This window comes from Oncorhynchus mykiss, chromosome 12 (genome assembly GCF_013265735.2).
Source record: "Oncorhynchus mykiss isolate Arlee chromosome 12, USDA_OmykA_1.1, whole genome shotgun sequence".
Taxonomy (NCBI): domain Eukaryota; kingdom Metazoa; phylum Chordata; class Actinopteri; order Salmoniformes; family Salmonidae; genus Oncorhynchus; species Oncorhynchus mykiss.
Genome location: NC_048576.1, coordinates 80,509,301 through 80,726,617, shown reverse-complemented (window position 1 = coordinate 80,726,617; position 217,317 = coordinate 80,509,301). Strand labels below are relative to the sequence as shown.

At 41.6% G+C, this 217,317-nt stretch overlaps 9 protein-coding genes, 1 long non-coding RNA gene and 3 pseudogenes across 22 annotated transcripts; 7 read left to right on the top strand and 6 right to left on the bottom strand.

The window, feature by feature from the left end:
- Positions 1-2,023: 2,023 nt before the first annotated feature.
- LOC110538581 (dehydrogenase/reductase SDR family member 7C-B-like) lies at positions 2,024-5,752 on the top strand. 5 transcript variants are annotated; one of them, XM_036939675.1, is made up of 6 exons: positions 2,025-3,997; positions 4,320-4,476; positions 4,596-4,708; positions 4,905-5,005; positions 5,170-5,317; positions 5,421-5,752. In XM_036939675.1, exons 1-6 carry the CDS (start codon positions 3,977-3,979, stop codon positions 5,556-5,558), a joined length of 678 nt encoding a protein of 225 aa, XP_036795570.1. In that variant the 5' UTR covers positions 2,025-3,976; the 3' UTR covers positions 5,559-5,752. The 5 variants fall into 5 exon arrangements, with proteins under 5 accessions (XP_036795569.1, XP_036795570.1, XP_036795572.1 ...); XM_036939677.1 differs by having other exon boundaries at positions 2,027-2,651; XM_036939676.1 differs by having other exon boundaries at positions 2,028-2,693.
- Positions 5,753-6,214: 462 nt separating this feature from the next.
- On the top strand, positions 6,215-8,599 carry LOC118937898. The gene is made up of 3 exons (XR_005035307.1): positions 6,215-6,424; positions 6,593-7,190; positions 8,376-8,599. It is a non-coding gene; the product is annotated as an uncharacterized LOC118937898 (long non-coding RNA).
- Positions 8,600-15,682: 7,083 nt separating this feature from the next.
- Positions 15,683-21,454, top strand: LOC110539177 (heparan sulfate glucosamine 3-O-sulfotransferase 3B1-like). Its single transcript, XM_021626137.2, has 2 exons — positions 15,683-16,374; positions 20,446-21,454. Exons 1-2 carry the CDS (start codon positions 15,926-15,928, stop codon positions 21,065-21,067), a joined length of 1,071 nt encoding a protein of 356 aa, XP_021481812.2. The 5' UTR covers positions 15,683-15,925; the 3' UTR covers positions 21,068-21,454.
- A 486-nt stretch (positions 21,455-21,940) lies between these two features.
- LOC110539176 (germ cell-specific gene 1-like protein) lies at positions 21,941-28,205 on the bottom strand. Its single transcript, XM_021626135.2, has 5 exons — positions 27,905-28,205; positions 25,608-25,655; positions 24,755-24,907; positions 23,003-23,114; positions 21,941-22,788 (listed from the first exon to the last, which is right to left on the bottom strand). Exons 1-5 carry the CDS (start codon positions 28,203-28,205, stop codon positions 22,476-22,478), a joined length of 927 nt encoding a protein of 308 aa, XP_021481810.1. The 3' UTR covers positions 21,941-22,475.
- Positions 28,206-33,740: 5,535 nt separating this feature from the next.
- On the top strand, positions 33,741-35,853 carry LOC110538579 (recoverin-like). The gene is made up of 3 exons (XM_021625476.2): positions 33,741-34,394; positions 34,753-34,864; positions 35,017-35,853. The coding sequence occupies exons 1-3, from the start codon at positions 34,014-34,016 to the stop codon at positions 35,133-35,135; spliced, it is 612 nt and encodes a 203-aa protein (XP_021481151.1). The 5' UTR covers positions 33,741-34,013; the 3' UTR covers positions 35,136-35,853.
- Positions 35,854-36,490: 637 nt separating this feature from the next.
- On the bottom strand, positions 36,491-68,763 carry LOC110538578 (growth arrest-specific protein 7). Of its 5 annotated transcripts, none has more exons than XM_036938651.1 (15): positions 68,684-68,763; positions 61,805-61,925; positions 60,007-60,084; positions 56,826-56,914; positions 54,418-54,480; positions 48,812-48,910; positions 48,055-48,170; positions 46,813-46,887; positions 46,606-46,684; positions 45,726-45,854; positions 45,045-45,168; positions 42,967-43,046; positions 42,736-42,834; positions 41,884-41,943; positions 36,491-38,659 (listed from the first exon to the last, which is right to left on the bottom strand). In XM_036938651.1, the coding sequence occupies exons 1-15, from the start codon at positions 68,684-68,686 to the stop codon at positions 38,546-38,548; spliced, it is 1,329 nt and encodes a 442-aa protein (XP_036794546.1). In that variant the 5' UTR covers positions 68,687-68,763; the 3' UTR covers positions 36,491-38,545. The 5 variants fall into 5 exon arrangements, with proteins under 5 accessions (XP_036794546.1, XP_036794547.1, XP_036794548.1 ...); XM_036938652.1 differs by having other exon boundaries at positions 61,805-61,922; positions 68,684-68,735; XM_036938653.1 differs by lacking the exon at positions 41,884-41,943 and having other exon boundaries at positions 68,684-68,759.
- Positions 68,764-73,647: 4,884 nt separating this feature from the next.
- On the top strand, positions 73,648-83,431 carry LOC110538988 (annotated as a pseudogene).
- A 52-nt stretch (positions 83,432-83,483) lies between these two features.
- On the bottom strand, positions 83,484-91,717 carry LOC110538987 (annotated as a pseudogene).
- A 2,095-nt stretch (positions 91,718-93,812) lies between these two features.
- On the bottom strand, positions 93,813-102,239 carry LOC110538576 (annotated as a pseudogene).
- A 3,480-nt stretch (positions 102,240-105,719) lies between these two features.
- LOC110538575 (protein SCO1 homolog, mitochondrial) lies at positions 105,720-108,548 on the bottom strand. The gene is made up of 7 exons (XM_021625472.2): positions 108,164-108,548; positions 107,909-108,019; positions 107,654-107,744; positions 107,275-107,472; positions 106,990-107,082; positions 106,765-106,880; positions 105,720-106,641 (listed from the first exon to the last, which is right to left on the bottom strand). The coding sequence occupies exons 1-7, from the start codon at positions 108,323-108,325 to the stop codon at positions 106,507-106,509; spliced, it is 906 nt and encodes a 301-aa protein (XP_021481147.2). The 5' UTR covers positions 108,326-108,548; the 3' UTR covers positions 105,720-106,506.
- A 296-nt stretch (positions 108,549-108,844) lies between these two features.
- On the bottom strand, positions 108,845-110,785 carry LOC110538574 (transmembrane protein 220-like). The gene is made up of 6 exons (XM_021625471.2): positions 110,320-110,785; positions 110,072-110,101; positions 109,896-109,956; positions 109,566-109,689; positions 109,415-109,474; positions 108,845-109,299 (listed from the first exon to the last, which is right to left on the bottom strand). The coding sequence occupies exons 1-6, from the start codon at positions 110,353-110,355 to the stop codon at positions 109,170-109,172; spliced, it is 441 nt and encodes a 146-aa protein (XP_021481146.1). The 5' UTR covers positions 110,356-110,785; the 3' UTR covers positions 108,845-109,169.
- Positions 110,786-110,982: 197 nt separating this feature from the next.
- LOC110538572 (dual specificity mitogen-activated protein kinase kinase 4) lies at positions 110,983-130,240 on the top strand. Of its 5 annotated transcripts, XM_021625467.2 has the most exons (13): positions 111,049-111,402; positions 112,350-112,385; positions 113,896-113,928; positions 115,817-115,919; positions 118,558-118,729; positions 119,099-119,218; positions 119,375-119,494; positions 119,602-119,653; positions 119,826-119,953; positions 128,052-128,129; positions 128,273-128,421; positions 128,740-128,785; positions 128,962-130,240. In XM_021625467.2, exons 1-13 carry the CDS (start codon positions 111,258-111,260, stop codon positions 129,073-129,075), a joined length of 1,296 nt encoding a protein of 431 aa, XP_021481142.1. In that variant the 5' UTR covers positions 111,049-111,257; the 3' UTR covers positions 129,076-130,240. The 5 variants fall into 5 exon arrangements, with proteins under 5 accessions (XP_021481143.1, XP_021481142.1, XP_021481144.1 ...); XM_021625468.2 differs by lacking the exon at positions 113,896-113,928 and having other exon boundaries at positions 110,983-111,402; XM_021625469.2 differs by lacking the exon at positions 113,896-113,928 and having other exon boundaries at positions 115,829-115,919.
- Positions 130,241-132,514: 2,274 nt separating this feature from the next.
- LOC110538571 (zinc phosphodiesterase ELAC protein 2) lies at positions 132,515-141,309 on the top strand. Its single transcript, XM_021625466.2, has 23 exons — positions 132,515-133,050; positions 133,169-133,219; positions 133,305-133,375; positions 134,401-134,465; positions 134,565-134,691; positions 134,862-135,008; positions 135,579-135,634; positions 135,723-135,781; positions 135,868-135,940; positions 136,056-136,168; positions 136,291-136,389; positions 136,522-136,660; positions 136,823-136,908; positions 137,128-137,249; positions 137,509-137,605; positions 137,728-137,866; positions 137,974-138,012; positions 138,120-138,229; positions 138,335-138,434; positions 138,561-138,681; positions 139,334-139,412; positions 140,023-140,167; positions 140,503-141,309. The coding sequence occupies exons 1-23, from the start codon at positions 132,707-132,709 to the stop codon at positions 140,746-140,748; spliced, it is 2,628 nt and encodes an 875-aa protein (XP_021481141.2). The 5' UTR covers positions 132,515-132,706; the 3' UTR covers positions 140,749-141,309.
- The last annotated feature ends 76,008 nt before the right edge of the window (positions 141,310-217,317 follow it).

The following is a 217,317-nucleotide window of genomic DNA, read 5'->3' as shown; positions in this document are numbered from 1 at the left end:
TCTTTTGGAGAGATTGGAAACCCAAATTGGTCTACACGGACAAGTTCTGGCCTGGTTTAGATCTTATATGTCGGAAAGATATCAGTTTGTCTCTGTGAATGGTTTGTGACAAATCAACTGTACATTTCGGTGATCCTCAAGGTTCCGTTTTAGGACCTATATTTTACCTTTTGGGGATGTCTTTCGAAAACATCATGTTAACTTTCACTGCTATGCGGATGACACACAGCTGTACATTTCAATGAAACAGGGTGAAGCCCCAAAATTGCCCTCGCTAGAAGCATATGTTTCAGACATAAGGAAGTGGATGGCTGCAAACGTTCTACTTTTAAACTCGGACAAAACAGAGATGCTTGTTCTAGGTCCCAAGAAACAAAGAGATCTTCTGTTGAATCTGACAATTAATCTTAATGGTTGTACAGTCGTCTCAAATAAAACTGTGAAAGGACCTCGCCGTTACTCTGGACCCTGATCTCTCTTTTGAAGAACATATCAAGACCATTTCAAGGACAGCTTTTTTCCATCTACGTAACATTGCAAAAATCAGAAACTTTCTGTCCAAAAATGATGCAGAAAAATTAATCCATGCCTTTGTCACTTCTAGGTTAGACTACTGCAATGCTCTACTTTCCGGCTACCCGATAAAGCACTAAATAAACTTCAGTTAGTGCTAAATACGGCTGCTAGAATCCTGACTAGAACCAAAAAATGTGATCATATTACTCCAGTGCTAGCCTCCCTACACTGGCTTCCTGTCAAAGCAAGGGCTGATTTCAAGGTTTTACTGCTAACCTACAAAGCATTACATGGGCTTGCTCCTACCTATCTCTCTGATTTGGTCCTGCCGTACACACCTACACATACGCTACGGTCACAAGACGCAGGCCTCCTAATTGTCCCTAGAAATTCTAAGCAAACAGCTGGAGGCAGGGCTTTCTCCTATAGAGCTCCATTTTTATGGAATGGTCTGCCTACCCATGTAAGAGACGCAAACTCGGTCTCAACCTTTAAGTCTTTACTGAAGACTCATCTCTTCAGTGGGTCATATGATTGAGTGTAGTCTGGCCCAGGAGTGGGAAGGTGAACGGAAAGGCTCTGGAGCAACATACCGCCCTTGCTGTCTCTGTCTGGCCGGTTCCCCTCTTTCCACTGGGATTCTTTGCCTCTAACCCTATTACAGGGGCTGAGTCACTGGCTTACTGGGGCTCTTTCATACCGTCCCTAGGAGGGGTGCGTCACTTGAGTGGGTTGAGTCACTGATGTGATCTTCCTGTCTGGGTTGGCGCCCCCCCTTGGGTTGTGCCGTGGCGGAGATCTTTGTGGGCCAAACTCAGCCTTGTCTCAGGATGGTAAGTTGGTGGTTGAAGATATCCCTCTAGTGGTGTGGGGGCTGTGCTTTGGCAAAGTGGGTGTCCTCGGATGGGGCCACAGTGTCTCCTGACCCCTCCTGTCTCAGCCTCCAGTATTTATGCTGCAGTAGTTTATGTGTCGGGGGGCTAGGGTCAGTTTGTTATATCTGGAGTACTTCTCCTGTCCTATTCGGTGTCCTGTGTGAATTTAAGTGTGCTCTCTCTAATTCTCTCTTTCTCTCTTTCTTTCTTTCTCTCGGAGGACCTGTGCCCTAGGACCATGCCTCAGGACTACCTGACATGATGACTCCTTGCTGTCCCCAGTCCACCTGGCCGTGCTGCTGCTTCAGTTTCAACTGTTCTGCCTTATTATTATTTGACCATGCTGGTCATTTATGAACATTTGAACATCTTGGCCATGTTCTGTTATAATCTTCACCCGGCACAGCCAGAAGAGGACTGGCCAGCCCACATAGCCTGGTTCCTCTCTAGGTTTCTTCCCAGGTTTTGGCCTTTCTAGGGAGTTTTTCCTAGCCACCATGCTTCTACACCTGCATTGCTTGCTGTTTGGGGTTTTAGGCTGGGTTTCTGTACAGCACTTTGAGATATCAGCTGATGTACGAAGGGCTATATAAATACATTTGATTTGATTTGATGTGATGTTAATTTGCTATCTGGGGGGCCCTCAACCGATGTGTTCATAATATGCTATCTGGGGGGCCTGACCTCCAGTCTGCTCTCAACGCCCCCAAATAAAATAATAATATGAACTTTTATTTTGGGGGGAGGGGAGGGTTGGAGTCCCCTGGAGGTCGGGTTCCCATGGCACATGCCCTGCGTACCCATTCGGTAAGCCGGCCCTTTGTGTGTATGTGTCTGTCTTTCTGTCTGTGTGTGTGTGTAGGCTATGCATGCTCACTGGTACGTCTGTGTGAGTGTGTGTGATTCAGTTTATTTTCTATGCCATATCCTTGCTTTGTGGTGCACTAAATAAAAACAGAGCTAAATAGAGTAAGGCCTTACCAATGGGACACCATCTCCCCCATGACCTCTGCCTCCTGGAGGTGTGAGCTGCCTTGCCATGCTAAACATAACATGTATACAACATGCATGGAAAATGACTGACTCAGCTGTGCACTATTAAAAGAGCTCAAATCCCAAAGTATTGCTGGGGGGACGGGGACTGCTGGTCAGAGCTACAATCTGTGTGGGCTGGGGCTGGGAACATTGCCCCAAATGAGAAGACCTAACCAGGAATACTAGCAGACATTTTTCCACAAGATGGTCTAGCCACCTCAAACCGTTAAGTGGCAGCTGTGGGAATGATATCAAACCATACTATAGGTGTGAAATGGAGACAGTCAGCCAATGACACACGGCCAGGACAGTATTTGCACGTTTTGTGTTATGACACAGGGAAACTTGTTACTGTAACTAACGTATGTTCTGATTTCATTGTAGTTTGTGTAGGGATGGCAGGATAACATCTATGATTACGGTCCTTCGTTTTTTTTCACAATGTGTCTTTATTGCATTTGTTTCATTCATGTTATTCTTGGAACTATTACATTTATCGTGGAGTTGTGCTGATGTTACCGTACAGCTTTTGAAAATAACGTTGCTATAGTATTTTTAGGTCAGGGTATATTTGGAGCCTCCCTTTGGACAGACACACACTGTATAGTACATGGTAAACTGTGGCTTAAGTGCTATTACAACACTCAGTAGAACAAATACTGTGGACAAATCACACTTAAACTGTAATGGGACAAACTGGGATTGTCGTAGGTGGTTATTGCAAAGATATATTAATCTTAGGAGAGAAAGTTACTGTAAAGTGACTGTATCTTATACTGTATGAATGAGCTATGAAATGTTGAGTCACCTTGACTGTCTGACATATTCGGTATGCTTCACATTGACACTGTCCTAACTGAAGATGGGTTTCACTTTGCCCTTTATGATAATTTGAGGTCATGTATCAAGGAGTATGTCTAGCTCCTTCTGATGAAACAACCAGACAGCATTTATTAGAGTGATCATACGCGCTATCTTTTAACTTGCTCTGTCACTACAGTACATGGTCAAAATCTGTCTCTTCAGTTTCCATTTCAGAGTTATAAGAGTAACTAAAGGCTTAAAGGCCCAGTGCATTCAAAAAATGTGATTTTTCTGTGTTTTATATATATTTCCACACTATGAGGTTTGAATAATACTGTGAAATTGGGAACATGATGATAACGCCCTTTAAGTGTAAGAGCTGTTTGAAAAGACCACCTGAAATCCGCCTGTTTTGATGGGATGGAGTTGTGGCCTGCCTGGTGACATCACCAGTTGGTAAATTAGTTAATAGACCAATAAGAAAGAGAGCTCCAACACTCTCAGCCAATAACAGCTAGTTTTCTCCTCCAAATCTGATCACTCCCAGACAGTCCTAGCTAAATTCTTATTTGATAAATTGCCTTTTTCTAAAAGCATTTTTTTCTTATTATTTTTGCCCATTTTAATTTAAAATAATCACCGTAAGGTACTAATTGTTGCCCGGAAATGATTTGATATTGAGATCAAAACATCTGCATTGGACCTTTAACGGTTGTCTTTAACAGGGTCTTTTGGATACCAAAATCATGGACCTGGAATGTCTGTTGGTATGAAATACATTTTGAGAATGTTCAATATTCTCACTTTGATTATACAATCACCCATAGAATTTGAATTGAATTCTTATTCTATGTATCACTTCTCATCCATTTGTCAATCCATTGATTATTGATTCATCTTGACATGCTTTCATCATATCATATAATGGACTGTAGACCGACGTGTATTTCTATAAGAATGCCCTGCATACTTCTGAACAATATATTTACTGCCTGTATTTTTAATTCAAAACTATTACGTTTTCTCACTAAACACTAAAACATGGCACTATATGCTACTGAAAATGATATTCCCATTGGTCTTTTCCAGAGTATGGACCCAGCTGCAATTATGCTGGTGCCTGTTGTGGTGGTGGTAACAGCAGTGGTTATTTTCCTGCACAGTCTGGTGCTCAAATTCTTGTCCACAGCAATGGTACGCAACAAGGTGGTCGTGATAACAGATGCCTTAACAGGACTGGGAAAGGGTAAATCCTTTGTTTTGATTTTGAAAACAAAGCTCAGATATGAAGTGCACATAGACAACTGTTACATTGTTACTAAAACAGTATTCTGTCTGTAAATGTATTAATGCAAACCTTTGCAGAATGTGCAAAGTTGTTTCACGAGGGAGGAGCTAGAGTCATCCTTTGTGGAAAAACTTTGGAAAAACTTGAAGGTTTTGCTGATAACCTGACTAGCGCTACAGACCCTAAACTAGTAAGTATGTTATAACTCTTAAACCCAACAGAGCAATTATATGGTCTTTATATGCTTGATATAAAGTTAAGTTTTATTAGCATTTATATGAATATGCATAAATTGTAAAGTGATCATGAATATCCTAAAGATTAATAACCATATATTACAATAATTTGGTCCTGCATCATTGTGAAATCTTCTTTCCCTTTCCTAGACCTTCCCTCCTAAACTTGTGCTGGTGGATTTCGGTGATATGAACAACATGCCAGATGTGATCGGAGAGACGCTGGAGTGTTATGCCTTTCCGTGCCACTTGTGAGTTCAGTCATTTTCATACTGACAGCAGGCCTACTTCTGAATGTAGTTTGATGAAGTTTGAATTAACAGGTATTCAGATGTACAGTATGAGTTCCCTCAATAATGAAACAATTGTATGAGCGGGAGATCAGGGTCTGAATTTGGCTTTTGCTGGGTTTCAGATGCTGCCTCTTAAGCATGCGGTCCAAGCCTTCTTTGACTGTCTGCGGGCTGAGGTCCAGGAGTATGGCATCTCTGTCAGCACTGTCAACCACACCTTCATCATCTCCCCTCCATCTGGGGAAAAGACCAAGAAGTCCATCTGGTCAAGTAACCTGCTGTCTCAGTTGATGATCTTAAAACTGTGTGTTGTGTTGGTCTGACTACTCTAACCAACCTTATCCCCCCCCCCCCCCCCCTTTTCTCCGAAAAGAAGGTTATGGGCATCACACCAGCAGAGGCTGCCAATGAGATCCTGAAGATTCTGAACAGCAAGAAGAGAGAGGTGGTCATGGCTCACTCCCTCCCCAAGATGGCCATCTATGCCAGATCCCTAATGTTGCAGGAGTGAATAATGCTGCAGGAATGAATAATGCTGCAGGAGTGAATACTATTGCAGCTTTAGCAGACTCAGAGGAGCTGTATTCAACATAGAATTGGATTGGCACTGGATTCTGGATACACACCACATAGAACTGGGAATAAGATGATGTGTTGGGCCAGCACTTATGACTGTCAAATATGGAGGACCAGCTGAGACCGGAATGAAAAGAGAAGAAGACAAAATGATTATTGAAATGTTGGAATGTTTTCAATGCTGAATGGACACAGGTGACTGAAAAATATGTTGGAAAAATGTTTACTTGTAAAGTAAAATAACTTGGGTATTTCATAAGGTACACAACTTGCTTCAGCAGAACTGTCATATAGCAGAAATGAGGGAAACTGTTGTTTGTGTTATTGGGAACTGTATATTAGGCCTACAGAACCTAGAAATAAACCTTGTTTTGAGCTCTGTCTCCTTGTCTTTACCTTTCATAATATATGTAACATTGGTAAAGAGACCACTTTGTAATCTACAGATGGAATTGAAGACTCATATTTGTATTTTGTGACAGAGGTGGATGGTAATTTAATTACAATCTCAACTCATTAAAGTCATGAAGTAACTATTTTACGCTGGCTAGTGGACATCAATGGAATTGCATTGGGAAAGACTGCGCACAGCCATGAGCGAGAACTGACTCTTGAACAAGACAATCGATATGGCTGTACGAAAATAGATTTTCCGCGTCTATGCATTGAACAGCACACCTCATTCTGTAAAGGGTTTGAATACTCATATGTCTGCCTTTAGTGTATTGAGTCCTAACGCCGACTTGAGAGTAAAACATGACCGATACAACCTCTGCTTTTCTATCAACCTGGACGGCGAAGGTGAGCGTGAAACAGAGCAGGGATTGCCATTTACAACCAGGGGGTTATAGTAACTTGAGGCCGGTGTTCATGCATGGCCCACTTGGGAACGTTCCTAGTTAGGAACGCATGACTGTGGGGAATATAATATGTTACACGTATAAATAACATTTTACTCTCTTGGCACAGGACATCAGGATAGCGCGGTGCTGCGCTACAAATTTACGAGCAAGAAGGAGGTAGATCTACTGTCAACTTATGTACCCGAGTCTTTCAGGGGCAAAGGTGTTGCAGCTCTTCTGTCAAAGGAAAACTCTCATGACTTTGGAATCCCATGAAGTCAAAAACGTGTTTTACTGTGTTTTATATATATTTACACACAGGTTTGAATAATACTGTGAAATTGTGAAAATAATGTCCTTTTAGTGTAAGAACAGTTTGAAATGTCATTCTGTTTTGGTGGAATGGAGTTTTGGCCTGCCTGGTGACATCAACAGGCGGTAAATTAGTTAATGGTCCAATTACATATTGTTCCAAACTACTCTGCCAATAACAACTAGTTTTCAGTTTTTCCCTCCCTACTCAGACCACTCCCAGACAGTCCAAGCAAAATTATTGCTTGAGAAATTGCTCTTTGCTAATTGAAAACAATTTTGAAAACAATCACTGTAAGGTACTTAATTGTTACCCAGCAATTATTTGATATTGAGAATTTAAAAAATTTGACCTTAGTATAATAATTTTCTGTCTAAACATTTCTAGGTAGTATCTACACATTTTGAGATACGTAAGTCAACATTTTGAGATACTTTTTTCTAACCTTAATTTGACTATTCAAGTCAATTAATAACAAAATATTATTTACAATAACGGCCTACCAAGAGGCAAAAGGCCTCCTGTGGGGATGGGGCCCAACTTGTTAAATGTAGGACAAAACACACATCACAAAAAAAGAGACACCACAACACTGCATAAAGAGAGACATAAGACAACAACATAAAATGGCAGGAACATGACAATACATGGTAGCAGCACAACATGACAACAACACAACATGGCGGTAGCAGCACAAACATGGTACAAACATTGTTAGGCACAGACAACAGCACGAAGGGCAAAAAGGTAGAGACAACAATACATCACGGGAAGTGTCAGTAAGTGTCCATGATTGATTGAGTCTTTGAATGTAGAGATGGAGATAAAACTGTCCAGTTTGAGTGTTTATTGCAGCTGTTTCCAGTTGCTAGCTGCTGCAAACTAAAAATAGGAGCGATACAGGGATGAGTGTGCTTTGGGGACCTTTAACCGAATGTGAATGGCAGAATGGGTGCTGTATGTGGAGGATGAGGGCTGCAGTAGATATCTCAGATAGGGGGGAGTGAGGTCTAAGAGGGTTTTATAAATAAGCATCATCCAGTGAGTCTTGCACCGGGTATACAGAGATGGCCAGTTTACAGAGGAGTATAGCGTGCAGTGATGTGTCCTATAAAATGTTGAGATATTAAGTCCTCGCCCTAGGGAGGACTCCTGGTCCTTTACACAGACACAGAGACAACAACTGTTAGTGGTCAATAGAGCTAAGTGCTGAGCATGCTTTATGCAGGGTTGCATCATGTAGGACTTTGCATCCGTAATTAAAAAGTTAATCACACAACAAACCATCGCTATTGTGTTGAGTTGTGTTGTGTTGTGTTGTGTTCCTAGGCCGTCATTGTAAATAAGACTTTGTTCTTAACTTGCCTGGTTAAATAAAGGTTAAATGTCAAAAAATATATATACTATATGTATGATTTCCCATCACTACATTTTAGATAGTATTGACTTCTTTTTATGTGGTGGGAATTGGCTTCCACACATGACTCATGATGCCTGTGGTAACAAATAAATAGTTGCATGTTTGGTCCTATTTTTTAATTGCAATATTATTATTATTATGTGTTAGTACATTTGAACCATTCTCTCCTCTATTCAGGCTGCCATGGATTTTCTGGTGGAAGAAAACCTCAAGGCCCATATATCTTGTTGTTATATTAAGAAATATGTTGAGGAAACCACACTTCTTGGTTATAAGGATCTTATTATAGTCTGAATAAACTGCATCCTTGATGAATAGTGGTTGGAAAGAATGGTAATTATAAAAATACAAAATACTTTAAAATAATGTATTCAGTATATACAGTACTAGTCAAAAGTTTGGACACACCAACTCATTCAAGGGTTTGTCTTTATTTTTACTATTTTCTACATGGTAGAATAATAGTGAAGAGAATCAAAACTATGAAATAACACATGGAATCATGTAGTAACCAAAAAAGTGTTAAACAAATCAAAATATATTTTAGATTCTTCAAGGTAGCCTTGATGACAGCTGACAGAAACTGACAGATGACAGAAACGGAAGTCCACCATTACTTTAAGACATAAAGGTCAGTCAATCCGGAAAATGACAAGAACTTTTAAAGTTGTACAGTCGCAAAAACCATCAAGCGCTATGATGAAACTGGCTCTCACGAGGACCACCACATGAAAGGAAGACCCAGAGTTACCTCTGCTGCAGAAGATGAGTTCATTAGTTACCAGCCTCAGAAATTGCAGACCAAATAAATGCTTCACAGAGTTCAAGTAAAAGACACATCTCAACATCAACTGTTCAGAGGAGACATGAATCAGGCCTTCATGGTCAAATTGCTGCAAAGAAACCACTACTAAAGGACACCAATAATAATAAGAGACTTGCTTGGGCCTAGAAACACGAGCAATGGACATTAGACTGATCTGGTCTGATGAGTCCAAATGTGAGATTTTTTGTTCCAACCGCTGTGTCTTTTTGCGACACAGAGTACGGATGATCTCTGCATGTGTGGTTCCAACTGTGAAGCATGGAGGAGGAGGTGTGATGGTGTGGGGGTGCTTTGCTGGTGACACTGTCAGTCATTTATTTAGAATTCAAGGCACACTTAGCCAGCATGGCTACCACAGCATTCTGCAGCGATACGCCATCCCATCTGGTTTGCGCTTAGTGGGATTATCATTTTTTTTTAAACAGGACAATGATCCAACACACCTCCAGCCTGTGTAAGGGCTATTTGACCAATAAGGAGAGTGATGGAGTGCTGTATCAGATGACCTGGCCTCCACAATCACCCGATCTCAACCCAATTTAAATGGACTGCAGAGTGAAGGAAAAGCTGCCAACTAGTGCTGAGCAGATGTGGGAACTCCTTCAAACTGTGGGAAATGCATTCCAGGTGAATCTGGTTGAGAGAATGCCAAGAGTGTGCAAAGCTGTCATCAAGGCTACCTTGAAGAATCTAAAATATATTTGGATTTGTTTAACACTTTTTTGGTTACTACATGATTCCATGTGTTATTTCATAGTTTTGATGTCTTCACTAGTAATCTACAATGTAAAAATACAAATAAAGAAAAACCCTTGAATGAGTGGGTGTGTCCAAACCTTTGACTGGTACTGTATGTATATATATATATATATATATATATATATATATATATATATATATATATATATATATATATATATATATATATATATATATTTAAAAAATAATAATAATACATATGGATTATTTTGCAGTCTACTTTATTTTGCGTTCTCTGACCATGCCTTTGAGAAATATTTATTCAGGAGTACGTTCAATGAGAGGCCAAAATAAGCAACCATGTCTGAGTCACTTCAAATGTAGCTTCCTATTTCCATCAGAAAGGAAAAATGATATTGATAGAAATAATTCTTCTTTATAAAGTTATCTGTTGAATAATCTCTTATATTTGTTTGTACATTTTTCATTGATTGAACAATTGTCATTTCTATAATAGATTACATTGATATCAAACACCCTCTCCTTGTCATGTCTTCAGTAGAGAGCTACCCAGTCTAGTCCGGGTCTTCATAGTGTTGTTCTTTTGTTCTCAAGAAATATAACACCTGCAGAATAGAGGATAGACTTTATTGATTGAATCATCCCAATTCAGGATTTGTACAGAATAAAAATAGGATAAAGAAACAGGATGTTTTTTGCAAATCAGATTACAGTTTTTAATCTAGTCATAGATAGGGATCCTGTACTAATCTCTGAATACTCAAGAAGTAAAGAGTAATCTCCTTTAAAATAGTATTATCTGGAAGTGACAGTGGGTTTAAGGGCTTTAGTTCTAATCAAGAGGATATTGCCTTTCAGGACAGCAGTATAGTGCTCAGACCTTATAACTCTACAATTACTACTGTACTACGGGGATTTGGAAAGTAACCTTATCCTTTGGACCGGTTTTTGGAGAGACAAAATACGGTTATTGTAATGGTACCGCACTGATGATACAAGGACAATGTTTGTTGAAAGAGCTGCTATTACAACAGTACGTTACAGACACTTTTTTTAGTTCCAATTAATGTAACATTTTGTATTAAATATTCATTGGACATGTCGAGGGCAGTTATATTGTGTGATAATAAGGAAAGATTATTGTGGGCCGGTGGTGACTAATTCATTTTCTGGGGGCGTTTTAAGATGACTTGATTGGGTATAGACCAAAGATCCTTGAAGAGCAATACACCTTTTGTAAATAACATGACATAACAATCTCTTAGTACTCAGCTCAGAGGTCAAGAGTCTTATCTGTGATTGCAGGATGGGGAGGCGTACAAGGTAAAAATGCCACATGTGGGGCCACATTAGCGTACTATTGTGAACATGCCTCTGCATACATTTAAGAAGATCTCTATAGGTAATCTGCTGGATTCAGAGAATTGGATTGAGATTCAGCACGTTGGAAGAGAAGAGGAGCGGGTTCTATAGAAACAGTTAACAATGACCATTATAGTCATTTCTCATAGTATACCTATTTATTTAAGAACATGTTCAGGAAAGTTTACCTTTACAAAGCCCTAAGAACTAAAACAGAACCACAAGCCATGAAATAATTATTTGGAAGAAGTATTACAGCACAATGTTGATTTAACCTCACAACAGACCAATTATGACTTGCCTTGGAGCAGCTGTGAGAAAGACCTGTCATTTCAGTTGCAGAAAAATCTCTTCTTGTTAACTACAGAGAAGCAGCTCTGCTTCGTTATGAAGTAAGACATAGCACAAATATATTGATCACACTTACATGTATCTCCCTTCAGAGTTTGAGTGAGACTAACAATTCAACAAATGACACTTACCACTTAGCAGCAAACCTACAGTGGACAAATATCGCTATCACTCATTTAACTTGATTTGAGTGTCACAATAATATTGCAGTGGTACTGTGTAACATAAACTAGGCAAAAAAAGAAACGTCCTCTCACTGTCATCTGAGTTTATTTTCAGCAAACAACATGTGTTAATATTTGCATGAACATGACAAGATTCAACAACTGAGACATAAACTAAACAAGTTCCACAGACATGTAACTAACAGAAATTGAATAATGTGTCCCTGAACAAAGGGGGGAAAGGGGGGTCAAAATCAAAGGTAACAGTCAGTATCTGGTGTGGCCATCAGCTGCATTAAGTACTGCAGTGCATTTCCTCCTCATGGACTGCACCAGATTTGCCAGTTCTTGCTGTGAGATGTTACTTCACTCTTCCACCAAGGTACCTGCAAGTCCCCGAACATTTCTGGGGGGAATGACCCTAGCCCTCACCCTCTGATCCAACAGGTCCCAGACGTGCTCAATGGGATTGAGATCTGGGCTCTTCGCTGGCCATGGCAGAACACTGACATTCCTGTCTTGCAGGAAATCACACACAGAATGAGCAATATGGCTGGTGGCATTGTCATGTTGGAGGGTCATGTCAGGATGAAGCTGCAGGAAGGGTACCACATGAGGGAGGAGGATGTCTTCCCTGAAATGCACAGCGTTAGGATTGCCTGCAATGACAACAAGCTTAGTCCAATGATGATGTGATACACTGTCCCAGACCATGATGGACCCTGCACCTCCAAATCAATCCTGCTCCAGAGTACAGGTCTCAGTGTAACACTCATTCCTTCAATGATAAACGTGAATCCTGTCTGGTCCAGTGACGGTGGGTTTGTGCCCATAGGCGACGTTGTTGCTGGTGATGCCTGGTGACGACCTGCCTTACAACAGGCCTACAAGCCCTCAGTCCAGCCTCTCTCAGCCTATCGCAGACCGTCTGAGCACTGATGGAGGGATTCTGCGTTCCTGGTGTAACTCGGGCAGTTGTTGTTGACATCCTGTACCTGTCCCACAAATGTGATGTTCGGATGTACCGATCCTGTGCAGGTGTTGTTACACGTGGTTTGCCACTGCGAGGATGATCAGCTGTCCGTCCTGTCTCCTTTAGGCATCCCTTAGGTACGGACATTGCAATTTATTGCCCTGGCCACATCTGCAGTCCTCATGCCTCCTTGCAGCATGCCTAAGGCATTTTCACGCAGATGAGCAGGGACCCTGGGCATCTTTCTTTTGGTGTTTTTCAGAGTCAGTAGAAAGGCCTCTTTAGTGTCCTAAGTTTTCATTACTGTGACCTTAATTGCCTACCGTCTGTAAGCTGTTAGTGTCTTAACGATCGTTCCACAGGTGCATGTTCATTAATTGTTTATGGTTCATTGAACAAGCATGGGAAACAGTGTTTAAACACTTTACAATAAAGATCTGTGAAGTTATTTGGATTTTTACGAATTATCACACACACACACACACACGATCAGATATGCTTGGGGCATGTGAGGCTGTGGAATGTAAGCCGTAGGAAGGTGATTTCAGTGGAGGGTAGCAGCAGCATCCTCACATCTTCATCCATCATTTCTCCACCCTATAATCCAATGTGGTCATTTTCCAGAACAAACAGGGATTTATCTGAGATAACAGATGCGTAGACATGTCTCTGCTTTCTAAAGTGAACTTTAATCCCTATGTATTTACAATGCACCGGGTCTTATTAAACAATGATCCCAGATGTGATGCAGAAACCAGGTCACCCTGCACTGCACAGCAGGTATCCCGCATGACTGAAACGCCTCGATCACACCGACAGTTATTGCATTTTGGTACACCAGAAGTACATTCATTTCCAGTGGGACGCTGCGTTTGCCTTGCAGCATTGCGTTGCAGAGGCATTGCAGTGCATTCTGTGTGGTGCATATGTTGGATTTATCGAATGTATGCATCATACTATGTGCGTAAACGGCTTGACAGAAATGGTAGCAGAAGGTGAATGTTGAACTCACATATCCAGATGATGCTGTGTATTTTAGGAAACCAGTGATGGACACAGTCTAATTTAGATGTAGATGAAAGCCTCTATTATTTTGCCAACCTTCAGATGTGAGTCTGGAAGAGAAAGACAGGGTCCCCGTATTGAAGCCACATCATTGGTGGCAATACCTTGGGCTTTCACAGCAAACTGTTTGAATTCTCTCTTCAAATCAAATCAAATGTTATTTGTCACATGCGCCAAATGCAACAGGTGTAGGTAGACCTTACTGTGAAATGCTTACTTATAAGCCCTAACCAACAATTCAGCTTTAAGAAAGTATAATTACTAAATAAACTAAAGTCAAAAATAAATGTAAAAAAGAACACAATAAAATAACTTGTCCTATCTCACATGACCCTTGCTTCAAATGTAACAATAAAATCTTTGTTTAAATGTGATGATGTTGAATAAATGTAGAAAACTGATTGGATTTGAAAAAAGACATCAACGTAAGGGAATGTAGTCACTTTTAACCTAAATCCAAAGACATGGTGACATTTTTTGTTGATTTCATGTTGAATTCACGTTAGTTGACAACTCTACCAAATTTAAATCAAAACTAGACATTGAACTGAAGTCTGTGCCCAGTGGATTATTTTCACTGATATTTCCACAGCATATTATTTGATCCAATATGAATCTCCTGGTGACTTTATTTTTGTAAAGCTTGTTTAGGCTTCTGTCCACCAGAATGCTTGTGAATGCTTCTCTCCACCTGAAGGCTTGTGAAGGCTTCTCTCCACCTGAAGGCTTGTGAAGGCTTCTCTCCACCTGAAGGCTTGTGAAGGCTTCTCTCCACCTGAAGGCTTGTGAAGGCTTCTCTCCACCTGAAGGCTTGTGAAGGCTTCTCTCCACCTGAAGGCTTGTGAATGCTTCTCTCCACCTGAAGGCTTGTGAAGGCTTCTCTCCACCTGAAGGCTTGTGAAGGCTTCTCTCCACCTGAAGGCTTGTGAATGCTTCTCTCCACCTGAAGGCTTGTGAAGGCTTCTCTCCACCTGAAGGCTTGTGAAGGTTTCTCTCCACATGAAGGTTGTGAAGGGTTCTCTCCACGTGAAGGCTTCTCTCCAGATGAAGGTTTCTCTCCATGTGAAGGCTTCTCTTCAGCCTCTTGCGTCTATTGTTTGTCAAAGCTTTTCACTTATAAGGATGTGCATTGGATTTCTGGTAAACTACATCTGAGTTTGAATCAGAAATGGCATTATTTGATTATAATAGCATGGATTGCTCTTTAAAGGTTCCACCAGAGTACACAGATCATATTAAATTAAGGGACATAAGTGGAGTTGGCTCCAATGTCAGATTGTACAGTGACAATTTCCTGGTAAACCGTGTAAGCTTACAATACACAGTTTCCTGTTCAGATGAGATTTCACAGTATCAGAAGTGACCCATATGACCCATAATGCAGTCATTATTGGGCTGTCCTTCCATAAAAAAAGATTTTCACTATGATGCTGTGAAAAAAAGCAGAATCAGACACAAACCCCCTCCCTGTTTAACTTAATACCTCTGCCAGGAGATTATCCTGGTTGTATTACCAACTATTACGTCATGATGCCTATGTACAGGGCTTTCTGTCTGTGGATGCAAAGAACAATATTCAATCATTGCAAAACAATGTGTGTTAAGTCATGCAAGGAACCCCCCAAAAAATATGCATGGTCAGCTGTTCCCATATATGCCTCAAAAACTGTAATATGAATTGCATAAATCTATATTTATTGAGGAAATTGTCACCTGAAAATTGTCAAAGCTGAAATGAGTTCCCTTGTGGTGTTATTTCCCTCCTGACCAACATAATACCATAGCCTGAGGAAGGAAAGCAAATTGCATATCTAATGCAAACATTGAGAAAGAAAGTTATCCTAAAGCTGATGTTACAGGATCATGGCTCAACAGTTTAAGGTTGAGCAGTGAAACCCGCCTTCTCTACCATCCCTCCAATCAAGGTAGAGCAGCACTGAAAGATGCGCACAGCATCTCCAGATTATGGTTAATATAGCAGTGTCAGATGAGCAAGAACATACTATACTAACTGTGTGGAAAAATTACACCGTCGTTTATGTCCAACAAAATATTGAGATCATATAGAAAATAGAAAATATAGAGATCAACAACGTGTCAGTATGGGATGACAAGCGTATTTGGCACTTCGCTTGGAACAGCCGGTGCACCATGTTTTTGGGCATGGAATTATGATTATGTGCTTTTGCTTACAAGAATACCAGATGTACCGAAAGAAGAGATGTGTTGTTCATAGAATGGCCTCAATTTGTTTGTGGAAGAAGGTATGGCTGGTTCTCATCACATTCAACAAGACGTTCCGCGAGTCCTGCATAAACTTCTCTTCGTGTTCTCCCTTGCTGTGGTTTGCGCGTCGCTGTACTTCATTCTCTCCGGCTGCTGTGATTTTATTTTAGTGGATACTGCGAAACATTTGAAGCAAACCTCTCAACTTTTACCTTTGACTGAGCTTTTCCAAAGGAAGAATGCCTCATTTGAGAAGAGGGCTACAGATATCGGTGTGCGCTCAGCAGGTGCAGTTGGTGCGCAATCAGCCAATGTTGGTAAGGACTGGACCGCAGCAAGGAGACTACCCCAAGCAATCATCATAGGGGTGAAAAAGGGCGGAACACGAGCTCTTTTGGAATTCCTAAGACTTCATCCTGACATTCGAGCACTTGGCTCTGAACCTCACTTTTTCGACAGACATTACTCACGTGGGTTGAATTGGTACAGGTATGTACCTACCTACCTATCGATGATGAGTATGATGATTAGAATGATTAGAATGATAATGCTGAAACACACATTTGTGTTTGGTTGATATTTGTTTATATACACGGCTCAAAAAAATAAAGGGAACACTTAAACAACACAATGTAACTCCAAGTCAATCACATTTCTGTGAAATCAAACTGTCCACTTAGGAAGCAACACTGATTGACAATAAATTTCACATGCTGTTGTGCAAATGGAATAGACAACAGGTGGAAATTATAGGCAATTAGCAAGACACCCCCAATAAAGGAGTGGTTCTGCAGGTAGGGACCACAGACCACTTCTCAGTTCCTATGCTTCCTGGCTGATGTTTTGCTCACTTTTGAATGCTGACAGTGCTTTCACTCTAGTAGTAGCATGAGACGGAGTCTACAACCCACACAAGTGGCTTAGGTAGTGCAGCTCATCCAGGATGGCACATCAATGCGAGCTGTGGCAAGAAGGTTTTCTGTGTCTGTCAGCGTAGTGTCCAGAGCATGGAGGTGCTACCAGGAGACAGGCCAGTACATCAGGAGACGTGGAGGAGGGCAACAACCCAGCAGCAGGACCGCTACCTCCGCCTTTGTGCAAGGAGGAGCAGGAGGAGCACTGCCAGAGCCCTGCAAAATGACCTCCAGCAGGCCACAAATGTGCATGTGTCTGCTTAAACGGTCAGAAACAGACTCCATGAGGGTGGTATGAGGGCCCGACGTCCACAGATGGGGGTTGTGCTTACTGCCCAACACCGTGCAGGACGTTTGGCATTTGCCAGAGAACACCAAGATTGGCAAATTCGCCACTGGCGCCCTGTGCTCTTCACAGATGAAAGCAAGTTCACACTGAGCACGTGACAGACGCGACAGAGTCTGGAGACGCCGTAGAGAACGTTCTGCTGCCTGCAACATCCTCCAGCATGACCGGTTTGGCGGTGGGTCAGTCATGGTGTGGGGTGGCATTTCTTTGGGGGGCCGCACATGTGCTCGCCATAGGTAGCCTGACTGCCATTAGGTACCGAGATGAGATCCTCAGACCCCTTGTGAGACCATATGCTGGTGCGGTTGGCCCTGGGTTCCTCCTAATGCAAGACAATGCTAGACCTCATGTGACTGGAGTGTGTCAGCAGTTCCTGCAAGAGGAAGGCATTGATGCTATGGACTGGCCCGCCCGTTCCCCAGACCTGAATCCAATTGAGCACATCTGGGACATCATGTCTCGCTCCATCCACCAACGCCACATTGCACCACAGACTGTCCAGGAGTTGGCGGATGCTTTAGTCCAGGTCTGGGAGGAGATCCCTGAGGAGACCATCCGCCACCTCATCAGGAGCATGCCCAGGAGTTGTAGGGAGGTCATACAGGCACGTGGAGGCCACACACACTACTGAGCCTCATTTTTTTACTTGTTTTAAGGACATTACAAGTTGGATCAGCCTGTAGTGTGGTTTTCCACTTTAATTTTGAGTGTCACTCCAAATCCATACATCCATGGGTTGATAAATTTGATTTCCATTGATAATTTTTGTGTGATTTTGTTGTCAGCACATTCAACTATGTAAAGAAAAAAGTATTTAATAAGAATATTTCATTCATTCAGATCTAGGATGTGTTATTCTAGTGTTCCCTTTATTTTTTTGAGCAGTGTATATTTGATTGACAGGAGGGTTTCATTGTTTGCGTTCTGATTATGTTTACAACTTGCAAAAGGTGTAGAATGATGCACATTCTTCCTTGGAATTGCTGCTTGCTCATGGTCAGCCGTGTGTATTGCAAGTTAAAGAGGTTATTTAATGGCTGGGAGAATTTCTCTATGGGCTGTCCTACATTTACTTAAAAAAAAATGTATTTAACCTTTAATTAACTAGGCAAGTCAGTTAAGAACAAATTATTATTTACAATGACGGCCTAGCCCCAATGACGGCCTAGCCCCAGCCCCATCAAACCCTAACCCAGATGTGCACCGCCCTATGGGACTCCCAATCACAGCCGGTTGTGATACAGCCTGGAATCGGACCAGAGTCTGTAGTGACACCCCTAGCACTCAGATGCAGTGCCTTAGACCGCTGAACCACTTGGGAGCCCTACATACACTCTGAAGAACAACTGTAAAATCAGTAACACAAATATTATGCAGCAATGTTCTCTATGCCATTATTATTTTATCATTTTGACTGTTCTCCAAAAACAAATAAATGTACCAAACATTCCCCCAACTCCTGAACCTAACATCTGCTACATGATCACTCAATCAATTAAACTTTATTATATAGCACATTTCTTACAACAAATGCATTTCTAGGTGCTTGGACTAACAGTGCCCCACAATACGGACATTGTTCTCTCCCTTGTTTGATGTCTGTGGTGAGCGGTTATTTTTAGTTTTTTAAACAACTAATTGACCAACTTTGGTTCAATTATTTGAATTCCATTTTGTTCAGTTTTCTTCAGTGCGCTCAATGCGCTCATTGTACAGTTTCTTTCGAGATACATCAGATTTAGCCTCATCTGTGCGATGTAGTAAAGAGTTGTAGTTTCCAACAAGCCAATATTCTATTGTTTAGTGCGTAAAACGTGAGAATTAACTACAATGACCACAATCCCATGCGCATCTACTTGTCCGGTCTTTGTTTATTTTACGCCTGCTATGGAAGAGACAGAAAAATGTGCGATAATGAGGTGCTATAGAGCAGCTGTTGCTTCACGAGGGTTTATCTCTACCTGAAAATACTGTACATGATCTAAGTGATTGATATTTGGCATTCAGCAGTCATAAAAGTATGCCTTATTTACTTTGAAGGACTACAAAATGGTGATTTTGTCAGACTGCATAGACAACAGCTCGATAATGATGAGATCATGACTTAGAATTAAATAATAAAGTTACTAAATAAAACAAATGTAAAATACACAACAACTGAAATATTTTATTAAAGTAATGTGAATAAATTATGGTTAATAAGGGATAAGCAGTAATGGACAGTCACTGCCATCATGTGACTTTTATTGATGGTTTTATTCTGTGTTGTTACAGCATTCAGTCCACACAATGCATAGTGCATTCAATGTTTTAAAAAATGATTGAAACTTGAAATGGAAAACCGTGATTATTTTTTTAATAATCGGACCGAACTGACCTCAAAAAGCACTAATCGTCAAAAAGCATTAATCGCTCAGCACTGTTGATGTCTGAAGTATCATACTGTCTGTTCCCAAAATGGAAATATTCATCAAGCTGCTTGATCAAAGTATAGCACCACATTGTCTAATGAGAATATGCACTGGTGTATGCATTGTTTCTGCTGAGAGGAAAATAATCAAGGCTCTTTATTGAAACACTACCCATGGAATTGAACTCGATCTTGATAATGGTTAGATAACAGCTCCAAGGGAGAAAAGCTGAGTGCAAATGCCAAGCGAGTCAATGCAACACAAAAACGACATATTCTGCCATCGGTCTCCAGGGAAAATCAAAAGTGGGCTCACTAATGGACTTTGCTTGTATTTGTGTGCTCCCTCCCTCCTCCTTTCTCCCAGTCTCTCTTTCTTCCTTCCTTCCATTCTTTCTCTCTTGTCCTTCATCTGGATTTCTACTCAGGCAGACAGCGGAGTGTGTCCTCTCTCTCTCCCTGGTAGCACATGCTCTTACAAGGGGTGTGTACAAGTTTCAGTGCCCCTCAGCCCTCGTTCAGTTGAATGGGAGTGTATTAACATCCGGCAGGGAGGAAGAGCTGAGTGAGGCTGGAGAGCACACTGGGGAAAACTATATAACACCATGTAAATTATTAAGAACCAGCAGGCATGTTGGCTTCATTGGCACAGGATGACATAGAGATCTGTGGGGAGTGAGCATGACCAGATAGATCATGGTGTTAAGGGATGATTCAGTCCCTTTATTTGGCTATAGGCCTCAATCAATAGTACCTTGGATTGGTTGATGGTTATTCAAAGAATTAACCCTCTCTTCGATCTAAAACAAATGGATATGGTTATATTCTAATTTGGCTGTATTTTGTGTATTTGATATAAGATTGAACAGCCTCATTGTCCCTCTCAGGAACCTGATGCCCAAAGCTCTGGAGGGCCAGGTGGTCCTGGAGAAGACACCCAGGTACTTTGTGACAGCGGATAGCCCCGGCCGGATCCACTCCATGTCCCAGGAGGTCAAACTGATCGTGGTGGTGCGTGACCCTGTGACCCGCGCCATCTCTGACTACACCCAGATCATATCCAAGACTCCTGGCGTTCCCAGCTTTGAGACTCTGACGTTCCATAACGGGACGGAGGAGGCGTTGAAGGTGGACTCCCTGTGGAGCCCCATCTGGATTGGCCTGTATGCTCTGCACCTGGAGAGGTGGCTGGCCCACTTCCCCTTGGAACAGATCCACTTTGTCCATGGGGAGAGGCTGGTGAGCGACCCTGCAGGGGAGCTGGGCAGAGTCCAAGACTTTCTGGGACTTCAGAGGATCATCACAGACAAACACTTCTACTTCAACAAGACAAAGGGTTTCCCCTGCCTGAAGAAGCCAGAGGGCAGCAGCAAGCCCCACTGCCTGGGCAGAACCAAGGGCAGGCCACATGCTGACATCCACCCTCAGGTCATCCTCAGGTTACGTCAGTTCTACCAGCCACACAACCTGCGCTTCTACCAGATGACAGGGCAGGACTTTGGCTGGTAGGATGGGAGCCTAGAAAGAGGTGGAAAAAAGATGGTACCATCGTTACTGTTCAAAACACAGGCTGCACGAAGAGGATACAGGACAAAGCTTGAATTGGTGTATTTTGTGACGGTCCTGATGTCATCTGGAGTAACTCAAGTCCTCATGCAACCTGTATTGGCAAACAAATCAAAACAGTCACACTTTATTTTGTGACAGTTAAACCGCAAGAAGTAACGTGAGTAATGCCATAGGCCTACTGTGTAACACCATGGAAAGTGACAACAACATCCACCGTCAGAAAGCAGGTCCTCAGAACTCTAGTGTGAACTTACCCTTTACTCCACTAGATGGCAGTCCTTCCCCAACAGAGGCTTAGACAGTATTGTCGAAGTACTGTAAACTACTTGGAAAAAATGTGGATTTGTGGTCATGATCGTCATACACATTTTTTTCTGTAGTCAGATTGAGCAAGTATTACCATAAGAAATGACATGGCATCCCTTAATTTAAGTCCAAGACAATTCAAGGCAGCTGCATGGGCAAATGCTTGAAATATACAGTAGAGTCCTGCATTGATCCATTCAGTCTGTAGTCGTTTGCAGTTGGTTTTCATTTAAATATTCCCTAGTTATGAGGGGCATTTAAACCCATTTCCTCAATATTACCAAGAATCATAGACAGATTCACAGTCTGTATTGTCCTTAATTTCTGACAAAGTTTGTGTTCAATACATTTCCTGTGTATGTTTATGGGTGCTGCTTTTTCTTCATTACATTCTGAAGCAAATATTAAGATCCAACTTTCTCTCAAACACAAACTTACATACAGCACATATAAACGTAAGCACCATATTGTAACCTACTGTACGTGTTGGAAATAGCCGTCTGTACACCAAGCATCCATATGGCAACTAGACTTGGCTGATATTTGCAGCCCCATGCCGAATGTGGCAACAAAACTACAAACATAGCTTGTAAAAACAGCTTTACCATCTGCTCCAGAATAACAGTAATGATAATAATCGTCATGGCCTTGGCTCTAGAAACATACAGGAGGAAGTTGGGGACAAGTGTTGTTTATTCAGTCAGCTCCATGTTCCTTTGGCCATAATATTAGTAATGATCTTCTCAATGGGATCCATTATGCCCTATATAGTCCAGTGAGTTTGGCATCCTGTATATGAGAGCCAATTTATGGTCATTTTAATGAAGATGTCACCAAGCCTGGTCCTGTAAAGCCTTATAGATCTCCTAGGCCCTGTTCTGATACTGTGAAAATGCATCCTTTCTTCTTCCCCTTTGTGTTTTGAATTGGAACCTATCCAATCATGTTGGAGCAGTCATAACCTCAATGAAGGGAGGATGGAAGGTACATTCTAACAGTATTGGAATGGGGCCCTGCAGGCCCAGGGTTGGTGACCACTGTCTTAGCAGTAGGCCTCTCCCTGTGGTTCTGTCATGCTGTCCAGGCCCATTACATAGGCTGCTCCAGTGGAGGGTTTTTGCCCATTGACAGGGAGGTCCAGAGGCCCAGCATTTCCTTCTCCCCTTGCAGGCACAGCCGTCAGGTACATGTCCCACATCTGCTCTGGCAGGTCCATCTCCAGCAGCTTCTGCTTGATCCTCAGGTTCTTCTCAATGTTCCGCCGCTTGTACTTGAACTCTACGATGGTCTTGGTGTACCTGTTCAGTGCTGTCACCGCAGAAGCCATGCAGGTGGCGAAGGAGCCCCATGCTAAGCTGGGGAGGGGGAAGAAGAAGAATTACAGAGGGTGTGATTAACCTCAGCATGCATGCTCTCTCCATCATGACTGTGCTACTGTACATGGCCTCAGAATGCTAGCGTCGCTTAAAATTGCACGAGTATCACATAGCTGGATATTAGAGTTTAATCAGAGACAACTCCTATTGTACAGCACCTAGTGTAACGGTAAGTGACCTAGTCAGTACATACATGTAGGACCAGCTGTAGTCCCAGGTCTTGGGCCTCCAGTCCTCCGGACCCATAGCCACAGCCAGCTGAAAGGCCGTGGTGAACATCATGTGGGCAACCATCCCCAAAAGGCCTGGATCCCGAGGGACACAACACAATACAAAAACGCAAATAATGTTGGTGAATGAAAACCTGAGATAATATATGAGACGATATATTTTTCATGTATAATGGTTGTACCTTACAAAAGCACTGGTATAAGTACAGCAAAAAAAATAGTATCTGCAATTGATATTAGTAGCCACATGTGGCAGTATTGTACATGTTATGAATTGAGGGCTATCAGTTTGGATACCTTTCACTTATTTTAAAACCTTGCATGAGGACAGGTGTTAGTGTGAACAACATTGAGTGCAGTCCATTAATTTTCTCCATGATCATGCTTCCTTGTTCACTGGATATTCAGTTTATAGTATTACTGGGGAAGCTGATACATTCATACAGTTGCAGCCATTCCCCTTCATAACAATGACAGATAGAAGAGAGAATGATGAAGAATCAAAGCCCACCACAGCACAGTGTTCCCTCTACTCTCTCTTTCTCTGCTGCCTCTTGGCCATCTCTCTGCCAACATTCTGCTCGTCTACAGCTGCTTTACTTGGGATTAACGCCCTAACAACAAGAGGAGGGAGTCAGGGGAAGGTGGGAGGGGAGGGGTGGGGGTACTCCTCTGGGTAGGCCTTGTCTTGGACCAAAACCACTTCCCCATCTCCAATCCGATTAGTCCAGAAACCAGCAAATCCCCAGAGGTATTGGACACAGACCATAGACCACTGCTCTACGCGCTATGTTAGCACTCAGCTGGGCTAGCTTCTCTACAACTGTACCTCCCTGAGCAAGGCTCCCATCCCACTCTGCTACTATTATTGCTCTGCTTTTCTGCTAACAAAATCATATTCATATTCACATCCACATTTGTTCCACGGAGGAGAGTTAGCTGTAGGGATTCCACAAATTCTGTAGTGCATAAACCACATTTTAAACGTGTATATTCACTCCTACTTACCCCCACAATACAGTTTGACAGATGGATAGCAACACAATAACCATGATTGACAATACAGTGAGTGAATCTAAATGAAAATGACTCCTGATTGACATACATTTTCTCAACATCATCTTGATTCCTCAGCTTTGGAAATGGTCTTTGAATGGATGAATGGATGAAAACTTAGAGTAGATTCAGCAGTGTACTGAACATCGTATCTGTAAAATTGAAATAATCCATTTAGGATATGGACTAGCCACGGTCACTCTGGCCGGCCTCTGCCTGCCTGGGATGGTTAGTGGGTTGCATGCATGGTATTAGATGATGTAATCCCCTTGGTGGCTAGTGTTACACACAGACACGCTGGACTCTGATCTACTGTGTAGCTGGGACTCCCAAAGCCTGTCTACTGTAGGCTCTCTATCCAATTTGACCAGCCCAGTGCCAGCCTTAGTGTGATAGCGTGGCATGGAGGTTGACATGGCCTCTGGTCATTGAGAAACGGAGCCAGGGGATGTCCACTCACTAGTGTGCTCCCTCTGTGAAGCTGACTTCATAGTTAAGGATGCAGGGAGATAATCAACTCCTCAGTGGCTGGTGATCAGCTTTGAGTGACTGTATGAAAGTATTCTTTGATGACTTGTTCACTTGACAAATGGTGAACGTCATATTTAAAAATATATATATATGACTGTGAACATCATTCCCAGGCACAGATGTGTTACCTGACAGGGCGGTGAACATGGCAGCAAAGGCGTTGAGCTTCAGCTTGTTCATGACGCTGAGGCAAGGACACAGCTCTAACCACATGAGTACACCCCCAGTGAACAGCAGGATGAGGTAGAGACACTCAGCTGTGATGCACAGCCACAGGACCCCTGGGAATAGAAGGAAGAGAGGAGTCAGTCAGAGTGAGTACTACTGTCGCCTCTAGAATACACTTCCCTCTACTAAATAATCCCACCTATAGGAAGGGAGACATCAACTCCACAGACCCAGACAGGAAGAGACCCCTGAGCTCTCTGTAGGCCTGCTCCGGTGGGACTTGGATAGAGACGACAGGTGCCACTGATAATAAGATGAAAGCTGCTTCTAATGTAAAACTACTACAACAGCTTTACTTTAGTTTTTAGACTGTTATTTAGGATTTCCTATGGAAGCCCTGATTGGAGTCACAGTAGATTATGTTCCAGTAAAAGGCAAGAGTTGACGGACATTCCAAGAAAAGTTGCAGAGGAATAGTACACTTATGAAAACAATGAAATACAGTCTATATATACTACCAATAACGTAGTGGGTAGTGTTGCGTTTACCCATTCAGTTATTGGGAGCAGATATGACTGTCTTTATTTCTTTTCACAGTAGATTATGAAAAATTGTTGATGCTTCATATAGATTTTGTTAAGAGAGTGAAAAAGGGGACACCTGCAAATGGCATCATCCTATAAAATCACTGTCTTGATATATTTTTGATGACTGGACTCATGTAAAGTTGTGGTCAAGAGGACAATATATATTTATCAGGGCTTTACACCACTAGACCGAAAGATAATCGTTTTATAAATGGGTTTTACCTACCTTTTTCATGGTCAGGTGCAATGTCTTTAAAGTCTCTGCAGTTAAAACCTGGAAGCAGAGAAACATTCATTTAGTTCATGTAGCCTAGTCTTGTTATTTTTCTTATCTTCTTATGTAAATTGTAGTTTTAGAAATAGGTAATGCAATCCAAAAATGTTTTACTCTTCTTTGTTATTTTCTATAAATGAAATAAAATGTGTTAGTATGCACAGAAGCATCAGCTAAATGGTTATGATCAGGATTTTCACCTTCATGTTGTTTGACCGATTACTCCCCAAGATAAATCGCTTACCACTTTTAAAATCAGACCCTATCCATTATCTGATAGTGGTGTCTCCAGTCTTCATGTCTCCAGTCTTCATGTCTCCAGTCCTTTTTCTATCCCACTAAGCTGTTTGTTCTGTCACACCTCAGGACTGGCTACTGCTGACTCTCACAGCTGTTTGTTCTGTCACACCTCAGGACTGGCTACTGATGACTCTCACAGCTGTTTGTTCTGTCACACCTCAGGACTGGCTACTGCTGACTCTCACAGCTGTTTGTTCTGTCACACCTCAGGACTGGCTACTGCTGACTCTCACAGCTGCTTGTTCTGTCACACCTCAGGACTGGCTACTGCTGACTCTCACAGCTGTTTGTTCTGTCACACCTCAGGACTGGTTACTGCTGACTCTCACAGCTGTTTGTTCTGTCACACCTCAGGACTGGCTACTGCTGACTCTCACAGCTGCTTGTTCTGTCACACCTCAGGACTGGCTACTGCTGACTCTCACAGCTGTTTGTTCTGTCACACCTCAGGACTGGTTACTGCTGACTCTCACAGCTGTTTGTTCTGTCACACCTCAGGACTGGCTACTGCTGACTCTCACAGCTGTTTGTTCTGTCACACCTCAGGACTGGCTACTGCTGACTCTCACAGCTGTTTGTTCTGTCACACCTCAGGACTGGCTACTGCTGACTCTCACAGCTATTTGCTCTGTCACACCTCAGGACTGGCTACTGCTGACTCTCACAGCTGTTTGTTCTGTCACACCTCAGGACTGGCTACTGCTGACTCTCACAGCTGTTTGTTCTGTCACACCTCAGGACTGGCTACTGATGACTCTCACAGCTGTTTGTTCTGTCACACCTCAGGACTGGCTACTGATGACTCTCACAGCTGTTTGTTCTGTCACACCTCAGGACTGGTTACTGCTGACTCTCACAGCTGTTTGTTCTGTCACACCTCAGGACTGGTTACTGCTGACTCTCACAGCTGTTTGTTCTGTCACACCTCAGGACTGGTTACTGATGACTCTCACAGCTGTTTGTTCTGTCACACCTCAGGACTGGCTACTGCTGACTCTCACAGCTGTTTGTTCTGTCACACCTCAGGACTGGCTACTGCTGACTCTCACAGCAATCATAGCAAATCAATGTTGAGTCACAGAGTTTCTGCAAACATTCCAATTCTTGCACTCAATGACCTCCGTACTGTAAAACTCCTACTAAAACGGAGGACTGGCTACTGCTGACTCTCACAGCTGTTTGTTCTGTCACACCTCAGGACTGGCTACTGATGACTCTCACAGCTGTTTGTTCTGTCACACCTCAGGACTGGCTACTGATGACTCTCACAGCTGTTTGTTCTGTCACACCTCAGGACTGGTTACTGCTGACTCTCACAGCTGTTTGTTCTGTCACACCTCAGGACTGGTTACTGCTGACTCTCACAGCTGTTTGTTCTGTCACACCTCAGGACTGGTTACTGCTGACTCTCACAGCTGTTTGTTCTGTCACACCTCAGGACTGGCTACTGCTGACTCTCACAGCTGTTTGTTCTGTCACACCTCAGGACTGGCTACTGCTGACTCTCACAGCAATCATAGCAAATCAATGTTGAGTCACAGAGTTTCTGCAAACATTCCAATTCTTGCACTCAATGACCTCCGTACTGTAAAACTCCTACTAAAACGGATGCATCATTATGTCAGTCCATTTCAGTGAAGTCAACACAAGTAACCTGATACCAAATAGAAAATTACTTTTGGCTTATTTTATCAAATCTCAAAGACAAAAAAAAGACAAAACAACATGATGATGTAATTATGCAAGTAAATAGTAGACTGTCAAATCATTTGCATCTTGATATTATTTTAGTCTCTCCCAATGTACTTCCTCCTTCACTTCTTGTTGTAATGTACCCAAACCACATCAGGTTTCGAGAGCATGGTCACACAGGACCAGCTGCTGAGCGGCCAACATAGTCGCATGTTCTATTTCAACATTTCTGCAAGTTGTACATGAACGTTATTTACCATTCATGTCAGCAGCCTGCTCACAGGAGAAGAAGATGCCGGTGTGGAACTTCCTCATCAGGAACTTCTCTTCTCCCGACTCCCAGATGTACTGCACCAGCCGGCTGTCATTGATGTTACTGCTGTTGAAGCGAATGCAGTACGACTGCCTGGTCGTCACCGGCCCCGTGCAGAAAGGCTTGACCACCTTCCTGGTCCCCTCGCACCAGAAGCTAGTGGTCACTGCTGACAGGGCACACGTAAATGCTACAATGTTGAGGGTGAGCGCCAGGGACCCCCGCCGACTGCACTCTGTCCCCATGCTGGAGGCTGGGCAAAATGAAATGAAATGAAAAGGCAACTAATCCAGGCTTTCGATATGTCGCCGCCGTGTTTTGCCTCTCAAATATATCTCAAATCTTCATAATCTTGTGGCATTTGAGGTTCCTTGAGTGATGCTGTATGTACATCTCTCCTGTGGCTCTAAGGATGTGCTGCCTGATACCTTTATTGAAGGATTCGTTCTCTTCCTTGCTTGCACTCCCTTATACTCCAATCACTCTTTTTGTCTCTCCCTTGTTTATTTGAACTCTCTCTCTCTCTTTTCTCTTCTGCTTGCTGTGGTCTCTTTTTCTCCCATCTTTCTCCACCCACTCACCAAATGCGTAATTTATTACACAGGACAAATTATATTCTAGACCTCCATTTTATTGTCATATCTAAACCTAGGCTGTTTCTGTGAGCATAGTAACAAAACATATTCATTTGGGCTTACTCTTTAATCTGGAACAAGGCTCTCGCCAATGCAAACATTGGACTGGACATGCTCTGGCATAGTTGGGCATTACTGATGCATGTTTTCACAAACTACACTGAGTGTACAAAACATTAAGGACACCTGCTCCTTCCATGACATAGACTGAACAGGTGAATCCAGGAGACAGCTATGATTCCTGATTGATGTCACTGGTTAAATCCACTTCAATCAGTGTAGATGAAGGGAAGGAGACAGATGAATAAGTATTGGAAAGCCTTGAGACAATTGAGACATGGATTGTGTATGTGTGCCATTCAGAGGGTCAACGGGCAAGACAAAATATTTAAGTGCCTTTGAAAGGGGTATGGTAGTAGATGCCAGGTGCACCGGTTTGACGGTGTCAAGAACTGCAACGCTGCTGGGTTTTTTACGCTCAACAGTTTCTCGTGTGTATCAATAATGGTCCACCACTCAAAGGACATCCAGTTAACTTGACAGAACTGTGGGATGCATTGGAGTCAACATGGTCCAGAATCCCTGTGGAATGCTTTTGACACCTTGTGGAGTCCATGCACCGACAAATTGATTGACGACAAAAGGGGGTACAACTCAATATTTGTTTTGTAGTACACTCAGTGTATAATTTCATCATACTGTACCTGCGATCATAAAGGTCAGATCAACTCAAAGTGTAACAGTGACTTTAGGTTGTGAAACACACATTATTGCATGAGGCTGCAGATCAAGTATCAACATGTGTGCATGCAAAGTAAATCTGTTCCTATTTGATAGCCTGGTGATTGGCTTATGCAGGATGTTACATGCAAATGTAGGCAAACTGCTATGGGAAATAGGCTTAAGAGATGTTGGTAGACAGATGTTGGGAGAAAGGATCCTGCATTTTCTTCAACTGATTTCTCTTGTCCATAACTACTCTCCACTAGGCCAATGAATACCAAGAGGGCAGCAAGTGCCACTTCCTTCACAGATCAGCAGTTGTGGCCTACCTATTGGAGTTCAGTGCATGGAGCTGACTTGAGTGACACAGAATGGACACAGGGTCACAGGTATCTAAAAATCTCCACTGTGTTTGTGAGGTGCAGTAATTCTTGACATGGCGCTAACATCCAACATCACTGAATAATTGTTTCTATTGAGAGAATTTGATACTGGCATGTGTACTCAGCTTTCTGAGAGACCAAACGTTTCTGCACAGACCGTAAAAACAAAGGACCCAGAAGGATTGTTAGATCAGGGAATGAGGAATTAATTCTTAATCCTTAAATGTACTCTCTTGTGACTTAATGGGGCACTGTCACTTAAGAGATCCAACAGAAAACAGGGATGACAGAGATGACTCTGCAGATTCAAGTAGTGGGAAAACAGGGCAATAAAACGGATGTGTAATCAATCAATATTTGACATAATATTGGACACCTCCTATTGGAAAGTAAGGCAAACCCAGTGAGCTGAGAGTATACGACTGCATCACAACGATGTTTTGTCAGAAACTGTAAACATAATCCATATGTTGGTACATTACCTTCCATGTGCTATTCTGTAAACATAATCCATATGTTGGTACATTACCTTCCATGTGCTATTCTGTAAACATAATCCATATGTTGGTACATTACCTTCCATGTGCTATTCTGTAAACATAATCCATATGTTGGTACATTACCTTCCATGTGCTATTCTGTAAACATAATCCATATGTTGGTACATTACCTTCCATGTGCTATTCTGTAAACATAATCCATATGTTGGTACATTACCTTCCATGTGCTATTCGCCTTAAAAAGGCACAAGTACCAAAACATTACTTTCAAGTGGGTGGAACCAGACCGAGGGTTTGAGACATTTTTCCTTGTATTCATGTGGTCATCTTTCAATTCTGTAGTATGTTGAGGGTTGGGTAATATTTTCCCTAGGAAATATAGTCTACCCTTGATTATGGGGCCATCTTAGTTGATTTACAATATTATGTGCAATGATATGCTTATGACCCAATTACTTTGAGTCCATACTGTTTGAGGAGATTTTGATATATAATTTTGGAATGTACACTTGCCAAATGCCCAAAGTATATATCTTCACCAGCTTCAGAGTAGTGTTGAAAAACATTCACCAACAACTGTCTACTTCCAATTCCTCCTATTCTTATATAACAACCAATAAAAAATGAACATGATTTCCCCTCTCAACTATACCTGTTTTTTTTTTTTTTTTGGCCAGAATCCACAATTTACAGAATCAAAAATGACCAGCAGTAGATGAAACATGCAACCTCAAAACTCAAAGCTTACAAAGGTATTCCAGCAAAAATCAGGATTATCCTCAATCTGAATCCTTTCATGTTTGCCAGGCAAACTGAGCACCATTGATGGATGAGGACACTGACCTTGTTCCACACACTGCTCTGAACATGTCAGCACGCTCAGCTGTTGTCCAGGCTCTTGGATGTCATGAGAAACATGCATACACTGGGCTGTACAGAAGCAAGCAAACATAAAATAGGAATACATTTGGACCTGATATACTTGTGAGAGTTTAGATGCCAATGTAAGAAATGTTGATTTTGGCATCATGATGGTACTGTAGGCTGCTATGTCCTGAGGCTCTACAGGCAACACCACTCAGTGTGTTGTTATGGATTTAGATGTCCACTTCCTTCTTTTCCTGTAAATAGCCAGGAAATGATTATAACTGGAACTCAACTTACACTACTATATCCTGACCATTATAAAGAGATGAACATCAGTAATGACTAAAACATCAATCTAATTTCTCACCAACACTTTTTTTACAGTAGTATTTCTTAGTGCTGCTTACATATATTTGAGATACTGTGATTGGGTTAACTTGCCATCTGATTATGCAAGATAAATTCCAGATTGATGGCATAGGAGTGCTTTGAGTGCTTAATCCATTCAAATGTTCAGTACATAAATATGAGTTAGGAATCCATCTGGCTGAACATTGTGCTCAGCAGTTATGATTTGCACAACTATGTTTGTGTCCCCTGTGTACCACTGCCATCACGTCAGACATAAGCTGGTTACACTAGCTTCATTCCCTCTATGACGTCAGTTGGTTTTACTAGGTAATACATTAGATCAAGACCTAAGCTGATATGAGCTCTGCTGGGGCTGCCAAAACTAAAATGAGATGCAGTTCAATTAATAACACATTCACACACATCGTCCCACCAAAATACCCTGAAAACCCTGAAAGTTATTTAGGTACGGTATAAAGTTATAAAGATATACGGTATAAAGTTATAAAGATGCTGACATTAACACCAATACCATTTCCCCCATTGTGTCATAGATGATCAGACGTACAGTACTGTAAACGGGTTGCTTAGACTTCACTCTCTTGTAACAAGAGGGCAACGCAAATACCTTGAGCTGAGCTCAGCACACTGACATCTTAGCCTGGTTTCTACACAACATACCACTAACACCATAACACACATAATGCTAATTGTCTCACTATCATTTACAGTTTTTATGCTGTTAATACCATTGCCAGTCATAACAATTTACTTGAAGATGGTATTATAGGCATCCATATTATTGATCATTCAAATAATAATTCTGAATTTCAAATCAATTACTCCAGAGAACGCACTTCCACTGCTCCAGAGTCCAATGGCTGCGAGCTTTACACCACTCCAGCCGACGTTTGGCACTGCGCATGGTGATCTTAGGCTTGTGTGCAACTGCTCGGCCATGGAAACCCATTTCATGGTCCCGAAGAACAGTTCTTGTGTTGATGTTGCTTCCAGAGGCAGTTTGGAACTCGGTAGTGAATGTTGCAACTGAGGAAAGACGATTTTTAAGTTCTACGCGCTCCAGCTCTCGGCGGTCCCATTCTGTGAGCCGTTGTTGCTCCTAGACGTTTCCACTTCACAATAACAGCACTTACAGTTGACCGGGGCAGCTCTAGCAGGGTAGACATTTGACAAACTGACTTGTTGGAAATGTGGCATCCTATGATGGTGCCACATTGAAAGTCACAGAGCTCTTCAGTAAGGCCATTCTACTACCAATGTTTGTCTATGGAGGTTGCATGGCCCTGTGCTCGATTTTATACACCTGTCAGCAATGGATGTGGCTGAAATAGCCCAATCAACAAATTTGAAAGGGTGTCCACATACTTTTGAGGATGTAGTATATAACAAAGTTTCCTTGTTTAAATCCCTACCTTCTGTAACCAATACTGAAATAAAAATGAAGACTTGCTTTACAACACTACGTAAACAAACTTGACATCTGTCAATGACATGGCAATGTTGACATGGTCTGAGCAGGGTCATCTAATATGGGTGTCAATATTGGCAAATATTTCATCTAAATTAGCCAACTTTTCTAATTACGCTGAGCATTAGCCAACTCTAGTAGAGGAGTGTATGATGCTGTGACAGAGCTGTCAGAGTAAAGCCATCACTCTCACAGCACAGCACTTACTCAGCTCAATTCCTGAATTCATTGAGGTCCATTTACTAAAACAGCAGATGGCCCAGTCATCTGCCATGAGACTGTTACAATGGAGAGACAATTCATCTCATCTCCCTATGCTATCTACAGGGACAGCCCTGAGCTGCTTCACAGACACGAATACCCTGCTCTACAGGTGGGCTTAAACTTGCACACCTTTCACCCTGCTCATTCACATATCTTGTTTACCACAAACCAGGTAGCCGGCAGGTAGCCTAGTGGTTAGAGCGTTGGACTAGTAACCAAAAGGTTGCAAGATTGAATCCCCGAGCTGACATGATACAAATCTGTCGTTCTGCTCCTGAACAGGCAGTTAACCCACTGATCCTAGGCCATCATTGAAAATAAGAATTTGTTCTTAACTGACTTTCCTAGTTAAATAAAGGGAAAATAAAAAGTAAGTCAGTGAACATCACTGTAGTGTCAACTGCAATAGATGAAATAGGATGGTGGTATCAATATCTTTCAATGGAAATCATGTAACATCGTTATTTTGCCAACAATGGACATAGAAAGCTCAATCTAATCCTTAGCTAATCTTAAACTGCATCAACCTGTATTATGCAAAGCTTGATGTCATTGTGCCTGTATGATGCACACACTACTACCTCATTGGACCCTAGAAAATATGTCAACCTCGTATGACGTAGTTATCCTCTTTATCTTCAAGACAGCTTGTCTGGTATTTAAGTAGCGATGACCATAATCCTGTTCAGCACATTGTGAAGTGGTCAGGGTGAGAAGGAGAGTCAGACCAAGTCAGGAAGAAGCCAACAGGTGGTTTCCTCCAAGTCAGATGAGAGAGGTAGTACACACAAAACAAGAAAAATAACAATATTATCACTTCACCATAGTGTTTCTTTGCAGCATGGGGAATTCTAAGAGTGGGGCACTGTCCAAGGAACTTCTGGAGGACCTGAAGTCCAATACTAAGTACAACGAGGCCGAGCTGTGTGTCTGGTACCAGTCCTTCCTCAAGGAATGCCCCACAGGCAGGATCACCAAGGAGCAATTTGAGGGCATCTATGCCAGCTTCTTCCCTAATGCAGATCCTACTGAGTACGCAAGGCATGTCTTTAGGAGCTTTGATACCAACGCAGATGGTCAACTGGACTTTAAGGAGTACATTGTGGCCCTGCACCTTACCTCCGGAGGCAAGACCCTGCAGAAGCTAGAGTGGGCCTTCGCCCTCTACGACGTGGATGGAAACGGAACCATCAGCAAAAATGAGATCCAAGAGATTGTTAAGGTACACAAACAAACAATTTCTCTGCCTCTAGCGTGAAGACACAGTGGTGGTGGTGGTAGTTACTGAACCACTCAGTATACAGAATGGACATAAACAAAGATCTTAGTTACAACCAAAAAGTGCAACAAGATGAATCAAATTAAAAGCAGAACATATATTATTTCATACATTTGTGAAATGATTAGGTGAGTTGTTTAATATTCTACGTATTCAGTCATCCCGTAAAAATATGATTGGAGAACAATCTTTATGTAGTCTGCATTTTTGAACGGTGCTATTATAGTACATGTGCTGAATTCAGTATTTAATCTACATTTGAAAGTGACATGTTTTTCCTTATTGATTTATTGCTTTACAGTCAATATTTAACATGATCCCTGAGGAAGACCAAAAGGACCTGCCTGAAGATGAAAACACACCTGATAAGAGAGCAGACAAAGTCTGGGACTTTTTTGGAAAGAAAGAAGATGGTAATTTTGATTGTGAAGAATTTTCTAAATGTGATATGATGAGAACTTCTGGCATGAGAGACTTCCTATGTGTTTTGCACAATTAGATACATTAAATAAACAACCATAATAATGTTGATTCAGTAATGACATTTTCTATGTTTCCTTTCCAGACAAGATTGCAGAGAGGGAATTCATTCAAGGAGTGATGGACAACAAGGACATCCTACGGTTGATTCAGTATGATGAGCCCCAGAAAATCAAGGACAAACTGAAGGAGAAGAAACAATAGCTTTCCGACAAAATCATTCTTTTGAATTCTATAAGACTGTTCAAAGCTTAACTGTTTACAAACCCAACTCTCCTGCCAGACCTGGGCTCTTTGTGCGCTAGACAACATTGGCTTACACATTGAAGTACCACACATTGTGGTGGATGACCTGTTTGTCTATGAGCCACCTGGACTTTTCTTCCCACTCAAATAACTGTTCCGTGCTCTAGAATTATGGGTATTCTTTTCTATTTCGTAATGAATGAATGGTTTCCAGGATTCTGTTGCCTGCTGCTGTGTTCACTTGCATTCATTAGTTTACTAAAGAGAAAGCCACCAGTAAAGGACCCACTGGGCACACACTGGTTGAATCAATGTTGTTTCCATGATATTTAAACAAAATTACGCCGAACCAACATAGACTTGACATCTGTGCCCAGTGGGGAGCTCCTTATGAAGGGACTTAGGCTGAAGTTAACAATCCCTGTCTTACTATCAATCCTATTAGTATGTGAAGGTCAGTTTAGAAACATCCTGGCAGAGGTTTGTTATGAAGGTAATCATGTCTATAGAATGTGTTTTATAATGTGCTTAGCAGGACTGAAACCTCATACAATGTACAGTATTCAACTGGTAGACCAAAGGAAAAGGAGTCTTTTTTCTTGAATATTGTTGACATTTTGTTGATGCTGTCAGAGACTGCTGGAAACTACATAATAAAAAACGCTGTGAAAAATGACATTATAAAGGGGTTCTAAAAACGTAAATATAATGTACTGTGCCTGTAAAATATATTGTATAAGCAGGGAGTATAAGTCTAAGTATTGTTGTACATTCGTTTACTCCAGTTAGGGGAGGGGTGGTAGGGTTAGGGGGAAATAATAAAGAACAAAATATTGGAAATGACGCAAACAATTATATTGATAGAACCCACAATCTGCAATATTAAAGATGATCTAGAGCGAGGAGCAGCCCGCTCCATACATTACACACGTCAAATAATGAATTACAGAACATGTGCTTTAACTCCAATCATATGTCATCTTGGCACTGAACTTGTCCAAGGTGTAAGGTCAGAAACACAGGGCTTGACTCGTTCTCTCTCTAAAGCCTGATTTGGCTCCCAGTAATGCATGGCCTGGTTTCATGTTAATATTCCCCCACCTGGCCTATCTCCCTGGATCTCCCTGGATCTCCCTGGCCAATCCACAGACAGTCAGAGGGGAGGCGATTGACCTTAAAAGCCAGAGGCAAAAGGCTGAATTTCATCTGCTTATTGGGATGAATCCAATTCATTTAAACATGTCCCAAGACTTGAAGTAAGCCAAACTGTATGTAAGCCAGTATATGATAATGAAACAAAACCCTTTTAAGTCTTGTCAAATCGTATTTCCAAGGGAACGATTTATTGTAAACACAGCATTCTACAGTATATTGTCTGGACAAAGGTCACCGATGATTTGACATTTCTTTAAAGATTGGAAACATTTGAATTGATGTACATGAGAAATGGAAATCGGTTAACAAAAGGCAATTAAATCAACATTAACATTACTACAAAATGAGTGGTTAAGTTAAGTACATTAACTTCTAATGTAAGAACTTTACCATAACACATATAACATTGACACATACTGTAGCAGGACAACTTATACAATAAGTACAACATTTCAATCTGGATTAGTTTGGGATAGAATAATGCAAATCATTTCAGTGGTATTTTCATATTTTCTCACCTAGAAACAATGTGGATAAGGCATGTATATACTGAATAGACGTTGTCTATATACTGAATAGATGTGTTCTCTGTTTGCATGTCTTGGCATAGTGAATGTATTATCCACATTAGAATATGAAAGGAGTGATAGTCTGAGGAGATGGTCCATAAACACAGTAAGTCCCTGCTCTGTTACACTTCCAGAATAACTAACGGCAAAACACAGACAGACAGACAGACAGACAGACAGACAGACAGACAGACAGACAGACAGACACACAAACATGCAGTATTTTATATCATGTACGTTTGTTAAGGTGGATATGTTGGCTAAAGGCTGTGCTATTATCTGTTAATAGCATACTGTATGAAATGTATGGACAAGCACAGGTTCCAGTGCAAGTAACACTGACCACTTTTTCTGATGAGCTTTTTGCGAGTCATTAAAATGTGACTTGGAGCTTCCAAGTGACGACTCCTCTTGGACATACAAAGTGGACTGTATTTAGGATAAATGCAAAATAGCAATTCCCAACTCTAAGCAATGGTTGACTCACAAAGTGGCGTGCAAAATGAATGAATGACTTTAGAATCTGTTGACTATTATCCTGTTATAATTCATTGACAAACAACAAGGTACAAACATTTAGTTGACCGAAAGTGCAAGGCCACTTAAACAGTTAACAGCTAAATACATCTAGCTTGTATCTACAAATATACACTGATGCAGAATAGAATATATCAAGAACATTCCAGGTACTGTTTATAACCTTGAGGCACTAAAAGGTGTTCATTGTAACATGGATCGTCGTCATCATTGTCTCACCACTGATCCAAAATAGACTCAGGCCTATGTTCCAATCTGCCACACGAGGTGACGTGTGACAGACATGCTGTTTCACAATCCTAAACATCTTACCCTATTCAACTTAGAGAGAGGTTGTTGTACATCAATTCATGTTCATGACAAACCTTAATGAGTTGATTCACTCTTGTTCATTGAGTGCAGTAACTTGGAGTATATACTTTCTGTAAACACATCCCATATACATTGTACTACAGTGCCAAGACAGCCATCATATTTCACAAATATGCACTTAACCATATACAGTAAATGTAAGATATTTTCCCAAAACATGCATATCTTGACAGGTAAAATGAATGGGTGTAAATATGAAAATATATCATATTTAATCTAGGATATCACATAATGTTTCATATTCCAGTATCTAAAATAAAGTGAAATGTTAAAAATGAGTTGTTCAGTTTATATGCCAAAATTATAAGGTTTTACAATGCATCCAATCTATTCCTCAAATACATAAAAATGTATCATTCTTAATAGTGGAAACTTCTAATTTTACAACAGATAAAACCCAAAATAATTGTTTAAGCTTGTTTAGTGGCATTCATTATACAGAGTAAAACTATCAAACATTGTATTACTGTAACATGCTGGTATTTGGACTATTGGTCTCTTGTTTTTCCATTGTAGGTTCAAAAGCACTGCATTGGAAATGCTAACTTTTCTCCAGTTATCACTGAGTTAACATTGTGCTATTCTGATGTCATCATAGACAGACTGTACAGGCCTCACCTTATCCTGAACATACATGCACCTGCACCTGTAGTTGGAATGTTCTGTGAGAGGCCTGGGATTCTGACAGTATGGAGGTGTTGCCTCTGGCTGCTTGAGGTACGTCAATGTAGTTGACTATATGTCCATGTCCACAGGGCGGAGATCCCCGGTCTTGTGCTCCTGCACCCACAGCTCTCGGTCTTTGGCTGGGTCCACACTCTGAAGCAGCTGATCCACTGGCTCCACCGTCTGCCAACACACACACACACACACACACACACACACACACACACACACACACACACACACACACACACACACACACACACACACACACACACACACACACACACACACACACACACACACACACATGCTCATATGGACTTTCATCACACATGAAGCCAACACTGACACATCTCATAGACAATGTAAATGCTTAGAGAACTCATAGATGCTCATACAGAACACAATGAGGGGAGAGACAGACACTTCTATCTATCCATAGTGGACAAGGTTAAGCGTACTGTTTCTGGAGACACATCGAGCTGCCTTTTGCTAATACAACTGAAGGCAAAGAAGTGTGCCATCACCCAAAGTGGCACTACCCTTGGTACAGGACCCTCAACGTCTTGTTAGATCTGCAGGTGATCTGCAGGTGTTTGCATCTGGGTTCATTCTCCCTGTTCAAGTATGGCCCAGTGAAACAGTCAGCAGGGGGTGATAACAGCTGGTGAAGGGGTGACAGAGGTATGGTGATCGAGTTTGGAGGCAGTGAAATCCTTTTAACTGTTTGGCCAGCATTTTCACAACAAACATGCTTACCAAAACGTTGATCTGAGTACATTGCACAAATCCTTTGTATTGGGATACTTGATCTAGAATTGTTAGCTAAATGGATCTGCTTTAAAACAAATCAACATACACCACACTCCAAATTACCTATTTCACTGATGACCATTCTGTTTTACTGTAGCACTATGCTCTCCAAAAGAAGGTAATCATCACACAAAGTGCAACCTATGTTGTATATTTCATTCTTTAACAGTTCCAAACTGCTCATCAATTAACTAGGCTGCCCATGGCCAGTCTGGTCTCACAGACTAGACGTAACATAGTAAATGTAAATACGGGACACTAAAATGAGTATGATATGTTACGTTTGGCATGGTTACATAAGACAGAAGGTTACGGGTATAACGCGAACGTCTAGCAATCCAGATTTTGCGTACTCGAATCTCATCACAGACAACATTAGCATTTTAGCTCATTAGCAACTTTGCAACTCCTTACTACTTTTTAGATACTTTGAAACGACTTAGCACAGGGGTCTCCAACAGATCAATCTCGCAGCCCACCTATGAGTAGCTCGCCAACAATTCTGAAAGTGCATGCATTTTTCACGTTCCACCGCAAACTGGTTGGTTGGTTGATTGGTTTCTCAAATGATTGCCTCGCCTGGTTCACCAACTACTTCTCTGATAGAGTTCAGTGTGTCAAATCGGAGGGTCTGTTGTCCGGACCTCTGGCAGTCTCTATGGGGGTGCCACAGGGTTCAATTCTTGGACCGACTCTCTTCTCTGTATACATCAATGATGTCGCTCTTGCTGCTGGTGAGTCTCTGATCCACCTCTACGCAGACAACACCATTCTGTATACTTCTGGCCCTTCTTTGGACACTGTGTTAACAACCCTCCAGGCAAGCTTCAATGCCATACAACTCTCCTTCCGTGGCTTCCAATTGCTCTTAAATACAAGTAAAACTAAATGCATGCTCTTCAACCGATCGCTGCCTGCACCTGCCCGCCTGTCCAACATCACTACTCTGGACGGCTCTGACTTAGAATACGTGGACAACTACAAATACCTAGGTGTCTGGTTAGACTGTAAACTCTCCTTCCAGACCCACATCAAACATCTCCAATCCAAAGTTAAATCTAGAATTGGCTTCCTATTTCGCAACAAAGCATCCTTCACTCATGCTGCCAAACATACCCTTGTAAAACTGACCATCCTACCAATCCTCGACTTCGGCGATGTCATTTACAAAATAGCCTCCAATACCCTACTCAACAAATTGGATGCAGTCTATCACAGTGCCATCCGTTTTGTCACCAAAGCCCCATATACTACCCACCATTGCGACCTATATGCTCTCGTTGGCTGGCCCTCGCTTCATACTCGTTGCCAAACCCACTGGCTCCAGGTCATCTACAAGACCCTGCTAGGTAAAGTCCCCCCTTATCTCAGCTCTCTGGTCACCATAGCATCACCCACCTGTATCACCCGCTCCAGCAGGAGCTCTCTCTGGTAACCCCCAAAACCAATTATTTATTTGGCCGCCTCTCCTTCCAGTTCTCTGCTGCCAATGACTGGAACGAACTACAAAATTCTCTGAAACTGGAAACACTTATCTCCCTCACTAGCTTTAAGCACCAGCTGTCAGAGCAGTTCTCAGATTACTGCACCTGTACATAGTCTCTATAATTTAGCCCAAACAACTACCTCTTTCCCTACTGTTTTTATTTTATTTATTTATTTATTTATTTTGCTCCTTTGCACCCCATTATTTGTATTTCTACTTTGCACATTCTTCCATTGCAAATCTACCATTCCAGTGTTTTACTTGCTATATTGTATTTACTTTGCCACCATGGCCTATTTTTGCCTTTACCTCCTTTATCTCACCTCATTTGCTCACATTGTATATAGACTTGTTTCTACTGTATTATTGACTGTATGTTTGTTTTACACCATGTGTCGTTGTATGTGTCGTTGTCGTTGTATGTGTCGAACTGCTTTGCTTTATCTTGGCCAGGTCGCAGTTGTAAATGAGAACTTGTTCTCAACTTGCCTACCTGGTTAAATAAAGAGGAAATAAATCAAGTGGAAAAAAAAACGGACAAACAAATCTCAAACAAAGTATCAGAGACCGCAAGATCCCAACTACAATCTAATCAACGCAACATTGACATTATCCCACCATTGGTTAGCCACTATTCGCTTAAAAAGCCAAACCTAACACGATATCTGCCAATTAATTTCTTACCTGGCAGAAGTACTGTATATCATTTGTGTCTATTATTTGCAAACGTTACCATTAAATAAGCATCAGTAGTACATCAGGAGTACAGAACCATTGCTAGACCGGCACATTAGATGGCACATTGCTCACTCTCTATGCAAATTTAAAGGGTTAGATGCACAATTCAAGGGGAATTATACTCAAATCTAAACGTGTTAGTTTCCTTCCAGACCCCCAAAAATGAGTCTTCTGATGTTATTTAGGCATTGACATGGACTCAGAACATCCAATTTCGTTTCTCTATGAACAAGTGTCATTTGGAAATTGAAAAACAAAAACAATCTTAAACCACGAAAAATAAAACTGAAATAACATAATTTGGGAAAATATAAAACAATTTGGATTTTATAGAGCCCCCCCTTTAGATTTGTTTATTAACAAACATTACCAGGTATATTGACAGAAAACATAATGCGCTACTCCTGTACACTAAGGTCCCAGGGAAGAGCTGGAGGGGAGAGGAGAAGAGAAGAATGTGACTATTTTAAGCATAGAAAAAAAAGAGTAGCTCGTGACATGTTTCATTTTTTAAAAGTAGCTCTCATGTCAGAAAAGGTTGGCTAAACCTTAATCTAACCCTTAACCTAACTCCTAAAACTAACCTTAACCATAACCTTAACCCAACCTTAACCCCTAACCAAAACCACCTAGCTAACATTACAATTCATAATTCGTAACATATTGTACAAATTGCAATTCATCACATATTAATTGTAATTTGTAACATATCATACGAAATAGATGGACATCTACAAATGAATACATACCATACAAAACGTAACATATCATGCTAATTGGGGTGTCCCATATCATGCTAATTGGGGTGTCCCATATCATGCTAATTGGGGTGTCCCATATCATGCTAATTGGGGTGTCCCATATCATGCTAATTGGGGTGTCCCATATCATGCTAATTGGGGTGTCCCATATCATGCTAATTGGGGTGTCCCATATCATGCTAATTGGGGTGTCCCATATCATGCTAATTGGGGTGTCCCATATCATGCTAATTGGGGTGTCCCATATCATGCTAATTGGGGTGTCCCATATCATGCTAATTGGGGTGTACTTTTACTATGTTACGTCTAGGTCTGTTACGGTGACCGTATTCTACCCTTGAGTCCAGGCTGTCATGACTGACAGATTGGTTGTCTGCCTCCAGCAAACAGCCACATGTTCTGTCAGGCTGACTCAAGGGAACCACCACATGTACTGTAAGTGAAATGGACACATGGCTCACACTTTGGTTGAACATGTCAGTTTCATGTCGCAGCGTTGTGTACTGGCGTAAATTTTGTCGTATCATCTCCACCCTCTCAACCTCAAGTCTCTCCAGCTCCTGAAGAACAGAGGGAAATACATAGACAAGGAATCAACCTCACTGTCAAAACAAATATAACGATGAACGTGATCATCTTATATTGTTTGTTGTCAACAATGAGACTATGAAGAGTTATTTCAATTGTATTACCAGGCTTGTGGTGACCATCTCCTCAAACCACTTGGACTGGGCCCGGTTGTACAGGTCCACATTGTGCATGAGGTCATCACCTGTAGAGAACAGATTCAGAGTGGTCATTCAACACAGTGTATTTGACTAGGAGGTAATACTCAACAAATCAACATTACATTTCTGGTATACCTGTGCAGTTAAATTGAGGTAGTTAAAGATGAAGTACTATGGCCTTGAAGTGTTTACTACATTAAATGTAGGCCCTAAATGAACTTATGCATGAGGAAAAGCGTGCATGAACTAAGTCCCTATGTTTCCAGCAAAGGGCACTCAGTAACCATGCCTGTTGCAGTGTGGGACAGCTCTATCGATGCAACGTAATGCAGAGGCTAACCTCCGAAGCTAACCTCCGAAGCTAACCTCCGATGCTAACCTCCGATGCTAAGTCTATAAAGCTTGGTTCAATAGGGTTGAAGAAAAGTGCAAAGCAAATGTGACCTAGAAACGTTCTTCTACATTTCAGTTCAATCTATTAGACATATATTACAAAGGCCTACTGTAGAAAGGGTGTAAGAAACAACCTAAAACAAAACTACAGAGGAAGTTGTTTTACAATCCAGCACATCTCAATCTATATGGAAATGAGGCCAGGGTTTTTAATGACATTTGCCCCTGGAAAAAGTGAAAGACACAAGGCAGACATCATCTGAAGCTTGCCTAACGGGATCTATTGATTAGAGCTGTGAACTGAGACTAATTATCTGAGTGGGAGAGAGAGGATTATTTATTTATTTTTTTCACACTGGCTTTTTCCTCTAAAGTGTGTGCATAGATATGTATGGAAAAAGCAATTACAATCTTGGCGCCAGAACTATTTGTACCATCATACTATCTGGAATACAGAGAAATGGGAGCCCCAGGCATTGTACTGCATGGCTGATCATAGCCTCATGTTATCTGAATTAAGCATATTCACTATGATTCCACATTTAAATATAAATGCAAAGCAAGATGTGTTTGTCTCCTAAGCACATGATAATGCAATGATTTTGAGATCCACAGTACAACACAAAACACTGGAAAATATACTTGCAGTATAACAGATGGTTTTAAGTATAAATGAAGAGACATTGCTCAATATTTTTGACTAAGCTAATTGCTTAGTATCATTACATTACTATGGGCTGCTGTTGGCAGTGAGCTTTAGTGTTGTCGGCCTCCTGTCTGAGTTCTCAAACCCCATCCATGTCTGACTGAACGCCCCCACATTCCCTATCTGACTGCAGCACAGCCCCACCTCACCCCCTCTGCCTCCTGCTGGGGAAAGCATAGTCTTCTTAGGCAACACAGTCTGGGAATCCACCCCAAGTCGGAACCCTGAGCTTGTGAAACATATCTGCACTGTCCGCAACCCTGTCTCTGCTCCATTTACACAACATGTGATCCATGTTGCCAGATCTGACTGTTTGGGATGCCTGGCTGGTCCGGATGGGACAAGTCCTCCATTCATACCCTTGTTCACTGCGACCAAAAGATTAGTCCTGGGGATTGTGGGTAATGGTCCTCTCCCAGCCGACTTATTATCCCACCACAAAAATAGATCATTAAACTTGTTTCCATGTTGAAATACTACTGGCTCTCTTTTGCAATGTGTTCTGGTGTTGTGCCAGGGGATGCTTCCCTCAGAGTTCTCACTCTGTCGGCTATGCCTCTTGTTGCTGATGAAAACACCACCACAACTTTACACAATGGCAGCACAACATCACAAGGGTAGGTAAATTGCGTGCAACGCAAGAGTGGCCTCAAAAGCGACTTATGCAACATAAAAGCGGCTGCTCAGCGATACAGGGCTGATTTATCAAGAAACACAGCTGTGGGTGAATTGAACGGCTCAGATTTGAAAGGAGAGAGGCAATTTGTCGCATTTAGAAGTACACTGTGGTAAGTTAATAAAAAGCACACCTGAGAATGCAGCATGCTTTGGGTGCATGTTCTCTCCTCTCTGGGGGTAGAATCGGCACCGCTATGCTGGCGTTTCATGGAGCTGTGAAGTGCGGCTGCTCTACATGTGCTACACGGTGTGTCTAACCCCTGACCTGCTTGTGTGGATTTCCGCCGGGCCTTCTTGATGTCCTCCTCGTGTTTGTTCATGTGCTTGATGTCCAGTTGCTGGGTCTTCACTTCCAGATCTTTCTGCCGGTCTGCCAGGGCTTTACGGGCCTACAGCAACCAAGCAGCAGTGTGAATACAGAAACAATATGAGTCATTTAATGCTAGTCCTCAGATCTACTGAACCTACAACTATTACCACAGTCATTGCAGCCCTTTCATGTCAGCTACCTATTTCTCCACTCAAATCCCGGCCTCATCCCTTAATCTATTCTTATTTCACATCACAGGATCTTCCTTCATCTCGTCTGTTGAGGCAATTCTCCAATGTCATGATGTAACACTGTTGGAAATGTAAATACAGCACTTGGCAGGCACGAACCGTAAACCCACAAAATCTCCTGTGTGTAATGGATGCCAACTAAAATAAAACAAACAGGACGTTATGATCGATTACCATGGGGAGAAAGATAGGCAACAAAAAGCGACAGGTTTTTCCTGAGCAGAAAAACAGTTCATCTTAAAATACGTTGAATGGTTTCAATAGTCCAACAGAATAATGCTGTGGTGTAGTCAGATCAACATTTTGGATCATTTAAAGCTTCTCTGGGAAAACCTGAATTGTAGGACAAGGATTATAGGATGCTTTGGTTTAGAATGGTCCATACCTTCTCCACGCCTGCATAGCGGCTGGCCAGCTGCTTCCTGAGGTCTATGATGTGGTGATCGTACTTCTTCAACTCCTTCTTGAAGTTGTCTCTGAACGTCAGCAGGGGCTTCTCCACCTCACACTGGAGCTGAAGAGGTACAGTTATTACAGTTGTAATTGATATGTACTTATATGTAACTACACTGTAACTACATTGTACCTGCCTATCTAACTACTATATAAACACACCAATTTAGAGTCCCGGTAGGCCTATACAGGATATATGTGACCTAGCTGCATAAAGCATGGATACAAATAGTCATGAAAAGTGCACTTAGGCCACTATATGTTCAAGAGGATTTCTCACTCTTCCACACGTTACCTAACCCCATCCCATCAGCCGTGGTGTCTCCGAGCTCAGAGGAGAGGGGATCATGGAGGGGCTGCATGTCCGCAGCCTGGGGCTCATCAGAAGACACCACTAATTAATCAGACAATGGAGGCTATGTATAGCTTCAAGGCTACCTCTGATTTATTTTAAGCATTCTTAAGACCCAGTAGAGTTGTTTTCTTTACTGGTAATTGCTGCTGTAAGCCCCCCCTCTTTTTTCTTTGCCCATGTCAGACCAGAGTGAGGTAAACAAACACACCAGTACGTGGTCATAGAGGCCTTGGATTGACCAAAGGAACACATAAATAAACTGACTGCCAACTAAGCCTTCTCTGAGGGCTCCATAGCCCATAGAAAATACATCTTATAATGTTATTGAAGGTATGAGTGAAGCATGGATGTTGTCCACTTCCGTCGGTTCACATGGAGATTTTAGAATTTTCTTGGTCTGTTACAGTACATGCAATCTGTAATATCCAGAGTATCTTCTAGCAAGACAGTAGGCAACCTTGTTGGAGAACTTGAGGTGGACTTCAGCCTCGTCATGACAACTCCTCTTCAGCTGGGCCCAAGCTTCCCCAAGGGTTCTGGAATGGGATCAAACAAGAGACATCAACCAAACTGGATAGAATGGATGGGAAAACACCCAAGTAGCAAACAGGTATGTGGTGAAGAATATAGAACGAATAGAAATCTATTCTGTTAACTCACTCACCCTTCCTCCTGAGCAGCCAAGGGGCTCTGGGAGAGCTTGGAGAGGTTCTTAGAGTATTCATCTTCAATCTTTATCCTGCAACGGACAACGACAGCCATGGGGCTCTAAAGTATGGGACTCCAGGGAAGACCAATAGAGGAGAACATTTTTTAAAGCTGACAGAGTTTTAGTGGAGCATTGGTGCATGGAGACACTGTCCTCCAGTATATCACCGACACCCAAAGACATACAGCACTGTGGCCACTATGATGTTCAAAGGCAGAAGCCTATTATTCTGTGCTGAGAAGATATCAAACAATATCCTGTAACAACAGCCTGGATATGAGTTAATGCACTTTCCTGCGGAAAGGCCAGAGATGGGAATGATGTGAGGCTATTTACTCATGGCCACCCTGAGGGCGACTCAGAAATGCCAGCCATATTTCTGTGACATTCAATTATTCCACAAATACCCATTAACCATACACATCTGAGTAAACCTGTCCTCTACGGGAGGTCACGAAGGCCATTCCAAAGAAATGGATATGGCCAGAATCTGACATCAGGTCAGCTGTCTCACTGAACCAATGAAGAAAGGTCAGCCCTGAATTAGAATGTTGGGGAATGGGACCTTTAAATGAATTGTGTGAATACAGTCAGGGGAAAAAGTGAAAGTCCACTTAATTCTCAAGTCTATTGAGTCAATGGGAACTTTTGTTGTGGGAGCAAAATGGGGCCTCTTGCTATGCTGAAGCCTATGAAAGCATATGTTTAGGACGTCCACTTTATGTACGTCTACAACTTAACTTTATAAACCTAGTACGGTACAACACATGTATCTGAATTCAAATGTGCATGGGTTGATACACCTGGGGCGGCAGCTAGCCTGGAAGTCAAGTGTGCTGGGCCAGTCCCCAAGTCGACTAGGTGAAAAATCTGTCCATGTGCCCTTGAGCAAGGCACTTAACCCGAATTGCTCCTGCAAGTCGCTCTGAAGAAGAGCGTCTGCTAAATAAATACATTGTAAATATATGAATAGATACTATAGAGTGGAGCCAGGTTGTCAAGGACAAAATAACCCATGCTCTACAATAACATAATGATAATGACAAGAGAACCCTGTTTCACCCTGATAAGACACGAAAAAACAGTCCAAATAAGATTACGATCAAAAAAGATACGATAAAGAGAATCAATAACATTTCCCAACACACAAAATACACAGTACCACTGACCCCTTCCAAGCTGACTATGTTGTGTTACCTCTCCCGGACGAACTCAGCCATCTCTTTCTGCATCTGTTTGCCCTTGAGCTGTTTTTGCAGCAGCACCTCAAAGCCGCCCACAGAGGGGGTCCCTTGGGGGTCCTTCTTGTCAGTCTGAGGGAGAGGATGGAGCATCAATCACACACGCAGACCTATACAGCCACAGACTTCATTTCATGGAGAAAATGACATTGTTTACATTGAGTGTGTGTGAGTGGTGAGGGGTGTTGGGGAGTGTGTGTGGGTGGATGAATGTATGAGTCAGAGAACTACAAATGTATGTGTTAAGGAGTGCATGCGCACGTGGGTGTGTTCGTCATTTGCGTGTGAGTTATGAGTGTGTGTGTGTCTAAGGGTTGAACAAGGAGCAGCACATCCCACTATGTGTAACAGGATGCGGATACGACAGGGAGTGATGTGGTAGCCCCACGTGAACCAGAGGTGACAGATTCAATTCACACAATGGGCTTGAGCTTTGGCTGAGTGGAGCACATTATGCCACAGAAATACAGACAGCAACTTAGAACATGACTCAGTGGAACAAGAACAACCATCCAAATCACAGTTCAGTGAAAAGAGGCTTCTGTTACAATCATGTTTGTAGACACATGAGTTGGCGTTAATATGACAGACAAAATCTACCCTGTTGGATTCAAAGTCATATGTAACAGGGCTGAGATTCCTATAAACATAGGAAGTAGGGATCTTATTCTATGAGCTGGAGAGTGGTTTAGAGATGTCAGGCGCTATCTTACCCAGAAGTAGTCACAGTAGCTCCACTCATTGGGCTTCAGTAGCTGCTGCTCTGGCTGATCTGGCGTCACACTGGGCAGCGGGAAGGTGACACAGTTGATCTGAATGCAAAACAATTGTGAGATGAATTCAAGAGAGTGAGAGACAAGTGAGAGAGGTTTCTGTGAGACATCAGAGGGAGAGGAAGAAGGAAAGGAGGAGGAGGAGGAAAAGAGACTAATTGCCTTAAACTCTCAGGAATGAATGTGGGAGAAACGCTATGGTTAGAGCAGACATCAAAGGTGCCATTTGTGGGAGATGTGCATAGAAGCTTCTCATTTGGAGACGGGACATGGAGGCTCGGTTTGTGTCTGTCATGAGGACGGGAGTAAAGGTCAGGAATGAGTAAATACTCTCCGGGGGTGTTGGTCATCAAGATGGTGACCCAGAGAACCCTCGGAGGTGGAGAGGGGGGGGGGGGGGATTGAGAGGGACAGAGAGAGGGGAGAGGGACAGAGAAATAGGGAGAGAAAAGAGAGGGGGGAGAAAGAGAGAGCACAAACCGTCCAGTCCTGGCCTTACGATCCTTACACTTATTTGTGATAAACTAAAACAACATCATAATGAAGAGAAAGACCTACAATCAGTGATATAGAGGAAACAACCAACAACAACCCAAACTACTGTAGAGCGGAGTCACAGCTAAACACACCCAGCACTCAGACTGAATACACACTCTGGTCAACAGCGTCTTCAATTACCCTTATAGGACTGCAATTATGTAATGTTCACCATCTGTAACCTCTCCCTGCTGGCACAACAACATGTCCTCTATCTATGCCATACTGCCAATGACATCCCAGCAGACTACATGGACATCCAGACATGCTGAATCTCAGATGCACAAATATGTATTATGTGTTCACTGCTTGGCTAAAGCACACGACAAGGAAAAAACACACTGTGCACATTTCTACTAGCTGATTACCATATTTGCTTATGCAACTATGACAATGTTTGAAGCTTTGTGTTGCAAATCATTGAGCGTATTGGGAGTTGAAACTATTTAGAGAAGTTCCTGAGAAAAAACAGTCAAACAATGGAAGCAAGCCCTAAAAGCTATTCTGTAATAAATACTAACATGAGCCCCGTTCTTTCCTGAAGGCAACCAGCCGTCTGCAGAGATCTCCAACTCCTGCTTGAAATCAGTTCTATCAATGACCCCTGGACATCTAATATGTACACACTAACACCCCCCCCCCCACACACACACACACACACCTATAAGTCTGCATAATATGCATGCTTCCACACACCACATGAGATACAGTAGTAGAAACACACATAGAAGTGTCGTAGACTCTTTCTAACGCTGCACAACAGGATTTACATAGTTGGTGGAGCCCAGTCACTTTGTTCATTTTCTGCCTGAGAGATCAGACTGATCGTCACGGACACCAGATTTTCCATCACACTGACTCGCCATCTATCACTGCTGTTGTTTATCTCCTGCTCACATCCTCCAGAAAATGAGACTATCTGCAGCATGGCTGTCTCTATAGCTCACTACTCTTTTATGGGTTCTTAGTGGGGTGCTACACTGTTAGGACTCAGAGATTCATATTCATTACCTCTGTGAAAACCAGGGAGAATTGTATGGCACTGTTGGCACTGTGTGGTTTATAGTAGTTGATGTTTTTGGACAGTCAGCAAATCGAGGGTGTTATGGTTCAGCCTGACAGTGTTATGGAGATTCTGAGAGGCAGGCAGGGTCATAGCTTATGAATGATTCACATGATGATGGTCATTCCTGTAGTTTAGAACAGACTAATTACACTTACCCCCAACAGCAGACAGTGTTGACAAGTGCCAGTTTGCCTAATCAACCAGAGGGACAGTCTGTCCTCTACCTGCATTCATTATACAGTAATTTCCACCCTAAAGGCTTAGGCAAATGTAGAAAGGTTCATTCATTGCCTGGACGTTTAAAAATTGTGAGCTGGACCTCACACATTGGAATGGTTTAGCTCTGCTGAATAGATATAAATATTACTAGCAGCATGGAAAATAATCCAAACATAAAACACAGAAAATAACCCATGCTTAAAGACATAAAACACAGAAAATAACCCATGCTTAAAGACATAAAACACAGAAAATAACACATGCTTAAAGACATAAAACACAGAAAATAACCCATGCTTAAAGACATAAAACACAGAAAATAACCCATGCTTAAAGACATAAAACACAGAAAATAACCCATGCTTAAAGACATAAACACAGAAAATAACCCATGCTTAAAGACATAAAACACAGAAAATAACCCATGCTTAAAGACATAAAACACAGAAAATAACCCATGCTTAAAAACATAAAACACAGAAAATAACACATGCTTAAAGACATAAAACACAGAAAATAACACATGCTTAAAGACATAAAACACAGAAAATAACCCATGCTTAAAAACATAAAACACAGAAAATAACCCATGCTTAAAGACATAAAACACAGAAAATAACCCATGCTTAAAAACATAAAACACAGAAAATAACCCATACTTAAAGACATAAAACACAGAAAATAACTCATGCTTAAAAACATAAAACACAGAAAATAACTCATGCTTAAAAACATAAAACACAGAAAATAACACATGCTTAAAGACATAAAACACAGAAAATAACACATGCTTAAAGACATAAACACAGAAAATAACACATGCTTAAAGACATAAAACACAGAAAATAACACATGCTTAAAGACATAAAACACAGAAAATAACCCATACACAGGGTGTCAACACATAAATCTGTTGCCACCTTAGCTAACACTATCAGAAAATAACTCTTCAGAAAATAACTCTTCCCCCGGCACATACGCTCGCACACGCACACGCACACGCACACGCACACGCACACGCACACGCGCACACACACACACACACACACACACACACACACACACACACACACACACACACACACACACACACACACACACACACACACACACACACACACACACACAGAGAGACTGTAGGGTACTCAGCCACTGTTGCTAAGCGACAAATTACTTTTGCTGTAAAGGCACAATACCCCATAATAACAAAAGATTCCAAGACGTCCTCCACTATTCTCAGAATGCTGTGGCTTCCTCCAACTCTGTGTTGGTAAAAAAAAATCTAATAATAATAATCAAAATAACCCATCTGAGTCTTCCAAACGGCACAAGATGACACCCCAACAAACTGTTACTCTTTCTTCTTAACAAGTCAAACAACACTTGAGTATGTTTAATGAGGTGGAAAACATGGCTGGCTATTCAGATGATTCAGCCCTGTGCATCTTCCTTCCATCACACTCAGGACCAGCCATGTTGGACTGGTCTCAAATCAGTGGAGGCTGGTGTCAATTTAAATGGGAGGATAGGCTCATTAAAATGGATTAAAACACATTAAACACACCGTTCCATTCACTCCATTCCAGTCATTAGTATGAGCCATCCTCCCTTCACCAGCCTCCACTGTCTCTAATGGAGGGGCCATGATCCATCCCATATGTGATCTGAGACATGCTCCAGTGGTGGACGTTAAAGTCGTTCATCTGTCCATGACAGCTGGAAGACAGGTCGTGTGACGCAACATGCATCATGGGACAACAGTAAAACACCCTCCTGGACTGACATCATGACGAATGCCATACCCAGCATCATTACACGACACCACTTCTTCTACGCAATGAATGAGTCCCTGAACAAAACCATGAAGATCAATAATCACAGACCAATTACTCATTCATGTGATTTCTCTTTACACCGCAAAGTATAAAACTGCATTATAATGGAATGAATGCAGCCTAATCTAGTGGTCTCCTTTTCTGAGATATTCATTGCTTGATCCATTTATATTTCTACAGAAGACATGACATCATGGTTAAATGTTGAGGATGTGTACAGACCATCATGGCTCATGTTCGATTGGATAGTACACTGAGGATTGGGGTTCACAACAGCACCCCAATCCTTTGTCAACGATGCCATCAATCAAGCCCTATCAAACAAAGCTCACCTGTAAAAAAAGATCTACAGATAAAATAAAATTTTTTTTTCTATTTTTCCACAATATCAATTCAATTTGTTTTCTGAATGGCTCCAGTGTTTCCTATGGCAGTGTTTTCCATTTCAGCACCATTAATCAGTGTGCTATTGCTTTTGTAACCATGGAAACTGGCCTTGCTGCATCTCTCTGTGCAGGTCGGTGGGGCTTCACAATAGGCAGACTGACAGCTCCCGTGGCTGGAGCAGGTCAGCGAGCCCACCGAGCAGAACCAACACTGGGCACACACAGAACTGTCTGTCAGCTCTCAGCCCAGCACTCACCATCTCCTCCTACATTCCTTATTATAGGTTACATAACCACGAGGTCCAGTGTCAGAACAACTTAAACACTCTGAGGGATGTTTTACATAAATCTGGTTACATGTGGTCCACACAAATCCCTAATTTGCTAGAAATGAGTTTCTATATTTCTGAGTATAATGAGTTTAATGAATGCTAGTTATGGATACGTGGGAGTAGGAATTCAAGCTGCTTGTGGGATGTAAATGTTTTCATTAGCTGTTGTTGATGGAGAGTAGAACGGAAATATAATCATGGCTGTAATGTGGAAGTGTTGATGTTGTGTTTTGGTGAATGCAGTCCTGGGTGAACTGCATTGTCCTGCAGCTATGTGGGGTCCATTGGGGGATGGGAGGGATGCAGCATTACACTCACATAATATATGTATATGTTTTCTAGAGAAGAAGACTCAGAGGGCTCGTCAGATTCTGGATCTGTCTACAAAGGTCTTGTGCTTGTGCTTTTCAAGAAAATCAAAGCCCATCATACATTGAAAGAGTGTGATAAAAACATGACTTTGCTGCATGGGATACCTATTCTCACTCAAAGTCTGCTGCAGCTTCTGTGAACTGAGAGAAATCTGAACCTCTTCATTGCTTGAGGACGCATCTCCTGTGTGTAAATGGCGCTTGTGCAAGCCTCAGTCCCAAACCCACAAGACTGATAGAAGGGAGTAGACACATGAGAAAAAGATTAGCAGTTGACCTGTGGAAACCCCACTGATTAATACTAATGTTCTATCCAATAGGCTGTTTGGTGTGGCGGCAGTGTTCCTGCACTGTGGGTTCCCCCATTACTCCACAGAGATCTGCAGACAAACACACTGCTACACAGACACACTGTAGCATAGTGGGTAGATGCAGTACATTTTAACGTTGGCAGATGGTGGAATGAAATACACAAACATCTAGCCTATTGTCGGGTAAAACGTTGTTATCTGCTTTCTTCTGTTCAATTATCTCAAAAGGGAATAATCCTAGCTAAAAATAAACATTCTGTCACATCTGCTGCTTCTCCCTGGTGTAATGGTGCACAGGATCTGTATCCTAAACACAGTCTGAGGCTGCTGCTGCTCTGAGAGAGAAAGGAAACAACAGAGATAGACAGAGAGAGAGAAACAGAGAGAGATAGAGAGAGAGAACACAGAGAGAAAGAGAGAGTGAAGGAGACAGAGAGAGATGGGTAGTGAGAGGGAGAGGTTCTGGGTTTGGAGCTCCAGGGTACTCACTGTTATCTTGGTCTCCTTGATCTCCTTGTTCTGTCTCTTGGCTGGTGAATTGTTCCCTGGGTTCTGTTGGGAGAGACAGGAGGCATCGTCAACGTCAAAGCTCTCCTCGGTGTCAAAGCTGGCCGCCTCCATCATCACACAACACTGCTTCTCCTCCTGCTCCTCTCTCTGCTCCTCTCTCTGCTCCTCACGGGGAAACCCTGCTCCTGCAACTGAGGCTGCCTCTCACAGCCTGCTGCCTGACGTGGTGAGTCGAGTGGAGACGCGTGGGGGGGGGGGGGGGGGGTAAGGGGCTGGGCAGAATGGAGGAGGAGGTGTGAAGTGGAGGGAGGGGGTGGAGGCGGTTGGTTGTAGTCCTAGGAGCGTGACGAGGCTAGCCTCCGGTTAAACTGCTGTCACCCGAGTCTGGAGGTTGACGGCAGGGGGAAGATGCAGCAAGGAGCCCTGTGTCTCCCTACTGTCCATACTGAAAACTAGTGAGACAACACATGGATGGAGCCAGCGGAAGAGAGCGAGAGAGAGTGCTTTAGCAATGTAAACATATGTTTCCCATGCCAATAAAGCCCCCTTGAATTTAGATGAGAGATGGAAGGCTGAAGGAGACATTCGATCACCATGCCTCCCTCTTCCCTCTTCAGAGAGATAGAAAGAAAGAGACAGAGAGAGAGGGATTGTGAGAGAGAGAGAGAGGGAGGGATTGAGAGAGAGAGAGAGAGAGAGAGGGGAGAGAGAGGGTTTTGAATGAGGGAGGAGAGGGGGCAAGGTCTGAGGGAAATGGCTTAGTAATGATAACTAGAAGGCTAATTATGATTAAGAGGCAGGAGGAAAAGAGGAGGAGGAGGAGGAGGAGGAGGAGGGAGAAAAACACAACCAATGAACAGCCTCTCTGGCCCCACATGTGTGTTCATGAGCTTTAGAGCTTTGGTCTCTCTGTGTGTGTGTGTGTGTGTGTGTGTGTGTGTGTGTGTGTGTGTGTGTGTGTGTGTGTGTGTGTGTGTGTGTGTGTGTGTGTGTGTGTGTTTTAGGGAGATGTGTATGTGCATACAATACTGTCTGACTGTGTGGGTGTGTGTTAGCTTAATGACAATACAGCGCGGTGTGGGTACAGGATGTCTGATAATAGTGTGTGGGTACAGGATGTCTGATAATAGAGTGTGGGTACAGGATGTCTGATAATAGTGTGGGTGTTTACGGAGGTGTGTTTGGCAGGTGTGTTTGTGGAGGGCTGATACATCTTTGGATATTTTTCAGGGGTGGGGGTCCAGAGGGTGGATGAGCGGAAGAATTGATGTACACATGTGTGAGTGCATCGTATGTGCGTGCGGAGGGAGCCAAAGGGTGTGTGTGTGTTTACCCACGAGTGTGTGGTGGTGTTATCTGTGTGGGCATGGCTGCAGCCACACTCATCCTCTCTTTCTCGCTCTCCTTCTCTCCCTCTCTCGTTCTACTCTCTCTCTCTTTCTACTATCTCCCTCTCTCTCTCTTTCTACTATCTCCCTCTCTCTCTAATGATGGTGTTCCACCAGAGGCTGCAGCATGTTTACAGCGAAAAGCAGAGCTGCCACCGTCCGTACACGTGATCGCCCCAAGGACACCACCCCACTGTGCCCTTCTCTCCACCCCTGCTTATTACAACACCCCCCTGCAGAGGCCAACACAACAACACAGTCAGCTGTAGTAACCCAGTGAAAGCCTCATGCTTCGCATCGACGCACTCTCACCTTCCTCCTCCGAAACATGGCGCCGTTGACCAGCACCTACCGATGTGTCCGGGCTGCTCGGAGCGCGGCAATCCAGCCAGCGGACTTTCCCAGAAGCCCAGGACGCCCAGTTCTCCCAGTTTGAGCTATAAAGATTATCTTGCTGGTGTCCTTACAAAAGCTGACAACAAACCCTGCGGCATGGTCCAAATCTCAGCTGCCCATATGGCCCAAATCTGTCCATGTATTCTCCCGTTAGCTGATGACGGGTACTCACTAACGCTGGGTAATTAGTCACGTGGGTTGGCGTGTAACACTTCTTGGCCCAGGTTCATAGCTGCTCAAAGCAGGACTGGGGAGGAACATAGAGGACCATTTTTGTCCTGAAGAATGTTTGATGCGTGCGACGGATTTCAAGCATACCATATCAAGAATAAACAGTGAATTATTGCATTAAAATAGTAAAAATGTTCATTAGTTTGCCTGCAACATGTTATAGGTGTTACAGGAACCATTATTGAGTTTGAGCTGCTTAATGTTGATGTCAAATCAATATCAGACAACTATTTCACTCCGATCAACACGTTGAGCTGATTGCAATGTTCCAACAGTAATAGACTTAACGGGTTGGACAAAATATAGGTTTATCAGGTGAAGTCCCTTTTAAAAAGGGTATTGCAGACTGCATTGCTGAGTTGAAAGTCTCACCTGTTTGTCCATAGTGGTTCTCCGTAGGGGCACGCCAGGGGGGTCCGTGGGATGCATAGAACTTCCTGTGGTGTAACGTGTTCCATTGACTACAGGGGAAAAGATCAGAAATGTCATTGAGATGATTGACAGATTAAACCCGCTCATTACTGAATCAGTTCAGAACGATAAACAGATGGGGCAACATACAACTCCTTCATGTGACGGACTGGGTACCAATCCATTATAGTGAAAAAGTCAGGTTGTGCTTATGTCTTCAAGTGACATCTTAATGTTATGGAGTCGTTTGCATCCTAACAGTAGGGAATAATACATCCCTATTCATCATCCAGACAGAAAGCAGTTTGCACCCTCCTTTGTCCCAGCTTCAGTCCATCTCACTGGGCTACGGCTCAGTACACAGCATATCTCATATGTGTTTTCATCTTCTTCTCCCTCTGGCCCATAAGAAAACAATGGCCTTAAAATAATGCAAACGGCCTAAAGGGAGATGATCCTGTGTGTCTGTATGTATGTATGTGTGTGTGTGTGTGTGTGTGCGTGTGCGTGTGCGTGTGTGTGTGTGTGTGTGTGTGTGTGTGTGTGTGTGTGTGTGTGTGTGTGTGTGTGTGTGTGTGTGTGTGTGTGTGTCACAGCCCTGCATATGTCTATGGTAATGTCCCTACTCACATCCTACAGGGTTCTAATGGTTCCTCATCAGCCGTGATTCATGGCCTGTCGCTGCATATCAAGGAAGCCCATCTCAAAATGAGCTAGAGTATTATCACAGTTGAAGTGGGAAGTTTACATACACCTTAGCCAAATACATTTAAACTCAGTTTTTCACAATTCCTGACATTTAATACTTGTAAAAATTCCCTGTTTTAGGTCAGTTAGGAAATGTCACATGAATAATAGTAGAGATTATTATTTATTTATGCTTTTATTCACATTCCCCATGGGTCAGAAGTTTACATACACTCAATTAGTATTTGGTAGCATTGCCTTTAAATTGTTTAACTTGGGTCAAATGTTTCAGGTAGCCTTCCACATAAGTTGAGTGAATTTTGGCCCATTCCTCCTGACAGAGCTGGTGTAACTGAATCAGGTTTCTAGGCCTCCTTGCTCGCACACACTTTTTCAGTTCTGCCCATAAATTTTCTATGGGATTGAGGTCAGGGCTTTGTGATGGCCACTAAAATGCCTTGACTTTGTTGTCCTGTTCTATTTCATCAGACCAGAGGACATTTCTCCAAAAAGTACAATCTTTGTCCCCATGTGCAGTCGCAAACCGTAGTCTGGCTTTTTTATGTCGGTTTTGGAGCAGTGGCTTCTTCCTTGCTGAGCGGCCTTTCATGTTATGTCGATATAGGACTTGTTTTACTGTGGATATTGTACCTGTTTCCTCCAGCATCTTCAAAAGGTAATTTGCTGTTGTTCTGGGATGGATTTGCACTTTTCACACCAAAATACGTTCATCTCTAGGAGACAGAACGTGTCTCCGTCCTGAGAGGTATGACGGCTGCATGGTCCCATGGTGTTTATACTTGCATACTATTGTTTGTACAGATGAACGGGGTACCTTCAGGCGTTTGGAAATTGCTCCCAAGGATGAACCAGACTTGTGGAGGTCTACAATATTTTTTTCTGAGGTCTTGGCTGATTTATTTTGATTTTCCCATGATATCAAGCAAGGCCTTGAAATACATCCACAGGTACACCTCCAATTGACTCAATTGATGTCAATTAGCCTATCAGAAGCTTCTAAAGCCATGACATCATTTTCTGGAATTATCCAAGCTGTTTGAAGGCACAGTCAACTTAGTGTTTGTAAACTTCTGACCTACTGGAATTGTGATACAGTGAATTATAAGTGAAATAATCTGTCTGTAAACAATTGTTGGAAAAATGACTTGTGTCATGCACAAGGTAGATGTCCTAACCGACTTGCCAAAACTATAGTTTGTTAACAAGAAATTTGTGGAGTGGTTGAAAAACAGGTTTTAATGACTCCAACCTAAGTGTATGTAAACGTCTGACTTCAACTGTACATCAGCATGACTCCTGAGGGAAGCTGAGCACCACAGCCATGGAAAGACATGACATAATGACCCCTGAGGGAAGCTGTGCACCACAGCCATGGAAAGACATGACATAATGACCCCTGAAGGAAGCTGAGCACCACAGCCATGGAAAGACATGACATAATGACCCCTGAGGGAAGCTGTGCACCACAGCCATGGAAAGACATGACATAATGACCCCTGAAGAAAGCTGAGCACCACAGCCATGGAAAGACATGACATAATGACCCCTGAGGGAAGCTGTGCACCACAGCCATGTAAAGACACAACATAATGACCCAGCTCTACCTCACACATAATGGAGCAGAAACCAGGTGAATAGGGATCAGACGGGGATACTCTGTTAGAGAGACATATACAGAAATATATATCAAGGGATCAAGCTATTTTACGAGGTCTCAGAACAACAGTGTGCTAAAATGGAATGGTATGAAGTCTCACTAGGTATCTGTGGTATCATCAACAGAATGCTCTGCCACAGATAGGGAGCCCATCATACTTATTCTAGACCCATGGCTGACTCCATGAATGCTTTGCATTATCCAAGCAGACTGAGTTATGGACTCAGATACAGGCAGTGTAATCTGAGCCCACCTCCTGTTCAACACTACTTCACCCTCTCTAACCTTACCCCCAATCCGCCCAATCACGAACTTCCTGGGGCTCGTCTCCAGTGCCGGGCCGGGGCATCCGGAGTCCAGGGAGGATCCGGGCTGGACTAGCCAGGCAGAGAGATCCCTCAACCTGGGCACCGTTACTGCCCGCGCCCCTTCTGGGAGGATTAGCCTTGTCTGGTCTGACAAATCCCTACAGCTGGCTGTTCTCTCCCTGGTTGTTCTCCCAGTGTGTGGAGAGAACATGCCAGCAGTGGAATACCATCTACTAGCCTGGGATGGTGTTCCTCGGACATACAGTAATGAGAGGCAGAACCTGAAATGCCCCTAAATAAGCCAACAAGTGTTCCAGTGAGCTAGGTCAAGTTAGATAGCTTAGGCTTCAGTTGTACAGCTACTACACAGCGAAGAAGAGGAATTGCTATATCGATGCAAGCAACACTTTTGACACTTATTTAACTCAATAGATATGGTAGATTTAAATCGGAAGAGGCTTGATGTTACCTTCTGGTAAGGAGTTCCTTTGTGCCGGTGGTCTCACTGGGGTTCCATAAGTAGCAGAGGGCCGTTTCCATGTTGTTTCTGGAAGGACACATAAATAGTTAAAGCCAAATGAGGAGTAAGGCACAATGGACACACAGTTCCACAGTTTCCCTGAACGCTGAATGAAACTCTAAAGAACACAGGTGGAGAGCACAACCATTCAGAAATGTTCAGAAAGTATTGTAGAGGACATGGTCACACAGGACTATAGCAGGCGACTACAGTGTTCTGATAATCAGTGTTCTCGTTCAGTTGAGAACAGAGAAACAAGACGAGAATACTTGAAATGAAAAGTATTGAAATGAACGATTCACTTGCAGAAAAAACTATTGAGATTCTTGACATTCTCTGAGAATGTTCCCGGGGCATCAAAGAAACATGTTTTCAGTTAGTGGAGCAAGAAGTCCTTTGTTATCTGGACAGTGTTAGAGAGGCTTTTTGACTTTCAATCAGGCAGAGACACTGAAAAACAATGATCTGATAACGTCGGTACATTACATGCTCTTGAGTAATAAAAGTGTTAGATTTGCTTGAAAATACAACTGAGTGCCCTTTAAAAATAGCATCTCGAATCAGTGTAATTCAAAAACACATTCTAATCATTATGCAGTTGAATTAAAGTCCACGATAGAATTCAGTATAATAATGAGTGTTACAGCATGTGGTTTTATAAAATAGCCCCTGGGTCTTTATCTCTACTACAGTGTGTGGTGTGCCAAGGTGCAGTGTCCTGCCAGAGTGTTGGAGCTACCGTGGGTGAAGCCTGGCTTTGTCCTGTGGGAAACAGTCTTTTTCTCTGGCTCCTATCCCATTGAGGGACACACACACACAGAGACACAAACACAGAGACACACACACACACACACACACAGAGACACACACACACACAGAGACACACACACACACACACAGAGACACACACACAGAGACACACACACACACACAGAGACACACACACAGAGACACACACACACAGCTCTGTCTGTGTAGTGCAGAATCAGACCACCAAATGAAAAGCGTTTGATAAGCATCTGTATAAAAGGTTGGCTGCCTTTTAGCCCTGGTATTAAACAAGCAGGTATTTCTTCTGTCTAGTAAACAGGGGTTGTTTAAATGTCATTACACAGGACGGCTTTGTGGAACACATAGGTAGAGCTGCTGAGGTTCCTGCAGCAGTGGCGGCCATCACCACACATTTGGGCTAATCAGATGAAAGTGGATGAGATGTTAAAAGCCCTCCTTCAGATGAATGCGCTGGGGAGATGTTGATGATGGGGAAGGGTAATGAGCTCTCTGAGACGGCAGCATTTCACAGCAGAATTAGAAACTATGGTTACCAAACAAAACACTGACAAATGGAACTGATGGTTTCTGATGTAAAAAGATGTGAACCTACACACTGGAGAAGGCTGTTAAGGCAAATATCTGTGAACGCTAACCTGACGCAGTAAAAAAAATGAAGTAAGCTTTATGCGTGTGGACGCATCACACTGTTTTTGCTCGTGAAAGGATGAAATATGTATTGGTTCCAGCATAATCGGGCAGGTTATATAGCTACAGTAATAATGCAGATGTATACATTATATATACATAGTCAGAGAGGTATTGTAGAAATCTATGGTGCTGGCAGAAGGTGAATCACAGCCAATAGGAGTGGAGGACCTGCCAGATTTCTTCCACCCTCCTCATAATATTGACCCTCCTCTCACATGAGTGAGCATGTCAGTAGGGTTGTGGTGGAGCTGTGTGCCTGGCTTACCTTTGCTGCCGGTGTTGACGTAGTACCTGCATCCCTCGGGTGACTTGTAACATCTCCAGCCTTGGGGAAGAGGGACACTCTTACTCTCATCCCCCGGTGCAGGGCTGGTGGCCGCTGGCTTCTGTCACAAACATACCACTCGTTTCACTACCAGATAATTAATAGAAGCTGGGACTGTTTCCCAGTCTTGCTCATATAAATGGTGAGTACAAATATTAACTAGTCATTGAGAAATGTTGGTTTTGTTCAGTTTTTTTACTGTAATTGATTTGTGGACTTGATTAGTATACATAATATTCCATACTACGTATCTGCATATCAACGAGGGGTTGTATCAGCCTCTAATGTTCCCAATTAGCAGTGTCTGCTCATTTCTACCCAGTTACAGTACAAAGTACTCCCACATTTCTAAAGCAGGCTGATCACAGGCGCAGACACAGCTGTGTAGGAAAGATCTGTTTTAATTAGGAACAATGTCATAATTAATATAATGATTCATTCAGGAAATATTGAACTGTGGCAAGGAATGGGAAAGCTTGTTTGATTGTAGGAAGGGTGTTCTTTTCTTGGAACCCTTCATGTGGTTGTTGGTAAACTGAGAAGACCCCACTGCTGAAAGAGACAAAAGAAAGACCCATTGCACTCTGCAAACCCCCACCTAAACAAGCCTAATGGAACAAAATTAGAGCTCTTTGACAACACAGATCCGCCTTATGTTTATCGATGAGCAAAGGAAGCAAACAAAGAAAAGAACACACTCCCTACAATTAAACATGGAGAGGTTTGAAAATGCTGTGGATTTGCTTATCTGCCTCTGGTACTGGGGGCCTTGAACGTGTGCAAGACATCATGAAATCAGCAGATTATCAAGGTGTTCTGGAGTGCAATGTTCAACCCAGTGTCCTAAAACTGTGTCTCTGTCAGTGGTGTAAAGTACTTAAGTAAAAATATTTTAAAGTACTATTTAAGTCGTTTACTTTACTTTACTATTTATATTTTTGACAACTTTTACTTCACTACATTCCTAAAGAAAATGATGTACTTTATACTCCATACATTTTCCCTGGCAAAGTACTCCAAATTATTACATTTTGAATGCTGAGCAGGGCAGAAAACGGTCCAATTCACACACTTATCAAGAGAACATCCCTTGGTCATCTCTACTGCCTCTGATCTGGCGGACTCAGTGAACACAAATGCTTTGTTTGTAAAGGATGTCTGAGTGTTGAAGTGTGACCCTTGCTATCAGTAAATAAAAAAAAACAAGAAAATTGTGTCGTATGGTTATAAGGAGTTTTAAATTATTCATACTTTTACTTTTGATACTTAAGTATATTTAAAACCAAATACTTTTAGACTTTTACTCCTGCAGTGGCCAGCAATGAGTCCAGATCTGAATCCCATCATAAACCTATGGTGAGATCAGAAAACAGCAGTTGGTGAAAGGTATCACTCAAACATTGAAAAATTGGAGCAGTTTGCAGCTGAAGAAGTGTTTTTTCCAGTCATGTTTAACCAAGTATTAGCTCCTGGGTGCCATTTATTTTGTCCATGCCATTTGTTGAAATTTTTTAAATACATTTATTTATTTACTTAAATAATTTTCTTAAATAACATTGTAAACTTAAGTTTCCCCCCAAAAAATTGGTTCTGCAATGTTGACAAAAATGGTTCCATTTTAACTTATTTCAGTAGTTCAAGGGTTCCAATATATTTGTCCACCACTGCACATGTTCCCTTGAAATCAAATAAAATCAAAGTTTATTTGTTACGTGCACCGAATACAACCTTACAGTGAAATGCTTACTTACAGGCTCTAACCAATAGTGCAAAAAAGGTGTTAGGTGAACAATAGGTAAGTAAAGAAATAAAACAACAGTAAAAGGACAGGCTATAAAAGTAGCAAGGCTACATACACACACCGGTTAGTCAGGCTGATTGAGGTAGTATGTACATGTAGATATGGTTAAATGACTATGCATATATGATGAACAGAGAGTAGCAGTAGCGTAAAATAAGGGTTGGTGGGTGGTGGGTGGCGGGACACAATGTAGATAGCCCGGTTAGCCAATGTGCGGGAGCACTGGTTGGTCGGCCCAATTGAGGTAGTATGTACATGAATGTATAGTTAAAGTGACTATGCATATATGATGTAAACAGAGAGCAGCAACAGCATAAAAATAGGGTTTGGGGGAGAGTTGGGGGGGGGGCACACAATGCAAACAGCCATTTGATGACCTGTTCAGGTGTCTTATGGCTTGGGGGTAAAAACTGTTGAGAAGCCTTTTCATCCTAGACTTGGCACTCCGGTACCGCTTGCCATGCAGTAGTAGAGAGAACAGTCTATGACTGGGGTGGCTGGGGTCTTTGACCATTTTTAGGGCCGTCCTCTGACACCGCCTGGTGTAGAGAACCTGGAGGCAGGCAGCTTAGCCCCAGTGATGTACTGGGCCATACGCATTACCCTCTGTAGTGCCTTGTGGTCAGAGGCCGAGCAGTTGCCGTACCAGACAGTGATGCAGCCATGTTCTCGATGTTGCAGCTGTAGAACCTTTTGAGGATCTCAGGACCAATGCTAAATCTTTTAAGTTTCCTGAGGGGGAATAGACTTTGTCATGCCCTCTTCACGACTGTCTTGGTGTGTTTGGACCATTCTAGTTTGTTGTTGATGTGGACACTGAGGAACTTGAAGCTCTCAACCTGCTCCACTACAGCCCCGTCGATGAGAATGGGGCCATGCTCGGTCCTCCTTTTCCTGTAGTCTACAATCATCTCCTTAGTCTTGGCTATATTGAGGGATAGGTTGTTATTCTGGCACCACATGGCCAGGTGTCTGACCTCCTCCCTATAGGCTGTCTCTTCGTTGTCTGTGATCAGGCCTACCACTCTTGTGTCGTCTGCAAACTTAATGATGGTGTTGGAGTCGTGCCTGGCCATGCAGTCGTGGGTGAACAGGGAGTACAGGAGGGGACTGAGCACGCACCCCTGTGGAGCTCCAGTGTTGAAGATCAGCGTGGCAGATGTGTTGCTACCTACCCTCACCACCTGGGGGCGGCCCGTCAGGAAGTCCAGGATCCAGTTACAGAGGGAGGTGTTTAGTCCCAGGTTACTTAACTTAGTGATGAGCTTTGAGGGTACTATGGTGTTTAACGCTGAGCTGTAGTCAATGAATAGCATTCTCACATAAGCAAACAACATCCGTTCCGATGTGCTGTTATTATTTAGAAGCTATTCTTTTCGGCTCACATTGCTTTCTTCAGGGCTTTCACAGTGCCTTCCCTTGGTTGGAGGGTGTTATTCACAATGATCCACTATCTGGATAAATAACAATAACAGCTTCTTGGACCTTATCAGCAGTTCCCAGAAGGCTCATACACACCCATAAATCTCCTGGTCACATTGCGACTGCAGAATTTACTGCAGTGTACTTTATAAGGCAAAAGTCCTCTTTAATCTACAGGGATGGCCTGACCAACAATTCATTGTCATTAGCAACAGTGTGTTGCCCAGTCAAAGCTGTCTGCTGTATCTGACAGAGGGCCTGCTGAACTCTGCCTGTACCATTTCTAACATGGTGACTGGCTGCTAGTCACGACCCTACCCCAGATCCACTGCGGAGTGTGGGGACAGAGGGGGAGGAGAGGGGGAAAGGGAGGAGAGAAGAGAAGGATATTAATGGAATGATAAAGCAGAGAGATCCTGCTGATATCTACACTCGTTTGATGTACAAGATGAAAGGGATTCCTTTCTGTCTCTCTTTCTGATATAAAGCACTGGGCTTGCAGTGAGCAGTTTGCAGTGAGTACAAGACAAAGCACCTCGTCTTCATTGACGAGCCATGCTGTGCTGCAGGAAACTGTCCTCAGTCATTTATCATGAGCTCATAAAATGCATTATCCTTCCTCAAGCTCCCAATAAGGACATACTGTATGTGATTACACTATGTCAGACAAATCATGAACATACTGTATCACCAAGGAGCACAATGTCCATTAGCTTAACATAAATCAGACTTTATACAAGTATAATGGCCACTACTAACCCTGACCTAATGCATCTTAGGCAGCATACCATCCTCTGAACCATGGAATAGCAGTGAACTGGTACTTTTTGCCGGAGACATGAGTGGTTAACTAATTAATCCTCCCAGACAAATGTAAATGACAGATTCTTATCTTGAGATTTGTATCACATGTGATGTATCTCACTTCCCTGAGCTGTAGCGATTTCACATGTCCCCTTGCAAAAAACTGTTGAATAAAGCGGAACGGCGTCCAAGCTTTCAAAGAATTTAAAAGGACAAAATCCTCTGGATATCTCCTGCCAAATCCCACAATCCTTTGGGGTGGTGCTCCCACTGCAACCCCTGGGAGGAGGCTCTTTATAGAGTATACTCCCCTCCAGTATCCAGTTCCCATTGAATACCAACAAAGCAACAGGACAGGCCTTCTCCCACCACTACAGAGGAGAGTCTGGGCTCTTGCTGTTAGCATGCCCTTCTGTGGCTTCATTGGTATGACTGGGAATGAATGAGAGCATTAACCCCACTTTGTGCTACCTGCAATAGGGGGATTATTATAGTGCAGCACCTGAAGCTGGTTAGAGACAGGGGTACTAAAGGAAGACCTGGCCTAGTGTTAAATCCTCACCGCTGACTGATTTTCTCTACACTCGACTCTGCATGTCAATGTATCTCTCTGCCTATTGTATCCATCCTACTTAGGGCCTATCTCTCTCACTCAGTGGTGTGGCCTGGTGGGCAAAGCCCTTTCACTGTCACTCCAGGAAGTTTTGGTGGTGCACCGAGTGCCCTGTAACAGTTTTAAACTTCAAATTGCTTTCAACAGCAAATTACCATTCGCTAAGCTCCGCCCCAGAATTTTTAGCAACCAATCGCAGTGCGACAACTGTCAAGTCCAACACATTGGACAAGCTCACCTTCCAATTGCATGAAAGCCAGTGAGGGCTATGGCAAAAACTGAGTTATAAAAAATAAAAAATGAAATAGCTTAATAATTGAGCAGTGCAAAGGGAGTATTGTGATTCCTGAAGTGCAGAGTCTGTTGATGGAGTATTTTTCGAATCCGAAATTATACATTTGTTACATTGTATAACTATGTTAGCTAGCTAAGTTAGCAATGTTATGAACACAACTCTCATCTGCTGTCGAGATCAGGATACGATTTATGAGCACTAGTTAGCTCCAGAAGTGGTTATATCTTTGACTGCATGCTGAGTGAATTCAGCACCATTCAGTGGTTAGCTACACTACAAACATTACCAGGTTCCCTTGAAGCAATTGTAATGACAGTCCACCACAACATAACCAAGAGTTAGTAAGGCGTAGTCTGTGTAAGGCGTAGTCTGTGTAAGGCGTAGTCTGTGTAAGGCGTAGTCTGTGTTTAACCCACTGAGGTAGGGTTTAATTTCATTATATATTTTAAACAGTTTGAGATCATTTTGAGAGGATTTCGCCAGTGGTTGAATGGGGAATTGGGTTTCTCAGGAAAATGATGTCCAAGGTTGCAACAGTAACCAAAGGGGGCAAGGCTTAGCGAAAGGTCATTGGGAAATGTTCCAGAGAACGAGAGTGGGAGGAATAGATGAAATCCCACTGCAAATGTTGTACTTGTGCTAGTGTGGCCGATGTGAAATGGCTAGCTAGTTAGCGGTGGTGCGCGCTAATAGTGTTTCAGTCAGTGACGTCACTCGCTCTGAGACCTAGAAGTAGTTGTTCCCCTTGCTCTGCAAGGGCCGTGGCTTTTGTGGCGCGATAGGTAACGATGCTTCAAGGGTGGCGGTTGTTGATGTGTGCAGAGGGTCCCTGGTTCAAGGCGAGGAGAGGGACGGAAGCTATACTGTTACACTAGCTTTGAGTCATCAGTCAATTGAGTTGATTGTCATTGTATGGCCCTTTGTTTAGAATGTCTACATACTGAGGTGATTTCAAAAACACTGCATCTGCATTGATTCAACCTGCTACCTCAGGCTCTGCTATGCACATAATATCTTCCATTCTGTCCAATCAAATCAATTCAAATGAAGTCATTGTTGTGCTTGTTGTCAGTCACCCACATTTGTGTACGTGTTAAATAATATATTGCAACAAAATGTTGCATTCAGTTCAGTAAGGTAAGTGACTCTTAATCTGAAACACTCACAAAAGAGTAGACTAAATGTCATTTGTTTTTACATGATTTTCTCTGTGGCTCCAGGGCATGTACAGTACTAACTGTACTGTAAGTTTCAGTAATTATGAGAAAAGTCTTGTAAAACAACATACCGTAACTCCACACATGATAATGATAAAAAGGGGCAAACATGGACAAATCAGTGTGCCCTGTTTCTTACACAGGCTAATGAACGTGACAATAAACAATCCAGACTTCATTTCACAGGTTCTGTTTTTTTCTTTCAAAGGAAACAGAGCCTTCCTGAAGACACAGAAGAAAAGGAAATTTGACTGAGCTAGGAGAGCAGGGTGGCTGAGGGACAGAGGGACATTTAAAACCAACAGTGAAGATCAAAGTGTTTTGGCAGGCCCCCCCCACACACACATTGGGCTACAGAAGAAGCGGGATATGAGAGCTATATCTGGACAGAGACAGACAGACCATGTCTAAGCAGAATAAAAATCCACCAAACTCAAAAGGATGAGAAAGAAAATACAACTACATCTGACACAAAGGCTTGAACAGAGCCAATGAATCTCCTGTACCCATTCTGTCTGACTACCACAATTGTTCCACTGAAGCAACAATGTTCCATTGAAGGAACTCATAAATATGTTTAAAAAAATTAACACCGCACATAAAGTACTGTCAAAAATGTCATTGATAACAGAGACTGATAATAATGGCATTAAAAGCAAAGCCTTACCATGTTGGGCTAAGACTACGTCGTAAGGAAGCAAACAGCCAAATGAGAGAAGTGTCCGTTAACTAGTCACAGTGAACATTGAGTGGGACAAGGTTATTTTAGAACCAGGAGGAGGAAACATTTGTCACACATATGGGTTCTTATTACTGGCCAGAGTGACCCGGCACCCAGGGTCAAAGCTAAGACATGGAAGGAATGGACAGACACTAAACATCTTTCTACTCCGCCTCTTTTCTTTATTTACAGGATGAAGAATAAAACGGTCCAGGAAGAACCATCTTGTGGTCTGAGACATTTTCTATGAGTCTTTGTTAGCAGATGTAAGGGTCTGGAAGCCCGTTCCCAGATGCAGCCAAGACCCTGCTCCATGGCAGGCTACACAATGGCCAACACTGTGAGACAGAGCTGTGAGGCACTCGCAGGCAACAAGGCCTGTTTTGTGTTGGTCCGTCCCTCCATTTCTTATAAATCAAATTGACCCTGTGTGAAGTGTGTTCGAGCTGCCACACTCCCCTCTGATACTGACTGATTGTGACTGACTATCTCTAACATGGCATGCAGCCGGCCAGGCTACATCATCTGGCAGCTGGCTTGACAGAGATCTAAATGAAAAAGCGATAAGAACCAGAGAAGACAGCAGACACATTTTCAATCTTTAGAAACCCAACTTTCAAGAGGAGTCGTCCTGTTCAACATCAAGTTCGTTTACAGCCAGGATGTCTGACATGTCCTTAAGAGCTCATCAAGGCCATGGGGGACTATTTGTGTGGAATATGTTTATAAGGCCTATTTCTTTTGTCCTTCTCACAATCACTCAGCTAAATGCAAATCAGAACAAAGGCTTACATTACCTATAAGACACAGAACTCATACTCAGCATTACGTTCTCAAAGCCTGTTACAGTAGTATATCTGGTACGCAATGTGCACTATAGGGACGGCTTCATGATGAGATTCTTGAGATGTTGATGATTGACAACACATGATAATGTCTGAAACGAACACGTTGTCCTCTTGCGTTTTGAATATGAGTTAGAAGAACACATAAGCTCACACTAAACGTTCCATAAATGAGGACACAGTGTTTCTTGTTGACTGAACTTGTTGATAAGTGGCAAAGCACCGTTTATTAGCTCCAGAGCATACTGGAGCATCATTGACCGACTTCAATGGAGTGTGTCATGTTATCAAACAATCTTCACTGAAGGAGCAGCAAGAATTCAATGTTGGTTCTCTCGTCTGTTATGAGGGGTATAAAACACAAATATGCGCCTACAGCAGCTGTGGAGTATCTGTATCTGATCAGTTAATGAGTGGATCAGACTGATCAGTTAATGGAGTTAATGAGTTGATCAGACTTATCAGTTAATGGAGTTCATGAGTTGATCAGCCTGCAGATCATAATAGTCCCCTTTCAGATTGCTCAACTTTCAAATACACTTCATATACTGTACCTTTGATTACTATTGTAAAGTGTACTGTATATACATATAGGTACATCACGTTTGTGTGTGTGTGTGCGTGTGTGTGTGCGTGTGTGCATGCATTCGCGTGCGGAGGAGGCCTTCTCGTCAGGCAGGCCCTATTACTGTACATTTTGAAGTGAAAGACGACAGGTTTGAAAGGCTTGCTTATTGTCATCGACATCTTGTACTAGAAAAGCTTTTCACACCAGAACGTGATTGATGCAGCTACGCTAAGCTCAGTAAGTAAGCACCCTCTTGTGGAAGATAACGGAGAAACAAGCAGTGTGATGCTTTCACTCACACAGAATGAAAAGGAATAGCCTTTAGAAGATTTGATTTGACCATTTAAAATCCATAAAATGTTACACCAAGCAACAGATACATAAATAAACACAGTATCTGACATCTCAGTTCAAGATCTGTAATTCTTCAAACTGAATTACGTTTGTCACCCCAAAGCACAATATTCAGTGTCCAACAACTTGAACTACACTGTCTTATTTGATCGTTCTCAGTTTAGGTATGTATTCATTCATTTGTTATCCCATACATTCATTGTGTAAGGACACCTTGTGTGTGGATATTAAGTTCAAAGCCCTTGCAGACTAGGCTATCCTGCTGTCCATGACATATCAAATGTTCAATCAAAGTGAAATACAAATCCTGCTTCGTTCATTTCTAGTTGGCATACACTTGGATGTCACTATGTGAGTACACTGTCCTATCGCTCACCTTGCTGTGACATTGCACTCTACAGTCACATGGAATAATAACGTTCTGATGAAGCCTTGTCTTAAAGGGATACTTCGGGACTTCCCCAGAGTGAGATGAACTTGTCTTAAAGGGATACTTCGGGACTTCCCCAGAGTGAGATGAACTTGTCTTAAAGGGATACTTCGGGACTTCCCCAGAGTGAGATGAACTTGTCTTAAAGGGATACTTCGGGACTTCCCCAGAGTGAGATGAACTTGTCTTAAAAGGATTCTTTGGGACTTCCCCAGAGTGAGATGAACTTGTCTTAAAGGGATACTTCGGGACTTCCCCAGAGTGAGATGAACTTGTCTTAAAAGGATTCTTTGGGACTTCCCCAGAGTGAGATGAACTTGTGGATACCATATTTATGTCTCTGCGTGCAGTTTGAATGAAGTTGCTAACAAGCGCAAATGCCAACTAGCGTTAGCTCAATGAATAGCAGTCTATGAATATCTGCTAGCATGCTAGTAGATACCCATAGACTTCCAGTCAGTGGCGGCAGGTAGCCTAGTGGTTAGAGCTTTGGGCCAGTAACGGAAAGGTTGCTGGATCGAATCCCTGAGCTGACAAGGTAAAAATCTGTTGTTCTCCCCCTGAGCAAGGCAGTTTACCCACTGTGCCATGGATGTTGATTATGGCATCCACAAATTCATTTGACTCTGGGGAAGTAGATAAAAGGCCAAAATCCTGAAGTATCCCTTTAACAATGATCCAAAATGTCACATGAAAATGATTAACTTTACTTCTTTGTGAATATTATGGTCAGTAGAGTGGACATATAAGTTATGCCGGTTAATTCTGCCATTCTGATGAACAGGAGAAGAACAGGAGAAGAACAGGGTTCATACTGTAACTGCTGTTTGGACTGTGGCCATGTACTTATTGTTAAAACAGCTGTATCCAAGTCCAGGGCTTTGTACTCCAGTATTTCCATCCCAATTAACCTGAATTATCCGTTAAAAAGAAGGGAAACAATCCTCTTCAAATCATACTGAACGTGTCTGAGAAATCATGTTACTTTTCTACAATCACTGAAATAGCAACCGCACTAAGACAGTCATTAAACAAGCTGCTGGTTGTCAGATATCTCTGTTATATCACATTCCCCGGGGTAGAGGAAAAAGGGACAAATCTATTAGCCCACAATTTATATAGTTTGCTCATACTGTAACTACGGTACGTAAAGTTGTCTTTGGCCAATGTTAAGTCTGATATGGAATATTTAGTAGAGTACCCCTACTTTATTTTAAATGTAGCCGAGTCTATGGAATTGGATCTTGATTAATGTAACAACCTGGATGAATGAATAGTGAGTGTGTCCAAAATGCCTACTAAGCACAACTCATATTTATAGCTTTGGGGTCAAATGCTCTTCTCAACAACAGCAGATGAATGCTTTGGCAGATAATACTGGTGCAAATTCTCACCAAGGACAATGGCCCAGTATAAAAGAGGCTTCTGCAGCAGGCTATGCTCGCCCCCTTAGCATCAGCAACAAGGTATGTCTCCCCCCATGCTTGACAAGAATAGCTGAATTCTTATAACTTCATGTTAAAAAGCAGATTTCCATGTTATATGGTTGCATTCTCAGACAGGCTTCTGGACCGTTGAAATGCACAGCTTTTTTGGTGTCAAGGGATTCAGTGATTGCAGTAAGCTGCAGGAAGTAGGTAGGTAGATTGACAAGAAATGGGCTTTGACTGGTGATGTACATGAATGGGCTTTGACTGGTGATGTACATGAATGGGCTTTGACTGGTGATGTACAGGAATGGGCTTTGACTGGTGATGTACAGAAATGGGCTTTGACTCGTGTTGTACAGGAATGGGCTTTGACTGGTGATGTACAGGAATGGGCTTTGACTGGTGATGTACAGGAATGGGCTTTGACTGGTGATGTACAGGAATGGGCTTTGACTCGTGTTATACAGGAATGGGCTTTGACCGGTGATGTACAGGAATGGGCTTTGACTCGTGTTATACAGGAATGGGCTTTGACTGGTGATGTACAGGAATGGGCTTTGACCGGTGCTGTACAGGAATGGGCTTTGACTGGTGATGTACAGAAATGGGCTTTGACTGGTGATGTACAGGAATGGGCTTTGACCGGTGCTGTACAGGAATGGGCTTTGACTGGTGATGTACAGGAATGGGCTTTGACAGGTGCTGTACAGGAATGGGCTTTGACTGGTGATGTACAGGAATGGGCTTTGAATGTTGATGTACAGGAATGGGCTTTGACTCGTGTTATACAGGAATGGGCTTTGACTGGTGATGTACAGGAATGGGCTTTGACTGGTGATGTACAGGAATGGGCTTTGACTCGTGTTATACAGGAATGGGCTTTGACTGGTGATGTACAGGAATGGGCTTTGACTGGTGATGTACAGGAATGGGCTTTGACCGGTGCTGTACAGGAATGGGCTTTGACTGGTGATGTACAGGAATGGGCTTTGACCGGTGCTGTACAGGAATGGGCTTTGACTGGTGATGTACAGGAATGGGCTTTGACTGGTGATGTACATGAATGGGCTTTGACTGGTGCTGTACAGGAATGGGCTTTGACTCGTGCTGTACAGAAATGGGCTTTAACTAGTGCTGTACAGAAATGGGATTTGACTGGTGATGTACATGAAAGGGCTTTGACTGGTGATGTACAGAAATGGGCTTTGACTCGTGCTGTACAGGAATGGGCTTTGACTGGTGATGTACAGGAAAGGGCTTTGACAGGTGCTGTACAGGAATGGATGTCAGATACATTTCCTTTCTTGTGGCAGGGAACCCTGGAGGATCAAATCATCCAGGCCAACCCTCTGCTGGAGGCTTTTGGGAATGCCAAGACAGTGAGGAACGACAACTCCTCTCGCTTTGTGAGTGAAAACAGAATCCAACAGAATTGTTTTTTATGCAGAAACGTAGCAATAAGAGCTGAACAACGTTAAACTTACAGTAAGACATTTTTTTTTTCTCAAAAAGGGCAAATTCATTAGAATACACTTTGGTACAACGGGTAAACTGGCCTCAGCAGATATTGAAGTGTGTAAGTACAACATTTGTTTTGTTGCTAAAATGCATTTCCAGACTTTATCCATATACTGTGATGTTGAATTAATTCTGCTTTGTTAATGAAAGATCTGCTGGAAAAATGTAGTGACATTTCAATTGGGTGCTGAGAGGAGCTACCATATATTCTACCAGCTTACCTGCAACAAGCCAGAGCTTATTGGTACGTAGAATCTTGACATACTGCAGTATCTCTCTTACTAAGACTCTCTCTCTCTCACACACACACACACACACACACACACACACACACACACTAGCAAATAATATGTGACCCCCATCATATGTGACCCCCATCAAATGTGACCCCCATCATATGTTAGCATGTCTTATCATCAGGTGAATAATAACTCCAAACACATTTTCACTAAGAGCAGCTTTTATATACAGTATATATATTTCCACGCTACAAGGTTTGAATAATACTGTGAAATTGTGAAACTTATGATAATGTCCTTTAAGTGTAAAAATGTCAGCCTGTTTTGGTGGTATGGAGTTTTGGCCTTCCATGGCAACATCACTCCATGGTGACATAATTTATTCATTAATAAACCAATAAGAAAGAGAGTTCCAAACCTCTCTGCCTGTAACGGCTTTCTTCCTGGGAAGGAGAGGCGGACCAAAACGCAACGTGGTTAGGGTTAAACATCTTTAATCAAGACGAATACCGCGAAACCACTACAAATGTACAAAACAATAAATGTGAAAACCGAAACAGTCCTGTGTGGTGAAACAAACACAGAAACGGAAATAATCACCCACAAAACCCAACACAAAACAGGCTACCAAAATATGGTTCCCAATCAGAGACAATGACCAACACCTGCCTCTGATTGAGAACCATATCAGGCCAAACACAGAAACACAGAAACTAGACACACAACATAGAATGCCCACCCTGCTCACGTCCTGACCAACACTAAAACAAGGAAAACACACAAGAACTATGGTCAGAAAGTGACACTGCCAATAACAGCAAATGTTCCATTTTCCCCTCCCCACAGACCTCTCCCAGACAGTCCTAGCAAAGAATTCTTGCTTGAGAAATTGCTCTTTGCTAAGAAGCTACTTTTGTTTCTTTTTGACCATTTGAATTGAAAACAAATAACGGTAAGGTACTTAATTACACAGAAATGATTTGATATTGAGATAAAATGCACTGGTACAGTGTCCTGTTTGTGGGTGCTTTTCAAAGTCTACGTATGTCAGATACTCCAGTTAGTGTAACTGGCTCCGGGTGAGTGTAATTTGCTCAGTATTAGGAGTTGAGAAATAAAGTTAGAACAAAGATATTGTCCTCTTTTCTACTGAAGGTACTGTATGTCATTGTAAACTTGTCTATTCTGTTGCTGCTAGCGATATTCATAAAAACATTGGGATAAATGTACTTTTAAAAAATGTTTTCAATTGGGGACCCCAGTCTAATTTAGTTTCCCCTTTCAGATATGCTTCTCATCACCACAAACTCCTATGACTTTGCCTTTATAAGTCAAGGAGAGATCACTGTGAAGAGCATAGACGATGCAGATGAATTGATAGCTACAGATGTGAGTTGAGTTAAGGTGATCAAATATGCATGGTTTCTTTTCAAATAGCTTTCATTTGATGTCCCTCTTATATGGCACAGGAAGCTATTGATATCCTGGGTTTTACTGCTGATGGAAAAAGTGGGCATCTAAAAGCTGACTGGAGCCATAATGCATCATGGGAACACGAAGTTCAAGCAGAAGCAGCGTGAGGAACAGGCAGAACCTGATGGCACCGAGGGTGAGGGGGAACACTCTAAAAACCCTTCATCACATGATTGTGTATATCATAACTGAATAAAACACAATTAATCAGGTAGTCATCAATCTTTGTCATAGAGAACAGGTATTAACAAAACAAAAGTTGTAATGTCATAAATTGACAGTTGTCTGCTCTGTTTGTAAAGTATTGTTGTGTTCCCAACACAGAAGCTGATAAAGCAGCATACCTGATGGGCTTGAACTCTGCTGACCTGCTCAAAAATCTCTGTTATCCCAGAGTAAAGGTTGGGAATGATATGTATGTCACCAAAGGACAAACCATTCAGCAAGTAAGGCAGTAAGACATGGACAATATGTGTCTTTAGACTAAGTCATGGTCAACTAAGGGGATATTTTCTATACATTATAGGTGTATAACTCCATTGGAGCCCTTGCCAAATCAGTCTATGAGAAGATGTTCTGTTGGATGGTCTTAAGGATCAACCAACAACTGGATACAAAGCAGGCCAGACAACATTTCATTGGTGTTCTGGATATTGCTGGATTTGAGATCTTTGAAGTATGGTGTCATGTATTGTCATGTTGTGTCTTGTTTCTGTCCTTTCCCTTCACCCTGTCTCCCTCTGCTGGTCGTTATTAGGTTACCTTTTCTCCCCCTCTTTCCCCCAGCTGTTCCTTGTCTCCTCCTAACTACCTCGTCACCCCTTTTCCCACCTGTTCCCTTTTTCCCTCTGATTAGTCCTCTATATCTCTCTCTGTTTTTGTTCCTTTCTTTGTCGGATTCTTGTTTGTGTTTTTCATGCCTGAACCAGACTATCGTCATGTTTGCTGCAACCTTGTCCTGTCCTGTCGGAATCTGCCGGTCCATCTGAGCCTACCTATATTTTGTTATTAAAGAAGTTCTGTTTACGTTAATTCGCTTTTGGGTCCTCATTCACGCACCGTAACATATGGTTCCAACATATTGATATCTTTCATGACTAATGTTTTGTGAAATGAAACAAGCACACATTGATCCTCAGGCATTCATTTACATGATACTTTCATATTCCCTCAGTACAACACACTGGAACAGCTCTGCATCAACTTCACTAATGAGAAACTGCAACAGTTTTTCAATCATCACATGTTTGTGTTGGAACAAGAGGAATACAAGAAGGAAGGAATAGACTGGGAGTCCATTGACTTTGGTATGGACTTGTGTCACGCCCTGACCTTAGAGAGCCTTTTAATGTCTCTATTTAGTTTGGTCAGGGTGTGATTTGGGGTGGGCATTCTATGTTTTTGTTATCTATGATTTAGTTTTTCTATGTTTTGGCCGGGTATGGTTCTCAATCAGGGACAGCTGTCTATCGTTGTCTCTGATTGGGAACCATACTTAGGTAGCTCTTTTAAAAATATATATATATATATATTTTTTACCTTCTTTCATGGAGGGAAGTTAACTTTGTTTGTGGCACATTGCACTTAAGCGTCACGGTTGGATTGTTTGTTGTTTTTGTCGGCGTCATCATATAAAAAGGAATATGTACGCTCACCACGCTGCGCTTTGGTCTACTTCATTCAATGGCCGTGACAACTTGGCTCCCTGAATTGAACTTATTGAGAAGGTATTGTCAAAAACCATATACATTGATTTAATCATGTTGAATGCCCTGCATTTGACTAGTTATTCTCGGCAATCTAAAATCAAATCTAGAGTCGGCTTTCTATTTCGCAACAAAGCCTCCTTCACTCACGCCGCCAAACTTACCCTAGTAAAACTGACTATCCTACCGATCCTCGACTTCGGCGATGTGATCTACAAAATAGCTTCCAATACTCTAATCAGCAAACTGGATGCAGTTTATCACAGTGCCATCCGTTTTGTTACTAAAGCACCTTATACCACCCACCACTGCGACCTGTATGCTCTAGTCGGCTGGCCCTCGCTACATGTTCGTCGCCAGACCCACTGGCTCCAGGTCATCTAGGTCATGCTAAGTAAAGCTCCGCCTTATCTCAGTTCACTGGTCACGATGGCAACACCCACCCGTAGCACGCGCTCCAGCAGGTGTATCTCACTGATCATCCCTAAAGCCAACACCTCATTTGGCCGCCTTTCGTTCCAGTTCTCTGCTGCCTGTGACTGGAACGAATTGCAAAAATCGCTGAAGTTGGAGACTTTTATCTCCCTCACCAACTTCAAACATCTGCTATCTGAGCAGCTAACCGATCGCTGCAGCTGTGCATAGCCTATCGGTAAATAGCCCACCCAATTGACCTACCTCATCCCCATACTGTTTATATTTATTTATATAATATTTATTATTTATTTTGTCCATCCTTGAAGAGGAGTCTATGTTCCCTATGTCAACAGACCCTTCTTTCAAGAACAAACTCTATGACCAGCATCTTGGACAGAACCAAGCTTTCCAAAAGCCAAAGATTGTCAAAGGCAAACCTGAGGCCCACTTCTCCCTGGTGCACTATGCTATGCTGGTACTGTGGACTACAGTATCACTGGCTGGCTAGAGGAGAACAAGGACCCGTTGAATGAGTGTTCTGCAGCTGTACTAGAAGTCATCTGTCAAAATACTGTATGCTTTATGCAACCTTCTCTGCAACAGATGGTAACCATGCATTTTCTGTTTATATTACCTGATCAAATTAGATCAACTGACTATGAAGACCATCTTAATTCATCTCACATAGCTAAAATAACAGGCCATGCAGTACTGATAATTATTTCAACATTGTTTCTTCAGAGCCTGTGGCAGGTGGTGCGGCCAAGAAAGTTGCTAAGAACGGAGCATCGTTCCAAACAGGTTCCGCTCTGTTCAGAGTAAGGTGTTGATCAATGTGTAGTGCTGTATAGACAAAATAAGATATCATTCTCTCCCCACATGAGCTATTGTATATAGTCTATATACCTACACTTCCTGATACATTCTTACATTACATATTTTCAGGAGAACCTTGGCAAGCTCATGACAAACTTGAGAACAACCCATCCTCACTTTGTGCAGTGTTTGATTCCAAATGAGACCAAAACACCAGGTACTCAGGATAATCTGCTCAATATCAACTCCATTGAACCACTTGGTCATCCACCAGCTGCGCTGCAATGGTGTTGGAGGGGATCAGAATCTGCAGGAAGGGATTCCCAAGCAGAATCATTTATGGGGACTTCAAGCAGAGGCAAATTGGGGGACACATGTTAATGTAACAGAGTTAAGAATGTGCCTTAAGCTCACTCCACAGCTGGCTTGAAATGTCGCCGATGGAGCTATTCAATTTCTACCTTTTGTATAGCTCAAATGGTTGGTAAGTTGTCAAGGAGGGACGGCTGTGTGTTTGTGAGCAGAGGATCACTGGTTCAAGCTCTGTATAGGGACAGTGAGGAAGCTAAACTGTTAGCAGCACTCGGAGGTCGGTTTCATTAGGGACTTCTTGGTATACGGGTTCTAGTGTATTCAGTACTAATGCTTGGTCCCATGTTTCAGGTACAGGATCCTGAATGCCAGTGCTATCCCAGGTGGACAGTTCATGGACAACAAGAAGGCTGCGGAGAAACTGCTAGGCTCCATTGATGTGGATCATACTCAGTACAAGTTCGGCCACACCAAGGTGCACTTTTCACACTGTAATAGTAATGCACAAACCCTATATTGATAGTAAACCAAACTCCTCTTTTTCAGTTTTTTTTTAAAGCTGGTCTCCTGGGTGCTCTGGAGGGGATGAGAGATGAGCGCCTAGCCCATGTTGTGACATCCACTCAGGCACTGTGTCGAGGATATGTTGACAGACTGGAGTACCAGAACATGATGGCCAGAAGGTATGGAAACATGGCTATTTTGCAATATCAACACTGAACTCTGGAATATCATTTAAGTCAATTTTGAATGAAAACTAACAGAATAATCTTGACTTGACTTTGATAGGGAGTCCATTTATACGATACAATATAATTTCCGCTCATTCATGAACGTGAAACACTGGCCATGGATGAAACTGTATTTCAACCTCAAGCCTCTTCTGAAGAGTGCAGAATTGGAAAAGAGATGGCCCAAATAAAGATGGATTTCACGAAGTACAACGAGGATCTGGCCAAATCAGAAAGAAGCTTGAGAAGATCTCCATTGTCCAAGAGAAGAATGACCTTCTCCTTCAAGTTCAGGGTGTAAGTACTCCCAAAATAGTTGAATAAATGGTGAAATACATCTGCAATTAACATAACACTTCAGTAGTTATTACATCAACAAAATGTTATTATTTCTGACTTAGGAATCCGATCATCTGCTGGATTCTGAAGAGAGATGTGAGGTCCTAATCAAAAGCAAGATCCAGATGGAACACAAACGTAGAGGTAACAGACTAGAGGATGAGGAGGATGGGAATGCTGAGCTGACTGCAAAGAGGAAGCTGGAGGATGAGTGCTCAAGATAGACATGGATGACTTAGAACTCACCTTAGCCAAAGTGGAGAAGGAGAAACATGCCATAGAGAACAAGGTAATCCACCTACTCCCATTAGGCTTTCTCAGGGTTTAAACCATTTAAACAGTTTCAAAACACTTCATTATTATTTCAGGTGAAAAATCTTAAAGAAGAGATCATGTCCCAAGGTGAGAATGTTGCTAAACTGACCAAAGAGAACCCTCCAAGAGGTCCACCAACAAACACTAGGTGACCTGCAATCAGAGGAGGACAAAGTCAACACTCTGAACAAAGCCAAATCCAAGCTGGAACAGCAAGTTGATGATGTTAGTTTATTAAATGAACATGGGTGTGATGATGTGTGAAATGTAAAATAAGGTACATGTACAGTACTCTGTATTTTATTTGTATGAATGTAGCTTTAAGGTTCCCTGGAACAAGAGAAAGCTGGAGGGTGACCTGAAGCTGTCTCAGGAGACCTTAATGGACCTGGAGAATGAGAAGCAGCAGCTGAATGTGAAGCTCAAGCAGTATGATTACTTTCCCCCCAAAACACATGCACAAAACAGGATTAAACTTTTAACATAAAACTACACCAATGTTGTAGGAACCTCACAGTACTTTGACATTAAACAATGTTGCAATGAACAGGAAAGACTGAGGTGTCACAGCTGCTGGGTAAGGTTGAGGAGGAACAGTCTCTTTCTGCACAACTTCAGAAGAAAATCAAAGCTTCAGGTGAAGAATCTTACTGTATTTGTCTAATGGGTTAATTAACTTGAGGATCTGTTATGGATAAATGCACTATGGGTGTGCTAGGCAAACTGGATAGTAGTTTGTCAACCTGTAGGTTTGTATTGAGGAACTTGAGGAGGAAACTGAGGCTGATCATGCTGTTCGGGCCAAGCTAGAGAAGCAGAGGGCTGACCTCTCCAGGGAACTTGAGGAGATCAGTGAGAACCTTGAGGAGGCTGGTGGAGCCACTGCTACTCAGGTTGAGATGAACAAGAAGCGTGAGGCTGAGTTTCTGCTGTTTCTGCTGCTGCGTTTCTGCTGCTGAGTCTGAAACTGCGTTGAGACCTGGAGGAGTCCTCTCTACAGCATGAAGCTACCTCTTCTACTCTGTAAAAAACATGCAGACTGTGTGGCAACTGGGTGAGCAGATTGACAACCTCCAGAGAGTTAAGCAGTGAGCTTAAGTGGAGGTGGATGACCTGTCAAGCAACATGCAGGCTATTGCTAAAGCAAAGGTAAGTTAACAAATATTTGTTCATGCTTGTTTTTGGTTTTGAAATATGTGTTGAAATAGCTACAGCTTTTTAATTTGTGAAATCTACAATTTTGCTGATCAATTTGGAAAAACTGTGAAGTTCTCTTGAAGATCATCTGAGTGAAGTGAATACTAAAGAGGAAGAACATCAGAGATCAATGACCTTTCGAGCCAGAAGGCTCGACTCCAGACAGAAAATGGTGACAACTTCACGTCCAAATAGCCAAAGCCAAAATATTCACATCTACATATTTCTGAACTTCTATTTTGATCATTTTCAGGGGAGATGTCACGACAGCTTGAGGAGAAGGATTCCTTAATGTCAAACCTAACTCATGGCAAACAAGCCTAAGTCCAACAAATTGAAGAGCTGAAAAGGCAGAATGAGGAGGATGTTAAGGTCAACATAATATATGCTACTAAAATGTTATGTTTGTGAATAAAAAGCCTCTGACATTTGCTTTCCATATTAGGCTACGAATGCCCTGGCCCAAAGTTTACAATCAACCCATGACTCTGACCTGATCCGGGAGCTGTATGAGGAGGAGCAGGAGTCCAAGGCTGAGCTGCAGCAGAGCATGTCCAAGGCCAACAGTGAGGTATGTATGAGACTGATGTATGAGTATGAAGTATGAGACTGAGACTGATGCCATCCAGTGCACTGAGGAACTTGAACAGGCCAAGTAAGATCAAACATAACTGAGCTATTTCCTCCATGTGATCGCTTCAACCAAAGGGAAAGGTATTATGGAATTCCATGTTTCCCACCACAGGAAGTAGTTAGCCCTACGTCTTCAGGAAGCAGAGGAAGCTGTTGAGGCAACCAACTCCAAGTGCTCCTCATTGGAGAAGACCAAGGGGAGGTGGAGTATCTGATGGATATTGAAAGCCAACTCTGCTGCTGTCTCTTTGGACAAGAAGCAAAGAAATGTTGATAAGGTGCAAGATAGCATACCTACTATTTTAGAAATAAATGTTCATGATGCTTTAACGTGTTTATTTATATGACAAATATAGCCTGTCTATAATAAGTACTATTTTGTAATTTGCAGAGTGGAAGTCAGAGTCAGGCAGAGCTGGAGGCATTGTTGAAAGAGGTTCGCTTCATGGGCACTAAACTTCAAATGAAGAATCTCTACACAATTTCGAAACGCGAAAACAAAAACCTGCAACGTATGTCAAGGTTCTTTATTAAGTAAATGCGCTCATGCCACACTATCTTTAAGTATAGAAACAATTATGCTTACTGAAAATGTTTTTCTTTTCTAGAGGAAATGATGGATCTTACTGGACAGCTAGGGGAAACAGGAAAAACCATGAGCTTGAAAAGTCAAAGAAAGTCTGAACAGGAGAAGACAGAGGTTCAGACTGCCCTGGAGGAGGCAGAGGTAATAGTAAAGATGGGTACCTCATATTTATCCTAATTCCCAACTACAATACCTTCCTGTCTATTCTGACTGTACATTATCCCATTCAGGCATCTCTGGAGCATAAGGAATGTGAGCTCCGTGTACAACTGGAGGGCAGGGTATGTAGCAAAGGTAATTATAATACTGTATTGCATACTGATTTAGAAACTTCTCTATCTAGGTCCGTGATCTGGAAAATGAGCTTGAGACTGAGCAAAAGCAGGGGGTTGATGCTATCAATGGAGTTCTTAAATATGAGAGGAGGGAGAAAGAGCTCACCAATCAGGTAAGAAATAAGAACGTATTAATGTACCGTATAATCAAGAGGTAAAGTCATATTGTCACCAACATTTTAACAGATGTATTTATTTTCCATTCATGGGCATAGCCCTAGTTTCAAATTAAATTGCAATCCACTTATCACATTGTCCTGAACCGTTTGTGAAAAATAAACTTGCACCTGTGATTTCATACAGACTGAGGAAGGCAAGAAGAATGTTACTAGACTTCAGGATTTGGTGGATAAATTACAGATCAAAGTGAAGGCCTACAAAAGACAGGCTGAGGAAGCTGTAAGCAAACCATATACCAAGGACCATTCTCCACAAAATGTTGAGTATTAAAGTGAAGGTTGGGCTCTGGCTGCAATAATTAATGTAGGCTAACCTACACTGCATCTCATTACATTTCAGGAGGAGCAAGCTCATGTTCATATGGCCAAATTCAGAAAGGTGCAGCCTTAAAAAAGAAAATGTATATTGATTATTGTAAACCTTAAACTCTTTTGATTTGGCTTAATTGTGTTCATTTTTTAAACATTGTGCTTGTTGAGTTTGTTTTTAATATAAATGTTTTACCTCAGCTTCATCTAGTGCAGATTGCATCTCACTTTTCTGTTTCCACTTGTCTTCTGACTTTCTCTAGTTCATGGACACTCTCTCCACTCTCACCAATTTGCTCCTCTGTATTTTGAAAGCCATACAGTACATGTCAAAAGGCAATCGGGTAATTTCATATTGTAAAACCTTAAGGTTTTTATGTGTTGTGACTATTACGTCATGGATTGTCACGTTTCATGAATTGGGTTTACGTTTTAGGTTTTTATTCTCCCTTTTGAGAGTTTCCAGATGATCCAGAGCTTCTTCAAATGAGCTTTTCATTTTGAAAAGATCTGTGGTTTGTGATCGAGATTCTTTCTGAGCACTTTCCCGCTCCGACTGACTCGTACTTCTTCTTCCAGTCAACTAGAATCTAAAATCATGTAATGAGTATTGTCATTAATACATAAAAAGATAAAATCAAACTTTTATATTACCTTGTCAAAGTTTCTTATCAAGATTAGCAGCCACACTAGTTGATCTCCCCACATCAACCATGAGATCCTCCATTTCACTCTGCAGTCTCTGCTTAGTCTTTTCCAGTGGAAAGTGAGACCGTTTTTCATGATCATGCATAGGGTAACCTATGGCAAACAAGTAGAACATCTATAAAAAGTTGGCAATTACTTGGCATCTTCAAGTTCCTCAGTGTGCTGGATGGCATCAGTCTCATACTTGGTTCTCCACAGAGCTACCTCACTGTTGGCCTTGGACATGCTACGCTGCAGCTCAGCCTTGGACTCCTGTTCTTCCTCAAATTGTTCTCGGAGGAGGTCACAGTCGTGATGTGCTGAATGTAAACTATGGGCCAGGGCATTCTTAGCCTTGATGAAAACAACATACACTGAGTGTACAAAACATTTATTTCCATGAGACTGACCAGGTGAATCCAGGTGAAAACTATGATCCTTTATTGATGTCACTTGTTAAATCCACTTCAATCAGTGTAGAGACAGGTTAAAGAAGGATTTAAGCCTTGAGACACTTGAGACATGGATTGTGTATGTGTGCCATTCAGAGGGTGAATGGGCAAGACAAAATATTTAACTGCCTTTGAACAGGGTATGGTAGTAGGTATCAGGCTGTCCTGAGGGCAAAAGCAGGGGCTGCAACTCAATATTAGGAAGGTGTTCCTAATGTTTGGGATACTCAGTGTAAAGTAGGTCTCGCGTATAAGATTTTCAATGTATTCAATATAGTATGGTAACAATATTAGGAGACCTTTCATTTCCTCATCAAGATGTCTCTTCAGGTCATCATTTTGTGTTGTGAACCCATGCTTGGCTCTTGTCAGTTGTGAAATGAGACCTTCCTTCTCCTCCATTGTCCGATTTAAATTCCCCTACAAGATCAAATTAGAATACGTGTTAAGGTAGTTTTTGTTTGTTTCTCCTCCACGTGTAAAAAGGAAGGATGATTAAAATAACCATTCTCAGGTTGGAGAAGGGCCTTTTGATTACTGATGTCATTGAGATGACGTACATTCTCCTCTCTTGGTCTTTAACTCGATTAGCTGACCCTCGAGAGGCACATTTTTTTTCAAGGTTAATCTGTATTGTAGTAATATTGAGATTTTGTCAAATGAACCATGAAAGCATAGGTGACAATTTGATGCTATTTGTACGTTTTATGATACCTTGGATTTGGCCACAGCTTCCATGTTGCTGACCAAGTCATCTATTTCCATCTTGTATTCACTCTTCTCCAGTTTCTGCTTAACTCTCTGGAGGTTGTCAATTTGTTCTGCCATACTGTCTGTCTGCTTCTTGAGAAGAGCGGCAGCGATGGACTCGTAATGCAAGGTGGACTCCTCCAGGTCTCGACGCAGCTTCTGAAACTCAGCCTCACACTTCTTGTTCCTCTCAATTTGAGAAGCAGTGGCTCCACCAGCCTCTTCAAGCCTCTCACTGATCTCCTCAAGTTCCCTGAGAGATCAGACCTCTGCCTCTCTATCTTGACACAAGCAGAGTGCTCAGACTCCATTTCTTATTCGAGTTCCTCAATACGAACCCTGAGAGAACATACCATTTTAAACCAAAGAAGTTTGAGCAAATAATTTGAAAGATATTTAATGTTTTACTATATTACATTGTGTTCCTTCATCTTCTTTCGAAGCTGGGAGCTCAGTATTAGTTCATCCTCAATTTTGCTTTGCAGCTGGGCTGTTTCAAGTCTTTCCTGCAAAGGGGAAATATATTGAGTATATTTGACCACAACAGAGGAGATATTGCTTATTATTTCAGCAGTTTCTGATTTTACTTAAGTTTTTCATCTGACTGCTGCTTTTCATTCTCCAGATCCATTATGGCTTCATGTGTCAGTTTCACATCACACTCAAGCTTTCTCTTGGCTCTCTCAAGGTCTATGCGAATCGTCTTCTCTTGCTCCAGAGAACCCTCAAGCTATGGTATGAAAACAAGTAGCGATAGAATTAAGTTAAATCATTACAATGCAATCCTTTTTTTCTACTGATAAGGTGTTACTCACAACATCCACTTTTTGTTCAAGCATAGCTTTTGCTTTTGTCAGTGTTGACTGTCCTCCTCTGCCTGGAGATCATCAAGGGTCTGCTGATGTGCCTCTTGGAGGCCTTCTCCTTGGTCAACTTGGAATGTCTCTCATCCTGACCAGATATCTCCTCTGTTAGGTTATTAACCTGCAATGGCATAGTGATGTTAGTAAAATACCTGCAAAGAGGAAGATGGATACTGCAATTTCATATAAAAATGCAAACCTTGTTTTCAGTGGCATGCTTCTCCTTCACTTTGGCCAAGGTGAGCTCTAAGTTATCAATATCTTTCTTCAGCTCAGAGCACTCATCCTCCAGCTTCCTCTTATTGGCAGTCAGCTCAGAATTGATTTTGTCTTCATCATCCAGTCTCTCGGTCAACTCTTCAGTTTGGCTTCAAGCTATTAGTATTTTGCTTTTAATGAAAGCCTCACATCTCTCCTCTGCATCCAAAAGAGTTTCTGAATCCCAGGAAAACCGATTGTCTTTCTAATGGAACACTTCTTAAACACTACACTACACCCGATATGTTTAAAAGCAATGATAGTTCATGTTGACAATTCTAATAGCACTTACAGATTGAACTTGTGACATGAGGTTTTGTTTCTCCACGAACAGAGAAACATCTTCTCCTCCAGTTCCTTTCTCTTGGCCTTTGCCTTTGCCAGGTCTACCTTACATGTGATGAAGTCCTCCTTCATCTTCTCCACCTCCTTTTCACTATCTGCACTCTTCAGAAGGGGCTTGATCTTGAAGTACAGCTTCATCCATGGCTAGTGTTTCACATTCATGAATAAGCGGTGGTTGTATTGCAGAATGAACACACAATCTCTGAAAAAGAGGTAATTGTAATGCCATATTATTGACCAGTTCTAATGCATGTACTTTCTTTTAAAGAAAAGGTTACAAATATTTCAACTGATGGGTTGTCTTAATTCTTTATAGCCAGCTGAGAATTATTTTCTCATGAGGTACACACGGCACAATGCTTGAGTGCCTGTCATCAGCCTGTCACCAGGCCAGTTTTTCATCTCGCAACTCCTCCTCTTCTCAGCAGACCGGCTTTAAATAAGACCTGCAATAACATGGCTTACTGAGACACAGATGCTGTTGATAAACTGTATGTGTATATACAGTGCCCTCTGTAAGTATTGAGACAGTGACACTTTTCTTAGAAGTGTTTAGAAACATATATTTACAGTAAAATTACATTATACATTATTTACCATGTATTTCTATTGGGCACAAAACAATCTGAAACACAACCAAAACAAACAGCAAATGCATCCAACAAATTGTAGAGTCACAAGCTTGATGTAGTCATTGCATGCTAGAAATATGGGACCAAATACTACACTTTTGACTACTTCAATACACATAAGTGAATTTGTCCCAATACTATTGGTCCCCTAGCATGGGGGAGACTGTACAAAAAAGTGCTGTAATTTCAAAATGATTTCAAATCGAGAGTTTTGGAGTGTAGAGCCAAAATAAGAAAATGCTTGACTGTCCCAATAATTATGGAGGGCACTGTATAAACACCATGTGAAAATCAGCAGAGAATAACTGCTATGTGGTTTGCAAACAAGAGCATGTTTATAAAGTAATTGGATCATCACCTTGGTATGTCCAAATTTATATGGTGTGTGTGATCAACATCAATTGATCCAAGAAGCTTCTCTGAAGCTTTCTTGCCATCGATGAACTGTCCTTCTGGGATAGCACTGGCATTCAATATTCTGTATCTGTCAGATTACAGAAGACGCAATGGCAGGCATAAGAGATTACTAAACTACCAAATTAACCTTGTGGTAGTTAAATTATGAGAATAAAGGTTTACCCCTGCTTGAAGTCAGCATATATAATCCCTCTTGGGAACCCCTTCCTGCAGATCCTGATACACTCCAGCACATCGTTACAGCGCAGCTGATGAATAACCAGATGATTATCCACTATACCTGTATTCAATAGAAATTAATGAAAAACATCACACACATGACAATAGCGCCATATTTTTGTCATGTATAGCAGCTTCCTCAATGTCACAAATCAAATGTTTTCAGTGTTTTCCTCTGTAAAGTCCTGTGGTAAGATCTCTTTGTTGGACTTCTAACAAGAATAGTTATCTGTCAGCAGAGCAGTACCTGGTGTCTTTAGTTCATTAGGAATCAGGCAACAGCGTGAGGGTGATTGCTCCTCAAGGTGGTCTTTAACTTGCCAAGATTTTCCTGTGGAGAAGAGTATTGTCATTAGTATTACACATCTCCTTAGATGTTAGTTGATATAAATGTCACACGAGTTGAATATACTGATTAGGTATTAATGTACCCTGAAAACAGCAGAGACCGTCTGGAAAGAGCCACCTTTCTGCTTCTTCCCTCCTTTCTTTTTCTCACCACGACCAGCATCTTCATAAAGAAGAGACATTTACTGTACCAACAAATGACAATCAATGTAGAATTTACTCATTACCATCCCACTGGGCACACACTGATTGTAATCAATGTTATTTCTATGTCATTTCAATGAAATGAAGTTGAACCGACGTGGAATAGCTGTTGAATTTACATCTGTGCCCAGTGGGATATGACGTGCGTACTACCTGCATCACCAGCCGCAAAGGAGGCATACACCAAAGCCAGCAGTTTCACTGGTGACTTCTGGTACAGCTGCACAACATATTCATTCAACGGGTCCTTGTTCTTGTCCAGCCAGCCAGTGAAACTGTAGTCCACAGTACCAGCATAGTGCACCAGGGTGAAGTGGGCCTCAGGTTTGCCTTTGACAATCTTTGGCTTTTGGAAGGCTTGGTTCTTTCCAAGATGCTGGTGGTACAGTTTGTTCTTGAAAGAAGTGTCTGAAGACTTGGGGAACATACACTCCTCTTCAAGGATGGAGGAGATGCCCAATGGCTGTTGATGAAATCATTCTTACTTGAAGTATAGGTATTGATAAAAAATTACATTTTCAAATGACAAAGTGGGTTTTTAACATTTTATTATACCTTCTCAATAAGCTCAATGCAGGCAGCCAAGTCCATACCAAAGTCAATGAACTCCCAGTCTTTTCCTTCCTTCTTGTATTCCTCTTGTTCCAACACAAACATGGTGTGGTTAAAAAACTGTTGCAGTTTCTCATTAGTGAAGTTAATACAGAGCTGCTCCAAGCTGTTGTACTGAGTTACAACAATCAAACCATTTATATGGTTGTTCACCACTGAAGATGGCAGTCTAAACATAGCTGTATTTAAGGTTGCTTAATGATGTTCTAAATACATTTTAGAAAGATAAGTATAAAGAAATTAACTTACATCAAAGATTTCAAACCCAGTGATGACCAACACTCCTATATAGAATTGTCTTGCCTGCTTCGTATCGAGCATTTCCTTTATTCTGATGATCATCCATAAGAACATCTTCTCATTGATGGACTTTGTAAGACTTCCCTTCACTTGAACTAAGGGCCTATCCTGAACCATGAAAAACAGCCCTAGACCATTGTTCTTCCTCCACCAAACTTTACAGTTGGCAATATGCATCCCCTGACATCAACCAAACCCAGATTAGTCCGTCGGACTGCCAGATGGTGAAGCGTGATTCATCACTCCAGAGAACAGGCTTCCACTGCTCCAGAGTCCAATGGTGGCGAGCTTTACACCATTCCAGCCGATGCTTGGTATTGCGCATGGTGATCTTAGGCTTGTCTATGGCTACTCGGGCCTGGAAACCCATTTCATGAAGCTAGTGACAAACCGTTATTGTGCTGTAATTACTCGCAGAGGCAGTTTGGAACTCGGTAGTGAGTGTTGCAACCGAGGACAGACAATTTTTACTTGCTTCAGCACTTGGCGGTCCCTTTCTTTGTGGCCTACCACTTTACGGTAGTTGCTCTTAGACTTTTCCACTTCACAATAACAGCACTTACAGTTAACCAGAGCAGCTCTAGCAGGGCAGACATTTTACAAACTGACTTGTTAGAAAGGTGGCATCCTATCTTCAGTAAGGCCGATCTACTGCCAATGCAGTCTATGGAGATTGCATGGCTGTGTGCTTGAATTTTTATACACCTGTTAGCACCGGGTGTGGCTGAGATAGACGAATCCACTCATTTGAAGGGGTCCACATACTTTTGTATGTTTAGTGTAATTCACATTTCAAACAAACTCAAATTAACATCCTGCATCCGTAGTCAAACAATTGCTTAAGCTATGACATAAGCTTTCATATTTAGTGGATGTACGTCATAAATTGCAAGGTTACCAGTTTTGAAATCAAAGGGCCTGTAAGGGTTGTCTAGCTGGTTTTCAGATGAACACATTATGGTATCAAGCTTCTAGATGTCCATATCCAAGGTTGCTGAGATACATTAACGGAACATTTAGAATACGCATGGGGAGTCTCACGGTGCTAAGTAAGGAGTACGAAGGGCGGACTGATGAGTGACAGTTTGAAAACACAAAACAGCATTTTATTTTATTTTAAGATGGTCTTTTGGTGTCAATTATAAAGAGCCAGACCCATTACTTGATGAGTTTGACCTTAGGTCCTTGTGGAGAAATATGACCATGCTTATGTCTCGGGGGTGCTCCTGCTAACTAGTTCACAGCATTCTGCTAAGGCCAGAGGGCAGGGATGCACAACTCCAGTCACAGAGGGCTGTAGTGTGTGATGGTTTTCGTCCTCGTCTTTTGATCATAGACTATTTTATATCTGGGCGGAGAGAGAATTGTTCATCCCTTCCATAGACGTTCTATTAAATCAAGCCGGCTTAGGCCTAAAATGTGAACACTGATTTAAGAAAGGATACACATTTTTATATTTAACCAGGCCAGTCAGTTAAAAACAAATTCTTATTTACAATGACAGCCTACCGAGGAATAGTGGGTTAACTGCCTTGTTCAAGGGGCAGAGCAACAGATTTTTACCTTGTCCACTCGGAGATTTGATCCAGCAACCTTTGGCCCACACTCTAACCACTAGGCAAATTGATGTCAATGATGTTTATGTAGCATATCATTTTCTAATATAAAATCAAATGAACAGAAACCTTGAGTGCTTTGTGTTATGTCCTGTATTAAGACCCTGCAGCTGTCATTTAGTGCTGCTAAACACCTGTCTGAACTGAGTGTCCAGGTCCTCAAATACAGAGCATCCCCATCATGTCCCCCCCCCCCCCCCCCCCCCCCCATTGCCTTTGAGTGTTTATCATCACACTTGCTTCCTCAGCCTGTGTCAATGTGACCCAGAGTGAAAGTCTCACAGCAGTAATTAACTGACCCATCCTCAACAGGGTCAGGGACAGCCACAAATGTCACATAAATGACGGCTGCTGCCAATTAGTGGAACAGAATGTGATGAGGGCTGTTCAAAACCAAGCTTTCAATAATCCACGCGGTACCTTGTACCTACAATGCTCACAAAATGTTGCGGCATCATCATCTGTGCGTTAGTGAGGTACTTCAGAGTTTCCTCTTGCTCATTCCTTATAGGTGCACTGTGCAGCTGTTTACTTCTCATTTCCATTTCTCTGTGTTTAAAAAAAAGAATACGGCTTAGAATTACATATTTTATGCTATAACACAATATAGGATCCTGATTCAAATGTAATTATAGGATGTGTATGGTTATTACCTTATCATAATCCAACAAAACCCATTTGTTGCAGGGATGTGAAGTAGTGTTGTATTGTTTGTGTTCAACTGCAGAGAAGGAGAAGCATCCGTGTAACAGGAAGATACTGTTTGTGTACACTGAACTGGCCAGTTGACCAACCACCAGTAAATAGGGCACAAAATTATATTTGTGTTCCTCCACTGCTACATATCATATACATTATAACCTATCTGCAGGTGTTACTGTTGCATTAACTTCCAGGAAGATGTGTGTGCAGCACTAGGTTACATAGCAATGAGCAATACGTTGGTGTGATTACAATAAGCATGATTGCTTGTTGCCTGTCACATTAAAGTATAGCTTGATTATTGAAACTTGATATCCCTTTATTACACGTTCACTCTTTCTCTGTCTCCCACTGTGTAGGGATGTGTGTTGGATGGGCGTGTTGAAGACACAGGAAGTGTCTCCATCTATTGGTCGTTGAACAATACTACAACAATGGAACCAATGCCTGCAGTTAGATATTCATGTGACTGCAAGAGGTTACTGTCACGAGTTCCATCCTTAAGGATCTCATATTAACAGCATGCCTGTCAAATTAACCAGACAGTGTTCCTTGATCTCTATGCTTCACACAATGTTTTTTTCTTCCATTAGTAAGCTCTGAGTTTGGATACTTTAATGAGATGCATTTTTTTATGCATTTTATGATTAGAGTGAGCTGGGGGAGAGGTTCAGGAATTCACACAGTGATTTTGGTATGTACAGTATCTATACGTGGAGAATAAGTGGACAATGTGTTTGCATTCTCAACTTGTCCAAATATCTTTTCATCTTCGAAAGTCATTGTGTATTCATGATCGTTACTGATAAAAGCAGTGGATGACTTTGATGTACTGTAGCTCCTGACAGATGTCTCTTTGATAAATGAGAGATGAGTGGACACCTCTGACATAACCCTGTATGTGGGGAAGCTAATCTCCTGGAGTATGAATGTTTCTCCAATAATGCCTGGCTTTTTAATCAAATGCTTTTGGATTTTATTTTTCAGCACTCTTCCTAGAATCAAGCTGTATGTCTCCTAAAGTCTAGGTCAGTGAGGCCAAACTGTTGTCAGACAGGTATCCCTGGAATCTGTCTGTATTCACTCCGTTGGATTCAGAGCTGTCTCTAACATACACTGGAGAATGGAGATATGTCACGGACGTCATCGTGGAAATGCAGCGTGGTGCAGCGTACATTTTATTTTATTCATGTAAATGTCGCCAACAAAACAAGAAACAAACGTGAAGCTTACTAAGGCAAAAGTGCCACTAACTAAGATAACTACCCACAAAATACAAAGGAAAAAAAGGCTGCCTAAGTATGATTCCCAATCAGAGACAACGATAGACAGCTGTCCCTGATTGAGAACCATACCCGGCCAAAACATAGAAACAGAAAACATAGAAATAAAGAAACTAGAATGCCCACCCTAGTCACACCCTGGCCTACCCAAAATAGAGAATAAAAGCCTCTCTATGGCCAGGGCGTGACACTATGAGACGTTATTTATGGGTACATACTGTGATGGGTTTTCTAGTTTTTCACAACAACCATTCCGCCCAAAATATTACAGCTCAGGTATTAAATGGTATTGTTTTTCTTGGAAGTAGGTTGTTTGTTTAATTTAGCTTTTAAACTATTAAACTATGATTAAACTATGATGCCTTAACATGCCCATATATTTGAAAATAAGATAAAACTAAAATAACTGTTTTTTATAGTCTATGCAATTGGTCACAAGACATATACTGTATTCTATTCTACTGTATTTTAGTCAATGCCACTTCGACATTGCTCAATCTAATATTTATATATTTCTTAATTCTATTCTTTTACTTTTAGCTTTGTGTGTATTGTTGTGTACTGTTAGATACTACTGCACTGTTGGAGCTAGGAACACAAGCATTTCGCTACACCCGCAATAACATCCGCTAAATATGTGTATATGTGACCAATAACATTTTATTTGAAGAGCCCATAATCAAATCTACATTCAGTTAAATGACTTGAAGAAGAGGGTTTTATTCATCAATTCCTAATTATACTTTGGTCTGTGTATGGTTTTTTCATTGCTCAACCTTTATGGTGGTTTGCAACTCAAGACACCTCAATTGGTGGTTCACGAAGCAAAATGTTTGGGAACCCTTGGTCTATGCCAGAAGTGTTACCTCAAATTTATGACACAAAGACAATAGACCAGTATGATACTGCTTTGTAGTATTTAATTCTAGTTTTATAAGTTACATTAATTTGTATTGTATTTCATTTTCTGCTTTTAAGTAGAACATCTTAGCATGGCAGTGAAACTATAGCACAGAGGAATGCTAACATACAGGTGTATGTACAACGGTGTAAGCATGCATGTATCTTTGCAACAATAATAATTGTATACTGGATCTACATTCTGTGTCTGAGTTATTGTAATTCTAAACATGAATTACAGCACTATCAGCAGAAGATGCCCATATCTCTATTCTTCTCCTTTGACGCCAACATCAAGACTCTTAGCTCAAAATGTGTTCACTTGGCATTCTGCTATGTCTGCTTCATCAAGCTCATGTTGCACCTTCCTGAATTTAGCCAAACTGATACTGGTCTGCTCCTCCTGTGGTTCACAGAAAATAGATAGATATGAATAAGTTAGAAGTGGTGAACTGTTGTCCTATTTATCTAATAATACTATGCACAGTTGTGGCCAATAATATATTGTACTCACCGCCTCCTCACTCTGCCTTTGGTAAGCTTTCACCCTCATCTGCAGCTTGTTGTCCAACTCCTGCAGTCTGCCTACATTCTTCTTATCTTCCTCACCCTACAAACCCAGTGTTATTAATTACTCACATATTTTATCATGATTCTGTAAAAGTCAGGAATAAACAACCTAACATATTTTATCTGATATGTGAACTCCTTGACTTTTCTCTCATATTTTCGCACACCCTTCATGGCTTCCGCCCCACGTTTCTGCTCTGAATCTGTTCATTCTCCAGCTCTCTAACCTTGAGTGTAAATCATGTATTACAAAAGAATCACAAACTAAGAGAGTGTGAACTGGAAATAAAACTTTTATCTTTATCCTTACTCTGGTCTCTAGTTTCTGGAGCTCTTTTTTTCCACATTTCGGGGCTAACTGCTCAGCCTCATCCAGACGCTGCTGAAAGTCTTTAACAGAGACCTCCAGGTTCTTCTTCATCCTTCTTCAGCTCCTCAGCCATCATGGCAGCCTATCGATACAGAATTTGAAATCGATCAAGACATTGTTTAAGCAGACTTCATTTGGGCTGAGATTTACACTGAGTTCGGACTTACATCTATTATAGCCCTTTTAGTTTTCTCCTCTGCATTTCTTGCTTCTTGGACTGCATCTTCCACCTCTGATTGCAGCTGAGTTACGTCAGACTCCATCTTCTTTTTTGTGCTGATGAGACCAGTGTTCTAAGGTAACACAATAAGTTAAATTGATACATTTCACTTAAGGCCAACGTTCTGAATTGTTTATGGGGCCTCACCTGAGAGTGCAACAGGTGCATCCTCTCGCTCACGTCGACCAGCTCCTGCTCGGCCAGTTTACGGCACCTCTCTGACTGCTCTAGTGTTGCCCTCATCTCCTCAATCTTTGCCATCATCAGTTTATTGCGGCGTTCTACAATGGCCAGCTGCTCCTTCAAGTCCTCCTGCCTATGGAGGGCATTATCCAAATGGACCTGAGTGTCCTGAAACAGAAAGGTCATGAATAAGTCCAATACCCACTGACTAGAACTTTGATAGAGATGGTGAGTGTCGTGGTTGAAAGAAAATGGGTTTCTGGAATCAAACACTAACTTTGAGCTGGCCCTGGATGTTTCTGAGCTGCTTGGTAGCATCAGCTGCTTGGTGGTTGGCATGGCCCAGTCCATCCTTATCACGTATGTACTGTTGCACATGCTGTCCATGCTCTTACAGTAAGTAACCATGCTCTTACAGTAAGTAAGATGCTCTTATAGTAAGTAACCAGTGTATCCAACCTGGACTCAGGGGTAGACGTAACATAGTAAATGTAAATGTTATGTTTCGTATGGTATGTATTAATTTGCAGATGTCCATCATCCATTTCTATGATATGTCACAAATTGTGTTATGTTACGAATTTACAAATTCCAATTTTATGTGGCTAATGTTAGCTAGGCTATGATTTAAGGTTTGGGTTAGGAGTTAGGTTAAAGTTAGGGTTAGCTATCAGCTAAGTAGTTGCAAAGTAGCTACCCACCCACACAACCTACGGATTGCTAGACGTTCGCATTATACACCCAACCTACTTTTGTTTTTTGCATTAAGCAACCTTCTGTCTTATATAACCATGCCAAACGTAACATATCATACTAATTTGAACTTCCTGGATTTACGTTTACTATGTTACCGCTAGTCTATGAGACCAAGCTGGTGTATAGTGAATGGGTTTCTTTTGTATGTTGAATATCAACATGGTCAACATCTGATGAACCTACCTTGCTGTTGAGAACACTTCCACGTTGCAGGCCAAGTCATCAATTCCCATCTTATATTCACTTTTCTCCTTCTCCAGTTTCTGCTTAACTCTCTGGAGGTTGTCCATTTGTTCTCCCAGTTCTGCCACGCTGTTTGCCTGCTTCTTGCGGAGAGCAGCAGTGATTGACTCATTCTGCAGGGTTCGAGATCACGACGCAGCCTCTGAAACTCACTTTCACGCTTCTTGTTTGCATCAATTTGGGAAGCAGTGGCTCCACCAGCTTCTTCCAGTCTCTGACTGATCTCCTCAAGTTCCCTGGAGAGATCAGACCTCTGCTTCTCTATCTTGACCCGAGCAGAGCGCTCAGCTTTGATTTCCTCGTCGAGTTCCTCAATGCGAGCCTGTGGTAAAGAAAATTATTCCATCAAAATGTTGGCAAAAGTTACAATGTATGCATTTAATTTATTTTCACAAACTACATACCCGAAACTCCTTTATTTTCTTCTGAAGTTGAGAACTCAATATTTGTTCATCCTCAATTTTACCTTGCAGGTAACTGAACTCTAAATCCTTCCTGAAAACATTTGAGAATTCATTGAATGGAAATTAGTTGATGCTCCATTGTTTGTGCTGCTTCTATCACTTTCAACTGTTGCTCTATCAAAATGTGAATCAAGAGGTTTTAATCTCCATAAACTCCATAAACTCAATGATAATTTCTAACTTACTTTTTAAATCTTTCATCCATTTGTTGTCTTTCATTCTCCAGGTCCATAACATTTTCCTGGGACAGCTTGAGATCTCCCTCAAGTTTTCTTTTGGCTCTTTCCAAATCCGCATGCACCTTCTTCTCCTGCTCTAGAGATCCCTCAAGCTGGAAGGAGACCATAGTCCAGAACAATCGAAATCTTGAAAGAATACGTCACTTGATGCTTACATTATCAACCTGTTGCTCCAGCTTCACCTTTGTCTTAGTCAGAGTGTTGACTGTGTCCTCATCTGCCTGGAGATCATCCAGGGTCTGCTGGTGCACCTCTTGCAATGCCTTGATCTCCTTTGAAGACTTCAGAACATGTTCTTCTAATGTGGTCAACTCTTCTGTCAAATGTTTCACCTGTGTTAAAAAATGCACAGTTACCCTGCATTCACTGTGGTTATGAGATTTAAAGTCATGAGCTGATGTGCTTATCAGATGCCCTGACCGTATTTTCTGTGGCATATTTCTCCTTCTCAACCTCGGCAATAGTGAGCTCCAGATCGTCTATATCCCTTTTGAGCTCGTAGCACTCATCCTCCAGTTTCCTCTTCCTGGCAGTGACCTCTGCATTGATCTCCTCCTCTTACTCAATTCTTTCAGAGACCTCCTTGGTTTTTGCCTCTAGATGGATCTTGCTCTTGAGCAACCCCTCACATCTCTCCTCTGCATCAGCACACCGTTACAGCGCAGCTGATGCAAAACAAGGAAGTGTTCCATTGACCCTACATGGAAAGGCAGAATTCTGTCAGGTCAGGCAGCCTTGAGAGCAAACAACCCACATTACATGTTTCAAACCTTTACATACCTGGTGTTTTGGTCTCGTTTGGGATGATGCATCTCACAAAATGGGGATGTGTGGACCTCAGGTTAGACATTAGCTTGTTGAGATTTTCCTGAGAGAAGGTTATGAAATGATAAAAAATAATGAACAAGAAAAACAATGCTCACTGAATTGTGCATGGAAATGTTCTGGAGTCTACATACGATCATTAGATGGATATACTTGTTCATAGGAGTAGGAGGAAACAGTTTTACCCTGAAAAGTGCAGAGACAGTCTGGAAAGAGGACCCCTTCTTTTTTGCTCCTCTTTGGTTTCTATCAGCTACAGAAAGAGAGACATAAAACAATTATATTTCAACTCAAGGTCATTTTTCACTGATGTCTTATAATGCTGATGTAAACTCACCATCAACTAAGACAAACCGTACAAACAACTGAGACAATAGTTTCAGGGCAGCTTTTTGGTACAGTTTACCACAGTGTCATTCAGTGGGTCCTTGTTCTTCTCCAGCCAGCCACCGATGTTGTAGTCCACAGTGCCAGCGTAGTGCACCAGGGTGAAGTGGGCCTCTGCCTTGGCTTTGGCAGACTTGGGCTTCTGGAAGTTGCTGTTCTTTCCAAGATGCTGGTCGTAGAATTTGTTCTTGAAGGAGCAGTCTGTTGCCTTTGGAAACATGCATTCTTCTTCAAGGATGGAGAAAAAACCCATTGGCTGTGGAAGATTTAGTGTAACGGGTTTAGAAGAACCAAGGTATAGAAGTTCATTGTTTTGATCATGTCTGTCTACTAAATTTCAATATTTTGCTTGTAACCTTTTGAATTACTGTCAATAAACAGATGTTTTTCAACTCTGTCCTGTTGATCCTAACTTAGTGAATCCATTAACAGTTAGACTGTAAAGAGTGACTTAAAGAAAGGCTGAAAAGGTCACAATACCTTCTCAATAAACTCAATGCAGGCAGCCAAGTCCATACCAAAGTCAATGAACTCCCAATCTATTCCTTCCTTCTTGTATTCCTCTTGTTCCAACACAAACATGTGGTGATTGAAGTCAGTTTGTAGATCCCAAGTTTCTCCTCTGCATTGAAGCCTAGGATATCAATGGCACTCTATTGGGACAGATATTGGAGCTCAGTCAAACACATAGAAACATTTAATCAGTCCCTAAGACAATCTTATACAGTACAGTTGAGGGCTTTCTATTATGTTTTCAATGTAGTTCTTTTCCAAGCTGTGTGGGTAATATAAAGATATGGATATAAGGTATAGGTGGACTAACATCTGTGGCCATGAGCTCTTCTGTGTCATTGATGCTCTGCACCGTTATTTCCCCCTGACTGATGAAAGGGTAGTCATATGGGCTGGTGGTGATGAGCAGCATCTCTGGTCAACATGATAGAGAAGGTGTATATTTACCATTAGGGGTTTGATTGGTGTTGGAGGCTGAACTTACAGTACACAGCACATTTTCCAGATTGCATATTCCAGCCCTCTTTTTAGATGCAAAACGTTTAAAGGGTCAATCTGCAATTCAAACAACAAAGTGGTTAACCTACCACTGTTTTTGGTAAACAGTTGAGGGATGGGGCTGGGGAAATATAACCACTCTCAAATTCATGGACAGACCTATGGATGTGGGGACTGACTCGGCTATACAGTTTTTTATTTACAATTACATTGTTTTACTCCATTGCTTGTAAACAATCTTATATTTTGGGTTCTGATGGGGAACGACAGTTGACCTAGCTCATGAGGCATTTATTCTTCAAGAATCAATGGGTATATATCATTAATTTAAAAGTACACAAATGGATGTAGCAATCACAGATTGCCCACTTAAAGTAACCAATAACCTTGCAGTCCAAAACTACAATTACTGTGTATGGCTTTACATAGATCCACCAGCTAGAATTACTCAACTTGCCAATTAACTCAGGCTTCTTATTGGACATGATAACTCCTTTCTGCTAGGAGCCGAAACGTTACCCTGGTTTGTCCAATAGGTCTAAAAGAGGAAATCATAGAAATCAAGGGACATCTTGTTCCAATCCAGAGCAATGGCCTTGTATTTGCAAAGAAAATAGGCAAGCAAACTCACAAGTCTCAATATCAACTGAGGACAGCTTCCCGTTTGTTCCAAAGTGGATGCGGATGAATTTTCCCTGTATGTTTTCCAAATATTAAATTGGTTTTTAAATTGTCACATTTCAGCTAAGGTGACTGGTTTATGAATGCATGCTTGGCTATATGTTAACCCTATATGCTCATACTGTGTGTTGATCAAACACACTCACAAAGCGAGAGGAGTTGTCGTTCCTCACTGTCTTGGCATTCCCAAAAGCCTCCAGCAGAGGGCTGGCCTGGATGATTTGATCCTCCAGGGTTCCCTTTGAGAATAAAAGTGTTGGCAAGTATGAGTAAATACACTTTACAGTAAATGAAATAGAAATTACTTTTGCAACAGAAAATGCAAGAGGGAACTATATACATATTATGTTAATGTAACATGAGTATGGATAGAACCTGAATTTTTCCATTGATTTCCTTCTTCTTATCACTTCCTCCAGCCATTGCGATTGTGGCAAAATACTGGATGACTCACTTGGTGTTTACAGTCTTCCCTGCACCAGATTCTCCACTGTCAAAATCAAGATTGAACAACACAATTGAGTGTAATAATGTAAACTTTCATAGTAAATCCAGTTCTTTACAGAGGCAGACAATTAGTAACAGCATGTGCAACAGTACATACGTGATAAGGATGGACTGGTTTTCACGATCTGTTGAAAGATAAAACCAGTGGTGGAAAAACTACCCCATTTTCATACTTGAGTAAAAGTAAAGATACCTTAATAGAAAATGACTCAAGTAAAAGCGAAAGTCACCCAGTAAAATCTACTTGAGTAAAAGTCCAAAAGTATTTTGTTTTTTAAAATATACTTAAGTATCAAAAGTAAAAGTAATTGCTAAAATATACTTAAGTATCAAAAGTCAAAGTATAAATCATTTTCAAATTCCTTATATCAAGAAAACCAGACGGCACGATTTTCTTGTTTTTAAAATGTATGGATAGCCAGAAATAATTTACAAACAAAGCATTTGTGTTTAGTGAGTCCGCCAGATCAGATGCAGCAATGATGACTAGGGATTTTCTCTTTAAGTGAGTGAATTATACAATTTTCATTTCCTACTAAGCATTCAAAATGTAATGAGTACTTTTGGGTGTCAGGTCAAATGTATGGAATAGAAAGTACATTATTTTCTTTAGGAATGTAGTGGAGTAAAAGTAGAAGTTGTCAAAAATAGAAATAGTAAAGTACACCCCCAAAAAACTACTTAAGTAGTACTTTCAAGTATTTTTACTTAAGAACTTTACACCACTGGATAAAATTGCCACAATATGATACATCATGAAATTAAGATTATACCTGTTAGCATAAACTGATAGGCATTATCAGAGATGGAGAAAATGTGGGGTGGGACCTCCTTGCACTTCTTGCACCGATAGCCTGCCACCTCCTCTGGGTTGTAGACCGGGAGCCACTTATAGGGGTTCACAGTCACACAGGACAGCCCAGAGTAGGTCTGCAATAGGGGAACAACTCAGGTTATGTCATTCATGACTTGATCTGATTGAACCCATTAAACTAGTTGGTAGATGTTTGATTGACAATGCAATTAGAAGATGTACGTATGACTGAGTTGAAATGTAATCTGATCTGTGTCTGCTTACATAGATCATCCAGGCAGCGTAGTGCTCTTTGAGGTTGTACAGTACGGCTGGCTCATGGAGATGGTTCAACGTGGCCATGTCCTCGATCTTGGCAAAATTAGGAGGGTTCATAGGGCTGATGTCATCCGGATTCACTGTGACAACTTGCAACATGATCAAATAAAGGAGAGGGCAGTTAGGGGAGGCAAGTTTCCATTCAAATAACAAACCAGTTGCATTCTAGAATAACAACGGGATGAAACTGCATCGAAATCATTCCACGGTGGCATAATTAACTTTTTTATTTAGCATCCAAAAGGCTTAGAAATGACATGTACTCTGAATTTCAGTCACTCTCACATAGTAAGTTAAATATATCATGCTTTCCCACTGGGCAAACACTGGTTGAATGTTGTTTCCACGTCATTTCAACAACAAAAATTGTATGTGATGACGTTGAATCAATGTGGAAAACTGATTGGATTTGAAAAAAGACATCAACGTAAGTGAATATTGTCTTCTCTTAACCCAACTGTTAACCATGGTGGAATGTTTTGTTGAACATCACTTTGAATTCATGTTAGCTGACAACTCAACCAAATGTAAATGAAAACTAGACGTTAAACTGACGTCTGTGCCCAGTGGGTTAGAACATAGCTATATGGTCAGATGTCCTAGACCATTTCATATGTACTCACCCTCCCATCCTCAGTCTCCACTATGACCGTGGAGATGTCTTGGCTCTTGATTTTGCCTTTCACATACTCCATCTTTAGATCTGCCACAAAGCAGGCCGTTTTGGCATCAAATGTCTTGACCTGTGCCGCAATCCTCTCCCGCTCCGGCTTGCGGAGGTACGAGGCAGTCTATATTCCTTGAGAAGATCCAATAAACATCAAAGGCCTAAGTATATGATTTGGTCTATTCTTACCTGAGTGTTGCAGTTACGAAATCTATGATCACAGTAGGACAACCCCTGGAGTTTCAGAAAAGTGACAAAGACTGTATGGATGCAACCTCTATTTTTGTTAAATGTTTGCTGTCTCAACAGTACGCCAAAGACATACCTCCAATGCCCTGCTGTCATCGCACTAACAATACTTTTTATAAGGGATGGCTTGTTTTTTTTCTATTTGCTTGACAGCTTCTCTGTATTTGTATAAAAATCTAATCTGGCTCATATGCCACCATGGAAAAGTAAAGTATGTCCATTTTGTATTTTTAACTGTCTATCTATAGCTGTATTGTGTCACATTTAAATGTTTTCAATTGTAACCCTGCAGCCTGTCCATTAAAAAGCAATGATGGATAAGGATGGCAGTTTAGAGGGCTTGGGTTCAGACACGACATTCCTCATTTTCTGGGATCAGGGAAGATTAGGTTTGTTAGGGCATTGCTCAGATTCTGGCATTGGGCGACTGGGATCACGGTCATTTAGGGCTCACTGGGAGGGCATGGCCCGATACGGGCTGGGGTTGACAGGTGTCAGTTAGCACGTTCCAGACAGACAGAGACATGTCCGTCTGCTGTGTATTCCATTGTCATTCAAAGACCTGAGACGAAGAGATGTCATCAAAAACCTTTTCAGTTTTGCTTTCAATTGACCTAATGCTAAACTGAGGTAATGTTGCTATATGAGATTGGATTGAGTCACAGTGAACAATACATAAATGTGCAATAAAAACGAAACATACTGACACAGCATATTTAACACAGGAATGAACAAAAATGATCTGAACAAAAATGATCTACTAAACTGAATATCAGAGGCCTTTGTCGGCTCTATAATGAAGCACGCTGAAGAAATACAAGAAGTCTGACAATACAAACATCTAAGCTGCTTCCAAATGTGATGATGTTACATGTAGTAAAACGCTTTACAGACGACCTGAATATATCTCATACAAAAGCAGCCCGTGCCTCACCATGGCTTCAAAAAAATCCAGGCCTCCGTTTATGCATATACAGGTGGCATTTCAAGAATGCAATGACAAACAATACAATGCATTCAGAGTGCTGTAGATGTTTTCAATTGGTTTATGTTCCGTTTATTCCTGCGTGTGGCAGTGTGCAAGAGCAATTCTAAATTCTATGAAATAAACATTTTACTGATTCAAATTCAAACTTATTTTGAAAACAAAATTGACAGATATACTGTTGTACATTTTGAGCACAAAATGATCTCTGGTCCAGGGTGTTAGTGCACATTAGTAAAGGAACGGTCACTAACGCCCTGGACCAGAGCTAGCACAACATAGGATCATGCCATCCCATTTAGAGACTAGATCAGGGGTGTCAAACTCATTCCATGGAGGGCCAAGGCTTTTGGTTTTTCCTTTCAATTAAAACCTAGACAACCAGGTATGGGGACATCCTTACTAATTAGTGACCTTAATTCATTGATCAACTACAAGGAAAGAGTGAAAAGCCACAGACACCCGGCCCTCCGTGGAATGAGTTTGGCACCTGTGGACTAGACAGATGCTGCCTCATCATCAGGTAGTTTAGTTTAGACTGTTTGTCTGATATCATGCACTCCATTGGACAAGCTCCTAACCACGCGTCAGTTAGAATGTAAACTGACTGGCATAGAAGTGCTGTGGTCATAATCATGACCCTCCACAGCTCCCTCTAAAACTCATGTGATGTCACATGCAGTCGACAATAGAACTCCAACGCCCGCATTCTTTCTTTCAATTTCCTTTATATCTATTGATTAACTCAGCTGCGCACAATGCTAAACAATTTCTTTAGACTTACACTCTATGCATGATCCTATTCTACCCTATAAACATGTTACAAAGAACATTTATCTGTAAAACGTCAAATGAATGTGTGAACTGTCTCCAAGGAAAGAGTCAGTAGAGTTGTACGGTGTGTGGGCCATTCATTTTCATAAACTATGACAAACTGACACTGCATCAAAGCCAACCTAATTGGTGATTTAATATCCCATGAATGTCATTTGAAGGGCTGGCAACGGTTGTGGGTATAATTGGTCATGGGCAGGCAGTAGGCACTGGCTATGCTGACCTCCACTTTATAGTAAAGTATGTACATTGACTGTGTCAAGGACACTGCGAGATGGTGGGAATTTGAAGTCACAGTGCGAACGAGAGGAAGTAAGGAGACAATCCCCGTCGGTTGGTTCTGTCCGAGACAGACTGATGCCTGCCCAAGGTGGAAAATAGATCTGAGGACGGGTATATCTGCCTTGGATTAGAGGGTCAACGGACAGGAGACCACAAAATAAAGCTGCTGATAACCACTTCTAGTCTGAAAGAACACCCAGTTTTAGGGGGACTGTCTCAGACAAGACATCCACAGGGACAGACACTGATCGTATCATCAAACTTAACTCTCCAGGGCAACAGTGTACATTGAATAAGGCACAAGGGACTCCTGTCCATTTTTGCAAAGAGACGGGCATTTACTGTAGGTTGGACACAACAAATCAAGATATGGAATGGTTCAGTGGGTGAATTCATGAGCATACAATTTAAAATTCTCATAAAGGATGATTTGATACTTTGAGAGCTGAAAGGTGACCTCTTCTCATCTAGAAGAGTATTCTTCCCAGTCATCACAAACCACCAACCAGCCAGGAATGAGTGGAGTGCTTTGCCAAAGAGTGCTGAACAACTGCTGTGCTCTCCCTAGTTCAGGTTAACAAGGAGGAACTCAACAGGTTCTTGCCTAAAATACAGTCATCAGCTGCGTATTCAGTTTGCAAGGATATTGAGAAATAATTTGTATGTATTATAAAACACAAATAAATTATGTGTGTGTGTGTGTGTGTGTGTAACTTCAACAAAAATTATATGTTACTATGAGCCAATCATGCATCTATGGCTATAACCAGAAATAGAGGCTCCGGTGGTTACCATTTATTTGCAGAACAATGCGCCCAGTCAAGACACTGGCCTGGCTGTCATATCAATAGCAACATGATTACAAATCAAGCTGTTAAATGAATTATCTAGGACAGTACTCTTGACAACTAATACGAACAACCTTAAACTCTGACCAGCACGTGTTTGCCACTAGGAACAGGCAATATGGTTGCACAAAGTGAAGCCCTGATAACCTGCATGGTAGCCTACGACTACAAGGGCAGTAAAACATAAATAATAATAAGACAGACAGACATAACTGTAAATCCAAGTTTAATAAATTAAACATTATTTTGGAAATTCAGTTGAAATATGACTAGTACAAATCGAGTAACCAAAGAGTTATTACAGTGCATAAATGTTTCTGGTGTCACTGAGACGAGTCCAGGTATTGGGCCAGACTTAACAGAAGAATTAGTGTAAAGGAAGTAAAGCCGAACTCTAACTGCACAACGACAACGATTCATGTTTTTTTTCCATTAGGAGTGTCCAAGGGTAAACACTGGAAACCTTTAGTTCTTCAGTATTGATTTCCAGGGAATATTTCCCCCCTACATTTTATGGTAGTTACATTTCTTTAGGTACTTAAAATCAAGTATTTCTGGTTGGCTCTCATATTTTTACATCGAAACAATTGTATTTCACATCGATTTAAATAATGGGCAAAGCAGAAAAAGTAAACACTTAAGTGTTGTCCACACCCATTTGCAAACAATCACTTTAAACCATCTTAGACTTAAATATGATATTATAGACCATATTAAATGGTGAACCGCAACAAGGGAATTGTAAGTCGTAGACATCTGAATTCAATGAAAATCTGTAATGCAGATAAATATTCCATGTCATTGACATAACATGGCAGCATTCAGTCCTGCTGGGCCAGAGGCTGCTGGGCCAGAGGCTGCTGGGCCAGAGGCTGCTGGGCCAGAGGCTGCTGGGCCAGAGGCTGCTGACGGTCTCTGAAGGCTGTGAGAGAGGCACATAAGATGTGTTCCCAGACACAGACAGTGCACTTGACCAGTTCTCCTTCATCTCACCTCTTAATTCCCCTTCTTGTACTTCCTCATGTGTGATGCAATGGAAGAGGAGATCTCAGCGCTCCTCTTGTTCTGTCCAAAATACTCTTTGAACTCTCCGTCCGGACCAACCAGGTACATGATGATTGTGTGATCGACCTGCAGTCAAGAATAAAGGAGGTTTCATTTAGATATCAATTCAGCTGCGAAAAGTGGGAATATCTACTTTACAATGAATAAATGAGAGTTCTGAATAAGGGCAGGATCAGACGATGAACTCACAATGTAGTCGTTGTCTTCATCCTTTGGTCCCTGGCTGTAGTAGACTCTGTAGGCTCGAGAGACCTGGTCAATTTGGGCCATTGTCCCAGTCAGGCCAATGAGCTTAGGGGAGAACTCTGGGAATAGAGGACAGAGGGGGAATGTTATTGTTCCACCAATGTGAGTCTAAGCCCCCCTTTTACCATAACATGGAAGCTACAGTAGTTAATGGCTTGTTCTCTTTACCTTTCACATATGTCCCCATGGCCTCAGGTGTGTCCCTGTCAGGATCAATGGTGATGAGGATGGGGGTCAGGTTTGGAAGAGACTGTATCCTGTCTGGGAAACATGGAAAGAGATGATGTTGATCACAACAAATCTCCTGTACATCCCAGAGTTGTAGCATTAACATTATGCTTTGTGACAACATATGAGTGACTGACTGGCTACTCACTCAACCATCTAATTGCCATGACATTAATAAATAATATGGTGCATCATAAAGAGATGATTAAAATAAAAAGACTTTACCTATTTCATCCACCACCTCAATCATTTTCTCGATTTCATCAGGACAGATGTCAGGGCAGTGTGTAAACCCAAAGTAGATAAGGACCCACTGGCTGAGGAAATCCTCACTTTTACAGGGTTTATTATTCTGATCCACAAGAGAGAATGGACCCCCAAGTGCTGGTTTCCCCATTGACTTTGTCCTTTCTCTTTCAATCACTGCAGTGCATGTGTAAAAAAGACAACATAATGTAAAACAGATTGTTACCAACATGTACAGACACTGACGATTTACTCCAGGAGAAGTTCAGTTCGGAACATAAATGAATGTGTGTAAATCCACTGTTGGATGTAGCCTACTGCATGATGGTGAGTATGCTAAGAGGTGAAATGTCCTTACATTCTTCTTTTTCCTTCTTGAAATATTTCATCCCGGCAAGGAGAACACCCCCGAATGCAAATGTTATTGCTAATGATTTCCAAGTCACTGGCTGCAGAGGATAGATGAATGGAGACAGGCAAGCACACAAGATTAAAGACAAAGCAAAAGGCACAGTGCTTTATTTTATCCATAGACATTAAAACCAGGTTTTATCAGGTGCCCAGCCACAGTTGTGTACATATCACTCAGAAAATAATTGGTACGTTTAAATACCCCTGTCTTTTTGGTTTTATCACCAGAAGGGGGCGGTGGAGGTAAAGACGAGAATGATCTTGAGTCGTAACACTGTGATGTCCGGAACGTCCAACTCCCGCATAGATTTACCTGTGCAGTGCATGAGTACACACAATATGTTAACATGGTAGATAGGTACAAGGATATCTGCCTTCAAGCTGTTAGTCATTCCGCGCTTCAAACGGTGAACACGTTTGATCCTAGTCTGAGTGTTGTAAGCCATGTATGACCTACCAGACGGTGGACTGTCCGTGGTGAGAGATCTATGTACGGAGAGCCAGTCTTTCTCGATAAAGCGCGTGTAAAGCTGCAGATTGTGCTCACGCTTTGGTGCGAAATCATACGGTTTAACAGTCGACAACTCAAAGTCTGATACGATATTAGGCCCAACGCCATGATGTTGAGCTAGTTTGTCAAGATCTCAATGCGGAAGTGGTGGCAGAATTTTACACAACGTGAATCATGAAAGTAAAAACGCATTCAAATTCCTGATCTTGGATCAGTATACCTTTAACAACGATTCTCATTGACCGAGTGGCTCGCAATATACACGTTTTAAGCTGACTCTGGACCTGCCGGCGAACACAGTTATTTCTGTCTGTTAGAACCGGAAATTACGCACCTGAAGTCCTTTTTTTGTACTGGGTTCTCTGGGGGCTACTGACATCTAGCTATCTAACTTTTCATTGGCAGTAGCCTACTTCTGCTGCCAACTTTAACAAGTTAGGAGCACCAAACACAACATTAGTTTGATTTAGATATAGCCTACATTACTTTTAAAGCACATATCCTGTAGCTATCGAGGCGCAGTTGTGCTAAATAATAATACCTAATTATTTGGAGCCTTGAGTAGGCTACAGTACATGCATTTCTTTCAATTTCGATTTCTGATGCAAAAATAATAATAAAAAGTCATTTATATTTGTTATTAAATTGCTTTATTTGATTGTGATTACACCAGATATCACATTAGTGCAATGGGTTGCCTACAACAACAAAAATATTAATTATGATTCCAGTAAAAAAAAGGAAAATGTATCAATCATATACATTCTAATTTATGACATTGTCACTTATTTAGATGTATGGTTTAGCAGGGGTGTTTTTTACATGCGTCTTTTTAAACAATGCATTCATGATTTCCATACTGCCTCTGTAGCTAGGTCATATCCTCTTGTAAATGTTCCAACCCGCAGATATGTTGCTCACTCATCACTGGACTATCTTAATGAATGGATATCTACAGTGCAGCTTTACAATGTGGGGGCCAGCTGGTCCTCAGCTCCTTGTTAATGTAGTAGTACAGCCAGGCCACAAAGGGGAAGATTGTGATGGCAACAGCAACAGACAGTCTGAGAGCCCCAATAGAACTAATAGAAAAGAGTTACGACAGTACAGATATCAGTGATGTACTGAGTTTGAGTCTTTTTTAAATAAAGTATTGCATGTAGGGATATGGTCCAAATCTATGTTGAAAGTCCTTACCTTCCAGAGTGTTGACACAGGAGAAGCCAGACAAGTATCAACATGAGACCAGAGAATTCCCTGGGGATAGAGAGAAACAGTTGTGACCAAAAATAATTATTGTACACAATGCTCATCTAAACAGAAAAATATTTTGACTGTGAGACTATACCTTCCCTCCTCTTGCTGGAAGATATTTATGATGCGCTCTTTATACAGAGTCCATCCCATCATGGAAACAACAGCAGTCGAAATAAGCATATGAAGTTTAGCAATTCTCCTCCAAAGTAGTGTCTCTGAAAAACAGTCTCTCAAGCATTTAAACATTCAGGGTGCAGTGCAGGCTCATGCATATATATTTCTAGCTTTAACTACACTCATGATACTATGACAAGATACTAAACAGTCAATGGCCAAAAATGTTAAAATGGAAATGTTATTTAATAGGAAAAATATGCTGATATCATTGATGGATCTCTATTCATCCATAATGCCCACATACCTGTTACATGTGGTATAATGGCAATCAATAAACACAGATTTGCTGGAATAGCATAGGCAACCTGGAAATAGAAAAGGCGTGTGTGTGGAGTACTGTAAATAAAAAAAATACAAAAAACACTTTGATTATAGTAATTCATTAAGAACATTAAACGACAAAAAAAAGCGTGATCCTACCATCCATAACACTGCATCCGGATCGTTAATCTATTCTATGCCAATAAAAAAGACAAAGGATAAAACATGGGATTTACTAATTTGGGCCAAATATTCGAAGACAGACATACACCATGTTCACCTATTAAATGACTCTGCTAAATCCATGAGTTCAACAGAAGCATATATGCCTACAGTTAACGCCAAATACAGTAGGCTATAGATACAAAGTATCTCAAACAATGTAACCAAATAAGGGAATCACTTGCCTGCACATAACTTGCTAGAGCAAAGAACAATGACATGCATACATTGCAAACTCAACATTCCGTATTTTTGGTTTTTTTTTGAAGTTTCGACAAGTGAACATTTATAGGCACTATAGCAAAGTCGCCAAGACTCGTTGTTTTGTATCTTTTTTTCATGAAAAGTGCTTTCTGAATATATATGAATAAGAAAAACGATTAAACGTTACATATGTGTTACTGTTACATTAAATACTGATTTGGCTACTTTAAAATAAAAACAATTCTGGACAGTATTACACATACTTTAAATGTACGTAAACTGACATTTTACTGTTAACTGTATGGTAATTCATAGTCTAATACAATTAGGCTAGAAATCGCCCCTACCCACTGATACACGATCAGATATTTGTCTTCCCCATAGTGCTTAAGGTTAACGCAGGCGGTATGGTTATCTGAGCCTAGATTTGTGTTCCTCGAACTAAGCCCACAAACACAGCAGCGTCGCGTTGGAAGCTGTGGGTGTTCAAGTTCGCAAGTGACATTTGGTCAGCTGACTGAGTCTCGACCAGAGACAGAAGAGGAAGCGAGACACCCCACTCACTGTTTTTTTCTTGTTCAATTAAACTAGGTAGACCAGACAAGCTGCTATTGCATTTGTGTCTATGGGAGACACACCCAGTTAAGTAAGCCGGAACTGACCTTTTTTCAATCGTAAAAGGCCTGACTGAATAATCTTTATTTATCCACCATCTTTGGTCTCGACTCTATGTGGAAAGGGGGTTACTGGACTGTCAAACACTGTCCCGATTTCTTACTGTTTGTTGGTAGTTACAGTCTTGTTCGGTAGCGCTCTCTACAACCACATTTGAGTCGAATAAGTCTAGCCAGTTTGATTATTCTCCAGTCTTGTTTTGAAAGGGTGAAGTTGCTCTCTGCATTGCAGCCTAGTGCTGCTGATGGAATTCAAACACACAATGGCGACACCCAGCCCCAACAACTCAACAACATCTACCAGCCACAACAGCAATAACGCAGGATCTACAGGCTCACATCACCATCAATCCCAGTCGCAACACATAACAACAATGAGCAGTATGCAAGGTAAGGATTGTAAAATACCAGCTTGTTATAACTATATATTTTTTTGTGAGTGGTGTTAACGGGAGTAACCTAATGACTATGCTAACGAACTAGCTACCTATATTGGCTAGCTATCTACTTACTAACATAACTTTCCTCAGTTGTATTCACACACTATTACTAGTTTGTTAGTTAGTTAGCTTGGTGTCTACAGTTAACGCTAGCTAGCTACTGTCAAAATCAGTTGCCCTCACACCCAAAACATTGTCTTCTAAGCAAATAACGGGTTCTGAAAATGTGTGTTAGAAATAAGTAACACCAAAAACACCTTATAGCTAGCCACAGCTTACGTTAACTAGTGAATAGTTGGTAAGTAAGTTAACTCGCTTGCTGGGTAACGTTAGCTAAGGTTGGCTAACAAGCGGCATTGCTAGTTAGCCTAAATAACGTTAGCTAGCTAGAATATAAGAAGGCCTGTCATGCTTTATCTGGATCTGGTCATGTGTTGCTTACTGTCTTTCAATGTCAGGTTACCTCTAACTAGCCAACTACAATATGTTGCAGTTCTAAAAATAACAAGATCATGTTGGGATGTGTTTTGGGGAAATTCATTGTATCTACTAACATGCTACTGTAGCAGTTACCATATAATTCCAGTCATTGCACTAACTCTTGTTAGCATTAGCTTGCGAAACTACCTCAACTACTGGATGCAGAGACAATGTTATCCATTATTTGATCTGACTCGTGTGAAGTGGATAAAGGGCTTTATTATTAATTTATTACTAAAATCCCGAAGTATCCTAGGCCATGCAGTTATTGCTAGCACAGTGAAACTGTTGCATGAGAATCTCTTAGATTTCAAATAACGTTAATTTACATCCACCAGAAGAAATCTGTTTAAATTTACACCCAATGCATCATTAGCTAGCTATGTTTTTACAAACTATATATTTTTTAACTTACAGAATCCAACACGTGCTGGAGATGTCAGAGTGAAACAGGTAGCTAACGTTACTGTCAATATTACACATTTTATAAAGATAATATATTTACATTTTTTGTTGATGCTTTAACAATAACTGTCGTAGCTCGTTAGTTTTTTTTTTTGATCTGGTTCTATACTTTTGCATGCCGTTCTCAATCTGATATTTAACAGGTAGTAAATGAAATAAATATGTTATGGTCCACTTCTGTCACTGTCAAAGTATTGAAACTACATTCCTGTGATATTTTTCTTCCCTTTCCTTAATTCTACTAACTTCCCATAACCCTCCTGACTTGATGCTGATCGATGGTGAGCTGTCCCAAGAATAGTTTATTCAATTGTCATTGTCTCTCCCTGCCAGGATCATTTTGTGGATGCATTTAATTTTCTATCTCACACCACTCCATTTAAAAAAATCATTTGTAGGTTGTTATTTTTATAGGTCTACCCCAATTTGCTCCACTGAATCTTCCTGAGCTAATCCTTAATCATACCAAAGTTATCTTGGTTGTTTCTGGCTATATATGTGTGCATGTAGATTAATCCCCCCCCCCCCCCCCCACCCCATATGCAATACATTTTTCTGTTTTCTGTGTGGTGGAATGCTCAGCTTTTAACGTTTACCAGTTCACTGACGTGGGGCCAAGTTATAAAAGTTCAGTAGTTCACTCAGAAGAAAATAATTTGAGTATGTCACGAGGCCATAGCCACATTTGTTTACAGGGACATTTCAAAGTGCAGTGTTACATTTTACAGTGAACAAAAAACAGAACAAAACACGGTCTTCTAGAGTTGAATAATAAATATGTTTTTAACTCTTCAGTTATTGGTTGGTTTCTTTTGGAAAAGTGCATACAACATGAATACAATAGGGTCTGGGTAATGTACCATCTATAGCATAGAGAAGACAAGTGCAAGAGATGTAAACCTATGTTTTTAGTAGGCCTTCCTTAGCACCCGTGCCTATTCAGCCAGTTGTCTCTGTGTTCAAATTGTATAATTTGGGGGGCTTACGCAAAGGAGCTTTTCCTGCTTCAAACTAAGTACATTTATGATTATTAACTCTAACATGCAACATTGATAACAAGGCTGCTGCAATTTCAGCTGGTAACATCTGATAAGTACCCTAATTATTTAGTTAAGTATTGCATGTAGGTTAGGCCTAGATAAAATATTTCCGGTCAGGATTTCTTCAATTGGGCTAGTTGGTCATGTTTTAGTGTGTGTAGTAGTTGTTGTCCACACTTGGTATCAAACTGTGATTCATAGACGTTTCCAGTAATGAAGCCCCATTTAGCAAAATCAAGTTGATTTGAGATATTTCAAATAGTTGTCAGTCAAGGTGGTGCCGGGTGTTGGGAAACAGTGCTGCATCGTTCCCTGGTCTAAACTGAAGCTGAGAAGAACAGTGTTTGTTGTTCACCACGTTTCCTAATAGAACTTGATTTGTTTTTTGTTCATCGGTCAAACAGTAGCCTAAATACAGGTGAAATATGAAAAAGAAATGTTCTCTTCTCACCTCCTAGGGTTTCAGATAAACCTGTCTGGAGCTCCCCCAAGTAAGCCAAACCTCTTTTGCTACAGTACCAACAGTTCTCAACCCTTTGCTTCCGCCTGATGGTCTGGTATGGGGGAGTCTGTCCTCTTTTCTCAACTAATCCAAGTGAAGAGTTGTTGGGGTCTAGTAGGCTTGTGCCGGTTTTGATAGTTACGGCTAGTAGTTGAGGCTAAACATTGATTATCCTAGAGTTAGAGTGCAGCGTATGTTGGTCTGTTATTTAAGACATTAGGTCATAATATTTTACTGATGCAAAGCAAGTGAAAGAAAGACTTGTCCAACTGTGAGTCTTATTGATTTAACTTCTCTGTAGTTTAAAAAACAACAACGGTTGGTGTTAACCATCCTGTATGTTTTTACCTTTCATAATGTTCATTTACCAAGACGTTCCAATCCATATTCTGATCATCCATCATCGGCACAAGCCTAGGGCTAAGAGCTTCCATTAGCATTGGTGTATATAGATTCACACTTGGCTTTCAACTGGTCTTTACCACTGTTTGGTTCGGCCTTCTACACAAAATAGCACTGTGTTGGAAATGTATTTTATCTTGACAGACGTGTAGTCCTTTTGCTTGTATTTATTAATTAGGTGTGTTTTTAATAAACATTGTAATGGAAGCTCTACCTTTTTTTAGTTTTAGCATTTTTAGTCAGCTTGCTACTAACAAGCAAAACTAGCTAGTAATGCTTGGGGTTTTGCCACATTGTTTTACAAACCAGTTTGCAGCTGTTTTGTTTTTGAACACTTAAGTGATTTTTGGCATGAGCTGTACTTAAACACTTGCCTGTTGAGACATGGAGACACTAGTGTAATTTCCAATTGCTTGTGCCATTTTATTGGAATTTGAGTACATACATTCTTGTGGTGTTTGGGGTGGAGAGAACAGAATGCATCCTTCATTTCAAGGTGAACTCAGAACAGTTCTACTTGGGAAGCTCCTTCTCCTCTGGCAAGATTTTCTAGTCTGTAGTGTAGGCTATTTGACTCTTGTGTATGGTTATGAGCCAAAAGTCACATTTTGTATTTTCAAAGATTTTCTGTCAGAACAATGCTTTTGTTGAGTTAGAATCTCATTACACAATGTTGTCATGTTTCACAGTCTCTGGGTAGTAGCCTAAATAAATGTAAAAATCAAGCAAGAAATGGTCAGTTTTTTTTATTTAAATTCTCACCTATTCCCTCATTATTGTTTAAATTACCAAGCAAAACCTACTAAAACATGGTAGGTGAGTGTTGGATTGTAGCTAAGCCTCCATCCTGAATAGCCATAGGATGTGATCTAGTACTAGGCTATGGTTTAGAGCAGGTGTCTACTGAGAAGTGTATGCCTCTGCATCAACTTCAGTGAACTGGTTAAAGTATATAACTACCATCTGCAATGAGTCACTGGTACAACCAGAACATGTCTTGTAAAAATACCTCCAGGGGGTTTCTGTTCCTGGCCACTGAGGCTATAGCATACACATATTTGATCGAGAACCTGTTATTAGACCAACTCGTGATTCATTTTAATTTGGTCAAGACCTGTTTTGTTGACTATCCCATATAGTTCAGTATCAGCCAAAATCTAAAAATCAGCATCTATAGAAGAAATGTATGTTCTCACAGAGAAATATAAAGAGGGATGCCTTTGGTAAGAAGCAGGTCATTACTCTTACATCCATCGTCCCTAGATGTGGATTGCATGACTTCAGTAAATTTACTTGAATACTCTTGTTAAATTTACCTCTCCATTCCTTTACTGGTCTCTCATTCTGTGGTATGGTAACTGTTTGTTTTCATGTTGTTTTTGAGTGTGTAAATGTTGTTTTCTGGTTCTTGGCTCTACACCTGCCATAGATGTCTTGTGTGCAATCTGACATAAACTCTGCCTCTCCCCTATCAGGTAAACGCAAAGCACTGAAGTTAAATTTTGCCAATCCCCCGATTAAACCAACGACCAGATTCACTCTGAGTACAGCAGGACCCCCATTCCAGAACCCCCACATGTAAGTTGACCTCCGAACTTTGCAATGGATGTGGTTTTCTGAAGATCTACATGGAGTGGAATTTGCATTAGCCACAATGCAAACTCCTGCATAATGAATTGTTATATGACTCTGCACTCTAGTCTACAGTCTGCTGAGACTCTTCATCTCCAAAGCCACACATTGTCAATGTAACATTCAGTACTGTATAGGTACCCAGGCAATCTGTCACAATAAAGACAGGCTAAGTGAGGTTGGAATGATTAGCAGTTGTTGTATTTCTATCTCCACCTGCTCATGGAAAACAGAGAGTAACTGAATGTAGCCTCAAGTACCTGTTTGGGCAACACCATTGTAGTGAATGTGAATAAGCCCTGTGTCTTTGCTGTGTAATTTGAAGATAACATGAGCCTGCTAAGTTACCCTGGACAAGCAAATTACTGATGCTGGATAATGCAAACTGAACAAACGGATGTCAACTAACCATCCTTTTTCAGGTGCCGTATCATATACAGTGGGACAAAAAAAAGTATTTAGTCAGCCACCAATTGTGCAAGTTCTTCCACTTAAAAAGATGAGACCTGTAATTTTCATCGTAGGTACACTTCAACTATGACAGACAAAATGAGAAAAAAAATCCAGAAAATCACATTGTAGGATTTTTAATTAATTAATTTGCAAATTATGGTGGAAAATAAGTATTTGGTCACCTACAAACAAGCAAGATTTCTGGCTCTTACAGACCTGTAACTTCTTCTTTAAGAGGCTCCTCTGTCCTCCACTTGTTACCTGTATTAATGGCACCTGTTTGAACTTGTTATCAGTATAAAAGACACCTGTCCACAACCTCAAACAGTCACACTCCAAACTCCACTATGGCCAAGACCAACGAGCTGTCAAAGGACACCAGAAACAAAATTGTAGACCTGCACCAGGCTGGGGAGACTGAATCTGCAATAGGTAAGCAGCTTGGTTTGAAGAAATCAACTGTGGGAGCAATTATTAGGAAATGGAAGACATACAAGACCACTGATAATCTCCCTCGATCTGGGGCTCCACGCAAGATCTCACCCCGTGGGGTCAAAATTATCACAAGAACGGTGAGCAAAAATCCCAGAACCACACGGACCTAATGACCTGCAGAGAGCTGGGAGCTGGGACCAAAGTAACAAAGCCTACCATCAGTAACACACTACGCCGCCAGGGACTCAAATCCTGCAGTGCCAGACATGTCCCCCTGCTTAAGCCAGAACATGTCCAGGCCTGTCTGAAGTTTGCTAGAGAGCATTTGATTCAGAAGAAGATTGGGAGAATGTCATATGGTCAGATGAAACCAAAATATAACTTTTTGGTAAAAACTCAACTCGTCGTGTTTGGAGGACAAAGAATGCTGAGTTGCTTCCAAAGAACACCATACCTACTGTGAAGCATGGGGGTGGAAACATCATGCTGTTTTTTTTCATGCTGTTTTTCTGCAAAGGTACCAGGACGACTGATCCGTGTAAAGGAAAGAATGAATGGGGCCATGTATCGTGAGATTTTGAGTGAAAACCTCCTTCCATCAGCAAGGGCATTTATTTACCTTTATTTAACTAGGCAAGTCAGTTAAGAACAAATTCTTATTTTCAATGACAGCCTAGGAACAGTGGGTTAACTGCCTGTTCAGGGGCAGAACGACAGATTTGTACCTTGTCAGCTTTTCCACCATAATTTGCAAATAAATTCACAAGAAAAATGTGATTTTCTGGATTTTTTTTCTTCTCATTTTGTCTGTCATAGTTGAAGTGTCCCTATGATGAAAATTACAGGCCTCATCTTTTTAAGTGGGAGAACTTGCACAATTGGTGGCTGACTAAATACTTTTTTTGCCCCACGTACGTATATATGTATGTATGTATGTATGTATACTGAACAAAAATATAAACGCAACATGTAAAGTGTTGGTATCATGTTTCATGAGCTGAAATAAGATTCCAGAAATGTTCCACACAAAAAGCTTATTTCTCTCATTCTGTGCACAAATTTGTTTACATCCCTGTTAGTGAGCACTTTAGCCTTTGTCGATATAAACCATCCACCTGACAGGTGTGTCAAATCAAAAAGCTGATTTAAGATTTATGATCATTACCCAGGTGATCCTTGTGCTGTGGACAATAAAAGGCCACTCTAAAATGTGCAGTTTTGTCACACAACACAATGCCACAGACGTCTCTAGTTTTGAGGCAGGATGCAATTGGCATGCTGACTGCAGGAATGTCCACCAGTGCTGTTGCCAGATCATTTTAAAGTTAATTTCTCTAAGCCACTTCCAACGGCATTTAAAAAATGTTTTGTCAGTACGTCCAAACGGCCTCTCAACCGCAGACGTGTAACCACGCAAGCCCAGGACATCCACATTCGGCTTCTTCACCTGTGGGATCGTCGGAGCCTATGCCCTCCCAGGCCCACCCATTGCTGTACCCCTGCCCAGTTATAGGAAATCCATAGATTAGGGCCCAATTTATTTAAACTGACTGATTTCCTTATACGAACTAAAACACAGCAAAATCTTTGAAATTGTTTCATGTTGCATTAACATTTTTGTTCAGTATATGATTGAGGTGAAATTAACTCAACTAAGATTGTGTTTCTTATGTCTCCCACCTATTTCTGTGGCCAGAGAGAGGCTGCGTACGCATAGTATCGAGTCGTCAGGGAAGTTGAAGACCGCCGGTGGCGATTGTGACTTCACGGCTGAGGACCTCAAGGACCTGGGGGAGATTGGGCGGGGCGCTTACGGCTCTGTCAACAAGATGGTGCACAAGCCCAGCAACCAGATAATGGCTGTCAAGGTGACTGCCCCTTACTGACCTCTTATTGACTAAACTACAGGAAGTGTTCAGGGCAAGATTTATGCCTGCTCATCAGTCTTAGGCTATATTGTGAAATGAACACTCAGTAATCACCAAAGTGTAACTGACTCCCATTGCAGGATATGGTAACATGTTGCTCATGATAAGGGGAGGAAGGCTCGTAATAATGGCTGGAACAGCGAATGGAAACCATGTGTTTGAAGTTGATACCTTTCCACTAATTCCACTCCAGCCATTTACCACGTGCCCGTCCTCACCAATTACGGTGCCACCAACCTCCTGTGACTTCCAACCATGGTCACAATTTGAAAGCAACATGCATCTGATTACAATGTGTGTCTCCCACAGAGGATTAGGTCAACGGTTGATGAGAAGGAACAGAAGCAGCTGCTAATGGATCTGGATGTGGTCATGAGGAGTAGTGACTGTCTCTACATAGTTCAGTTTTACGGGGCTCTTTTCAGAGAGGTGACCATGCAAGTTTTTCACTTCTGTGTTTTGTTGATTGATTTCTCTATATAGGAAATGCATTGGATGTCAATCAATCGTTCTGTGTAGTTAGCAATAAGCAGTGTATTATCTTCACGAGGTAATGTTATGTCTTACGATTCTTTTCTTTGTCAGGGGGACTGTTGGATATGTATGGAACTTATGTCTACCTCCTTCGACAAATTCTACAAATATGTATATTGTGCTTTAGATGATGTGATTCCAGAGGAAATATTAGGCAAAATAACATTAGCTGTAAGTTTTCATGCATTTTCTCCTTACATAATTTACACTGATTAATTTGACAGGAAGGGTACATATTTCTCTATATTAATTTAGTTGCTTATGTGTTTTCATTACAGACTGTGAAAGCACTTAACCACTTAAAAGAATACTTGAAAATAATTCACAGAGGTAAGACGACTCCAAAATGGAGACCTTGTTCTTTATTTCCTCATTTGAGATGTGTAATTGCCGTTATTACCTCACAATGCTCTATTTACTGTACCACAACAGAAGTGGCACTTCCTTTACCCAGAACTCTTAGCCTAGCTTTGTCATGTCTTCTATATGTTTCTCCTCTCAGACATCAAGCCATCCAACATCCTCCTGGACAGGAATGGCAACATTAAGCTTTGTGATTTTGGCATCAGTGGGCAGCTGGTGGACTCCATTGCCAAAACCAGAGATGCAGGGTGCAGACCGTACATGGCAGTAAGTGATGTATGGGGATTTTGGTGCAATGTTTCATTAATGGCTGAAAGACAAGGCAAGTGGAAGATGTACAACTAAGGCTCTTTCTAAGAATACATTTCACTTTCACATGATAAGAATTCAACTGTTTTGGTGCTTAGTGACTTGGTGGTGATCGTCAGTTGTAAGGAGACTGTGGTTTTGTTGTTATTCAGGGGAGGCAGGTAGTTAAGATTGTTGGGCCAGTAACCGAAAGGTCGCTGGTTCAAATCTCTGAGCCGGCAAGGTGGAAAAATCTGGCGTTCTCCCACTTGAGCAAGGCAGTTAACCCCTAACAACAATTGCTCCCCGGGCGCTGATGAAGTGGATGCCAATTTAAGGCAGCCCCCTACACTTCTCTGATTCCCCTTTCCTTATTGTTGATGGCAGTGTTGGTAATTATATTATGGTTGCTACTGATATCTGTTCTTGCAGATGCTTGTTGTCTTGTTCCTATTTTGGACTAGCTGCAGAGGAATCTCATGCCGTCTGTGTGTATGTGACATGGTTGTAGTCTTCCAAACTGCTGGCAGTGCAGTTGAATGAGCTCATTGTGTCGTCATCACAGGGTTAATTTTCTGGCGGTGGTATTGCTGATGGGAGAAGGGAGCCACGGCCCCTCCAGTTTCCATTCTAAATTTGGCATCTCCCTATCAGGACGTAGGGCACACCTCTGCCATATCTCTGCCACGCATCTATCAGAAGGCCGAGGAAGGGCTGGGTTACTTCATTCATGTCTGTCAGAATAAAGCTGTTTGGGTTGGTGCTCCCACAGCTGTGAGCTCACAGTGCAGGAATCCAACCCACATGGCTCCAGTTTCCTTTTTCAAATATAAAAATTGCAGACCTGCCAGGTGCTTCTTGGCCACCCCATTGCTAATTGCTTTAGCACCATTTGTCTCTGTTTGGTCTAGATATTAGAGAGGGATTGATTTCACTTCAATGGAATATTATGTACTACACTACAATTAAGTAGGTTAGATTTGGTTCATGGTATTTGGTTCAGGTGACAGTCTAGCTCTGTTCCCCTCTGGTTGTTATGATTTAGTTCATTTAGCTGGCAAGTGGCCACATGTCTGAAATGTTTGTTGGAATATGCTCACTAATTATTTCGCACACTGTAGTGTCAGGTTAATTTTGCTACCACCATTATGTACCGAAGCATTCTTTAATCCACAGGTCAGTCATTTTAATTAGGAAATACTTTTTGTATTTGAAAGCAATTACACATCTAAATTAAATGTGCACCGATGTCGTTTTGAGTTGATATACACTGAGTGTACAAAACATTAGGAACACATTCCTAATATTGAGTTGCATCCCCTTTTGCCCTCATAACAGCCTCAATTCATCAGGGCATGGACTCTACAAGGTGCTGAAAGTGTTCCACAGGTATGGTGGGCTGGCCCATGTTGACTCCAATGCTTCCCACAGTTGTCAAGCTAGATGACCTTTGGGTGGTGGACCATTCTTGATACACACAGGGAACTGTTGAGTGTGGAAAAACCCAGCAGCGTTGCAATTCTTGACAAACCGGTGCACCTGCCAACTACTACCATACCCTGTTCAAAGGCACTTAATATATGTTGTCTTGCCCATTCACCCTCTGAATCGCACACATACACCAACCATGTCTCACTTGTCTCAAGGCTAAAACATCCTTTAACCTGTCTCCTCCCCTTCATCTACACTGATTGAAGTGGATTTAACAAGTGACATCAATAAGGGGTCATAGCTTTCACCTGTTCAGTCTGTCATGGAAAGAGCATGTGTTCTTAATGTTTTATACACGGTGTAGTAGGTCTGAGTAGTTGTGTTTTGAGTTAATAACATATCTGAGTAACTGTGAGCTGTGTCCTAGGTGACAGCTGGGCAGCCAGATCTTTTTCAGTCTTGGCAGAGGTGAGCTGATGCTGTAGCCACTATGCCATAAAACACATCAGTGCTGCGGTCAGGGAATTCTGTCCCACTGCTGTGAATGGGTGACATCATCATCTATTTCTGGTGCATGAATGAATGAGCCAGAGGATAGGAGGTGCTCCCTCCACTCAGCAGCATGGCTGGTAGAAGTCTGTGACCTGGGCACTGTTTGGAACCACTGCATTTTTCTTTACATGCATGGAGGTGAGGTCATACGTGAAGTAACTGGCTGAGGTGATTATTATGAAAGGCATGTAGAACCAGGCAATGAGGACATGGACAGGGTTTTCCGTAGGGCTGTCCCAGAGTAGTCTTTTCTTTCGACCATTCTATTGGTCTAAAATGTTTACATTTATATTTTTTTCATATACACACCCTGTGTTTTAAAATGAACTGTGTATTGAGCTTGTCTGGTACTTTAAGCACAGTTTGATTTAAATAATTAACACACACACACGACTCGAGGGAGCCAGTTATCAAGCTCGTCTACCCCCTGCTGGCTTTCCTGGATTCTGCGTTATGCTCCTGAAGTTGCCGGTAATAGGCTACACCAGGGGCCGACAGCCTTTTTCCATTTGGAGTGCCAATTAATTTGACCATTTCTACCGATCTGCGTGCCAGTTATGATTTTCATATGCTCATTTTCGTGGAACAGTTTCATTTAATTTATAATGGTTTTTGTATCTCAATCTCTTTGTCATGTGGTAAATCTAAATTATATCTAAATGAAAACAATACTACAAATCTAAAATAACTTCTATTGCCAATGATGTAAGAATAGCCTACATAAAACCAACAAATTAAAAACATTGCAGCCTGCAGGTAAACAATATCCTGATTTAAAAATAAATATCCTATAATTCACATTGGTTACGCGTGGCCTGTGCAACAAACTTGAAACGTATCAACAGTCCGACCCTAAACTCGTGCTAGCCAACTTGCAACATTGCATCAAATATTCTTGGCCCTCAGTTTCCCACGACAGGGACATACACAGCTGTAGGCTAATTGTGCAAGGGAAAATAAGTAATCTGGTATTTTATGACGTTTCCACTGGATCAGAGCATTACATTGTTTCCTTTCATGCCAAGTGGTTATCGGAAGGGAGAGCGCTGGATTTCTGTTCTAATACGTTGAGTACCTATTGTCATTTTCAATGGATTCTAAAAACAGACTCTCTTTACGTGCAGTCCACAGCTCATTAGTGATGGTGGATTAAGACAATCAGAAATACTATCAGACATCTGAAATGGGCACATTTATAGGCCTACATTTGCCCGCAGTCCAGGTAACCTAGGCCTACAAAAAACAAAAAAACTATGAATAAATTGACAACTCTTAAATGGCATGAAATAAACCAAAACTTGTTTCTCACACGTGTAGCATAGGTGGTGAGCTCTGCAAATGTGTCCACTCTGACAATGGGAACGGTAAACGACTAATAATATATTGAGCGCATTAGCAGAAATTACCGTAACCCAACAAACATTGTAGATTAGACATTATGGGAATTAATGGTAAATGTAGGTTACTACTGGTGATTTATATGTAATGGGGAATTGATATACACTAATAATTAGGGTAAACACAATGAAGTTATGAAACAATGAACGCGCAAGAGCGCATTTTTGAGAGACGTGCCTTGTGCATCTTGGTAAAGATTATGGATATATACTGATAAAGCACAAAAAAAAACAGATTTCTGCCGAATTGGGCCTCTCTTCCTCCCTGATCTTAGTCACACTCCCCTTTTCATAGGAACGTGGCATCCTAGAGTCCTCCTCAATGGATTAGTCCACTCAGAGTAGCTCAAATCAGACAGGTGTGCCTGCTCGACTAAAAACATCTCAGTTGACCAACAGCCTATCGACTAAATGGGGTCAGCCCTTGGGTGTATGTTGTATTCTGTTGAATAGACACAAATGAGTGCCTATGATAATTAATGCACTCAATAATACAGTCCTCACCATATGTATTTGGACAGTGAATCTATTCAAGACAAAGGAGATGATTATGGACTACAGGAAAAAGAGGACTGAGCACACCCCCATTCTCATTGACAGGGCTGCATTGTTGCAGGTTGAGAGCTTCAAGTTCCTTGGTGTCCACATCGCCAACAAACTAACATGGTCCAAGCACACCAAGACAGTCGTGAAGAGGGCACGACCAAACCTATTCCCCCGCAGGAGACTGAAAACATTTGGTATGGGTCCTCAGATCCTCAAAAGGTTCTACAGCTGCACCACCACTGCATCACTGCCTGGTATGGCAACTGCTTGGACTCTGATCGCAAGGCACTAGAGGGTAGTGCGAACGGCCCAGTACATCACTGGGGCCCTGTCATCCAGGACCTCTATACCAGGCAGTGTCAGAGGATGGCCCTAAAAATTGTCAAAGACTCCAGCCACTCTAGTCATAGAACAGTGTATCTGCTACCGCACGGCAAGCAGTACCGGAGCGCCAAGTCTAGGTCCAAGAGGCTTCTAAACAGCTTCTACCCCCAAGCCATAAGACTAAAAACACCTAATCAAATGGCTACCCAGACTATTTGCATTGCCCCTCTCCCCCTCTTTTATACCGCGGCTACTCTGTTGTTATCATCTATGCATAGTCACTTTAATAACTCTACCCACATACATATTACCTCAACTAACTGTATATAGTCTCACTATTGTTATTTTACTGCTGCTCTTTAATTACTTGCTACTTTTATCTCTTATCTGTATTTTTTTTCTTCAGCTGCATTGTTGGTTAGGGGCTCGTAAGTAAGCATTTCACTGTAAGATCTATCTATACCTGTTGTATTCGGCTCATGTGACTAATAAAATATGATTTAATAGTGATATTTAGGTTTGATAGCGGAGCTCCCAGGCATGCTTCGAAAGCTGCTTAGCGATAACGTTGAAGCAGTGTGCCGATGCATGTATCTTTTATCAGAAGTATGTCATCAGTTACATCCAACGCTTTGTTTGATCACGTGCTTTTTCAAACAGTGTGTTGCAAAATGCGAGATCCCACTGATTTCGTGGTTCTGGTGCTTTCTTCAAATCCAAGCTGCTTTCGAACACCGACTTCTACTGGACACTGTACTTACAAATGTAGTTAGGATTTTGCATATGTAGTTTCACTTGACAGGTAGTTTAGCAGATAGACTAGGGAACTATGGAACATACAGTATTTATTATGGATCCCCATTAGCTGCTGCCAAAGAAGCAGCAATTCTTCCTGGGGTCCAGCAAAATTAAGGCAGTTTATACAATTTAAAAAAACATTACAATACATTCACAGATTTCACAACGCACTGTGAGCCCTCAGGCCCCTACTCCTCCACTACCACATCTACAGTACTAAATCCATGTGTATGTTATCGTGTGTGTGTGTGTGTATGCATGTATGTGCCAATGTTTGTTGCTTCACAGTCCCCGCTGTTTTTTTTTATCTGTTTTTTAAATATTTTACTGCTTGCGTCAGTTACTTTATGTGGAATAGAGTTCCATGTGGTCATGGCTCTATGTAGTACTGTGTGCCTCCCATAGTCTGTTCTGGACTTGGGGACTGTGAAGAGACCTCTTGTGGCATGTCTTGTGGGGTATGCACGGTGCATTCAACATACCTCAATACCTCTCATAAATAAAAGTAGTGATGGAGTCCATCTCTCCTCCACTTTCAGCCAGGAGAGATTGACATGGGTATTATTAATATTAGCTCACTGTGTACATCCAAGCGTCAGCCGTGCTGCCCTGTTCTGAGCCAATTGCAATTTTCCTAACTCCTTTTTGGTGGCACCTGACCACACGACTGAACAATAGTCATGGTACGACAAAACTAGGGCCTGTAGGTCCTGCCTTGTTGATAGTGTTGTTAAGAAGGTAGAAGCTAGGGCCTGTAGGACCTGCCTTGTTGATAGTGTTGTTAAGAAGGTAGAAGCTAGGGCCTGTAGAACCTGCCTTGTTGATAGTGTTGTTAAGAAGGTAGAAACTAGGGCCTGTAGGACCTGCCTTGTTGATAGTGTTGTTAAGAAGGTAGAAACTAGGGCCTGTAGGTCCTGCCTTGTTGATAGTGTTGTTAAGAAGGTAGAAACTAGGGCCTGTAGGACCTGCCTTGTTGATAGTGTTGTTAAGAAGGTAGAAACTAGGGCCTGTAGGACCTGCCTTGTTGATAGTGTTGTTAAGGCAGAGCATCGCTTTATTATAGACCGACTTCTCCCCGTCTTAGCTACTACTGCATCAGTTTGTTTTGACCATGACAGTTTACAATCTAGTGTTACTCCAAGCAGTTTAGTCATCTCAACTTGCTAAATTTCCATATTATTTATTACAAGATTTAGTTGAGGTTTAGGGTTGAGTGTTTTGTTCCAAATACAATGCTTTTAGTTTTAGAAATATTTAGGTCTAACTTATTCCTTGCCATCTACTAACTGCAGCTCTTTGAGTGTTGCAGTCATTTCAGTCGCTGTAGTAGCTGACGTGTATAGTGTTGAGTCATCCGCATACATAGACACTCTGGCTTTACTCAAAGTCAGTGGCATGTCATTAGTAAATATTTTAAAAAGTAAGGGGCCTGAACAGCTACCTGGGGGAATTCCTCATTCTAACTGGATTATATTTGAGAGGCTTCCATTAAAGAACACCATTTGTGTTCTGTTAGACAAGTAACTCTTTATCCACATTATAGCAGTGGGTGTAAAGCCATAACACATACGTTTTTTCCAGCAGCAGACTATGATCGATAATGTCAAAAGCTGCACTGAAGTCTAATAACAGCCCCCACAATCATTGTATCATCAATTTCTCTCATCCAATCATCAGTAATTTGTGTAAGTACTGTGCTTGTTGAGTGTCCTTCCCAAAAAGCATGCTGAAATTCTGTTAATTCTTGTCTTTCATAATTTGGTCCGATATACTTGGATGTGGAGTTTCAGCATTTGTTGCTGGCGTGTCATCCCTAAGTTTAATGACTTTTTCCCATTGGCAAGATAAGCAAAGTAGTTTGCAATATCAGTGGGCTTTGATGAATGAGCTCCATTCAATGAATGAAGCATAGTTGGCTATTTTTCCCAAAATGTAATTTAAGGTGCCCCAAAGCTTTTTTAATATCATTCTTTATATAATTTATTTCATAGTGTAGTTTCTTTTTATCTTGTTTAGTCACATGATTTCTTAATTTGCAGTACGTTTGCCAGTCAGTTGGGTTGCCAGACTTAATTGCCATACCTTTTGCCTCATCCCTCTCAACCATACAATTTTTCAATTCCTCATCAATCCAAGGGGATTTAAGTGTAGTCATTTTCTTAATGGGTGCGTGCTTATTTGTAACTGGAATAAGTAGTTTCATAAATGTGTCAAGTGCAGCGTCTGGTTGTTCCTCATTACAAACCACAGACCAGCAAATATTCTTTACATCAAAATATGAATCGCTACAAAACCACTTATACATTGTATTAGGCCCAGCCTCTGGGACTTTGGTTTTCCTAGATATGGCTATAATATTGTGATCACTACATCCTATGGATTTGGATACTGCTTAAAAGAAAATATCTGCAGCATTAGTGACGTGAGGGTATGAGGTCGAATACCATTGAAGAGACACTATTTAGAAAATTATTTTGTGAAACCACACGTTCTGCACTGTTCAAATTTGTTTTATTTAGTATAGTAAATGTTTCTGTCTTAAGCATCCTAAATAATGCCATAGATTCCGTTTTTGAGAAATAGCTAACTTGAAGGGCAAAAAAAGAAGTCTGATGTGAACCTGGTATTCCAACTAGGAACTAGGATTACTGTGATTTTGTCCAAATACTTGTGATTTCTTAAAATGGGGGAACTAGATGCATAAAGTGCTTTTATTTCAAAAGGATAAAACCGATACCCTCAAATATATGGTGTTATTTTATACCATTGCTTCAGTCATCATTTGATTGATTATCCAAAATACTAGAGGATAGAGCCAAAATAAGATGAGCTTCACTGTCCAAATGCATATGGTGAGGACTGTATACACACTTGTCTCACAAGTCTGTTTAAAAAAAATTCCCCCCAAGTTGTCTAATTTTGAACATTTATTTGAATGTTTGTTCTTCATTTTAGTTTTTCTCTTTTAAAGGCCCATCTATGATATCACCATGATGAATTGTAACATGTTTTCCTTGTCTCTTCCACAGCCTGAGAGAATAGACCCAAGTGCCTCCAGACAAGGCTATGACGTCCGGTCAGACGTATGGAGTTTGGGGATAACACTGGTGGGTCCTCAACCCTCTGGTCCACGTTGTCTTTAACATTCAAATAGTTATTTGAAGATACACTGAATGTTAAATCCACAAGACAAGATAGTATATTGTAACTATAGACTCACCATGTTGTCTTTGTGGGGTTTGTTTTACAGTACGAGCTGGCGACTGGGCGGTTTCCCTACCCAAAGTGGAACAGTGTGTTTGACCAGCTGACACAGGTGGTGAAGGGAGAACCTCCACAGCTTACCAACTCAGAAGACAGGCAGTTCTCCCCCAAATTCATCAACTTTGTCAATCTGTGGTAAAGGACAGATACAACTTCTGGTGGCACTGCTTCAATGTTATTCTCACGATGATATAGTATAAGTTGAAGTACATTGAATCACTGCAGAGCAATATTGTCAATGTAAACTACTGCATACTTTCGCAGTATTCACCCACAAATAATAAAATATGTGAAATTCATAAGGTAATCTTCTGCATGAGACATCCTCTGGATTTGATTTCCCCCTGGTGAACAAAACATGTCATGTCTGTTTTAAGTCTCGAAGAGAACCATGATGTGGTTTATTGCAGAGCAGAATTTTAATTATTTATTCCCTTTATTTATTCCCTTTAGCCTTACAAAGGATGAGTCAAAAAGGCCAAAGTACAAAGAGCTTCTGGTAAGTATGTACGTCCCGTGTGGCTCAGTTGGTAGAGCATGGCACCCTCAGTACCGGGGGTGGTGTATGCATACGAGCGTCTGCTAAATGACTAAATATTAATGTAATTGTATTACATGCAGAGATACTTATCACCCGTACATATTATTACATGTTTCTGGTTCTCTTCAATACAGAAACATGCTTTCATTCTGATGTATGAGGAGCGCTCAGTGGATGTTGCTAGTTACGTCTGCAGAATCCTGGATCAGATGCCCACTTCTCCCAGCTCCCCCATGTACGTCGACTGACTGTAGAACAAGTAATAACGGAAGCCTGGAACAACAACAACAATGACCTAAAGAGTTGCTTCATCCCATACTGCAGTGTTAAACTAAGACAGAAAATGTACAAACTAAAACACCACGTGTACTAAGACTGGTGATCAGTCACGTCTGTATGCTATCAACATTCTCACACTTTTCTCTATCCTACACACACACTTACATGTAAGTACAACTAGTAACTGAATGAATATACCATGGTCTTGGTTCACCTCGATGTGAGACCTCATCTCTAATGTGGATACAGTACAGTGATTCAAAATCTGGAAATGTATTTATAGTGTTTAATCACTTGTGGAATATATGATTTTGGAGATACTGGAATCATGCTCTTTGAAACTTCCCATCTCTTCCTTGTATGTGACTTTAAGAATTGTGGTTGGTATCTTAAATGAAACCTTGCTTCTTATGGTGTAAAGCAATTTAAAACGTAACAGCATTGATGGACAGGATCATGTGGTTCCATCCAATGTTGTGAGGGTGCTGCCGTCACTGTGCAATGGACTTTGTGCTGATTATATAAATAAAGAGAAATAATTGTGTTTTGAGAGACATTTAGTTACTCTGCATCTATTTGAGCTCAGGTTAATCCATTGATGTAAGAAGGCAAGCAACCACACAAACACACTCACTGGCTCTCTCAGCCATGGCATATGCAACACTCTCTTTAAATGCTAAGCTGTATGTATGTATGGTGCTGTTGATCTGTAATTATTCATAATGCCATCTTGTATCCCTGTATATAGCCACACATTTATCTGTAATGAAATTGCCTACTGTTCTGGATGTTCCAACCGTTCTAATGGACCCGACCAGCCCCTAATTATTTCAGCTGATATGCCAGTACTTGTTTCTCAAATGCATGGCACCTGAACTGTTTTCAGACTGTGATTGATTGACTCCTATAATATTCACAATGTACACAGAATCTAGAGGTTTAGTACACACAGTTCACATCTTTTTAGATTACCAGATATAATTTATTTTACTGCTGGTAAAATACTGGTTGGCTGGACATCATTGCATTTAAATGTTTGCAGTTTTACTGTAGAACATTCAAAAAATAATATCTTGCTGGGCAGAATGTGTAAAATATTTAATGACCTGAGAATATTAAAATGAGCTTATGAAATAAGGATGTATCAATTTATTTGATCTTTCATCTGACTGAAAAATGAGTGTACATTTTGAGCTTGGTGTCACAGAAAAATGTAAGAACTATCCAACAAATAAAACCTGTACAGGGATTTGCCTGACTGGTGTTCATACAGAGTAACTGGCAAGTGGCAATGGAGCATTTGAAACACATGAAGTAAGACCTTATTTACTAGTTTTCGCTTTTGTAATTCATTATTTAAACCATTCCTTTTGGTCAGGATAATTGCTGCACAATAAAGGAAAGCAAGTCTGAAAGCACAATATGAAGAAAAATGTCATATAAAAAATATTGATATTCAAAGAAATAGCCATGCCAATATCTCATTAATAACTTATTTCAGGGGTCAACGGGTACAAGCTAGCAGGATAAATGGTCAAATGTGAAGGATAAATAACCAGTGTGAAGAGTCTGTAGCCCTATAAATACAATGCCAAATTCATGGTATTAATAAACATTTACATTTGGATATTGTATTTGAAATTCATAACATATATTAATATAAATATATGACTATCCAAATCTAAATGTTTATTTTTAACATCATGAATATGCCATACAATTTATCAGTCTACCTGACCTGCTACATATGAAGCTATTGATAAGCTCTGTTATATTACTGAAGGGAACGTTGTCAGATATGATTAGCGTTTATCAAAAATACTCCAGTTTATTGATTGGTTGTTTTATTACTATATTGCAAATCAATGCAAAAGAACAGTGAGACCTCCCACATTTATTAATACTCAGCTGGCCCCTCCCTGGATGTTGTGTTACATTTTCTACAAAGCTTTCTTAGTGTCCAACAAACGTTCTCTACTCTTAACCTTGTTCTGAACACCTCCAAAACAAAGGTCATGTGGTTTGGTAAGAAGAATGCCCCTCTTCCCACAGGTGTGATTACTACCTCTGAGGGTTTAGAGCTTGAGGTAGTCACCTCATACAAGTACTCGAGCGGCTAGATGTTCTTTACCATTCGGCCATCAGATTTAAATCAATCAAATGTATTTATAAAGCCCTTCTTACATCAGCTGATGTCACAAAGTGCTGTACAGAAACCCAGCCTAAAACCCCAAACAGCAAGCAATGCAGGTGTAGAAGCACGGTGGCTAGGAAAAACTCCCTAGAAAGGCCGGAACCTAGGAAGAAACCGAGAGAGGAACCATGAGGGGTGGCCAGTCCTCTTCTGGCTGTGCCGGGTGGAGATTATAACAGTACATGTCCAAAATGTTAAAATGTTCATAGATGACCAGCAGGGTCAGATAATAATAATAATCATAGTGGTTGTAGAGTGTGCAACAGTTCAGCAGCTCAGGAGTAAATATCAGTTGGCTTTTCATAGCCGATCATTCAGAGTATCTCTACCACTCCTGCTGTCTCTAGAGAGTTTAAAACAGCATTTCTGGGACAAGGTAGCACGTCCAGTGAACAGGTCAGGGTTCCATAGCCGCAGGCAGAACAGTTGAAACTGGAGCAGCAGCACGACCAGGTGGACTGGGGACAGCAAGTAGTCATCAGGCCAGGTAGTCCTGAGGCATGGTCATAGGGCTCAGGTCCTCAGAGAGAAAGCGAAAGAGAGAGAGAGCATCCTCCACATACAACACCCGTTCTGCCAGTCACATTCTGTTAAAGGTCCCCAAAGCACACTCATCCCTGGGTCACTCTCTTTTCAGTTCGCTGCAGCTAACGACTGGAACGAGCTGCAATAAACATTCAAACTGACAGTTTTATCTCAATCTCTTAATTCAAAGACTCAATCAAGGACACTCTTGCTGACAGTTTAGGCTGCTTCGCGTGATGTATTGTTGTCTCTACCTTCTTGCCATTTGTGCTGTCTGTGCCCAATAATGGTTGTACCATGTTTTGTGATGCTACCATGCTGTATTGTCATGTGTTGCTGCCTTGCTATGTTGTTGTTTTAGGTCTCTCTTTATGTAGTGTTGTGATGTGTGTTTTGTACTATATTTATATATTTTTAAATGTTTAATCACAGCCTCCGTGCCCGCAGGAGGCCTTTTGGTAGGCCGTCATTGTAAATACGGATTTGTTCTTAACTGACATGTCTAGTTAATAAAGGTTAAAAATTACAAAATAAACACTTTTTATTTTATTTTTTAATTTTTTATTAACAACAAGTCAATACATAAAGCACATGAGGGAACACAAGCATACATAGATTACAAACAATAGACAATCGAGCTAGGGGGTACATTATCGCATTACAATTACACACCAATGATCGAGAGAGTGATGAAGACGTCATCATTCTACGCCGGAAGAAACACAGTTGAGCGTCAAATCACATGTCTCAACTGCTGAATGTTTATATTTCAATGATATGTGTGCTGATAAGTAACATTTTATTTTCATAAAGATTATGCAATGATTATCGATTGGTTTGCTGTCTTGTACGACGAGCAGAACTGACTTCAATTAAACCGAATGTTTAGTATGACTAAAGTGTCTCTACCCTGTAAATCTATTGCATGGCTATTCGTGAGACACACATCTACAAGTCGCCAACAAAGCTTCGCATGCAGTGAACATCGTTTTCCCCGGACTATTTTCCAGTTTCTGCGGACAATGTCTACGAACACAACAGACAACCAACATCGGGGATCAAAGAAACCCAGAGCACCCAAAGAAACATTGCGACATGTGAAGTCTAGAGAACAGAGGAAACGTGGAGTGGATGTGCATGGACCAGCCACTGTCTACGCGCAGGTTGTCGGGGCAGGGAGCCGAGATAATGGCGCATCACTTTATGTCTTCTCTGAGTTCAATAGGTAAATTAACCGGAGAACATGAGTGTCTGACAATTTGTTGCCAAATATATTTGTATAGTGGGTATCAGAAAGGCACTTGGCTGCATCATATTTGTTTACCCTTTTTCCTCTCTGCAAGGTACCTCTTCAACTGTGGTGAGGGAACACAGAGGCTGATGCAAGAGCACAAGTAAGTTGATTTGCATCCTGTCAATGTTCAACTAAAATCTATAATTCAGTCTCGGCTCAATAAGTCTCAATGTTCCGCTTGTCAGGTTAAAAGCTGCTCGCTTGGACAATATTTTCCTCACTAGAATGAGCTGGGAGAATGTTGGTGGTCTATCAGGTAAGTTTCTTGTTATTCTAGCCACATGACATCAACCTGGAAACAACTGTGCATACATAATAGATAGATCAAAGCTTATTGCATGATTAGCCTATGTCTCTGTACTGTCGTGAAAAAAGTAAGTACACCCCATGGAAAGTGGTCTTTTTGTTGTTTTTACATATTTGTGCACATATGTTTGAGCTAAATTCCAACCACATTCATTGATATAGGTAACCCAATTTAACAAATCACAAAATAAAAATGTTTGGCTGCAATGCCAAATGCCATGTTTGGCTAAAACGAAACACTGCCTTTGAACAGAAGAACCTCATACCAACCGTAAAGCATGGAGGTGGTGGCATTATAGTTTGGGGCTGCTTTGCTACCACAGGGCCTGGCCAGTCTGCCAATATTGAGTCAACCATGAATTCAATATTATACCAGAGAATTATTGAGGAGAATGTGAGGCCATCTGTCAAAAAGCTGTAACTAAACCGAACATGGATCTTGTAACAGGACAATGATGCAAAACTACAACAGAATGGCTAAAAAATAAGAAATTGAGTGGGCTGTACATGCAAAACAAGCCCTCATACTTGACACAATTGAAGCAGTACTGTAAAGAAGAGTATGCAAAAAATCCTCCCAGTGGATGTAAGAGACATAGACAGTTGCAAGAAACGGCTATATGAAGTTATTTCAGCCAAAGGGGGCAACACCAGCTATTGAAGCTAGGAGTGTACTTATGTTTCCTGGACTATGGAATTGCATTTCTGACTTTTTTTTGGATGAATAAATGATTGCAAAGTATAAACTTTCGGTGTCATTTGTTAAATTAGGTTACCTTTATCTGTCAATAGTGTTGAAGTGAAGATTACATAGCCATCTGTCCAAATATGTACAAAAAAAATACCACTTTCCAGGAGGTGGTACTTACTTTTTCACATGACTGTAGATAGACATAGGTCAAAGCTTATTGCATGCTTAGCATATGTCTCCGCGTATGTCCTTAGGTGTGATAAATTGTGTACTCTCTGGTTTAGGGATGATATTGACACTGAAAGACACTGGTGTCCCTGAGGTTGTTCTCTCTGGACCACCACAACTGGTGAGTGGACATTGTAGCAGTACAAAAGATTGTCTGTAATGAGTCAACTGTTTTTGTGGTATCCTGAGTCTAATATGTCATTTCCTCCTCTTGATCTAGGAGAAATATGTGAATGCCATCAGAGTATTTTCTGGACCACTGGACGAAATCAAGCTAGCTGTTCGACCATACACTGAGAAACAATACACAGATGACACCATGACAGTTAGTCAAATACCAATATTTGGTGAGTACTAGAAATCACCTTTGTAATTTTTTTTTGCATTGAGTGATTTACTGTTACTCACACTCTTTATCTTAAAGCATATTAAGTTTATGACGGTTAAAATAGTGAGTATTTGTGTTCTCATCCTGAAGAGTTGGTAGTTGACACTCTCTTAACCCCAATTATACCAGCCCAGCTCAGAGAGGATGGGCCAAAGTGCTCCCCTAACTCAGGGAGGAGCAGCCCCTCCAGTAGTCCCCAGAGGAGGGAGCTGTGGAGGCAGGAAGACTCTGAGGACACCAGCACAGACAGCAGGAAGGAGAGAGCAACCAGCCCAGGTAAGACTAAGAGCTTGTAGGCTCGGAAGCCCAGGCTGCGCATGCTCTGACTGTTAGAAACCCTGGGGACGTTCTCAGGAAGATGATAAAAAGAGGGGAAGTACGGTGGAGTCTACATGGAAACTAGGGACGTTTTATCAAACCAATCAACTATTTTGCAAGGTTGGAACTCCAAACAGGTTGTGTTTCTGAAAATGTTTTTGACTTGCAAAAAGCTAGCTAGCATAAGATACAAAACAGGCTGCTAAAACTTTGTACGACACAGTAGGAAAAGAGATATTGACGAACAAAACAAGGAAAAACAAAAAAGAAACGCAAGGAAATGCCTGTCCTGAAGGAAAATATAATTTATACTCAGAGCCAATCAAATGCAAGTGTTAACCAAGGCAGTGCTCCCATTCAAATGCAAAATTCAATACTAAACGTATCCAGACTTCTAATAGTCAAGTCAACGGGAAGCGATTGGGAAGGATGACTAAAGGAGCATGCAGCGCTATCAGGGGCATCAGTGCCCTAGTTCAATGTTGAGCTCCAAAGGACACAATTTCTCACATTGCATTTTCATCTCAGGTGGAAAAGCAAGAGCAACAAGGGATCCTTCTTTAGTTGTGGCATTCATTTGTAAGGTAAGAAACACAATCTCATTGTCTCAGTGACATACTGAATTATTGCATTTTGATGCAATTTATGTCAAATTTTCTCTTTGACTTGCAGCTTCATCCTAAGAAGGGGAACTTCTTGGTTGCTCAAGCAAAAAACCTTGGATTACCAGTGTAAGTTGATTTTTCAATACAAATTCAGTTTTTCCTGCTCAACAAACTTGAGCCGGTAATGAATTTTTGATGCACTTTCTCCACAGAGGCACTGCAGCTATTGGTCCTCTCATTGCAGCTCTGAAGGATGGGAAAAGTGTTACCTACGAAGGAAGAGAGGTACTTCAATTATATTTGGTTGGTTGTCAGGGCTCTGGAATTTTGGATTAGCTATTGTAAATGTTAGATACATTTGGTCTTGTTATCTGATGTGATCCTGATGGTTGTCCTACAGATCCAACCTGAGGAGGTGTGCACTCCCACTGATCCAGGACCAGCCTTCATTGTTGTGGAGTGTCCCTCTGAGGAGTTTGTTCAACCAATCTGCATCGATCAGCAGCTGAGCAGGTAATGGCCTGAGCAAAGTTGGCCAAATGTGTTAAAGGCTGCTTCTGCATCCTGCGTCATTACTCCTTAGGCCTTCTTTAGGAGATTGTAGTTAAGTTCTGAGTTATTTGTCTCATCTGCAGATACCAACGTGGAGGAACAGAGGACCCTGCTGCCTTAGTAGTCCACATGAGCCCCGAGTCTGTGCTGAAAACAGATGAATACAAGCAATGGATGGAAAGGTACAAAATCAGCCATATGTAATACTCAGTTTCAGACTGTTTACATATTCCATATTCTGCACTTCACTTGTCTCTCTGTTTTCTGTTGGTCTTTCTACATGTTTCATGTTTTTGTGTGTTTTTGTATTTTAGGTTTCCATCTACCACGGAGCACCTGATCCTGAATGAGCAAGTTTGCACTGTTCACAACGTCAGGAGCCACAAGATTCAAACTCAGCTCAATCTGATTCATCCAGAGATATTTCCAGAGCTCCAGCACTATACAACAAAGGTAAGTTGTGAAGTGCTACAACTTTCATTATTCACCATTGTAACCTGCTGTTACACAGAGATAAGCGTGTTCATTTGGAAACCTTTTGTAGCTTGCGTTTTATTGTGCTAATCTGTTTCTACTCTTGTTTTTGTAAAAACTTCTGTTGTTGATCTTCTCAAGGAGACCCAGGCTGCCCTGCATGTCCCCAATGTCAGAGCCGAGTGTCTTCTGAAGTTCCAGCTCAGACCCAAGATTGAATGGCAAAGGTGAGTATGTCCTTCAGGCCACACATTAGTCTCCACTTACGAAGGGCTGCTTTGTCAAAGAAAACCTTTTCAGATGAAACACTACTTTCAAGTGTGACTTACTATTTCTTCTATGATCTTATAGATGCCAACACTGTCAAAGTCAAATGAGAGTGTTGCTGCCCCTCTCAGCACTATGTGATGAGTGGTGTGTGTACTCTACTGTTTCTTATTCATCAGAGATGCCATCCCCTCCTGTGACACTGAAGAGTTTGTGAAAGAGGCTGCGGAGGCCCCTAACTTCCTCCAAGAAGTGGAGGAGTGCAAGCGGTTCCGTGCGACTGATGCTGCAGTGCTGTCTGGTGAGCCCTGCTCTGATACAGGTCAGGCTAGAAGCCCAAGGGGAGATGTTACATTGCTCAGTCCAAAGCTCCATCAATTTCTCTTTACTCCTCTTGAATGGAGTTGCAAACATTTCACTCTGGGCATTTAAGAAGGTAACAGAGTTTAGTTTCCTGTAGTCTTTTTGTCTGTCTGATAGAATATCCTAGTTTTACGTCTGAAATTTCAGTGGCATAGCAACATTTTGTGTTGTATCGTATGACAATGTGTTTCTTGCAGGGCGGGCAGACAAATACCCAGAGGTGGTCTTTTTAGGAACTGGATCAGCTCTTCCTATGAAGATCAGGAATGTTAGTGGTAACTTGGTCAACATCAGGTAATGGCCCTCAGTTAGACTCGAGTTACTATAAAAGATCCTTAAAGATATGTCTGTGTGAGGTAGCCAGTATAAATGTCTGTCTGTCTCTCTGTGTTTATGCTCTGTCCCATCTCCTTCAGTGCCACTCAGTCAGTGCTGCTGGACTGCGGAGAGGGCACCTTTGGCCAGCTGTGCCGACACTATGGGGACAGTGTGGACGAGACTCTTGCAAAGATCTCAACCGTCTTCATCTCTCACATGCACGCGGACCATCACACAGTAAGGATTATTTTTCCTATAAATATTTGTTTATTACGGAGTTATAGCATATATTCTGGCATAAAGTAATTTCAAATCATTTTAAAGAATATGACTTTATTTTCCAGGGATTGTTGAGTTTGCTGTTTCAAAGAGAGAGAGCCTTGGTCAGTAAAGAGTTTCCCTTTCTTCAGATTTTAAGATGAGTCCTGTTTAATTCATGCAAAAATGGAACACTTTAATGAATGTATGTCCTTATCTCTTAACCGTTCAGGCAACTCTTGGGAAAGCCTTCAGCCCCATCTATCTGATAGCCCCTGTCCAGATGATGACCTGGCTCAACCAGTACCATGACCACTGTGAGGAGATCCTCAGCCATGTCAAGTATGTCAGGAAAGACACACTTTACTCTGTTCAATTCATGCTTTCAAACCAGATGATATGATGTCCATCGTCTCTAATATTGATGTATTCTTGACTATGTTTCAGCATTGTCCCTAGCAAAGTCATGTGTGAGGGGGCTGAGGTGTCCAAGTTCAAAACCAAGGCATTCATCCAAGCACTGCTGAAGAAATCTGATTTAGCAAAGGTATGTGGAGACTTGAACAGGCTGCTTCGTGGTTCAATAAGACTCATAACACTCTTGTTAGGTTCAGCGACTGTTTATTGAGGCTGTCATCAAAGCTTAAATACATATATTCTGTTTTTCTCAAAGTTCCAGACCTGTCCAGTGCGTCACTGTAAGAATGCCTTTGCCTGCAGCATCACTCATCAGTCTGGCTGGCAGCTGGTCTTCTCTGGGGACACAATGCCCTGCGATGCCCTCGCACATATGGGTCAGTACCAACAGTTCTTGACCCCAATTGTGATGTTTGTACAGATCCCAGAATTTGTGTGATGTGAAGAGATTTACACACTCTCTATGAACCACACTTGTGACTTCTGGATGAAATGGTAAATACTCACCAATGCCATTTGATTTGCCGTTACGTGCGTTCCACAGAGCCATACTCAAATTTTGGACCCAGAGTGTATCCTGTAACTTCTACACAGTTGCTGGTGGTATGATATACATATAGATCACTGTTAATGGACTAGACATCTACAGTAGCCAGTCTGATCTGAACCTGTCATCCATGCTCTATGCCGTCTGGCATCATTTACCAGATATTGCTTATTGCGATCGATCGGCTCCGATGTTCGCTATGAATCACAAGGTCTCCCACATAGTTCCTGTGGGATCCCACTTAATTGTCTCTTTTTAAATTGTTCGACTGGATGTGATCCAGCTGAAGACTCCCAGAGAGAGCCTGACTATATCCCATGCCTGTTCATTATAGAGGCCTGGGTGTGCCAGACAAGCAGGGCTGGCTGATGGTTTATTACACAGAGCTGTGTGATTGATTTCCTTTGGGAGAGGAAGAGAGGCTGGAAGTGCTGTGCCATGCAGCAGTCTTGTGATTCATGTTTGTCATTGTGTTTTCAAAGGAAAGAATGCAACTTTACTTATTCATGAAGCCACATTGGAAGATGGATTGGAGGACGAGGCTGTGGAGAAGAGACATAGGTTAGTAGATGGATCTAGTATGGTGCTTCTCTTCAGAGGTGTCCTTCATTATTCTATTAGGAAACTATCTTTCTTGGGCTGGATTCAATCAATATCGTGGAAGATCTGCGTAAAAACATTTCTGATTGAGTCGACACATGCAGTCTCCGCAAACAAGGAGCCTTTTTATTTCAATGGAGCCATAATGCATATCTTCCGTGATACTTCTGTGATACTGATTGAATCCAGCCCTAAGTGTGAAAATATGACATGCATTGAAGGAGGTAAACAGAAATAGACTAGTGCCATTTTTCAGCTGACAAAGAAACTCAAGGAGCTTTTGAGAAGCCAGTCATTTTTAGAGGGCATTGTAACTGGCTGCATTCTTCTCTGAGATTGACATTGATTTCTGGAACTCTGTATTGGAGGTAATGAAGGCACTTCTGCCTTCTAGCTGGAATTTCAGTGACTTTGGTTAAAGAGCTCCATCTCGCATTGAAAACAACTTGAAAGTCATTGAGTTGAACTGAACAAACTCTGTATAGCTTACCATGGGGTTAAGTCTGGTAATTACTGTTAGAATAGCAGCAGAGTAGCATCATGCTTCTCTGCTTGCCTCCCAAAATGACAGTACCACCTCCCAGGCCATCGGTATTGGCATGAAGATGAATGCTGAGTTCATCATGCTGAACCACTTCAGCCAGCGCTATGCCAAGATCCCCCTCTTCAGTGAGGACTTCAACGACAGAGTGGGAATATCTTTTGACCACATGAGGGTAAGTGAATGGTGTACTTTAGTCCACTTGTTATGCATAGCAACATTAAAATGTTTATGTGGGTTCTGCACATCTGAAATGTACTTTTCCACTGGATATGTGTAGCCTCAGAATGAATTAGGACCATGATTCACTACGGTATGAGCAGACAATGCCCCTAGTCCAGGTAGAATACTCTCGGACAACTTCAGTTTAAATCTAGAGGTACCATTTTAAGGTAACATTCAGAATGTGTTAGACTCCCATCAGAGATACATCTCCAGCTGCCTCCGAGGAGGCTGGGTATGTTGAAAGACCTCCTCTGAGTGATCTCTCTCTTCCCTGTCTCTCCTCAGATTCGGTTTGGAGACTTTAGAATCCTCCCCAGACTCATCCCTCCCCTCAAAGCCCTGTTTGCCGAGGAGATCGGAGAGATGGAGGAGAGGAGAGGGAGGAGGGAGCTTAAACAGATGAAAGGAGTCATTGCTGAAAGCAACGAAGAGCAGAGGACACCCAATGAAGGCGAGATGGGCAAAGGTGTCAAACGAGAGCCAGAGGAACCAACACAGGACGTGGGAAGTAAGAGACTCAAAACAAACTAAGACCCTGACCATAGCTTTGGGTTACACCGGAGATTAGTGGAAATCAGATGACTGTTATTTTACTGAGTTTGCTTTATTTAATTGTATTTTTATGAGAAACTTTCATGCGTGATGCTCTGTAAAGTAAGAGATTTTCATTTGGCTGGACTGGCTGCCTTCATCGCTTGTGAATAAAGAATTTCTGTTTTTCCTGTCATTACCATTGCTGTGTATATGAACCATGTAATTAACATAGTCTTTGATTTTGCATTTAAAAAGTAAAGCAATGTCAATCATGCTCCATGGTATTGGCCTGTTGTTTTCTAGCAACATATTGTGAACAACTCATACAATGTTTATGTCCTATTAAACTACACCCTTAAAAGTTGCATCCGAACAAATGAATTTAGTGAAGTTGTCACACATGGATGAGTAGTATTACATTGGACTGATAGTCATACAGCACCATGGTCACTCGTTGCTTAACAGTTATTGGCGAAGGTTGAGGTTGCATTTCATCATAGATGATGGTCTAGGAGTGTTGTGTGATGGTATGAATATGATAAAGCTTCACGAACCAGATGAACTGTTTTTTTCCTTTATATGAAACACAAAATGTGCTATTGTTCTAGCCCTGAAACATGAAAAATTTGACCGTGATATCTGTCAAAAACAGTCCTGATCTTTCAGTGAGACAAGACCCCCTAAAGCACTGTGCCAGCAGCATGCTCTCTCTGTGACAACTCTGTTTTGATGTCATATTTATTGCAGTAATCAGAATAAAGTTAGGACACCTTATATACCAATTAATGGGGCTACTGCAACTTTACTGACAGGTGGAGTTTGCAGCTGACAGTTCACTCTAAATGGATCCCTATCAGAGGAGGCTGGTGGAAGGAGCTATAGGAGGACGGGGTCATTGTAATGGCTGGAATGGAATGGTGTCAAACACATCAAATATATGGAAACATCATGTTTGGAAACCACATGAAAACACATTACAATGAGCCTGTCCTTCTATAGTTCCTCCCACCGGTTGCCTCTGATCCCTATACAGTATGTACAAAGAATGATGGATAACTGAGTGCCTGTATCGCAGATCTTTGTCTATACTAGAGAGCACAGTAGCCTATACTCTAGTGTGACGCAGTACTGTCCCTCCACATGGTGGCTGTATCGAGCTGTCATTGTTTTATTATTCTATAGATGGGCCAGCAATGACCTTCTGGAAGCTGTCTGAGAGAGGAAGGGCCACAGCCTCACCACCTTCCATTTCAAAGACCGTTTACTGGCCAGTCTCTCAAATGACATGAAGTGTTGACTGTAATCCACTCTAGATGAGATCATTTGCCTACACTAAATGCATCAACCAAATCACATTTTATTAGTCACATGCGCCGACAGGTGTAGAGCTTAAAGTGAAATGCTTCCTTACGAGCCCCCAACCGACAGTGCCATTTCAAAAAATATGAATAAGAGATAAAAGTAACAAGTAATTAAAGAGCAGCAGTAAAAAATAACAATATATACAGGGGGGTGGCGGTACAGAGTCAATGTGCAGGGGCACTGGTTAGTTGAGGTAGTATGTAGATGTAGGTAGAGTTAATTAAAGTGACTATGCATAGATTACAACAGAGAGTGGCAGTGGTGGGAGGGGGGGGGGGGCAATGCGAGTAGTCTGGGTAGGCATTTGACAAGATGTTCAGGAGTCTTATGGCTTGGGGGTAGAAGCTGTTTAGAAGCCTCATGGACCTAGACTTGGTGCTCCAGTACCGCTTGCCGTGTGGTAGCAGAGAGAACATTCTATGACTAGGGTGGCTGGAGTCTTTGACAATTTGTAGGGCCTTCCTCTGACACCACCTGGTAGAGGTTCTGGATGACAGGAAGCTTGGCTCCAGTGATGTACTGGGCCGTACACACTACCCTCTGTAGTGTCTTGCGGTCGGAGGCCAAGCAGTTGCCATACCAGGCAGTGATGCAACCAGTCAGGATGCTCTCAATGGTGCAGCTGTAGAACCTTTTAAGGACCTGAGGACCCATACCAAATGTGTTCAGTCTCCTGAGGGGGAATAGCTTTTGTTGTGCCCGCTTCACGGCTGCCATGGTGTGCTTGGACCATGTTAGTTTGTTGGTGATGTGGACACCAAGGAACTTGAAGCTGTCAACCTGCTCCACTGCAGCCCTGTCGATGAGAATGGTGGCGTGCTTGGTCCTCTTTTTCCTGTAGTCCACAATCATCTCCTTTGTCTTGATCACGTTGAGGGAGAGGTTGTAATCCTGGCACCACATGGCCAGGTCTCTGACCTCCATATAGGCTGTCTCGTTGTTGTCGGTAATCAGGCCTACTGTTGTGTCATCAGCAAATTTAATGATGGTGTTGGAGTCGTGCCTGGCCACTCAGTCATGAGTGAGTGAGGAATGTATATGCTCTCTTGGAGCATCAGGTAGCCTAGTGGTTAGAGCGTTTGGCCTGTAACTGAAAAGTTGCTGGATCGAATCCCGAGCTGACAAGGTAAAAAATATGTTGTTCTGACCCTGAACAAGGCAGTCCCATAAGACTTACCTCGTCAGCTCAGCTACTGTTCCCCGGTAGGCTGTCTTTGTAAATAAGAATTTGTTCTTAACTGACTAGGTTCAAATAAAATTCCTGTTAGACTTACCTGTGTGAGAACTATTGTAAACAGTAGTGTAATGCCAGAGTTTTCTGTCCCAGCTCTTTGGTGTGAATATGTTCACAGAATTTACTGAGGTTGAATTTGCATTGGTTTACTAAAACCCCTACAGAGAACAGCTGAGGCCAGTCGTGATCCTCTGTCCAGTGCTGGCCACTTTGTCTGCATGTCCCTTGGGTAACATTTCCATTTCAATTGGGTATTGATCTTTCCACATTGATCATTCTCCACCTAGAGGACTGGATCCAGCACTAGGTGGTTATCTCAGACTTGTTGTTGTGTTGCCATGTGAAGGGCCAGTGATAATTCATGATGTTGGAACTTCCCAAAGTCTGTTATCTTAGTTTCCTTTCAGATGATTGGTATCATTTTTAGGCAAGTCAGTGACGGTCTAGGAATGATGGTTAACTGCCTTGTTCAGGAGCAGAACAACAGATTTTTACCTTGTCAGGTCGGGAATTAGATCTAGCAATCTTTTGGTTACTGGCCCAACGCTCTAACCACTAGGCTACCTGCCACCCCATGATGCGTTATGTGGCATGACTCAGAGTAGTGTCTCCCCATATCATTTGTTTAAACAAAACTAGAAAACTGAGGTATCAAATATTCTCTGGGAGTAAGAATTTAGTCAATATCTGTGTTATAATTTTGATCTCATTGGAAGTATTGTAATTCTGAGTCTGCCTGTAGAGGTATAATACTATGAGCCTAAGACTACACAGTGACATCTTTACTCTCGTTCCCAAAATACTAGGGGATATGAGATTTCCTAACCTGTGCTTCAGTGAAGTAGCAACATTGTCTTGCGGCGAATCTCACACTTCACAATACCAACATGACTTGCAAGTCATTGCAGCTTAATGTCTGCTCCAATCCTGCAGTGGCATCGTGAGAGAGAGTGATGTAGAGTCATTATTTCCATTTACCACTTGAGGGAGCGGTAACCATGAAAATCTACTCAACACAAGGTAATGCCACATATAGGCTCAGGGAATTCACCCATGAGAGGGGCCAATCATCAATGGCACATAATTACAAAACACTCCTAAAATCATGGGAGTGATGCAGTGGTGAGGCACAACAGTCTCTCATTCAGGTTCCAGAAAGCTAGTATTTACATTTGAGCAGACACTTCTATCAAGACAGACTTACAGGAGCAATTTGGGTAAAGCACCTTGCTCAAGGGCACATTTTTCATCTAGTCAGCTCTGGGATTCAAACCAGCAACCTTTTGGTTACTGGCCCAACACTCTTAACCGCTTGGCTACCTGCCGTCTTATCTCTATCTCTTATCTCTCGCAAGTCTTTACTGAATAAGAAGTATGTATACGTTTTGTCTCATGTTTTCAAGGAGGCTATTTCAGGCCGTCGGTCGTATCCCCCTATGACACAGCTCCAGTATAGTGTGTCTGTGTGTGTTACCCAAGTGAGACATGACAAGTTCTACCTGTAGAGAGAACTGAGATGGGAGCTTTGGAGTTCTGAGGCTTACTGTAGCCTACATCTCACAGGAAACAGAGGATACTTAGCCCTGTGCAATATGTCATGTCAGAGGCACACAATTGTTGGAATACTGCAGACCTGTTCCAACACAACCTGCTATCAGATGGATTTCCATCAGAATATTAGCTGGGCCTTGGTTCTAGATGACTTCTGTGTCTGTTAATTGTACTCCCAATACGTTTCTGTCAGGTTTTCCTTTAGCATTTCCTGAAACAGCAACAAAAAAGGCATTTCTGAATGGGTAAGGGTGCGGCATACATATCAAGAAGACTCCTTCCTTTTGTAGATAAGACAAGTGCTTTAACTCTCAGTTGAATGTAACGTGAGTGTTTTTCTGGGCTTAGTGGGCTCAACGGACAGGTGATTACCGTATTTTCTGGAGTGTGAAGCAGTCTGTTGAAGAGTCAAAGCTTCCAGGTCCAGTCCATTAGGGCCCATTCTAGTGACAATGGCCCAATCTATCTGGGGGCACCTAAATCACAAGCAGTGGGGCAGAGCGTAGGCTAAATCTCTCACAGCTTTTGTTGTGACTAGAATTCGTCAGACAGAAAGTGACCGTGAAGATGTACTGGATCTGCAGTCAACATTCGCGTTCATTGCACGTATATTTAAAACACCGATAGTATGAAGCTTCCGTTTTAATTGTATCATTAATTTGCTAGTCTGATTGTTTCTGTCTGTACATTGAGTTTTTTTAGCGTGACAAAGACCCCTAAGTGGGCCAATTTGGCTTTGGTATTGACCCTCGCCATACAAGTAGTTTGAGCTTTCTCTGAGAAGCATTTGCATGTTATTTCTTTGGTAGATGTGCTGTGTTTGCCTTTCTTTTTCATAGTGGTTATTTGTGGATATGGTTTAGGCCCTCAAGGGATTATTTCTAGATTAAGTCGAATAGAGGAGAGAAGCTTCTCCATCATCTCTGCATTCAACTATCTTGTCTGGAGACTTTATCTACCCAACATAGCCATAGATAAAAGAGAATGTCATTAAAATATAACATCGTCAAACAGGGAGCCACTTCATTGTTAATGTTTGTCATATATTTTTGTCTGGGAGGGGAGACGGCAGACGTAAACAGAATGGGGCAGGAGGGCAGCCTCCAATCAGATACACCTCTGCAGACTTGAATGTTGCCTCAGTCCAAAGTCAATTATGCAGCCTGCTCTGCTCTCTTCACATTTTCTGCCTGGCTGCTGATTCAAAGAGGGGCCCTATTCTCCGCCAGAAGGAATCAAAGTGTGAGATAATCTGAGGGGACTTCTGTGAAATTCGATGACTGAAGAGGGACCGGGACTTTAAGCCACTCCAATTGGAGGTTACGGTTCTGGCCAACTCATCACAGCTCACCTGGACAGGTCAGTAATTGTGGGCAGACGGCCATCCCTGGCGATTCGCCTGAGACCCCCACATGACTGTCACTCTGCCGTCACCTCATATCGAGCTCTTCATCTCCACTCCTCATCCTCTGTCATCCATCCATTACCCTCCGTCCTACTCCGTCGATCCTAACGCCTGAGGAAGATCCAACCTGGACCTATCTAGAACCCTCCCCAGCAAGGAAGGAAGAGAGAGGGGAGGTTGTGAAATTGAGATCAGAGTTCCAAGCCAGATCTTTGATAACTTTGCAACACGGTGAAAATATATTTTTTTGACTTTTTAATGCTACACAAAGAAAAGACAAGAGAAAGAAGGTGTGTATAAGGGGTCTCTGCATGACAGAGGGCATTAGTATTCCACGTAGCAGGGCCAGCCTGTCTTCCCCACGACGAAGCTGCATTAACAGACTGTCTGTAGGAGAAACCTCAGGAGACATGAACAACACTGGTCTTACCTGGCCCTGCATGTGAATGAAGTTGGATTCTCCCCACGCTGCCACGAACGACAGGGTGCTCTTACATTCACCAGCAGTAACCCAACAAAAAGCACCTGCCGCATAAATGCAAAACACAGGAGATTAGAGGGGCAGGATGGGATTCGGGATGTGCTGGCTTGACAAAGTTTCAGATTTAGAGAGCACATTTACATAAAATGACTGACTGCCATAGAAGGTTTAGGTGGATGGACTGTAGCATTGATGTCTTATTCAAACCCAAGACTGTTGGGAATATATGAGGAAAGAATGGCCAGCAGCCAACAGTGAGAGTGGAAAAGTGAATAATTTCATGGTACTTAGTACATGTTGTACGACCCATTTTTGCCCGTGGTCCATTACAGTAGGTAGTGATTGATGGAGGATGTATTTCGGGGCGGCAGGGTAGCCTAGTGGTTAGAGTGTTGGACTAGTAACCGGAAGGTTCCAAGTTCAAACCCCCATCTGTCGTTCTGTCCCTGAACAGGCAGTTAACCCACTGGCCGTCATTGAAAATAAGAGTTTGTTCTTAACTGACTTGCCTAGTAAAATAAATGTGCACTTACATAGTATTCTAAACAAGTCAATAATATCATGCATACTTATTAAATCTTCCCTCTTTCTCTCTCCCTCTCTCCTCCTTCCCTGTTTCTCTCTCCCTTTCTCCTCCTTCCCTTTTTCTCGCTCCCTCTCTCCTCCTTCCCTGTTTCTCTCTCTCCTCCTTCCCTGTTTCTCTCTCCCTTTCTCCTCCTTCCCTCTTTCTCACTCCCTCTCTCCTCCTTCCCTGTTTCCCTCTCTCCTCCTTCCCTGTTTCTCTCTCCCTTTCTCCTCCTTCCCTCTTACTCGCTCCCTCTCTCCTCCTTCCCTGTTTCCCTCTCTCCTCCTTCCCTGTTTCTCTCTCCCTCTCTCCTCCTTCCCTGTTTCCCTCTCTCCTCCTTCCCTGTTTCTCTCTCCCTCTCTCATCCTTCCCTGTTTCTCGCTCCCTCTCTCCTCCTTCCCTGTTTCTCTCTCCCTTTCTCCTCCTTCCCTCTTTCTCGCTCCCTCTCTCCTACTTCCCTGTTTCTCTGTCCCTGTGTCCCCCTTCCCTCTTTCTCTCTCCCTCTCTCCTCCTTCCCTGTTTCTCAATCCCTCTCTCCTACTTCCCTGATTATCTCTCCCTCTCTGCTACTTCCCTGTTTCTGTCTCCCTCTCTCCTACTCTCTCCTACTTCCCTGTTTCTCTCTCCCTCTCCCTCTCTCCTACTTCCCTCTTTCTCTCTCCCCATTCCACTTCTTTCTCTGTCAACATTGTTTCAAAATTCAAAGCAGAAGACGCCTAATTTGAATGATCTTGCAAGGGGGCCTAATACTTTTTTGCAAATCCTTTGCTTTTAACGAAAAACGCTGTGCATTGAGTGGAAAGCTTTTAATACTGCTCTGACGTTGACTTGCTTTCTCAGTATTTGAGTGATCCCTAAAGCAGCAGCATATCACTCTGTCCCTAATGACATTGCCATGGACTTCAGTTTATGCACAGTGAATAACCCCTCTATAATATCCTATTTTTAAAATGTCCTGCTAAAGTTTCAATGTGCCCTTCAAAAGTAAACTTTTGTCAGTCCAGTTTTACATCAATATTTGAGTGTCTTTTTGGAAGATGGTATAGTTCGTTGTTGACACTGTAGTCTAGGTAGGGCTCTCTTGCTGTTGATAATCCTGATGATACTTTCACACCGCGACTGTGATTGTGATGCATTTCTCATGCCTACCTTATGGTAAGAGAGGTGTAGTGGGGTAATATCTGATATGTGTATACTATATACACACACCTCACATGCGGCCCATAATAAGACTATGCACTTAGCCTATTAAATGTATTTATCTGACTCCATAAAGAGGATTTAGAAATATGCACAAAACTATAGTTGAGTTACAGTAATAGGCAATCAAGAAAGGTCGAAGGCAAATGGATTTATTTAACATTATAAAATGAATTATTACATTGTACAAGGCATAAGCTTAAGTTACAAAGCATTAACAAGCATTACAAGGCATTATCTAGGCATGAAGATCCTAGAGTTACCAAAGCCAAGCATGAACATAACAGGCCTACTCAAGCCGAAGGCCTGGGTAGCTTACAAGAGAAGCATACATACAATCTTAGTCCATGGGCAGGATACAGGATAAGAGGCAGAATAAATGCATTTAATTTCATTTATAACATTTGAAGGTGTGACTCTTTCAAACCAAAACCAACCACCATCGATCAATTAAACGATACGATACAGTAACCTGATCACCCAGGCCCAATCTCACAGCATCTAAAGGCTTGTGTGTGGGATGAGACAGTGGAGATAAGGCAGAATTGCTAAAGACGATAAAAGCCTTTGCATAGACCAGTTAGAGTTCACCCTGTCCAGATACAAGTTACCACAGAGATCATACATCCATATAGATAGCATCAGAGTTATCCTCAGGGGACAAGTTTTAGATAGATACCAGACATGGAAGCAATCACATCACTAACATACATTTAAATAATCAGTCCTATGGTTACTGTAACAGAGAGATACATGTTGGCACTTCAGAGAGGGAAAGGCTGACTTAGTCCTTGGGCATTGTCTTTTTTGTTTTGCTGGGCCATTTGCCATGCGGCCGGAGGTGACAGACAGCACATAAATTAGGGGCTCGTCTACAGAGGCACTTAACAGAAATTGATGGTCTATGCTCTTGCATAGTTTATTGATTCATTATGGCATGAGTAATGTGCAGTAACTTATGGCAGAACATATTACAGTCTCATCTTAGATCTGTTGCTACAGTATCATGGATATCATTACCTTTTTGGGTTACATTGAAACCGTTGTCAACTTATGATTCATTGCTTTATGTGTCTTCCAGCCTTCAAGACAGTGTAATAGGGTATTCGCATATTCACATATTGCACCTTTGACCTGGGAGAGCCTTGTGTTTTTTGACTACATGCTGTGAAAACACCTCGTTATCCATCTTCCCTCTTCATACCAGCAGATCAAGATCAGCATCGCCAGTGAAGAACCGTGTATCAGTTCTTTAACAGTAAATTGCCTGTCTTGCAAAGTTGTTTTAAAAACAGCTTGTTGGGATAAAATAAAATGAAAAATTCCCAGGACCACAAATACAAATTCCATCTAGACACCGTTGCCCTAGAGCACACAAAAAACTATACATACCTCGGCCTAAACATCAGCGCCACAGGTAACTTCCATAAAACTGTGAACAATCTGAGAGACAAGGCAAGAAGGGCCTTCTATGCCATCAAAAGGAACATAACATTTAACATACCAATTAGGATCTGGCTAAAAATACTCAAATCAGTGAAAGAACCCATTGCCCTTTATGGTTGTGAGGTCTGGGGTCCGCTCACCAATCAAGGATTCACAAAATGGGACAAACATCAAATTGAGACTCTGTATGCAGAATTCTGCAAAAAATATCCTCTGTGTACAATGTAAAAAACAAAGAATGCATGCAGAGCAGAATTAGGCCGATACCCACTAATGATCAAAATCCAGAAAAGAGCTGTTAAATTCTACAACCACCTAAAAGGAAGCAATTCACAAACCTTCCTTAACAAAGCCATCACCTACAGAGAAATAAACCTGGAGTAGAGCCCCCTAAGCAAGCTAGTCCTGGGGCTCTTCACAGACACAAACAGATCCCACAGAGACACAGGACAGCAACACAATTAGACCAACCAAATCATGAGAAAACAAACAAATGATTACTTGACACAATGGACAGAATTTACAAAAAAAACAGCAAACTAGAATGCTATTTGGCCCCAAACAGAGAGTACACAGTGGCAGAACAGCTGACCACTGTGACTGACCCAAAATTAAGGAAATCTTTGACAATGTACAGACTCAGTGAACATAGCCTTGCTATTGAGAAAGGCCGCCGTAGGCAGACATGGCTCTCAGGAGAAGACAGGCACACTGCCCACAAAATGAGGTGGAAACTGAGCTGCACTTCCTAACCTCCTGCCAAATGTATGACCATATTAGAGACACATATTTCCCTCAGATTACACTGACCCACAAATAATTTGAAAATAATCTATTGGGTGAAATACCACAGTTGTGCAATCACAGAAGCAAGATGTGTGATCTGCAACCAGAGAAGAACATACACCATTTTAAACACAACCTATATGTATGTGTATTTATGTTGCCTTTTGTACTCTAACTATTTGCACATAATTTGAAAAGTCAATATTTTTTTGGAACTTTTGTAAATGTAATGTTTACTGTACATTTTTTATTGTTTATTTCACTTTTGTTTTATCAATTTCACTTGCTTTGGCAATGTAAACATATGTTTCCCATGCCAATAAGGCCCTTAAATTGATATTAAAATATAATATTAGATAGATAGAGATAGAGAGAGGAGGGGGAGACTCGTAGAAGTTGTGTGGCCAACACTCAGTGCCAACTATTGAATTTGAGATTTACCACACACTGAGTCTGTCTGGATGTGTGCTGCATGGAATCTATTGAGAGATAGAATCATGCTTTCCCTTCTCTGAACAGAAATGAGCTATCAGTTTAATCTCAAAAGGAGAAAGAGGCATACATAGAAAACGCCTTACAATGCATTCTGTGTTAAGACCAGTGGTTCATTTGTATCACCTTGTGGAATGGTGATCTAATTCTAGATGTAGTAGCAGTGCTCAGTTGAAGACACGTCTGGGGGAGTTTCTGAAAAACAGTTAAAGACGGGACAGGTTCAGTAGAACAACGGGTAGTCTTTAGGAGTTACATTGTCTCTGCTTAAAGTGTATGTACATGTACAATTTGGGTGTGATACAGTTATGTGTGTTTGTGTCAGATGTGGGTCCAATAGAGTTACCTTAGAATACACAAAACTCCAGCTGAAATAGCATAAGCTGTAGCAGGCTGGTGGTGTTAGCATGCTGAACTCTCACTGGTGGTTGTGGGACAGACAGCTACACTCTTAGAAAAAAATCTGCTATCTAGAACCCTTTAAAGAACCCTTTTGGTTCAAGGTTCTACCAAAAGGGTTCTTCAAAGGGTTCTAGATAGCACCTTTTTTTCTAAGAGTGTAAAAAAAAAGGTTATATCCAGCAGATCAAACAAATGTCTCCTGTCTCTTCTTCGGCACAATTACGGCAGGTGGTCCGACGCTACAGATCTCATTGTGTCAGATCTCAGCACTTAGAGCTCACTAGCCTTCCGCTTGCACGTATCCCTCCCCTGCTTTGATTTCCCTGTGGGCCCACATGTAGCCCTGACACATGCGTGGGCCTCTGAGGCTGTTCAAGTTGACACAGCTGTCCTTGCTCTTGTCTTCACACACTGTCTACCTGGAACTGCGAAGAGGAAACTGTCATACTTCATTATGGTATTACTTAGGCCTGCGAGTTTTGACGTCTTGTTACCCAGCTAACACACGTTTCCATTTCAAGCAAAAGCTCTTCCTCAAGCAAGAATATGAGTTTGTTTGGTTCAGATGAATCAAGATGAATTGGTGTTACACAAAGATGAGGAAATTAGGTATATTCGTTATGATATAAATTCAGGGTTGGGTACGTTACTTTCTAAATATAATCTGTTAGAGTTACTAGTTACCTGTCAAAAATTTAAATATGTCATGTAACTTGTAACATGTAACTTTTGGATTACCCAAACTCAGTAATGTAATTTTCAATTACTTTCCCCCTAAGAAGCATTCGAAGAAGACAAAAAGGATCAAACACATTTGGAGACCATCATAGTGGTCTCTGACTTGTGGTCTGTCGTTCTGCCCCTGAACAAGGCAGTTAACCCACTAGGCCGTCATTGATAATAAGAATTTGTTCTTAACTGACTTGCCTAGTTAAATAAAGGTATAATAAAAAATACTGGTCTCTGACTTGTGGTCAAGACTCGCTCAGGTGGAATAAACTTAAACTTGCGCCTCTTTTCAATTGAATGTCATTGAGAACAGAAAGGTTTCATCATGTTTTTTGTTTGTTGCAAACATCCTTTTTGAATTGAAATGTAATCCAATAAGTAATCATGTAGTTTTTCAAAAGTATCTGAAATCTGATTACAATCCAGGCTGTAACACAACCGGCCGTGATTGGGTGTCCCATAGGGTGGCGCACAGCGTCGTCCTGGTTTGACCGGTGTAGGCCGTCATTGTAAAATAAGAATTTGTCCTTAACCGACTTGCCTAGTTAAATAAAGGTTAAATAAAATAAAAATGTAAAACAATACTTTTGCTGGTGATGTAAAGAAAAACAAAAAAGGTAATCAGATTACATGTAACCTTTTTACAGGTAATCAGTTACTCCTCAACCGTGGATATAATACTGTATGATACATTGCCAAAATGTGTTGCTACATTGCCCATGCATATTTTCCCCTTAATGGTAAACGCCAGAATGAGTGGTAGCCAATCACACAATGGTGTGGCATCTGTCCAGAGATAGTGTGAAGAGATAAGCTTTCCTGAGGAAGGAAGACAGCCAGAGGTAGACGAAGATGGATCTGTCTTATATACCCAAACACTGGTATCATGTGAAAGGTTGATTTAAGAAGTCCTGGGATAATTAAGCCTGAATTCAGTGCCTCTTCCACTTCCAGAATTCTTTCCTTTGTTAACTTAAGAGACAAACACCCTAACATTCTGAGCCAAATCTCTGTTCCACCCTCAAGGTGGCCATGTGATGAACAGCATGTTTTAATTGTGATGAAGAAGGAATGCACCTGTCCGTTTATAGTTGACAAGCTGCTCGGTCATGAAAAGCAAAGCAATCTAGCAACCATTGTCTTACGTCAGATGGCGTCACTGCTTTTCGACGCTCGTCCCTGCAGGCGGAATCAACGCGCTATCTGACGTAAGACAATGCCTAGCTACAACATTAAATCAAATCAAATTGTATTTGTCACATGCACCGACATACAACAGGTGTAGATCTTACCGTGAAACACTTACCTACAATCCCTAGTGGCGCAGCGGTCTAAGGCACTGCATTTCAATGCAAGAGGTGTCACTACAGTCCCTGGTTCGTATCCAAGTTGTATCACATCTGGTCATGATTGGGAGTCCCATAGGACGGTACATAATTGGCCCAGTGTCGTCTGGGTTTGGCCGGTGTATGGTGTTATTGTAAATAAGAATTTGTTCTTAACTGACTTGCCTAGTTAAATCAATAAACAAAACAAAAAAACAGCAGTTCAAGAAATAGAGTTAAGAAAATATTTACAAAGTACAAAATAAAATAAAAAGGAACACAATAAAATGACATAACAATAACAAGGCTGTATATGGGGGTACCGGTACCGAGTCAATGTACAGGTTAGTCGAGGTCATTTGTACATGTAGGTAGGGGTAAAGTGACTGCATAGATAATAAACAGCGGGGGGTCAATGTAAATAGTCCGATGGCCATTTGATTAATTATTTAGCAGTCTCATAGCTTGGGGGTAGAAGCTGTTAAGGAGCCTTTTGGACCTAGACTTGGGCGCTCCAGCACCGCTTGCCTTGCGGTAGCAAAGAGAACAGTCTATGGCCTCTGACACTGCCTAGTATATACACCACCGTTCAAACAGTGAAGAGGCGACTCCGAGATGCAGGCCTTCTGGGCAGAGTTCCTCTGTCCTCTTTTCTATTTATTCGCAGTCTGAGATACGGCTTTTTCTTTGCAACTCTGCCTAGAAGGCCAGCATCCTGGAGTCGCCTCTTTACTGTTGACGTCGAGACGGTAAATCTCAAAAAAGGTGTTTTGCGGGTACTATTTAATGAAGCAGCCAGTTGAGGACTTGTGAGGCATCTGTTTCTCAAACTAGACACTCTGATGTAATTGTTCTCTTGCTCAGTTGTGCACCGGGGCCTCCCACTCCTCTTTCTATTCTGGTTAGAGCCAGTTTGCGGGGTTCTGTGAAGTGAGTAGTACACTGCGTTGTTCGAGATCTTCAGTTTCTTGGAAATTTCTCACATGGAATAGTCTTCATTTCTCAGAACAAGAATAGCCTGATGGGATTCAGAAGAAAGGTCTTTGTTTCTGGCCATTTTGAGCCTGTAATTGAACCCACAAATGCTGACGCTCCAGATACTCAACTAGTCTAAAGAAGGCCAGTTGTATTGCTTCTTTAATCATAACAGTTTTCATAATTCAAAATGGTTTTCTAATGATCAATTAGCATAAACATTTAAATTATAAACTTGGATTAGCTAACACAACCTGCCATTGGAACACAGGAGTGATGGTTGCTGATAATGGGCCTCCATATGCCATATTCCATAAAACAAATCTGACGTTTCCAGCTACAATAGTCATTTACAACATTAACAATATCTACACTGTATTTCTGATAAATTTGATGTTATTTTAGTGGACAAACATTTTTAAGAGACCCCAACCTTTAGAACGGTAGTGTAGGTCCTGGATGGCAGAAAGCTTGGCCCCAGTGAAGTATTGGGCCGTACACACTACCCTCTGTAGCGCCTTACAGTCAGATGCCGAGCAGTTGCCATATCAGGTGTTGATGCAACCAGTCAGGATGGTCTTGATGATGCAGCTATATAACTTTTTGAGGACAAATCTTTTCAGTCTCCTGAGGGGGAAAATGTGTTTTCGTGCCCCCCGTCACAGCTGTCTTGGTGTTTTTGGACCATAGTTTGTTGGTGATGTGAACACCAAGGAACTTGAAACTCTCAACACGCTCCACTACAGCCCCGTCAATGTTAATGGGGGCCTGTTTGGCCCTCCTTTTCCTGTAGTCCACAATCATCTCATTTGTCTTGCTCACATTGAGGGAGAGGTTGTTGTCCTGGCACCACACTGCCTGGTCTCTGATCTCCTTCCTATAGGCTGTCTCATCGTTGTCGGTGATTGTTGTATCGTCACTGTTGTATCGTCAGCAATCTCAATGATAGTGTTGGAGTCGTGCTTGTCCACGCAGTCATGGGTGAACAGGGAGTACATGAGGGGATTAAGCACGCACCCCTGATGGGTTCCCGGTGTTGTGTGTTGTTGCCTACCCTAACCACTTGGGGGGCGGCCCGTCGGAAATCCAGGATCCAGTTGCTGAGGGAGGTGTTTAGTCCCAGGGTCTTTAGCTTAGTGATGAGCTTTGGGGGCAATATGGTGTTGAACGCTGAGCTGTAGCAAATGAACAGCATTCTCACATAGGTGTTCCTTTTGTCCAGGTGGGGAAAGGGTAGTGTGGAGTGCGATTGAGATTGAGATTTCGTCATCTGTGGATCTGTTGGGGCGGTATGCAAATTCGAGTGGATCTTGGGTTTCCGGGATGGTGTTGATGTCAGTCATTACCAGCCTTTCAAATCACTTCATGGCTACTGACGTGAGTGCTACGGGGCGGTAGTCATTTAGGCAGGTTACCTTCCGACTATGGTGGTCTTCTTGAAACATGTTGGTATTACAGACTCGGTCAGGGAGAGGTTGAAAATGTCAGTGAAGACACTTGCAGGTCTGCGCATGTTCTGAGTACACGCCCTGGTAATCCGTCTGGCCCCGCGGTCTTGTGAATGTGGACCTGTTTAAAGATCTTGCTCACATTGGCTACAGAGAGCGTGATCACACAGTCATCCGGAACAGCTGGTGCACTCATGCATGCTTCGGTGTTGCTTGCCTCAAAGCGAGCAAAAAGGCATTTAGCTCGTCTGGTAGGCGCGTCACTGGGCAGCTTGCTGCTGGGTTTCCCTTTGTAGTCCACAATATAAGCCCTGATACATCCGACGAGCTTCATAGCCGGTGTAGTAGGATTCAATCGTAGTCCTCTATTGACGCTTTGCCTGTTTGATGGTTTGAGGGCATAGCGGGATTTCTTATTAGCGTTCGGGATTAGTGTCCTTCTCCTTGAAAGCGGCAGCTCTAGCCTTTAGCTCAGTGTGGATGTTGCCTGTAATCCATGGTACGTATGGTCACTGTGGGGGCGACGTCATCGATGCACTTATTGATGAGGCCGGTGACTGAGGTGGTATACTCCTCGATGCCATTGGATGAATCACAGAACATATTCCAGTCTGTGCTAGCAAAATTGTCCTGTAGCGTAGCATCCGCGTCATCTGACCGCTTTACCTTCTTTATGTGCAGCACATTCTGAAGTATTGTCTTCTTGAGTAATACATTGTGATTCTCATTGCAATCGTAAACAACTTATGACCCAGAGATGATCCTTAGGAAGAAACTATTCAGGACCATATCTGTTCAGATGATTAGTATGCCTAACGCAGACCAAGGGTATCTGAGAAAATGGTATACATTTGCAATCCTTGCATTATTTTGTGCATTAGTTATTAAATGATGAATCATCATAGAGAAAGTCCTTCTTATGGCAGTAACCTTCACTTGTATTCCGTCTGAATAGCTACGCTCAGCTCTATGTTAATTCCTCTGTCTTCACAGACTGCTCAATACAATATAAACAAAATCTTGCAGCATATGGTAATGTTTTTATAACAGCACAAGACAGATCATATTTGCAAGTGAAACAAAGTACAAACAATATAGCTGTCTATTTCTGCAGAGAAAGAAATGATGGCAGTTTGAAAATACAATAGCTAGTGAGCACTTCTCAGGAACAAGAAGCCAGTCGCAGGCCAATCGTTTTAACTCCAAGATGAGGACGTTTTAATTTAACATGGGAGGAATCAGAAATAATAGAATGATCATGAAGTTAGACTGTGGCTATTCAGTGGAAATGAATGGAGCCTTTAGCTGAGGTAAGGCTTTCTGCCTGGGGTGATGAATGTGTGCAGGCTTATTATCGTTGTACTGTATGGTGATATCATCTCAGTCTCTCCTAAGTCCCCCGGTGCTGTGGAAGAGTGTCCTTGGTTTTGATTTACTGTCAGGCCAAATACTATCCCAGGACTGGAGTTATAGCAGGCACTTTTTATATTGGGAAACCACTGATTTCACTTGACTCAGTCATGCTGAGAACCATCAAGCCTAGATGAAAACCGTGTTTTTCACTAATGCAACACACAGTTTAATAAGAAATATGGGGCCAAAATAGGAGCAAGTGCATGATAAAAAATAAATAATATTTGCTGGTTAGATGAAAACACAAGCTACTGACTTTAGCTGTATAACTTAATACCGAGGGTGATGAGTCTTTGACAAGAAAAAACAGAATTGATGTATATCCACTAGCACTGTGCTAAAAGTTAGGAAAATTGCCTAGCATATAAATCACATTATTGCCAGAGACACAGAAAGCCATTAACTGTCCCAAATGAGAACAGAGAGGCAAACCTTAATCCTAACATTAATGGCTGACGTTAGAGACAATAGCCAAACCATTGCTTGTTAATGTGGCTTAATTGCTTTTTGGGACCATAATGAAATATTTCAAGGAAATGTAAATGATTGAGGAAAGCCCCCTCACTTAGTATAAACCAGAGCATAACGGACAATGCAGCTAAAGTGCAGAGCGTTCCTGACATATGGCTATGAACGACAGGTCTTAGAATTGTGTTATTAATTATGGAGCTGAGTCAGAGGATGTTTGATGGACTGGTGGTTTTCCTTTTTTTTAAAAATTTTCTCTCACTCCAAATACAAACATACACATACAAACTTACAGACGCACACAAACGACTCCATCCCATCTGCCCAGACCCACATGCTCACACCCCCATCCATAGTACCTGCATTATTGTTTGTCATGTGGCCTTAAAATAGTCTGGTGGTTTTCTATTGATTCTAAGGAATTCTGTTCAAATTGAAGCTGATGAGAAAAAAGTATTTCAAGAAAATGTTATTATAACATATGGACATTTTGTGCACCACAGACGTAACCCAAGTAATAATGATAATGCTCTATGTTCTGTTTACATATAAAGGGGCAGTGAAGTCAAAAATATGATTTTCCTGTGTTTTATATATATTTCCACATTATGAGGTTGGAATAATGCTGTAAAATTGAGAAAATGATGATAATGCACTTGTAAGAGCTGTTTGAAATTTCACCTTGTTTTTTTTTTGACCCCCTGGTTACGACCAATAACAAAGAAAGTTTAGCCTCCGCTCTGCCAAAAGTTAGTTTTCAGGTTACACTTCTCTCTCATTAGGCTCCTCCGATTAGGCCTCTCAGACCACTCCCAGACAGTCTTAGCTACATTTTTGCTTGAGAAATTGCATTTAGCTAAGAAGCTATTTTGTTTATTTTTGACCATTTGAAACAATCACTCTAAGGTACTTAATTTCTACCCAGAAATTATTTGATATTGAGATAAAAATGACTGCATTCTAACTTTAAAGTAATGAACTACTATATTAAACCAAACATGTTCCTATAAAATGAAGCATGAAGAGTTTTTTTTAACACAATGCAAGATTCCTTAAGGTTAGAGCCCTTGCCATTTGCATTGCCCAATAATTGCGAAACTGTGCCAAATCAATTCTCTGATCAACTTTGTCACTATATTTCTCTGCAGATTACCTGCCCTCCAGGACACCTACACCACCCGATGTCACAGGAAGGCCATAAAGATCATCAAGGACAACAACCACCCGAGCCACTGCCTGTTCACCCCGCTATCATCCAGATGGCGAGGTCAGTACAGGTGCATCAAAGCAGGGACCGAGAGACTGAAAAACAGCTTTTATCTCAAGGCCATCAGACTGTTAAACAGCCACCACTAACATTGAGTGGCTGCTGCCTACACACTGACTCAACTCCAGCCACTTTAATAATGGGAATTGATGGAAATTGATGTAAAATATATCACTAGCCACTTCAAACAATGTTACTTAATATAATGTTTACATACCCTACATTACTCATCTCATATGTATATGTACAGTGGGGAGAACAAGTATTTGATACACTGCCGATTTTGCAGGTTTTCCTACTTACAAAGCATGTAGAGGTCTGTAATTTTTTATCATAGGTACACTTCAACTGTGAGAGACAGAATCTAAAACAAAAATCCAGAAAATCACATTGTAAGATTTTTAAGTAATTAATTTGCATTTTATTGCATGACATAAGTATTTGATCACCTACCAACCAGTAAGAATTCCGGCTCTCACAGACCTGTTAGTTTTTCTTTCAGAAGCTCTCCTGTTCTCCACTCATTATCTGTATTAACTGCACCTGTTTGAACTCGTTATCTGTATAAAAGACACCTGTCCACACACTCAATCAAACAGACTCCAACCTCTCCACAATGGCCAAGACCAGAGAGCTGTGTAAGGACATCAGGGTTCAATTGTAGACCTGCACAAGGCTGGGATGGGCTACAGGACAATAGGCAAGCAGCATGGTGAGAAGGCAACAACTGTTGGCGCAATTATTAGAAAATGGAAAAAGTTCAAGATGACGGTCAATCACCCTCGGTCTGGGGCGCCATGCAAGATCTCACCTCGTGGGGCATCAATGATCATGAGGAAGGTGAGGGATCAGCCCAGAACTACACAGCAGGACCTGGTCAATGACCTGAAGAGAGCTGGGACCACAGTCTCAAAGAAAACCATTAGTAACACACTACACCGTCATGGATTAAAATCCAATGACCATCTGGATGATCCAGTGGAGGAATGGGAGAAGTTCATGTGGTCTGATGAGACAAAAATAGAGCTTTTTGGTCTAAACTCCACTCGCCGTGTTTGGAGGAAGAAGAAGGATGAGTACAACCCGAAGAACACCATCCCAACCGTGAAGCATGGAGGTGGAAACATCATTCATTGGGGATGCTTTTCTGCAAAGGGGACAGGACGACTGCACCGTATTGAAGGGAGGGTGGATGGGGCCATGTATCGCGAGATCTTGGCCAATAGCCTCCTTCCCTCAGTAAGAGCATTGAAGATGGGTCGTGGCTGGGTCTTCCAGCATGACAACGACCCGAAACACACAGCCAGGGCAACTAAGGAGTGGCTCTGTAAGAAGCATCTCAAGGTCCTGGAGTGGCCTAGCCAGTCTCCAGACCTGAACCCAATAGAAAATATTTGGAGGGAGCTGAAAGTCGGTATTGCCCAGCGACAGCCCCGAAACCTGAAGAAGGTCTGTATGGAGGAGTGGGCCAAAATCCCTGCTGCAGTGTGTGCAAACCTGGTCAAGAACTACAGGAAACGTATGATCTCTGTAATTGCAAACAAAGGTTTCTGTACCAAATATTAAGTTCTGCTTTTCTGATGTATCAAATACTTATGTCATCCAATAAAATGCAAATGAATTACTTAAAAATCATACAATGTGATTTTCTGGATTTTTTGTTTTTTCCGTCCCTCACAGTTGAAGTGTACCTATGATACAAATTCCAGACCTCTACATGCTTGGTAAGTAGGAAAATCTGCAAAATCGGCAGTGTATCAAATACTTCTCCCCACTGTATATACTGTACTCTATATCATCTACTGCATCTTTATGTAATACTAGCCACTTTAAACAATGCCACTTTGTTTACATATCCTACATTACTCATCTCATATGTATATACTGTACTCGATACCATCTACTGCATCTTGCCTATGCCGTTCTGTACCATCACTCATTCATATATCTTTATGTACATATTCTTTATCCCTTTACACTTGTGTGTTTAAGGTAGTAGTTTTGGAATTGTTAGGTTAGATTACTCGTTGGTTATTACTGCATTGTCGGAACTAGAAGCACAAGCATTTCGCTACACTCGCATTAACATCTGCTAACCATGTGTATGTGACAAATAAATTTGATTTGATTTGTTGCCCTTACAGCCTGTCAATTGCCTCAAATACACTTTGTGTCAGCAGGTCTTGAAAATGGGCCTTCAAATTCCACCTCTGATTTTCTCAGTGGCAAGAAGAAACCTTCGATGAGCATCCAACTCACAGAGTTTAATGTCATTGTTGGTGGAATTGGAATACACCCAAAAACACTTTCAAATGTTTGGCACTTTGGATAATTAGGTAATTTGAATACTTGTAAAAGATTGTTTGCTTGCCAAAGAGTCCATAATCACTTGTGTTAGTGATACCTGCAGACAGTAGTTGCACTCCTTTCGGGTGCAATAAAGAGGAGCTACTGTAGGTGTGAAGGTTGCAATTTAAATTCTAAATTCCTTCTTGAATATTTACTCTTTCCTGACTACAGGGTATACAGTATAAAAGGTTATACAGCATTTAATTACATTACCAGCACCCACCAGCACCCAAAGCCTACAGTGTAAATAATATGACCATTCTGCTTCATGGGCTCTGTCATAATCCAAATAGAATCTTCTATTATATTGAGTTATATTTTCAGTTGTTTTTACTCTCTTTCTTCACTTTGGCTCAGAATTTCATTGATCCCCTGGAGGGATACATCCCATATTCTCCACTCAAAAGAAACGGGAATAAAAAAAAGTCATGAAAAGAGAGATGAGAAAGAAATGATCTTGACTGTCAGTCACACTTCTCCCCTGCAGATTCGGTTCATCTCTCCACCGCCTGACATAATCGTCTGTAGATGACCCGTCGAGGGCTGCCGGCAGCAGAAACAGGTGTCCCACTGTTGGGGAGGAAAAACGCAGACAAGCCGGAGAAATTCACTGCGTAATCCTTGGAGGAGGCTAGTGGACACACGGCAGGTCAACGGGTGGACCAGAGCAGGCCTCCAGCCCCCTGTCCTCCCTGTCTACCTCCATCTGGGCTAGAGATCAGAATAAAGATCTACAAAAAGCAGACAGGCTCTGTATTGATTAATATTTTAATAATGTATGTCAGGTCTTTTGCATTGAGGGGAAGACCTATGGGACTTGAGCTTATCCAAGGCCATTCATTTTCCTCCGGTACATAGCTTGAAATTTCCATTACTACAGGTGCCAGAGTAGCTCTGCATATAATAATCTCTTTACATTTGATGTCACAACAGTAGATTACACTTAGTTAATTCCTCCAGCACAATAGAATGCCATCAATTGCAAACCTATCAAGAGACGACAACCCTGGCAGAAGCAGACACAATAGCCCCAACACTATGTCATGCTGATTTTCCCACTGTTTGATGCATTTGCATCTTGGGATCTGCAGTTTTTTTTATCCCTGTATCCTCTGCTGCAATGGTAAAGACCTGTGTGAAACTGACATGCTGTAAACTTCCCTACACTGATCATCTCTAAGCTCCCAAAATCACAGGAAAGCTGTCCTGAAAATAATCTCTCCTGGCAAAAAAATTAACATATCACAATGCAGATATAACCATAACTGCCTGTAGAGCATGTCAGCTTTAGAATCCCATTTACTGTCTGGTATCTATCAGAAAACAGCCATGAGGTATTACTTCCTATTAGTGGCAATCAACCTCATAATCTACCTGGATTCAAAACGCGGACAGGACAAAACTGTATGTAGACACTCCAGTGGAGGCTGCTGAGGGGAGGACGGCTCATAATAATGCCTGGAACGGAGTAAATGGAATGGCATCAAACACATGGAAACCATGTGGTTGATGTAGTTGATACCATTCCACTGATTCCGCTCCAGCCATTACCACAAGCCTGTCCTCCCCAATTAAAGTGCCACCAACCTCCTGTGATGGACACCCATCTCCTGCTGTAGTCTTAGTCATATCCTTAGTGTGCATGGGCCAGGCAGAGCAGAGTAGGTCCGTGATTAGAGGGTACCTGGACCACAGCAGAGTTGCAGGCAGGCATAATAACGATAATGCTCTATGTTCTGTTTACATATAATGGGGCAGTGAAGTAAAACATTGTATTTATTAGTGTTTTTATATGTTCCCACACTTTAAGGTTGGAATAATGCTGTGAAATTGAGAAAATTATGACAATGCACTTATAGTGTAAAAGCAGTTTGAAATTTCAGCTGATTTTTTGGGGGGGACCCCCTGGTGACGACCAATAACAAAGAAAGTTTAGCCTCCGCTCTGCCAAAAGATAGTTTTCAGGTTACACTTCTCTCTCATTAGGCTCCTCCGATTAGGCCTCTCAGACCACTCCCAGACAGTCCTAGCTACATTTGTGCTTGAGAAATTGCATTTAGCTAAGAAGCTATTTTTTTTTCTTTTTGACCATTTGAATTGAAAACAATCACTCTAAGGTACTTAATTGCTACTCATAGCTTGAAATGTCCATTACTTCAGGCGCCAGAGTAGCTCTATAATAATCTCTTTACATTTGATGTCACAACAGTAGATTACACTTAGTTAATTCCTCCAGCACAATAGAATGCCATCAACTGCAAACCTATCAAGAGATGACAACCCTGGCAGAAGCAGGCACAATAGCCCCAACACTATGTCATGCTGATTTTCCCACTGTTTGATACGTTTGCATCTTGGGATCTGCAGTGAACCAGGTGCAGCAACAGCACCACACTAGCCCTACTCCAGGATCTAACTACTATTCTATTCTCAATGCATATTTTACAATTACCAGCTCCCTTTTGACGTACAGTATTAGTCGTCCATTATGACTATGTTATTGTGTATGTTTGAAGTTAGATGTTAGAGTTGACAAGTTTAGGAGGATCAGCTATTTCCAGGAGAAGTCATTTGAGGGACATGTTTCATGAGTGTGATTTTCTTGGTGCTGAAATTCATGTAGAGAGGCAAAACTGCATTACCCTTTTCTAATTGGATGTCATTATATGGGGGCAAGTAGCTGAGACATGCTTTCTTTATTATGAAATGCAATTACTGGAACTTGTAACTTTCTGCTCCTCCAGAGATGACTCTCTTAGATGACTCTCTTAGATGACTCTCTTAGTCAATTTGTCTCTCTCTGCAAAGCACTCTTGGTTACATAAAAGAGGGAAATCAAATTTATTTGAGAAAGAATGGTTTTATGTTCATTATTTTAGTGAATAACTTTTTAATGAGTTTTAAAAATCAGATGGAATTAAATCTTTTGTAATGAAACTATTTAGTATAAGATGGTTAATATTGCTTTGACTGCTGTGAGGAGAAATGAAAATAGGAGCTGAATTGCTTCATTAACCGTGCAATATTTACAGTATCAGCAACATAACACCCATTAGACCATGTATATCTACTTGCAAAGAAATGATACTTTTCCACTTACTTTGTCAGGTTATATATCTTCGCAAACCGTTAGAGACCATTGTGAAAGTGGTTTTCCGTGTTCAACATTTTCTAAAGCAGTTTGCCAGCGTATAGGTTGTTCCTCTTGGCTTGCCTTACTTAATTGACCTGAGAACCAGTATACTATACCACATCATTCATTCAAGGCCCAGGACCTAGCGAGCTAGGAAGAATGTCAGACTGACAGAGTTTAAAAGTGTGTTCTAAAGCTATTACAGACTATTTCCTCTCACCAATAACTCTCTGTTTCTCTAGTGTCCCAATTTGTGGTGCTGGAGATTGCTTGTTTTCTCTGGATAATGGGACACATGGAGAAGTAATGGCCACGCTCCTCTATTGTTCCATTCTTCTCTCCCTCCCTCACCCTTCTCTCATTATTTCGCCCTCTGTGGTGAGGCAGCTGTGAGGCCAAGCCTCCCTTCATTGCTGGTCAAATGGCTCCTCTCGTGCTCATCGTGGGAGTGAGGAGGGATAGAGAGTGAATCTCCTGGGGAAGCGGAATCTAGACCAAAGCCTTCCTGTGCGCCGGCCTCGTAATTAAATTGGCAGATTAAATTCTCTCTTATTGTGGAGATTTAATGAATATTCACCAGGCTTCGGAGCGTCTGGGTGACATGAGCTTCCCTTTAGTTATCACATTAACCCTGTCAGACTCACCCTTCCCCTGCTCCCTCTCCTCCTCCTTTTCCACTCCATCGGCTGAGAAGACACATCCTCCTCCTCTTGACTTAATTCACCTCTTTCACCACAATGTATTTGTGCTGTTTCACTTCGTATAGGAACATAAGACGTGTGTGTGACTGTGTTCTCCACTCAGTGCATTGAGGGGCTATGAGGGGACAGGGACAGGTGGAGGAGAGGACAGGGATATCTTTGGGCTCTCTTTTCATGTCATTATTACGGTCATTTTCATGGTTATGCATTCATTAGGCTGATCCAGTCACTAACCAGGCTCCTCCACAGTAGCAGTTAATATGTCATGTGATTTCCACTGTCTGAATATGATTATGGTGCTTGACAGACAGTGGCGGGCAGGATGCAAGGACAGCTGGACACAAACAGGAAGAGGTCAGGCATAATGAGGAGGGGGACTGGTCCCCTGGCCTGTCACAGAGATAGTGATGGTGACAGGAATTTCGTTTTTCAGATGTTCACATAAAACTTCACTGTCATCCTACTGTGAGGCAGAAATGTCCAAGGTGGGTAGATGGTTATTATTATTATGAGAGAGAGATTATATACGTGAATGCCGCCCACTAACAAAGCAAAGCACATACAGAGGACGTCTCAAGGGTTGGAGGACATAGCTGAAGTTATTGCACACTGAACTTTGAGTAGGTGTTGAGTAGTGGGTTGAGGGTTAGACTTTTTGCTCCCAGTCATGAGAAGAGTACGGGTATTCAGAACCTCTCATTATTCGGGCCTGCACTCTTAGAATAAAAGGTGCTATCTAGAACTAAAAAAGGTTCTTCGACTGTCCACATAGGACTACCCTTTGAAGAATCCCTTTTTGTTCCAATTAGAACCCTTTTGGGTTCCATGTAGAACCCTTTCCACAGAGTGTTCTACATGGAACCCAAAATAGTTATACCTGAAACCAAAAAGGGTTCTACCTGGAACCAAAAAGTCTTATCCTATGGGGACAGCCGCAAAACCCTTTTAGAAAAGATTTGGCATGGGTCCTCAGATCCTCAAAAAGTTCAACAGCTGCAAAATCGAGAGCATTGTTGGATCACTGCCTGGTACGGCAACTGCTCGGCCTCTGACCGCAAGGCACTACAAAAGGTAGTGCGTACGGCCCAGTACATCACTGGGGCCAAGCTTCCTGGCTCTCATATACAGTATACACATTAAAGTCTGCACATTGTAGTTTCATGATACATTTTTTTATTGTAACATATATGGCATGAAAACATTGGTCTGTCTAGTTGTAGCTCCTAAACCCCCCTGATTGAGTTAGCCACGCAGTGCTGTCCATGCTGCTGAATGCTTTGTAAGCCGTACAAGGAATTTATCTATTTCTTCTTGATTTAAATGTTTTTTTATAAGCTTATAAGCTAGTTTCATTATAGGAAATAAAACTAAATTAATAACACATAAATCTACAACATTACATATTGTATAACTGCTATTGAGCCATAAAGTCTGACCTTCAAATCTAACCCCAAGTTGCCACCCTATTCCAACAGACCTGTCTGCATGCTAGCATATGCATTCCAACCTGATCTGCTGGGGCTAGGAAGTTCCACTCTGGTGACACTATAGCTACTGAGAATGGGTCTGTGCCCATGTGACACTAATCCTCCCTCTGTTTATTGTAGAAGACTTAAAAAACACTTTGTTTGGAAGGTGTCAACCAGGGGATGGGGGCAATACATCACAACCCGTTGGCCATCCTGCAGATAACACAGCTCATCCACAGCCATTATCTGCTGGATCAGATTGGTCATCAGATTTTCACAGGGCCTCATACATCTACAGGCCCCTTGATCCCTCTGGTATCCATGGTAATGCCTGAGAGAGGCACACAACACAGTTGGCCTATTATTTTTCCAACCATTTGAGGAAGAAAGCACAACTGGAAGAGAGGTGTCTAACTTGAAATACTGTACAGTCTTTCTATAGAGGCCCTGGGTTGGATATTGAACAACAATCTCATAAACAATGCTATGAGCTTCTATTGCTGGTGCATGTAGGCTGTGGTATATATATTCCTACAGGGCCCCTAAATGTCTAATATGTGCAGGGAAATAGGGGAAACTGTTACATGACTGTCTCATACATTGTGCACTGCAGGGATGTATCTCCATTATTCCATGACCTTCTGCCCTATTCCCAACTTCTCCTCCCAATATCAGCTCACGATGCCACCAGGTTAGGAATTCTACTCTAGCCTCAATACTCCTACACCTCCAATGTCAGCAGGATGTGAAGGGATTGGGAGTCATTCTAGCTCTCTCTCTCCCGTGGTACATGTGTATGTCATCTGCATGATAAAACCCTGCTGGGTCTGCCTGCTCTATTTCACCACTCAATGGGTGCAGTTATAGGTGATAAATGATTTATTTTGTTCTTCGCTCACCATAGTTGACTACTCGGTCTGGGCCATTTCCTCTCATAACACAATGGGATTTCAAGTCCCTAACATTGAGCTACAGCTGGATAGGCCAGAGGAAACCAAGATTCAGATGCATGTGCAATATTATTGAATATACTTTGCTGGGGTTATTAGAATAAGTAGTACAGCTGAAAATGGTTTGCTTGTGTGTTTTCATTGGACGATGCTGCATTGCAAAGAACTACCCAAAGCTAATATTCAAAAGAACACTTCAATATTTGCAAGGGACACGTTATTCTTTTAACTCGCTTGACCTTTTAGGAGTGGTTCATCATGAGACGTATATTCATTAAATGCAGAACAATTCATGAAACAATCTACACAACTAGAACCGAACTCAGAACAACATTTCTAAATTGAAAATGTCATATGTTCACTGGTGTCACGCCCTGACCTTAGAGAGCCTTTTTATGTCTCTATTTGGTTTGGTCAGGGTGTGATTTGGGTGGGCATTCTATGTTCTGATTTCTATGTTTTGTGTTTCTATGTTTTGTGTTTCTATGTTTTGGCCAGGTATGGTTCTCAATCTAGGACAGCTGTCTATCGTCTCTGATTGGGAATCATACTTAGGCAGCCTTTTCCCTTTTGTTATTGTGGGAAGTTATCTTTGTTAGTGGCACTATAGCCCTAGTAAGCGTTATGGTCATTTCTTGTTTTGTTGGGCGACATTCATTCAAATAAACGAAGATGTATGCTCCCCACGCTGTGCTTTGGTCCACGGTCCTGACAACTGGTGCCATAGGGCAACCCTTTACACTGATTAGGAGACTTCCTTACTATTGTCTTTTTGACAGAACTTCCTCAACAATAAAGATCAACCGTAATGGATTCAGAAAGTAAAAGGAGTCACGTTTCTATTTAATTAGGCATGGTCTCTATTTAATTAGGCTAGTTCATGGCGTAAGGATTTGATAGAATGGATCTTAAATTGTAATGCACTTTCACTGTCATGCCATTATTATCTTTTTTACATTGAATGAGTTGGCAGGAAAGTAATTTAAGCATAATTAGAAAAATGGTTTTGCACAACTACTAAATAAAGAACAACTGACAAAGCTACATTTCAAAGCTGGAATGGGTGAGAATGCTTTTGTCTTTTATCTTTCATTAATAAATCATGACTCTTTCCTTTCATATTGGTGTCACACCAAGTTAGATGTTATTACTCTGCAATTGAGGAAAGATAATTATCAACAGCCATTTTCTCAGAACTGTAGAATTGCCTTTTTTTTACCCAGACTATGGTGAGAAACACGTCATTGCCACCAGGAATATAACTTCAAGAACGTATTTCAAAATGTTCAGACACCTGTACACTAATAAAAAAGGATTCAAATCAAATCAAACTTTATTTGTCAAATGCTCCGAATATAACAGGTGTAGTAGACCTTACAGTGAAATTACAGTGAATTTCCTCTCGTTTTATTGCATGGGTCATTTTATCCCCACCTCCAAGTAACACAGCTGCAATCTCCATATTGGACTGGATGAAATGAAGCTGTATACTGGATGAAATACAGACATATATTATGCCAGAGGTCAAAGTGTTAAGGACACAATGACTCAGTGAAATTGTTGCATTCATCACAGCAACACATTCCAAAGAAAAGTGATGAAATAAGTGTGCTGGTCATTTTCCCTGTAATCATCATGTGGATAATTATCAAATCAAAGTTTATTTGTCACGTGCACTGAATACAACAGGTGTAGACCTTAGAGTGAAATGCTTACTTACAGGCTCTAACCAATAGTGCAAAAAAGGTATTAGGTGAACAATAGGTAAGTAAAGAAATTAAACAACAGTAAAAAGGCTATATACAGTAGCAAGGCTATAAAAGTAGTGACGCTACATACAGACACCGGTTAGTCAGGCTGATTGAGGTAGTATGTACATGTAGATATGGTTAAAGTGACTATGCATATATGATGAACAGAGAGTAGCAGTAGTGTGAAAGAGGGGTTGGCAGGTGGTGGGTGGCGGGTGGCAGGACACAATGTAGATAGCCCGGTTAGCCAATGTGCGGGAGCACTGGTTGGTCGGCCCAATTGAGGTAGTATGTACATATGTACATGAATGTATAGTTAAAGTGACTATGCATATATGATAAATAGAGAGTAGCAACAGCGTAAAAAGAGGGGTTGGGAGGGGGGGCCACACAATGTAAATAGTCCGGGTAGCCATTTGATGACCTGTTCAGGAGTCATATGGCTTGGGGGTAAAACTGTTGAGAAGCCTTTTTGTCCTAGACTTGGCACTCCGGTAGCGCTTGCCATGCGGTAGTAGAAAGAACAGTCTATGACTGGGGTGGCTGGGGTCTTTGACAATTTTTAGGGCCTTCCTCTGACACCTGGTGTAGAGGTCCTGGATGGCAGGAAGCTGGGCTGTACGCATGTACCCTCTGTAATGCCTTGTGGTCAGAGGCCAAGCAACTGCCGTACCAGGCAGTGATGCAACCGGTCAGGATGCTCTCGATGTTGCAGCTGTAGAACCTTTTGAGGATCTCAGGACCCATGCTAAATCTTTTAAGTTTCCTGAGGGGGAATAGACTTTGTCATGCCCTCTTCAGGACTGTCTTGGTGTGTTTGGACCATTCTAGTTTGTTGTTAATGTGGACACCAAGGAACTTGAAGCTCTCAACCTGCTCCACTACAGCCCCGTCAATGAGAATGGGGGCTTGCTCGGTCCTCCTTTTCCTGTAGTCCACAATCATCTCCTTAGCCTATGAACAAAGGTCTAATGCCCCATGAAGAAAATAAATAGATTGTCTGTGTGTGTGTGTGTGTGTGTGTGTGTGTGTGTGCACCTGGATGAATCAGGAGAAAGTGGTACTCGCTAAGCAAGCAGTGTGACGTCCTTTAGAGCTCAACACTGGCGTCACTGTTGAGTAAGTTTGAGAGGTGAATGTAGCACATGGGAATGTGTGATACCTACTCCTCAGCCTGGTGACGCCAACCGGTAGGACGCTTCAGGAGGGCGGTCACGTGTGCTAGCAAGGCAGAGTTCCTGGGTTTGAGCCTTAGTGTGACCAAATCAGGAGGAATTGGTACATGCTAAGCAACCAGCGTGATGTCCTTACAATAACTTTTTTGAAATGTCTGGACTTTTCCAGGTCCTGCATTGTTCATTTGGAAAAAAATGTTTTTTAATGGTAAAAATAAAAGTCCTGAAATGTCATGAAAACACAGCTGTGTGTGTGTGTGTGTGTGTGTGTGTGTGTGTGTGTGTGTGTGTGTGTGTGTGTGTGTGTGTGTGTGTGTGTGTGTGTGTGTGTGTGTGTGTGTGTGTGTGTGTGTGTGTGTGTGTGTGTGTGTGTGTGTGAGTGAGTGTGAGAGAGAGAGAGAGAGAGAGAGAGAGAGAGAGAGAGACAGATGGTGTGAGAGTGTATTAAGTAGGTTGGAGTTGAGCAGAGGGAAAAGATGTTGGGTGGGAGGGGAATTGACAACAGCAGTCTTTCAAGGACGACCAAAGGTAAGTAGGGGACTCACAGACACTCCCCTACGTCAGAGCTCCATTTGCTTTGAGCCACATTAGAGTGCCCTCTTTCACCATTACCCTCCTACCTTTGTGACGGTAGACTCTTTAAAATGCCACCCACGTGGGCCAAAAGATGATTGCTAGAACATCATTGGTTCCGCTGAGTTGACTGGTTGCTATGGAGCAGCTAGATATATTCAGAGGCTAATTCAGATATATTTCACCCCGGGCCTCCAAAGGGCCTCTCAAGGTGATTTATTACAGACCCCTAAATTATTAAATCAACTACAGATAGATTGGCTTTTTTGGTAAGAAATTATATTAATTTTAATCTAGATGGAAAATTAAATTGTATGTGGATAAGCACATGTATGTAGATAAGCATGTGAGCAGTGTTTTAACAGGATAATACAATACAAAAAAAATCTAAAATTGCTAAAATAATACAACATTATATTACTTTAATTCTACCCTCAGGGGTGCTCCCTCAGTCCCCTCCTGTACTCCCTGTTCACTCATGACAGCATGGCCAGGCACGACTCCAACACCATCATTAAGTTTGCTGATGACTGAGGAGACTGAAAAGATTTGGCATGGGTCCTCAGATCCTTAAAAAGTTATACAGCTACACCATTGAGAGCATCCTGACTGGTTGCATAACTGCCTGGTATTGTAACTGCTCGGCCTCCGATCGCAAGGTACTACAGAGGGTAGTGCGTACGGCCCAGTACATCACTGGAGCCATGTTTCCTGCCATCCAGGACCTCTATACCAGGCGGTGACAGAGGAAGGCCCTAAAAATGGTCAAAGACTCCAGCCACCCAAATCATAGACTGTTCTCTCTGCTCCCGCCGGCAAGCGGTACCGGAGCACCAAGTCTAGGTCCAAAAGGCTGCTCAATAGCTATACCCCCAAGCTATAAGACTCCTGAATGGCTAATCAAATGGCTACCCAGACTATTTGCATTGCCCCACCCCTTTGCGCTGCTGCTATTCTCTGTTTGTTATCTATGCACTGTCACTTGAACTCTCTACCTACTGTACATGACATACACTTAGGTTGGAGTCATTAAAACTCGTTTTTCAACAACTCCACAAATTTCTTGTTAACAAACTATAGTTTTGGCAAGTCGGTTAGGACATCTACTTTCTGATGCAAGTCATTTTTCCAACAATTGTTTACAGACAGATTATTTCACTTATAATTCACTGTATCACAATTCCAGTGGGTCAGAAGTGTACATACACTAAGTTGACTGTGCTTTTAAACAGCTTGGAAAATTCCAGAACAATTATGTCATGGCTTTAGCAGCTTCTGATAGGCTAATTGACATCATTTGAGTCAATTGTAGGTGTACCTGTGGATGTATTTCAAGGCCTACCTTCAAACTCAGTGCCTCTTTGCTTGACATCATGGGAAAATCAAAAGAAATCAGCCAAGACCTCAGAAAAGAAATTGTAGACCTCCACAAGTCTGGTTCATCCTTGGGAGCAATTTCCAAACGCCTGAAGGTACCACGTTCATCTGTACAAACAATAGTACGCAAGTATAAACACCACGCAGCCATCATACGGCTCAGGAAGGAGACGCCTTCTGTCTCCTAGAGATTCATGTACTTTGGTGAGAAAAGTGCAAATCAATCCCAGAACAACAGCACAGGACCTTGTGAAGATGCTGGAGGAAACAGGTACAAAGTATCTATACCCACAGTAAAACGAGTCCTATATCGACATAATCTGAAAGGCCGCTCAGCAAGGAAGAAGCCACTGCTGCAAAACCGCCATAAAAAAGCCAGACTATGGTTTGCAACTGCACATGGGGCCAAATATCGTACTTTTTGGAGAAATGTTCTCTGGTCTGATGAAACAAAAATAGAACTGTTTGGCCATCGTTATGTTTGGAGGAAAAAGGGGGAGAATTGCAAGCCGAACAACACCATCCCAACCGTGAAGCACGGGGTGGCAGCATCATGTTGTGGGGGTGCTTTGCTGCAGGAGGGACTGGTACATTTCACAAAATAGATGGCATCATGAGAGGGGAAAATTACGTGGATATATTGAAGCAACATCTCAAGACATCAGTCAGGAAGTTAAAGCTTGGTCGCAAATGGGTCTTCCAAATGGACAATGACTCCACTCATACTTCCAAAGTTGTGGCAAAATGGCTTAAGGACAACAAAGTCAAGGTATTGGAGTGGCCATCACAAAGCCATGACCTCAATCCTATACAACATTTGTGGGCAGAACTGAAAAAGTGTGTGCGAGCAAGGAGGCCTACAAACCTGACTCAGTTACACCAGCTCTGTCAGGAGGAATGGACCAAAATTCACCCAACTTATTGTGGGAAGCTTGTGGAAGGTTACCCAAAACATTTGACCCAAGTTAAACAATTTAAAGGCAATGCTACAAAATACTAATTGAGTGTATGTAAACTTCTGACCCACTGGAAATATGATGAAAGAAATAAAAGCTGAAATAAATCCTTCTCTATTATTATTCTGACATTTCAAATTCTTAAAGTGGTGATCCTAACTGACCTAAGACAGGGCATTTTTAATAGGATTTAAATGTCAGGAATTGTGAAAAACTGAGTTTAAATGTATTTGGCTAAGGTGTATGTAAACTTACCGCAATTACCTCAACTAACCTGTGCCCCAGCACATTGACTCTGTACTGGTACCCCCTGTATATAGCCTCGCTACTGTTATTTTACTGTTGCTCTTTAATTATAGTACTTGTTACTTTTATTTCTTATTTTTTACTTATCTATTTTTTAACTTAACATGTATTTTTCTTAAAACTGCATTGTTGGTTAAGGGCTTGTAAGTAAGCATTTCACTGTAAGGTCTACTACAGCTGTTGTATTCGGCACATGTGACAAATGAAATGTGATTTAATTTGATTTGTATTTGCAGGGAGCAACCGTATCAACAATCAACTGGTGGTTCCATCTGTCACACCTTGATATGACAAGTAAACAGTATCCGTTTCCCATAAAGCTAAACGGCTCTCTAAAGAGTAACATAGGTATTACAGAATTGTATTCGATTGAGAAGAACACTGTAACTGTGACAGTAAGCCTCACTTACAGGTGTGTCCATTCAAGCAGACTGAAGCAGAATTTCCTCTGTGTACCACTGGTTACATTCTGCTGTGACCAGTCTTCCGTTGCTCTGTGAATGGATGACACAGTATCCATTTCCCCCAGCGAGCTCCATTTATCTTCCTGCAATGGTTTGTGAGCACAGATACAGAGTGCCTGGGCAGTGGCTGTGATGTTTTTTCTTTAGAGAACATAGAACGGTTTTATACTTTGCGTCCTGTTAGCAATAAGAAAGCTCTTGTCATTTTCATGAAGGCAAGTCCTAGGCCAAATATGCCATGCTCAATTAGGAAAATATATTACAACCATTACAACCAATAGAATTAACCTACATTTTTTATTTAACTAGGCAAGTTATTCTCATTACAATGACGGCCTACCCTGGATGACGCTGGACCAATTGTGCTCTGCCCTATGGGACTTCCAATCACAGCCAGATGTGATACAGCCTGGATGCAAACCAAGGCCTGTAGTGAGGCCTCTTGCACTGAGATGTAGTGCTGTAGACCACTGCGCCGTTCAGGAGCCCTATCTTTATGTACGTGCTATATTTTGTCCTATCCTTCTGTCCTGCATTTCAACTTAGACCTTACTTAGAAGGTTTCTAGTGAGTGGGCAAATCGCTGTTTGATGATCATATGGGGTGGACTGCTGGCAGCGGTGTCAGTGGAGACTTTGGATGTGGCAATGGCCCCTAATGACTATGGCTGGTGCCAAACCAGAGGATTGTGCTGTGGTGTGTGGTCTGGCCTCGAACAGCAGCCTCAGTCGTCACTTGCTGCCGAAAGGTCAGTTACTATGGCAGCATGGGCCCAGTTGACTCCATGGCCATTGAATTGTGCCAGAGATTTAATCCTTGGTTTACAGCTGCTGCCCTTGTTCGACGTATTGTTGTGACATTCAGGGAAGCCTTTTTGAAATGCCCTTCATTTCATTTAGTGTTTGTTTCATACTGTGTTTGAAATCCTTGAATAATGAATGAAAAACAAACAAATGAATCCATGTCCACTGCCATGTCTTTTTTCCCCTACAAGCACAGACTTTGCTGATAGTTACTTTATTGCAAACATGTTTACTTTCTATGACTGTGATATGTGGTTGTCCTACCTACCAGTCTTAAGAGTACTGCACAAACTGTAAGTCACTCTAGATAGCTAAAATGTCAATGTAAGTGTCTGAAAACTTAGAGAGTAGTAGTTTTCATTGCTTGGGAGTGGATATGTTCAGTATGAGGATCATTGGCCATCTTACTACACAGGAGAGCAACTTTGGTTTTATTATTATCCAGTCAGATAAACACTCCACCTGACCACTTAGAGGCGTCCTCATGGTCCTAAAGCACACCATTGCCTCATTTTGTATCACATTCCAATGATACAAAATACACTTTTTTACAGTCTTACACTTTGCCAAATCAGTTGGCATATTGATAATTTACTACAGTAATTATAAAATAAATGCCACCCAAAATTACCAACAGGCATAAATAAGGAGATGGACTCAAGTATGTGAAATTGATTTCCGCTCTCCATTTTTAGAAGAGAACAGTGAGAATGAATTATTCACAAACTCCACACTTCTCAATGGGTGGTCGACCTTTAGGAGTACTTTAAAGTGCTAGTTCAGAAGTAGTGTGCTTTGATAGAGCTCAGAAAGTTGTGAACTGCTTGATGAAATGTGTAAAAAAAAGACTTTGAATTATGAACCAATTCAATCTTCATGATTAATGGAAGATATTTATTTCGTCCCATTAGATGAACCAGATTGCATTTTTTCATTGTTATCAAGAAACACTGTTTAAAGGAATACCATATGTACGAACCCTAATTCCATGTTCTATAGAGAGGTAGGACACTAGTTTGGGAGGTAATAAAGAGTGTGAAGACATCTTAGCTGGCAGCCCAGACATCCTCAAATGTAGATCTTGAGGCCCATTGTGAGTCATTAGGTATCTCTAGAAGTATTTCTGTAATTTATAAAAACACTGCTCTACCGTGGTCAACTATTGTGCCATTGAGGCTGCAGGCAATGTATACTGCATTCTTTCTGGCTGATACTGTAGCTAGTTTACAAAAAGAACAAACTCCACCTCTGTGTACAGAGAGAAGGAAATGTAAACAAGGGATCAGGAAAAGAGAAGACAGGGAGTTGACTCGTCAGCACAAATCCATTCCCTTCTGTTTAGAGACCAGCTGGATAATAAGGGATGAAATGAACATGGGATCAAACATTAGCATTCTTTTTGTAAGACTCGCCTTTGAAAATAAATCTCTTAGTCTTGAGGCTAAAAAAACGAATATACGGCTTTGGTCCAAATCTACATGAACGCACCAGAGCACACACACCATCTTGCAGACTGCTATTCACTAATGCAAAAACATAATTGAATTGCATTTGACAGTTACAATCATGCTGTCGACCTTTATGAGCTGCATGTGTCTTTGTGGTTGGAAAAGTCAGCGTAAGTGTTGTTCCCATGTTGTATTCTCTGTGAGCTTCTCATTGACCCCCACATAGCACAGACGTTCGAGGGCAAGGTCAGGTTCAATTGATGCACTGTAGTTAGTACGTGTGTCAGAATACATATCAACAATACCCAGAGCCACGTTGTGTTCAATCAAATGACTGTGTACCCATTATGGAGTAAAGTACGTGACCCACAAAAAGTGAGATAAATTAATACATTGTTGTTTTAATTTATACCGAGACAATATATATCACAAGAATGTCTATTATAGAGTATGTGCTACCAGTTATGTCTGTTCTTTAAGTCCTTTGAGAAATCATTTGGTGGGGGTAACTCATCTCTCTTGTCATTTTAATGTAGTACTGGCTCATGTCATCTCATCTGTTAACACAGGGACTGAATTATCTTCTCCAGAGCTAGCTGTTAACATCTGATTTACATGTAATGTAACGTTTCAAATGGTTTCTCTGGAACTTTTCTTATTAATCATGCAACATTTTGCAATAGTCGTGTTCACGGATTACTTTTGAGAGGTGAATTGAGTAAGCCCGGTAAGAAAAGATATATATACATGACAACATTGAAGCCAGATTTGTTGTATTACAATTGTATTGTTATCCGTCTCCAAAGTATAATACAAAATGCTGAGACAAGTGTTGAGAAGTGCAATGTGATGCCGTTTGTATCTGTTGGTGTTAACAAGAATTTGGATGGTAATAGATTTCTTTACACAACACTATGACAGGCCTGCTGTGTAGAGGGACTGTGAAAGAGGACAAAATATGTGTCTGCTTGACATTCAGCAAAATTACTCACTCATCATTTCCTGGCTATCCCATGTAGTTCAACTATGTTATCTTTGGGCCTGTGTTCTTGATAAAAAGCGACTGTTCCAAGTCACCAGCGACACTTTGATGTGTTTGTTCATTTTTTTGGGGGCCCATATTCTATTGTTCTTGTTTCTTTTGAGTTGGCAAACCATCTGGTCCCACTACTATTCAGTGTCATCGACAGGGGCTCTGTGATGCAGGCAAGCTGCTCCAATCAGACCACCAGCAGGGACCATGTCCTACTGTGCCAGACACAGGCAGTGATAGACTGACTGAGAGAAGGAGAGAGGGAGGGAGGAGGAGAGAGAGAGAGAGAGTGTACTTCAACACATTGTTACAACACTGTACGTAGCCATAATAAGACATTTGAAGTGTCTCTATTCCTTCAAAACTTTTGTGAGTGTAATGATTACTGTTAATTTATTTTAGTTATGGGGCCTTCTATGCCATCAAAAGGAACATAAAATTCAACACACCAATTAGGATTTGGCAAAAAATATTTGAATCAGTTATAGAACCCAACTTGATAATACCCTATACTCTGTCATGAAACTGGTCAACAAAAAGTCTAGGTTTCTTCCTTATAACACTGTGGTTATTTATCTGTGCTGATACCAAGGTCATCCAGCTTGCAGTAAAGAGAAATAAAGGCTGGGAAGTTTTTATTTTTTATTTTGGAAGTCTATAAAGAAGAATACCAAAATGTCTCCATAAGCCCCTCTCCAGACCATCTCCGCTTCCTCAAATGGTTTTGCTCTGTAAACTTAAACAGTGACAACAGCGCTGTTCTAAACCCTCAAACTAAAAACAGTTAGTCCTAACCTTGTCACCAGCTTAATATACCCCCATGTTCCATGGCAAGAGGACTGATGTGAGGCGGGATATTGAATGTATGGAGTCCATTCATTTGATGATTGAACAGTACTCTGGTTCACCAGGAGCCTGTAGAACACAAAGGCTTTGGGATTCTCCATTCCTTCTATGATTTAGGTCCCTTCCTCAGAAATGTGGCTTATGTAAGACAGGCCAGGGCTCAATTTGAGATTGGATTTAGCGACAAGCATATTTGCTATTTTAAGTGCTGACGTTTGGTAGATCAAAGAGATCCATTATTTGAGGACGGCTGTTGAAGCGGCTCATGCACACTGTATGATAACCTTCCGAGGTCTTGCCTGTGAGTCATGGTGAAATTGCTTCACTGCAGAAAGGGAAGAAAATCTCCCCTACAATGCTCCTCCAACACATTCTCCAACTTTTAATTTGTTCTGGGAGCATTTGCTCATTGTTAGTACATGTGTCGTAATCTCCACATTCTGTGGTGCACTGCACACGCAATAGCTGCTGATAAGGAAAACTGGAAGAAAAGAACTACAAATATTGCTATCAACAATACACCAGACTTGAGTGATGTGAACTCAGCATTGTGAAGAACAGAGTCGACTTCCACTATGGCAGGAGAAGTGAACCCAGCAGCCTTAGCAGAGGTAGGTCGCCATGATAGTAGACTCCATTTACCTGCCCATGCTGTGAGCCTGCTGTGGCGGAGCTGGGGTTCAGGGAGGATTCAGAGCTGTGTTTAAAGCAGGGCACCTCAGACAGATGGGGGAAAGATACCTGCTACTGCTTTATCTTCCAAGGACACTCAGGAATACACTCGGCTTTGAAAGTACATGGTCTTTTCAAACAGTCAGCCACACGGCAAAATGTAGATCTCAATTTAAGACTCAAGAGAACTGACTTTGTAATGGTGGCCAAAGGTCAGGGCTAAACCTCAACAAGACCCCTCAGGGCTTTAAGGCATCTTCATGCTTCCAAGGCAGCATTACATGGTATGATGTTTCATTGAGGTTGACGATGTCAACATCATGCTGTCAAAGGACACCTGGACAGGTGAAGATAACGTTAGATTAATTTCCATCTCATATCATTCCTCAAAAGTCACTGTAGTAACATTTGACACTTGTTCCAAAATGTCCTTCTTCAGTTGAACAGAAGCATAGCTGCAGCGGACCAGCAGGTTGGATATAGGATGGTGAAAGCTGCCTCCCAGAGACCTCAGACAAACTTCAGAGAGTTTGCACATCAAAAAGCAGCCCCCTGTTCTTGTTGTGTATGATGTCGGTCCAGCAGAGCAGAACAGCGGCCTGTCTCGACTACTGCCTAATCCGTGCGTTTGTCTAGGTATTATAAATTCAGCTGTAGCTGACTTAACTTATTTATTATTTCCCGTTGTCAAAGGAGACAGAGAAGAAAACATGAAAATCCATTGTCATCTCCCCGGGGCTCAGACCGGAGTAGAGCTCTGCGTAGAAAACTGTGTGAAACCCAGGTGATGGGTCTCTAGAGTGGGGTCTCCATCTTAGTCCCACATTTACTCCTCAGGTAAAACTCTACCCACTGGGCACACACTGGTTGAATCAACGTTGTTTCCACATCCTTTCAATGAAATTACGTTGAACCCTTGGATTGACATCTGTACCCAGTGGATATTTATCCTCAGAGTGTTTATATACAGTAGCTCTTCTAATATATTAGACGTTGCATTTCTTGAAATGTTGTGAGACTTATCTTTCATCGGTCTTCGTTAGTCTCTTCCTGTCGCCTATCCCTGTGCCTCTGCTGCTCAGAATTATACATTAAAACGGGGGACTCTGCCTTCCTCCCCTAAGATATCCCTCTGCTATACGTTATTAAAGTAGGAAAATGGCGTGTTCCCCATACCAAACATAATGATAAACACTGAGATCAAATCAAATCAAATCAAATTTTATTTGTCACATACACATGGTTAGCAGATGTTAATGCGAGTGTAGCGAAATGCTTGTGCTTCTAGTTCCAACAATGCAGTAATAACCAACAAGTAATCTAACTAACAATTCCAAAACTACTGTCTTGTACACAGTGTAAGGGGATAAAGAATATGTACATAAGGATATATGAATGAGTGATGGTACAGAGCAGCATAGGCAAGATACAGTAGATGGTATCGAGTACAGTATATACATATGAGATGAGTATGTAAACAAAGTGGCATAGTTAAAGTGGCTAGTGATACATGTATTACATAAGGATACAGTCGATGATATAGAGTACAGTATATACGTATGCATATGAGATGAATAATGTAGGGTAAGTAACATTATATAAGGTAGCATTGTTTAAAGTGGCTAGTTATATATTTACATCATTTCCCATCAATTCCCATTATTAAAGTGGCTGGAGTTGAGTCAGTGTCCGTGTGTTGGCAGCAGCCACTCAATGTTAGTGGTGGCTGTTTAACAGTCTGATGGCCTTGAGATAGAAGCTGTTTTTCAGTCTCTCGGTCCCAGCTTTGATGCACCTGTACTGACCTCGCCTTCTGGATGATAGCGGGGTGAACAGGCAGTGGCTCGGGTGGTTGATGTCCTTGATGATCTTTATGGCCTTCCTGTGACATCGGGTGGTGTAGGTGTCCTGGAGGGCAGGTAGTTTGCCCCCGGTGATGCGTTGTGCAGACCTCACCACCCTCTGGAGAGCCTTATGGTTGAGGGCGGAGCAGTTGCCGTACCAGGCGGTGATACAGCCCGCCAGGATGCTCTCGATTGTGCATCTGTAGAAGTTTGTGAGTGCTTTTGGTGACAAGCCAAATTTCTTCAGCCTCCTGAGGTTGAAGAGGCGCTGCTGCGCCTTCTTCACAATGCTGTCTGTGTGTGTGGACCAATTCAGTTTGTCTGGGATGTGTATGCCGAGGAACTTAAAACTTGCTACCCTCTCCACTACTGTTCCATCGATGTGGATAGGGGGGTGTTCCCTCTGCTGTTTCCTGAAGTCCACAATCATCTCCTTAGTTTTGTTGACGTTGAGTGTGAGGTTATTTTCCTGACACCACACTCCGAGGGCCCTCACCTCCTCCCTGTAGGCCGTCTCGTCGTTGTTGGTAATCAAGCCTACCACTGTCGTGTTGTCCGCAAACTTGATGATTGAGTTGGAGGCGTGCGTGGCCACGCAGTCGTGGGTGAACAGGGAGTACAGGAGAGGGCTCAGAACGCACCCTTGTGGGGCCCCAGTGTTGAGGATCAGCGGGGAGGAGATGTTGTTGCCTACCCTCACCACCTGGGGGCGGCCCGTCAGGAAGTCCAGTACCCAGTTGCACAGGGCGGGGTCGAGACCCAGGGTCTCGAGCTTGATGACGAGCTTGGAGGGTACTATGGTGTTGAATGCCGAGCTGTAGTCAATGAACAGCATTCTCACATAGGTATTCCTCTTGTCCAGATGGGTTAGGGCGGTGTGCAGTGTGGTTGAGATTGCATCGTCTGTGGACCTATTTGGGCGGTAAGCAAATTGGAGTGGGTCTAGGGTGTCAGGTAGGGTGGAGGTGATATGGTCCTTGACTAGTCTCTCAAAGCACTTCATGATGACGGAAGTGAGTGCTACGGGGCGGTAGTCGTTTAGCTCAGTTACCTTAGCTTTCTTGGGAACAGGAACAATGGTGGCCCTCTTGAAGCATGTGGGAACAGCAGACTGGTATAGGGATTGATTGAATATGTCCGTAAACACACCGGCCAGCTGGTCTGCGCATGCTCTGAGGGCGCGGCTGGGGATGCCGTCTGGGCCTGCAGCCTTGCGAGGGTTAACACGTTTAAATGTCTTACTCACCTCGGCTGCAGTGAAGGAGAGACCGCATGTTTTCGTTGCAGGCCGTGTCAGTGGCACTGTATTGTCCTCAAAGCGGGCAAAAAAGTTATTTAGTCTGCCTGGGAGCAGGACATCCTGGTCCGTGACTGGGCTGGATTTCTTCCTGCAGTCTGTGATTGACTGTAGATGATCACAACTGTAGCGTTCCAAGTCTCAGGCCTGGACTGACCATTAGGTGGTTTATGTAAATGCAAGAGAAGTCGGTATGTTTATAGGTTAGACCTCTTTGAAAAAAATGACAGTATTGAAACAAGTGGCCTGCTTATTTCACAGTTTTCACTCTGTCGGGACACTGTTTCCTGTACTTTACTCCTTGCTCCCGTAGCCTGATACATGGTCGGAACCAGTAAATAGTTGTAGGCTGAGTGTCATGGACTTATTAAGGCATCTGGAGAGATAAGACTTAAACCAGCCATGGTCAGCAGCATGGACATAGCAGATTGGAGGGGACTCAGATAAAGAAACAGTAATCAAGCATTGTTTACCAAGGTCTAGCTATATATCTTGTTGTAGCTATACTACTTGGCGAGTTTCCATCAGCGATTAAACATGTCCTTATATAGACACCCCCACCCCCCAAATGGGGCTGGAGGAACATACTGTATGTTGGCCCTAGTCCATCACTGCCAATTCTCACCAAATGAACAATACTGGAAGCAATTTTTTTTAATTTAAAATGGACATATTCTTGATTTAATTTGAGCAGAGTTGTCACCTCCCTATCACAGTGCTCGTCTGAAGTCCCAATTAAAATCCAGGGCCATGTTTGTGTGTTGCACGTTTGAGAAAGGGAGGGAGGGAGAAAGAGTGAGTGTGTGTTTGTGTACATACATGTGTGTGTGTTCTTTTGGTTGTGTGTGCATGTCTGTCTGTGTGCGTTTGGAGGAGGAGGTTGTTGTGCGGACGGCCGGTCTCGTCAAAGTCCATCCCCAAAGGACATGGCGATGCTGGCGCATTGACAAGACCAGCTGCCACAGTCAGCCCTGCGTAGTGATAAGAAGCAGCACATCCAAAGACTGAATAATGGCCTGCTGTCTCAGATCACTCCCCTGCTCCACGACAGGAGGGGACAGGCAATCAACACTCAATCTCTGGGCCGCAACAAAACAAGCTGGGAATATGGCCTGACCAGTCAGCTGGTGACAGGAGAATGATGTATTTAGATGGACAGCTTCACAAATGGGAAACTATTTATGTGCCTGTACACATATACAGAGTCATACTTAGAGAGTGCATCTCTCTGAGATACTGTAGGTGACATGTGCATCCCACCTGTCTCTTATTGGTCTCTTTCAGAAGTTTCAGTTGTGATCTTGCCTACAATCGATTACAAATCACTGGAGATAAAAATCCACATACAGTATATTTAAAGATCAAATGGGAACTCCCCACAAACCCGGTAAACAGTTTTGATTGAATAGTATCCTACAGTACATTAGGTAGTGAACTCCCAGTGATATAGATCAGTCCTCCTGTAAGTGTTAGTCAACAAGCAGCTCTCCTCAGAGTGTGACTCACTCTGGACTGACAAACTCACTACTATTGAGTGCTTTTCTTCCAATGATCCTCCAAGGAGAGAGGATGTTAAAAACTTCCTTCTTAAGATTCCACTCCAAGCTACTCTCGCTCTCAATTAGATTCAATTCAAGGGGCTTTATTGGCATGGGAAACATATGTTTACATTGCCAAAGCATGTGAAATGGATAAACAAAAGTTAAATAAACAATAAAAAGTGAACAGTAAATATTACACACACTGTGGTATTTCACCCAATAGATATGGGAGTTTATCAAAATTGGATTTGTTTTCAAATGATTTGTGTCTCTGTGTAATCTGAGGTAAATATGTGTTTCCATCTCATGTTGTGGGCAATGTGCTTATTTATTTCAGACCAGTAACAACTGTGCCATCATGATTGAGTGTACCCATATATGTGTGTGCTTTTCAGTCAGTGACTTAAAAGTCATGTTACTGCAGCTTTGGAAGGTCCTGCGTCTATCTTAGTTATTTTTCACTCTATCCTTATCAGTGAAGTAACACCATTCCACAGTGAGAAACAGAAAATCAAAAGAGAAAGAGAAACTCTATATTGGGGTGCATTGGCCTGTTTTTCTCTCACAACCTTCAGTTTCAGTAACCAATGGTGCCCTCTCCCACATTAAAAAATACTATTGTATACTATGGTATAAATACTATAGTATTCACTATAGTGTTTTTGCTGACTTGACTGTAGTATTCACTGTATTATACACTGTATTATAGGTTGTAACGTAACACAATATGGAAAAAGTCAAGGGTTCTATATACTTTCCGAATGCACTGTCGTTGTGGAGCTGAGTGAACTCTTTTATTGGGCCATCAGAAACAATTGGGATGCTTGATGAAGCATTTTCATGTAACTGTTCATCGTTGTTAACACTGCTTTATTAAGCTGTTGGTTGATTGCCTTTGTCTTTTAAATGGATCAGGCACGAGAGAGGTTGGGCTGACTGAAGCGTTTTCATGTACAGCAGAACCCTAATGAAATGTGTATTGTTTCAGGAACAAGATAAGTTAAAGAAATATCAAAAGGTTTTTGATAAAAATCGACCTGCTTAATATTTGGTAGGCTTTCCCTGAATCGAGCCCGAAGGGTTTTTCCCTGCACGAGGCTCTTAAAGAAACAGAATTCAAATAGCACCCAGGCGGAACGCAGTAATGTTTACTCATTACGAGAAACCTTTTCCATTCTTGTATTGGGTAAACAACACTGCTTGGCGTCCTTGCAGTGATGTTTTCCCTGTGCAATATAAGTTCCACTCAGGTGTAGGAAATATGATCAAACATTTGCTCAGAGTAATGTGGCATCTCTGATCGCCACTTCCACAGTGGGTGTTTATGCCTCATGAATTATTCAACATATGACCCATAATGCATTCTCTACCCATTAATGAGACAATCCTCATTATTTCCCCCTTCTTATCACACTCCCCTGCAACAAAACAAAACCAATCTGTGTCTGCATATAGCCTCTGTTTGGATCAGGAGAAGAAGAAAATAAAATCCTGAGCTCTTGTATTATTTCCTCTGTTTGGATCAGGAGAAGAAGAAAATAAAATCCTGAGCTCTTGTATTATTTCCTCTGTTTGGATCAGGAGAAGAAGAAAATAAAATCCTGAGCTCTTGTATTATTTCCTCTGTTTGGATCAGGAGAAGAAGAAAATAAAATCCTGAGCTCTTGTATTATTTCCTCTGTTTGGATCAGGAGAAGAAGAAAATAAAATCCTGAGCTCTTGTATTATTTCCTCTGTTTGGATCAGGAGAAGAAGAAAATAAAATCCTGAGCTCTTGTATTATTTCCTCTGTTTGGATCAGGAGAAGAAGAAAATAAAATCCTGAGCTCTTGTATTATTTCCTCTGTTTGGATCAGGAGAAGAAGAAAATAAAATCCTGAGCTCTTGTATTATTTCCTCTGTTTGGATCAGGAGAAGAAGAAAATAAAATCCTGAGCTCTTGTATTATTTCCTCTGTTTGGATCAGGAGAAGAAGAAAATAAAATCCTGAGCTCTTGTATTATTTCCTCTGTTTGGATCAGGAGAAGAAGAAAATAAAATCCTGAGCTCTTGTATTATTTCCTCTGTTTGGATCAGGAGAAGAAGAAAATAAAATCCTGAGCTCTTGTATTATTTCCTCTGTTTGGATCAGGAGAAGAAGAAAATAAAATCCTGAGCTCTTGTATTATTTCCTCTGTTTGGATCAGGAGAAGAAGAAAATAAAATCCTGAGCTCTTGTATTATTTCCTCTGTTTGGATCAGGAGAAGAAGAAAATAAAATCCTGAGCTCTTGTATTATTTCCTCTGTTTGGATCAGGAGAAGAAGAAAATAAAATCCTGAGCTCTTGTATTATTTCCTCTGTTTGGATCAGGAGAAGAAGAAAATAAAATCCTGAGCTCTTGTATTATTTCCTCTGTTTGGATCAGGAGAAGAAGAAAATAAAATCCTGAGCTCTTGTATTATTTCCTCTGTTTGGATCAGGAGAAGAAGAAAATAAAATCCTGAGCTCTTGTATTATTTCCTCTGTTTGGATCAGGAGAAGAAGAAAATAAAATCCTGAGCTCTTGTATTATTTCCTCTGTTTGGATCAGGAGAAGAAGAAAATAAAATCCTGAGCTCTTGTATTATTTCCTCTGTTTGGATCAGGAGAAGAAGAAAATAAAATCCTGAGCTCTTGTATTATTTCCTCTGTTTGGATCAGGAGAAGAAGAAAATAAAATCCTGAGCTCTTGTATTATTTCCTCTGTTTGGATCAGGAGAAGAAGAAAATAAAATCCTGAGCTCTTGTATTATTTCCTCTGTTTGGATCAGGAGAAGAAGAAAATAAAATCCTGAGCTCTTGTATTATTTCCTCTGTTTGGATCAGGAGAAGAAGAAAATAAAATCCTGAGCTCTTGTATTATTTCCTCTGTTTGGATCAGGAGAAGAAGAAAATAAAATCCTGAGCTCTTGTATTATTTCCTCTGTTTGGATCAGGAGAAGAAGAAAATAAAATCCTGAGCTCTTGTATTATTTCCTCTGTTTGGATCAGGAGAAGAAGAAAATAAAATCCTGAGCTCTTGTATTATTTCCTCTGTTTGGATCAGGAGAAGAAGAAAATAAAATCCTGAGCTCTTGTATTATTTCCTCTGTTTGGATCAGGAGAAGAAGAAAATAAAATCCTGAGCTCTTGTATTATTTCCTCTGTTTGGATCAGGAGAAGAAGAAAATAAAATCCTGAGCTCTTGTATTATTTCCTCTGTTTGGATCAGGAGAAGAAGAAAATAAAATCCTGAGCTCTTGTATTATTTCCTCTGTTTGGATCAGGAGAAGAAGAAAATAAAATCCTGAGCTCTTGTATTATTTCCTCTGTTTTTGAAAGGTAGATCTTCACCTCTTTTGAAGAAGAAAAGAATCAGGTGATCAATTAGATGTATAAACAAAGGGAGTTTGTCTTGTAAGGAAGGGGGGAGACTTTTCTTTGTTTTCCATAGGGAGGAAATTGGGCTTTAGATCCATAGCAGATATGTGAGGGTAATGTTATTGTTTCTTTGGGTTCATAATGACTTCACAAGACACCAATAATACCCACAGGTGTGTAAAAAAAATACTGTTTACTGGAACAAAACTCCCTTGTAGGAGGAAATGACAACAGAACATTCCCACAAACACAATCTATTTGGAAAATCACAAAATGAAGCACTGTTTTGAAACAGCCTCAAACTCTGGGGCACTGCCTTAATTTGTGCACTCTGTGTGAAAACCCTTTTCATAATCTGGAGATGTATGAGTCGCATGTCATACTGCCACAACAATGTCAGCAAAATTGCTGACAATTCTGTGCATGCCGCAGATGTGATTTATCACCATTTGTGTTTACAACATGCAACCCCTCCCTGTAAGTCATAGAACACCATGCTCTTGGCATTGTTAAAGGAACAAACTTAAATCTAGCCACAGCAGAACATACGCAATCGATACACAATCAGGTTATCTGGTTGTTTTTCCTCAGTTTGGTAATTACTACCTCTGCTCCCTGCTATGGACACAGACTATATGTCTCTGAGTCTCTTTCCAGGGTGTTGTCTCTAGATTCTGAGTCTCTGAATATATTCTTAGCCACCTATCTCTTCATCTTGTCTAAGTCCGTCCCATATTGCTGCATCTCACACTGAGAACCCATGGTATCTGGGCTGTGGCATCTGTTTGGCACCAAGCCTTGATAAGGAGTTTATTCATTTTTAGGGAGCAGGAGATGGGGGACAGATATGGCAGGGTGATCATTTGGTGGCAGCATGTCCTCTACTAAGACACGTCACCCTATAGAGCCTCTAGTCTCCTCCTAGTGTAAGTATAAGGCTGGCTGGTGCAGGGCGAACACTGAGATGCAGATGTGGAATGACGGGGAGGGCATATGTTAATTGGAAGTCAGATGAGGTTCCTGGGTTCTAATTTCAGAAGTCTTTCTCCTGAGAAGAGGGCACCATCTCACAGAGGGTTGGCACTCCAACCCATCCTGCCCAACCCTACCCCAACCCTGCATCCCCCAACCCCATTCTGATCAGAATGCAGGCGATGCCTTCTGACCACAGGGTGGAAGGACTACCTTCCTCCCTCCTTCTCTGTGAGACCGACCTTCACCTTCGTTCCTTTCTTGCATTACAAATACAACCAATCCTGGTTGTCTAGAACTGCATAGTATCTGGAGTGTTGAGGATATCATGATATCAAAATAAACACAGATTTCTGTTGTTACAGGATGTTACCATTGGTCTGCAAAAGGTTGAGGTTGCTCCGCAGACAATTGCTTGAAACATCAAGTAAAATAGGTTTTGTCCTAATTTCCTCCAAACCCGGCCACTAGACTACTGCTGGGGGAATCCTGGGACTCAACGTCTGTGTCTCTGAGAGTAGTAATGACTGTCCCCAGGTGTTTCATGTAGATCTGTCTCATGCTCTATCCTCTGACAGTGCAAATTCTGAAGAAGCTGCTTGATTGAGGCTTCTGATTCTGCTCAGAATGATTCTGTCTGAGACGGAGAAGAAAAGCTGCCAACGAACGGCTGCTTCCAGCCTGCTGACTGTCTCTGTCTGGAGACACACGATAAAGCCTCCTTTTTCCATGTGCCCATACATTTCCCTCTCTCATGTTCATCAGCCGAGAAGCACACTCACACAAGAACTCCCACCGCTAAAGTCTTCAAACCATATCAATAAAGCCCATGTGTGAGAAAGGAATTTAGGACACAACCAAGGGTGTACTTGTACTGCACTGCTGGTATATGACATTTATATGAATTGCTTGGCATCTCTGGAATTATCAACTTAAATAATGTTGGCTATTCATCTTTTTATTTTTTACATTCAATTGGATTCTAGAGTAGAATGGAAATGCATATTTTTAAGATTCAAAAGGCACTCGCACATCTGAGCAATCTTTTTTTGCAGGTGCATGGTAACAGTTGGACAAGATGAGGGAAAAAGGAAACCATGTGAGAGACAGTGCCTTCAAAGTATTCATACCCCTTGACTTATTCCACATTTTGTTGTGTTACAGCCTAAATTCAGCATGGATTAAATATATTCTTATTCGCACCCATCTACACACAATACACCATAACGACAAAGTGAAAACATGTTTTTAGACATTTTTGCAAATGTCTTGAAAATGAAATACAGAAATATCTGTATTTACATGACTAAATGTTAGAATCAACTATGGCAGTGATTACAGCTGGGATTCTTTCTGGGTCTCTGAGAGATTTGCACACCTGGATTGTACAATATAATTCTTCAAGCTATGTCAAGTTGGTTTCAAGTCTTGCCATGGATTTTTACGCAGATTTAAGTCTAAATCTGGTAAGCAACTCCAGTGTATATTTGGCCTTGTGTTTTAGGTTATTGTCCTACTGAAAGGTGAATTTGTCTCCCAGTGTCTGTTGTAAAACAAAATCCTCAAGGATTTTGCCTGTGCTTAGCTCTATTCAGTTTCTTTTTATCCTAAAAAAAACTCCCTAATCCTTGCCAATGACAAGCATACCAATAACATGATACAGCCACCACCATACTTTGAATAGTGAAGAGTGACACTCACTGATGTGTTGTGTTGGATTTGCCCCAAACATAATGCTTTGTATTCAGGCAATAAAGTTAATTTCTTTGCCACATTCTTTGCAGTTTTACTTTATTGCTTTATTGTAAACAGGATGCATGTTTTGGAATATTTGCATTCAGTACAGGTTTCTTTCTTTTCACTTTGTCATTTAGGTTAGCATTGTGAAGTAACTCCAATATTGTTGATCCATCCTCAGTTTTCTCCCATCACAGCCATTAAACTCTGCAACAATTTTAAAGTCACCATTGAGTGATTTCCATCCTATCTGGCAACTGAGTTAGGAACGTTGCCTGTATCTTTATAGTGACTGAGCGTATTATCACACCATCCAAAGTGTTATTAATAACTTTGCCATGCTCAAAGGGAAACTAAGTCAAGCCCAAAAAATGTAACCGCAGCTTTCTGGAACTTTTTATGTAGCCTTGGTGTCCTACTTATAATTCAGTGTCAATAGCACTGGCTAAGGGCTTTGTGTGCAGTGGGCTGCCGTCGATTCGACTTCCGCACCTCACTCATGTCTAGCACACACTGTGCTAGTCATTACCGGAACAACATCCCAGCCAGCCTGATGAAGACCAGACTGAGTTTGGGTTTGGAGCTCTTTAGCTGCTGGTATTTCTATTTCAAAGCCATATCTAACAAGGGATGATAAAGAGAAGACAGCCCCAGATGAGATGCTGCTTTAATCAATACACGTTAACAGGTAATTAGCCTGTTTTGGCCCAGGATTCCATTCCACTGATTAATGTCAAACTCAGCAGGATGATTGGTGACTGGGAATGTGATTCGTTCAAAATGCCACAAACCTGCTTATCTCTTTACGCCAGTGATGATGATGAGGACACCATAGAAGGCATGAAAAAAGCTAAGTTTGAGCATTTAGCAATTAGCAAGTTACTCTGGAAGTAGGGGAGTGAAACATACAATTATCTGAAACACTTAATTCTTACAGTCACACTGTAGTGTGTTAATATTTATCAGATATGTATTATACTGTATATACCTCACATGCGACCCATAATAAATAAGACTATGCAATTGATATGACAAAGTCTAATAAAATGTTTAGCTGATGCCATAAAGATGATTTAGCAATATGCAATAGACTATAGTTGGGTTACAGTAATAGGAAGGTCAAAAGGCAGATATTTATTATTATTGTAAAAACGAATGATAACATTATACAAGGCATAAAGCTTAAGTTACAAGACAATACTCACGTAACAAAGTATTATTCTAGACATGATCAGAGAGGGAGAGGGAGAGAGAAGTCATAGGGGTGGAGAGAGAAAGAGACAGAGTGCAGGTAAGTAAAATAAAAAGTAGGAGACAATAAATCTGAGACCCCTTTATAATATCTGAGTTGTTCGGATGGAAAATCTGAGTTGTTGACCAATAGCATTACTGTTGAGTTAACGTCCAATTAGATATCAGACCTACAGGATGTTATCGCAACAGAACCACTGCTACCTTGAGGTGTGACAATGTGGGTTGGGAAGAGTCACTTCAGGGGCTGGGCCGCCCTATGACACCACGTACACACACAGGACAACCACACACAGAGTTGGTCAAGTTTTCTAGATGAAGATAAAATGGAGTAAAGAAGCTGAAAGGAAGTAATGGCCCCCTGAGCTTAGCTATGGTCCTTCTAAAGCCAGAAACCCCATAGTGGGCACTTCACATCCCTAGAAGCTTCTTTTAAAAATCTCTGTGTGTCAAAAGACTGTTCTGGAAAAAAACAGTATTATGAACAAAGTGCTGGTACTCTCCCATTAGCTGGCAAAATTATTTGAATCTTTGACCCTGGGGTAAGTGTGTCTGAAGACAGAATAGTTCCTCTAATTGGGTGAAGGGATTGTACATGGAGTTAAGAACAGTAATAGAAAGTGGCCATAAACATATACTAAATTATAAATTATATTATGAAACCGACAGGGTTTGTGGGGCGGCAGGTAGCTTAGTAGAGCGTTGGACCAGTAACCAAAAGTTTGCAAGATTGAATCCCTGAGCTGACAAGGCAAAAAGCTGTCGTTCTGAACAGAGCAGTTAACCCACTGTTCCTAGACCATCATTGAAACTAAGAATTTGTTCTTAACTGACTTGTCTAGTAAAATAAAAAGGGTAGGTGCTGGTGTGTCATATACAGTACCTTCTCAACTATGTCCATGTCTGCATGATGGGGCTGAACGATTCATTATTTTTGAAATCAATTCGGTTTTGGTTTGGTTATTTATTTGGTTCGGGGTAGGCCGTCATTGTAAATAAGAATTTGTTCTTAACTGAGTTGCCTAGTTAAATAAAGGTTAAATAAAAAATAAAATAAAAATATTTTTTTAATAATCATGGTTTTGAATTTCGTTTTTGATCATTTTAAAACATGACATTTATTATAAAATAATAATGACATTACAACGTTTTTATAACTTTTTAATGGAAATTCCCAAAAACAAAAATTGTGAACATTCAATTGTCAGAATGTTGAACATATTTCATTGTCTCTGTCAGGTCCATATTGGGTAGACATTAACAGAAAAATAGGACATTACTATGAAGTAATAAAATATTTCAGTTGTGTATATTACTTAGTTTTTATTTTATTATTTATTATTTTTCATTCCTTAAAATAATCATCTCATCTCTCCTCAGACAGTAGCAGTCAGCCAGCCAGCCAAGCCATCTAACGTTATGTGCTCCCCACACTGTACTGTCTTTAGTCATCCTAATTAGCTAGCCCGCCTAAGTATGCTGCAGAGCTGTCTGACAACATCAATTTACTAGTTCTTCAAAGTAGATAAGGTATACAGTGCCTTGCAAAAGTATTCACCCCCTTGCCGTTTTTCCTATTTTGTTGCATTACAACCTGTAATTTAAATGGATTTTTATTTGGATTTCATGCAAAGGACATACACAAAATAGTCCAAATTGGTGAAGTTAAATGTAAAAAAAAACGTATTATTTTTTTAAACGGAAAAGTGGTGTGTGCATACAGTATGTATTCACCCCCTTTGCTTTGAAGCCCCTAAATAAGATCTGGTGCAACCAATTACCTTCAGAAGTCACATAATTAGATAAATAAAGTCCACCTGTGTGCAATCTAAGTGTCACATGATCTGTCACCTGATCTCAGTATATATATACACCTGTTCTGAAAGACCCCAGAGTCTGCAACACCACTAAGCAATGGGCACCACCAAGCAAGCGGCACTACGAAGACCAAGGAGCTCTCCAAAAAGGTAAGAGACAAAGTTGTGGAGAAGTACAGATCAGGGTTGGGTTATAAAAAATATCAGAAACTTTGAACATTCCACGGAGCACCATTAAATCCATTATTAAAAAATGGAAACAATATGGCACCACAACAAACCTGCGATGAGAGAGCCACCCACTAAAACTCACAGACCAGGTAAGGAGGGCAACAAAGAGACCAAAGATAACACTGAAGGAGCTGCAAAGCTCCACAGCGGAGAGTGGAGTATCTGTCCATAGGACCACTTTAAGCCGTACCCGCCACAGAGCTGGGCTTTACGGAAGAGTGGCCAGAAAAAAAAGCCATTGCTTAAAGAACAAAATAAGCAAAAACATTTGGGAGACTCCCCAAACATATGGATGAAGGTACTCTGGTCAGATGAGACTAAAATTTAGCTTTTTTGGCCATCAAGGAAAATGCTATGTCTGGTGCAAACCCAACACCTCTCATCACCCTGAGAACACCATCCCCACAGTGAAGTATGGTGGTGGCAGCATCATGCTGTGGGGGTGTTCTTCATCGGCAGGGACTGGAAAGCTGGTCAGAATTGAAGGAATGATGGATGGCGCTATATACAGGGACATTTTTGAGGGAAACCTGTTTCAGTCTTCCAGAGATTTGAGACTGGGACGGAGGTTCACCTTCCTGTAGGACAATGACCCTAAGCATACTGCTAAAGCAACACTCAAGTGGTTTAAGGGGAAACATTTAAATGTCTTGGAATGGCCTAGTCAATGCCCAGATCTAAATCCAATTGAGAATCTGTGGTATAATTTAAAGATTGCTGTACACCAGCGGAACCCATCCAGCTTGAAGGAGGTGGAGCAGTTTTGCCTTGAAGAATGGGCAAAAATCCCAGTGCCTGGATGTGCCAAGCTTATAGAGACATACCCCAAGAGACTTGTAGCTGTAATTGCTGCAAAATGATTCACTTTTGGGGGGGGGGGATAGTTATGCATGCTCAAGTTTTCTGTTTTTTTGTCTTATTTCTTGTTTGTTTCACAATTTGTAATGTTTTTTGCATCTTCAAAGTGGTAGGCATGTGTAAATCAAATGATACAAACCCCCCCAAAATCTATTTTAATTCCAGGTTGTAAGGCAACAAAATAGGAAAAATGCCAAGAAGTTTGAATACTTTCGCAAGCCACTGTACTTTTATGAACTGTTTCTGTCCCTCTAATCGTTGGGTTGTGTAGGCCTACATTCCTCTCTCATGTGGTCAATGTGGTCTCAATGACGAGATGCTCATGTCTATGCCCTAACACTGGGAGTTGTTGTCCGAAAGGCGGAAAGGCAGGCGACATGATTAGGTCCAAAATAAGCCCATAGAAATGCATTGGGCTTATTTCGGACCGATTTTGGTAAGAGTGAAATGTCTCGCTTCACCTCTTCGTCTCTGAGCCGGAAAATAATGGCACAATGGATTATGGTCATTGTAGTTAATTACCACGTTTCTGCACTGAACTAGGTTGAATGTTTGCCTAATAAAAACTACAACTCCCTTCAGCCCAGCATCCCACATAGTTCTTGACTTGATTTCTCTCGCGAATTATTCAATTTCTCTCTATAGAAATGATATGTTGGGCGCACAAAAAACCAAACTAAATGAAATTCAAGTCATTGAAAGGTCATGGAATTGAAATGTTGGTTCATCACTCAGCAGTACCGCACGATAAAATAGCCTCCCAGCTAGCACATTTGTTTCCTTGGAAGTTGGGGTAACATACATTTTTAATTTCCCATTAGTTTTAGGAACGAAGCCATAAGTTTCCTGACACGTAAAACGGAAAGTTTTTTTAATTTGCAGTGAGATTCTGAGAATGTTTTACTATGGTTCCCAAAAAGTTTTCCTGGGAGGTTTTATTAACGTTCTGAGAACGGACATTATAAGTTATTTGAAGGTAACAAAATAACATTCTGAGAACATGCTTCAGTAAGACTTTTAATAACACTGCTAGCTTAGTTTGGGATAAATGTTTTGAACTCCATGCACAGATAGGACACATGCAAATGAATTTGCTTAGGCATTAATCATGCAAACACATTTCTTTTTTTATTGTGGCACATCGTCAGTGATATTTAAACCAATGATCTTCTGTTCTCTTTCCATGGAATTAGTCCACTGTGCCACCAGGATGGCACTAGCACACCATGTTTTTTAATTCCCACAAAGCTGTTCATTTTAGTCTATTCAAACAGACCCCATTTCAAAGGAAACAATCACTCATTAAGATCAGGTGTGGCCAAATAGTGGGCACAGCCAACACACCTGAACATACTTAGCAAGATAGAGGATAGAGAGAGTTTTGTTGATGCTGAGAACAGATTGTATTTGATTTAAAATAACATTCTTAGAAGGTTCTCTGTGCGTTACTAAAGTTTTCTTGTGGTTTTTATGGAAAGTTTTCTTATTATTCTGAGAACCGAATGTATGTTTTTAAATGACTTTCTGAGAACCGAATGTATGTTTTTAAATGACTTTCTTAGACTTTCTAAACATTACAGACGTTTTCGGGTGGTTATTATGGAAAGTTTTAACGCTCTCGGAACAGTTTGAGAGCATTACTTTAAATAGAACCATGAGGAAACGGTACTGACAATCTCAAATAAGTACGTTGTTTCTTAACATTCTCAGAACAATGTGAGAACATGACTTGAAATAAAACCATTGTAGTGGAAAAATGAAAGAAGGTGATACTCGCGAATAACGACTTGCAGGCGCCGAGACCCAACATGATGACTCAATCACAATTTATGACATTGTTTGGATGGCTGTCCATTTGTGGGCTATCACAGGGGCCAAACACACCTTATCTGTGGGTTTTTTCCTGGGAGGGACGTTCCCACAGAACCCTGGGAGCACGGACACCATTGGAGGTGTGGAGACAGATGACAACATGAATCGAATAGATTATTATTACTGTGAATTCAAATGTAATGTTTGGATTGTTTTAAGAGTTCATAAAGAGCTATAAATGTTGATGTGTTTTATTGTACTGTAAGTGCTATGGATTTACAGGGAAATTGTGTTATTTTGTTCAGCAGACATCAGACAGTTTAAAAAAAATAGCAACACCAGTGCGCTTTTATCATTTAAATTGAGTTGATTAGAATCTGGGTGTGTTTTCCGGTCTTTTGTTTTTACTAGCAAAGTGCAAAGAAATGTTAATTCAGGTTGGGGGTGAGTTTCTGCTTGAATTTGATTAAAAGGACAGTGAATTTGTTCGTTCTTTGAGAACTTGCTACCAAGCTCCTGTCTGTATTACGCACATCATTTATTTTCTCTTCAAGATCTTTCTGAATTGAAGAAACGTCTAACCATGTTACGTCTTAGCCTATTGGTGATCATTTACTCTGAGTAGTCTGTCATGTACTGTCATGTTGTGTCTTGTCTCTGTCCTTTCCCTTCATCCTGTCTCCCTCTGCTGGTCGTTGTTAGGTTACCTTTTCTCCCCCTCTTTCCCCCAGCTGTGCCTTGTCTCCTCCTAACCACCTCGTCACCCCTTTTCCCACCTGTTCCCTTTTTCCCTCTGATTAGGTCCCTATATCTCTCTCTGTTCCTGCTCCTGTCCTTGTCGGATTCTTGTTTGTTGTGTTTCATGCCTGAGCCAGACTATCGTCATGTTTGCTGTAACCTTGTCCTGTCCTGTCGGAATCTGCCGGTCTATCTGAGCCTACCTATGTTTGGTTATTAAAGAAGCTCTGTTTAAGTTAGTTCGCTTTTGGGTCCTCATTCACTCACCGTAACATAGTCTTTAATGTATCATGTATTTCATGTACACTGTAATTGTTTGTGTTAATTATATCATGACTAATACATTCTATTAGTTGAATTGAGTAAATGCATTCCTCATTTTACAGAGTAATTATTTGATTGACTATGCGTTCATAATTTAGTAGGTCTATTGGTAGTTGTTATATAAACTACACATGCTTGGGTACCACCTTGACATCTCTGATCTGCTTGCCTCAATAAATTAATGCTAGAACATTGGTCGTAAGGATGACCATTTTGTATCTAGTCTCTTGCATAACGGTGAAAGTTAGACACATGTTCATTACAATCATACTGAGAGGTGATGCAAGGCTCCCTACCTTGACTAGATTCCTCCAGAGACACACAGGGCCGGTTGCATTTATTCACATAATAATGGGGTCTGGTTGATAAATGTAGTTTATTATTATATTTAACATAATGTCTACACCCCTACACAATGAGCAAACCAGTAGGAAAAACGTTATGCTGAAGTACTGAAATTCCCACAGAAGCACGCTATTTCTTAACGTTCTCAGAACAATGTGAGAACATAACTTTAAATAGAACCATGAGGAAACCTGTAGGAAGTACTGGAATTCCCAAAGAAGAACATTGTTTCTTAAAATATTTTACTGCACCGGGCTAAATCAGGGTCACACCGAGTGTTTCTTGGTAGTCTTAAATAAATCTGCTTTGAAACTAACGTATACAGATCACACACATGGTTATGGGCTTACTAAAAAGAAGACAGCTGTACCATGTCAGATGTAGAGTTGTAAATGTATTCATTTTTTAGTTTGCATCCCAATATGACACTTTATATACATCACAGAAGACTGAAATACCATTTGACATAGAAATGTCAGATTTTCGGTGGTTAAGAAAAATGACTGTATATTAAATAGGATTATTTTTTAAATAACATTCCACCCATGAGGCCACTAGGTCATTTGACTGTAGGAAAGGGCTACCTATTTGAGAACGTTCCAAATGTCAAACCAGTTGGAGAATGTTCCTAGAACATTAACTAAGTTTAAATGAAATGTAACCATGTTTGAACTTTTAGGAAACGTTCTGCTCAAGTAATGAAATACCAAGAAAATCGTGTTTTTTTGTCAAGCTCCTTAAATGTGCTGAGTATGTTCCAAAGCCAAGCAACTATCCTGCACCATTCCCACCAAGCTCTAAGAAACATAGTACATAACGTTCTGAGAACACTATCTGGGCTACCACCAACTGGCACTCTCCCAAGGTGCACTGAACAAGTGTGGACCCTGGACAGGACAGCAGCAGAGGACCCTGGGAGAGAGAATGTTGAGGCGGCCACTGTGGTGCCTGCAACTGATTAACTCCATTTCAGGAGTCATTAACATTCCTCCCGGATCATCACACGCACACTTGTTGATGAAAATCACTACTGACAAGTCTATAATTATGGGACACTTTGGAATTGGCCTGGCCGACCGCCTCCTTTCAGACTGGGGCCGAGAAAGAGAAAACCAGTGGCTCAACAAAGAAAGAACAAAAATGACATTACAGACGTGGGCCAATTTGCATTGATTGCTTGTCAACACATAATCTCAATGTGATATTGGAAGAGGAAGGTCGTACATCTGTGTAGGCCCGCAGGGAAATCTCAGAAATGTAGGTAGCGTAGGCGACCACCACAGAAACGTAATGACGGAGGGAACACAGCCTTTTTCTCTCCTCTCTTCCTGGTCCTTACTCCAGTGCCCTTGTCTTCGCCTCTTTTCCCTCAGCCTTTCAGCATGGCCCACTTTCACAGTGGGCAAGATTTACCCGTTTTTAAATGAGGAGAGAGCACTCTCACTGAGATGAAGGCTATTTATTTCCCCCCTTCAGTGCGTGGCAGATTGAGAGCTTGATATACAGGTTATCAGTGGTGTATCTAGGTTTCCTCCTTTGAGGCTCACAGCCGCATACTGTACTCTAGCCCAGTTCTATCCGGGGGTTGCACTGCCTGGCTACACGCCACCATACATGTGACTTGTAAAGTTCTCTCTCTCTCTCTCTCTCTCTCTCTCTCTCTCTCTCTCTCTCTCTCTCTCTCTCTCTCTCTCTCTCTCTCTCTCTCTCTCTCTCATCTATTTGTCTATTTGTCTATTTGTAGAGGTAAAAAACACAAGTTGAGTGGTTGCATGTGAGAGGCAAGGGAAGAGTAAAACACAATGTCAGACTAGGAAATGTCCCACTGGGCACAGATGTTAATTCAATATCTATTCCACGTTGGTTCAACGTATTTTAATTGAAATGACGTGGAAACAACGTTGATTCAACCAGTGTGTGCCCAGTGGAATTTGTCTGAGTATGACTGGAGTATGTGAAGAAGCTATTTCAGCCAGCTACAGATAGTCTCATTGGAATTACCATTCATGTCAAGTGGGAAAGAGATGCCGTTCATTTGGGAAACCTTGACTAACAGATGTCCACTCTGACTCCCAGGCATGAGCTGGAGGATGAAACAGATGCCCTGGACCTTGTCTCACATTGGGCACTCTGAACTGTGGCATGCTCACACATCCTGTGTGAATTTAGCACATGCACAACCTACAACCTACAGCTAACAGCCACTGTTGGAGTCAACCATTGGATAAGGCTGTTTGAATTCGAATCTACATAACCCTGACACAACTTGACAAAATATCAATCCTTTCTGCCCGTGAGAGATAATAGCAACTCTTAACTGAGATTTGGCTTGAGGTTTCTTTGTATTCAGAGCAGTGACTGTTTCTGCTTTAGCTCATCCAAGCTCTCCGTGAGTGAGCTGGCATCACCCAGAGAACACAAGGCCAGACACCAATCAGCAGAAAGCGCCATAACAATATCCACTACAGACACTTACAAAGCTCAAAGGAGGGGAAAACACACTTCATTTGAAGTGTGATCTGGGCAGTGTCATTAGAAAACCTAGCTGTGACTGAGAATTAAGATTCATTTTCAAACAAATGGATTACAGACATACCAGCGTTTCTGGATATATTCTTAGAGGCATTATAGATATAGGAAGACAGATATGTTCCAGACTTCTGAATAGTGTGATTTGTAACTGATAATAAAGACGGTTGGGAGGTCTATAGTACCTGGCAACAGAGAGGACAGTTTTATAAGAGGAAGTAAATCTTTGTGATGATGGAGAACTCAGTTGTGGGTGGCTGGAGTGGAAGCCTTGGGGTGATCCTGTATTTTGCCTGGATCTACACAGTGTGGAAAGACAGAAATAGGAATGACATCAGTCGTTGTGTGGTGTATCGTATTAATGCAGCACCTTAATGCATCACTCTGTGGCCCTCTGGGCTGGACCGCTGCCCAGAACAAAGTGATTGAAAGTCATTTGGATCCAGGGTGCGAAGCAGAACTTATATGAAATGAATGCTGGCAACTGCACCATCCATGAATACTAATGAGGAAGACCCAGACGTGCTGTTGAAGGTGGAGAGAAGATGCACAGAGTCGTTCTTTTGGAACTGCAGCTGTGATTGGGTGTCGATGCATTCTGTCTCTTTCTGTGATGTGTGTCCGGTACGGTGCACCAGTAATAACAATATAGAGACAGACTACTGTACTGTACTGTATGTGTCAGATTTGTTAACAGTGTGAAACGGACCAGAGACACTGTACACAGTGGGCTTTTATCTCTCTCTTACTCTTGGTGTGTTTGGCAAACTAACAAATGTTTCTGTGCTAATTGAATGTTGTCCTCTGATAGATGTCTAAAATAATGAGGCCTATTTTACTCTCATTTTCTCCCTGTGGAAGGATCCTCTCTTCCACTTTGGTCCACATCAAAGCACCTTATCGGCATGGAATCTGGGTCTGAGGCAATTATTGATCACACTGAGTGCCCAGGCCTCCATTTTTTCCAGCCCTGCACTGTGTGACATTATGTTGATGTGGACAAAAGTGACTGGACCACAGAGATACTCTCATCTAAGCTAATTCAAGGTACCATCAGGGATCTATTACATCACAGGAGTCATAATAGTCAGTGCAAAGAGAGTAAATAGACTCAAGTAGAGACTGGTAGTCTCTGTTTGTGACACTTATTTTTTTAATCAACAGTGAAAGGAGCAGAAATTCAAAATTAGTTTAAATAAGCCCTTGACAATAAGGCCAATAACAGTTGACCTTATGATTGTTGTCACGTTCTGACCTTTATTTCCTTTGTTTTGTCATTATTTAGAATGGTCAGGGCGTGAGTTGGGGTGGGCAGTCTATGTTTATTTTTCTATGATTTGGGTATTTCTATAGTATGGTTCTCAATCAGAGGCAGGTGTCATTAGTTGTCTCTGATTGAGAATCATACTTAGGTAGCCTGGGTTTCACTGTGTGTTTGTGGGTGATTGTTCCTGTCTCTGTGTTTGCACCAGATAGGGCTGTTGTGGTTTTTCATGTTTCTTGTTTTGTTAGTTTGTTCATGTGTAGTTGCTTTATTAAAGAACCATGAATAACAACCACGCTGCGTTTTGGTCCGCCTCTCCTTCACCTCAAGAAATGCTGTCTTGAGAATGATCAGCACCCTACAATGACTTTGCTTTACGGCACATGGCTTTCTTAGAGCTTTGCAATACTACTTTTTTTAAAGGTTACTATACGTCATTACTTGATTCTGTTTAATATTTTAGCTAATTTGTTCATATTTACAGACTGCTGTTACCAAACGTTGTTGCAAGGACAAATAGCTGGCGAGGGAGAGTAGAGAGCAGGTCACCACTCATGTTCCTGGTAGATCTGGAGCCTCAGCCTGGTCTGTTGGTGTCTGTTAGCTCAGGCAGGGAGGGAGGATGGCAAAGATTGCAAACTCTGGGGTAATGACCTATTTAGTGTGACTCACCTAAAACCCCATAATGAGACTGATGGATGATTTACTGGGGCCACAACTATGATCTTCTGATGTAATTTGTGTGCATGGGGTATTACTCTCTAAAATAGATGTAAATAGTAATTGAGCAGGCCCTTGACACATGGAGTTATGGAAATGTAATTGTTTTTAGATGATGAGCTACCTGGAACCAGATCTCTGGCTGGCTGGATACAGAAAGCAAATGTAGTCAACTAAATGGGATGGGGATTCTCCAAATAGGTTTATATAGGTTGATAGTGTTAGCACTACAGGATCAATAATGAGACACTAACACTTCGGGTAAAATGATCTGCTCGTAAATTCCCAGCATAAAAAGCTAGTTAAAATTACTTCATTACAACCTGTTTACAATCTTGTCACCCGGTTGGGTTTTGGCTGGCTAAATAGCCATAGCATCATAGTGAAGTCGAAGAACGAACAATGAAAAAGCCAAATGCTAGCAGACAGAGATCATGGTAGAGGGCACAGAGATTGACAAAATAGGACAACACAGGCTGGAAAGAGCAAGGGACTAATTACGGCCATGCAGAATATGCCTATAAATAGCTCTGAAGTCAAGTCAAAACCAGTATGACGCAGGTAGACATGAAGGAGGCGCAATGGAATGCATTAATGAGTAAATGGAGTTTCTGAGCACCCAATAACACAGACTTTGTATCTCCTATATTCCAACCCATTTCACCATAATCTAAGCCATCCCGAATGGCGCAGCGGTCCAAGGCACTGCATCTCAGTGCTAGAGGCATCACTACAGACCCTGGTTCGATTCCAGGCTGTATCACAATTGGCTGTGATTGTCCCATAGGGCAGCGCACAATTTGCCCAGCATCGTTTGGCTGGGGTAGTCTGTCATTGTAAATAAGAATTTGTTCTGAACTGACTTGCCAAGTGAAATAATTTGTAAAAATTAATTCTGGCCCAAATCACTCACTGTGTTTGGCTATGAAGGGGCTGTGGAGCCCCTTCATCCTGTGGACTATGTAAGGAAGGATAATAAGTGTTTTTGGGACGTCAGTAGAAAACCGCAGCTAATCAATGGAGTCCATTTGGAGCAGAATGTCAACCACTGCTCTGCCGTCTCCCAATACTCTGTCTAAGTGTATTGATGTACACCCAGGACACAAGGGACTTACACCTTGACAAATAACCCTTATGCATTAGCCTTAAAACTTGAGAAATGTACCTGTCAGAACCCAGGGTACCGAGTGGCTCACATCAAAGAGTACATTTACCAAAATGCACAATGAAATGTGTGACGTTTTAGAGCAGGAGTAAATATCTTAGTATGCTGATCCATTAGTTATATTTAGCTGTGTTCTGTTGTCTTACCCAATCCCAAAACATTTGCTTTGGTCAGCACCAATGCATCGTCCTTTCAGTCTTATTCAGTCATACTCAGGGACAGCATCTTTCATGTGCTGTTGTGTGATTGTTGATTACCTTTCCCTCTCACTGAGATAACTCTTGCACTGCAGAGAACGGAAGCTGTTATTGAAGGGAAATGGAAGTCAGCCACTAGAGAGAGAAAAGTATAGAAAATCAAGTAGATGTCTGCAAAGATGCTGCTGAACTTTTTAAAAGTAATTCATTCAGCAGACAGGAGCTGAACAAGATTGATGTTCATATTTCACCCATCAATGGTTTTCATAATTCAGTACACTGGTGCGTTGGGCACAGTCAGAGCTTGTCATCAACTATACCAAGTAGATTGAATAAGCTGGCTTATTGACAGCCAGATGATACAAATAAACATGCCTAGTGGCATCAGCTCAAGATCAGGATAAAACCTCTGGCCTGGTGGACATGGGGGCCTTGGATCAGTGTCTAAAAAGGACATGATGTGATATCCACGCTAGCTGACAATGCTAGAGCTGTTTTCTCCACTATCATGTATAATGTACATCTCAACACTGCTTACATATAGTAATAACACAGTCGCCAAACCAGACTTCTTACTGCATTCAGTAAGCCTCCTCTGCTACCCACAGATACAGGCCCAGGACACAGGCCTCTGCTACCCACAGATACAGGCCAGGGATACAGGCCTCTGCTACCCACAGATACAGGCCTCTGCTACCCACAGATACAGGTCCGGGACACAGGCCTCTGCTACCCACAGATACAGGCCAGGGATACAGGCCTCTGCTACCCACAGATACAGGCCTGGGATACAGGCCTCTGCTACCCACAGATACAGGCATGGGATACAGGCCTCTGCTACCCACCGATACAGTCCAGTGAGCTCCTTCTGTCAGTGGAGGTAGAGCATGAACTGCTATCCACTGATACAGGGTGCTTCTCACGTCAAGAGGTAGAGCACCACCGTCATCCAAGCTTATCATCCAGCTTTTCACAATCTCTGCTTGCAGGTCAATTGTTCAGGTAATGATGAATTCCAAAACTATGGAAATTAATTCCGCTTTTTGATTTGCATTTATTTGAAAATGTACTTATTGGCACACGGTAGACTGTTTGTACTAACCACCCACAGTGCATCTCCCAGAAATAAATATCTAAATAATAATCATTAAAATGCAAGGGAGCTCAGGACAGTCAGTTAATATTTAATGAGCAATACGCAGCCTCGCTCAGAAGAAAATGGAATTATTGATGGAATTACTTTCTCTCTCTTAATATTTTCCTGAATGACAAAGAGGACATGGTGTGCAGTAGACTCTCCTAAACAAAACCTTAATGTTTTAAATATGAAAAAAAGTTTCTCGGAAGTAGTACTTTCTAGAAGGACTCAGAAATGTCAAAGGTCAGCAGCAAAGCGAGTCCTCAGTGTTTTGGCATTGCCACAAAGCCTGTCTGGAGAGCGTGTCACATGCTTGCCAGCCTGTTTTTTTAGTTGTCTCCTTTTGTAGAGTCCAGCAGGGTTCTGTCTAACTGGGGGATTCTGGAACAACTCGTGTCATCTCTTTGTCTCTCTTTTCAAACATTATTTTCAGCTTGTGGACAATTAATTGCCCAACCAATGTCAATAATTTGTCAATATATATTTTTTTTATCATAAAAAGCCTTCTCACATCAAATATGCAAATGCCAGTTATGTTCAGGCCTGTCAACTCCTCTCTATTCAACCCTGAGATGCCATTACATGTGGATGGTTCAGGCGATTTATCACTTTCCACAAGTTCCAGTTGTTCAAATCTCTTAATGGTTTTGTTGAATGGATGTGCGTATAAGACAAATGATAACAAATTACTGGCACCAAAACTGAATATCTATATTCTTGGCAACTACTTCCACTTCTGTGGAACTCATACCAATACATTTAGCTTAATTGTCTCTGACATAATTTCACCTCCTTTCGGAGATAAATGACAGTATACGTCCACGTCTTGCCAGTTATAGTATTCGGCAGTGAAAATACTTGGACCTGCTGTCTCTATTTAGATATATACTTCTGTTACACCCCAAATGGTCCACTGCTGATTTGCTTACCAGTAAATCTCTCCATGCCGTCAATCTTACTGCAAGTTTGTTTTTTATATATATTTTATCCTAGGCAACCATCGTAATTACGATACATATCTAATTCACTTAATCTTCTCAGTGCCTAGATGACAGCCTATCTGGAGAAAGTAACCTTAGGTAGACAACTTATGAGTATCCAAGATTGTGGAATTATACCAGACCGTGCAAAGAAACCAAACTCTTTCTTAATGAGGAGAGAAGGCCACTCAGGGCAGAGCTTTAGTGTGAAACCCAGGGAGGGAGGAGAGGAACTACTGGTGCATGCAGCAGCATGGTGGTCTAGTGTCTCCAGGGCCGTGCAGTCTGCGTGCTTCCTATCCCAGGATCACTGGATGCAGCTTTGTGGGGCCCATCTGTATCTGCTGAAATTAATTTGACGTTCCAGATCATGATATACTGTAGAGCCGCTTTCACATCTGTGAGACTGTCATGAACTTTAAAAGGGAGTAGTGTACATTTCCAACTGGCAAGGTATCGCTACTATGTTACAGGATGTCAATACTGTCCTGCTACTGTATATCCCTTTCATACACAGACCAAAATCCCACAAATGTATCACGCCTGCTTTTTTTATACCAGATTTTTTTCATATATCATAAGGGGTAGGTAAAAAACTTGATCAATTAAAACATGCCTTAGGGAGACCGTTGTGGTGGAGTACTGAGTAGGCAGACAAGATGCTGCCAGTGCAATGCCCAGGATGAGGGTGAAGGAGAAGCTGACTGTACACTATATATACATAGCACAGGAGGTTGGTAACACCTTAATTGGAGAGGATGGGCTTGTGGTAATGATTGGAGCAGAATCAAACACATGGTTTCCATATGGTTTCCATGTGTTTGATGCCATTCGATTTGCTCCGTTCGGGCCATTATTATGAGCCGTTCTCCATAAATATTTGGACATTGACCAAGTTATTATTATTTTAGCTGTCTACCACAGCATATTGTAGTTGATATTAAATAATGATTATGAGCGGAAATTGCAGACTTTCAGCTTTAATTTGAGGGTATTTACATCCAAATCGGGTGAACGTTGTAGAAATTACAGCACTTTGTATATGTGACCCCCCTTTTTAACCTGTTAGTGATCCCTTTGCGCGCCAATCCCTTTAGCGGGATCGAATTGACAACATCCAGTGAAATTGCAGAACGCCAAATTCAAACTACAGAAATATCAATATTCATATAAGTGTAATACACCAAAATAAAGCTTAACTTCTTGTTAATCCAGCCGCAGTGTCAGGTTTCAAAAAGGCTTTACGGCGAAAGCAGACCATGCGATTATCCGAGGGCAGCGCCCCACATACAAACACATACAAATCATTTTCAACCAAGTCAGAAATAAAGATATAATAAATAAAGATATAATAAATGCCTTACCTTTGAAGATCTTCTTCTGTTGGCACTCCAAAATGTCCCAGAAACATCACAAATGGTCCTTTTGTTCGATAATGTCCTTCTTTATATCCCCAAAATGTCAATTTATTTGGCGCATTTGATTCAGAAATACACCGGTTCTAACTCGCCCAACATGACTACAAAGTATCTAATAAGTTACCTGTAAACTTGGTCCAAACATTTCAAACAACGTTCCTAATCCAACCTCAGGTATCCTAAAATGTAAATAATCGATCAAATTTAAGATGGGATAAACTGTTTCCAATACCGGATAAAAACAACGTGAATCGCGTTCCAGTGGCGCGTGGCGGTAATGCACCTAATTTATGTCAAGAGTCAAGAGAAGAAAAAGCCTGGGAGGAGGAGAGATGACTAGAAACGATTCGGTTGACCTTTTTAAGTGTGGATTAATTGGCAGAGTAGAGGACCTTCTGCATTTCAGGTAAAATAACAACTCAATGTTTATATCCCAGGACAAATTAGCTAGCAAGTGCAAGCTAGCTAGCTAAATTGCCATAAATGTTTCATGCTTTCGACCTGTCCCCAAATTAATATAATTGGTTCAGAGTTTGTTTTGGTATTTTACCCAGCGTGTCGTGATCGCGTTTGGTATGGGTGGACAAAATACATTTATGCACGATGGCGCACGATGGCGAACATACGCAGCCATTTTGGGTTCCGTGTCAGGCTGAAAAATCTAAACAAACCCATCAGAGAGAAAGCAAAAACATTAGGTGTGGCCAAATCAACTATTTGGTACATTCTAAAAAATAAAGAACGCACTGGTGAGCTCAGGAACAACAAAATCCTCGGAAGACCATGGAAAACAACTGTGGTGGATGACAGAATAATTATGCCCCTGTTGATGAAAAAACACCTCACAACAGTTGTCCAGATCAAGAACAATCTCCAGGAGGTAGGCGTATCTGTGTCAAAGTCAACATTCAAGAGAAGACTTCATGAGAGTAAGTACAGAGGGTTTACTACAAGATGTAAACAATTGGTAAGCCTCAAAAACAGGAAGACCAGATTAGAGTTAGCCAAAAAAACATATTGAAAAGCCTGTACATTTCTGGAACAAAATTCTATGGACAGATGAGACAAAGATCAACTTGTACCAGAATGATGGAAAGTGAAGAGTATGGAGAAGGGAAGGAACTGCTCATGATCCGAAGCATACCACCTCATCTGTGAAGTGTGGTGGAGGTAGTGTTATGATGTGGGCATGTATGGCTGCCAATGGAACTGGTTCACTTGTATTTATTGATGATGTGACTGCTGACAAAAGCAGCAGGATGAATTCTGAAGTGTTTAGGGCTATATTATCTGCTCAGATTCAGCCATATGCTTCAAAACTCATTTGACGGTGCTTCACAGTCCAGATGGACAATGACCCGAAGCATACTGCGAAAGCAACCCAATACTTTTTTACGGCAAATAAGTGGAATGTTCTGGAATGGCCAAGTCCATCACCTGACCTGAATTCAATTGAGCATGCATTTCACTTGCTGAAGACATAACTGAAGGCAAAATGCCCCAAGAACAAGCAGGAACTGAAGACAGCTGCAGTAAAGGCCTGGCAGAGCATCACCAGGGAAGAAACCCAGCATCTGAGGATGTCTATGGGTTCCAGACTTCAGGCAGTGATTGACTGCAAAGGATTTGCAACTAAGTATTAAAACTCACAATTTAATGTATGATTATGTTAGTTTGTCCAATTACTTTTAAGCCTCTAAAATTGGGGGTCTATGTATAAAAATGGTTGTAATTCCTACATTGTTCATACAAACATTTTGACAAAACCCTTAAATTAAAGACGCAAGTCTACAATTAAAGCACATCTTGATTGTTTTATTTAAAATCCATTGTGGTCGCATACAGAGCCTAAATGATGAAAATTGTGTCACTGTCCAAATACTTATGGACCTGACTGTATGTACAAAACAAAAATAACAAACATTGCATAGATTGAGACAGGAACGAAACTGGAATGGAGAATAACTGAAAGTAGGCCTAAGTCCAATAATAAGTTGGGCTCAAAATAGCCAGGCCTCAATCATGGCTGTAACTGGCAGCACGCCAACCTTACCCTGACTCACAAAGGCCTCAATTTAAAAATACCAATATTAACCAATCATTAATTAACAAGTTCAAATAAGGCATGAAAGTACAAATAACATATTCAGGCAATTATCAGAAATATACACTCTCAATAATAGTGTTCAACCCTGCTTTAAGCAGTAAGTCAACCAGGGAACACATTTATCTCCTTCTTCGGATTAAGCAACATTGCATTAACCATACAGGATAGTTCAGCCCCCCCCCCCCCCCCCCCCCCCCCCCTCACCCACTCATTCCTTTTGGATTGACAAAAGGATTGATTAGAAGAGCTAATGGGCGTGTTCAAGCGGATACATTTTGTAAAGTCGTTGACAAAGTCAGTAGCATTACGACGGAATTAACTTTACAAAAAACATGATAAAAGGTTATCAATTGCACCATGCAGCCATCACCTGCATTTTGGGAGCCACTATTTGTCAACCAATCTTTAGGGTGTTTTTGGTTGGCCCACACGAATGTGACCAAAGAAATGACTGAAACAGGAACCAACTTTGCCGCATTTCTAAAGCTATAGGGGATACAAATGAAAGTGATACTTGAGAGCTCTCTCTAACCAATTAATTGTACAGGCGTTATGTGTTCAGTTTAAAAATGTATATTTTTATTTCACCTTTATTTAACCATGTACGCTAGTTGAGAACATGTTTTCATTTAGAACTGCGACCTGGCCAAGATAAAGCACAGCAGTTCGACACATACAACAACACAGAATTACACATGGAATAAACAAACATACAGTCAATAATACAGTAGAAAAATAAAAATCTATATACAGCGAGTGCAAATGAGGTAAGATAAGGGAGGTAAGGCAATAAATAGGCCATGGTGGCGAAGTAATTACAATATAGAAATGAGATACTGGAATGGTAGATGTGCTGAAGATGAATGTGCAAGTAGAGATACTGGGGTGCGAAGGAGCAATATAAATAAATACAGTATGGGGATGAGGTAGTTGGATGGGCTGATTACAGATAGGCTATGTACATGTGCAATGATCTGTGAGCTGCTCTGACAGCTGGTGCTTAAAGCTGTGGGTGCTGCTATGGTGACCAGTGAGCTGAGATGAGGCGGGGCTTTACCTAGCAGAGACTTGTAGATGACCTGGAGCCAGTGGGTTTGGCGACGAGTATGAAGCGATTGCCAGCCGACGAGAGCGTACAGGTCGCAGTGGTGGGTAATATATGGGGCTTTGGTGACAAAATGGAAGGCACTGTGATAGACTGCATCCAATTTGTTGAGTAGAGTGCTATTTTATAGATGACATCGCCGAAGTCGAGGATCGGTAGGATGGTCAGTTTTACGAGTGTATGTTTGGCAGCATGAGTGAAGGATGCTTTGTTGCGAAATAGGAAGCCGATTCTAGATTTAATTTTGGATTGGAGATGCTTAGTGTGAGTCTGGAAGGAGAGTTTTGTAGTTGTCCACATATTCTAAGGCGTTCGGCGGTCGACGTCACCAGTCTTCTAGCCATTGCCGATTCACCTTTCCTTTTCCATTTTGTTTTGTCTTGTCTTGTTTTCCCACACACCTGGTTTACATTCCCTCATTACTTGTTGTGTATTTATCCCTCTGTTCCCCCCCATGTCTGTCACGTTCACTGTCTTCAAACTCCCTGTCATAAATGAGCCAAGGCGCAGCGTTCATGTAATTCCACATCTTAAATCGAATTGAAACTTTCATAAAAAAACAGGTAAACAGAACCCGAACGTGACGCAACCATGGCACACACAAACACACACAGAAAATAAATAATTACCCACAAACACAGGTGGGAAAAAAGGCTGCCTAAGTATGATTTCCAATCAGAGACAACAGCTGCCTCTGATTGTGAACCATACCCGGCCAACAAAGAAACAGACAAACTAGAATGCAAATCACACCCTGACCTAACCAAATAGAGAAATAAAAAGGCTCTCTAAAGTCAGGGCTGTTGTAAAGTGCTTGTGCACTCTGACTGGTTCACAACAGGTTATTTTGTACCCATATATTTTTTTTACATTTAAAAAATTTGACCCCTTTTCATGGCATCCAATTGTTTTTTAGTATCTACTATCTTGTCTCATTGCTACAACTCCCATGCGTCACCCCATGGACCTCCCGGTTGAAGCCGGTTATGACAGAGCCTGGGCGCGAACCCAGAGTCTCTGATGGCACAGCTGGCACTGCAGTACAGTGCCCTTAACCACTGCGCCATCCTCCTCCGTGTCGTTTGAGATTCCCAAAGATTGGAAAGCAGCTGCGGTCATCCCCCTCTTCAAAAGGGGGAACACTCTTGACCCAAACTGCTACAGACCTATATCTATCCTACCCTGCCTTTCTAAAGTCTTTGAAAAGCCAATTCAACAAACAGATTACCGACCATTTCAAATCCCACCATCCCTTCTCCGCTATGCAATCTGGTTTCAGAGCTGGATATGGGTGCACCTCAGCCACGCTCAAGGTCCTAAACGATATCTTAACCGCCATCGATAAGAAGCAATACTGTGCAGCCGTATTCATTGACCTGGCCAAGGCTTTCAGCTCTGTCAATCACCACATCCTCATCGGCAGACTCGACAGCCTTGGTTTCTCAAATGATTGCCTCGCCTGGTTCACCAACTACTTCTCTGATAGAGTTCAGTGTGTCAAATCGGAGAGTCTGTTGTCTGGGCCTCTGGCAGTCTCTATGGGGGTGCCACAGGGTTCAATTCTTGGACCGAATCTCTTCTCTGTATACATCAATGATGTTGCTCTTGCTGCTGGTGAGTCTCTGATCCACCTCTACGCAGATTACACCATTCTGTATGCTTCTGGCCCTTCTTTGGACACTGTTAACAAGCTCCAATGCCATACAACTCCCCTTCCGTGGCCTCCAATTGCTCTTAAATACAAGTAAAACTAAATGCATGCTCTTCAACAGATCGCTGCCTGCACCTGGCCGCCTGTCCAACATCACTACTCTGGACGGTTCTGAGTTAGAATATGTGGACAACTACAAATACCTAGGTGTCTGGTTAGACTGTAAACTCTCCTTCCAGACTCACATCAAACATCTCCAATCCAAAGTTAAATCTAGATTTGGCTTCCTATTTCTCAACAAAGCATCCTTCACTTATGCTGCCAAACAAACCCTTGTAAAACTGACCATCCTACCAGTCCTCATTTACAAAATAGCCTCCAATAACATACTCAATAAATTGGATGCAGTTTATCACAGTGCCATCCATATATTACCCACCACTGCGACCTGCACGCTCTCGTTGGCTGGCCCTCGCTTCATACTCGTCGCCAAACCCACTGGCTCCAGGTCATCTGCAAGACCCTGCTAGGTAAAACCCCCTTATCTCAGCTCGCTGGTCACCATAGCAGCACCCACCTGTAGCACACGCTCCAGCAGGTAAATCTCCCTGGTCACCCCCAAAACCAATTCCTCCTTTGGCCGCCTCTCCTTCCAGTTCTCTGCTGCCAATGACTGGAACGATCTACAAAAATCTCTGAAACTGGAAACACTTATCTCCCTCACTAGCTTTAAGCACCAGCTGTCAGAGCAGCTCGCAGATTACTGCACCTGTATATAGCCCATCTAGAATTTAGCCCAAACAACTACCTCTTTCCCTACTGTATTTATTTATTTTACTTCTTTGCACCCCATTATTTCTATCTCTACTTTGCACATTCTCCCACTGCAAATCAACCATTCCAGTGTTTTACTTGCTATATTGTCTAAACTTCGCCACCATGGCTTTTTTTGCCTTTACCTCCCTTATCTCACCTCACTTGCTCACATTGTATATATACTTATTTTTCTACTGTATTATTGACTGTATATTTGTTTTACTCCATGTGTAACTCTGTGTTGTTGTATGTGTCGAACTGCTTTGCTTTATCTTGGCCAGGTCGCAATTGTAAATGAGAACTTGTTCTCAACTTGCATACCTGCTTAAATAAAGGTGAAATAAAAACATTTAAAAATCTGGTTCACTGTCTGTGAATCAAATCAAATGTATTTATATAGCCCTTCTTACATATGCTGATAACTCAAAGTGCTGTACAGAAACCCAGCCTAAAACCCCAAACAGCAAGCAATGCAGGTGTAGAAGCACGGTGGCTAGGAAAAACTCCCTAGAAAGGCCAAAACCTAGGAAGAAACCAGGCTATGAGGGCTGGCCAGTCCTCTTCTGGCTGTGCCGGGTGGAGATTATAACAGAACATGGTCAAGATGTTCAAATGTTCATAAATGACCAGCATGGTCAAATAATAATAATCACAGGCAGAACAGTTGAAACTGGATCAGCAGCACGGCCAGGTGGACTGGGGACAGCAAGGAGTCATCATGCCCGGTAGTCCTGAGACATGGTCCTAGGGCTCAGGTCCTCCGAGAGATAGAAAGAAAGAGAGAAAGAGAGAATTAGAGAGAGAACAGAACATGGCCAAGATGTTCAAATATTCATAAATGACCAGCATGGTCATCATGTATCAGGTTCACTGTCTGTGCTAGGCCTAGTATCATCATTATCTGGTTCACTGTCTGTGATAGGCCTAGTATCTTCATTATCTGGTTCACTGTCTGTGCTAGGTCTAGTATCATCCTATCATTTCACTAGGCAAGTCAGTTGAGAACAAATTCTTATTTTCAATGATTGCTTAAGAACAGTGGGTTAACTGTCTTATTCAGGGACATACCGACAGATTTGTACCTGGTCAGCTCGGGGATTCAATCTAGCAACCTTTCGGTTACTAGTCCAACGCTCTAACCACTAGGATACCTGCCGCCCCAGTACTATCCTAGTATCATCCACTCGTCCCTGAGCTGTCTCTGCTAAGCATAATTTCTCACAGTACTGATACCAGAACACCAGGGGACCACACTGCCTGTACTGAGCCCAGCAACATCCTAGTTGTGAAATAATAAATACGTTAATTCGATTTTTTAAATGCCTTAAAGATCAAGTGTTCTCAAAGTGTGGGTCGCAAGGTTTTGGAGGGTCAGTGTGCAACTGAAACAATTTAACAAATCACTATTATTATTATTTTTTAAGAGGCTACATACCCTACATTACTCATCTCATATGTATATGTACAGTGGGGAGAACAGGTATTTGATACACTGCCGATTTTGCAGGTTTTCCTACTTACAAAGCTTGTAGAGGTCTGTAATTTTTATCATAGGTACACTTCAACTGTGATAGACGGAATCTAAAACAAAAATCCAGAAAATCAAATTGTATGATTTTTAAGTAATTAATTTGCATTTTATTGCATGACATAAGTATCACCTACCAACCAGTAAGAATTCCGGCTCTCACAGACCTGTTAGTTTTTCTTTAAGAAGCTCTCCTGTTCTCCACTCATTACCTGTATTAACTGCACCTGTTTGAACTCGTTACCTGTATAAAAGACACCTGTCCACACACTCAATCAAACAGACTCCAACCTCTCCACAATGGCCAAGACCAGACAGCTGTGTAAGGACATCAGGGATAAAATGGTAGGCCTGCTCAAGGCTGGGATGGGCTACAGGACAATAGGCAAGCAGCTTAGTGAGAAGGCAACAACTGTTGGCGCAATTATTAGAAAATGGAAGAAGTTCAAGATGACGGTCAATCACCCTCGGTCTGGGGCTCTATGCAAGATCTCACCTCGTGGGGCATCAATGATCATGAGGAAGGTGAGGGATCAGGCCAGAACTACACGGCAGGACCTGGTCAATGACCTGAAGAGAGCTGGGACCACAGTCTCAAAGAAAACCATTAGTAACACACTACGCCGTCATGATTAAAATTCTGCAGCGCACGCAGGGTCCCCCTGCTCAAGCCAGCGCATGTCCAGGCCCGTCTGAAGTTTGCCAATCACCATCTGGATGATCCAGAGGAGGAATGGGAGAAGGTCATGTGGTCAATAGAGCTTTTTGGTCTAAACTCCACTCGTCGTGTTTGGAGGAAGAAGAAGGATGAGTACAACCCCAAGAACACCATCCCAACCATGAAGCATGGAGGTGGAAACAAAATGTTTTGGGGATGCTTTTCTGCAAAGGGGACAGGACGACTGCACCGTATTGAGGGGAGGGTGGATGGGGCCATGTATCGCGAGATCTTGGCCAATAGCCTCCTTCCCTCAGTAAGAGCATTGAAGATGGGTTGTGGCTGGGTCTTCCAGCATGACAACGACCCGAAACACACAGCCAGGGCAACTATGGAGTGGCTCCGTAAGAAGCATCTCAAGGTCCTGGAGTGGCCTAGCAAGTCTCCAGACCTGAACCCAATAGAAAATCTTTGGAGGGAGCTGAAAGTCTGTATTGCCCAGCGACAGCCCCGAAACCTGAAGGATCTGGAGAAGGTCTGTATGGAGGAGTGGGCCAAAATCCCTGCTGCAGTGTGTGCAAACCTGATCAAGAACTACAGGAAACGTATCATCTCTGTAATTGCAAACAAAGGTTTCTGTACCAAATATTAGGTTCTGCTTTTCTAATGTATCAAATACTTATGTCATGCAATAAAATGCAAATGAATTACTTGAAATTAGATTCCGCCTCTCACAGTTGAAGTGTACCTATGATAGTGTACCTATGATAAAAATGACTTAATAATGCTTTGTAAGTAGGAAAACCTGCAAAATCGGCAGTGTATCTAATACTTGTTCTCCCCACTGTATATCCTACAATTTGTATTTCATAGTTACACCTTTGCCTATTCAATCTGGTCACTAACATAGGCCTACGGCATTGCACCAAATTCTTGTCTCCAAAACACCTAATCTGTGCTTCAGAACCAAAACATTGCAACCTGACTGTTAACCAATGACCAGTCATCAGTATTGATGTGCAAAGGCAGTACATATACAGATTTGTGACCAGAAAGCACTTGTTTAATTTTCTCATGTTTTGCCTGCTCAACTGAGGGACATTACAGATAATTGTATGTGTGGGGTACAGAGATGAGGTAGTCATTCAAAAATCATGTTATACACTATTATTGCACAAGTCCATGTGACTTGTCAATTACATTTTTACTCCTGAACTTATTTAGGCTTGCCATAACAAAGGGGTTGAATTCTTGTTGACTCAAACCGTTTCACCTTTTCTATTTTAATTGATTTGTAAACATTTCTAAAACCATGATTCCACTTTGACATTATGGGGTATTGTGTGTCGGCCAGTTGCACAGAATCTCAATTTAATCCATTTGAAATTCAGGCTGTAACACAACAAAATGTAGAAAAATTCAAGGGCTGTGAATACTTTCTGAGTGTGCTGTATATACCGAAGGACACGTGTATACACCCACTCGATCTAACAAGTATGACAGTAATGCTGTCTTGCTTGTTCAATTAATGCTTCATAGTTACAGTATAATGATTCATGCTTCCTGTACAGGTTAGCCTGTAAAGAATAACCATTGTATTAGCCCTGCTTTTTCAGCCCATGCTTTTCATGCTCCTAATTAAAGTGCATATCTCTATAAGTTCCACTGCATTGTCTTCTATTGTCTTCCATTACTTTTACATTCTTGGTTTTTCTTCCTTTCTGATTCAATACTAGTTTGATTGACAGTTTCTTGAAAGCATCAGAATCTTGGGATTTATTTTGTATATATATATATATAGAGAGAGAGAGAGAGAGAGAGAGAGAGAGATAATGTGACATAGAAAGGGTCAAAGCTAAATGAGTAATTCATTATGAAATGTTTCTCCTCATGAAAGGATCTCAGTCTTCCTGTGTCCTCTGGATGTGTGGTGTCATGAAGTACTCAAAGGAAAATCCCATTGTTAATATAGTGTTTGGCGCTGGAGGATTCCTCTTTATTTCTTTATACTTAAACATTTATCTCTGTGTCTTTGTGTCTGCTCCAAGCTGCATAGACTTTGCCCAGCATCGCAAATGGCGAGATAACGGTCTAGCTCTACACATGAATGCAAAACTGGAATAGAGGTAAATCCCAAGTTTCTGCTGCCTTCAAGAAACTGTCAATCAAACTGGTATCGAATAAGAAAGGAAGAAAAACCAAGAATGTAAAAGTAATGGAAGACAATAGAAGACAATGCAGTGGAACTTATAGAGATATGCACTTTAATTAGGAGCATGAAAAGCATGGGCTGAAAAAGCAGGGCTAATACAATGGTTATTCTTTACAGGCTATCCTGTACAGGAAGCATGAATCATTATACTGTAACTATGTAGCATTAATTGAACAAGCAAGACAGCATTACTGTCATGCTTGTTAGATCGAGTGGTTGTATAAATTAAATCACATTTTATTTGTCACATACACATGGTTAGCAGATGTTAATTCGAGTGTAGCGAAATGCTTCTGCTTCTAGTTGCAACAGTCCAGTAATATCTAACAAGTAATCTAACACATTCACAACAACTACCTTATACACACAAATGTAA

Bases quoted from the DNA above. Each gene is read 5' to 3' on its own strand.
- LOC110538574 (XM_021625471.2), bottom strand. From the start codon at position 110,355: ATGTCATTGTTCTTTGCTCTAGCAAGTTATGTGCAG. The intron at 110,102-110,319 runs GCAAGTGATTCC...GGCATAGAATAG, and splicing joins CTCTAGCAAGTTATGTGCAG to ATTAACGATCCGGATGCAGT. The intron at 109,300-109,414 runs GTAAGGACTTTC...CTTTTCTATTAG, and splicing joins CTGTGTCAACACTCTGGAAG to TTCTATTGGGGCTCTCAGAC.
- LOC110538571 (XM_021625466.2), top strand. From the start codon at position 132,707: ATGTTTAGTATGACTAAAGTGTCTCTACCCTGTAAATCTATTGCATGG. The intron at 134,692-134,861 runs GTGAGTACTAGA...CAATTATACCAG, and splicing joins TAGTCAAATACCAATATTTG to CCCAGCTCAGAGAGGATGGG. The intron at 138,013-138,119 runs GTCAGTAAAGAG...TTAACCGTTCAG, and splicing joins TTCAAAGAGAGAGAGCCTTG to GCAACTCTTGGGAAAGCCTT.
- LOC110538575 (XM_021625472.2), bottom strand. From the start codon at position 108,325: ATGGCGTTGGGCCTAATATCGTATCAGACTTTGAGTTGTCGACTGTTA. The intron at 108,020-108,163 runs GTAGGTCATACA...TGCACTGCACAG, and splicing joins CACGGACAGTCCACCGTCTG to GTAAATCTATGCGGGAGTTG. The intron at 107,473-107,653 runs GTAAGGACATTT...CATGCACTGCAG, and splicing joins CAAGAAGGAAAAAGAAGAAT to TGATTGAAAGAGAAAGGACA.
- LOC110539176 (XM_021626135.2), bottom strand. From the start codon at position 28,205: ATGGGGACAGAGTGCAGTCGGCGGGGGTCCCTGGCGCTCACCCTCAAC. The intron at 24,908-25,607 runs GTAGGTAAAACC...TTCTATTCCCAG, and splicing joins TGCACCTGACCATGAAAAAG to GGGTCCTGTGGCTGTGCATC. The intron at 22,789-23,002 runs GTATGTACTGAC...CCCCCTCCCCAG, and splicing joins GACTACAGCTGGTCCTACAT to CTTAGCATGGGGCTCCTTCG.
- LOC110539177 (XM_021626137.2), top strand. From the start codon at position 15,926: ATGGCTGGTTCTCATCACATTCAACAAGACGTTCCGCGAGTCCTGCAT. The intron at 16,375-20,445 runs GTATGTACCTAC...TGTCCCTCTCAG, and splicing joins CGTGGGTTGAATTGGTACAG to GAACCTGATGCCCAAAGCTC.
- LOC110538579 (XM_021625476.2), top strand. From the start codon at position 34,014: ATGGGGAATTCTAAGAGTGGGGCACTGTCCAAGGAACTTCTGGAGGAC. The intron at 34,395-34,752 runs GTACACAAACAA...ATTGCTTTACAG, and splicing joins AGATCCAAGAGATTGTTAAG to TCAATATTTAACATGATCCC. The intron at 34,865-35,016 runs GTAATTTTGATT...TTTCCTTTCCAG, and splicing joins TTTTGGAAAGAAAGAAGATG to ACAAGATTGCAGAGAGGGAA.
- LOC110538581 (XM_036939673.1), top strand. From the start codon at position 4,272: ATGGCACTATATGCTACTGAAAATGATATTCCCATTGGTCTTTTCCAG. The intron at 4,477-4,595 runs GTAAATCCTTTG...AAACCTTTGCAG, and splicing joins CTTAACAGGACTGGGAAAGG to AATGTGCAAAGTTGTTTCAC. The intron at 5,318-5,420 runs GTAACCTGCTGT...TTCTCCGAAAAG, and splicing joins CAAGAAGTCCATCTGGTCAA to AAGGTTATGGGCATCACACC.
- LOC110538572 (XM_021625467.2), top strand. From the start codon at position 111,258: ATGGAATTCAAACACACAATGGCGACACCCAGCCCCAACAACTCAACA. The intron at 111,403-112,349 runs GTAAGGATTGTA...TTTAACTTACAG, and splicing joins AACAATGAGCAGTATGCAAG to AATCCAACACGTGCTGGAGA. The intron at 128,422-128,739 runs GTAAAGGACAGA...TATTCCCTTTAG, and splicing joins ATCAACTTTGTCAATCTGTG to CCTTACAAAGGATGAGTCAA.
- LOC110538578 (XM_036938651.1), bottom strand. The intron at 41,944-42,735 runs GTGAGCCATGTG...TCTCCCCTCCAG, and splicing joins CTGACATGTTCAACCAAAGT to CTCTTCCCTGGGACCTTAGT. The intron at 38,660-41,883 runs GTAATGTTTGTT...GTGTGTTGGCAG, and splicing joins GTTTTCTGTCAATATACCTG to ACGGTGGAGCCAGTGGATCA.